This window comes from Lissotriton vulgaris, chromosome 8, assembly GCF_964263255.1.
Source record: "Lissotriton vulgaris chromosome 8, aLisVul1.2, whole genome shotgun sequence".
NCBI classification, from domain to species: Eukaryota; Metazoa; Chordata; class Amphibia; order Caudata; family Salamandridae; genus Lissotriton; species Lissotriton vulgaris.
Window position 1 is genome coordinate 35429381 of NC_141696.1, and position 288358 is coordinate 35717738.

Sequence of the window (288358 nt, forward strand, 5' to 3'; positions counted from 1 at the left end):
TTCTGCCTTTTCCACCCCCGATGGCCATTACCATTTCAAGGTCATGCCCTTCGGCATGAAGAATGCTCCCGCAACATTTCAGCGGCTCGTCAATCAGGTCCTGGCGGGGCTCGAAGGGTTCAGCGCCGCCTACCTAGACGACATCGCTGTATACAGCCACCATTGGCCCGAGCACCTCCACCACCTCCAAGCAGTGCTACAAGCCCTTCAGCGAGCTGGCCTCACGATCAAGGCCAGCAAATGTCAAATTGGTCAAGGGTCTGTAACCTACCTCGGACACCAGGTGGGAAGCGGCCTGGTGGCCCCTCTGCAGCTCAAAATTGCCGCCATCCAGTCCTGGCAGCCCCCCATCACCCAGACCGAGGTACGAGCCTTCCTGGGCCTCACGGGCTATTACCGAAGGTCTCCCCGCCTTCAGCTGGGGGGGACGCATGTTGGACAGGCCACATGAAGGGCCGCTCTCCCCCGGCCCGACCAGGCCCGAGCCCGGTCACGCAAGTACCACACACCACCATTGCACATCCTCCGTCCCCTCAGGGACCCCTGCCTTCGAACATATCGACCTCGTGGGCCCGATCCACTGCTGGCCCACGCGCCCATCCGGGACGCCATCTTGGACACTCCACCACGAGGCCGCCTGGCCCCCGATCGACCTCAACCCTGGGCCTAGCCAGGCCTCAGACATCCCGGCACCACCATCCACCCAGGAGGTGAGCGGGCTACTTGGCAAGTCAATGGGAGAAAGAGGTGTCGATGGCTCTCCCCCGCCAAGTGCCGCCCGGCCATTGCCTCCCCGGGCGCTGGCTCCACCCCCCTGCTGGGTGTCGGGACACCCTCATCCCGGACCTCCCGACCTCCAGGTGCGAGGGTCCGGACATCAAAGAACATCAGCCCTATAACTGGGGCAGCTCCAGAGCAGGAGGGCAGTTGTATCTTGGAGTCGAGAGACGCAAAGAAGAACTCATCCTTGACGGACTACCGGCGCTGCCGTAGCTCTGCCTTGTGCACCTTTGTCTTGCCTGCTGGCGCTGCCGCAACCTTCGTAACCTTCCGATCCTTCATCGTCGTCGGGACCTGCTGGCGTGGCCGCGGACCGTTTGCAACCATCATCTCATCGGGACCTGCTGGCTCCGCCGCGGACCGTCGTTTCCTTCGTCCATCTCGGGACCTGCTGGCTCCGCCGCGGCCCGATCATCTAGAACGCCGAGCTCGAGGATTGAGAGCTATTTCCACCTTTTTGGTAACAAGACTGTCCCGCTACCCTTTTTCCCAAACCAGAGACCAGAATCGAGGGGACCCCTGAGTCCAGACCTCCTTGTACCATTCCATCGTACTTAGAGAATTGCCTATAAAGTCTCGTTGAACTTTACCCTTGTGTGGTGTCCGTCTGTGGGGGGGAAGTTACTTGTCTGTACGATCGCTGGAGACGGCTCTCCCCGGAGACCTCTCCCCTTATCCTCGGCCGACCCTCCCGGTCCGTCTAACACTACTCACTACTCACTACTCACTACTCTGCACTCACTACTCTGCACTCACTACTCTGCACACTCTCTCTGCACTCACTACTCACTACTCTGCACTCACTACTCACTACTCTGCACTCACTACTCACTACTCTGCACTCACTACTCTGCACACTCTCTCTGCACTCACTACTCTGCACACTCACTACTCACTACTCATTACTCTGCACTCACTTCTCACTACTCTGCACTCACTACTCACTACTCTGCACTCACTACTCACTACTCACTACTCACTACTCTGCACTCACTACTCTGCACTCACTACTCTGCACACTCTCTCTGCACTCACTACTCTGCACACTCACTACTCTGCACACTCACTCTGCACTCACTACTCTGCACACTCTCTCTGCACTCACTACTCTGCACACTCTCTCTGCACTCTCTACTCTGCACACTCACTACTCACTACTCTGCACTCACTACTCTGCATTACCACTCTGCACTCACTACTCACTACTCTGCATTACCACTCTGCACTCACTATGCACTCACTACTCTGCACTCACTACTCTGCACTCACTACTCTGCACTCAGCACTCACTACTCTGCATTACTACTCTGCACTCACTACTCTGCACTCACTACTCTGCACTCACTACTCTGCACTCACTACTCAGCACTCACTACTCTGCAATCACTACTCTGCACTCACTACTCTGCACTCACTACTCTGCATTACCACTCTGCACTCACTACTCACTACTCTGCATTACCACTCTGCACTCACTCTGCACTCACTACTCTGCACTCACTACTCTGCACTCACTACTCTGCACTCACTACTCTGCACTCAGCACTCACTACTCAGCACTCACTACTCAGCACTCACTACTCAGCACTCACTACTCTGCAATCACTACTCTGCACTCACTACTCTGCACTCACTACTCTGCATTACCACTCTGCACTCACTACTCACTACTCTGCATTACCACTCTGCACTCACTACTCTGCACTCACTACTCTGCACTCACTACTCTGCACTCACTACTCTGCACTCTGCACTCTGCACTCAGCACTCTGCACTCACTACTCTGCACTCACTACTCTGCACTCACTACTCTGCACTCAGCACTCTGCACTCTGCACTCACTACTCTGCACTCACTACTCTGCACTCACTACTCTGCACTCACTACTCTGCACTCACTACTCTGCACTCAGCACTCACTACTCTGCATTACTACTCTGCACTCACTACTCTGCACTCACTACTCTGCACTCACTTCTCACTACTCTGCACTCACTACTCACTACTCTGCACTCACTACTCACTACTCACTACTCACTACTCTGCACTCACTACTCTGCACTCACTACTCTGCACACTCTCTCTGCACTCACTACTCTGCACACTCACTACTCTGCACACTCACTCTGCACTCACTACTCTGCACACTCTCTCTGCACTCACTACTCTGCACACTCTCTCTGCACTCTCTACTCTGCACACTCACTACTCACTACTCTGCACTCACTACTCACTACTCTGCATTACCACTCTGCACTCACTACTCACTACTCTGCATTACCACTCTGCACTCACTATGCACTCACTACTCTGCACTCACTACTCTGCACACTCTCTCTGCACTCACTACTCTGCACACTCACAACTCACTACTCTGCACTCACTACTCTGCACTCACTACTCACTACTCTGCACTCACTACTCACTACTCTGCACTCACTACTCACCACTCTGCACTCACTACTCACTACTCACTACTCTGCACTCACTACTCTGCACTCACTACTCACTACTCTGCACTCAGCACTCACTACTCACTACTCTGCACTCAGCACTCACTACTCACTACTCACTACTCTGCACTCAGCACTCACTACTCACTACTCTGCACTCAGCACTCACTACTCACTACTCTGCACTCAGCACTCTGCACTCTGCACTCTGCACTCACTACTCTGCACTCAGCACTCTACTCTGCACTCACTCACTACTCTGCACTCACTACTCTGCACTCACTACTCTGCACTCACTACTCTGCACTCACTACTCTGCACTCAGCACTTACTACTCTGCACTCACTACTCTGCACTCTGCACTCACTATTCTGCACTCACTACTCTGCACTCACTACTCTGCACTCACTACTCTGCACTCACTACTCTGCACTCAGCACTTACTATTCTGCACTCACTACTCTGCACTCAGCACTTACTACTCTGCACTCACCACTCTGCACTCAGCACTTACTACTCTGCACTCACTACTCACTACTCTGCACTCAATACTCTGCACTCACTACTCTGCACTCACTACTCTGCACTCACTACTCTGCACTCACTACTCTGCACTCAGCACTTACTACTCTGCACTCACTACTCTGCACTCTGCACTCACTACTCTGCACTCACTACTCTGCACTCACTACTCTGCACTCACTACTCTGCACTCAGCACTCTGCACTCAGCACTCTGCACTCACTACTCTGCACTCACTACTCTGCACTCACTACTCTGCACTCACTACTCTGCACTCACTACTCTGCACTCACTACTCTGCACTCAGCACTCTGCACTCACTACTCTGCACTCACTACTCTGCACTCACTACTCTGCACTCAGCACTCACTACTCAGCACTCACTACTCACTACTCACTACTCTGCACTCAGCACTCACTACTCACTACTCTGCACTCAGCACTCACTACTCACTACTCTGCACTCAGCACTCTGCACTCTGCACTCTGCACTCACTACTCTGCACTCAGCACTCTACTCTGCACTCACTCACTACTCTGCACTCACTACTCTGCACTCACTACTCTGCACTCACTACTCTGCACTCACTACTCTGCACTCAGCACTTACTACTCTGCACTCACTACTCTGCACTCTGCACTCACTATTCTGCACTCACTACTCTGCACTCACTACTCTGCACTCACTACTCTGCACTCACTACTCTGCACTCAGCACTTACTATTCTGCACTCACTACTCTGCACTCAGCACTTACTACTCTGCACTCACCACTCTGCACTCAGCACTTACTACTCCGCACTCACTACTCACTACTCTGCACTCACTACTCTGCACTCACTACTCTGCACTCACTACTCTGCACTCAGCACTTACTACTCTGCACTCACTACTCTGCACTCTGCACTCACTACTCTGCACTCACTACTCTGCACTCACTACTCTGCACTCACTACTCTGCACTCAGCACTCTGCACTCAGCACTCTGCACTCACTACTCTGCACTCACTACTCTGCACTCACTACTCTGCACTCACTACTCTGCACTCAGCACTCACTACTCTGCATTACTACTCTGCACTCACTACTCTGCACTCACTACTCTGCACTCACTACTCTGCACTCACTACTCTGCACTCAGCACTCTGCACTCACTACTCTGCACTCACTACTCTGCACTCACTACTCTGCACTCAGCACTCACTACTCAGCACTCACTACTCACTACTCACTACTCTGCACTCAGCACTCACTACTCACTACTCTGCACTCAGCACTCACTACTCACTACTCTGCACTCAGCACTCTGCACTCTGCACTCTGCACTCACTACTCTGCACTCAGCACTCTACTCTGCACTCACTCACTACTCTGCACTCACTACTCTGCACTCACTACTCTGCACTCACTACTCTGCACTCACTACTCTGCACTCAGCACTTACTACTCTGCACTCACTACTCTGCACTCTGCACTCACTATTCTGCACTCACTACTCTGCACTCACTACTCTGCACTCACTACTCTGCACTCACTACTCTGCACTCAGCACTTACTATTCTGCACTCACTACTCTGCACTCAGCACTTACTACTCTGCACTCACCACTCTGCACTCAGCACTTACTACTCCGCACTCACTACTCACTACTCTGCACTCACTACTCTGCACTCACTACTCTGCACTCACTACTCTGCACTCAGCACTTACTACTCTGCACTCACTACTCTGCACTCTGCACTCACTACTCTGCACTCACTACTCTGCACTCACTACTCTGCACTCACTACTCTGCACTCAGCACTCTGCACTCAGCACTCTGCACTCACTACTCTGCACTCACTACTCTGCACTCACTACTCTGCACTCACTACTCTGCACTCAGCACTCACTACTCTGCATTACTACTCTGCACTCACTACTCTGCACTCACTACTCTGCACTCACTACTCTGCACTCACTACTCTGCACTCAGCACTCTGCACTCACTACTCTGCACTCACTACTCTGCACTCACTACTCTGCACTCAGCACTCACTACTCAGCACTCACTACTCAGCACTCACTACTCAGCACTCACTACTCTGCACTCACTACTCTGCACTCACTACTCTGCACTCACTACTCTGCATTACCACTCTGCACTCACTACTCACTACTCTGCATTACCACTCTGCACTCACTCTGCACTCACTACTCTGCACTCACTACTCTGCACTCACTACTCTGCACTCACTACTCTGCACTCTGCACTCTGCACTCAGCACTCTGCACTCACTACTCTGCACTCACTACTCTGCACTCACTACTCTGCACTCAGCACTCTGCACTCTGCACTCACTACTCTGCACTCACTACTCTGCACTCACTACTCTGCACTCACTACTCTGCACTCACTACTCTGCACTCAGCACTCACTACTCTGCATTACTACTCTGCACTCACTACTCTGCACTCACTACTCTGCACTCACTACTCTGCACTCACTACTCTGCACTCAGCACTCTGCACTCAGCATTCTGCACTCAGCACTCTGCACTCACTACTCTGCACTCACTACTCTGCACTCACTACTCTGCACTCACTACTCTGCACTCAGCACTCACTACTCTGCATTACTACTCTGCACTCACTACTCTGCACTCACTACTCTGCACTCACTACTCTGCACTCACTACTCTGCACTCACTACTCTGCACTCACTACTCTGCACTCAGCACTCACTACTCTGCATTACTACTCTGCACTCACTACTCAGCACTCACTACTCAGCACTCACTACTCAGCACTCACTACTCTGCACTCACTACTCTGCACTCACTACTCTGCATTACCACTCTGCACTCACTACTCACTACTCTGCATTACCACTCTGCACTCACTCTGCACTCACTACTCTGCACTCACTACTCTGCACTCACTACTCTGCACTCACTACTCTGCACTCACTACTCTGCACTCTGCACTCTGCACTCTGCACTCAGCACTCTGCACTCACTACTCTGCACTCACTACTCTGCACTCACTACTCTGCACTCAGCACTCTGCACTCTGCACTCACTACTCTGCACTCACTACTCTGCACTCACTACTCTGCACTCACTACTCTGCACTCACTACTCTGCACTCAGCACTCACTACTCTGCATTACTACTCTGCACTCACTACTCTGCACTCACTACTCTGCACTCACTTCTCACTACTCTGCACTCACTACTCACTACTCTGCACTCACTACTCACTACTCACTACTCACTACTCTGCACTCACTACTCTGCACTCACTACTCTGCACACTCTCTCTGCACTCACTACTCTGCACACTCACTACTCTGCACACTCACTCTGCACTCACTACTCTGCACACTCTCTCTGCACTCACTACTCTGCACACTCTCTCTGCACTCTCTACTCTGCACACTCACTACTCACTACTCTGCACTCACTACTCACTACTCTGCATTACCACTCTGCACTCACTACTCACTACTCTGCATTACCACTCTGCACTCACTATGCACTCACTACTCTGCACTCACTACTCTGCACACTCTCTCTGCACTCACTACTCTGCACACTCACAACTCACTACTCTGCACTCACTACTCTGCACTCACTACTCTGCACACTCACTACTCTGCACACTCACTCTGCACTCACTACTCTGCACACTCTCTCTGCACTCACTACTCTGCACACTCTCTCTGCACTCTCTACTCTGCACACTCACTACTCACTACTCTGCACTCACTACTCACTACTCTGCATTACCACTCTGCACTCACTACTCACTACTCTGCATTACCACTCTGCACTCACTATGCACTCACTACTCTGCACTCACTACTCTGCACACTCTCTCTGCACTCACTACTCTGCACACTCACAACTCACTACTCTGCACTCACTACTCTGCACTCACTACTCACTACTCTGCACTCACTACTCACTACTCTGCACTCACTACTCACCACTCTGCACTCACTACTCACTACTCACTACTCTGCACTCACTACTCTGCACTCACTACTCACTACTCTGCACTCAGCACTCACTACTCACTACTCTGCACTCAGCACTCACTACTCACTACTCACTACTCTGCACTCAGCACTCACTACTCACTACTCTGCACTCAGCACTCACTACTCACTACTCTGCACTCAGCACTCTGCACTCTGCACTCTGCACTCACTACTCTGCACTCAGCACTCTACTCTGCACTCACTCACTACTCTGCACTCACTACTCTGCACTCACTACTCTGCACTCACTACTCTGCACTCACTACTCTGCACTCAGCACTTACTACTCTGCACTCACTACTCTGCACTCTGCACTCACTATTCTGCACTCACTACTCTGCACTCACTACTCTGCACTCACTACTCTGCACTCACTACTCTGCACTCAGCACTTAGTATTCTGCACTCACTACTCTGCACTCAGCACTTACTACTCTGCACTCACCACTCTGCACTCAGCACTTACTACTCTGCACTCACTACTCACTACTCTGCACTCAATACTCTGCACTCACTACTCTGCACTCACTACTCTGCACTCACTACTCTGCACTCACTACTCTGCACTCAGCACTTACTACTCTGCACTCACTACTCTGCACTCTGCACTCACTACTCTGCACTCACTACTCTGCACTCACTACTCTGCACTCACTACTCTGCACTCAGCACTCTGCACTCAGCACTCTGCACTCACTACTCTGCACTCACTACTCTGCACTCACTACTCTGCACTCACTACTCTGCACTCACTACTCTGCACTCACTACTCTGCACTCAGCACTCTGCACTCACTACTCTGCACTCACTACTCTGCACTCACTACTCTGCACTCAGCACTCACTACTCAGCACTCACTACTCACTACTCACTACTCTGCACTCAGCACTCACTACTCACTACTCTGCATTCAGCACTCACTACTCACTACTCTGCACTCAGCACTCTGCACTCTGCACTCTGCACTCACTACTCTGCACTCAGCACTCTACTCTGCACTCACTCACTACTCTGCACTCACTACTCTGCACTCACTACTCTGCACTCACTACTCTGCACTCACTACTCTGCACTCAGCACTTACTACTCTGCACTCACTACTCTGCACTCTGCACTCACTATTCTGCACTCACTACTCTGCACTCACTACTCTGCACTCACTACTCTGCACTCACTACTCTGCACTCAGCACTTACTATTCTGCACTCACTACTCTGCACTCAGCACTTACTACTCTGCACTCACCACTCTGCACTCAGCACTTACTACTCCGCACTCACTACTCACTACTCTGCACTCACTACTCTGCACTCACTACTCTGCACTCACTACTCTGCACTCAGCACTTACTACTCTGCACTCACTACTCTGCACTCTGCACTCACTACTCTGCACTCACTACTCTGCACTCACTACTCTGCACTCACTACTCTGCACTCAGCACTCTGCACTCAGCACTCTGCACTCACTACTCTGCACTCACTACTCTGCACTCACTACTCTGCACTCACTACTCTGCACTCAGCACTCACTACTCTGCATTACTACTCTGCACTCACTACTCTGCACTCACTACTCTGCACTCACTACTCTGCACTCAGCACTCTGCACTCACTACTCTGCACTCACTACTCTGCACTCACTACTCTGCACTCAGCACTCACTACTCAGCACTCACTACTCAGCACTCACTACTCAGCACTCACTACTCTGCACTCACTACTCTGCACTCACTACTCTGCACTCACTACTCTGCATTACCACTCTGCACTCACTACTCACTACTCTGCATTACCACTCTGCACTCACTCTGCACTCACTACTCTGCACTCACTACTCTGCACTCACTACTCTGCACTCACTACTCTGCACTCTGCACTCTGCACTCAGCACTCTGCACTCACTACTCTGCACTCACTACTCTGCACTCACTACTCTGCACTCAGCACTCTGCACTCTGCACTCACTACTCTGCACTCACTACTCTGCACTCACTACTCTGCACTCACTACTCTGCACTCACTACTCTGCACTCAGCACTCACTACTCTGCATTACTACTCTGCACTCACTACTCTGCACTCACTACTCTGCACTCACTACTCTGCACTCACTACTCTGCACTCAGCACTCTGCACTCAGCATTCTGCACTCAGCACTCTGCACTCACTACTCTGCACTCACTACTCTGCACTCACTACTCTGCACTCACTACTCTGCACTCAGCACTCACTACTCTGCATTACTACTCTGCACTCACTACTCTGCACTCACTACTCTGCACTCACTACTCTGCACTCACTACTCTGCACTCAGCACTCACTACTCTGCATTACTACTCTGCACTCACTACTCAGCACTCACTACTCAGCACTCACTACTCAGCACTCACTACTCTGCACTCACTACTCTGCACTCACTACTCTGCATTACCACTCTGCACTCACTACTCACTACTCTGCATTACCACTCTGCACTCACTCTGCACTCACTACTCTGCACTCACTACTCTGCACTCACTACTCTGCACTCACTACTCTGCACTCACTACTCTGCACTCTGCACTCTGCACTCAGCACTCTGCACTCACTACTCTGCACTCACTACTCTGCACTCACTACTCTGCACTCAGCACTCTGCACTCTGCACTCACTACTCTGCACTCACTACTCTGCACTCACTACTCTGCACTCACTACTCTGCACTCACTACTCTGCACTCAGCACTCACTACTCTGCATTACTACTCTGCACTCACTACTCTGCACTCACTACTCTGCACTCACTTCTCACTACTCTGCACTCACTACTCACTACTCTGCACTCACTACTCACTACTCACTACTCACTACTCTGCACTCACTACTCTGCACTCACTACTCTGCACACTCTCTCTGCACTCACTACTCTGCACACTCACTACTCTGCACACTCACTCTGCACTCACTACTCTGCACACTCTCTCTGCACTCACTACTCTGCACACTCTCTCTGCACTCTCTACTCTGCACACTCACTACTCACTACTCTGCACTCACTACTCACTACTCTGCATTACCACTCTGCACTCACTACTCACTACTCTGCATTACCACTCTGCACTCACTATGCACTCACTACTCTGCACTCACTACTCTGCACACTCTCTCTGCACTCACTACTCTGCACACTCACAACTCACTACTCTGCACTCACTACTCTGCACTCACTACTCACTACTCTGCACTCACTACTCACTACTCTGCACTCACTACTCACCACTCTGCACTCACTACTCACTACTCACTACTCTGCACTCACTACTCTGCACTCACTACTCACTACTCTGCACTCAGCACTCACTACTCACTACTCTGCACTCAGCACTCACTACTCACTACTCACTACTCACTACTCTGCACTCAGCACTCACTACTCACTACTCTGCACTCAGCACTCACTACTCACTACTCTGCACTCAGCACTCCGCACTCTGCACTCTGCACTCTCTACTCTGCACTCAGCACTCTGCACTCACTACTCTGCACTCACTACTCTGCACTCACTACTCTGCACTCACTACTCTGCACTCAGCACTTACTACTCTGCACTCACTACTCTGCACTCAGCACTTACTACTCTGCACTCACTACTCACTACTCTGCACTCACTCACTACTCTGCACTCACTACTCTGCACTCACTACTCTGCACTCACTACTCTGCACTCACTACTCTGCACTCAGCACTTACTACTCTGCACTCACTACTCTGCACTCTGCACTCACTACTCTGCACTCACTACTCTGCACTCACTACTCTGCACTCACTACTCTGCACTCAGCACTTACTATTCTGCACTCACTACTCTGCACTCAGCACTTACTACTCTGCACTCACCACTCTGCACTCAGCACTTACTACTCTGCACTCACTACTCACTACTCTGCACTCACTACTCTGCACTCACTACTCTGCACTCACTACTCTGCACTCACTACTCTGCACTCACTACTCTGCACTCAGCACTTACTACTCTGCACTCACTACTCTGCACTCTGCACTCACTACTCTGCACTCACTACTCTGCACTCACTACTCTGCACTCACTACTCTGCACTCAGCACTCTGCACTCAGCACTCTGCACTCACTACTCTGCACTCACTACTCTGCACTCACTACTCTGCACTCACTACTCTGCACTCAGCACTCACTACTCTGCATTACTACTCTGCACTCACTACTCTGCACTCACTACTCTGCACTCACTACTCTGCACTCACTACTCTGCACTCAGCACTCTGCACTCACTACTCTGCACTCACTACTCTGCACTCACTACTCTGCACTCAGCACTCACTACTCAGCACTCACTACTCAGCACTCACTACTCAGCACTCACTACTCTGCACTCACTACTCTGCACTCACTACTCTGCACTCACTACTCTGCATTACCACTCTGCACTCACTACTCACTACTCTGCATTACCACTCTGCACTCACTCTGCACTCACTACTCTGCACTCACTACTCTGCACTCACTACTCTGCACTCACTACTCTGCACTCTGCACTCTGCACTCAGCACTCTGCACTCACTACTCTGCACTCACTACTCTGCACTCACTACTCTGCACTCAGCACTCTGCACTCTGCACTCACTACTCTGCACTCACTACTCTGCACTCACTACTCTGCACTCAGCACTCACTACTCTGCATTACTTCTCTGCACTCACTACTCTGCACTCACTACTCTGCACTCACTACTCTGCACTCACTACTCTGCACTCAGCACTCTGCACTCAGCATTCTGCACTCAGCACTCTGCACTCACTACTCTGCATTACTACTCTGCACTCACTACTCTGCACTCACTACTCTGCACTCACTACTCTGCACTCAGCACTCACTACTCTGCATTACTACTCTGCACTCACTACTCAGCACTCACTACTCAGCACTCACTACTCAGCACTCACTACTCTGCACTCACTACTCTGCACTCACTACTCTGCATTACCACTCTGCACTCACTACTCACTACTCTGCATTACCACTCTGCACTCACTCTGCACTCACTACTCTGCACTCACTACTCTGCACTCACTACTCTGCACTCTGTACTCTGAACTCTGCACTCTGCACTCAGCACTCTGCACTCACTACTCTGCACTCACTACTCTGCACTCACTACTCTGCACTCAGCACTCTGCACTCTGCACTCACTACTCTGCACTCACTACTCTGCACTCAATACTCTGCACTCAGCACTCACTACTCTGCATTACTACTCTGCACTCACTACTCTGCACTCACTACTCTGCACTCACTACTCTGCACTCACTACTCTGCATTACTACTCTGCACTCACTACTCTGCACTCACTACTCTGCACTCACTACTCTGCACTCACTACTCTGCACTGAGCACTCTGCACTCAGCACTCTGCACTCACTACTCTGCACTCACTACTCTGCACTCACTACTCTGCACTCACTACTCTGCATTACTACTCTGCACTCACTACTCTGCACTCACTACTCTGCACTCACTACTCTGCACTCACTACTCTGCACTCAGCACTCTGCACTCACTACCCTGCACTCACTACTCTGCACTCACTACTCTGCACTCACTACTCTGCACTCACTACTCTGCACTCAGCACTCACTACTCAGCACTCACTACTCAGCACTCACTACTCTGCACTCACTACTCTGCATTACCACTCTGCACTCACTACTCACTACTCTGCATTACCACTCTGCACTCACTACTCTGCACTCACTACTCTGCACTCTGCACTCTGCACTCTGCACTCTGCACTCAGCACTCTGCACTCAGCACTCTGCACTCACTACTCTGCACTGACTACTCTGCATTACTACTCTGCACTCACTTTACAATGATTCTTTAGTATCGCGCCTTCCGCCATATTTTATGGTTATTACTAAGTATGATTCATGCTGCTATGCTCATTCACAAGTTGCAAATACGTTCCTGCAACTGATTACTACTGCAGTGAGCCTGAGAGCTACATTTAATAGGTCTCACCGTTTTCTGCATACTTTTGTGAGAGACTGTTCTATTTCCTTGTCACTATTTCGTTCCATGCTTCGTCTTTTGTTTGTAAATTTCTGGTACATTTCCTGTTTGTCTCCAATGCCGTCGTTTTGTTTAGTCTGCAAATTCTTCTTTCAAAGAGATCTTTTAAAAGTTTACATCATAAAAACGTCTCGCAAAACATAATTTCAGGCCGCCTGTCACATTACACAGTAGGAGGCACTTTAAATATAGAATTGAGTATGCCCCCGGAAAGTCAGGCACGGTCGCCTGTGACGGGGGCGGGGCCACGTCCAGACCGGAAGAGGAGGCAGGCGGAGTGAAATGCGTCTCGCGCCCGGGGCTCCTGTGAGCGGTGTGGAGCCCCGGGGCCACGCCAGCAGGAGGTTGGGCGCCGCGTGCTGAGCAGAGTCCCCGACATTGGCCAGGTAAGTTCCAAAAGGCTGGGGGGGCTTGGTGCACTTGTGTGTGTGTGTGCGTGTATGCTCGTGTGTGTATGTATGTGTGCGACGGTGACGGCGGGGGAGGGAGGGAGGGAGGGGGGCCTCGGTGCACTTGTGTGTGTGTGCGCGCGTGTGTGTATGTGTCAGGGGGGGTGTCTCTGTATGTATGTATGTGCGTGCGTGGGCGCTTGTGTGTGTGTATGCGCGTGGCCGACACTGTCTCCTGGGAGGCATAGTCGCTGACAAAAGATCTCGGCGGAGACGCGCTTCCGCGCGTTGACGCCGAGACCTAAAAAGCTGTGTCATATTATCTGACATGATTACCTTCACCCACTCTCAATACAAATCTAAGTGATTATAGGTTATAGATCACTGGACTCAGTGGTGGACCCCATACCTCAGCATACAGACGAATATGTGATGTAACAGCGCAATCAAAATGATCGCAGTATGTTACATCACAGTTTTTACGTCGCAAGTCCTTACAACGACTTCCGCTGGAGGGCGCTGGACTTAGGAATAGTAAGAATTACTATTCCAACACCAGTCTACCTACAGTAGGGAAGGTGTTGGAAAAGTAAATCTTACTATTCCTTAGGTTATAGCACCATCCAGCGCAAGTCGATGTAACGACTTGCGTTGTAACGGCTGCGTTGGAACTGCATCGCAGTGTACTCACCGCGATGTAAAGGATGTTTACCAAACAGACGGTTGTTCTAAAACCCAGGTGGTGCAGTCTCTCATCTCAGGACCTTTGCTGTTTTTTTTGGTGTTTTTTAACTCTGCTTTCTGACTTATATAACATAACATGTGTGTTTGAGAAACAACAGCTGATTCCTCTATGATGTTTATGTGCTATTTTCTGGTCACATCGAACAAGGGAGCACTGTTGCTTGACCCTGCCTATGCTGTTCTGACTAAATCCCAGGAAAAGAACATAATACAAAAAAAACATAATACAAAAACATATTCAAAACCATGAAGTTGCTGAAAAACAAAAATGATACTTGGTAACGTGTGCAAAGCAAAAGTGGCCTACAACATTTGTCAATGCACCAAATTCATGGCCTTCAGAAAAAAACTAAAAACCTCACTGTTCTGAGCCGGTGTACAGACAAAATATCGACTCCAAAATATCGACTGGACATAATATCGAGTTTTAAATATAGACTGGACAAAATATCGACTGGACATAATATCGACTACAAAAATATCGTTTTTCAGGTAAGTGAAGTAATATCGACTGTATAAAATATAGATAGCAAAAATATCGAATTTTTAATAATATATAATATTTTATAGTGTATTTTTATGTAATAATATGTGTGAATAGTGTGTATTAATGTTATAAAATATTTTATTAAATGAATTTTGTTTTTATAATAATTGCGTAATGTAATTCTGTAGCGGGTTGTGGGTTTATAGGGGAATAGGGTGGGAAGTAATTTAATAATAATTAATTAATTAATATATGTTTGTTAATATTTTTAATTAATAATTAATTGATAATTAATTAATATTAATTAGTTAATTAATTAATATAATTTTGAACATATTTTGTATTAGTAATTAATTGTTAATTAATTAATTGTAATTAGTTAATTACATTAATTAGAGTAAGTTTTTAATATATATAATTTTGTGTTATTTTTAGGTAATTAATTTGGAAAAAATAATATTAATTATTAAAATAATTACAGCTAATGTTCTAATATATTTACTTTATTGTTATTGTTAATTAATAATTAATTGGTAATTAAATAATATTGATAAATTATTGGGTAAAGGAGCATTTTTAGGGTTCAGGGTCAGTTTTCAGTTTTAGGGTAAAGGGGTATTTTTGGGGTTCAGGGTCAGTTTTCAGTTTTTGGGTAAAGGGGTATTTTTAGGGTTCAGGGTCAGTTTTCAGTTTTTGGGTAAAGGGGCATTTTTAGGGTTCAGGGTCAGTTTTCAGTTTTTGGGTAAAGGGGTATTTTTAGGGTTCAGGGTCAGTTTTGGGTTTTTGGGTAAAGGGGTTCAGGGTCAACAAATAAGATTGTAAAAAATTATTTTTTATTATTTTCATTTATTATTTAATTATTATAATTTATTTTAAGTAGTTTTAAGTATATTTTAGTAATTAAAATTTAATATTAATTTAATTTAACACTGTTTTTAATAAAGTCGATATTTTTTACATCTATATTATTGTTAACGATATTTTGTACTCGATATTTTTGTACTTACCTGTTTGTAGATACAAACTCGATATTTTGACTGTCGATATTTTGTCCACAATATTTTGGCAAGTCGATATTTTGTCCCTCGATATTATTTCAGTGATCCTTCTGAGCCATCTCTTTCACTGTCTCGATTGTGGCCTTAGCGCAGAGATACCCCAACCGGGGTTATTCAAGCGCTCTACAAATGATATCAATAAATAAATAAATACAACATGCAAAACTAGGCTAACAAAGGGAAAATAACAATGGGCTACCTAGGAAACATACATCGAAAGCTCCCATGGTCTAAAGGCAGGTTACAAGGTAGAGTTGAGGCTATTTGAGGCAATTGACACTGCGAAACTGAAGGCACTGTGCTTAATCTTAGAAGTTAATACTTGCTGTAAAGCACTCATGTCATACTAGACGTTTTACAGCTGACTATTCTGGAAGTTCTGAGTTACCCAGTTCTCTACCCCAATGCTGTATATTTTGTATGTCCCTTGAAATGAGTCATGTGGGAATCATCCAAACACTGAGATAGCTCTCCCAGACCAATATGCAAGTTCCTCTCATATCAGCAGATTAAACAGCCCTTCAGAGGTTGAGCTTTTGCTCCCTCTCACACACCAACTGACACCTTCACAAATCACATCCATAGATGTTCCTCAACTCCCATTTGGCACTGTCTCAGAATATTTGCAGAACTGAGCTGTGGTCAGTCCAAAGCATTTAATCAAAGCATCCTTCATGTATTCTGCATTCATCACAAACACCCTCATTACTTAATGGTGGTAATCAGTTTAATAGAGATGCCATCTTCTCAACATAACTAAGACTATTAATGGGAGGAGTCTATTCAAAGCCTGTTATCCAAGCAATTACATCCTCTCTTCAGGTTCGATTAGACAACAAACCCATAGGGATATTTGGGAATTGAAAGCACTACTCTGCAAAGTCATCCTCGCCACTGGTCCTGGGTTACTTTCACTGTCTCTTATCATAACCTATTCAGTCATCAGTATTGGCCTGCTTTTTGTCCTCCTTTAACTCCTGCTCACTAACTTGCCTTTCTACTTCAAGTTGTTCTCCTCTGGCCAGAATTCCTCCCTTGAATCTCTGTATCCAAACTTTTTGCAGCTCCATCTCCAGATACAATTTTCCTAGTGCTAAAGCAGTATTATCTGAGCCCACAGGGAATCTTCAGGGCTACAATGAGCAGTGGGAACACACTTAAGGAAATCTATTCTAATGGAACTTCACTTACATACAACTCAGCAGCAGTCCCAATGTGCGGATCTTGTGATCTCATTGGATCAGCCAGTAAAGCTGTCTTATGTAATACACTCACTCTCCAGACTGGTCTCAACGTATCCTTAGCAAAGCTATATCCCCCGCCGCCGCTTTATTATTGTAAACAATCATTCGCCACCCTCATTACTGAAGACATAATGGTAGCTCGCTAGAACTCTACTTATTCTTATAATACCTGGGTCTAGGATCTAGATTCTCCATCATCTCCGTTAAGAGTGCGGTAAGTTTTCCAGGGTGCATAAGTAAGTGATAGCCAATCCCTATAGACTCTTGCTCCTTTTCCTTGACTTTCAGGTGGTAGCAAAGTCAAACTACCAAGACGTACTCTTGAAAGGTCGTGTGGAGAAGGCTATTTTATTCAAGCATCGTGGACAGAACTCCAACAATATGATCAGATACCCCAAGAAGTGAAGACTGATGAAAAATCATAAGTATACAAAAAGTTGTTTACATGCAACTACAATACTCCACCTTCAGCATTCTTCACAGACTTGACTGATTCCCTTTGGAGAAGATTCAAGTTAGTTTATGTTAACCCGTTTACCGCTGCCGCGATTTTGCGGCAGTGCAGCACTTCCGCAAAACGGGCAGGGCCGCGTCGGCCATTGGCCGACGGCAGCACTGGGGAGGTAGTGCTGCTAATGGCCGACGTACCTAGATTTTATTAGAATCCCTAGAGATAGGACACTTTACAAGCAGTTCCGATTTGGGTCCTTAAATCTAAATTCCACGCTTGCTCAACGGCAACCAACAAAATATACCTCAACCCCCTGCCTGTGCTGTGGCTTTTGTAGTTCGGACTGGACTGTTCCCACGGGGCACAGGGTCAGAGCTGATTTGCATATCGCCATTGTCTAACCCAGGGTGGTGTGGAGTGCAAAATAACGATGGATTTGGGCCCAGATCTTTGGACTGGGTTGAGTGTGTGACATTGATCCACATTCGGTCCATCACCTGTTGTGTTTGCATATTCCGCCCTAAGTGCGCTGGGGATGCCCAGACGTGGGTCCCAGGCACTCCACCCCACTGGAGTCAAGCTAGCCGGGCGGATGAGAGGTGTTACCTCGAAACCAGTCCGGTCCTCGGATGCTTGATTCCGTTCTGGGAAGGACATGGCTTTTGTAGTTCGGACTGGACTGTTCCCATGGGGCACAGGGTCAGAGCAGATTTGCATATTGCCATTGTCTAACCCAGGCTGGTGTGGAGTGCAAAATAACGATGGATTTGGGCCCAGATCTTTGGACTGGGTTGAGTGTGTGACATTGATCCACATTCGGTCCATCACCTGTTGTGTTTGCATATTCCGCCCTAAGTACGCTGGGGATGCCCAGACGTGGGTCCCAGGCGCTCCACACCACTGGAGTCAAGCTAGCCGGGCTGATGAGAGGTGTTACCTTGAAACCGGTCCGGTCCTCGGATGCTTTATTCCGTTCTGGGAAGGACATGGCTTTTGTAGTTCAGACTGGACTGTTCCCATGGGGCACAGGGTCAGAGCTGATTTGCATATTGCCATTGTCTAACCCAGGGTGGTGTGGAGTGCAAAATAACGATGATTTGGGCCCAGATCTTTGGACTGGGTTGAGTGTGTGACATTGATCCACATTCGGTCCATCACCTGTTGTGTTTGCATATTCCACCCTAAGTGCGCTGGGGATGCCCAGACGTGGGTCCCAGGCACTCCACACCACTGGAGTCAAGCTAGCCGGGCTGATGAGAGGTGTTACCTCGAAACCGGTCCGGTCCTCGGATGCTTGATTCCGTTCCGGGAAGGACATGGCTTTTGTAGTTCGGACTGGACTGTTCCCATGGGGCACAGGGTCAGAGCTGATTTGCATATCACCATTGTCTAACCCAGGGTGGTGTGGAGTGCAAAATAACGATGAATTTGGGCCCAGATCTTTGGACTGGGTTGAGTGTGTGACATTGATCCACATTCGGTCCATCACCTGTTGTGTTTGCATATTCCGCCCTAAGTGCGCAGGGGATGCCCAGACGTGGGTCCCAGGCACTCCACACCACTGGAGTCAAGCTAGCCGGGCTGATGAGAGGTGTTACCTCGAAACCGGTCCGGTCCTCGGATGCTTGATTCCGTTCTGGGAAGGACATGGCTTTTGTAGTTCGGACTGGACTGTTCCCATGGGGCACAGGGTCAGAGCTGATTTGCATATCGCCATTGTCTAACCCAGGGTGGTGTGGAGTGCAAAATAACGATGGATTTGGGCCCAGATCTTTGGACTGGGTTGAGTGTGTGACTTTGATCCACATTCGGTCCATCACCTGTTGTGTTTGCATATTCCGCCCTAAGTGCGCTGGGGATGCCCAGACGTGGGTCCCAGGCACTCCACACCACTGGAGTCAAGCTAGACGGGCTGATGAGAGGTGTTACCTCGAAACCGGTCCGGTCCTCGGATGCTTGATTCCGTTCTGGGAAGGACATGGCTTTTGTAGTTCGGACTGGACTGTTCCCATGGGGCACAGGGTCAGAGCTGATTTGCATATCGCCATTGTCTAACCCAGGGTGGTGTGGAGTGCAAAATAACGATGAATTTGGGCCCTGATCTTTGGACTGGGTTGAGTGTGTGACATTGATCCACATTCGGTCCATCACCTGTTGTGTTTGCATATTCCGCCCTAAGTGCGCTGGGGATGCCCAGACGTGGGTCCCAGGCACTCCACACCACTGGAGTCAAGCTAGCCGGGCTGATAAGAGGTGTTACCTCGAAACCGGTCCGGTCCTCGGATGCTTGATTCCGTTCTGGGAAGGACATGGCTTTTGTAGTTCGGACTGGACTGTTCCCATGGGGCACAGGGTCAGAGCTGATTTGCATATCGCCATTGTCTAACCCAGGATGGTGTGGAGTGCAAAATAACGATGGATTTGGGCCCAGATCTTTGGACTGGGTTGAGTGTGTGACATTGATCCACATTCGGTCCATCACCTGTTGTGTTTGCATATTCCGCCCTAAGTGCGCTGGGGATGCCCAGACGTGGGTCCCAGGCACTCCACACCACTGGCGTCAAGCTAGCCGGGCTGATGAGAGGTGTTACCTCGAAACCGGTCCGGTCCTCGGATGCTTGATTCCGTTCTGGGAAGGACATGGCTTTTGTAGTTCGGACTGGACTGTTCCCATGGGGCACAGGGTCAGAGCTGATTTGCATATCGCCATTGTCTAACCCAGGGTGGTGTGGAGTGCAAAATAACGATGGATTTGGGCCCAGATCTTTGGACTGGGTTGAGTGTGTGACATTGATCCACATTCGGTCCATCACCTGTTGTGTTTGCATATTCCGCCCTAAGTGCGCTGGGGATGCCCAGACGTGGGTCCCAGGCACTCCACACCACTGGAGTCAAGCTAGCCGGGCTGATGAGAGGTGTTATCTCGAAACCGGTCCGGTCCTCGGATGCTTGATTCCGTTCTAGGAAGGACATGGCTTTTGTAGTTCGGACTGGACTGTTCCCATGGGGCACAGGGTCAGAGCTGATTTGCATATCGCCATTGTCTAACCCAGAGTGGTGTGGAGTGCAAAATAACGATGGATTTGGGCCCAGATCTTTGGACTGGGTTGAGTGTGTGACATTGATCCACATTCGGTCCATCACCTGTTGTGTGTGCTGTGAAGCCCAGCAAGAATCAGTAGCCCATCTACTATTCGCATGCCCTGCCTATAAACAGGCTAGGACAAAATGGCTTAAGTCAATTTGTTCCCAACTGGGAACAAAAAATCATCTAGTGGCACTTCGCATTTTGCGAACTGATGTCTCAAGGTCTCTGTTTGTTTGTGGAGTTGCCAAGTATTTGGGCTGTGCATGGATTATCCGTTCAAAAGTAATTAACAAGGTAGTAGGTCCAAAGATGTAGCCAAACAACGACTGTTTGAATGGACCGATTTCCATGACTCTTTGTCTTGTTCACCATTGATGCTTAGCGACATGCCAGAGATATTTGAAATAGAAAATGTGTATTCTACTTTGTAATGGCAATATACTATTCTGGAAAAGTATGTTTTAAATATCTGCTTTTAATCTGTTAATACTTTCATGTATTTTCAAATTTTATACTCCTTTTATGATTCTGTAATGCTTTTATGATACTTCCTATCGAATAAAGCTTATTGATGATGATGATGATGAATCTATGAAAAATACCAACACTGGAGAATTTTAGTTACACATCAGCAACTTTCACATCTTCTCTAGTGTTAACTTTGCTTGCATTTTCCTAATACAAACAATTGAATTGTACCTAACAATGCAATTGTGGGCCTCATACTTGATTTTGAGGTTTGCTGTATCTGTGAGGTCTGTATCACATGAACAAATTTGCATGTTCATGTCTGAGTAAAGGTATGCTTGAATGTCTTTTCGCAGGCAAGACAAAGACTTCACAACAATATTAAAATGTTATTTCAACGAAAATGTACATGCTCAATATCTCACCTAGTTGTCTTAGCAGATTCTAAGAATTTGGAATATCCTTCCAACGGAGATCAGAGCCAACCCCTCGACTGCTTCATAAAAAAAAACAGGTCAAATGGCTACTGTTGAAAAACTTCATCAGCAATAGCCTCTTTGTTAGCTGATAGACACTTACCTTTCATGCTTGACAATCATTTTTAAATTATGGGTTGAAAAAGGTATACTGGACAAGTATTTTCACTTTGTGTTTGAAATATGTGCTGGACAATCATTTTTACTTGGGGTTTAAACTGTATTTTTGTTGCTAATTGGAAGTGATTTGATGCTGAAACTGCTCTGCCCCATCTAGTTGGGTTTTTCCTGTTGTTCACTTGCTACCTCTTCTTCCCCTAGCACCCTCATTCACTTGATGCCTCAGGTTCCTCTCTTTATTGTATTGTACTTATACCGTTTCTGCACGTCAATGTCAGTTTTCCTCTTTGTACAGCGCTCTGATAACCATCTGGGTCTTGTTCGCGCTTTAAAAAACTTTTCAAATAACTAAATAAATAAATTCACACAAAATGAAGCAATATTTGTTCTAGTGCAGGTGGCGCTCGTGGGAAGCTCCATGTTGTGACTTATAAAACATACTTTCTTGCAACTATCTCAGTCTACTTAATTCTGATTGGTTTATTCTATGGCAACCAGCCTTATATAATGAATGAAATCATTGGTCAGAACCCTATAAATATATGCTCTTTTTGGATGTGGGACGGAGCCCTTTCTTATTGAGCTGAGAGGAGAATCCATGCCAGAATGATCTGCCAATTTACATTTTGTATTGTGATGTCCTGAAGTGTACTGAGTTCTTTGATTGACTCTGTGTTTCAGCTGAGCTTTGCCCTCTGATTAATTTATTTTAATTGACTTTGGCTGTAAACTACATTTTTTAGGTATAAACCTTCCCTGACTGGGATTCTTGTGGGGCCAATTTGGGTTCAACGTGTCTAAATTAAAATTGTCATTTATAAGGGTTTCAGAGAGCACCAACATCAATAAGGGAAGAACACCGCTCTCGGTGCATCAGTTGTGCATGAGAAAGAAAATGAGCGAGACGTCATTAGCATTGGATGTTTTATAGATTCACATGCTTGAATTCTGACTAGAAAGTAGTGACAATATAGTGGAAGGTGGGGAAGAACCTCATTTAAAAGTTCCCCATCACCATTGGTCCCTCTGCTACCTGTGACTTTGCCTTTGCATCCAGGTAAAAGAGATCTCAGAACATCTGTGTTAATTGCCCCATCATGGGATAACAGTAAAGAGAGCTGCCGTAACAGCCATGCATCTGGATGAATGGTCCCCACTGTTTTCTAATGAACCATTCCAGCACTAGTGTGGTATACTACAATATAAACTGGGACAAGGCGGCCTGGACCCTGCTCTGGTAAACGCAGGGCCTTCGCTGAATGTTCTAAAGTAACAAAGATCCAACTTCCAATAAACATTTTGTGACCCCTTGCGGTACCAGGTGTGGAATCATTTTCCTCCGTCCTCCGTTTGCAAGATGAGGTGATGCAATGGCTGACTCTTAGTGCCTGTGCCTCACACATCCGTCCTCTGCATGCAAGATGAGGTGATGCAATGGCTGACTCTCATAGCCTGTGCCTCACACCTCACTCCTCCACCTGCAAGATGAGTTGAGGCAATGGCTAACTCTTAGAGCCTGTGCCTCACACCTCCTTCCACTACATGCAAGATGAGGGGATGCAATGACTAACTCTTAGAGCCAGTGCCTCACACTTCTGTCCTCCGCATGCAAGATGAGGTGATGCAATGACTAACTCTTAGAGCCTGTGCCTCACACCTCCTTCTTCCGCATGCAAGATGAGATGAGGCAATGGCTGACTCTCATAGCCTGTGCCTCACACCTCACTCCTCCACCTGCAAGATGAGTTGAGTCAATGGCTGACTCTCATAGCCTGTGCCTCACACCTCCTTCCTCCGCAATCAAGATGAGATGAGGCAATGGCTGACTCTCATAGCCTGTGCCTCACACCTCACTCCTCCACCTGCAAGATGAGTTGAGGCAATGGCTGACTCTCATAGCCTGTGCCTCACACCTCCTTCCTCTGCAATCAAGATGAGATGAGGCAATGTCTGACTCTCATATCCTGTGCCTCACACCTCAGTCCTCCACCTGCAAGATGAGTTGAGGCAATGGATGACTCTTAGAGCCTGTGCCTAACACCTCCTTCCACCACATGCAAGATGAGGTGATGCAATGGCTGACTCCTACAGCCTGTGCCTAACACCTCTTTCTTCCGCATGCAAGATGAGGTGACACAATGGCTGACTCTTCAGCCTGTGCCTCACACATCTGTCCTCTGCAAATAAAGATGAGGTGACGCATTGTTTGACTCCTAGTGCCTGTGCCTCACACCTCCATCGTCCACATGCAAAATGAGGTGATGCAATGTTTGACTCCTACAGCCTGTGCCTCACACATCTGTCCTCTGCATGCAAGATGAGGTGACGCAGCGGCTAACTCCTAGAGCCTGTGCCTCACTCCTTCATCCTCGCGATACAAAAGGGGATGATGGACGGAGCGTTTGAGCAAATCAAACACTCAACCCCAGTCAACTGATCTGGGTTTAATCCATCACCATTCTTTAGCTCACTCTGCCACCCCAGTTCAGAGATGGCCATATGCAAATCAGTCTGACCCTGTGCCTCATGGGAACAGTCCAGCCCGAACTGCCAAGCCATATCTTCCCTGGACCGGAAACAAGCATCCTGGGACCGGTTTCGGATTCATAATCCTCATCAACCAGGCTATCTTGAATCCAGTGGCAAAGTGAGCAAGGGACTCAAGTCTGAGCATACCCTGCCAACTTAGGACAAAAAAAGTGACACAAAAGGGGATGATGGACGGAGCGTTTGAGCAAATCAAACAGTCACCCCGAGTCAACTGATCTGGGTTTAATCCATCACCATTCTTTAGCTCACTCTGCCACCCCAGTTCAGACATGGCCATATGCAAATCATTCTGACCCTGTGCCTCATGGGAACAGTCCAGCCCGAACTGCCAAGCCATGTCTTCCCTGGACCGGAAACAAGCATCCTGGGACCGGTTTCGGATTCATAATCCTCATCAGCCAGGCTATCTTGAATCCAGTGGCCAAGTGAGCAAGGGAATCACGTCTGAGCATACCCTGACAACTTAGGGCGAACAAAGCGATACAAAAGGGGATGATGGACGGAGCGTTTGAGCAAATCAAACACTCACCCCCAGTCAACTGATCTGGGCTTAATCCATCACCATTCTGTAGCTCACTCCGCCACCCCAGTTCAGACATAGCCATATGCAAATCAACCTGACCCTGTGCCTCATGGGAACAGTCCAGCATGAACTGCCAAGCCATGTCTTCCCTGGACCGGAAACAAGCATCCTGGGACCAGTTTAGGATTCATAATCCTCGTCAGCCAGGATTTCTTGAATCCAGTGGCAAAGTGAGCAAGGAACTCACGTCTGAGTATTCCCTGCCAACTTAGGGCGAACAAAGCGATACAAAACGGGATGATGGCAGGAGCGTTGGAGCAAATCAAACACTCACCCCCAGTCAACTGATCTGGGGTTAATCCATCACCATTCTTTAGCTCACTCTGCCACCCCAGTTCAGACATGGCCATATGCAAATCAGACTGACCCTGTGCCTCATGGGAACAGTCCAGCCCGAACTGCCAAGCCATGTCTTCCCTGGACCGGAAACAAGCATCCTGGGACCGGTTTCGGATTCATAATCCTCATCAGCCAGGTTATCTTGAATCCAGTGGCAAAGTGAGCAAGGGACTCACGTCTGAGCATACCCTGCCAACTTAGGACAAACAAAGCGATACAAAAGAGGATGATGGACGGAGCGTTTAAGCAAATCAAACACTCACCCCCAGTCAACTGATCTGGGTTTAATCCATCACCATTCTTTAGCTCACTCTGCCACCCCAGTTCAGACATGGCCATATGCAAATCAGTCTGACCCTGTGCCTCATGCGAACAGTCCGGCCCGAACTGCCAAGCCATATCTTCCCTGGTCCAGAAACAAGCATCCTGGGACCGGTTTCGGATTTATAATCCTCATCAGCCAGGCTATCTTGAATCCAGTGGCAAAGTGAGCAAGGGACTCAAGTCTGAGCTACCCTGCCAATTCAGGGCGAACAAAGCGATACAAAAGGGGATGACGGACAGAGCATTTAAGCAAATCAAACACTCACCCCAAGTCAACTGATCTGGGTTGAATCCATCACCATTCTTTAGCTCACTCCGCCACCCCAGTTCAGACATGGCCATATGCAAATCAGTCTGACCCTGTGCCTCATGGGAACAGTCTAGCCCGAACTGCCAAGCCATGTCTTCCCTGGACCGGAAACAAGCATCCTGGGACCGGTTTTGGATTCATAATCCTCATCAGCCAGGCTATCTTGAATCCATAGCAAAGTGAGAAAGGGACTCACGTCTGAGCATACCCTGCCAACTTAGGGCGAACAAAGCGATACAAAAGGGGATGATGGATGGAGCGTTTGAGCAAATCAAACACTCACCCCCAGTCAACTGATCTGGGTTTAATCCATCACCATTCTTTAGCTCACTCGCCACCCCAGTTCAAACATGGCCATATGCAAATCAGTCTGACCCTGTGCATCATGGGAACAGTCCAGCCCGAACTACCAAGCCATGTCTTCCCTGGACCGGAAACAGGCATCCTGGGACCGGTTTCGGATTCATAATCCTCATCAGCCAGGCTATCTTGAATCCAGTGGCAAAGTGAGCAAGGGACTCACGTCTGAGCATACCCTGCCAACTTAGGGCGAACAAAGCGATACAAAAGGGGATGCCGGACGGAGCGTTTGAGCAAATAAAACACTCACCCCGAGTCAACTGATCTGGGTTGAATCCATCACCATTGTTTAGCTCACTCCGCCACCCCAGTTCAGACTTGGCCATATGCAAATCAGTCTGACCCTGTGCCTCATGGGAACAGTCCAGCCCGAACTGCAAAGTCATGTCTTCCCTGGTCCGGAAATAAGCATCCTGGGACCGGTTTCGGATTCATAATCCTCATCAGCCCGGCTATCTTGAATCCAGTGGCAAAGTGAGCAAGGGACTCAAGTCTGAGCATACCCTGTCAACTTAGGACAAACAAAGCGATACAAAAGGGGATAATGGATGGAGCGTTTAAGCAAATCAAACACTCACCCCCAGTCAACTGATCTGGGTTTAATCCATCACCATTCTTTAGCTCACTCTGCCACCCCAAATCAGACTTGACCATATGCAAATCAGTCTGACCCTGTGCCTCATGGGAACAGTCCAGCCCGAACTGCCAAGCCATGTCTTCCCTGGTCGGGAAACAAGCATCCTGGGACCGGTTTCGGATTTATAATCCTCATCAGCCAGGCTATCTTGAATCCAGTGGCAAAGTGAGCAAGGGACTCAAGTCTGAGCATACCCTGCCAACTTAGGGCGAACAAAGCGATACAAAAGGGGATGATGGACGGAGCGTTTGAGCAAATCAAACACTCACCCGAGTCAACTGATCTGGGTTTAATCTATCACCATTCTTTAGCTCACTCTGCCACCCCAGTTCAGACATGGCCATATGCAAATCAGTCTGACCCCGTGCCTCATGGGAACAGTCCAGCCCAAACAGCCAAGCCATGTCTTCCCTGGACCGGAAACAAGCATCCTGGGACCGGTTTCAAATTCATATTTTTCATCAGCCAGGCAATCTTGAATCCAGTGGCAAGCTGAGCAAGGGACTCAAGTCTGAGCATACTATGCCAACTTAGGGCGAACAAAGCGATACAAAAGGGGATGATGGACGGAGCGTTTGAGCAAATCAAACACTCACCCCCAGTCAACTAATCTGGGTTTAATCCATCACCATTCTTTAGCTCACTCCGCCACCCCAGTTCAGACATGGCCATATGCAAATCAGACTGATCCTGTGCCTCATGGGAACAGTCCAGCGCGAACTGCCAAGCCATGTCTTCCCTGGACCGAAAACAAGCATCCTGGGACCAGTTTCGGATTCATAATCCTCATCAGCCAGGATTTCTTAAATCCAGTGGCAAAGTGAGCAAGGAACTCACGTCTGAGCATACCCTGCCAACTTAGGGCGAACAAAGCGATACAAAAGGGGATGATGGCAGGAGCGTTTGAGCAAATCAAACACTCACCCACAGTCAACTGATCTGGGTTTAATGCATCACCATTCTTTAGCTCACTCTGCCAGCCCAGTTCAGACATGGCCATATGCAAATCAGACTCACCCTGTGCCTCATGGGAACAGTCCAGCACGAACTGCCAAGCCATGTCTTCCCTGGACCGGAAACAAGCATATTGGGACCGGTTTCGGATTCATAATCCTCATCAGCCAGGCTATCTTGAATCCAGTGGCAAAGTGAGCAAGGGACTCACGTCTGAGCATACCCTGCCATCTTAGGGCGAACAAAGTGATACAAAAAGGGATGATGGACGGAGCGTTTGAGCAAATCAAACACTCACACCCAGTCAACTGATCTGGGTTTAGTCCATCACCATTCTTTAGCTCACTCTGCCACCCCAGTTCAGACATGGCCATATGCAAATCAGACTCACCCTGTGCCTCATGGGAACAGTCCAGCCCGAACTGCCAAGCCATGTCTTCCCTGGACCGGAAACAAGCATCCTGGGACCGGTTTCGGATTCATAATCCTCATCAGCCAGGCTATCTTGAATCCAGTAGCAAAGTGAGCAAGGGACTCAAGTCTGAGCATACCCTGCCAACTTAGGACAAACAAAGCGATACAAAAGGGGATGATGTACGGAGCGTTTAAGCAAATCAAACACTCACCCCAAGTCAACTGATCAGGGTTGAATCCATCACCATTCTTTAGCTCACTCCGCCACCCCAGTTCAGACATGGCCATATGCAAATCAGTCTGACCCAGTGCCTCATGGGAACAGTCCAGCCCGAACTGCCAAGCCATGTCTTCCCTGGACCGGAAACAAGCATCCTGGGACCGGTTTCGGATTCATAATCCTCATCAGCCAGGCTATCTTGAATCCAGTGGCCAAGTGAGCAAGGGACTCACGTCTGAGCATACCCTGACAACTTAGGGCGAACAAAGCGATACAAAAGGGGATGATGGACGGAGCGTTTGAGCAAATCAAACACTCACCCCCAGTCAACTGATCTGGGCTTAATCCATCACCATTCTGTAGCTCACTCCGCCACCCCAGTTCAGACATAGCCATATGCAAATCAACCTGACCCTGTGCCTCATGGGAACAGTCCAGCACGAACTGCCAAGCCATGTCTTACCTGGACCGGAAACAAGCATCCTGGGACCGGTTTAGGATTCATAATCCTCGTCAGCCAGGATTTCTTGAATCCAGTGGCAAAGTGAGCAAGGAACTCACGTCTGAGTATTCCCTGCCAACTTAGGGCGAACAAAGCGATACAAAACGGGATGATGGCAGGAGCGTTGGAGCAAATCAAACACTCACCCCCAGTCAACTGATCTGGGTTTAATCCATCACCATTCTTTAGCTCACTCTGCCACCCCAGTTCAGACATGGCCATATGCAAATCAGACTGACCCTGTGCCTCATGGGAACAGTCCAGCCCGAACTGCCAAGCCATGTCTTCCCTGGACCGGAAACAAGCATCCTGGGACCGGTTTCGGATTCATAATCCTCATCAGCCCGGTTATCTTGAATCCAGTGGCAAAGTGAGCAAGGGACTCATGTCTGAGCATACCCTGCCAACTTAGGACAAACAAAGCGATACAAAAGAGGATGATGGACGGACCGTTTAAGCAAATCAAACACTCACCCCCAGTCAACTGATCTGGGTTTAATCCATCACCATTCTTTAGCTCACTCTGCCACCCCAGTTCAGACATGGCCATATGCAAATCAGTCTGACCCTGTGCCTCATGCGAACAGTCCGGCCCGAACTGCCAAGCCATATCTTCCCTGGTCCGGAAACAAGCATCCTGGGACCGGTTTCGGATTTATAATTCTCATCAGCCAGGCTATCTTGAATCCAGTGGCAAAGTGAGCAAGGGACTCAAGTCTGAGCTACCCTGCCAACTTAGGGCGAACAAAGCGATAAAAAAGGGGATGACGGACAGAGCGTTTAAGCAAATCAAACACTCACCCCAAGTCAACTGATCTGGGTTGAATCCATCAACATTCTTTAGCTCACTCCGCCACCCCAGTTCAGACATGGCCATATGCAAATCAGCCTGACCCTGTGCCTCATGGGAACAGTCCAGCACGAACTGCCAAGCCATGTCTTCCCTGGACCAGAAACAAGCATCCTGGGACGGGTTTCGGATTCATAATCCTCATCAGCCAGGCTTTCTTGAATCCAGTGGCAAAGTGAGCAAGGGACTCACGTCTGAGCATACCCTGCCAACTTAGGGCGAACAAAGCGATACAAAAGGGGATGATGGCAGGATCGTTTGAGCAAATCAAACACTCACCCCCAGTCAACTGATCTGGGTTTAATCCATCACCATTCTTTAGCTCACTCCGCCACCCCAGTTCAAACATGGCCATATGCAAATCAGTCTGACCCTGTGCATCATGGGAACAGTCCAGCCCGAACTACCAAGCCATGTCTTCCCTGGACCGGAAACAAGCATCCTGGGACCGGTTTCGCATTCATAATCCTCATCAGCCGGGCTATCTTGAATCCAGTGGCAAAGTGAGCAAGGGACTCACGTCTGAGCATACCCTGCCAACTTAGGGCGAACAAAGCGATACAAAAGGGGATGACGGACGGAGCGTTTGAGCAAATAAAACACTCACCCCGAGTCAACTGATCTGGGTTGAATCCATCACCATTGTTTAGCTCACTCCGCCACCCCAGTTCAGACTTGGCCATATGCAAATCAGTCTGACCCTGTGCCTCATAGGAACAGTCCAGCCCGAACTGCAAAGTCATGTCTTCCCTGGTCCGGAAATAAGCATCCTGGGACCGGTTTCGGATTCATAATCCTCATCAGCCAGGCTATCTTGAATCCAGTGGCAAAGTGAGCAAGGGACTCAAGTCTGAGCATACCCTGTCAACTTAGGACAAACAAAGCGATACAAAAGGGGGTAATGGACAGAGCGTTTAAGCAAATCAAACACTCACCCCCAGTCAACTGATCTGGGTTTAATCCATCACCATTCTTTAGCTCACTCTGCCACCCCAGTTCAGACTTGACCATATGCAAATCAGTCTGACCCTGTGCCTCATGGGAACAGTCCAGCCCGAACTGCCAAGCCATGTCTTCCCTGGTCCGGAAACAAGCATCCTGGGACCGGTTTCGGATTTATAATCCTCATCAGCCAGGCTATCTTGAATCCAGTGGCAAAGTGAGCAAGGGACTCAAGTCTGAGCATACCCTGCCAACTTAGGGCGAACAAAGCGATACAAAAGGGGATGATGGACGGAGCGTTTGAGCAAATCAAACACTCACCCGAGTCAACTGATCTGGGTTTAATCTATCACCATTCTTTAGCTCACTCTGCCACCCCAGTTCAAACATGGCCATATGCAAATCAGTCTGACCCCGTACCTCATGGGAACAGTCCAGCCCAAACTGCCAAGCCATGTCTTCCCTGGACCGGAAACAAGCATCCTGGGACCGGTTTCAAATTCATATTTTTCATCAGCCAGGCAATCTTGAATCCAGTGGCAAGCTGAGCAAGGGACTCACGTCTGAGCATACTATGCCAACTTAGGGCGAACAAAGCGATACAAAAGGGGATGATGGACGGAGCGTTTGAGCAAATCAAACACTCACCCGAGTCAACTGATCTGGGTTTAATCTATCACCATTCTTTAGCTCACTCTGCCACCCCAGTTCAAACATGGCCATATGCAAATCAGTCTGACCCCGTACCTCATGGGAACAGTCCAGCCCAAACTGCCAAGCCATGTCTTCCCTGGACCGGAAACAAGCATCCTGGGACCGGTTTCAAATTCATATTTTTCATCAGCCAGGCAATCTTGAATCCAGTGGCAAGCTGAGCAAGGGACTCACGTCTGAGCATACTATGCCAACTTAGGGCGAACAAAGCGATACAAAAGGGGATGATGGACGGAGCGTTTGAGCAAATCAAACACTCACCCCCAGTCAACTGATCTGGGTTTAATCTATCACCATTCTTTAGCTCACTCCGCCACCCCAGTTCAGACATGGCCATATGCAAATCAGCCTGACCCTGTGCCTCATGGGAACAGTCCAGCACGAACTGCCAAGCCATGTCTTCCCTGGACCAGAAACAAGCATCCTGGGACGGGTTACGGATTCATAATCCTCATCAGCCAGGCTTTCTTGAATCCAGTGGCAAAGTGAGCAAGGGACTCACGTCTGAGCATACCCTGCCAACTTAGGGCGAACAAAGCGATACAAAAGGGGATGATGGTCAGAGCGTTTGAGCAAATCAAACACTCACCCCCAGTCAACTGATCTGGGTTTAATCCATCACCATTCTTTAGCTCACTCAGCCAACCCAGTTCAGACATGGCAATATGCAAATCAGTCAGACCCTGTGCCTCATGGGAGCAGTCCAGCACGAACTGACGAGCCATGTCTTCCCTGGACCGGAAACAAGCATCCTAGGACCAGTTTAGGATTCATAATCCTCATCAGCCAGGATTTCTTAAATCCAGTGACAAAGTGAGCAAGGAACTCACGTCTGAGCATACCCTGCCAACTTAAGGCGAACAAAGCGATACAAAAGGGGATGATGGCAGGATCGTTTGAGCAAATCAAACACTCACCCCCAGTCAACTGATCTGGGTTTAATCCATCACCATTCTTTAGCTCACTCTGCCACCTCAGTTCAGACATGGCCATATGCAAATCAGACTCACCCTGTGACTCATGGGAACAGTCCAGCCCGAACTGCCAAGCCATGTCTTCCGTGGACCAGAAACAATCATCCTGGGACCGGTTTCGGATTCATAATCCTCATCAGCCAGGCTATCTTGAATCCAGTGGCAAAGTGAGCAAGGGACTCACGTCTGAGCATACCCTGCCAACTTAGGGCGAACAAAGTGATACAAAAAGGGATGATGGACGGAGCGTTTGAGCAAATCAAACACTCACCCCCAGTCAACTGATCTGGGTTTAATCCATCACCATTCTTTAGCTCACTCTGCCACCCCAGTTCAGACATGGCCATATGCAAATCAGACTCACCCTGTGCCTCATGGGAACAGTCCAGCCCGAACTGCCAAGCCATGTCTTCCCTGGACCGGAAACAAGCATCCTGGGACCGGTTTCGGATTCATAATCCTCATCAGCCAGGCTATCTTGAATCCAGTGGCAAAGTGAGCAAGGGACTCACGTCTGAGCATACCCTGCCAACTTAGGGCGAACAAAGTGATACAAAAAGGGATGATGGACGGAGCGTTTGAGCAAATCAAACACTCACCCCCAGTCAACTGATCTGGGTTTAGTCCATCACCATTCTTTAGCTCACTCCGCCACCCCAGTTCAGACATGGCCATATGCAAATCAGTCTGACCCTGTGCCTCATGGGAACAGTCCAGCCCGAACTGCAAAGGCATGTCTTCCCTGGTCCGGAAATAAGCATCCTGGGACCGGTTTCGGATTCATAATCCTCATCAGCCAGGCTATCTTGAATCCAGTAGCAAAGTGAGCAAGGGACTCAAGTCTGAGCATACCCTGCCAACTTAGGACAAACAAAGCGATACAAAAGGGGATGATGGACGGAGCGTTTAAGCAAATCAAACACTCACCCCCAGTCAACTGATCTGGGTTTAGTCCATCACCATTCTTTAGCTCACTCCGCCACCCCAGTTCAGACATGGCCATATGCAAATCAGTCTGACCCTGTGCCTCATGGGAACAGTCTAGCCTGAACTGCCAAGCCATGTCTTCCCTGGACCGGAAACAAGCATCCTGGGACCGGTTTTGGATTCATAATCCTCATCAGCCAGGCTATCTTGAATCCAGTGGCAAAGTGAGAAAGGGACTCACGTCTGAGCATACCCTGCCAACTTAGGGCGAACAAAGCGATATAAAAGGGGATGATGGACGGAGCGTTTGAGCAAATCAAACACTCACCCCGAGTCAACTGATCTGGGTTTAATCCATCACCATTCTTTAGCTCACTCGGCCACACCGGTTCTAACATGGCCATATGCAAATCAGTCTGACCCTGTGCCTCATGGGAACAGTCCAGCCCGAACTGCCAATCCATGTCTTCCCTGGACCGGAAACAAGCATCCTGGGACCGGTTTTGGATTCATAATCTTCATCAGCCAGGCTATTTTGAATCCAGTGGCAAAGTGAGCAAGGGACTCACGTCTGAGCATACCCAACCAACTTACGGTGAACAAAGCGATACAAAAGGGGATGATGCATGCAAGATGAGATGACGCAAAGGCAACACTTTGGCAATTGACTTTCTATCTACAATATCTTCATGGGACAAAATGAAATACAACGGCTCTTGAGAGGCTATCTGTGGTCAGAATTGTTTAAACTTTCTATCTTAATGGATTTATCCTGGTAAGGTTTCTTTGGTGTGGTGATTCGGTCAACCAACCAAGAGTGCTGGATTTAGGAAGTGAGATAATCCAATTGGAAGTCTGGCTTTCGTGGGCATCCTTTTTCAGGTCTCGCCTAAGCTGCGCGCATGCACTGCATAGGAAAAAGACCTCTTGTAATCAATTCCGTTTTGCAGTCAAAAACGTGCACTTGTTGCATTGCTTTGAATGGCAACGCCTGCACGTTTGGCGATTCCCTTGCAGGAGCGAGCTTACAGATGAGTCCTGCGTGCTCCCGCAAGGGAAACAGGCACAGGCCCCCTCCTCTCTTCCCTCCCCCTGCTGCCTCCTCCTCTCCTCGTCAGCGCGAGGCGCACGCTTGTTATCAACTTGCCTATGTAAACAAATATTGTGAAGATCCACTCGGTTTTTCTTCTTATTGCCGGTGCATTTTTTCAGGTTGAATCAATTGGCCCATTGGTCGATTTTGTTGTTTGTATTATTAGCTTTTTTGGTTTGTTTCAGTATCTTGAAAAAAAAGTTTAAACACAGGTCTCACCCGCTAGCCGTAATCTGTCAATGGGGCGAGATTCGCACAGGACATGAGTCAACCCAGCAAACGGGCGGGCTCAGTGGGGAGAGAGGCGCTCAGCCGAGAACAGTGTTCACATTTAGTGTGCATTTATTTTATTTATTTTGAAAGTTTTATAGAGCGCGAACAAGATCGTTACGGATATCAGAGCGCTTTACAGAGAGAGTGTGACTAAACATGCAGATGACTAAAGATTAAGCAAAAAACGGAAACGATTGAATGGTTACAATAAAAGTAAAAACAATGTAGGGAGGATGAAGATGCAGGAGGCCAATAGACATACAAAATACAATCTAAAATAGTCTCATGAAGGAAGTATTGAGTTACCAGATTACAAGCACAAATACAATCAAAATAGTCTGAGGGGGGGAAGTATTGAGTTGCCAGATTACAATAGTCAGAGTTCATGTAAATTTGGTTAGGAGGAGAGCTTTTACTTCTTTTTTGAAGGATGCTGTAGATGAGATAAGTCTGATTTCTGGAGGGAGGGCATTCCATATCCTGGCTGCCATTCCAGAAAAGGAGCGTTTGTAGTTTTTTTTATTGTGGAATCTCTTAGGTTTTAAGAGAAGATTGTCTGCGCTTCTTGTCGCTCTTGATCCACCAAATATTGTGAATTTCTGTGCGAGATAACTGGGGGAATTGTGGTGTAAAGCTTTGTGTGTCATACAGGCGATTTTCAGATGTATTCTGGCTTCGTTAGGAAGCCAGTTTAGAGCTTTTAGATCAGGAGTGATGTGTGATCTTTTTTTTGATCCTGTGATAAGTCTGGCTGCAGCATTAATAGAGGCTTTTAATGGTGCTATAGATGATAGAGGGAGACCACGGAGTGCAACACTGCCATATTCCACTCTTGGGATGACCAAGGCTTGGACTGCAGTTTTGAAATCCTTGGGAGGAAGGAAAGGCTTCAATTTGCGCAATGTGTTGATGTGGCAATTAGCTCCCTTCATTGCATTGCTGATGTAACGTTGCATGTTGAGATTGCAGTCGAGGGTTATGCCTAAAGATTTCGCGGAGTCCACAATAGTAGGTTGAACGTTGAGAGCAGTGAGGTGATTGAGCCAGGGCTGAACGATGTGGACTTTGGAGGGAGGTGCTATTAGGAGGAATTCAGTTTTTGATGCGTTGAGTTTGAGGTGGTTCTCTGCTAGCCAGGTCTGTGTGTTCCTAAGCGTTGTGTTGAGTAATTTGATGTCGTCGACGTTGTTTATTTTGAGGTAGAGTTGGGTATCATCAGCGTACATGCTTGGAGTAGTGCGGTAAATGGTTCCATGATAAGATTAAACAATGTAGGGGAGAGGGAGGAACCTTGAGGGACACCCAGAGTAACAGGAACTGGAGAGGACATAGTGTTATTGATTTTGAATGTTTGGGTCCTATTGTGCAGAAAGGAGGTGAACCAATTGAGAACTGTAACTGAGATACCCATTCTGAGATTCAACAGATCAATTAGATTCTCATGTTTGACCGTATCGAAAGCTGAGGAGAGATCGAGTAGTATGAGCAGGCAGGAGCCATTCGGATCCAGTACTTGAAGTGCATCATCCATAATGTGGGTCATGGCAGATTCAGTACTGTGGCCTGCTCGGAAGCCTGATTGGTATGGGTTGAGGAGGTGAAAGTGCTCGATGTGTTTAGTCAATTGAAGGTGCATGCATTTTTCTAGTAGTTTGGCTAGGGTAGGGATATTGGTGATAGGGCGATAGTTGTTAAGCTTAATTTTTTCAGTAATGAAGAAAGTGATAATGAAGTGGTCAGACCAGTAACAGGGTTGGATTGACTCGAGTTGGATAGAGTCAGCTTTGGAGATGATAAGATCCAGGATAGAGCCTTTGTCGTGTGTGGGGCTGTTGCACATTTGTGTGAGGTCTAGGTCAATGAGGAAGTTTTTGAGACAATTGACTAAAGAGTTGTTGTGGTCGTTCCAATGATTGTTGAAATACCCAGGATAATCTGTGTATGTTGAAGTCCAGTGTTCGTTGTGATCAGATCCATGAGGTGCTCAGAAAAGGTGAGGTTGTCTCCTGGAGGATGGTAGAGAATATGTAGGGAGCAGACAGGGTTAGTTTCGCTGATGATATCAAGACAAAGATACTCACAGGAGGCGAATAGAGGTGAACTGACTCTATTGACTGCAAGATTGCTCCGTTGAATACATGCAAGCCCACCCCCTGTTTTGCCAGACCTGTCTAGCCTAATGATATGGTAGTTAGGGGGAAATAAAATGTCAATGAGAGGTGAGGAGGAGTCAGATAACCAGGTTTCGGTGAGTATGATCAAATCTAGGTCATGTGCGATGATGAGGTCTGCAATGTCTGAGGCATGTCTGGGGGCCGATCTGCAGTTCAGAAGAGTGCATTTTAGCCAAGGAGTGAAGAGGGAGGAAGAGGGGTCGGGGTGAGTGAGACTTTTTTTAGATTATCAGGAACCATACCTCTATCGTTCTGTTTGGAGGACCTGTGGGGATTGAGCGGAATAGTAGGGATTGGAAGATATGTAGGGGCTGCGTGGGTCAGGGGTGCGATATCATATGATTGTAGTAGAGAGCGTATGTCGTACGACGAGAGAGTGTTAACGCTGCGATGAGGACGGGTGATAGAGTTACGTGAGGGGATAGATGTCCAGTAAGGAAAGTTCAGTTTGCAAGGAGGAGCGGGATGGGTGAGGGGTTTGTAGGGTGACAAAGTTTTAGGGGGTAAAGGGATCCTGAGTTGTTTAAAGAATAACTCTTTGAAGGATTGGAGATCATCTTTGATTCGAAGAAGAGTAGTCATAATCTTATCCAAGGTGAAGATTGGAGCAGAAGGGGTGTTGGTGTTGGAGTGACAAGAGGGTTGGGATTGGGGCTGTGTGAAACGGTTAGGAGTGAGATCAGATGAGGGAAAAGGTGGGGAAGGGGGGTGAAGAGTGGAGGGTAGTGCAAATTGAAGGAAAAGGTGTAAGGGAGCTGGAAATGCTTAATGAAGGAAGGAAAGGTATGGTGGTTGGAGTATTATTGGGAAGAGAGAGGTCACACATTGGAGTCAGAGGTGGAACGCCTACTGTGCAGGGTGCATGAAGGGATTCAGTGGGAGGAGAATGGTTTCTGTTTGGAGCAAGAAAGGGATTGACGCCTGTGCAGGGTACTTGAGGGGAATCAATGAGAGGGGAATTGTCTCTATTAGAGCCAGAGGGGGAACGACTACTATGCAAGGTTCTTGGGGGGTTTCAATAGGAGGGGGATGGTCAATGTTAGGAGCCAGGGAGGGGACGACTACTGTATAGGGAGCGTGTACAGAAGTAATACAGGGTAGAGGGAGGACTACGGTATTGTTATGAGATAGGGGGAGGGATGGTTGGGGAGGAGGGACAAGAAGTGAAAGGGGCTGTGGGCATAGTGGAATGCCTGAGAGATTGTGCAAGAGGTGAATTAGAAGATGAGGTAGGGTAGGTTGGACGCGTGAGAGGGTAAGGGGAGGAGAGTGGAGGGGTGCTGGAAGGTGCGAAAGAGAGGTTGAGGGGGGAGTGAGGAGCAGCGCTCAAGGATGGCAGGGGGGTAGGGGATGGGAGGGTGGCGAGGAAGGTAGGGGAGGTGGTGGTGTGGAATTTTAGTTTGCGATCTAAACATCATCTGCGCCAGCTTGTCACCCACGTACGACGTGCACAACAGCCATTTTAGGTATCATGGTCTCCCTGTCCGCGATCAATCGCCAGCGCGCCCCTCTGACCCAGCAAGCATCCCCCGCGCACCCTGGCTCCCCCTCCCTCCCCCCTCATGAGCATAACCCTTCTGTATGACCCTGTCCTTGGGAGTCACGCTCGCGCCTGACCAGCATCTCCTCTCCTCCCATGAATGCCCCTCTGTTGATAAACCTTCCCTCCGTGCTCGATTGTCCACGCGGCATGAATACCACTCCTTTTATGACCCCTTCCCCCGTGTCCAGCTGTCCACACAAGTCCGAGGCTATCGCCTAAGCCAGGAGACATCATTTACTGCCCCTTATTGTATGAAGTCGCTCTTCTTCAAAGGACCCTCTATTGATCAAGGCCTCCCCACCCCCTGGGATATGATCAGGCGCACACATCCTAAGACTCGGCAGAATACTCAGCTGCGTGATGACCCCCTCCTCTTATCAGCAGGTTGAGGACCTCTATTGTGGAAGTATATGGGGGTGGGATTGACACGAGGATTACGGGGATGTCTTTTTCCTTACTTCACAATGTTCTGATTGTAATAAAGAAAGGTCACATGCCATAAACCAGTGTATAAGAGGCCAGGCCTCCGAGAGGCTGTTAGACCTTGTTGTCCGATCTGATGTGTTCTGCTCCGTCGGAATAAAAAACTTCTGTTTCCTGCCTTCTGGTCTCCGGCGCCTGCCTCATTGCTTGGTAATTTGAATGGTACAAAGGCGGTTAGCGCCGGGCAAATCTTGAGAAAGGTCATAGCCCTACCTTTTTCTACAATTGGCGTCCCAAAGCGTGGGGCCCATCAGCGACACGTGGATCCAGTGGGAGAGGTCCCGACGACAGAGTGAACGACTGCAACGATCGGGAAGAGCTCGTGTCCGATAGACCCTCGTCTGACAGCCGATCATCCGACCTTCACTAGTTCCGAACAGACCTCTCTCGAGTGATCTACGGTCCTGACTTGGAACCATCAGGAGTGCCACGAACATCACGAAGAAGAGAGGACGATCGGGCGCTGGATCCAGAAGACAGGAAACCGTCCATGCGGTCCGGGTAAGGTCGTGTAGACACGACGAACTGAGAAATGATTGTTTTGTTTGAATAATACTAGTATTACGCTTTGTTGAAACCTCTGGAGATTCACCGTCTGCAAACGGAGAAAACAACAGGCTCTCTCTTTGCAAGCAGTGAAGGATAGGTAACGCAGACTTTTGTCCCCATTGTAATCCGTCGTGCCTATCTTCCTCCCCCACTGTTTTCCCGAACTGTCGTTCATGGATTATTGTCTGGAGATTCTTTGTCTGCAAACAGGGAAGAACAAGGTCTCTCTTTGCAGGTAGAGAAAGAGTGGGTAACGCAAACTTTTCGTACCCACTTATTCTCCCCACTGATTGTTTGATTGACCGAACATTGATTGTTCGGTATTGGTTCTTTTGAGGTATTCACCGCCGGCAAACAACGGAGAATAGAAATATTCTGTCTAGTCTTTGCCCGCTGTGATAAGATAGGTAGTGCAGACCTTTGTCCCCGTTGTAACCCGTCATGCCTATCTTCTCCCCACTGATTGGTAGCCTGTACAGCCCGGACCGCTTATTAGAGATGAACCATCCAGCTCCACTGGAGGGCACCCCTAATAAGGACATGTTCACTAAGCATGGACTAGTCGCTATAGCTTATACTAAACTATGGCATAAATATACAAAGAAGAACCCTGAAAGTCAGTGGCCACTGATAGGTTCCTTTAATGAAAATAAAATAAAAACATTGGAAATAGCGCTCCAGAAAAATAAAACCACGCCCACTATGCTCAATAGTATCGGCATGTGGCGCAAAGAAACGGAACATCGAAAGAAAAGGGAAGAAGCAAAAATAGGGAAAGAATTACGAAAGGCAGCCCACCTAGCCGCTAAGCAACTAGAAGAAGAAATAACAGAAAGAAAAGAAGCTGCACAAAACCAAGAATCAGGGTCGACAGGTCAATGTCCTGTGAGGACCCCCTCTGCACTCTACCCTGAATTGCCCTCCAAACAACGGGCGAGCGATGAGTTACTGCTAGGTCCCCCAATCATCTACATGCCCCCTCCATATGCCCCCTGCCAACCAAGCTTGCAAGCCCCGAGTACGAGCGAAAGTGACCTTAATGCTAGTGCACCAGCCCTCACGGCCTCTGCACCAGCCACATTAACAACATCGTCAGACGACCCCGAGGCTAGCAAACAACCACCAGCCAGACCAAATAGGTTGAGCAAAGATGAGCGGGATGGGATCGTCAAAATAGCAAAGACATTAGTAGAACGAAGGGAGGGCGAGGATTACACAATGAGCGTATATAACTCACATGCCGACAGCCACAGGCGGCATTTCGTTTTGCGATTCAGCTACCACACCCTGAACGCATATGAAGATAGGTATCAAAGTAAGGGCCCCGCTAAACTAACAACGCTGTATAGGAAGATTGATGTTGGAGATGGGACTGAATGTGAGGCGACGGAGCTCTTCATGCAGATGCTTGGGGTCCTCCGCCACCTCACGGAACAAAAACCAGAAGCCAAGGTTACAGTCCCTGAAACGACCTCAATAGAAGTAGCCAATACTATGATGCCCATCAGAGAGGCGGCCCCTTACTGGATCCCGCCACGTGGCCTGGGAACAAGCAACGATATTAATCACGCAGATGCAAAAGGGAGAGTTGTGTATAATTGGGTTTACCAACCATGGGACCGACAAGATATCCTAACCTTTAAACAAACTCTGCCCGATTTAAGAAAGAACCCAACAGCGTTCTATACCGAATTAGGCACAGCCTTGGGTTCGACGATAATGACTTTAGCGGACATTGACTTGTTCTTCGGGTTATGCCTGCCAGCTGACGTGTGGAAGCAAATCCGGAAGGCTGACCACACGGATCTGTTTGGACATACCTGGGACCAACTCGGTAAACTAGATAGACAGCGAGAGCCGGGAAGGAAACCAGTAAAGGACATACTGAAACTCCCAGACAAACTAGTTCAGAAGTTAAAGACACTGATCCCAGAAAGAAAGGTAGACTGGTCGATAGTCACGGCCTGTCGACAGAAACCCCAGGAAGATGTGTCAGAATACTTCTCCCGATTCGAGACAGTGTTCTCCGACTACAGTGGCCAAGACATGACCACCGCAACCGGACAGCACCTGTTTGTACAAAATTATGTACAGGGCCTAACACAAGAGGTCTCCCAAAAACTGCAGACGAGTGAGAGTAGTTGGGGGGCCTCCAAACCCGCAGCTATCCTTCAGATGGCTCAGTATTACGAGCACCAAAAGAATGAGAATGATAGGGCGTCCGAGAAAAAGAAGAAAGATTTAAAGGAAAGGGTAATGATAGCCCAGATACAAGGTATAGCGGTGGGACGGGAACACCAAAGGGGGAACTACCAATCGACCACCCCCAGAAATCTACCTCCTAAAGATCACTCCCCAACACCACACACTGGACGTAGAGACATTAGCAATGACCAATGCGCCTTCTGCAAAGGATTCGGCCACTGGAAATCCGAGTGTCCGGTTCTGCTAGAGATGAATAGAAATAGGGACCCCAGGGATGTGGCAGGTGGTCAGAGAAACAGAGGACAAGGACGAGGGCACACAAACGACACCAACAATGACAGATCAGGGAGATTGAACACATTTGACCGCCCCCGACAGAACCAATATCAACTGTCCGATGGTGAGAATGCCCCTGATTTTGCATAGGACTGCCAGGGGCAAGGGAGGGATCCAGTCGAGCTGTGTTGACCAGCAAGGTCCTTATGTCACCGCTAAGGTCCTGGGTACAGAGTCTCCATTTTTGGTAGACACTGGGGCGACACGTAGTGTGTTATCAAAACAACTGATTCCAAGGGCACCCTTGTCTGGCTCACACATTACATCGATAGGTTTCGATGGGACGCCCTCCACTAACCCCCTGTCCGTACCTATCACCTTTGACCTAGAAAGCAACATCACTGACACAACATTTCTGCTCTCCTCCAACTCCCCTGACGCCATCATGGGCATCGACTTACTGAAACATTTTCGAGCGACCATTAGGTGTTCCCCAGATGGAATCCGAGTCATCCTGTACGACAACCCAGATATACCCAAATCTTGCCCGACACGACACATGTGCTCCATAACTGATGCTGACCTGTCCTTGCTTGATACTCTGCCTCCGTACCTATGGGCCAAAAATGACTCTGATGTGGGACGAATGATGATTGACCCCATTCATATAACTGTAAGACAGGACACTATGCTCCCGAAACTCCCACAATATCGGATATCTCCCGAAGGCGAGAAAGCACTGGTAGCGATCATTCAATCTCTGGTGGATGCAGGAGTGGTTGAAGAGGTGGTTAGCAACGTCTGTAACAGCCCAATCCTACCCATTGTTAAGAAACAAGGTGAAGGAGATGAGAAAGCGTACCGCTTCATCATCGACCTGCGAGAGATTAACAAAGTGGTTGTACCCCAATACCCCGTGGTCTCAGACATCACCACCATTCTGACCCTCATCCCATCCACTGCCACCACCTTCACTGTTATCGACCTCAAGAATGCGTTTTTCTCTATCCCCATCCACCCCGACAGCCGTTATCTCTTCGGCTTCACCCTAAAATCCCGCTCGTACCGATTTTGTAGAGCTCCCCAGGGGTACACTGAAAGCCCGAGCATTTACAGCCAGGCCCTCAAAAGACAGCTGGATGCCTTCCAGCTACCAGATGGAGTGGTGTTGATCCAATATGTCGATGATATCCTTTTGGCAGCCGACACCACCCCACTGGCAATCACAGCCACTGTCCAACCCCTACACTTTCTTGCAGACAATGGCCACAAAGTTTCCAAAAAGAAATTACAGTTCTGCCAGCCACAAGTGACATACCTAGGCCATCTCCTGTCCAAAGAAGGGAGGAAACTCACACCGACCGAATCCAAACCATTCTAGACACCCCTGTCCCAAAAACGCAAAAGCAAGTCCGCTCATTGATTGGCCTAACTTCTTTCTGCAGACAGTGGTTGCCTAATTACAGCCTCATTGTGAAACCATTACTTGCCCTGTTGACCAAAGATGTCCCCTCCCCGCTTCCTTGGACCACTGAGTGTCAAGCCTCCTTTAAGGAATTACGGGATGCACTCTGCTCAGCACCCGTCCTCGGAACGCCGGATTACTCCAAACCCTTCTCCCTCTTCACCCACGAAAGGGGGGGATGCGCATTGTCTGTCCTAACTCAATCGATTGGTCCTAAGCAGCGCCCTTGTGCCTACTTCTCCGCCACTCTTGATCCTGTAGCTAGAGCTTTGCCTGCCTGCCTTCGAGCAGTAGCTGCCGCTGCTGTCTCTATCCGTCAGAGCGAAGGAATCGTACTTTCAAACCCTCTCACTGTGTTAGTACCCCATGCAGTCGACACCCTTTTGAACTAGACAAAGACCCAACACCTGACTAGCGCACGACTGACAGGGTACAAACTGACGCTACTTGCACCCCACATCACACTAAAGAGATGCACGACTTTGAATCCTGCCACATTGTTGCCCCTGCCTGAAAATGACCCCGACGTCCCTCCCATACACGACTGTGTGACCCTCACGGACGAACAAACTAGGAGTAGAGTTGACCTCCGAGACACTGCTTTCACTGACCCCGATGGAGAGCTATGGGTAGACGGCTCATGCATCAAACTCCCAGATGGCACCACTTCAGCTGCCTATGCAGTAACGACAGCCCGAACAGTAGTTGAAACAGCCTGCATCACACAACGATCTGCCCAGGCAGCAGAGCTGATAGCCCTCACCCGAGCATGCATCATAGCCACAGGGACCACCGCGAACGTATATACAGACAGCCAGTACGCCTACCGGGGTGGTCCACCATTTTGGGCTCCTGTGGAGGGAGAGGGGATTCCTGACGTCCCACGGCACCCCTATCCTCCACGGAGATCTAGTCTCTGCCCTGATTGAAGCAGTTCTCCTCCCCAAACGATTAGCGGTGATCAAATGTCAGGCACACAAAAGGGTGACAGACTTAGTTGGACAAGGGAATGCACTGGCCGACATCACTGCACGAACCACAGCTGAGAATAGGACGGTAACACGCATGTATGTGACCAGGTCACAAGCAGAGAGATGGACTGACGCAAGGGAAATGATCAGAGACATCCAGTCGGCCAGCACCCCTCACGAACTGACTGAATGGGCAAGGGTGGGTTTGAAGGATGATGAGGGCTGCTGGCGAACAAAAGATGCAAACAGATGGTTGCTGCCTGACTCATACCTGATCCCCATACTGACTATGGCGCATTCCCCCGCACACATAGGATATGCACCCATGATTGAACTCATTTCCAAAGTCTGGCACAACGACAAAATCCCCGACTCAGCCAGACGTCTAGTCCAACAGTGCCTTATCTGTTTGCAACACAACCCCGGGAAAGGAACTGTGGTACCCCTGGGAGGGTTTGGGACCCCCAATCACCCCTTTGAGGTCCTTCAGATGGACTACATCCAACTAGAGAGATGCCAAAGCTTGAAGTATGTACTAGTCATCGTATGTGCCTTCAGCAAATGGGTAGAAGCCTATCCAACCCGTGACAACACTGCCATGACAACTGCCAAAGTACTACTGAAAGAATTCTTCCCTCGCTATGGCCTTTGTCGAATTTTGTGGAGCGACAATGGCCCCCACTTCATAGCTGAGGTTATCCAACTAATCCTAAAAGGATTGGGGGTGAGACAGAGATTTCACGCAGTCTTCCACCCCCAATCCGCCGGCCTGGAGGAACGCCATAATGCCACACTGAAGTTGAAATTGTCAAAAATAGTGGCAACCACCGGACTTAAATGGCCAGACGCTCTCCCTTTGGCCCTGCTATCAATGTGCTCCACTCCCACTAAACACCATTTGACCCCCTACGAGGTCGTATTCGGGCGACCGATGAACCTCTGGACCGCTCCCAAGCCGACCTCCATTCATGACGTCCCGGACGTCCTACTGTCTGATTATTTGTGCAAATTAACTAAGACGTTGTCTGTCATTCATCAACAGGTGCAGCAGGCCATCCCCGATGCTTCCAGGGGCCCCGGCCACGACATCCAACCGGGAGATTTCGTTCTAATACGAAATTTCCAGCGGACCAAGAATCTGGAACCCCGGTGGACGGGCCCCTGGCAAGTGCTGATTACCACACGGACGGCGCTTCGAGTGGAGGGGAAGAGGCACTGGCTGCACGCACATCACTGCTGAAAGGTCTCTGCGAACCTGGCCACGACTGAAAACGTCAACACCCAAGAAGAGCTCCTGAACAAAGACCGACCAACATTGAACTGTTATCCCGATACTGAGGCACTTGAACTTGCAAAATTCTCTGATCCCACTGTGCCCTCCAGAGAAGGGTATTTCCTGCGTCGAAAGGAGGGAGCTTCGGCTAAGTAGGCCACGGACTAAGTTGAATCTCAGAACGGTGACCTAAGCACAACCAAGGGTTGCTGGGAGAGAAGCTAAACGGAGTCTGTGGTTCTGCCCGCTACCGAGCCCCTTGAAGGTGATGGAAGCGCCAGATAAGAAGATGATGGAAGCGCCAGGTGAGAAAATGATGGAAGAAACAGGAAATACCCGCTACAGAAACCCAAAGACTGACAATTTGCACAAATCAAAGACAATCGCCCTCTTTATTGTCTTCCTCTTCTGCCTCCTCCTCATGACCTCCTTCTGGATTCTGGAGGAAAGCACACCGGCTCATGAGGCATTGCTACCTACTGCACAGCCAACACCCCTGAAAGAGCATCACCTAATCTCTCTGTCGCCTCAGCTCCGAGAGAGGCGCAGGGAATTCTGGAACAATTCCTTCGTGCAACTGTTGCACCAACACAACCTTGCTGCAAATGCTACGAACTGCTGGATCTGCGGGTTGCTCCCGCATGCCACTGGACACTCCATCCCCTTCATCCCTTCTCCTTTCTCAGTTCACGGCTCCTGCCTCGCCTGGTTGATCCTCATGCAAGAGAGCCACAAGGACAACGCCACTTCCAGCCAGACAGTGTCGCACTTCTACTCTGGGTTCTGGCTGAACAAAACCGGAAAGACCTCTGCTGCCCTGTGTCCCGCGCTCACAGGCGCCACCTTCCTTAAAGACATCCCAGCCAAAGAACGTGTTGAAGTACAGGTACTCCACAATCCAGCCAGAACCACCTTCTCTCATCTGCAAAAACAAACTACCGCCACTCTGACTGTGGCTCTGTCTGTTGTCAATGTCACAGGTCTTGTGTGTCTCGAAGGCCATGGAACACAGCTGGTGGGTCACAGTGCCTGCGAATCACCAGAACATTGTACTCAGTTGACCCCCCTTCCTTTGTTGCTTCTCCAAATATGTACTTTGTGTGTGGCACCAAAGCTTACACCTGGCTCCCGAAAGGTTGGAAGGGCACCTGTTACATTGCCTTCGTTCTTCCACCCACGTATGTAGCCCCTGCCAACCATCACCGGCAGAGGCGTGCAGATGACGTTGGACAAGCCGACTCCACTGGAGCACAGTTCCTAGATGCAGCAAAGGGACTTGTTCCTCTGTGGGGCCCAATGGCAAACAGCCGCGCTATCCGACACCTGACCCAGGCAGTAGAAACAACGATCAACATCACGGCTGGCATCCTCGCTAACAACACGGCGGAGCTTCAGGCGGTCCGTCTTGTGACCCTTCAAAACCGTCTTGTCCTAGACGTGGTCCTAGCCGACCGAGGAGGAGCCTGCCGCATCATCGGATCCAGCTGCTGCACCTACGTGCCAGACAACTCGCCTTCAGTCTACAAAGCCATTGAACACCTCCACAGACTTTCCTCGGAGGTTCACCAAGAACAAGAAGGATGGTCGCTCGGGAGCTGGTTTTGGGACACTTTGAAGAACTGGGGTTGGAGGTTGTTTTCCTTCGTGCTGATACCTGTTGTGATATTATGTGGGTGTTGCTTAGGTATCCAATGTCTGCCATCTTTGTGCGGCCTTGTTTCTAACTGTATGTGCCCAAAGACTTTGGACTTCCGAAATGAGCACATGAGTCCCCTCTATGAAGTAGAAATACGTGGCCTTATGGGGATAAATCCAAACTGACAAGTTGGCGAGACATGTTAAAAGGGAGGACTGTGGAATTTTAGTTTGCGATCTAAACATCATCTGCGCCAGCTTGTCACCCACGTACGACGTGCACGACAGCCATTTTAGGTATCATGGTCTCCCTGTCCGCGATCAATCGCCAGCGCGCCCCTCTGACCCAGCAAGCATCCCCCGCGCACCCTGGCTCCCCCTCCCTCCCCCCTCATGAGCATAACCCTTCTGCATGACCCTGTCCTTGGGAGTCACGCTCGCGCCTGACCAGCATCTCCTCTCCTCCCATGAATGCCCCTCTGTTGATAAACCTTCCCTCCGTGCTCGATTGTCCACGCGGCATGAATACCACTCCTTTTATGACCCCTTCCCCCGTGTCCAGCTGTCCACACAAGTCCGAGGCTATCGCCTAAGCCAGGAGACATCATTTACTGCCCCTTATTGTATGAAGTCGCTCTTCTTCAAAGGACCCTCTATTGATCAAGGCCTCCCCACCCCCTGGGATATGATCAGGCGCACACATCCTAAGACTCGGCAGAATACTCAGCTGCGTGATGACCCCCTCCTCTTATCAGCAGGTTGAGGACCTCTATTGTGGAAGTATATGGGGGTGGGATTGACACGAGGATTACGGGGATGTCTTTTTCCTTACTTCACAATGTTCTGATTGTAATAAAGAAAGGTCACATGCCATAAACCAGTGTATAAGAGGCCAGGCCTCCGAGAGGCTGTTAGAGCACCTCGAGACGATACCTTGTTGTCCGATCTGATGTGTTCTGCTCCGTCGGAATAAAAAACTTCTGTTTCCTGCCTTCTGGTCTCCGGCGCCTGCCTCATTGCTTGGTAATTTGAATGGTACAAAGGCGGTTAGCGCCGGGCAAATCTTGAGAAAGGTCATAGCCCTACCTTTTTCTACAGTGGCCGGACTGTTGGGAGATTGGGTCAGTTGGGTAAGTTGGGGGGAGGTAGGAGGATTAGACACGTAATCTTTTAAAGTGGAGAAGATGTTATCAAATAGATTTAGACTGCGGTCTGTGGATTGAATGAGAATAATTCAGTTGTTGTAGATTGTTAAGGTGGCTGTGGCGTGGAAGAACTGTGATGGAGCAGTGTAGATCATGAGACCGTGTGCTGATTTCTTCGTCGAGGAGATTGAGAATAAGGCTAGGAAAGCTTTCCTCCATTTGGCTCTACACCTAGTGAAGAAAATGATATCAGTGGTCATAATTCCATTATGTGGTGTGAAGTAAGGGTCAGCAAAGGGCGTTTCTTGGTGAGATTTAAGAAAGTTGTGTTTGAAGCGTTTGGCAGATTTTTTGGTGAGTTCGGGAGGATAGATGATGAGATTGAAGGGTAACAGATAGGAGGGTGGGGGTAGGGCGACTGGGTGCTTTCAGTTTCATATTTTTGGGTACCTCCACTCTTTGCTACCAGAACGCGAGACAGGATTGAACACTGGCGTGTGGCAACGACCCCCACGCAAACCTCTCCCCCACTGACAGAAGGCCTACTTGAAAATGACATTACAGGGCTAATTAATAGTCAAACTTCTAGAATGTTCTTGGCACAGACTAAAATGTACCAGTTCTTTTTGTACAGTAACTTCCTCCGTGTTTTTTCAGCTCTAACCCCACGTGGGCCCAGATGTGAGGCTTCTGTCGAGCTAGTTCAGGAAATGTGTGGGGGTGGGGAGAGTGTGCCATTGTGCTACTATCCAAGGCGGCAGAAGCGTCATGACCAGTGCAAAGAAGCAGTCCCTTCACCCCAACAGTAAATACCACCAGAAACTTAGAACCGAGTTCAGTGTAGTGAGGGGAGTTGAGGGTCAGCCGCAAAAGACAGCAGGACGAGGAAGCAAGTATCAGAGCAGCAAATTCAATCGATGAAAGAGGGGCAGGTTTTTTTGGACAAAAGAACATTTGTTATAGATGTGGTTAGTAGAAACATATACTCTGCAGACGGCCTTGTCTAGCTAAAAATGTTACGTGTATGATCTGCAACAAAGTGGGTCATTATGCTAAATGTGTCAGTTGTCAAGAAGTAAAGATAAAGTCAATTCTGTCCAGTAGAGGGAGCCTAGTGAAGAGTTTAGAGATTACCAAAACCCCTATGGTGATCTAATTTTAGTTGTACTTGGTGCCAGAATGACTATGATTATTGAGGAACTGTTTCATAGTACATTGGGGGAGAGAAAATTACTGCCTCCTGATAGAAATCCTGTGTCTTATGATGGGTGAAAGATTGATCTTACAGGATTTTTTTAATGCAACAGGCAATTCAAGGACAATATTATAAATGGGAAGGTCTATGTGGCTAAGAAATGACATACTTGGATGGTATCACCAAGGTCTATTTGGTATGACTTTAAGACCTGGGAGGAGAGTAGAGGTTTCATTAGCAACTGATGGTGAGTGTAATAGTCAAGAATGTAACAGTCAACTCTAAGAAAAGGTTTGATTAAATGCGTATGAAGATGTATTCTGTAACAAGCTTGGGAATATTACTGGGTTCAAACACAAGATTAAAGTCTGAATTAGTGATGTGCCTGTAAAGCGCAAGTTAAGAAATGTACCATTTAGTGTTCATGAGGAGTTAGCAGATATTCAGCAGAAAATGTGTGAAAATGGTGTCATTGAACCTATAGAATCTTCATTATGGATTTCTCCATTGGTATAGCGAGGAAAGGAATGTGTAATTGAGAGTTTGTATTGATATGCGTAGCCTAAACACAGTAATCTGCGGGAGCTAAGGAAAATTGATTTAGCATCCGCCTATCATCAGGTGGAATTAGATGAATCTTCAAGACACGTTACAGCTTTTGTTTCACTGATCAGCACTTTTGAGTTCAAGAGGATGCCTTTTAGACTGGCATCAGCTACATCGGTGTTTCAAAGGGTGCTAGAAAATATTCTCCAGGGTATTAGTGGAGTTGTGACATTTCAGGACGACATACTAGTAGCAGGAAACGACTCAGACAATCATGACAAACTGATGTATAATTGTGTTAAATAGGTTGCAAAAACATGGTATTGTAGCCAACATAAAGAAATGTGAATTTGCTAAACAAAGTATTGGAACATGTTATTTCAGAAAAAGGAGTCGAAGCAAGACCTGGTTTGGTTGATGCAATGATGTTGGCACCTGAACCCAGTTCCAAGGAACAAGTAGCATAATTTCCTGGACTTTATGAGTTTCATGCAAAATGTATAAGATATTTTTTTCCGATAAAACAGTCACTATGAGAAATCTGCTCCAAAAGAAGGTGTTTGTTTTGTGTGACTCGTGCCAGGAATAGTTTGATTCACCCAAAAGAGACATTGGTTCTGCAGGTGTTTCAGCTCATTTTGATCAATCTAAAGAATGTGTCATTATGGTTGATGCATGTAATGAGGGTATTGGTGCAACATTGTACCAATTCAATAGTAGTGGTAGCAAAGTGACAATTGTTTTTGCATCAAGGTCCTTAAAGGATAATGAAAAGGTTTTCTTAGTTATAAAGAAAGAGCTGCTAGGTTGTTTTGGGGCAGGTGAATGTTTTAAATGTTTAATCTGGGGTAGAAAATGTACTCTTAAAATATACCACAAGATTTTAGTGAACATTTTCAGTGGAACAGCTATTGGGGATCACACTTCTCATTTGGCCCGTCGCAGTTCAAAGTTGTTGCAGTATCATTTTAACATCCAGTACATACCCAGGGGGGAAAATGTTAGGGCAGAATATTTATTTTGCAATCCTATAATTGCAAAGAACGAGTCTGTGAATTGGGAGGATTATGGATGTTTCATTGCCACGGTAGATGTGTGATGGTAATCCTTTAAATGAAGATGAATGGTGTGCCAGAATGTCGGTAGACGAGGACTTGGTTCAAGTTAGGAAATATGTTGTGGAAGGGTGGCCTGGAGAGAAGGTGTTACCTACTGATTTACAAATTTATGTGCAAATTGCAGATGAGCTTTAAGTTGAAAAGAATCACATGTTAATAAGACAAGGCAAATTTATACCACTTTATGGGTTGAGAAATAAGATAATTTCTTTTGGTCATGAAGGTCATCTTGGGCAAACTATAATAAAAGAAAGATCAGAGAGAATTATTGGTGGCCTGCAATAGATATTGAGATTGTGTCGAACATGAGAGCATTTGTTATATGCTACCAACCACAAGTAAGAGCGGAGCGTGCTCCACCGACACCGAGGGGTAAGAGATGTATTTTAAGGAAGTCGATACACCCTCCCAATTCAACTATAACAACCGTAAGGCATCCAGAACACTCAAGCTCAAAGTAAATCATACGTGGCGTACTTAAGTGGATGTGGAAAAGGAGGGAACTCCTTTTTGTTAATTAACCCTCACACCCCCTATTGGTGTCATGCTTCATCATTGGGTTCACCCTGGCTCCTAGAGACCAGGGTGGGCTCGGCCGTATTTCAGGGAGCGCCTAGGAGATGTAGGTCAGGGGGTCTAAAGATAAAAATCCTACTGTGTTCCCAGGTATCCCCTTATTCCTTGGGATGTAGTCGATATTAAAATAATTATAAAACAAGGGTCTTTTTGGAGGTAATGGTCCTATGACCCTAAAGACGTGCCAACATGTTTGAGCCCTTGTAAACGGCCTGTGGGCCCTGGGCTTTTTTCAGGGCAAAACAAGTTTCCCTCCCTGGTGTTGGTTAAGGAATTTTCCTATATATTTGTTTGTGACGGAACAGAAAGCTGTTCCCTCTGGAGCATTATATGGAGGGAATACTTATCTCTCCATTTGGAATAAATGCAAACATTCTGCCTGTAAGAAAGAATGGAAACAAAAAATAAACAGTTTTTGCAATTCATTATATCACATATTTCAAAATCTGTACTCCCAATGTTTTCGGTGTGCTTTTATTCCCATCACTCTGTGATCTGTGACCATGAAAACAATAGAGGCAACAGCATAAAAACTAACATTTTACCAGTTCAACCTAGTACACTCCCTAGTGTAGCGTGGTCAAAATTGGCAATTGATTTTATAGATCTGTTTAGCACTTTGCTGCATAGGTCTATATTTGCCCTTGTTGTTTATTACTGTAAGTGGTGGGAGGTGTTGTTTATGGAAGAACCCACCACTGCTGTGGTGGTAAGATGTTTAAGAAAACTGGTTGCTAGAGAAGGTTGTCCGATGGAGATTATTCTGTAAACAGTGTCCAGTTTGTTTCAAAGGAAACGAGGGGGCTTTTGTAAAACACTCTAATCAGGACAAAAGAGTAGTATCGTACCATCCTCAGGCCAATGGTCTTATAGAACACATTGACTGCACTCTGATGCAAAAAATGAAAGAGAAGTATGATGTCAAGCACAAGGTAAAAGAAATGAGATGTGAGGTCAATGTAGGTGAATGGGAATGTGTTAAGGATCCTACCCATGTTGGTAAAGGATTGTATAAATTCAGATCTCCAGAGAGGGTTGATGAAGTATCTAAAAATGCTATATGCATAAAAGGCCAGGAGTGGCGGAACAGAGTGAAGATTGTCAAGGTTGAATCCAATAAGGAAAATGTGGACAGTAATTCCTCTGATCCGAGTGGTTTTTCCGTGTTCAAAAAGATTTTAAAAAGGCTACAAGGGTGAGGAAGAGTGTGCAACCAAAAACATATTTCCTGTTCACCGCAAAAGCAAACCTGTGGTGGGTAAACCAGACAGATATTGTGGTATATAATTCCTGTAGAGTTTATGAAACAAATGGTTAATACTTGTAGTGTTTTATGAAATTTCAATGTCAAACTTCGATTGTTTTTGTATTATTGTTTTTTTTGTTATTTCTTGCTTATTTGTAAAGGGGAAGATGGTGTGGTGATGCGCTGTGGTCTCCTGCTTTCCATGTTCCATGTTCTATGGAGCATGGAGTGCAGGTTGAGGTAATTCTTTCGAGCAGTTGGCTGGAGTCGGACATGATGTGTTGTGTCCAAGACACTTATTCTACACCTCGTGTGGCGTGCTTACCTCCGTCACCACATAGTGCTTCATCATTCTAACCGGTGAGTGATGACATGCTATTGATAAATAAAAGGTTACCCAAAAGGCTATGGATTTTGGTTAGCCCTTCCATCACTCTTTAAATGTTATAATGGTTCAACTCATCCAGCCCCAGCATTGTTACCCCACATATCCACTCCTGAATAAGCAGAAGTTCAAAGATTTTTCCGGTTACTCTCCTAAATTGGAAAGAGAGTTATTTTGCCACCGTTGGTTGCCAGATACCAGTCCACCCTTAGCCAGCTCTTCAGGAAGCCATGGGATGAGAGGCGCCTCAAATAGGCAAGTGAGGGATCAGCATACATGGAGACTACTTGTGGTGTCCCCCCAGTTCATATTGCCCACTTTTCCAAGTTCCTTCTGGATGTGCCCAGCAGTAGCTGTGCGGAAGCAGCAAATAAGGAATTCGGAATGAAAGCAACACTGGCACTTGCCTCTTCCCGGCGCTCATTATCCAGCTATTACGTCACTCATACCTCTGGCACACTGACTGAGTATATTACTATTGTACACACCATAAAGTTAAGTACAAAACATGGTGTTGCAGCAACTGGCGCATAAAGGTCGGAATAATTGCATAGAATGGGTTTTCCATAACTAGGGATACTAGAAGACATTTCTCCCCATCATTGTGCGCTTGGTTCAGAACATGCTAGAACCACATGCGCTTCATGATTTGACTCCATCCTGGGATGTGTCCATTTTAATTTGATTATAACAAGGGTTATATTTTATTACATGTAATTTTTAAGGACAAAATCACCAAACTGATTTCTTAGTGCTAAGATGAAGGACTTAGAAGACTGTAGCTGAGCCAAGTTTTCAGAGCCTTATAGGATGAAGAATGTTAACCTCTTCGCTGCTGATGACGAGCTCAGCTTGTCATCAGCCACGGTGGTCGTGTGCGGATGACGAGCTGAGCTCGCCATGTAACGCGGCTTTTTCAAATTTGCCGCACACAGCGGGAAAAGCCGCAGCGATGCGGTTAAGGAATAGAGCAGCAGCACACTGCGCTGGTAAAGTCGTCCAAATACAAAGGCTGTTATTGAGAAACTGTGCCTACCCAGGTATGTGGAATAGAAGCATGGCTTGGAGGAGAGTGGAAGGCAATCTAACACCTCTACTGTAGGGTGTGTTCACAAACTGCATTTTGTAGTATACCTTCTAGGATTACAATATTACTACAAAATGCTGTGGGTGTAAATCACCACCTTCATTATCTTTCTTCAATGAAATCCTCATACTTGTAAGTTTACTACTTAGTAGCAAATGAAGGAGGGACTAGGGCAGAGGTCTTCAAACTTTCTGATGCCAAGACCCCTGTCAAACTATTTAAGGCACAATGACTACCTCCTGGCAAAAAAGGTCTAGATCCTGGTAGCCCTCATCATCAACAAATATTGACAACCATAAATGCTCCCAATTCCCACATCAAATCATTTTTTCGGTGGGTAAATAATATCTAACAGTATTTAGCACACTAAAGGTCAGTGAGCGTATTCAAAGGTGTGGCTAAAAACAAAGGGCCTCATTTATGAGTAATTGTCGTAGGGAAGCGCCACAAGTCTTCTTGCTGCCCGGCCCACGCCAATGTGAAAGGTCAGGAATAAACCAGATATTTGAAATACGGTGCATTCCTGTACTTTCCCCCTGCATTAGCACACAATTTGCTGACTTGAGATAAAAGTAGGCAGGATTGTTTTTGTGCAGGAAGGGACAACTACCTGCACAAAAGCAATTCAGAGAGGTGTTTTCCTCTTTCTATGTGAGCTACAGAATGCAGCACACATGGAAAGAGGAAAACGTCTGCTGTGTGAAGGCGTAATGTTTTGGTACTGCGCCACATGATTTTTCAAATCTGGAGCAGTGTCAAAATCCATGGGTATTGCGTGGGAACAACCACTGCAATGCCCATGGAATGCTCCTGTGATGCAGATTAAGGCTACACAGCGACTTGTGCTGCTTTGTCTTACTCCATATCTATGAGGCCTTGCAAAGCTTCTCAGGGTGACTTGGCATCACCACATAGATGTGATTGAGACACTTGTGCTGCCAGAGCTTCAAAAAAAGTAACACTGGGACAGCGCAAGCCTCTCATAAATAGGCCCCAAAAATGTCTTTCATTGTTTCGGTCTTTCACCCTCAGGTAGCTACATATCAAAAATGAATTTTAAAAAGGTGTTACTCAGTGGGTAATGCACTCTAGTACATTATGAAACCTCTAATAGTTCATTCACTGCAGAGCATTTTGCCACCAGACATTTGGTCACGAAGCTCTAAGGTGGCTTGCCATATGCTTTTAATGTACAGATGGGAGTATTTTATTCCATATAGTAGGTGTTTTCAAACTTTCACAGAGGGCTTTTGTGGTCTTTTGTTAGGCGTCAGTAGGTCACCCAGTTCTGAATTTCTTCTTTTTTGCATGCTTGAACTTTTTATTGTTATTCATATATCTTGACCTGGGTACACCACAAATGTCTGTCCTGGCAGGCATGAGCAGTGTGGAACCCGAGAGCCACAGAATTAAATTTGAATGGTGCAGTGGAGAATAGTGACTTGTGCATTTTTAGTGCTACGAGGTCACAGACTGTGACCTAAAGCACTATGAGTGTGTAAGTCATTATGTTATACTTGTATTCACACAGTATAAGATACTTTGCTAAAAAATGTGCAAATAGTTTTACAATAAAATGGTCCTTCTAAAATGTAGATTTTGGTAATACAAGACTGCAAGTAATGCAATTTGATTTACATAACTGCCCATTAAAAACCGGTTCAGGGGTACTAAGTGCTGTGTAAGTACAATTACGATTAAAAACACTCACCCACAGCACAGTTGTTAACTGTTTGCACTACCACTGAATAAAACAAATATTTTCCATCACAATGCTTGGAGTGATTTGAGCAATTAAAACCAGAAGGGGCCCCCAATCATCCTTTACTTGTGCAGATTAACTCATATAACAGAATTTGCATAGAAGGAATGTTCAGCTGTCTGCCCCGCTTCTTCCTTTCACAGCACACGAGACGCAATTAATTAAACTTCAGCTGAAGCATTTTAAGGAATGGACTTCAACGTCCCGTCACGGGACGGTTGTCAGTTGTCTTTTTCCAAAACCAAACGTTTTGGATTCCAGACAAAAGTGTGGCCTGGGGATGCACCCCCACTTCTCAGGACACCACTGCCCCCCTGGGCGTCGTGCCCTACAGATTGAAGACCTCTGGACTAAGGTGAGTGGCTGGATAAGGAAGCATGCTTACTACTAAATAGGAGTGGTTTGGGGAGGAGTAAGGAAGGGTTTCAGCAGAAAGGGAGAGGTTTAGGGAGGAACACGTGCCTACCAACAAGCAAAACAGACCACTGCTATTCACAAGCTGCACTTTTAAAGTTACTACAGCCACAAAGGAACCCGAAACAGTACTACATTAATCCTGCTCAGAGCTAAAGTAAGTCGGTACCACACATGGCCAACAACTGGTACTGCAACACACCCCCAAAGAAAATAATAGGGGTGGGGACTTAAAATTAGACTCCATAGGAAATAATGTTAAATTACACTTTTTTTTTAAATAGTTAACATTTTAACTTAATATAATGTATTGTTAAAAATATTTACAATAAAATCTATTTCATGATAAAATATTGGAACAGTCATTTTTGCAATTTATATTACTTTATTGAAATATAACTAGAATATTTGTAGTTAATTCCATACATCATTTACTAATTATTAATACATTCTAACAATTGTTTCTTTTACTTTCATAGCGAATTTATTTTTTGATTTACACTTCCGAAAAATTATTTATACCTAATTTAATATATTTAAATGATTTACAGATCTGAGTCACAATTAAGTTAGTGGCTCTATAGCATTATTCATGTTCAGCATTTAAAATAAATATATAAAATAATTTACATTATTATTTAACATAAAAATATTTTTACTAATGTTTTTTTAGATACATACACCTTTTTTTTATTTTTCCCTATATTTCACCATAGGTAGGCTTGATAGTTATCTCTTTAGCATTAAAATATATATATATAGTTTAGATAATTTAACTTAACATTATTTCTTATGGGGTCTTATTTAAGTCCCTGTCTCCATTATTGTATTTGGCAGAGTGCTACAGTATGAGTGTCTGGCCAGGTGTGGTGCTGGATATACTGTTGTTGCTTTATGGCAGTAGTAACTTACCCTAAGAAAGTCATTTTTTCACAGGCCTCTCACAGATCCATTCAAACACTGATTCACCCACTTAAATGCCAACACAGGTACTTACACATGCACTCACAGACCCATTCAGTCACTCAGAGACCCACACAGCCACTCACACACCCATTCGCAGACCCATACATCCACGTCTACACCCACTCATCAAACTATACATGCACTCACACACCCCTTCTCAAGGTTTACAGGTTAAAGTTAGGAAATCAGTTTAAAAAAATGTAGAAATTCACAGAAAAACCAAAGGTTACAGGGACGTTATAGTTAGGCTCAGATTTCACTCGTACATTACCAAAGAAATTCAGCAGTTATAGTAAACTGAGCAAACTATAATGTATGTTCCACAATACGCTATTTATGACCTCACATATCACAGTTTGCAAAATCTGGGACTTGCATCTCTGGTGGGACCTCTCTCTTTAATAATATGTGTGCATTGTAGGGTATGGAGATGGAGTGGCCGATCCTTTCAGACCTCTCTCTCGTATGACAGGTGTTCATAGTACAGTATGGGGAAGAATTACCCTTTCCTTTTACATCTCTTTCTCACATGACAAATGTGTGTTGTGGTGTGTCTGGATTGACTGGACTCTCTGCTGAGACCTCTCTCTATAATAATAGGTGTGTGTAGCAGGGTGTGGGGGAGACGGGGCAGACCTTTCAGTCCACTATCATAGATGACTGATATGTGAAGTACGGTTTGTGGATGGACTGGACTCTCCTTTTAGGTCTCTATCTCAGATGATGGGTTTTCATAGTAGGGATTTTGGATGAGCCTTAACTCACAACTCATCTCAAACTAGTGAGCATAATAGTACAGTCTGATAAACACCACCTATGGTAAGACTCATTTATACAGTTACAAATGTGCATAGTGTTATATTAGACTCCAGCAACTCATCTGAAGTCCAGGAATGTTTGCAGGGGTGATGGTAGCTCCCCAGTCCTCCTGGAACAACTCTCAGCGCCACTGAATGAGAACAGAAGCCCTGGCAGAAGTTCCAAAAGGGAAGGGGAATTTGGAAGAGAGAGAGAAGACAAGAGACAGCAACCTTCTGGACCTGCCAGGTTCTGAATCCCCACTGGGATGTGCTGCACCTTATTGTCAACCATATATATATATATAGATATAATCTCCAAGGGTTAACAAACACTCAAGCTAAAGTCCTGACTTGAATAAATAGAAGCTCAATATTCCAATAAAGCTAATCTTTACTTAGCTCATTATTGTTGCAGAGTCTTCAGAAGACTCACACGAGTGCTGGAATCCCTGAAGATGTTCTACACATGCTGAAAGCAGTCACCAGAAGGATTGCTGGAACAGAATGCTTGATTTCTTGATGACAGGAACAAAAAGCCAAGCGCTCGAGCTGTGTTGGGTGGGTCTATTTATACTCAACAGCTGGGCTTTAGCTGTTACGTTAGGTACGCATTTCATTAGTGCTTTACTGGAAGTTTCCCCTGGTATTCAACAAGTGTTGTTTAAACGCTTAAACAAGCATTGGCAAAACTCAAGAAAACAAAGAGCACACTTAGTCCTGATTATATAAGAAAGAACTACACATCAACTAGCAAGACATGACCTCAAGGCACAGAACTGGTCATAGAATCACAAGTAGTCAGGAACAGAGACATGATTCATAAACACACCAAAAGGATGGCGACAAATGATACACGCTTGATGCTTTTGTGAGTTTCGCGAGTTCCTAACACATAGCCGAGTGTATTCAAACATGACCTACTCCTTCCCGCTTTTCCTCATCCCGCAAGAGACTCACGATATCATAGGAGTTTTTAAAAAAAGGATTTCACCTTCTAATCATCACAGTACTTATGTCACACACTTCCTCTCAAAATCATGGACCACAATATGCATTCCTACTAAAAGAGTGATTTGAGAACTCTTCTACTTCTGTTTACTGTTCGTGATCCCATGAGTAGCAAAAGAAGGTAACCTTGAGAGCTGAAAGATGGATGCCGATCACCCACTGTAGTTGAGTTGCGAGTAGGACCATTTTGCTGTTCTGTGGTTGATGTAATGAGCTAACCGTGATCTATGAGATGAAAAAGTATTTGCTTTTATCCTTTATGTTTATCACCTATGACATGAAGATTAGCATCCCTCACACATTAAGAACAACAGAACATTAAAAAAGTAGTTCTCATTCATTGATTTTATTACTAGAATACTTTTTTCCAATGATATGTTGTCGGTTGTTCCTGACAGGTTTAATCACAATGATGTAACACTTTGGAAAGAACATACACCCCAACAGCCCAGCGCTGGAGCACAAAATGGCAAACACCTCCACAGCAACAGTGTATTTCCCCCCTGTGCTCAGATACGCTGGGATGAAGGAGATCCACACACTGACAAACACCAGCATACTGAAGGTGATCAGCTTGGCCTCATTGAATCTTCCCGGCAGATTCCTTGAGAGAAAGGCCACTACTAAGCTGACTGTGGCCAGGAGGCCCATGTATCCCAGCATGCAGTAGAAGAAGATGGTGTCTCCCTCATTACACTCAATGATTATCTTCTCATTATAAGACTTCAAGTTCCATTCTGGAAATGGAGGAGAGTGCAGTAACCAGAAAACACAGAGAAGAACTTGTACAAGAGAGCAGAAGAAAGCAATGCAAGTTGGTGTTTTGGACCCCAACCACTGCCTTGCAAGGCTATTAGGATTTGCTGCCTTGAAGGCAGTAACAACAATGACAGTTTTAGCCAGAACTAAAGAGACACTGATTGAAAAAATGATCCCAAAGACAGTCTGCCGAAGCATGCAGGAGAGCTTTTCAGGGTGACCAATGAATATTAGGGAGCAGAGGAAGCAGAGTGTCAGGCTGAAGAGTAGACAGTAACTCAGCCCACGGTTGCTGGCTTTGACAATAGGAGTTTCTCTGTACTTGACGAACAGGTACAAAATGCAGGCAGCCAGCAGGGCCACTACACTGGCAGAGATGGCAAGAGTAATTCCAAGAGGCTCTTCATAAGACAGGAACTCAATCATTTTCTTTATACATTGATCATGTCTGTCATTGGACCATTGGACTGCTGGGCATTTTATGCATTTGAGTACATCTGGAAAAAACAGATCCATAAATTACTTATTGTCATCAGAAAATGTTGCTTCCATTGTTCTCCACAAACACTACCATACAATATTCACCTGTTGTACATACTGATTTGGGGCACATATGTATACTACAGACTTGTTTTGCTTTATATGTCTACTCTGCAGATACTAAATCAATAATGCTTGTTCCTAATGGCATTATCATGAGATTCTTGCCTGACACTCAAGATATATTACATTTGAGTGTAGCATTTGACAATGTATCCCACTCACTTTTAAGAGACGGACTGGAGGCAATAGGAGTCACTGGAAGGTCACTAAAATGGTTGACTGGCTTTTCATCTGATAGAAGCTTTCAGATCATTGAAGTGTGACTGCGGGGTGCTACAGGGATCTTTGCTGAGCCCTACGCTGTTTAGCAGTTGTGTTAAACAACTTGCAGATATCATCGGTGCCTGTGGTTTTACCATGGTAGCTTATGTTGACGGCACTCAAATTGCACAATATATACAGTGGGTATTGGTGGTAAAGACAGTCGCACATCAATCCTTTGTGGTCAGCTTCGTCAGTTAATACCAAAAAAATAGTTTTCGTCTTGGTGCCTCTCAAGGTAACAATAAAACCCCACTACCTTGGATGTCACTGCACGAGAGTTCAGCCGGAACCCCATGCCAAACTTAATAGAAAGACTGTACCTCGGCACTCCCAATATTCATATCTCTATTCATACGCAATATGCAGATCAAATAATAACATATATTTGATGTAGCATCTCACAGAAATCCCCAGTGTAGAAAGTTGTTCTGAAATTCTCATTCGATTTAATAACTTGTAGCAATGTTTCCCTCTGTACATTGTATTTACACAATGAAGGTCCATTTCTTGCAACATCATTGGTGACAAAAGATGATGGCAGCCGACATGTGTTTCATTACAACTGTAACTTCTTCAAGGCTTAAATCTGTAAAGATGTAGATTCTCCAGAATGGAGTTGTCCACCTGAGACCCACAAATATAAAGTGTTCTCAAAGATATTCGAAAGACCCTTATGGACTGTAATAACAGCACCATAAAGATTATTTGAGGACTGACTCCAGAAGGGCCGGATCCTGGAAAAGGCATCTCCAGCCTCAGATTGTTTGCAAAGGTTCTATGTATAAAGTCTGTGCTGGAGTACCGTCTTAATTCCAATCAGGTAGTGTAGTGCTCTAATAAAGAAAGGGGGGGCATGGCCAAGATGGCACTGGGGCAAGTCGAGCCTTAACGACTCTCCTGCCTGCCGCTGCCCAAACAGCGATTACTGGGCCCGACCGGGGGTCCATCCCGCAGTGGAGGGGCCGCTCTCCTCTCCAGAGCAGGCTGGGCATTCAGAAACTCCACGCGACCTCTCTAGGAGCAGTTAGCCAGGTTGCCTTTCAAAGACGCAAGACGTGTGCTGCGGCGGCCACTGCGTGCATGCCCTAGGCTGCAATAGAGCAAGCACAGTGACTTCCACTCCTGGACTGTGAGGGGTGTGCCACGGGTGCCTGCCGTGCTGTGCACCCCCCCTCGTTCTTACGATCCTCGTGGCATACTTTGTCATCGGTCCGGGAGAGCGACTACACAGTCCGCGAGCAGCAGGGGCTGCTGGCCTGGAGCCCCAGGATGGGTGGATGAGGCGCGGCTGTGCCAGAGAGATGATTGCTGAGTGCAACCTGCCTGCTGTACAGCCAGCTCGGTGGGGGATCTGGCCAGTGCCAGGCGACCCCTCTTGGTGGTGGACAAGAGGTTATGTGGAGACCCCCAGGCATCTCAGAGGAGGAGGCCAGCTTAGGCCCCGGTGATCTGGCAGCAGGCGCTGCAATCTCTGCCTTGAGGTGCGGCAGAAGGTAGGCTGTGACCTGAGTCCTCCCACATCGCAAGGCCCTGGGGGGGCCTCAGCCTGGGTCCAGCCACGAACCCACCCACGGCCCAGCAGAGTAGTGGAGTGCCTGATTCAGCTATCTTGGCTGTGAGACACGTGGGTATGGAGGCATTGGACCACACCGTAGCAGTGGGATGGCTTGTTGAGGTTCACGACCACTGTGCGCGCCTCTCTTCTGCTTCTCTGAGGGCAGTTTGGGCCGCGGTGCTCAGGAGCCGGTGAGGGCTGCAAGAAGTGTACTTAGCATCTAGTGGGGAGCACACCGCATAACCCGACGACTGTCACAGTATCTACGTGCCTGAGCAGTGAGTCGAGGCCTGAGGAGAGGACAAGTAGGCCCTCCCGCACAAAATTGCCTGTTCCGGGGTGTTGCAGAGGAGGTGGAAATACAGAGCAAGCAGACCCCCAGCCTGTGTGCGGTCTTCTGGGTGTAGCCTGGTCAGCGGGGCAAGTCCAGGGCAGATAGTCAGTTAGCAAATGGAGAGGAAGACCCATCATTCCAGGGGACTGCAGACATCAGTCAAAGCTGTTTCCTTCGCAACGGCGGCGGGGCATCCCAAGAAGGACCGCTCGATCAAACACCTCCTCTCCCGGACTGGGGGATTCACATTGGATGACACAACCGCACTGTTGGGGTCCCAACCAGATTATGCCGCTGAAAAACCAGGGATACGTTTGTTTATGAAGGCTCTGTTCACCTCCCTTCGAGATGAACTCCACTCCCTAAAAAGGGAATTTTCCCAGGAGCTCAAGGAGACCCGTCAGGATGTGGATGCGCTGGGAGAGCGAGTGACTGATTTGGAGGAAAAGGAGGCAGGGCTGCGAGGAGGAGGCAGAGTCCCTTCAACAGGAGGTCATCCAACTCCGGGAGCTGCATATCGACATGCAGTCCCACCTGGAAGACCTGGAAAATCACTCCAGGAGGAACAACTTGTGCATCTGGGGGGTGGCATCCAGGGGGGAGAGAAATTACATTTTCGGCTTTCTCTGCAAAGTCTTTCACCATATCTTGCTCCCCCCCACACAGACCCTGATTCAACTAGACAGAGCACATTGGGTGGGTCTCCCCAGACAGAACATCTCTAACCCCCGGACTAACTAGTCTGCGAGCAAGCCTTCAAGTCAAAGACGAGATTCTGAAGAAGGCACGTAGCTCACATCCAATTGTTTTTCAGGGCCATTCCCCCACTCTGCTTCAAGACCTTACAAGTGGCGTACAAAAAGAGGTTACATAAAGGTTGGAGTTCCAAAGAAATATACTGGGACTACGACACACAAAACAATGTGTCCTCCATAAATTGCGGCCACAGTTGCGTCAACTACGTTGCGTTAAGTTCGCAGGAAGAAGAGCAAGCACAGTGCTACTTAGTGCTTGTAAAGGAGATTTATGTTTGTGTAAGGTAAAAGAATAAATTGGGCGCACTATGCAGCTCGACTTCTGTCACTTCTCAACCTCAGCAACTATTGGGAGTTAATCAGTTGTAACCAGTCCTGGGTGAAGCATGTCCTTTAGGTTAAACTTCCACAAAGTGCCCGAGCGGCAGTTGAATTATCGCATCTCCATTGCTCGGGAATAGAGATGCAATAATTCGACTGCCGCTCAGTCTGGTGAGACGCTCAGTTATTTATTTGTCCTGAAGATGACGTGTACTTATGACAAAGGTCGAAACGTCGTTGACGCAACTGTGGCCGGAATTTATGGAGGACACATTGTTTTGTGTGTCGTAGTCCCAGTATATTCCTTTGGAATTCCAACTTTTATGTAACCTCTTTTTGTACGCCACTTGTCTGGTTCTGAATGTCTATTAATTGTTATATATACCAGCTTATCTGTCTGAGCCTCACTATACTACTTTTGTATTACATAATAAACCGTTTATATGTTTTTCTTAAGAATTTCGCTTTTTGTGGGTTGTGCTTTCTATTATCTTTTTTCTTTTCACTATTAGGTGTGTAGGGTTGTTTAGCTCAAGTATTTGTGATTTAAATATGTTTGTTATATGATAATTCTGTGTACCTTTGTTTGGAGAAAATACTCCTTGTTTCTAGACCCATCTTTTGCACAATTCATAGATAAGGGTGGGGTGGCGGGCAGGATAAGTCGAGCCACTGGCCACATTGTTTCACCTTGTTGGACCTACCATGTTGTTTTGCTTTTCCACAGGACTACTTTTTCTTATTATTGTTATTAGTTAATGTGAACGGGGAATTTGTTGGGATCTTCACTCTCCCACACTTGGTAGCGCTACCATCACACACTGTACTATTTCCGAGCTTGATATTGGGCTGGAGTCCCGGGGGGACATGGAGGGGTGAGGGAAATGGGACAGGCACTAGGTCATTGCCCTCATGACAGGACACACTCTTAGCATACTGACACTCAATGTGCGTGAGCTTAACAACCCGATCAAAAGGCGGGCGATACATAATTATCTGGAGGCCACCGGAGCCGATATTTGCCTACTGCAGGAAACCCACCTCTTACAAGGGGATTGTCACAGACTGAAATCAAGGGCCTTTCCACAGCAATTTTTCTCATCTGGTCCCTCCAAGTTGGTGGGAGTGCCAATTCTAGTTGCCAGGTCCTTCCGTTGGGTGATAGAGCAGAAAATAAAGGAAATCAGGGGGTGACTACTGATCTATACGTTTTCCCTTGCAGGTAGGGCCTTCGCGATAGGCACCATCTATTCTCCCAATAAGAGACAAGAGGGTTTCCTGCACTGGGCGCTGGAGAGGGCACTGGGTTCGGGAGACTGCTTTGTACTACTGGGAGGGGATCTTAATCTGGTACTCGATTATGCTATGGACAGGTCAGCACAGAGGTATGACCAATCTGGGGCGTTGTCTGCGGAGAGCCTGACGTGAATGGGGCGGATGGGGGTGGTGGACCTATGGAGGTCTACGCACCCAATGTCTAGAGAATACTCGTACTACTCTAATGCCCACAAATCGTGTGCCAGGCTGGACTACTTTTTGGACACAAAAGAAATTCTCCCACTCACGCAGGAAGTTGAAATACACACTTCAGTGCCTTCCAGCCATGGAGAAGTTACGCTTGCACTTTCCCTTCCCCCGATTGCTCTTCCCCCAGATCCTGGCAGTTTCATGATTCAATGCTACTCCATAAGGCGGTTAGGACTCAAATACAGCGCACTCTCGTAGACTATCTCGCACACAAGGACACCCCCGACACTTCACCTGTGATAGTATGGGGAGCCCTTAAGGCGGTCACTAGAGGGGAATTCATTGCCATTTCCTCAGCAGATAATAAGATATGCCAGTAAAAAAGGGAGGCACTCACCGGCCAAATTAAAGAACTTGAACGCACACATAGGCGCACTGGAGCCCCACGGGTCTGGCACCAGCTGTCCAACTTGCATGCACAATTAGCAGCCCTAGACAAGGATAGGGCAGAATACTCAGCCCCCATCTTGCAACACTCATATTATATTGGGGCAGATAAGTGCCGCCAACGCCATGCTAATATCCTCCGGGCTAAACAACAAGAACAGGGCATCACTGAGATATATTCGTCCGCGGGGGACCTGGTCACTGACAGCCCAGACATTGGGAAAGCATTCAAGGACTTTTATGAGCAGCTATACGATTCCCAATGCCTAGACAGTTAAGCCTGATCCCAATACCTGCAGGAGGCTAAGACCTCAACTCTCACCCCAGACCAGGCGGAATCCCTCAACGAGTATATCCACATTGAGGAGGTCATTTCGGTGATAGTGCGCCTCAAACCTGTAAAGTCACCAGGTCTGGATAGGCTCTCAGCAGCTTTCTAATAAGCCTTTTGTTCCACTCTGGCCCCCATTCTAACAGAACTCTTCAACTCCTTTTCCGAACCTAGGGTGATTCCTCTTGACATGCTCCAGGCCTCTATAATAGTCCTCCCTAAGCCTGGCAAGGACATACTACACTGCAGCTCCTATCGGCCGATCTCCCTTTTAAATATTGATTTCAAACTCTACACGAGAATCATAGCACTTAGACTCAATGATTGTCTCCCCTACCTGGTGGACCCGGACCAAGCAGGTTTCATTCCACACTGACAGGTCAGCGACAAAACAAAGAGAGCCCTGCATATTATTGATAAAGCGAATAGGTTCAAGGGGGAATATATGCTCTTAGCTGTTGATGCAGAGAAGGCATTTGACCGAGTCCACTGGCCGTACCTCGAACAAGTACTGACACACTTCGGGTTCTGTAGAACTCGCATCCTAAATTGCTATCTAGCCCCCTCTGCGACAGCTCAGATTAATGGTTTCACCTCCTCCCGCTTCGCCAGTCACAGGGGCACCCGCCAGGGCTACCCGCTTTGGACCCTATTATTCGCTTTGTATATGTGCCCATGGCCCAGGGGATCCAAGGCCATCTGGACATTGTCAGTATCCCATTCGGTGGAGACAGGCATTCCAACAGTCTCTATGCTGACAATATCCTGGCATCCTTGGCGAACCCGACCACTTCCTTGCCGGCCTTTATGGGTGAGCTAAAAGGTCTTCGGGGCAATCTCTGGGTTTCAAATCAATATTAGTAAATCTCAAGCACTCAACCTCTAGATGCCTCAGGGCATAGTGGACCTCCTTGAGGCTCAGTTCCCTTGCAGTGGACCCAGAGAATATTCTGTACCTGGGGTTCATCTAGCCAGCACAATCCAAACGATGATAGAGAGTAGGTATGTATTTGTGTATATGCACTTGCTGCTGGCAATTACAGGGTGCTTCTCCAGCAAATATGAAACGACTTGGGGAGTTGTAAACACCTCCAAATCTCTTGGCTGGGACGGATTGCAGCCTGCAAGATGATGGTCCTCCCCAAGATACTGTATCTTTTTCAGACCATACCCATCTATTCCCCACAGGGTAGGATTGCCAAACTCCAATCAGAACTTATACAGTTCATTTGGCAGGGACGAAAGCCACTTATGAAGCGCTCCTTGAGATATCTCCCCCCTGGGGCCAGAGGACTGGGAATTCCAGACCTGCAACTCTACTTTAGGGTGGCAGGACTAGGCTACCTGGTGGAATGGAGCCACCCGAGTCGGAGAAGTACTGGGTCTTCCAAGACAGGGCAGTGGTAGGTACGGCTCTCTGGAAGATCCCATTTCTCCCCAAAACACACAGGCCACGGAGTAAGTACGTGTCTTCAATAACCCATACAAAGGTGGCAGTCTGGGACAGTGTTAGCACCAGAATGGGTCTGACCATGATCCCGTCCCCTTTGACCCCCCGGTTTGAGAATCCAGACTTCACTCCGGGTCTTACAGCGGCAGATTTCACAACATGGAGGACATGGGAATGCCGCTCCATGGGCCACTTCTTTGACTTTGAGGGCCCTCTCTCTTTCCCCCAGCTGCGCAAGGTCTTTGGTCTTCCTGAAAATGAACAATTTCATTATCTTCAACAGGTGGTATTGGATAATGCATCCTTCCAACCATGCCAAAGCACAATTACATTTGACCCAGTAGGAGAGATGGCTCTTGGCCAAATTGTCTGATAAAGACATGCTATTGGAGTTATACTTGCTCTTTGCTTCAAATACAGACTCACACTTTCCACGCTGGGAGGGCACATTAGGAGGTGGAACTTGGGGGATCCCTGAGCGGAAAGTTTTAAAATCAAAATTCTTGAAATTATTTTAACAAATCTTCAGTTCTCACAACATATAAAGTCAAATGTGTATATTTGGTATTATGCCCATGAAAAGAAGAGCAAAGGTAGCTGACTGCTACCTAAAATAATTGGGGGGATTTGTATGTTAAAGGATTTGCACTGCCTCACTTCTGTGTGTAGAGCTGATAAAGTTGAGACATTGTGGAGACTGTGATATAGTCACTGCCCCTCTTGGGGCTGATTCTCATAGAGATGCAGGGGTGTCCTGTTAGCTGTTAAAACTTTGTTGCCTTGGGGGACCACCTTCCTCCAGGTCATGACCAAGATTGTTTCCAGTCCTTGACTTTAGTGTGATCGCCTAATGCATCCTGGGGGTTGCAATACTGTTTAGCTTCCAAGATACTAATATTATACCTAAATGCAGGGTGGAGTTATCAAATATATTGATCCTCACCTACAGTCCAATAATTGTCACAATTCCTGACATATGTCAACTACACCGACCTTAGCTTCAGGTCTCTTGCAGAAGGAAGGTGGGTTCTGCCACTCCACCGCTGTGATACTGTCTGCATGTAAAAGGGAACTGAAATGGTGAGGTCGGGAGGGGTGGTCAGTGGTCCACTTCAACATCTGGTTGGTTTCTTGAAGGCCATGACTTTCCTATCTGTGATTAGCTAAAGGGACCATACAAGAGCTGTGAAACACATGCTGAGGGACCAGTAGGGTTAATTGCTGTATAGTGCCACACTATATGCTCCTACAGTACACACTAACTTGACTTTCTGTATTTTTCATCTTTGTTTTTATTTATTTACAACTTTATATAACACAGCAGATTCAAGAGGTAACAGACTTGTATCAAAAGAAATTCTAATACAAAAAACGTGAAGCTAAAAAATAATGTAATCTTACACTGGTTGGGCAAAGAACAATAAATACACTTCGAAAATGTCAATATTAAGGGATGAACATTCTTTGTACAATCATGGATCGGAGATAAGGATCACAAGAAGTGCATGTTGAATGCTAGTGTAAAGTAAGCATGCAAGGAGGAAGAGCATGGGAGGAATGGTCCATAGGACTGTAGGAACAGAAGTACCGGAAAGAGTAAACATTTTAGGAGAGATTCAGAGGTAGAAAATCAGATTAGATTTTTCACTCTTGTTGAGCACTGGTTTACTTTAGATACAGTCAACACAAGTAAGTCTTGAGGTTCTTGAGTGTGCTGCTAGAATGATCCAGAGGGTAGGTGCCCCACAGTGAAGGACTTATTGGCGGCCCAGTAATGTTGGCCTTATTATAATTTCATCGGAAGGTGTCTTTACTCCTCAAATTTTTCTAACCCCAAAATATTTTTGGCACTTTCGGCAGGCATTGAAGTTGGTTTCATGCAGAGGTTGGTAGACAATACCTGTTGCTTTAAATTGTATTGTTGCTTCTGATGGGAGCCTGTGTAGGTGCTTTAAAAATGGTGTGATGTGCTCTTATTTGTTATTTGTGCTGGTTACTAGCCTTGCTTCTGAGTAATAGATTGATTTTAATGGCTCAAGATTTGTTTTGGCAACTCCCATTAATGGGGAGTTTCCATAATCAATGTGTCTATAACAGTCTGACGTCTTTGGGTTGCAGGGCAGCTTATATTTTTTTTAAGAATATGCTTGATGGAGGAGCCTAGCAGGCATTCGAAATGGCCGCATAGTCGCTCGGCTCCGCGAGCCCTTTCGCCCCACACGTATATCCTGGCGTTTATCCTGAGCCACGAAGGCGTACTTTAATGGGAGAAGGAGAACGAGCACATACCGTCTGCTCCCGAAGCTCCTGCATGCGGCAGACCCTGAGAACTGTCCCCGACTGCTCCGCGGCCCACGCGGTGATGAGACCGGGGCGTTGACTGGACGTGCATCCGGCCGCGACTGCAGCAGCAACGGCCGTTGATGGCGGTGAGGGGCCTGCCGGTGGGTGCCGTTGACATGAAGGGCCGCTGATGACGGTGAAGGCCCGGTCCACTTGGCGGTGACCCTTGAGGGGCAGTGTGGCGACACAGGATCGTAGGGGGCGCATGACTCCTGCCCACTCCCCAAACTTTTTGCCCAGGCGTAACCAAGGATAGCCCCCGATATAGGCGGGCTACTCCCGGGGGTCGGCAGGGATTTTAGCCTTTTGGTGACTCTCCTTCGGGGAGCCAGCCTCACAGTTTTGAGCCCCGGGGGTGCTTCCCGTGGCGCCCCGCATTGGGGCCTGGTCCCTGAATGAGGTGAAGAGGGACGGGGCCAACTTGACTAAGATGGCGGCTGGTGTCCTCCTCTACGGTCCACGTCCATGTCGGACGGCTGTCGCACGGATGGGGCCGGGATGCTTGCAACATACGCAGGAGCTCACATCCAAGGACATGTTGGCTGCCCTAACAGTCTTGCACGAGACCCTGATTTGTCATGCCTGGAACCTGGGTAGAAGAATGGACGCCATTGCTGTCTCACCGTCTCTAGTGGCCACGGCCCGATTCTAAGGGACTGCCGATGAACTTGCAGCTGTGTCCATGGAGGAAGTCCCAGCTCCGCCTAGGCACCAGGAGCCGCTGAAAGACCAGGCTCCCGTGACTGCACGGGCCGACATGGTTGCTCGAATGGATGTCTCTTTGGGACACATGTTCAACTGGCGGCTGGGGATAAAACGCTATTTTCCTTCTTGGACTGTCCTAGCTATGTCGTGGCGCTTGCCGGATTGTGTGACTCTCCTCTCCTGGATGGTGCTACTGTGTGTGAGCTCTGGGAAGCTCCCGGGGTCAACGTCGATATTTGCCAGATCTCCGCTGTCGATATTTGGATGGATTTGGATTGTTGTACTTTCCTATGGCTGCGCTCCGACCGGACCCGCCCATATTGTTTGGACCCTCAGGACTGTTCTTTAAATCGATTGACGAGTGGACTTCTGGCGGTACCACTATCAGACAGGGCCAGGGATGATGGGGTTCACAGTCTATTGGCTTTATTGTTGACAGACGGTGCAGTGGGTATGTTTGACCGGGATTTCATCGTTGTTGTGACCGGGACTAGTTGTTCTTCATTACTGTACTACTTCATTTCTGGGATTTTCCGAGGTGTAGGGGTGAAGGGCGAGGCCGGTTGACAAGACTGAGGGCCCTCCTCCGATTATCTTCTTTTTCTCTTTCCTCTCTCTTTCTATATTTCGGGTCTCTATTAGGGCGACAGGCACGCTGCTGGGGGGGTAGGCCATGGCCTTCTGCGGGTTTGCAGTGTGGGGGGTTGAGGGATGGGTGTTTGATCGGTATTTGTTTCTATGGCCCTTTAGTCTTTCTTCTCTTTTTAGTGTCGTCGTCGTTCCTGCTCTCTGCAATATGTTTGGTTTTGAGGGGCGGGGGTTCAACTCACTACACGCTGGGGTTGTGCCTGCATTTCTCCTGATTTGTGCATCTTACCCCCGATATTTCCTTCATATCTGTATTGTTTGTAGATATCCTGATTCGCGCGTAGTATTGTAGGACTGTGTACGACTGTGCGACACCCCTTCTTTAGTTCCTTATTTGAAAATGAACCTCTCCAATCCTGATTTCAAGTTGGTGCATCTGATTACAAGATATGTTCTTGTATTTTATGACCCTGGATTTCGAACTGCTATAACTTTTCATATTGCTTGCTGTACTCTTGCTCTGTTTAGCGGCCGGCCGGGATGGTTGTAGGCCCATACATGTAACTGCTTGTACTACAAATAAAGGTTAAAAAAAAAAAGAATATGCTTGATGCAGTGCATGTGAAGTGGGAAGTTCTTGAAACATAATAAACTAGGCATATCCTAAGAGGCAGTTTTCTCTTTCGATGGGAAGCAGCTGATGCACTCGATTTGAGTTCAGATAGTGACTCTATTTCAGTTTGAGAATCATTACATTTATTTAATAATATAAGTTTTGCTTTTTTAGAGTTTAATTTTAGGACATTCAGCCTTGCAGTTTAACTAGGTAGGATTTTATCAACCCCCATCTCCTGAACTGGTGATATGTATAGGTCTCACAGGCACACCTACAGGGCCAGTCAACCCTTGATGGAGGTGCCCAACCATGGGGCAAGGTTAAGCAGTATATTGTCTGACATACATTTCATATTATAAATATCACTTACAAAAATATCACTCCATTGGAGAAATTCTATACCCAATTTTATGTATTTATATATATTATAGAGCGCATGAACCACCCCAACCAGGGTATCTCCCCGCTGTAACAGCCCTAGACAACCAAAACGGGAAAGATCAGAAAAGTGAGGTTTTTAACAGTTTTCTGAAGGATAGGTAGGTGGTGCAGAGACGTAGGTGGATGGGCAGTTTGTTCCAAAATAATGGAGCCAAATAGGAGAAGGATTTCCCCCCTAACCCAGCCTGTTTAATGCAAGGAATGAGAAGGAGATCTTTGGACCTTGAACAAATGGTCCTGGAGGGAGTGTATCTGACCAGCGTGTCCGTCATACACCTTGGCCCCAAATTTTTTAGGGCTTTTTAGACCATACAGCAAATCCTGAATTTAATCATTTTACGAATGGGTAGCAAGTGCAGTTTACGGAGTAGGGGAAGTGAAGCTGTTCTGGGAGGGGCGTTAGTCACTAATCGGGCTGCTGTGTTCTGGACAACTTGCAGTCTGTTTAAGGAAGATTCCTTGGCTGGGATCAACAGAGCATTGCAATAGTCCAGACGGCTTAAGACCAATGCTTGTATAAGGGTGTTTCATGTGAATAATGCGAGTAGTGGGAAGCTCTGCGAAGAAGGCTTAATATATGGAAGCAGGCCCTGGTGATTGAGGTATCATGCTCCTCCAAGCTTAACTTCCGGTCAATTTAGACCCAAGGGTACTTTACCACTTGTTTTGGGGAAGAAGATGGGCCCAGTTCTCCTGGCCACCAGTTGGGTTCCCACCTTTTTACTGCTTCTTTGAATAACATAATTTCTGTTTTCTCAGCATTCATCTGAAGGAAGTTGTTACTCATCTAATCAGTGATGGTTTTCGTGCCCTCCGAGAAGGTAGTCTGAATGCTTGTGTTATTCTTGTCGAAAGAGAGAAGCAGTTTTGTGTCATTGGCATATGAAATTGGTATCAACCCTAACTTTCTCAGTAAGTTCGCAAGTGGTGTAACATAAATGTTAAATAAGGCAGGGCTCAAACATGAGCCTTGGGGTACACCCTTAGAAACATTGGTGGTCTGTGATCTGAAAGGGCCGAGGTTGATGGTTTCAGTTCTCTCAGCCAGACAGTTAGTCAACCAATTTAGTGTGTTCCCCTGGATGCCTTTGTCTCTGAGTCTCCCTAGAAGGATCTGGTGGGAGATGGTATCAAATGCTGCAGACAGGTCAAGCAGTATAAGAAGCATTGCCTGACCATTGTCTGCTAGCATTCGGATGTTGTCTGTGACTGTCACAATGCCTATTCCGTACTGTGTCTAGGTCGGAATCCTGCTAATGAGGGGTTGAGGCACTTGGAGCATTCTAGGAATCCGGACAGGTGTTTGTTAATGTGTTCTCTAGTAGTTTGCTTGGGGGAAGTTTTGCATTTTTCCTGATGGGCAAAATCTTGGCTGCTCCCATACCTTCGGGAGCCTGCCTTCATTTAAGGAGCTACTTAAGATGGAACAGATGGGGCAGCAACCTGATTGGCGAGCAAGCCGGTGATCCTGGCTGGGATCAAGTCTAAAGGGGAACCAGATTTAGTCCCACAGAATGATATTTTTGTAGAAGGTATTTAGTATAAAAGTTTCCCCTGTTCAGAATAGTTGCCACTGGGGAAGAATGGCTTGTACACTCCGAGGAATGGCAGCAAGTTAGCAGAGCTCTGAGCAGAGATGGAGGCCCCGACAATGGACGTTCTTTTCTTGGCATTTCCCTCCTGTAGAAAACAAGGGAAATGCATTGGAAACGTTGTAGCTTATAATTGGCTCATTATCAGTGGCCTTGGCGCCAACTTGTTTTTTATTGCTGTGTCTCTCCCTCACAGATATGGAGGCTATTTTCTACAAATGAAACTCCTCACCAACACATCCCAGATGCCCAAGTACTAATTATGAGCCCCTCCTCATTATAATGACTGGAAAATAATGAAATCATTTTCGCGTCTGCCCTGTATACATTAAGGCTCACAAGGATTTTTTTTCTCTCAACCCTCCTGCTATATTTTGCTTAGATTATATTATAGCTTGCTTGTTACTGACTAAATAGTCCTGTGTTTTCTAACACAGCTTTGGATTTGCCTTAATGTGTAACTCCTATTATTCAAAGGTGCACAGGCTGTGTCATAAAACTCCTTCATTCACTCCCTCACTTAGACCTAGATGCATTATTATCTTATTCCTGAAGAATACAGATCTACTCAAGGTGATGCAAGCAGCAAAAGCGTGGTTCCAAGCTCTTCTTCAGGCAGGATGTAGCTAAACCCATGGCAGATAGATTAAAGGATTTGTTTTCTCTGTTCCCTAGCAGTCTGAGCATTAGAAGTTGGGTTTGGCCTGTTCCATCCTTGCACCTTTAAAAATCACCTACAAGGGCAGACATACACTTTTGACAATCCCCAAGATTTGAGGGGGTTTCTTTGGGTGAACTCTACCTCCTCTATGGAGATTGCTAGCTCTAGTGCTTGATAGTTTATAATGTTGTTTCTCTCCATTTGCCTTCTCCTTTTGTCTATCAAATAACATGTATTTTACATTTTTTCTTGTTTTAGGTATGCTTCATCTTGTCTAGTCGTATGTCTACACTTTACCATACTATTTTGGTCCAGTGTGCTGCATGGTGCCTTGACCCTATCATCCTCAGGTTGGGCTGCACCCACCCTCACCCTCAGCCTGATATTCTAATCCTCACAGGTATGATATGTAAAGGTTTGTAATGTATTTTCTTTTTGTATTCAGTTTTCCCTATGTTCCCTTTCCTTTTATTCCTCTACCTTACCTCTCTTTCTCCCTTTCTTTTTCCCTTCTTTCGAGATACCTTTAAGCCTTCCTTTCCATTATTATTCATAGTTTTTACTTTTATATTGTTGGACAGTTGATGGCTTATATTAGCAGATTGTTTTACATTCAGAGTTACAACGCAGAATGTTAAAGGTTAAAATCATAATTTTAAGAGACAGAGTTCTTTCTCATTTGGCAAAATTTAAAACAGATTTAGTTCTCCTCCAAGAAACTCATTTTACAGACTGAGATGCACAGAAATATCAGCGATCTTCAGTTGATAAGATTCTATTTTTCCCCACGTAAAAAAAGAAAAATGGCATTATTATCCTCTTTAACAATTATCTTGATATTGATATCCTTTCACAGAACATGGACGTATGTGGGAGATGGATTATTACTGAACTATCTGTTAACAAAATGGCTAATACTGTTTTTAATGTGTATGCACAGACCAAAGCTGATTTTTTTATTTTGGTTTGATCTTGAAAAACATGTCTTCTGTTCAATGATAGCCATACATGATAATGGGGTTGCCCTTGAGGTCGAACCGGACCTGGGCGTTATACAGGAATGAAAACAATGGTCTGTGACCAGACTGAGACTAAAGTCGCTATTTGTCCTGCAAAATAATTTCTGCAGATAAGGTAATGAATACTCTTACAAAGATACTGATGCTCATAGATTCAATTTCTCTTCGCATCAATTCAATACACCACACATATGAACCTATATAATAAATTCTAAGTCATTTATTATAAAACAATTCAATTGTTCATACAGTGGTCTAGGGTTGCATTCAAGAGGATAGATAAAAAAGGGTAAAGTTGTGTTGTGGGAAAATAAGAAGGTGAATCAAGAATTAAGGAAGAGCAATACAATATTTCAATTACTGATAATGAATATCAGTGTACATAGGACCTGTCCATAAACAATTTACATGTCAATCTGTAAATTTAGTCTGTCTTCAATACATTTTGTTGGTATGGTAAGGTGAGTAGTAGGTACAGGTTTTTGATCAAGGTTGGGGGTGTCGACGTTTAGACTCGACTATGCAATGTGGAAATTTAACCCTTTGCCGCGAGTCTTCATCAGGACAGTAAGTGTGCAACCTATACCTGTGGCCAAGACTGGCTGCACAGGTAATCCATTGGATCTGACTGGAGGCCCAAGGTCGCCTCAAAGCGGTTAATCCGGTCTGTTCAGTACATCACCCGAGATGGCGAAACATCAATTAACAATGTTAAAATGGTGCCCCGTCTCTTTGTAAGCGGCATCCGCAAAGTGAACAGCAGCTCTCATCCGCCTCCTGGGTTAAATTTCCACTTTGCAAGCAAGTCAATGCCATCTCGTCCTCCTGCTTCAACACCCTGTGCATGCTCCGAAAAATCTTCAGGTGGATCCCCACCGAAACCAGAAGACCGTCACGCAGGCCCTTGTCACCAGCCGACTGGACTAAGGAAACGCCCTATACGCAGGAACCACCGCCAAACTTCAAAATCGACTACAACGCATACAAAACGCCTTCGCACGACTCATCCTTGACATCCCTCACCACAGCCACATATCCGCCCACCTGAGAAACCTGCACTGGTTCCCCATCAACAAGAGGATCACGTTCAGGCTCCTCACCTACGCACACAAAGCAGTCCACGACATAGGCCCTGAATACCTCAACAACGCCTCTGGTTCTACATTCCCACCCGCCAACTCCACTCCACCAGCGGCAAGACCTGGCTCTAGAACATTAGCAGCACCCCCTCCTTCAGCACCTTGAGACGCTCATGGGTGAGTAGCACGCTCTATAAATGCTTTGATTGATTGATTGAAGGCTTCAGTACTGGTCAAGAGTAAATTTTCACAATTCGTTTCTCTTCATAGAGGTGTACAACAGGATTGCCCCCCATCTTCCTTAATGTTCATTCTTGCACTGAAACCATTTCTTACTAAAATCAAACTACATTCTTCAATGTCTGGCTTTTACTTTGGTACACTCCATCTAAAAACTACGGCGTAGGCTGATGACATCATTCTATTTATTTCTTAACCTAAAACCTCACTGCTTGCCCAATCTCAAGATATATTTGCTTCCTCCCAAGTCTCGGGTTACAAAATGAACTTTGATAAGACTGAAATCCTTCATTTAAATACATTCTGTAACAAGCACTCATTCCCCATCTCTTTTGCTTTGATGGCACTCTGAATACATTTGACTAGAACGCTGTTGAATCTTTTAACTTTGCCATTTCCCTGAGGAAAATATAAACCAGTGAGTAAATGTTTGATACCCATCTTTGTCAAAAAATCTTGCATGATTTGTGTAGTAAACTGAACCCCATTATCTGAAAGTAATTCCTTAGTTGTGCCCTCTCTGCTGAATACATCTTGAAGAAATAGAATGACAGATTTGGTATTAGGCTCGGAAACACTTCTGACCTCCACCCACCTGGATAATTGATCAATACGAACTATGAAACACTTCATACAATTGGGTAGTACATGAAATGGTCCAAGAAAATCTACTGTGACCTTTTGCTATACTCTGTTGGGAGAAATTGAAAGTTTGGGAGATGGAGAATTTGTAACTAAATGTTTGTCACTGTATAAACATTGTGTACAATTATTAACAAGTGCTTCCACATCTCGATCTACAGATGGCCACCAAAAATCATTACGTATTCTGCGCTTGGTGGCAGTCATAACCAAATCACCTGAAATAATTTATTTGCAACTTTACAAAATGGTTGCAACTCAGGTTCAATAGATCTATCCTTAGGCCAACCTTTCACCACAAACTCCATAACTTGTTTAAGAAGTAAATCACTTTCTAATGCTTTAAACCGCTCTACCACTTCAGGGCGAATTACGGTGTCATCAATGCTAGTAATGATATATTCTTCAATGTCTTCTTCTGATTCATTAGACTTATCCTCATGAACAGGATGTCTGGACAAGAAGTCAGCTTTGATATTCTTTCTTCCAGCTATGTATTATACAGTAAAATTGAATTCTAAAAGTTTGGTGGATAACCTAGCTAACCTAGCTGTTGCTTTTTTGATTTTGTTGCCAGAGAGAATATCAACTAATGGCTTGTGATCCTAAATACTCAATCTCATTTACTGAAAAGATGCATTTGTCTTCTCTGACTGTAACATGATTATCTTGTAATCAGGTAAGTACATTTTCAAGTACGACATTGTGTTCTTCTTTTGAAATAGTGTGCATCAAGATATCATCTTGAAATACAACTACGTTAGAAATATCCTTAAATATATTGCTCATAACTTTCTGAAAAACAGACGCAACTGACGCCAAACCAAATGGCATCCGGTGGAACTCGAATGTACCATCAGGTGTAACGAAATCTGTGAAATGCCTTGAAGACTCGACTAAGTATGGGCGGAAAATCTGTTACGCTTGCGGATTTTGCGGATTTTCGGTAAATTCGCAATCCGCGAGATTCGCGAATTTCCCGCAAAATCCGCAAATCAGCGAGCAGCGGATTTTATGGCTTGCTCGCACTGTTCGCGTGAGTTCGCGGCTTCCCAGTTCAACTTCGCGCCCCGCGAATAGGCGCTAAATTGCAGAAATACGATCTTAGCAAAACTGAAACTACTTACCAGGTTCAAAAGTTCAAGCTCATCATTAGTAGCCATTTCCTGTAGTGCTTCCTGAGGGGCCCCTCCAGAGTTCAGTTGCCTACTTGCAACTATTATGTGACCCTGCTCTGACCCTCAGAATAGTTACACATATGCCACAAAGGTCCTGAATTACAGCTAAGGGAGACAAGCAGGAGCCAGGCTAGAAGTTCAAATCCAGTGACACATTAATCAGCCCCTAATTCATTATTGTCAGTTGGGGCAGGGCAGGTGTTGTAACTAATTTTGCAACAATGAAAGCACTTAGCAAGTGCAAAAGATCACTAATCAGGAAGCACTAAGGAAGCAGGTGCCAGCTAAAAAAATATTCTGTGACACATTAATCAGCCCCAAATTAATTCAGGTCACTTGAGGCAGGGAAGGTTTGCTTTGCTTTGCCACAATAATGTACACTGGACAACCAGAGGGTGCTGTGATAAAACAGAGGGTGGCATGGGTGGGCCAGAGGGTGGCATGAGTAGTCAGAGAGTGGCAGTGGTGACAGAGGGTGGCAGTGATGAAGAAGAGTGTCCCAAACAGGCTGGACACGTAGAAACAACAAGTTCGCAAAACTTGCGACCCGACAGGTAAGTTCGCATTTGCGACATTGTACAAAACCCTTGTGAACTGGCAGAAACCCGCGCGAACACAAAAAAAAAATCCGCAAATTCGCGAGAATTCGCGGATTTTGCGGATTGCGAGTTCGCAAATCCGCGAAATTTGCGAACGCGAGATTCGCAAAATTCGCCCATGCTTAGACTCGACCATTTCCACCTGATGGTACGCAGCTCGTAAATCCTGTTTAGAAAACCATTTGGATTGGCCAACTGCAGTGATAAGATCCTCAATGCGAGGTAATGGAAAATGTTCCAGCCAAATTGCGTTGTTGGTGGAGCGCAAGTCAATGCATAAGCGTAGTTCGCCATTTTTCTTTCTGACAAAAACGACTGGAGAAAGCCACAGTGTAGCATCTTCTTTCTCTATAATACCATCTTTCTGCATGTTATTTAACATTTCTAACACTGTGAGGTACATTGCATAGCCTACGTTTGACTGGCTGCACGCCTTCTTTAATCTTAAGTGTGGCAAAAATCAAACTGATTTTGTCAAAAAATAAATTTTTAAATTTCTCTTTCCAGGATGTGTGGTCAGATACTGAATTAGTACGGGAAACAGGATGTTTGTGACCAGGTTTGATGATCATCCCAAATTCTGCTTGATGCCACCAACCCTGTACATTAATGCCTTTGTATGCCACATACATTTTACCATGAATGGTCTTAGTTTCAAAAGTGATATCACCACAAGAATACCCGGCTAAATCAATTCTGCTGCCTTCAAATGCTGTAGTGACAACATCAGGAGGCAATATTACCTTATGTGCCCAGCTTTGTTTATACTTGTCAATAGAAATGATAGTGATTCTTGCTCCAGAATCTATAGGTAGAGGAATGTTGACATTATCAATAAAGATCTGAACCAAGGGATCTGAAATTGTATTATCAGAATGTACATCATTATGTCAATACAATCCACAGCTAACATTACTTCTTCAAGTTTGTTTTCATCAGTATCAACATCAGAGTCTTGCACGAGTCTAACAGGGTGACGGTTGCCTCCTTTACAAACATTGCCAAAGTGACCCATTTTTTTGCATTTCCAACACTCTTGTGCTGCAGCTGGAGAGTTTTTAAAATCTGATACGTGAGAATTGGAACCACATTTAAAGCATTGTATTTTCCCACGACCAAATGTACCTTTGAAACTTCTGAAATTGGGAAGGGGACCTCTGGTTATGTTTTCAACATTATCATTAGGATGTGGAGGCTTTATTGATACACCACTGAGAATGGTAGAAGGTGGAGGTTGAATTTGCTAAATTTTGGAATCACTTTCAGAGGTTTCAATGCTTTTTGCTATATCAATAGCCTCATCTAATGAGGGATTCTTACAAGATAAAGTCTTTGTTGAATTTTCTTCGAATAACATCTAGAAACTAACTGATCTCGAATTAATTGTGTAGTGAAATGATCAAAATCACAATAGCTAGCCAAAACCTTTAGTGCTGTATTGTAAGTATCAATAGATTCATTAGGACTTTGGATGCCAGTAAAGAATTTGTGACGATGAACCACTAAATTAACTTTTCCCTCAAAGTAATTAGATAATTTTTTAACTACAAGTTGAAATTCATCAAGATCACCTAAATCTTGTTCTAAATATACAGGTAAGTGGTCAAAAACATGTTGCCCTTCTACGCCTAAATAATAATATAACAGACTACGTTTTCTTGGTTGTTTGAACTTTAGACCATCGATAGCACCAAGATATGCTTCAAAAGGTCTGAACCAAAGACGACATTTCAATGCTGGTTCTCCAAGATCCTGTAGAAACAATGCAGGAGGGGTAAAAGATTGCATGATGTGAACAAGAACTTTTCAATGTAGAATGGAAAACGCAACAGCAATATGGTTAACGAAATAAAGCCCCAGTGCCTAAAAAGAAAATATTAATTAGAAGTAAACAGTAAAAATAAACATTAATGCAGAAAAAGAAGTAGTGTGTTGACCAATGTAATAGAAATAAGAGAAAAAAAAGTAATGTAGCATCAACACATCAAAAAGAAGAAAAATACCATGAAGAACCAGCAGGTGGCACTGTGACCAGATGACATGGGGTTTCAGCTGGGAATTGGGGTTACAACTCCCTCAGGGCAGCCCACAGGCAATAATATGTAAAGGTCAGGAACGGGGTCTGTGCTGTTTCTGCAGCACATCATTTCTAAGTATGGGCGAAATTCGCAGTCCGCAAAATCTGTGAATTCGTGCGAATTTGCAGATTTTTTTATTTTTGCATGTTCGCGTGGCGCTTTGCGTGTTCGCGGGGCGCTTTACGTGTTTGCTTTTTTTTTCAGCGCAGCGACCGCGATACGTGATTGCGGGCCCTCATGACGTAGTCGTGTTCTCAAACTCTCGCAGTGCAAGATGGCGGGCCGCTATGACATACTCGCGGTCGAAAAGTCTTGTGCGATCATGCAGCCAAATCCAAAATGGCGCAGCGTACGCAAACCGGGAGGAAAAACAACTCGGCAAACTCAGAATCACGGTAAGTCAACGCCGCACGAGCGAGATTGTAGTTTTGAAGTGCGACCAAGCAAAAAAATCTGCCAGCTTGCGAATTGCAAATTTTTTGACAATTTTGCGCAAATCGCTGACTGCGAAATTTCAGAAAAAATTCGCAAATTGCGCGAGTGGAAGGAATTTTCAGCCCATACTTAATCATTTCCAGTAAAGTAGACGTAGACAATGAGTCTTCAATCTTTGAGTTGGTTTATTGTAGTAAACAGGAAACATGAGCATACAAGTATCGAGGGCTCAAGGTGATAGCTCCCACTGCCTGTGAAGCAATTCCAGCTCCTGGCCCAAACATTCTAAACAACTAATGCATGGAATACATTGACATGTACAAAGTGACATTCCAACACATTTATATAAATGAAGTGCACTGAGAAATGATGCACAGACACCACAAGGAATCTCCATTGAAGTGAAGGAGTCACTTACCTGCATTCACAGGCACCTCAACACTGCTGAACGGTCTGCTGATCCCGAGCTCCTGCGGACTCTGAAGGGTTCAACAACACAGGTTTTGGTTTTCTACGTTCCTCAAGGTCTGAGATGTCCTCTCACCGAGTTTGAGGGCAGAATCCTTTGTGGGGGCTGCATTACCCGAACCCCTGTGCACCACATATTTTTTCAAGTACAAATGCATGTTGACACCTTTGTGGCCAGTACATTGGGCTCCAAGTAGCCCCAACCTCTGGCAACTTCTTTCATCCAGAACTTCAGCCAGACCACCTTGTGGGCACCGTGGCTTGCTTCTTTGATGAGCTGCTCGAGGTCCTCTGGCCTGTGGGTCCATTTGAGGGTTTGGGCTTCCCTACTTGCTTGGGGCCCGCCTTGACACCCCTGTGAGTGGTGAGTCTCCTGGACCTTGCTGATCCCAACTTTGCACCTTCTTGACCTCCTGAATTGGTTGCCTTTGCCAAAGCTTGTTGGCGCTCCTGCCAGACACCAATCCCTCAGAACTCGATGGGACAGCTCGTATTTGGGTCCTGGTCATCCTCAGCATTGCTTGGTCCTCGCAGCTGCAGAGTCAAGGTCACAGTCATATCTCCTGAATCACTCAACATCAGAGGGTATTCGTCTTCCAGGGCTCCTGTTATTCCCAGAGTGACATAGATTATTTCCCCTCTGCTTTCAGATACTCCTCTTCAAGAATCCTCATTTGGATTCCCACAAACACTTTCTCCTCTTCCAGCGGCGGCACTTTCCTCAAGGCCTCTATTGGGTTCGACAGCGGTTTCCAACACCACTTCATCCCTTTGCACCCGGCGCCCCTGCAGTAGGTAAAGTGGTACTAGGGTATCCACGTTTGGGGTGGCTCTCCAACCTTCAAACTCCCCAGGGGATTGTTTGGGGTCCGTTGGGAAGGGTCCCTAATCTTTAAATATCCAACTACGACGTGCACATACATGTTGTGGGTCCCCAGTGATTCTAAGTCCTCTCGACATCGTCCTGATTCGAGTCGTGGTTCTTATACCACTTTCCTAATATATGGCTTGTTCCCACCCTGGGGTTCACTGTGTATAACGTGTTTTTTACTGCATTTCTAACTGAAGTATTGTGTGCATTGTGTTTATTTCCATGTTGGAGATACTTGAACATTCTATAGAGTAATACATAATAAATATATGTTTTTATAAACACTTGGTGTGGTTCTTTTTCACTTAATCTATACTATAAGATTGCATTCTGGTAAAACAAAAAGCATTTCACTCCTTCTGAACAAAGCCTAAAGGCTGCTCCCCACAGCTACCACTTAGAGAGCTTTCTAAGATTGTCTAAAACCTCTTAAATCACCATAAGGGTTGTCTGTACTGGTGCAAGGTGTCCACTTACATAAGTGCACATCATAAACCAGGACAGCCTCTCACACAATGGAAATAGCACAAACGTCACGCAGGGACATTCAGGAGCAGTTGCATTAATTTTCTGGTTTGTGAACAGGCATATTTTTGCTCGGCACAGTTTGAGCGTTGTTCACAGCACATACATAATTGTTCCATAATTTAGATGAAACCTATTTGCCCAGCTCCCGGTCCGAGTGCACCAGCTGGTTAGTATTACTCAATCTTAGTGATGTCTGGAGGGCCAGGGGATTCCTGCTTACGTCAGCAGACCTGTACCCTCCAATGTCATCATTCTAGGGTCTCATTTCACACAGTGCAGTGCAGCAAGTCACCTTAAATGCGGATTCCTATCCTTTCCCTTGCCCTGGGTCTCTTTTGCCAACCAAGCACCAATGCAGGCACTCTTGTGCCATGGTGTAAGGGTGCCTGTGTTGCATGCAGGATTGTTTTTAAGCTGGAAGGGACATCTTCCTGCACAAAACCAATAATGGGAGTAGTAATCTTCTTTCTATGTGTGCAGTGGATGCAGCACACATAGAAAGAGGATGAAACAAGGAGAAATAGAGATATTTCTCTGTCTTACGCCTCCCCTGGGATTGTGTAAGTTGTTGGGGCAACCCTAGGTTTACAAGTCCTTGTAAATCTGGGGATGCATCAAAATCCATGGGAGTTGGCTGGGATCACCCATCCACCCAATTACGCCTACCCAGGGAAGAGTAACGCAATGCAGACTTTTGCGCTGCGTTGTGTTATTCCAGATCTTTGAAGCCACAAATCCAACTTAGAGGTTTGTGTCATGCATGTACCATGAATTGTGGTGCAAACTTGATGCAAGTCACTCATAAATGAGGGCCCATATCTGCCTTTCCCTGTAGGGTATTATAAAGGGGGGGTAGAACCCAAGCAGTCACGGGGACCTGGGCGTCAAGTAGTAAATGTATAGAAGGGTCCCCGTGGAAGGGAAAATATTTCTGCACAAACAATAAAAAAAATGTTAACAAGAACTAAGATGGTACTCAAAGGACAGGATTGTTGTCATTTATTCAACAACAACAGGTTTAACAATTTACAGCAATATTTGTAATCATTTATAGATGAAAACGAGAAATCGAAAGTTCAAAAGGGCCCCAAGGGGGAAAAAAGGGGGGGAGGAAGGATGTGCTCAAAGGTTGTGTAAAGGGTTAAAGATAATACACAGATTTACACATACTGTACATATACACAATCAACAAGGAATTGCAAATTATTCCAAAAAACCAAAACGGCCTACATCAATTAAGGCAAAATTCAACAAAAAGGTGGGGCATTCCACGGTCACGTGTACAAATCAATCGAGTACTGGAAATGTGCCGGATGTCCCAAGATAATGAGGTGTCGACGTTTCGACCCCTATGTCTAGGATCAATTTATTCCTTTGCCGGGGTCTTCATCAGGACCGTAGTAGAAGGGAAGGGACGAGGAGGGGCCGTCCTATCTGAAAAATGGAAACCCGTATCAGGGAATGGAGTATCAATTAATAAAACCTAAACAGTCATTAATACTGTGCACCAGGGAGGTGGCATTGATTAAAAACGAAATGAAAGCCATGGAGTCCGGGTCAGGAGACCTCTAGACAAAGGAACCAGAAGCTGAATATGCGATTAATCCATAAACACGCTTAAGAAATTAATTATTCCAATACATCAGGGACACATTAGCCAGGACATAGAGGTGTCCGCTCAAAATGGGGAACCAATTCGCAGTACTTTTAGTGATACATGCTTTGGGTGGCATGTGGGCGTGTAAACAAAAGAGCCCTGAATACATATTATACTTTAAGGGCACGGTAGTTAATTAAAAGAGAGCTGTGAGCAATTACCTGTGGTAGAATAAGACACACTCTTTGAAAATTCAAATGTGTGGGCTGCCTGTTTTAGAAAATTATGCTGCTGGGCACGTCTTAAATGAAGCGTCTAAATAAAACACGAGGTTTGCATCAGTCAAAGTAACCACAAGGGCAATTATTTGATAAGGCCAGTTCAAAAAGTGGGAAAGGGTTACCTCAGTATATTAAGCTGCAACGTTGCAAGGAGGCTTAGGCGCTGTCTTATAGTCAATAAACTGTAAATGCAAAATATACAAGATTTTAAAATTTGCAGCAATTTTGATGTAACCGCAACGCGGTGGTCTGCTAAGCAGACTCCACAGTCTCGTGTGTCCATACCTTCAACAAGTCCGTACAGTGCCTAGCGGACTGGGGAGCATGACGATGTTTTAGGCAAGATGCCGATCGGCTCCGTTTGGTCGTGAAGGGAAACCTGAAATAATTATGGGCGCTCGTAAGTCACACGGAGTTAAGGCTATAGACAGCCAAGAGAAGCGGGACCGAAGGGTTCTCCACTTACTTTCAACGCAGACCGCGAGGCAGCAGAGCGTCTTGCTGCAATCCTATCACCGAATATTGTCCACCGCTAAGTGAAGCAGGCATGCTTCTCGCGTTGGAACACAAAAACTCCGCCGACCACTACGCGGAGTTAGGGGGCGGGGCTTGCGGTGTGACGTCGGTTGGGAGAGTAATAGAGAAAAGACTCGGGTGTAGTGGAGGACAGCCCTTTTGAAAAAATGTAACCTATTGTAGCTCTTAACTTTAATTAGAGAATTATTTAAGGAATTCACAGACAGTATATTTGCATCCAGCCCATATAGGCAAGTATAATGAATTTCACAGTTAGAGTGAACTCGCGCACAGCCCATGCAAGGGAGTGAAGGCGAGTGGGGAGTAAATAAAGAATTAATTAAAGAAACAATTCAGAAACCGTACACTTGCATCCAGCCCAATAGGGCGAGTGAATTGAAATTACACAGTTAGAATAGACTCAAACACAGCCCTAGTAAGGGAGTGAAGGCGAATACTCACCAAGGTCATTCTATTTAAAAGATTTCAACATAAGAGTTATTGAGGAGAAATGAGATCACATTATACAAGCACTGCATATTAACATTTGATATGCTGTCTACCCTTTTTGATGAATACTCGTGCACCTGTCTCACAGGATGGTGTAGACGAGTCACATGCATATATCAAATTGATTGAAATGAATTTGGGCATATTATACCGACACTGCATGTTTACCTTTGATACGCTATCTACGCTTTTTGGAAAATACTCGTGCACCTGTCTCGCAGGATAGTGTAGACGAGTTACATGCGTATATCAAATAGTTAAAACGAATACGGATCACCCATAGGGTATCAGGAAAGTATCAGTGTGGGTTATATATGGCAATGAGTGAATTATTCATCTCAGGGCGGCTAGCTGTGCAAAGCTGCCGTCCTGTTCATTTAGGCCATTTTTAATTGAGTCCAGGAGAGACATCCATTTGCATTCTCGTACATTTAGTACCTCAGCTAGGTTACCGCCTCGTCTCCCTAGGGAAACTTTCTCGATTATAAGCCACCGCAAATCTTTCACGGTATGTCCAGCGGTCTGCCAATGGTCTACCAGGGGGGCACCTGGGACCTTGCAACGTAATCTACTGCAATGTGCAGAGATCCGAGATTTGATTTTCTGCTGAGTTTGCCCCACATATACTTTACTACATGGGCACGTTATTATGTAAATCACACCATCGGTGTTACAATTAGTGTGATGTTTTAGTTTAAAAGTCTGTTGTCCATGGGTGAAGGTCTTGGTCTGAATTGTTGTTTCGCAGGCAATGCAGGTCCCGCATCTAAAGTGACCTATCACAGGTGGTAAGTTCCATAGGCTTGTGAGTGTTGGAGGGCTCTCCGGTTCCAGGTATGAGTGAACCACTATATCTCGAATGTTTCTAGATCTCTTAAAGGAGTGGAGAGGAAGCTGCGGTTGGTCAATTTCCTGAGCTATTAATGGCCAATTTTTGTTGATCACTTTTTTGACATCATTACTCCTTGTGGTATAGGTGGTGACGCAGATCATCCTATTCGTCTCAGGATCAATGCGACTCTCAGGATTCAGCAAATTCTCCCTCGGGTTATACCAGGCCCGTTTTCTCGCGCGTCTCACCATGCGTGTTGGATACCCCTGCGACACAAGGCGATCCCTGAGGATCTCTGATTCCTTGAGGTAGTCAGTACGAGAGGAGCAGTTTCTTCTAATTCTCAGGAATTGTCCTACCGGAAGGTTGTCTCTGAGGCCTCTAGGGTGGTGGCTACCATATTGTAATAGGGAATTTCTTTCAGTCGGTTTCCTGTACAGGGTTGTGAGAAGCTGTCCATTTGCCACATAGATGGAGATGTCAAGGAAAGGTATTGATTTATTGCTCGATTCAAGAGTGAACTGGATATTGGTGTTCCGTTGATTCAACCAAATATGGTACTCATTCAATTGCTCGCTGTTTCCTTGCCATATGCACAAAACATCATCGATGTATCTGACCCAAAGGGTCAGCATGGATGAAAAGGGATTGTTCAATGAGAAAACGTGTTCTTGCTCAAAGTGATCCATATAGATTATAGCCAAGTTGGGAGCAAATGTAGCGCCCATGGCTACGCCCTTGGATTGCACATAAAATTTCTCTTGAAAAATGAAGAAGTTTTTCTTCATGGCTATATTAAGTAGGTCGATGATGAATTCCGTGGGAACCTGGAAGGGAGCCGGTCTGTGGTGTAATGCAACCTCCATTATGTCTAGAGCCTCTTGTTGAGGGATGCTGGTGTAAAGTGATATAATATCACATGTGACCAACAACATAGTGTTAGGATCGGAAGGTCTCTCATCAATTAGTTGGATGACTTGGGTTGTGTCACGTAAGTAAGTTCTTGTTTTTAAGGCAAGCGGCTTTAGAAAGAAGTCTATGTATTTACATAGCGGCTCTAGTATAGAGCCGCAACCGGATACTATTGGTCGCCCAGGGGGGAGGTCAAGGTTTTTGTGAACCTTGGGCAAGGTATAAATGGTTGCCAGTCTCGGGGATTGCTGATTCAAGAATTTGAACTCTTGGTCACTTAAGAAACCAGATTCCAAACCTTTTTGTGTGATGGAAAGGATCATATTGGCTATCTCCTTTGATGGGTCATTCGGTATCTCTTGGTAGCTGACTCCGTCGTGTAGTTGTCTAAGTATTTCCTCTTTATACTTGGACAAATCCTGGACAACAATTGCCCCGCCTTGGGACATCCGGCACATTTCCAGTACTCGATTGATTTGTACACGTGACCGTGGAATGCCCCACCTTTTTGTTGAATTTTGCCTTAATTGATGTAGGCCGTTTTGGTTTTTTGGAATAATTTGCAATTCCTTGTTGATTGTGTATATGTACAGTATGTGTAAATCTGTGTATTATCTTTAACCCTTTACACAACCTTTGAGCACATCCTTCCTCCCCCCTTTTTTCCCCCTTGGGGCCCTTTTGAACTTTCGATTTCTCGTTTTCATCTATAAATGATTACAAATATTGCTGTAAATTGTTAAACCTGTTGTTGTTGAATAAATGACAACAATCCTGTCCTTTGAGTACCATCTTAGTTCTTGTTAAAAAAAAATTTATTGTTTGTGCAGAAATATTTTCCCTTCCACGGGGACCCTTCTATACATTTACTACTTGACGCCCAGGTCCCCGTGACTGCTTGGGTTCTACCCCCCCTTTATAATGTCTTCTGAGCAGGTACTTACCTGCGAGGTTTACGTAGATTAAGTCTATTTTGCCATGGCGGATCCCGAGATCCTATCCTACACAGAGGCATACATTAGCCAACTTACCAAAGACCTATCCACCACTTTTTTATCCACCACTGCACCCGTCATTGATGTCACTCTGAACGATAAAATATCTCGTCTAGAGAGATTAGAGAAGAAACTTATACGTACAAGATTACATGGACACCTGTTCACTAAGTATTTGCAGGAGAACATTATACCAGTAGGGTTGCAAATTAAGATCGAACCCGCAATCTTCATAGACGTCCCTAAATTTAAAGAAGGGTTTAGTTACGTGGCCAACAACTGCTCCCGGCACTGGATGGTGCTGGGAGTAGAGACAGCTGCTGAACAAGTGGTGTCACTCAGCAAAGAAATAGCGGATTTAAAAGCTGAGATACTTGGAGATAGTACACTGACCAAAAGCAAGGAAGCCTTGGAGAATCTAGAAGTATCCATCAAGGAATTTGACATAACCGCCCAGACCAAAAAATTGGAGAAATTGGCAAGAGATCTGAGAACCTTTGACAAGAAATCTGTGTATCCATATCTGCAGCCAGATTATTATAAGCAGGACACACAAGGTCGCTTCTCCAATCGAGGTCGTGGGGGTTTCAGAGGAAGACGGAACTTCTCCACCTTTTCGGATTCTTCCTACAGCTCCGGCAGTGACAGTGAGGCCGGACCCAGCACCTCTTACAACTACCCATCCGGAGATTCCAATTACCAACAATACCCCCCTCATTTTCAACCTCATTTTTTAGAACAGGGCCGGGGACAATGGCGTCCACCCCGAGGGAGAGGTACCAATTGGAACCGGGGCCAAGGGAGAGGCCAGCAACAGAACCAAGGTTGGGACGGCAACAGAGGCAAATCACCGAAACAGGTGACATTTCGGGCGGAGCCACACGGCGAGATCTCGACCCGGAGGAACACATATCGGTGGTGATGGCAACAGCTACAAATACCCGTCCGGTATCCCTCATCAGGGATAACCCTGTGATTAACATCTCATCTTATCAACTTAAAGAGGATGAGGTCAAGGTACTAAGCAAAGGGCTCTCTTATGTGCCCACAGCCACGGCCAACAAATTCCAACTGAAGATTGAACTTTGTAGATTCTTTAGGAAGATTCGCCTACGGTATTTCTTTCGGAATCAAACTACCAGACGGCAAGGATCAATCACTGGCCTAAGGGAGCCATCTACATTCTTTCCACCCACCTATGCCATGAGCCCGAGAATACTCGCATTTGAGGACATAGTCACGCAAGCAGCTGAACAGACATTAAACACCAAAAAGTTTGTTAGATTCAATCTCAGCCAAAAGGAGAAACAAGCGCTCACGGACTTGTCCTCCAACAAACAAGTCATCATCAAACCCGCCGACAGAGGCGGGGCAATTGTTGTCCAGGATTTGTCCAAGTATAAAGAGGAAATACTTAGACAACTACACGACGGAGTCAGCTACCAAGAGATACCGAATGACCCATCAAAGGAGATAGCCAATATGATCCTTTCCATCACACAAAAAGGTTTGGAATCTGGTTTCTTAAGTGACCAAGAGTTCAAATTCTTGAATCAGCAATCCCCGAGACTGGCAACCATTTATACCTTGCCCAAGGTTCACAAAAACCTTGACCTCCCCCCTGGGCGACCAATAGTATCCGGTTGCGGCTCTATACTAGAGCCGCTATGTAAATACATAGACTTCTTTCTAAAGCCGCTTGCCTTAAAAACAAGAACTTACTTACGTGACACAACCCAAGTCATCCAACTAATTGATGAGAGACCTTCCGATCCTAACACTATGTTGTTGGTCACATGTGATATTATATCACTTTACACCAGCATCCCTCAACAAGAGGCTCTAGACATAATGGAGGTTGCATTACACCACAGACCGGCTCCCTTCCAGGTTCCCACGGAATTCATCATCGACCTACTTAATATAGCCATGAAGAAAAACTTCTTCATTTTTCAAGAGAAATTTTATGTGCAATCCAAGGGCGTAGCCATGGGCGCTACATTTGCTCCCAACTTGGCTATAATCTATATGGATCACTTTGAGCAAGAACACGTTTTCTCATTGAACAATCCCTTTTCATCCATGCTGACCCTTTGGGTCAGATACATCGATGATGTTTTGTGCATATGGCAAGGAAACAGCGAGCAATTGAATGAGTACCATATTTGGTTGAATCAACGGAACACCAATATCCAGTTCACTCTTGAATCGAGCAATAAATCAATACCTTTCCTTGACATCTCCATCTATGTGGCAAATGGACAGCTTCTCACAACCCTGTACAGGAAACCGACTGAAAGAAATTCCCTATTACAATATGGTAGCCACCACCCTAGAGGCCTCAGAGACAACCTTCCGGTAGGACAATTCCTGAGAATTACAAGAAACTGCTCCTCTCGTACTGACTACCTCAAGGAATCAGAGATCCTCAGGGATCGCCTTGTGTCGCGGGGGTATCCAACACGCATGGTGAGACGCGCGAGAAAACGGGCCTGGTATAACCCGAGGGAGAATTTGCTGAATCCTGAGAGTCGCATAGATCCTGGGACGAATAGGATGATCTGCGTCACCACCTATACCACAAGGAGTAATGATGTCAAAAAAGTGATCAACAAAAATTGGCCATTAATAGCTCAGGAAATTGACCAACCGCAGCTTCCTCTCCACTCCTTTAAGAGATCTAGAAACATTCGAGATATAGTGGTTCACTCATACCTGGAACCGGAGAGCCCTCCAACACTCACAAGCCTATGGAACTTACCACCTGTGATAGGTCACTTTAGATGCGGGACCTGCATTGCCTGCGAAACAACAATTCAGACCAAGACCTTCACCCATGGACAACAGACTTTTAAACTAAAACATCACACTAATTGTAACACCGATGGTGTGATTTACATAATAACGTGCCCATGTAGTAAAGTATATGTGGGGCAAACTCAGCAGAAAATCAAATCTCGGATCTCTGCACATTGCAGTAGATTACGTTGCAAGGTCCCAGGTGCCCCCCTGGTAGACCATTGGCAGACCGCTGGACATACCGTGAAAGATTTGCGGTGGCTTATAATCGAGAAAGTTTCCCTAGGGAGACGAGGCGGTAACCTAGCTGAGGTACTAAATGTACGAGAATGCAAATGGATTTCTCTCCTGGACTCAATTAAAAATGGCCTAAATGAACAGGACGGCAGCTTTGCACAGCTAGCCGCCCTGAGATGAATAATTCACTCATTGCCATATATAACCCACACTGATACTTTCCTGATACCCTATGGGTGATCCGTATTCGTTTTAACTATTTGATATACGCATGTAACTCGTCTACACTATCCTGCGAGACAGGTGCACGAGTATTTTCCAAAAAGCGTAGATAGCGTATCAAAGGTAAACATGCAGTGTCGGTATAATATGCCCAAATTCATTTCAATCAATTTGATATATGCATGTGACTCGTCTACACCATCCTGTGAGACAGGTGCACGAGTATTCATCAAAAAGGGTAGACAGCATATCAAATGTTAATATGCAGTGCTTGTATAATGTGATCTCATTTCTCCTCAATAACTCTTATGTTGAAATCTTTTAAATAGAATGACCTTGGTGAGTATTCGCCTTCACTCCCTTACTAGGGCTGTGTTTGAGTCTATTCTAACTGTGTAATTTCAATTCACTCGCCCTATTGGGCTGGATGCAAGTGTACGGTTTCTGAATTGTTTCTTTAATTAATTCTTTATTTACTCCCCACTCGCCTTCACTCCCTTGCATGGGCTGTGCGCGAGTTCACTCTAACTGTGAAATTCATTTTACTTGCCTATATGGGCTGGATGCAAATATACTGTCTGTGAATTCCTTAAATAATTCTCTAATTAAAGTTAAGAGCTACAATAGGTTACATTTTTGCAAAAGGGCTGTCCTCCACTACACCCGAGTCTTTTCTCTATTACTCTCCCAACCGACGTCACACCGCAAGCCCCGCCCCCTAACTCCGCGTAGTGGTCGGCGGAGTTTTTGTGTTCCAACGCGAGAAGCATGCCTGCTTCACTTAGCGGTGGACAATATTCGGTGATAGGATTGCAGCAAGACGCTCTGCTGCCTCGCGGTCTGCGTTGAAAGTAAGTGGAGAACCCTTCGGTCCCGCTTCTCTTGGCTGTCTATAGCCTTAACTCCGTGTGACTTACGAGCGCCCATAATTATTTCAGGTTTCCCTTCACGACCAAACGGAGCCGATCGGCATCTTGCCTAAAACATCGTCATGCTCCCCAGTCCGCTAGGCACTGTACGGACTTGTTGAAGGTATGGACACACGAGACTGTGGAGTCTGCTTAGCAGACCACCGCGTTGCGGTTACATCAAAATTGCTGCAAATTTTAAAATCTTGTATATTTTGCATTTACAGTTTATTGACTATAAGACAGCGCCTAAGCCTCCTTGCAACGTTGCAGCTTAATATACTGAGGTAACCCTTTCCCACTTTTTGAACTGGCCTTATCAAATAATTGCCCTTGTGGTTACTTTGACTGATGCAAACCTCGTGTTTTATTTAGACGCTTCATTTAAGACGTGCCCAGCAGCATAATTTTCTAAAACAGGCAGCCCACACATTTGAATTTTCAAAGAGTGTGTCTTATTCTACCACAGGTAATTGCTCACAGCTCTCTTTTAATTAACTACCGTGCCCTTAAAGTATAATATGTATTCAGGGCTCTTTTGTTTACACGCCCACATGCCACCCAAAGCATGTATCACTAAAAGTACTGCGAATTGGTTCCCCATTTTGAGCGGACACCTCTATGTCCTGGCTAATGTGTCCCTGATGTATTGGAATAATTAATTTCTTAAGCGTGTTTATGGATTAATCGCATATTCAGCTTCTGGTTCCTTTGTCTAGAGGTCTCCTGACCCGGACTCCATGGCTTTCATTTCGTTTTTAATCAATGCCACCTCCCTGGTGCACAGTATTAATGACTGTTTAGGTTTTATTAATTGATACTCCATTCCCTGATACGGGTTTCCATTTTTCAGATAGGACGGCCCCTCCTCGTCCCTTCCCTTCTACTACGGTCCTGATGAAGACCCCGGCAAAGGAATAAATTGATCCTAGACATAGGGGTCGAAACGTCGACACCTCATTATCTTGGGACATCCGGCACATTTCCAGTACTCGATTGATTTGTACACGTGACCGTGGAATGCCCCACCTTTTTGTTGAATTTTGCCTTAATTGATGTAGGCCGTTTTGGTTTTTTGGAATAATTTGCAATTCCTTGTTGATTGTGTATATGTACAGTATGTGTAAATCTGTGTATTATCTTTAACCCTTTACACAACCTTTGAGCACATCCTTCCTCCCCCCCTTTTTTCCCCCTTGGGGCCCTTTTGAACTTTCGATTTCTCGTTTTCATCTATAAATGATTACAAATATTGCTGTAAATTGTTAAACCTGTTGTTGTTGAATAAATGACAACAATCCTGTCCTTTGAGTACCATCTTAGTTCTTGTTAAAAAAATTTTTATTGTTTGTGCAGAAATATTTTCCCTTCCACGGGGACCCTTCTATACATTTACTACTTGACGCCCAGGTCCCCGTGACTGCTTGGGTTCTACCCCCCCTTTATAATGTCTTCTGAGCAGGTACTTACCTGCGAGGTTTACGTAGATTAAGTCTATTTTGCCATGGCGGATCCCGAGATCCTATCCTACACAGAGGCATACATTAGCCAACTTACCAAAGACCTATCCACCACTTTTTTATCCACCACTGCACCCGTCATTGATGTCACTCTGAACGATAAAATATCTCGTCTAGAGAGATTAGAGAAGAAACTTATACGTACAAGATTACATGGACACCTGTTCACTAAGTATTTGCAGGAGAACATTATACCAGTAGGGTTGCAAATTAAGATCGAACCCGCAATCTTCATAGACGTCCCTAAATTTAAAGAAGGGTTTAGTTACGTGGCCAACAACTGCTCCCGGCACTGGATGGTGCTGGGAGTAGAGACAGCTGCTGAACAAGTGGTGTCACTCAGCAAAGAAATAGCGGATTTAAAAGCTGAGATACTTGGAGATAGTACACTGACCAAAAGCAAGGAAGCCTTGGAGAATCTAGAAGTATCCATCAAGGAATTTGACATAACCGCCCAGACCAAAAAATTGGAGAAATTGGCAAGAGATCTGAGAACCTTTGACAAGAAATCTGTGTATCCATATCTGCAGCCAGATTATTATAAGCAGGACACACAAGGTCGCTTCTCCAATCGAGGTTGTGGGGGTTTCAGAGGAAGACGGAACTTCTCCACCTTTTCGGATTCTTCCTACAGCTCCGGCAGTGACAGTGAGGCCGGACCCAGCACCTCTTACAACTACCCATCCGGAGATTCCAATTACCAACAATACCCCCTCATTTTCAACCTCATTTTTTAGAACAGGGCCGGGGACAATGGCGTCCACCCCGAGGGAGAGGTACCAATTGGAACCGGGGCCAAGGGAGAGGCCAGCAACAGAACCAAGGTTGGGACGGCAACAGAGGCAAATCACCGAAACAGGTGACATTTCGGGCGGAGCCACACGGCGAGATCTCGACCCGGAGGAACACATATCGGTGGTGATGGCAACAGCTACAAATACCCGTCCGGTATCCCTCATCAGGGATAACCCTGTGATTAACATCTCATCTTATCAACTTAAAGAGGATGAGGTCAAGGTACTAAGCAAAGGGCTCTCTTATGTGCCCACAGCCACGGCCAACAAATTCCAACTGAAGATTGAACTTTGTAGATTCTTTAGGAAGATTCGCCTACGGTATTTCTTTCGGAATCAAACTACCAGACGGCAAGGATCAATCACTGGCCTAAGGGAGCCATCTACATTCTTTCCACCCACCTATGCCATGAGCCCGAGAATACTCGCATTTGAGGACATAGTCACGCAAGCAGCTGAACAGACATTAAACACCAAAAAGTTTGTTAGATTCAATCTCAGCCAAAAGGAGAAACAAGCGCTCACGGACTTGTCCTCCAACAAACAAGTCATCATCAAACCCGCCGACAAAGGCGGGGCAATTGTTGTCCAGGATTTGTCCAAGTATAAAGAGGAAATACTTAGACAACTACACGACGGAGTCAGCTACCAAGAGATACCGAATGACCCATCAAAGGAGATAGCCAATATGATCCTTTCCATCACACAAAAAGGTTTGGAATCTGGTTTCTTAAGTGACCAAGAGTTCAAATTCTTGAATCAGCAATCCCCGAGACTGGCAACCATTTATACCTTGCCCAAGGTTCACAAAAACCTTGACCTCCCCCCTGGGCGACCAATAGTATCCGGTTGCGGCTCTATACTAGAGCCGCTATGTAAATACATAGACTTCTTTCTAAAGCCGCTTGCCTTAAAAACAAGAACTTACTTACGTGACACAACCCAAGTCATCCAACTAATTGATGAGAGACCTTTCGATCCTAACACTATGTTGTTGGTCACATGTGATATTATATCACTTTACACCAGCATCCCTCAACAAGAGGCTCTAGACATAATGGAGGTTGCATTACACCACAGACCGGCTCCCTTCCAGGTTCCCACGGAATTCATCATCGACCTACTTAATATAGCCATGAAGAAAAACTTCTTCATTTTTCAAGAGAAATTTTATGTGCAATCCAAGGGCGTAGCCATGGGCGCTACATTTGCTCCCAACTTGGCTATAATCTATATGGATCACTTTGAGCAAGAACACGTTTTCTCATTGAACAATCCCTTTTCATCCATGCTGACCCTTTGGGTCAGATACATCGATGATGTTTTGTGCATATGGCAAGGAAACAGCGAGCAATTGAATGAGTACCATATTTGGTTGAATCAACGGAACACCAATATCCAGTTCACTCTTGAATCGAGCAATAAATCAATACCTTTCCTTGACATCTCCATCTATGTGGCAAATGGACAGCTTCTCACAACCCTGTACAGGAAACCGACTGAAAGAAATTCCCTATTACAATATGGTAGCCACCACCCTAGAGGCCTCAGAGACAACCTTCCGGTAGGACAATTCCTGAGAATTAGAAGAAACTGCTCCTCTCGTACTGACTACCTCAAGGAATCAGAGATCCTCAGGGATCGCCTTGTGTCGCGGGGGTATCCAGCACGCATGGTGAGACGCGCGAGAAAACGGGCCTGGTATAACCCGAGGGAGAATTTGCTGAATCCTGAGAGTCGCATAGATCCTGAGACGAATAGGATGATCTGCGTCACCACCTATACCACAAGGAGTAATGATGTCAAAAAAGTGATCAACAAAAATTGGCCATTAATAGCTCAGGAAATTGACCAACCGCAGCTTCCTCTCCACTCCTTTAAGAGATCTAGAAACATTCGAGATATAGTGGTTCACTCATACCTGGAACCGGAGAGCCCTCCAACACTCACAAGCCTATGGAACTTACCACCTGTGATAGGTCACTTTAGATGCGGGACCTGCATTGCCTGCGAAACAACAATTCAGACCAAGACCTTCACCCATGGACAACAGACTTTTAAACTAAAACATCACACTAATTGTAACACCGATGGTGTGATTTACATAATAACGTGCCCATGTAGTAAAGTATATGTGGGGCAAACTCAGCAGAAAATCAAATCTCGGATCTCTGCACATTGCAGTAGATTACGTTGCAAGGTCCCAGGTGCCCCCCTGGTAGACCATTGGCAGACCGCTGGACATACCGTGAAAGATTTGCGGTGGCTTATAATCGAGAAAGTTTCCCTAGGGAGACGAGGCGGTAACCTAGCTGAGGTACTAAATGTACGAGAATGCAAATGGATGTCTCTCCTGGACTCAATTAAAAATGGCCTAAATGAACAGGACGGCAGCTTTGCACAGCTAGCCGCCCTGAGATGAATAATTCACTCATTGCCATATATAACCCACACTGATACTTTCCTGATACCCTATGGGTGATCCGTATTCGTTTTAACTATTTGATATACGCATGTAACTCGTCTACACTATCCTGCGAGACAGGTGCACGAGTATTTTCCAAAAAGCGTAGATAGCGTATCAAAGGTAAACATGCAGTGTCGGTATAATATGCCCAAATTCATTTCAATCAATTTGATATATGCATGTGACTCGTCTACACCATCCTGTGAGACAGGTGCACGAGTATTCATCAAAAAGGGTAGACAGCATATCAAATGTTAATATGCAGTGCTTGTATAATGTGATCTCATTTCTCCTCAATAACTCTTATGTTGAAATCTTTTAAATAGAATGACCTTGGTGAGTATTCGCCTTCACTCCCTTACTAGGGCTGTGTTTGAGTCTATTCTAACTGTGTAATTTCAATTCACTCGCCCTATTGGGCTGGATGCAAGTGTACGGTTTCTGAATTGTTTCTTTAATTAATTCTTTATTTACTCCCCACTCGCCTTCACTCCCTTGCATGGGCTGTGCGCGAGTTCACTCTAACTGTGAAATTCATTTTACTTGCCTATATGGGCTGGATGCAAATATACTGTCTGTGAATTCCTTAAATAATTCTCTAATTAAAGTTAAGAGCTACAATAGGTTACATTTTTGCAAAAGGGCTGTCCTCCACTACACCCGAGTCTTTTCTCTATTACTCTCCCAACCGACGTCACACCGCAAGCCCCGCCCCCTAACTCCGCGTAGTGGTCGGCGGAGTTTTTGTGTTCCAACGCGAGAAGCATGCCTGCTTCACTTAGCGGTGGACAATATTCGGTGATAGGATTGCAGCAAGACGCTCTGCTGCCTCGCGGTCTGCGTTGAAAGTAAGTGGAGAACCCTTCGGTCCCGCTTCTCTTGGCTGTCTATAGCCTTAACTCCGTGTGACTTACGAGCGCCCATAATTATTTCAGGTTTCCCTTCACGACCAAACGGAGCCGATCGGCATCTTGCCTAAAACATCGTCATGCTCCCCAGTCCGCTAGGCACTGTACGGACTTGTTGAAGGTATGGACACACGAGACTGTGGAGTCTGCTTAGCAGACCACCGCGTTGCGGTTACATCAAAATTGCTGCAAATTTTAAAATCTTGTATATTTTGCATTTACAGTTTATTGACTATAAGACAGCGCCTAAGCCTCCTTGCAACGTTGCAGCTTAATATACTGAGGTAACCCTTTCCCACTTTTTGAACTGGCCTTATCAAATAATTGCCCTTGTGGTTACTTTGACTGATGCAAACCTCGTGTTTTATTTAGACGCTTCATTTAAGACGTGCCCAGCAGCATAATTTTCTAAAACAGGCAGCCCACACATTTGAATTTTCAAAGAGTGTGTCTTATTCTACCACAGGTAATTGCTCACAGCTCTCTTTTAATTAACTACCGTGCCCTTAAAGTATAATATGTATTCAGGGCTCTTTTGTTTACACGCCCACATGCCACCCAAAGCATGTATCACTAAAAGTACTGCGAATTGGTTCCCCATTTTGAGCGGACACCTCTATGTCCTGGCTAATGTGTCCCTGATGTATTGGAATAATTAATTTCTTAAGCGTGTTTATGGATTAATCGCATATTCAGCTTCTGGTTCCTTTGTCTAGAGGTCTCCTGACCCGGACTCCATGGCTTTCATTTCGTTTTTAATCAATGCCACCTCCCTGGTGCACAGTATTAATGACTGTTTAGGTTTTATTAATTGATACTCCATTCCCTGATACGGGTTTCCATTTTTCAGATAGGACGGCCCCTCCTCGTCCCTTCCCTTCTACTACGGTCCTGATGAAGACCCCGGCAAAGGAATAAATTGATCCTAGACACAGGGGTCGAAACGTCGACACCTCATTATCTTGGGACATCCGGCACATTTCCAGTACTCGATTGATTTGTACACGTGACCGTGGAATGCCCCACCTTTTTGTTGAATTTTGCCTTAATTGATGTAGGCCGTTTTGGTTTTTTGGAATAATTTGCAATTCCTTGTTGATTGTGTATATGTACAGTATGTGTAAATCTGTGTATTATCTTTAACCCTTTACACAACCTTTGAGCACATCCTTCCTCCCCCCCTTTTTTCCCCCTTGGGGCCCTTTTGAACTTTCGATTTCTCGTTTTCATCTATAAATGATTACAAATATTGCTGTAAATTGTTAAACCTGTTGTTGTTGAATAAATGACAACAATCCTGTCCTTTGAGTACCATCTTAGTTCTTGTTAAAAAATTTTTTATTGTTTGTGCAGAAATATTTTCCCTTCCACGGGGACCCTTCTATACATTTACTACTTTCCCTGTAGGGTGTCGTTGGTCCCTGAAAGTAAAAGGAATAGGACTGCATTTGTAATTCTGATTTAAGTGTATGAGTGAACCTCAGAATACCAGTGCTTATGTCTAGGATAGGTTTTGCGGCACAGAGACTTGCGATGAGCTCAGTGGATTCATGTGCTCTATGCTGGCACAATGTCTTCCTCTGCTTGGTAGTACCTCGAACAGTACCTTCAGGTGGGTGCAGATAATGGCCCATTATTATTATTATTATTATTATTATTATTATTATTATTATTATTATTATTATTATTATTATTATTATTATTATTATTATTACCAGACATTTATAAAGTGCAAGCGGTCCCCAAGCAGGTATCATGGTGCTATCATATAGCCTGAAAACGCAACCAACCTACCTAATATTACAACAGATAACCTAATATTCAGTACCCCACTCTCTAATTTGAGAAAATACATTACTTACTCTCCATCTAAATCCGTACAGGTTTCCATTGGCGCTCAGATTTGCTCTCAGGGAGGATGGAAGTTTATGCCACAGCCGAGCTGCCATAGTCTGAAAGGCTCTCCTGCCCAGTCTCAATTTCTAGAACTTTGGCACACATACCAAGATCGCTTATGTGGAATGTAGATGCCTCTGAGGCCTGCAGTAACCAACTTCTTTTGTAATAACACATTTACCACTTTATGGACAATACACAGGGCATTAAAACAATTCCCTCCCTGATTGGAAGCCTGTGGAGCTCTTTCAAGGTGCCTGAGGCTGAGTCATACCTTGACCTCAAGAGAAACGGTAACTGTTAGGATTAGAGCGCACAGCAGGTAAAGGATTATCACAACTTAATTGTCTAAAGTGGTGCTCAAAAATGAAATGCAAGTCGGTTACCACGACATAAAATGTGCTATGAATAGCTCAGACAAATTAAATATATTCCATCGAGCACTCAAAAAAGTCCAATAGAAATCTTTTTCAAGTTATGCAGTGGTTATTTAATCTTGGAAGTTTTCAATTCTTTTCTTCATTGAAATACAATCTTCAACATTGTCTCCAAACTGTGCAGCCAACACGTGTTTCGTCTAGTCTGATTCGACTAATGACTTCCTCAGGGCTGCAACCCAAAACAAAGTATATTCGCTATTATAACACTATATCATATTTCGATATAACACACTAGTCACTAAAACCATAGTCAATAGGGAAACATCCCAAAGCCAACCTGGTGTTTGAAAGAGGTATATAATGTAGTAAGGTTCTCACCACCAAGTGTAAGCTAGAATCCCCACAGTGGTCATAGATTACCTAGATGTAAAGCAATTTTAAAGTTGTTATTTATTAGGTGTTACCTCTCTTTATTTTATTTCATTAAAGAGAGCGTGCAGTATAACAGAGAGTGAGTGTCAAAAAAACACGGAGAATGACCATGTTAGAGGGCGTCATACCTATATGCCTCCTCGCTGAGCCAGCCGTATCCAATGCCTTCCTTATGCCACTGTATTTCAATCTATAAAGCATTATAGTATTCAAAAGTCAATATGTATATGTTTCACTTATTTAACATACGAGCGTTTTAATTCAAGGGCACAGTCTGCTGTCTTACCTTGATATCGTCAGTATTTTCTTATAAAGGGTTTTGTTTTATTTTTCGGGTGATCGTATCCGTCACCTGAAATAATATTAGGATCTGGTGTAAGGTTAATAAATAAATGATATAATGGGTTGCCTTTCCTAAATATCTATCTATATTAAACTAAACGTCCGTTCTCACCTCGTAACGGTAGATCCTCGCTTCGGATCGCGTCTCGTCGTGTCGGCGTCCTAGTATGGCCTTGACCTATTAATGGCCAGTTTGGCTACTAAGACTTGTATCCTACATAGTCTCTTAATCAGGTAGTCAGGTGCTCCTTGTAGAAGTGCATTGCAGTAGTCAATGCTGCTGTACCACTAGTTTTCTAGCTGGCTATGGTTGTAAAGCAACACTTTTCTTGAGGTTCTCAGCAGTTCAAAATATGTGGTGGTCATCCTATTAATATGAGTTTCCATGGACAGTTTCTTGACTACAAATATCACACAATTCCATTGTGCCTGAGTCGTCCCAGGATTCTCCACGCAATCCAGCTCCTAGTGTGGATGGGCCTTTAGATGGGGCACAGCACATGGATTTTGTTTCAGTACCATTAAACTTCAATGAGTTGCTCCTGAATCAGCTAGCCATCTCTTTTAGGTAAATATGTAATCCCTCTAACTGACTCTGGCTTTTGATGTCTGGAGACAGGATTAAGGGGGCATCGTCAGCATAGTTTAGGAACAAAGGGGCATATTATCAAGGGGGTTTATCTCCGCTTTCTTGGCTTTAAAAGCCAAGAAAGCGGAGATAACATTATCTCCCTATTACCTGTTAGCGACAGCTAGTAGGAGATAGCGACCATCTTGGGCCCCACTTTGCATCTCAGTGATATTTATCACTAATGAGATGCAAAGTGGGCGTGCCAAGATGTTAGTGACTGAAAACAGTCGCTAACATCGCTATCTCCTACTACCAACTTTTGGAGATATTCGCGCTAAGCGTGAATATCTCCAAAAGCTAACACCTGCCCTGAGCAGTTCTTAGCCATGTTATCCAATGGGAGGTGGATAACATGGCTAAGAGCATTAGCTCGGTAATGCATGAATATCGCTGACTTTTCAGCGATATTCATGCTTTGCGGCGATTTTTATCGCATTTGCGATAAACCTTGGTAATACCAAGGTTTATTTGCGGTAAAAATCGCTGCAGCTCAGCGGTAAATTTTTGTCTCTAACCAAGCAATAGCGATAATTATCGCTATTACTTGGTAATATGCCCCAAAATCCCATGTGATCTAATCAGTGCCAGTTGAATTAGTTCTGCCTGTGAATGTGGTATATAGAAATATCAATGCATGCAAAAAAAAGTTTGGTCCTGGCCAAGGTCTAAATTCCTTCCTTGGGCTTCATGATTGCCCTCTGTTCAGTTTGGGAATATACTGCTCACCCGATTATGGAAATGTATTTATTATGTGTAGGCATGGGAGCATGTGCAGTGAAAGAAATGCTTATGTAACATAGCAGAACATCATGCTATTAAAATCTATGTCACTTTTAAAATGACTTTGAAGGTCCCTCGCCTGCTGACGTTTGTTGCTGTGAGGGGGAAGATGAGACTTCAGCCCCCAGCTTGCCCTGTCAAGCGATTACATAATTCAAGGCGCTGCAGCACCATCAATCTACCAGAGGTGTCCCAAAGTATGGGACACACACCTGTTGTCCCGTGTTGCTGTGGGGAAAGAGAGGAGACTTCAGCCCTAGCTTGCCCTTTCCGGCAGGCGGTGACTTAATTCAGGGCGCCAGAGTGCCATAAATTTACCGGGCCACGCACGGGTAATGCCCTGGCCAAAAGTGGGCCCATCTGTGCCTGTCCGTTGCCAAAAAGAGGCTAGGCTGGGCCATCACTTTTGGCTTCACTACTTAGCATATTAACATGAAGGTACTGCTAAATGCTATCCTGCTTGCTTCCGTTTTTTAGTCCACTGGAGCCAACAAGTGGTTTGTTGCCATTTGACTGAGCGATCATGCCTTGGCCAACACAGAGCAATAGACGCTAGGTGGGGCTATCTAGCTGTTATTGTGCTCTACGGGGCAATGCCAGGTGCACCCACTAGTATCCATATTGCAAATATGTGTGACTATGGGAAAAAAGGAAGATGAATGCAGGTATATGTGGGGGAGACACTGTGACTACTTTAGGCTCTGTTTTGGTCAGGGCAGCAAGTGTTATCTCCAAGGAAATAGCCCTGACTGAAAGGAGACTTTCTCAGGAATAACTTCCCCCTGCAGAACCTGAGGGAGCAGCTGCTACCCTGCTAACAGACATGCCACTACCTGCAGCTACGCATGCTGGGGCCATGGTGACTTTATCAGATGATCACATCACACCAGTTAAACCAACATTTAAAAAGAAGACGGCTGGGCGGAAGAGAGCATCCCAGTCACACAAGAGGGTGGTCTCCCCAATTATGTGTTCCAATTTTGGCCTCAATCAAGTAATGGACGAGTTGCTTCCTAGGTTTGAAGCATTGCTTGAAACCTTGCTGTCCCTCATTTTGTTGAAGGGATAGAGGCTAAGCTCAGTTTGTCCACCCATTCTGACTCCAATAGAATGCAATGACAGCGGCTGTGGGGTCCAGTTGTCTGGCTGGGCCCTCATCTAAGGACTGTGCTAGTTTGGGCGGCCTCAAGTGATCATAGTCGCACAATTCCTGGGGCTCAGAGTGTTCTGTCAATCACTCAAGGGAGTGTTGGCAGGACTGGGTCTAACTGTGTTACCCAGGCTGTAGGTGCCCCTAGCCAAGTAGACCTCTCGGAGGTGCATATCAGCCCAGTGTGAGGAGAGTTGATACACCCACCTTGAGTAGGCCTCTCATGGCACAAGTGGGTGATATCATCTCTCTACACTTGCCCCCAGAGTCATATCCCTTGGTTGCTATTTTGACAGGAGTTCCGCCTATCAAGCATGGTATGAGAGAGTTCACAGTAGTTCTTATGCATAAGGTCAAGCACAGGTATGATGGTACCATAGTGAAAAGGTATTTCCTTCCCGACACGTTATAATGGCAGGAAGAGTGGGTTGGGTGGGCTCCAAGATGAAGAAAAACACTGAGGGGGATTGTGTCGTTGTTAATTTAAGGCATTCTAGATATACAAAAGCTGTGGTCCAGAGAAATTTCTCCCAGGATGTGCCATTTTGGGTGCCACTTGGGTGCGCGAGGTAGAGAAGAGCCAGGGGTGCGGCTGCCACCGCCGAGTTGCTGCAGAGCCTCACTCCACCTCACTTCGCGCCACTGCACCAGGAGGTGGGGGGTGGCAGGGTGCTCAGCCAGGTTGGCCAGTTGGGGTCAACTGGAGGAGGCCTAGTCCGCAGCTGCAAGTAGCAGGGTCTGCCAGCTGACATCTGCTCCCTGCCTCCTGCAACCAGCCAAGCTTCTCTGGCATTTCATGCACTACTGACCTCTTCAGCCCTCTAGCTCCAGCACCATTCCAGCACCATTCCAGCACTACCCTTGCAGTCCTTTTGCGCAGGGTTGGCAATGGGGCACGAACACTTGACTGAACAATAAAAAGGCAAACAGACCCCTCGATGTAGGTCCTTCACAATCTCAGTCATCAGCCTAACAACTCCCAAAACCGGAGCTCAAGTCCAGGGGCCTCCTACCACCCTTTCCCTACTGTCCTGCCCAGCCAGCAGTCCGCCAGCAGGCACATATGAGTTCGGGGAAAGTTAGAGTGGCTACTTCCCCGAGCCTGGGGGCACAGAAAGGGAAGAAACAGAAATCATGCCCCACTGCTCGAGCCAGGAAAACAAAGTACAGGAGTAAATCTGTTATCCCCAGGTTAGACCGGGTGGAGTATATAACAAAGCAACAGTGTCTCAACTGGAAATCATTAAGGAGGACAATTATAGAGATAGTATACGGCGCAGTGACAAAGGGGTGAGAAAACAGTGTGAGCGGCCAAAAAATAATGAAAGCAAGTAATTATGAAGGGAAACATGCAGAATGCCACTCACTCCACTCTCTTCTACCCAATGTTCATATCTAAAGGATACCAGGATACCCTGAACAGGGGTGACATCCTAAGGCTTTTGCAAGCAATTCAAACTCTTAATGATCTGAGCTCAACTGGCATTCTCTCCATAAAATTAATTCAGCCCGCAGTCCCTACAATGCCAGAGGCCACTAAAGCCACGTGGAAATCTGCAACAACCACTTGGAGGGTCCTAGCCGAACAGAGCACCTTCAAAGCCTGGGGGATATATATCATCTCATATCTAACTCCAGCGTATCCAAAGCCTTTCCTGACTTCTATTTTGATGTCAACATCTACAAAAACCCAGGGGGGCCCAAAGTCAGTGCTCAAAGGGGCGCTAGGCCAATTAGCTCTGTGGGGGGCCACTTCACAGATGGACAGTCAAAACAGCTTTTGGGCAGCACCAGCCACGGGGAGTAGATTGCCTGCCTTCAGACCAATCACTCAGGCAATAACCATCTACGCAGGAAGGCAATGATGATCAACACAAAATGGCCTTAGGGATAGAGCGGATTACAACCCTCTCCGCTTGTGGAATATAAATGGCTTGTTGACAAAAATCACAGATCAAAACTTCTTACACTATTTCCAATCGTTTGACATAATTATGCTTCGGGAAACATGGCTCACACTACCGCATTAGATCCAAGGTTACATGTGTTTTTCCTTTCCGGCCACAATGAGCAACAAATTTGGACACCACTCGGGAGGGCTGGCAACCTATATCTCCACAATAAGAGTCTCCTTAGCTGCCCTGGTCGGCTCCCCCATATCGCCCACCTTCGCAGTGAACATTGCCCTCTCTTTGTACAGAGGGCATGATGAGGTGGTCCTAGTCAACACTTATGTCAACCCGAAACGGAAAGACAAAGAATCAGAGAACTTAACCGACAAAATACTTAGCCTTATAACGGAAATAGAATCCCAACATTTCATTGTAACTGGGGATTTAAATCAACATCTTTTTGGCACATCAGGGGGCAAAGCGATCTCCTTTCTCACTTCACTCTGTAACATCCCACCACAGATCACTTTATTAATTGCAAGCAAGACCCGCAAGAAAAAAACGCCTCTTGGAAGACCTTGAACATCTAAACCTCAGGGCCCTCAACGGTAGATTCCCCGGGGAATCTCCCCCATTTATTCACACTACATCAACTCATCATGTTCACTTTTGGATTACACGTTTGCAACCCTCTCATTGTTCCCCTACATTCAAGGGTTCTGAATGGTGTACAAGTGGGATAGTGACCAACGGCCACAGGAAATCCTACTGTCAGCCACCTCAACCTTCCCCATTCAACAAGAAGAAGTATTGGTGCCTACCTATACTTCAAATTTAAGGAGGATCGAATGTGTATCAAGAACAATGAAGTCTCTTTCAAAAATAGCAATCCAGCTCTTTCAATCAACAGAAACAGGCACAATTGACCGAATAACACACTGGGAATATTTTATCGCAACATTCTTAAGCCTCTGGGGCAAAACTTCTCCGAAGGCAGACTCTTACCAGATAACCGGCCTGAGAAAGAGGATCCCTAAAGCTCAGAGGGGCCATTTAAAAATGCTTAAAAAATCAATAAACTTCACTGTAAGATGCCTGAGAAGACACCCAGGGGACTTAAGTGCCCACAAACTCTTGCAAGATTGACAGAAGCTTCTGAAGAAACTGAACTCGGAAGTCAAGAAAGAGCAAGAATACGAAATCTGGGTAAAGCTGCTCCATGATGTTAACCACAACAACAGTGCTCGTTTTTGGAAAAAGGTAAATGCTATAATCCGCCCACAACTAAAAGGAATCTCGTCTCACATCTCAGAGGAAATTTAGCATAAATTCCTATTCTGACATTTTAACATCGACACCGGGGACACCTGTCAAATGCACCCAAATGGATGGCTGCAATGTGATCACCCAGGAGCAGGCCAATAGGCGCTACTGGGGTTCAATATGCCAAATTCAATAAAATCATCAGGGCATGAGCCAGGCCATCCACCCCCATCAGCAATTAAGAAGCAAGTTGCAAAAGGAAGAGGAGAGGGTGCTCTGGGCACAAATGGAATCTGGCCTGACTTCTTGCAACCCCTATTTTTGGATATCTGGTCACAAGGCAGAAACCTCAAATCATGGAAAGGCTCAACGATCGTGCCAATCTATCAGAGCGGCGACAAGGCCCAGCCTAGCAACAACCGCCTAGTGGCCTTGATCGATAACGACACAAAGTACTTTGCGGGCAGCATCTTGGAGGATCTCACAGCTTGGGCAGACGCCAACAAATTCATCCCGGGAAATCAGAGTGGCTTCTGCAAAATGATTGGTCCAACCACAAATATTCTGGCACCCTCTCTTCTTATGGATTAAACAAAAACAGCTAACCTGCAACTACACCTATGCTTCATTGACTTTTGTGCGGCATTCGATAAGGTTGAGAGGGGGAAGCTTTGGGGGGAGTTGGAACGCTGAGGAATTCCTCCAGTCATCCTAGACATGCTGCTACTTCTACACACTGATCCTTGGGTCCAGGTGAAACTGGGTGAGGGAACGCACCTTTCTAGAAAAGTCCCTACAACCAAAGGCTCGAAGCAAGGTTGCGTGTCGGCACCTACTCTGTTTGATCTCTCCATGGCTGATCTCCCTCAAGCTCTCAACATCAGCAACGCACACGCACCCAGGCTCGGCGGTAAACCACTGACAAACCTTATGTATACTGACGACGTGGGGCTGCTTAGCCACACACTTGTTGGTCTTCAACATCTGCTTGATGAAATGTAGGCATATGCTGCAGAGAATAGTCTAAAAATGTATTTAAGGAAAACTCGGACTATGACGATAAACAGTAAAAGAAGGTGGAAGAAGAGGTGGCACCTGAGAGGTGTTCTCATTGAACCCACCACTGACTACAAATATCTAGGAGTCATCATCGATAATGAAGGGTCCTTTACGCACCAGAAAGAAGACATTCAAAGGAGAGTCCTGGTTGTGGCTATAACTTTGAAAAACCTGTCCACAAAACTGATAGGGCCCTCATTATGCCCCCTCCTGAAAGTTGCACCGGCCAAACTACTCCCCACGCAAACTCATGACAGCAAAGCAATGCGGGGGAAAGATGCTAAGCAATTGGACAGCTCCCTGATAATGGCATATAGAACCATGTTCAGCCTCCCAAAATACACTTCACCAGCTCAAATAAGGCTGGAGTTCGGCTTGGTGAAACAGTCGTTGGCCAGGCATGGCACCTATATCATCTGCTGAAATAAGATAAGGCTCTCTGCCCCAAATACTCTAAATCAGCTGTTATGGCGAGAACTCCAGCATAGGGACACTTCTCCGGGCAGACACTACCTACAAGAATCTCTGGAAACCACAAGATTCACTAAACTTGTGAACACCCAGCTACAACACATATTCTTTAAAATATTGGTCTAGAAGTCAGTAAAACAACTCTCACTGCTGGAAGACAAGGCCCTGTTCTCAGCCAGATCTCATGCCTGGATGACCCTGAACTCTTATAAAACATATGCTCCCCAAAAATACTTCAATTAGGGTTCATCTAAAGCCATCAAAATAAGGTTTTTAAAGCACTGCCCGGACATTTTGCCATGCGTGGAACCCCTTCCACCGTGTCAGAGGGCAAGCTCACCAAGTACTTGCAGTCTGTGTGATACAGACTCTGGAGACATCCTGCACCTAATATGTACATGCATGGCGCTGGAGTTAGAAGGGTTACATCTGCTTAAAATCCCGCTGAAAAAGTTAGGGATCCGCACCATGCGGCAAGTGGTGTTGGCATGTTTTGACTCAGGGGCCGCACCATTGAACTGCTGAATGGTCAAATTTCTCACAATGGCAGAACAAAAATCTTTTTTTAAACCAAAACAAGGAAAATTGACTTAACATCACAGGAGCAGATACATCATCCCAACATTAAGCAGACAATGGAGAGACCGAGATGGCAGTCAGAAGCTGCCATTAAGAGTCAATGATAACAACTTAAAAAACAGCTGCCAAGATTGTAGGAGAGTAGGGTCTGCTTCCTATGGTCACCCCCACTTTTTGCTGTGAGTTTCTGGTTTTTCGACTTTAGTGTGGCTGTGGGCCTGCTAATCAGACCCACAGCTGTTCTCTCTCTAAATTTATACCATGTACTTTAGGTACATACCTAATTGGGGATTGGGTCACCTTTGTGAGCCCCTGTATAGTGTACCCAAGCTCTACCAGGAGCTGTAGAATGTATTATGCCACCCCTGGCTGGCCATCCAAACTCACATCACAGGCTGATCACTCAGCTTGGGTAAGGTGGTGTAAATGCCCCTTACTTAGATATAGTATACCTATATCTACCCTTATATATAGACACATATATACCTATAAGTCACTCCTATGACAGGCCTTAACAATCCTGGAGGTAGAGTGCTTGATTTTATGTGAGAGGGTGCCCTAGCATGAGCTGAGCCCCTCTGCAGCTTTCGGAACCATCTCCTTATAGCTGTTCAATGATATAGCCATACCATATACTCTTAAGTGCATTATAATCCTCGCGGTTAATGCTAATTTTGGTTTGGCTTTATCGAAACATGTCATGTAAAGTGTCAAACACTTTGGAATACTACCCCCCCCCCACCACCAATTCTGGTGGTGGGGGTAGCATTCCACCCTTCTGGAGGGAGAAGACATGTATGTACTGCTTTACCCGGTTAAAGTTAAACAGAGCCTCAGCATCACAAAATGGATGCTGCTTCCACAGACACAAGTCTGACCTCCTGCTGCTGGACGAAACTCCGGCAGGAGAGGCCTGGACAATAGGTTTCCTGTACAGGGAGGTGACAGAACCTCCCCAGACAGGGTTTTGTGTATTGGGGCAGGGAGGGCTGCAGCAACAGATGCTGTTTGAGACACTGCCTGGGGCACACAGGGTGCTCCTTCCATAGCCCGGTTCAAACCAGTTGCTGGGGCACTCCAGACCCACTATGTCGTGAAACTGGACAAAGGGAAAGGGGTGTAACCACCCCCTTCCCAGGTCTCACCCGTAGGAGGGACCTAGCAGGTAATCCAGTCCCTTAGTTTAGTATAAAGATAGGAGCTGTGTCTAGAGACTTTAGATTATCCCGGACTGAAAGTCTGAAATGGAACTCTTGGACCTTCGACGTTCTATATCACCTAGAAGACTGAAGACATCTCCCTTGTGGTCAAGGACTGGCCACCCTGTGCAAACAGGCACCACCAGTAACTTGCCAGTTTTCTTTGTTGATGCTCCTCTCGGAACCCGAGACTCAACTGCTCAGGAACTGGACTGCCAGACTTTTCTGACTCTGATCCACATCCACAGCAAAGCTGAGACCCGCGGCGGACTTGAGAGACGTGGGACCGGACACCCTGGACATCCTGCATTTTGCCAACAGTGCAACGACCGAGGCATCCTTGAAGTAGTGCATTGGGGTTTGAGAAGCCCTAGACCCGAGCACCATTTGCACCGAAGCTCAGCCCTCCCCACTCCACGAGTGCCGCGTGGGGCCTGCTCTTGTATTTCAGCTTGACGTGTCTTCCCAGCTACTAGTCCATTGACTAGTAAGCCTCCTGAATCTGCACTTCTGGCTTGGTTGCTTCAGGATTGCTACTGCTTCCCTGCAAAGGAGAAGCACCCCAGACCTTCCTGGTCTGAACAGAAGCCCATCTTTGTTTCCTGCGTGGGTTGCAGTTGCCAAGGCTTGTTGGGTCCAACCGGGATACCGACACAGCAGTCACCAAGATCTTTTGTGGGACAGCTTAAATCCAGCTTCTGGTTGTCGTTGAAGCCTCCTGGTCCTTGTGGCTGAAGAGAAAAGCTTTACCTTATTTACCTGATTCGACGCGACATCGCCTGGTTCCTTCCTGGTTCCTTCCTGGTTACTGGCTAGTGACTCAGACTCTGTCCCTTCTGCTTTCAGGTTCTTCAGATCTTCGATCCACCCGTGGGCCTCTTACTTCCAATCCATTGGTTGTCCAGTGTAGCCCCAGAGATTCTCTAGGCCCTAGGCCTATTCACTATTTCTGAAGTGGTTCTTATACCACTTACTTAGTATATGGTTCGTGAGGCTCCTAGGGCAGAATTGTATTTGTGCAACTTATAGTATGCTAAATGAGTAACTTGTTACGTATCTCGAACTCTGATCTCATAAAGGGATCAGAGAGGACCTTTCTCATGCTACTCCTGCAAATTCATCGGTACCGTCACCAACTCCGCTACGACCACACCTCAGATTCCCGACACCAACCACCTACAGTGCATCCTTCTCAACACCCGATCGGTCCACAGGCACGCCATTGACCTATGGAATCTACTAGACACCATCTCTCCAGACGTCGCCTTCCTAACAGAAACATGGATGAACGCTTCCTCCGCCCCAGACATCACCATTGCCATCCCTGAAAAATATAAGATCACACGCAAGGACCGTACCGGCCACACAGGAGGAGGAATCGCTATCGTCCATAAAAAATCAATCCACATCTCAACCAGCTCTGACGTCAATCTCGCCAACTCTGAACACCTTCACTTCCAGATCCACATCGACCCCAAGACCACCCTTAGAGGCACCCTCCTCTACAGACCACCAGGACCCCGCGCAAAATTCAGTGAAGACATCACGGACTTCATCACTCCACACGCGCTCCCCTCCAAAGATTACATCCTTCTGGGAGACCTCAACTTTCACCTTGAAAAGAACAACGACCGCAACACCACCACCCTCTTGGACAACCTCGCCAACCTCGGACTTAAACAACTGGTCACTTCCCCCACCAACATCGCAGGTCACACACTCGACCCTATCTTCACCTCCAGCAATCACGTCTCCTTCAGCCACACTACGGATCTCCTCTGGACTGACCACAGCTGCGTTCACTTCACCTACAACAAGCCGAAACCCATCAACCACCCCAAACCAACTCTGCAAAGAAACTGGAACAAAATCACCATCGACCAGATCTCCTCATCGCTCCTTCTAAATACCCCAGCCCACTCTTCTAACCCAGACCAAGCCGCCACCAACTTCACCCTATGGTTATCCAACACCGCCGACATCCTAGCACCGCTGAAAAAACGTCAACGCAAACCTGGCAACAAGAAGGCCTCATGGTTCAACGATGATCTTAAGAAGTCCAAGAAACTCTGCCGCTCCCTTGAAAAGGCCTGGAAAAAAGACCCAACCACTAGCACAAAGGACGCCTTCAAAAATGCCACCCGCACACACCACCAACTAATCCGAAAGGCCAAGAAAACAGCATTCAAGGATCGACTAGACAACAACGCCCACAACAGCAAGGAACTTTTCAACATCGTCAAGGAATTTACCAATCCCTCGGCCAACTCCAATGACATCACCCCCTCTCAAGCCCTCTGCGACTCCCTGGCTTTATTCTTCCACAACAAAATCGCAGACATCCACAACAGCTTCGACAACCAACCCGGAGACCAACCCACCCAACCATATGCTGAACATTCTCCCCCCTTGAACACCCTTAACGACTGGAACCCAATCTCCACTGAGGACACCATCCGCCTGATGAACTCCATCCAATCAGGATCCCCCACAGACCCATGTCCTCACCACATCTTCAACAAAGCAGACTCCGCCATAGCACCGCACCTCCGAGACGTCATCAACTGCTCCTTCAACTCCGCCACCTTCCCGGAAAGCTGGAAACACGCTGAACTCACGCCCTTCTGAAAAAACCCACAGCGGACCCCACCGAACTCAAAAATTACCGCCCCATCTCGCTCCTTCCTTTCCCGGCCAAAGTCATCGAGAAAGCCGTCAACAACCAGCTCGCCGCCTTCCTCGAAGCCAACAAATCCCTCGACCCCTCACAGTCCGGCTTCCAAGCAAAACACAGCACTGAGACCGCCCTCATCGCAGCAACAGACGACATTCGAACTCTACTGGACAATGGAGACACAGTCGCCCTCATCCTCCTCGACCTCTCTGCAGCCTTCGACACAGTCTGCCACAGCACCCTTTTACAATGCCTCAGAAACATCGGAATACAAGGAAAAGCACTTGAATGGATCACCTCGTTCCTCACCGGAAGAACCCAGAGAGTCCGCCTTCCACCATTCAAGTCCGAGGCCACTGAAGTCATCTGTGGCGTTCCACAAGGATCCTCACTCAGTCCCACCCTCTTCAACGTATACATGAGCCCCCTTGCGGCCATCGCCCGCCAACACAACCTCAACATCATCTCCTACGCGGATGACACTCAACTGATCCTATCACTCACCAATGACCCTAGCACCGCCAAAACTAATCTACACGAAGGAATGAAAGAAGTAGCCGAATGGATGAAACACAGCCGTCTGAAACTAAACTCAGATAAAACAGAAGTCCTCATCTTAGGTACCTCCCCCTCCGCATGGGACGACTCCTGGTGGCCAGAAGCCCTTGGAAAAGCACCCATCCCGACAGACCATGCACGGAACCTGGGCGTCATCCTCGATTCCTCACTTTCAATGAACAGACAAGTCAACGCCGTCTCCTCATCCTGCTTCAACATTCTTCGCATGCTCAAAAAAACATTTCGCTGGATCCCCACCGAAACCAGAAAAACAGTCACCCATGCTCTGGTCACGAGCCGACTGGACTACGGAAACACCCTCTACGCAGGTACTACCGCTAAACTCCAGAAGAAACTCCAAGAATCCAAAACGCCTCAGCCAGGATCATATTAGACATCCCGCGTAACGAACACATCTCTGGTCACCTCAAAGACCTCCACTGGCTACCCGTCAATAAGAGGATCACTTTCCGACTGCTAACCCACGCACACAAATCACTCTACGACATCGGACCAGAATGCCTCAACTCACGACTGTCCTTCTACACCCCGTCCCGCCAACTACGTTCTTCCAGCCAAGCCCTCGCCACTGTACCTCGCATCAACAAGACCACCATGGGAGGCAGATCCTTCTCATACCTGGCAGCTAAAACATGGAACTCACTCCCCACTTACCTTCGCCTTACCCAGAACCACCTAGCATTCAGAAAGCAACTTAAAACGTGGATATTTGACAAGTAATCCTCCTCCCCTCCCTAAGCGCCTTGAGACCCTCTGGGTATGTAGTGCGCTATATAAATTCTTTGACTTGACTTAGTAATAAATACATATATATTTGATATATACCTTGTGTGGTGTTCTTTCATTTGGTATTCAAGGGATTATCAGTGGTAAAAGAACTGGCTTTACATGCTCTCTGAGGTTTTAGCCTAAGATTGCTGGTCCATGCTACCACTAGGATAGCTGATCTATAAGGTTGACTTTACAACCACCATCATAAGGGTCGTTTAGACTGGTGCAAGGTGCCCACTAGAATAGTGGACAACATATACCAGGCTTACTTCTCACAAAGATTGAAAACCCTGCTGTGCAGCTTAGCCATCAGGGCTCTCCTCCTGATATTGTCTGCACTTTTCGTAATCCTCGCTGAGGCTGAATGGCACTATTGCCTTATACAATAGCTGCACACCACTGGCCACATCAATTTATTATCACAAGAGCCACGAAGCAGTGCAGTGTACACTTTTAAGAGTACTTGTTTTTATTGTAACATTTTAATGGCATCCATCGAATGGTCTTATCAGCTTTTTTGTATATTTGTGTGTAAGCACTGCATGCCACTTTTATCATGTTTATTAATGCTTTTACGACAGTACCATAATGATTTTAACTTGTTGGCATACAACTGTGCAATGGTTTTTAGTAACTGTCTATAATAAAATAAACTAAAACCATGCACCACCAGCATGGTGGATAGTGATTTACCCAATATGCTGGTAGTAGAGTTGGCGTCCCAAAATAATCCCCCTATGGTTGGTAGTGAATTTTTATAATTCCTTTTGTAGAAGTTGAGATAATGAACACATTTTCACACAGGATTTTTTTTGTATCATTATGGGGAGACGAGGGCCTCATATTGTCAGGTTATGATCTTGGGAGATTATAATATACATCTATGTCAGCTAGACTGCACCCTTGTGAATGGCCCTTTGGATGCAAATTCCTCTGGCACCCATTTTGAGCATCCTGAAAAGGTCTTCAATTAGAGGACCTCCTTGCGGCTAATACCCTGCATTGCCTGGAACAGTCAGGTGGGTGATATTGTTCCTTTTTTATCCGGTAGGGGTTGTTCATCTACTATTAATTTTATTATGTTATCTGATGACTTGGTTCCTGCAGTTAATGCTCTGATAGCTTTTGGAACAACTTTAGCTATCATAACCCCATAACACTGGAACTGGCCTGGAAACTAGATATAAATGGGAAGGAGGGTAAGAATGTTCCCAACAGTGTTCTTAATGCAAGGGATCAAGCCCGTAAGATGAAGTGAGACAAGATAATCCTGGAGGCTTTTTTAGATAAATTGTATGTGGTAAGTGCGGGTGATATTACATTATGTCTTGATAGTAGAACACAGATTATGCTAATATAGGAAGCTTTTAATAAAGTAAGCAAGCAGGTTCCTGATTATTTGGCCTCCTGTGGCAAGATTAATGGAAACAAAGAAGAAAGTTGGTTTGATGGTAATTGTTTTAGGACCCATAGGTATTTAATGCATGCACTTAAGCAGCAACCTAGGGAAGAGAACAAGGCATGTATGAAAACTGAACAATATATGACCAAGCATAGGAAAAAAAAGATTATTTAGGGGGCAGGAGGAGGAGAATCCTTGCCAGACCAGCGTGTTAGCCAACAGCTCTAAAGTTTGGGAAATTGTAAACAGTCCTTTCTTTTCAGGTCCAGTAAATTCTAGAGTGGACTGTATTATTGCCTTTGAGAGGGGTCCAACATTTTCAAGGGATTTTTAGTGGAGAGGACATTGGTGAGCCTGACACCCTGTGGGAACAAGGGATTGAAACCTCACCTTTGATTTTCAACGTTGAAGAGGTGCATAAAGTCATCTTGACCACAGCTGAGGGGAAAACGCTCGGCCCGGATGGGGTTCCCCCCAGATCTTTATGAAGCTGACCTCTCAAAGGTTGTCCTGGAGCCCTAAACGTCCAGGTTTGATAATTTTAATTGTATTTTTTGGAGCTTCAGTATGGATTAAGGCAGGGACATTGGATCAGTATGTCAACCTACATATGATTGTGGGAGAATATACTATAGCCAAGAGGGGTTGCCTGCTCATGGCTTTTATGGATTTAACCATGGCGTTGGACCCTGTTAACAGATCTAAGCTTTGGCCCATCCTCTTGGACCTGGGTATGGATGCAGATTTGAAGACTTTAGTACAAACCTCCCATTGGAATCTTACAGCCTCCTTGAGGTGTAATGAAAATGGTAGTTTGCCTGCTTCCTGGGAGTCAAGAAAGGGGTAAGGCAGAGTTGTATTTTGGCTCCCCCGTTGTGTACCCTTTATATTAATGAGCTATTGGATGTATTGACAGCAGCTTGAAGAGATATCCCCAGGGTGGGCACTAAATCAATCCCAGTGTTGTTATATGCAGATGATACAGTGCTGCTCGCACAGACTGCTGTGGGTCCTCAATACCTTCTAAATGCTTTCATTGATTTTATGGATTATCTAGACCTATCTACCAATTTTACTAAATCTCACACCATGACAATTGGTAGTCGGAAGGATGCTGGGAGGAAGTTTTTCTGTAGGAGGGCAGAACTTACTAAAGTTTCAGCTTTCCCCTATTTGCTGGTGTTTGACGATAAAGTATCATGGACTGCTCAAAGAGTCCTTCAAAAGAATATCTTGCAGGGGCTGTAGGAGCTACCATGGATTTTGCAAAGAGAGTAGGGGGCAAACCAATAATTGCTCTACTAAAGGTTTTGAAAGGAAAATGTATTCCTATGAAAAGCTATGGGTGCATCATGTGGGAGTATAAAGATGTTAGAGAACTGCAGGTGGTTGAGAATAAATGTCTGCGTAGACTTCTCGTTGTTCCCACTAGCACCCCCTCTTCTACGATTCATGAAGAGCTTAGAGTGGGTTACATATCTGAAGTTATTGCAGTGGCACCCTTATTGCGCTGGTTGAGAACTTGGTCAAGCCCTATTCCCATCCTGAGTCAATACATACTAAAGGATTGTACCGCTCTTGAGGGGACATTGTGTAACCTGTGGGTAAGATATGACAAGGAGAAGCTGAGGATATTAGGTTGTTCGGATCTGTTTATTAACCCAAGACTATTATGCCCCGTGACCTGCAGGTCACCAAAAACATGTAGTTGGCCAGGCAGCTTGGTGAAAGGTAAGACAGGAAACTTGTTAAACCTACTGTGCGACAATATACAGTGTTGAAAACAAGTCTACGGATGGAACCCTACCTCTAATCTGTTAACAACACCCATCATCGTGTCTTAGGTGACATGCATGTTTTATCTAAATGTGCTTTTATGGTTTATATTGGTCAAATAAAGAACTATTGACTATTTGCCTTTGGGTAGGTGGTAACTCACGAAGGGGCTGATCTGACCAGTGCATGTCAGAACATGCCCAGACTTTAACATCAGTTTTTTGTTTTGCATGTATGCACAGATGTTCCATCAAGAAGCTGTTCAGGCTCAGATTAGATGGCCCATCACTGGAAGAGGTCACACACTCAGTGCATGTCTGAATATGTTAAACCTGGGTATCAATGCTTACTTTTATATGAAAGGAGGACGGACTGGCATACCTAAAGTACAGCCCACCTAACTGTCCTCTGACACTGACTTCAGCTAGGCTGCATAACCAAACTTGTCTAGTCCAGAGGCCAGTGCCATCAGAGCCCTCTGTTGTTGCCTGTTGGGCGACCTTGAAAATCTGTCTTTTCAAGGACACTTATCCCTCACATGGACAATATTTTGGAGCAGGCCCCCAAGAAATAAGGTACCAATGCACCCCATGCACCATAAACAGACTTTATGAAGATCTGTTGCATAAAACATCATATGTGCTTGAGCTCCTGAACCCCGAGAGTGCCATACTCAAACATTTTTATGGATATAAGTCATACTCCGTATATCTGTTCAGATACATGATGTGTAGAGGTTGAAAGCGCAAAGGCAAAGCAAGAAGCCATCAGACACTAGATACTTTTTCTATGGAATACAGATATTCAGCAGGCAGCAAAAACTACACTTTGTCATCAGGCCCACCTGTGCCACTGCTGATCTCTCCCTGGGAGCAGGGGACACAGTCGAAGCAGCACAGCGGCTCCCCCTCGCGCAACGCCTTTCTGTACCCGGGAGAGCAACTCTCACTGCAGACAGAGCGGGGCACCTGCGAGGGAGCAACAATGGAAATAAAATTAAAGAGAGTGCAGACAAGGAGTAAACTGAGCAATAATGCATTGTGAAGCGGTTTCACATATGGGTATAAGGCAGGACCAATCTATCAAATAAGAGATATTGGGCCAGATGTAGGTAAATAACATTTACCGATTCTAAAATACCGAATTTTACCGATTCTGTATTTTAGAGTGGGTAAATAGTATCTAGGTATTCAATCTGTAATTTTGACCGAATCTGTAAGATTCGGTAAATACCGATTTCGGTATTTACCGAATCGGTATTCCCCATTCAAGGCCCATAGGAATGAATGGGGAATACCGATTCGGTAAATACCGAATCGGTGAGGGGGGAAGACCTACAAGGGTGGCAGGGTGTCACATTGACACCTTGTTGCACCCCTGAATAGTGCATGGGTACACATGTGGCACACATACGTGCCCTAAGGGCATGTATGTCTGCCACATGGCACTATTAAAAAAGCACAAAGTTGCTTTTTTAATGGTTTTCGTTATTTATCACCAACTTGTAGTTGGTGGTAAATAACAAATCCTTACAGGTGAAAAGCACTCACTTGAGTGCTTCCTACATTTCAGATTCGGTAATTTACCGAATCAGTATTTAAGAATTCGGTAAGTTACCGATTCCTTAAATTACCGATTCGGTAAATTACCGAATCTGAAATGTAGCCACCTACATGTGGCCCATTGTTTGTTTGCTTAACACTGCCATTTACACATTTAAAATGCAGGCCTACCATAGTGTGAAACAATAAATAAAGAAGGAAACTTTACACCATAGTATAGAATGAAGACCACTCAGTGCCTGATGTACATTTGGGTGGTAATGTAAAATCCTCTCTTTTCCAGAGGGAGTGCACATTCTGGAGTAATGTATACTTGCAGTGTTTTCTCCAATGAGGATGAAGGAAGTTCAGCAGATGGATTCTGCTTTGTGGGTTCACTGCCCTTCCTCCCCTATTAAGTAGAGCCTCCGCTCCTTAATAAAAATACAGAAGCACAACCTTTGTACCCTTTCATGGTCAACGCGGATATCTTTTTTATCCATAAAGTAAATTCACAAGGAAACATTATTTCTTATTTACAAGCAACGACAAGTTGAATGGAAGCAGGGTCTATCTACCCAGCTCATGCTACTTTACAACAGGTGTGATACTTCTTCGAATGCGGCATGTTGTAACAGGTCATTACATCCACACTGTTTCATCTCTTTATTCACTAAGGCTTTCTGTTAAATCATTTGTTATGGTTTAACAATGATGGGCAAGGCTTGCTATGCCATGAGAGGGCCAGTGTCCCACTCTGAGATGGTCAATCACCAGTTTCCAAGTGGTCTCAGATTTACTTCTCGCATTCTGAAAATCATGTAATAGCATTTCCATGGCCACAAAAGACCTCAGGAGTCTTGATCAATTAGACAATATTGGTGTGATGAGCTATTACCAATCAACTGGTATTGACTACTTGGCTATGAGTAGCATATGTGAAAGGAGCACTCGAGTAGTTTTTTAAAACTTCCACCATGTTCATGGGTCTCAGTCCTAGGATGGTAGTGTCTATGTGGCAAGGCATCAGGTAGCGCAGTGTCTTTTTCTCACAATTAGTTCCCAGCATATTTTTATCCCCAGACTCAACCATCAAATATGAAGTTCAGTCCCTTCTGCATCACAGAAGTGCCAGTGCTTACCATCCTGGTCAGGAGATATTTTAACCCAGATTTCTTATTGCTTCTCTGTTAAGTTTGGTTTATCTGCTCACTCCCAGTTGTAATCTACTTAAATGAAAATATTTTCTGCGCAAATGTTAAGAATGTGTAGGTATGCATGAGAAGGGAATCCCCACCTTTTTTAATTTGCACCAGCACTCTTTTAAATAGGACCTGAGGAAAGCCAGATTAACCCTAAGGCACTGGCTGAAACATGTTGACCGATAATGGATGTAGGAGGTCGTAACTCACCACCAAACATCCTCTTGCCTTATTTTTAACCGCTGACAGCAGCCCAGTTACTAAAGTTTAATTTACTCGGGTACTGGGACCTCTGCCAAGCCGTTTTAATTGTCACTTCACCAAAACCCCAACACTGCACTCTCAGTAATATACCAGCTCTGCTGTAATCAGGCGTTGTAGCACACCTGGGACACATTAGGGGGTCGATTCCGATCCGGTAAAAAGCGCCTCGGATTTCCGTCCGAAGCTGGGGGCTCGGCTGGCGGCCCTGCGGCGGCTGGGGCGTGGGATCGGCTTCAGGCGTCAGGCAACAGGCAGCAGGTATGGAGGAGCAGGCAGGGGGCGTGGGGGCGACCAGGCCGTGGTGGGCGCAGTGGTCGCTCCTGGTCTGAGGTGTGGGTCTCCTTAAGAAGGGAGCCGGGAGGGAGGGTCCGCTGGGAGGCGGGGAGCGCGGGGACCAATCGGCAGGCGGGGGGGCGGGGGACAGTGTAACAGTCAGACGTGCCGCACCAACATCATTGATCTCGGGGTACAGTAAGCTACCATATTCCACCAGTGTAATAGTCAGACATGTGGGACATAAGTCTGCAGTCTCAGTGCAAGTGTAAGTGATGTGTAGAAAACATACCCAGCAGTGTCCAGCATCAGAGTGTATGTGTGGCTAAGAACCCCACCAGTGCCCAGCAGTGCCCAGCATAACAGTGTGTGTGTGGCTAAGACCCCACCAGTGCCCAGCATAGCAGTGTGTGTGTGGCTAAGACCCCCAGCAGTGCCAAGCAGTGCTCAGCATAACAGTGTGTGTGTGGCTAAGACCCCCAGCAGAGCCCAGCAGTGCCCAGCATCAGAGTGTGTGTGTGGATAAGACCCCCACAAGTGCCCAGCAGTACCCAGCATAACAGTGTGTGTGTGGCTAAGACCCCCACCAGTGCCCAGCAGTGCCCAGCATAACAGTGTGTGTGTGGCTAAGGCCCCCACCAGTGCCCAGCAGTGCCCAGCATAACAAGCCTTATGTGGCTAAGACCCCCACCAGTGCCCAGCAGTGCCCAGCAGTGCCCAGCATAACAGTGTGTGTGTCCCAGACCCCCACCAGTGCCCAGCATAACAGTGTGTGTGTGTGTGTGTGTGGCTAAGACCCCCAGCAGTAAAAGCCGGAACATACCATTGGTAACCTCATTACCATCAGGAAATAGACACATGTTACTATACCCAAAATCACACCAGCTCCCAGGCACACAGCAGTCAAAGACATTATCAGACAAACTAAAGTACAGAAACAAAAATAAATAGCTTTATTCAGCTGGATCCAAAATTAAAATGCAAATAAGAGTCCTTGCTCAAAGAAGGCCAATTGCCAGTCCAAACAAGTGATAAAAACATATTGGGCCACAATAGATGTTGACACACCCAAACTTGCCTGCACATGGAGTTTAATCCGCAGTGGTAACAGTGGGGGCATCATCTGTGGAATCCCCCAGCACCACAGGGACAGGAGAGGGAAGGACAGGTGTAGTGGGTGCAGGTGGTGTGGATTCATCCACACTGGCCGGTGCATTGCAGAAAGTAGCAATATAAACTTGGCTGCACACTTCAGCCAGTTCTGTAAAACTAGCACCTGAACCCGGGGACACATTGGGGTGGAGGTAGAGGGTTGTGAGTCTGTGGTCGCGGGTCTGTGGATGCATGTGTGATGTCTGTACCCTCTCTCTGTGGGTGTGCCTACATCCCCTTGAGATTGGGTGCGTGGTGATTTGTGTTTTTTCTGACGTGTGGGTGTGCTGGGTGTGTCTGTTGTTGTGTCTGACCTGTGGGGTCTGGGTGTACTTTTGGACAGTATCAGAGTGGCTGAGGTGGATGGGTCAGAAGGATGGGGGGGCAGATGCTGCTGGGTGGACAGAGCTGCCGTTGGTGTTGACTCTATGGCAGCCACACTCCGACGTAGATCAGACATGCCAGATGACATGCCATCCATGAACGACACCAATTGTGTAATGAGTTGTGCATGTCCATGGAGGACAGTCAACATGGATGTCTGACCTTCTACAATCTGCCGGAGTAGGTCCACAGACTCAACACTGAGGGCAGCAGGGGACACAGGGGCAGGTGCTGCTGTGCCGGGACAAAAGGAGACACGGGGGCTAGCACGGACCCTAGGGACCCGAACAAGTGGGAGGGCGGAGATGGTAATGGAGGAGGAGAGGCCAGCCAAAGATGAAGAAGAGGCCATTTCTGCATATTCCCCCTCCTCCTGAGAATCTGATGCTGAGCCGTCCGCATTGTAGGAGGTGTCGGTCACATGGGGTCTGGCCCGCAGACTCTCCTCACCCTCCGTGCCATTGGCTCCCTCCGACTCCTCAAAGCAGGTGGTACTTTCGCTGGGTCCCTCTGTGTGGTCCGTGTCTGTGTCTCCTCCAGATTGTGGTGATGATGCTGTTGGCAAGGAGAATAAGAAAAACATATCAGTCACCTGTACACATCTGACAAATCAGCTAGTAAAAAATTGCCAACATTTCTAACCATGGCATGCATCATGAGTCCCAATCCACTGAACTATGCACAATGCTAAGCCTAGTCTTGGGCAATCTGAAGAGAAACTACGTTCAATGTATAGTAGGGTAGAAGTAACAGGCAAGGGAACAACTTGTATGAGAGAGACACATTGATGACCGACTGCCTGACAACCGGATAGCTGATGATCATTCACTGTTCATTTTCCCACCCTGACACACAAAACCAGACCTGGTCATGGTCGAATAGCTGTGACCCTGTGCCACATGCTAAAAGTCCTTCATGAACTGCTATATGATGCCATCCTGGGACCTGGAGCCAAGTGTACCTTCACCTCACACTGGCATTACAGATGTCTACACCCAAAGTCACATTGTCTGGTTGACCATCTATAAGATTTCCTAACAACATGCAACATATTTTAAGTATATGCACACACACACTGCACAGTGTGAGTATGCACAAGCCAAAATTATTATACATGTACAGTGTGCTCCTGTAGCTAACACATGACAATTACAAAGTACACCATGGACAAAAGCCCCTGAGGCTGACTCGTGCAGAAAATACATGTTGAGACTCCAGATCAGTGCAAAAATATGTAGAAGGGCAGACCCAGTGCACATGTGGTGCTACATGTAAGGTAACAACAGGTATCACAGACCTCCCTCCAACATGATGATGTGCTAAGGAATATGCATACTAACACATAGCACCTTAGGAGTACCTGTGAAAGAAAAAGTGTTGGCACAGAGCTGTGCAAATGTTGAGTAGGGCAAGGCATGTAAACAAGCATCTGCTGAAACTTGGCCATTCTCATGACAATGCATGGAGTGGCTGTCTGACAACACCACTCCAACTGTGGGAGTGTTAGCATGCCTGGGAGCACCTCAGGTAGCATGTGACACACATGACAACAGACATGTACCTACCCCCTTCTTGCTGCTGTCTCCCCTGCAACTGCCTATGGAGGTCTGGGAACACCACTTCCAGGACCCGGAGCATGTGGGGGTGAGGTGGCGGGTGCCGCCATGCTGGCGTGGAGCTTCCAGCTTCAGCTGTACTCTGGCGATGCAGCGGGTCCAGCACCGGATGTCCTGCCACCTCTTCTTGATGTTTCTGAGCCTCCTGCGAGGCCCCCCTCTCTCCTGACAGCCCTGGCGATGTCCAGCCAGATGTCACCCTTCTCATAGGCAGACACCTGTCATGAATGTAAAGATAAAGAACATCAGTACACCTGGTACATGTCCCAAAGACACACATATGCACAAAGAACTTGAGGACAACAGGGCATAGGATGATGAACACACTTGCATCATTGTCCAGGACTATGCGGCCTGTGAGCAAACAGAAATGCACTACATGCCATTGAAAGGCTACAGATGACATAAGGGGTGTAAACCACTCATTCAGCATGGCACTCACTGAGCAATATCTGCCACATCAGGGTGCACTGCAGCACGTGACATGCAGTCACACACCCCACTACAGCAAATAACCCTCTTCAGGCAATACTGTGCACACCGGCACTCACTCCAAACAACATTGCATCTCTGAAATATACATACACAATGGCTGTAGTGTCACACACACAACAGGTGCACACTCCAAGGTAATGCACACATCATTCACCTGATCCTCTGGTCTCCCATACAGCTTGCTGTAGTTAGGCAGGAGGGCATCCAGCAGGGCCTTGTTCTCACCATCACTGAATGCAGGTGCCCTCTCCAAGCTCAGCTAATCAGGGTCCAGAGGATACAGACACAGCAGCTGTGTTTACCACTCTAATTTTGTGCAGGCAAGTGCCCTCCCTCAGCCACATGCTGCCTTATATCTGTGCTGCTGAGGGTCTGTGAGTGCAAGGAGTAGTGTGTGAAAGGCCACAATAGTTTGCATCCTATGTTCCATCCAATCCGATGACACATAAGGCCATGACACACATACGCATGGTTTGAAAAGTGAGCCAGAGCTGCACAACTTTTGCAACATTGTATACTTTAGCCCAACTGAATTTTCCAGATCACCTGTAGGACTCTCTCAAATCTCTGTAACCATGACAACCTGGCTGCATTCTAATCCTACCACTGTTCCTCTAGATGTCCTGTATGTATTTTTTTTTAATGAACACACAAGTATGGTGCGATTGCCATCGCAAATGCAACTCATTCAATGGTGAAACGAGGCGTACACACGCACGTACGATTGGGGTACGCTCTGCTCGCGTATGGCTACAATGCATGGGGGAAAGGAGGCGTACACATGCACGTACTATTGGGGTACGCTCTGCTCACGTATGTCTACAATGCATTGGGGAAACGAGCCGTACACACGCACGTACCATTGGGGTACGCTCTGCTCGCGTATGTCTACAAAGCATTGGGAAAACGAGGTGTACACACGCACGTACCATTGGGGTACGCTCTGCTTGCGTATGTCTACAATGCATTGGGGAAACGAGGCCTACACACGCACGTACCATTGGGGTACGCTCTGCTCGCGTATGTCTACAATGCATTGGAGAAACGAGGCGTACACACGCGCGTACCATCGGGATAAGCTCTGTTCGCGTATGTCTACATTGCATTGGGGAAACGAGGCATACACACGAACCTACCATTGGGGTACGCTCTGCTCGCGTATGTCTACAATGCATTGGGGAAACGAGGCCTACACACGCATGTACCATTGGGGTACGCTCTGCTCGCATATGGCTACAATGCATTGGGGAAACGAGGCCTACACACGCACGTACCATTGGGGTACGCTCTGCTCGCGTATGTCAACAATGCATTGGGGAAACGAGGAAGAGGCCTTCACACGCACGTACCATTGGGGTACAGTGCATCAGACATGCTCAAGTGAATAGTTGTGTAGGCTGCGTCCATGACCTCATATATGTCAACATTGGGAGAGTGAACCTAGTAAATCACATGGCAGGGATGTAGTATACGCTCATGTTGACCATGTGGATGTATACATCAGCATGGCATCCTTCCATCAGCAGACCCTAGGTGTGGCAGACAGTGATGGAGCACAGGAAATGTCATCTTGTGGCTCACTTGATGTGTGAAGAGCTGTTGAGACATGTCAATGATCATGGTGCACATGTGTTTCAAATACATACAACACTTATCACCTGAGTAACATCTGCAACATATTGTGATGCACATCAACACTGGAAGGGCACACCATTCAGTACATGGAACTGTCACATCATGACATTGACATGCCCACTGTCACAGATGTGAAATTGACGCACAGCATGACCCTGTGTGACAACCTCATGTGTGTGCCATGTGCGACATTGTGCATGCTGATAGGATATGAAATGAACAGGTCAGTATTATATTCCTCCCCTTATAATATCCACAAGCGTCAGACTGGATCTGCAAATTTCAGCAATACCCTTGTGCGTCGGTAGGTGACGTCTGTGGCTCAGCGTGTGTCGTCGGCGTCGTGTGCGCCGTTATGACATTGTCTGAGTGCTCAGACGCCGCCTACGTGTGCTGACGTCAGGTCTGATTTTTTCACACCAGCAGCACAGTTCTGGTATAAGTGTCACCTTAGTTATTTAAATTCAAAACTTTGTACAATCACTTTTGCTGATTTTACTTGAATTTTGGACGGTGCCAATAGGGATGTAGGTGTCAAGCCTGTGAGGATTGTGACCGACTGATGTCGGTGACTGACCCTCACCGTCGGTGTCTCCACTGTCTCCACGTCAACCACGACAACAAGAGCTGCTCCGACTGCCGTGCCCTGACTTTGGAAGCTAGGCGGTAGTGGTCCCGCAAGCGCCTCCGACTCCAGCAGTTGGCCTGCACTGCAAGAGGTCATGGTCTGGACGGAGGTCGAGTGACCGGGCGTGGGGTTTGAGCCATCAGATTTCCGGGAATCAACATCACTCCTCTGTGGCAAAGTCGTCAGCAAAACACAAGAAGTAGCCTGCCCCACAACCTCCGGTCCCTGGGCAGCATGCAACGCAGGATGAGTTTGAGCGCTTCCTCATGGCCATGATGTCCCTCACTCCTCCGATGGGCAATGCAGCAGCTTTAGGACCAGCGGACACGTCTGGCGTCCCTAGTGGGTCTGGTGCTTCTGGCCCGACGCTGACTGGTGCTTTGGCTCAGACGGTGCAGGTGCATTCGGCCCTGCGCTGCTGGGCCACACTGGATCCAAAACCTGATTCTGGTCCTCGCTGGTTGACCTCACGCACTCACCGTCTACAGTCCCACAGGTTTCACCATCGGCGCCGTCCTCGTTTGGTGCCGTCCCCGATACCACACTCTAAACGGCTCTGGCGTGGGAACGGCGCAGCCAAACGCCGCTTTTGATGCCGCATGGGGAGTATAAATTAGACGAGCCAGCCACATCTGTTGACAACCCTGATAATCATAGAATGGGTGATAAGGAGTATTGGGATTGGTCTGAAGACCCACTGACACGTGAGTGTCAGTCCCAAGACGAATGGACAGGTGGACTGGGGGATGCGAGGGGTCTGCACACCTCTTCAGACACTGGTTTTGTCACAAATCCAACCGTGGCTTCGGAGGAGGGGCCAACCTACAGTGTGGTGTTGACATGGGCAGCCAAAGCCTTGACCCTTCGTCTCCCTGTCACCGCCGTGAGGACCAACCTCCTCACTGAGGTCCTTAAAGTGCTGTCACGCTCGGCTGAGCCTCTGCAGCCGTGTCATGAGGCATTGACTGACGCTATTTTGGGCACTAGGTCCAGGCCCGATGCAGGTTTTGCTGTAGATAGGCACGTGGGCAGATGCCAACACCCGCCACCGGACGACCCATGTGTCCTGTCCTCCCACCCCACCCCAGAGAGCCTGGGCATCCAGGCCTCCAATTCACAGACCGCATTCCTATCTGCTCCGCCGGACAGGGTATCCAAGAGGTATGATCAGTACGACAAGATGGTATCATCCTCCCTGAGTCTGGAATTGCGGTATTCCAACATCACATGCCTCTTTGTCCGATACACCCACTCTTTGCGGGACACGGTTGCGGAACTGCTGCCCGTTGTCGGTACGGACGAAACTTGCCCAAGCCCTTGTGGAAGGCCAAGCTGCGGCATGGCATTTGATCCGGTGTGGGCTGGATCGCATCAACTCACTGGGCAGGGTGATGGCAACCACGAAGGCAATTTGTAGCAAAGCCTGGTTGAAGTCCAATCAATTTGTACCCAATGTCCAGAGTACACTCATGGACATGCAGTTTGATGCTAGTTGCCTTTTTGGCAACAAGGCAGACCATGTGCTGGAGCACATTAAGGAATCCATGGCTACGGGCAGGTCCATGGGCCTGTTGCCCCTGGTACCTTTTGCTCTTTTTATGGCCAAGGAAGTGGCACACACACATGTGCTGGCAGCCACGCAACGCTGACTAACATCCAACGCGGCGGTTGCAGAGGTAACCACTGTGGAGGCAGTCGGGGACAATCGGGAGGTCAGTCCACACCTCCCCTGCAACATCTGCCTACACACCCCCCTACTCTGTACTTTCAGGGCCATGTGACACCAGTGGGGGGCATGGTTCGCCAACACTTCCACCACTGGCGCACTGTCACATTTGACAGGTGGGTACAGAAAATCATCCCAAGCAGCTATTCCCTCACCCTTGATGCAACCACTGAAGCCATGCCACCGCAATACAAAAGCGTATCTGGAGATCATTGGCAACTGCAGCATGCAGGAGTTACAGCCCTCTTGGCCAAGGGGGCCATAATGCCCGTTCCTGGGCCCAAAATAGGGTGTGTTTGCTACTCCGACTACTTACTGCTACACAAGAATGCCAATGGGGGCCTACCCACTAACTTGGACACATGGAACGTCAATGGCTTCCTCCGGAAGGAGACGCTCAAAATGCTGACAGTGGCTCAGGTCCTACCTGCCCTGGACCAAGGAGACTGGATGGTAGCGGTGGACTTGCAGGAAGTTTATTTCTGCATCCCCATCCTGCCGGCCCACCGGCCCTACCTGCGGTTCACGTTAGGCCAAAAGCACTTACAGTTTCCCAGCTCCACTTTGGCCTTAGCAATGCACCACGGATGTACATGTAGATACTGGTATCCCGATTTCTCAGTATGTCAGTTGACCAGCCGGTTCACCTGCCTCTTCTGGAGGACCTTATGTTGCAGCAGCAGAGGACGGTCCGCCACCCGTACCTGTACAGTCTCTACCTTCATGCTTGGAGATTGAGCGGCGACAGTAGAGGCCATTTGACTTTCATCCTCAAGTCTGTAATATCATCCATGCTGCCAGGCGTCCCTCTACAAAGTTGGTATACGCCTGCAGGTGGACCAGATTTGTGGCATGGTGCACACCAAAGGCTGTGGACCCTCTTTCTGCACCTCTTCATGAATGTCATCTCTTCCTTCTTCCTCATGCCCAGCAGGGCTCTGCTCTGGGCACTATCAAGGGCTACGTTTCTGCCCTTTCACCCATACTAAGGCTGACTGATCAACCTTCGTTGTACTAGTCCCCTATTGTGACTTGTTTTCTGTAAGGCGTCAGACACACGTTACATCATGTTCCGTATGTGATGACTCAGTGGGACTTCAACCTGGTTCTTACATTTCTGATGTGTGCTCCCTTTGAGCAACTTCACAATTTTCTTCTCCACCTTCTTAAGCAGAAGACTGCTTTTCTCTTTGCCATCACCTCTGCCAGGAGAGTGAGTGAGCTCCAGGCTCTTTCTCCATAACCTACTAACCTTTCAGTCCATCCGGACAAGTTTGCGTTTCAGAAAACACACTATTCCCAGCACTAGTTTGACACGGACTTCCACATCGGCACTCTTTCACCTTGTCCACCTTATTTCCGCCTACGCATCCCCCAAAGGAGATGGAGCAGCTACACCGCCTGGACCCAAAATGTGTGCTCTCATACTATCTGGATCGCACACAACAGTTCCTGGTGGATGAAAAACTTTTATTATGTCACGTGTTTGCTGAAAAGTGAAGGCTGGTACACGAGCAGACCATCTCTCTGTGTGTTGTCTGGTGTATGAAGGCTTGGTACCCCTTCCCAAATACGTAGACTCCTGTTGGGCTGAGGGCCCATTCCACTCGGGCCACGGTGGCTACTACTGCCCTGGGTCAGGGAGTCCCCTTGCAGAACATTTGTCAGGCAGCTACGTGTGCCTCGATGCACAAATTTGGAAAACACTACTGCCTGGACAGCCAAGTCCGGAGGGATGTCATATTTGGCCGTTCCGTCCTCCTGGATTTTTTTGTGTGATTATTGGTTTCGAGACCCACCACAGGCATTGGTCTTACTGGGGTATGTATTCCAAGGTAGGAATCTGATATAGACTACTGTTTCTTACAGATTTTTCGTTACAAAAGGTAAGTAACTTGTTCATACTGTTACGTATATCTGCTATAGGAACATAGATGATGTGTCCTTGCTGTGATGCGAGGGTTTCCCATGTACGCACACCATGCCACTTGTGCTAATGATCCACCCATATGTGTGATGGCATCATACACAAATTCTCTAGTTACATCCCATGGTTGGCACTCATCAATGTTTATCATTCCCTATTGAAAGGAAACGACTTTCATACATCGTTATGAAGTTAGTTTCTTTATTTTGTAGTTTAGGTTCAAAGTTCATAAATGTCGAAATTAAATTCAATACATCATCTTGGATTTCATTTGCAAATCATAGCATGCTTTTTATCATTCAGGCACTGTCTTTTTATAGGTCCAATGCATTTCGGGCATTTGCTTATATGCCCTTCGTCAGGGAATTGACACTAGAAAATGATAATAATGACATAAATTAATCTAGGATCAAAAAATGTGCATATGTTTTCAAACATTAAAAGAATTCACAACATATCAACAGAGTTGTTAATTAACCTAGGTGGTTCGTGGTGGGTAACCATTGTGAAATGGGTTGTGGGTTGTGCTCCGTAAAGTATTAAATAAAACTATTGTGAGTGTCACGGTGCTTCGATTTTTTAGAGTAACTGGGCTCAAGTGATCTCATTATTTATCCGGTTTGTAGACGGTGGTTCTAAAGTAACACGTTAGATAGTAAAATACGGGGATAAAGTCGAGTGTCACTTACATGCCTGTTCGTGCTGGTAATCGTATAATCTGTAAGAAAGGTAAACAAAGAGCCGTCAGCGCCTCTGGGCGTGCGGTGCTCTGCGATGTTCGCGTGTTTAAAATGTGGGATTACCGCCACTAACCTGAAACAGAATGAAGTTGTGCTCAATTTGGCCGGTCGGTCGTCTGTTGCAAAACGCCGGTGAAGGCGAAAGGCTTCCCGCGTTAGTTAAGTTTGAAGATCGGTTGGCACGTGATCAGTCACGTGTCATGGATAGGGAGAGCAGACTCGGTTAGCACCGTTATGTGATGAAGGTAGATAAGAAAAGCCTTTGGTGCATATGAGGATACACTGGGTTAATAGAAAGGCAAATGAAGTTAAAAAAGTTAAAAAAGGTCTATGTGCCAGTGTGAAAAATCAATAAAGAAAATAAGAAATAAATAAAAGTTCACTGTGCGTTGATAGTTGAGTGTCCTGTCGTTTGTGGGGCAACGGTGGGTAATTGCACAGAACATGATTACACCGAACAAATTAGGGTCTAAAAGAAAATGGGGTACTAGATGGTGATGTGTCAATGATATGTGGGAACATGCACAATAAACATCAATGCGACATCAAGGGCAAAATATTTTACAGGTAACATGCAAATTCAATTCTTTCGTTGAGTCCTGTGGGGGTCTGGGTTGATAGTTTTTGGATCCAGTAGTTCTCCCTACGTAGGAGAAATTTGTTATTGTCTCTGCCTTCTTGTTTCATTATGGTCTCAAGGACGATGAACTTTATTTGAGTCACGTTATGAGATTGTTCAACAAAATGGGCTGATAGTGCTGACTTTGTATTTCTCAGTCGGATGTTAGACTTATGTTCCGTGAGACGGACTTTGATGCGTCGTTCGGTTTTCCCAATGTACATTTTGCCACAAGGGCATTTGATTCCATAGATAAGATTAGAAGTATCACAAGTTGCGTTCACTTTGAGTTTAATGGCGTGACCTTTACTGGGGTGGTTGATGGTGTTCCCTTTGATTATGTTATTGCAATTGCCGCAATTTAAACAAGGTTTCGTTCCAGTGAAGGTGATGTTGTCTTTGGATTTCCTCTGCAAGATTTCTCCCAAGTTGTTGGCCCTGGTATAAGCAAATATAGGTGGTTGAGTGAAAGAGTTCCTGAAGTCAGGTTCCAAATTAAGTATGGCCCAATGTCTCATGATGCTCTGTTTATATTTTCTACTGCTCGTAGAATATCTTGAAACCACTACTGTGCGAGTTTGTTCAGTTTTTAAAGTTGGTGTTAGTAGTTTGGATCGGTCCTGTTTCTCAATTCTAGATGTAGTTTCTTCAATTAAGGTTTTGGGGTAACCTCTGTTTGAGAATTTTAATGACATCTCTGTGAGTCTTTGTTTGGAAGTTGTTGCATCAGATGTGATCCTTTTGACTCTCGCCATTTGAGAATATGGTAAGTTGCGTATTAAGTTGGGTTCATGAAAGCTAGAGTGTAGTAATAGGTTGTTTCTGTCGGTGGGTTTTACATGGAGATCTGTAATGAATCCGTGAGGGGTTACTGCAACCTTCACGTCTAGAAAGTTTACCGACGTTTCTGAAATGTCCCAAGTTAATTGAATCCTCTGATCCATGGAATTGAATTTGGTAAGTTCCGTTCTCAGTGACTCTTCTGTGTCTGACCATATAATGAAGTAATCGTCAATGTAACGTATTATCATTTTGAGGTGGTTGGTCCAATTTGTATTATTGAAGATATGTAGTCTTTCGTACCAATGCATGAACAAATTCGCATATACGGGTGCGGCCGAATTGCCCATGGCCATCCCGGTGAGTTGTTGGTACCACTGGTCCTGCGTTTTGAAATAGCTGTGGTATAAGGTAAAGTGCATGAGTTCCATTAGGAATAGTTGAAAGTCCTGGTCTAAGTCAGTGTTTAGCAAGGCTGATTCCAAAGCTTCTATCACCATATTATGGGGTATGCTAGTATATAGGCTGCACACATCCGCTGTGCATAAGATCACCTTCTCAGTGGGGTTTAGTTTGATTTGTTGCAGTTTGAGCAAAAATTGTGTTGTATCTTTAATGAATGTATCCATAGCTTGGACAGAAGGTTGTAGGTATCTGTCTATTAGTTGACCGATCGGTTGATGTAAACTGCCACGGGTAGAGACTATAGGTCTCATTGGAGGGTTTGTGAGGTTTTTATGAATCTTGGGTACCATCTTGAGTGTGGGACTCCTCGGGTTGGTGGTGATGAGAAAATTCTTAGTTCTGTCCGTGATGATTCCTTGGTGGTATGCCTGATCAATGATGTTTTTCAAGGTGTTAGAATATTCTGTGGTAGGGTTGCCGTCCAATTTTTTGTAGGTTGTGATGTCCCTCACGTGTTCAGTGATTTTAGCCTCGTACATTGTTGTGTTCATAATAACAATGGCTCCTCCTTTGTCGGCTTTAGTGAAGGTGACTCTGTTGTTCATAGCCATTCTGTTCAAGGTGTCCCAATCCTTTTGAGTGATGTTTTTATTCTTAGGTTTGGTATGTTTGATTTTCGTGATGTCTTGTTTGACAAGATTTTCAAAAAGGTCAAGGGTTTTATGGCTAGTCGGAGCCTGGAATGAACTCTGTGGACGTAGTCCTAATAGTTGGTCTTTTTCTGACTGTGGACGTTCTGGTACAACATTATCGAAGAAATGTCGTAGTTTGAGTTTTCGCATGAATTTGAAAAAACTCACTTCTAATTCAAGTTGGTCAGTGACGGTAGTTGGTACAAATGAAGTTCCTTTCTCTAGTAACTTCATTTCATGAGTATTGAATTTTTGATCGCTGATATTAATTACTAGGTGTTCTGGGGTTGATTTTTCTTTGATCTCTTCTCCTTCTCTTTGGTTGTGGTTGTCGTACTCCTGGTATTCGGAGGGTCCCGTTCTTTCTCTTTTTCTTTTTCTCTGCCCTCTCCTGGGTCTCCTTTTTGGGCTTGGCCCTGATCTAAAAAAGGACTGCTATCATGTGTTTGACTGGTGGTTGGTTCCTCTGTGGTTGTGAGGTCTAGTTGGGTACGCGTAGTTTGTGGTTTGCGTGGTCTTTGGCTTGCTTCACTGTCAGTGGATGATGTGTCCGTGTTGGAGTTGTAAGGGCGATTTCGTCTTTTTTGGGCGTAAACGTCGGCCCAAGTATAGACCTCTCCTAGTCTGTAGTCCAAGGTGTCCCGCTTAAATTTTCTAATTTTGCGTTCGTTAATTTCTCTGGAGTGACGATCAATTTGGTTTTTGATGTCTTCTAGGGTAGTTTTGAGTTCTTCTTCAGACATCATTTTTGATAATTCGGTAGATGTTTCTTCTATTTCTTTAGACAGTTCTTCCAAGATGGATGAAAGTTCTTGAATGATCAGAAGGATGAGGTCCAATGAACATTTATTAAGTATCTCATACCACCGTTCCTGGAATTGTTTGGAATGTTTGCATAAGGATGGCTTAAGTGCAATTCTTAACCCCCGGGGTATGCGTTGGTTTCTGTGGTATTTTATAAGAGTAGATGCATGTAGTTGTTGGTTTGTTTTCCTTTTTGATAGGTAGAGTAATTGTTTTATGTTTTGCTCCTTGGATCGACATGATGATTCTTGTGTTAGTTCCTCCCTGATGAGAGAGTATATTTTATCGACATCTTTTGTTTCGAAAGCGAAGGTGGAGGCTCTGGCCTCGGTGCTTTTTGAGATATCCTCGTAGTTACTCATGATGTTGTTTGTTCACAATTCGTTTGAAAGGCGTGCAATCAATTCCGGTGGACGCTGTAGGGGTAATTGTATTTTATTATGGAAGATGCACAGCTTGATTTAATGATAGGGTAATCTTGAGTTTGAAAGTTATTGATATTTAGTGGTGCTCAGCCTGGTGACGTCGAGGGTCCAACGACGCCAGAGAAATGATACAAAACCGTGTGGCTAGAGGATCTCTAGTTACATCCCATGGTTGGCACTCATCAATGTTTATCATTCCCTATTGAAAGGAAACGACTTTCATACATCGTTATGAAGTTAGTTTCTTTATTTTGTAGTTTAGGTTCAAAGTTCATAAATGTCGAAATTAAATTCAATACATCATCTTGGATTTCATTTGCAAATCATAGCATGCTTTTTATCATTCAGGCACTGTCTTTTTATAGGTCCAATGCATTTCGGGCATTTGCTTATATGCCCTTCGTCAGGGAATTGACACTAGAAAATGATAATAATGACATAAATTAATCTAGGATCAAAAAATGTGCATATGTTTTCAAACATTAAAAGAATTCACAACATATCAACAGAGTTGTTAATTAACCTAGGTGGTTCGTGGTGGGTAACCATTGTGAAATGGGTTGTGGGTTGTGCTCCGTAAAGTATTAAATAAAACTATTGTGAGTGTCACGGTGCTTCGATTTTTTAGAGTAACTGGGCTCAAGTGATCTCATTATTTATCCGGTTTGTAGACGGTGGTTCTAAAGTAACACGTTAGATAGTAAAATACGGGGATAAAGTCGAGTGTCACTTACATGCCTGTTCGTGCTGGTAATCGTATAATCTGTAAGAAAGGTAAACAAAGAGCCGTCAGCGCCTCTGGGCGTGCGGTGCTCTGCGATGTTCGCGTGTTTAAAATGTGGGATTACCGCCACTAACCTGAAACAGAATGAAGTTGTGCTCAATTTGGCCGGTCGGTCGTCTGTTGCAAAACGCCGGTGAAGGCGAAAGGCTTCCCGCGTTAGTTAAGTTTGAAGATCGGTTGGCACGTGATCAGTCACGTGTCATGGATAGGGAGAGCAGACTCGGTTAGCACCGTTATGTGATGAAGGTAGATAAGAAAAGCCTTCGGTGCATATGAGGATACACTGGGTTAATAGAAAGGCAAATGAAGTTAAAAAAGTTAAAAAAGGTCTATGTGCCAGTGTGAAAAATCAATAAAGAAAATAAGAAATAAATAAAAGTTCACTGTGCGTTGATAGTTGAGTGTCCTGTCGTTTGTGGGGCAACGGTGGGTAATTGCACAGAACATGATTACACCGAACAAATTAGGGTCTAAAAGAAAATGGGGTACTAGATGGTGATGTGTCAATGATATGTGGGAACATGCACAATAAACATCAATGCGACATCAAGGGCAAAATATTTTACAGGTAACATGCAAATTCAATTCTTTCGTTGAGTCCTGTGGGGGTCTGGGTTGATAGTTTTTGGATCCAGTAGTTCTCCCTACGTAGGAGAAATTTGTTATTGTCTCTGCCTTCTTGTTTCATTATGGTCTCAAGGACGATGAACTTTATTTGAGTCACGTTATGAGATTGTTCAACAAAATGGGCTGATAGTGCTGACTTTGTATTTCTCAGTCGGATGTTAGACTTATGTTCCGTGAGACGGACTTTGATGCGTCGTTCGGTTTTCCCAATGTACATTTTGCCACAAGGGCATTTGATTCCATAGATAAGATTAGAAGTATCACAAGTTGCGTTCACTTTGAGTTTAATGGCGTGACCTTTACTGGGGTGGTTGATGGTGTTCCCTTTGATTATGTTATTGCAATTGCCGCAATTTAAACAAGGTTTCGTTCCAGTGAAGGTGATGTTGTCTTTGGATTTCCTCTGCAAGATTTCTCCCAAGTTGTTGGCCCTGGTATAAGCAAATATAGGTGGTTGAGTGAAAGAGTTCCTGAAGTCAGGTTCCAAATTAAGTATGGCCCAATGTCTCATGATGCTCTGTTTATATTTTCTACTGCTCGTAGAATATCTTGAAACCACTACTGTGCGAGTTTGTTCAGTTTTTAAAGTTGGTGTTAGTAGTTTGGATCGGTCCTGTTTCTCAATTCTAGATGTAGTTTCTTCAATTAAGGTTTTGGGGTAACCTCTGTTTGAGAATTTTAATGACATCTCTGTGAGTCTTTGTTTGGAAGTTGTTGCATCAGATGTGATCCTTTTGACTCTCGCCATTTGAGAATATGGTAAGTTGCGTATTAAGTTGGGTTCATGAAAGCTAGAGTGTAGTAATAGGTTGTTTCTGTCGGTGGGTTTTACATGGAGATCTGTAATGAATCCGTGAGGGGTTACTGCAACCTTCACGTCTAGAAAGTTTACCGACGTTTCTGAAATGTCCCAAGTTAATTGAATCCTCTGATCCATGGAATTGAATTTGGTAAGTTCCGTTCTCAGTGACTCTTCTGTGTCTGACCATATAATGAAGTAATCGTCAATGTAACGTATTATCATTTTGAGGTGGTTGGTCCAATTTGTATTATTGAAGATATGTAGTCTTTCGTACCAATGCATGAACAAATTCGCATATACGGGTGCGGCCGAATTGCCCATGGCCATCCCGGTGAGTTGTTGGTACCACTGGTCCTGCGTTTTGAAATAGCTGTGGTATAAGGTAAAGTGCATGAGTTCCATTAGGAATAGTTGAAAGTCCTGGTCTAAGTCAGTGTTTAGCAAGGCTGATTCCAAAGCTTCTATCCCCATATTATGGGGTATGCTAGTATATAGGCTGCACACATCCGCTGTGCATAAGATCACCTTCTCAGTGGGGTTTAGTTTGATTTGTTGCAGTTTGAGCAAAAATTGTGTTGTATCTTTAATGAATGTATCCATAGCTTGGACAGAAGGTTGTAGGTATCTGTCTATTAGTTGACCGATCGGTTGATGTAAACTGCCACGGGTAGAGACTATAGGTCTCATTGGAGGGTTTGTGAGGTTTTTATGAATCTTGGGTACCATCTTGAGTGTGGGACTCCTCGGGTTGGTGGTGATGAGAAAATTCTTAGTTCTGTCCGTGATGATTCCTTGGTGGTATGCCTGATCAATGATGTTTTTCAAGGTGTTAGAATATTCTGTGGTAGGGTTGCCGTCCAATTTTTTGTAGGTTGTGATGTCCCTCACGTGTTCAGTGATTTTAGCCTCGTACATTGTTGTGTTCATAATAACAATGGCTCCTCCTTTGTCGGCTTTAGTGAAGGTGACTCTGTTGTTCATAGCCATTCTGTTCAAGGTGTCCCAATCCTTTTGAGTGATGTTTTTATTCTTAGGTTTGGTATGTTTGATTTTCGTGATGTCTTGTTTGACAAGATTTTCAAAAAGGTCAAGGGTTTTATGGCTAGTCGGAGCCTGGAATGAACTCTGTGGACGTAGTCCTAATAGTTGGTCTTTTTCTGACTGTGGACGTTCTGGTACAACATTATCGAAGAAATGTCGTAGTTTGAGTTTTCGCATGAATTTGAAAAAACTCACTTCTAATTCAAGTTGGTCAGTGACGGTAGTTGGTACAAATGAAGTTCCTTTCTCTAGTAACTTCATTTCATGAGTATTGAATTTTTGATCGCTGATATTAATTACTAGGTGTTCTGGGGTTGATTTTTCTTTGATCTCTTCTCCTTCTCTTTGGTTGTGGTTGTCGTACTCCTGGTATTCGGAGGGTCCCGTTCTTTCTCTTTTTCTTTTTCTCTGCCCAAACAAAGACTCACAGAGATGTCATTAAAATTCTCAAACAGAGGTTACCCCAAAACCTTAATTGAAGAAACTACATCTAGAATTGAGAAACAGGACCGATCCAAACTACTAACACCAACTTTAAAAACTGAACAAACTCGCACAGTAGTGGTTTCAAGATATTCTACGAGCAGTAGAAAATATAAACAGAGCATCATGAGACATTGGGCCGTACTTAATTTGGAACCTGACTTCAGGAACTCTTTCACTCAACCACCTATATTTGCTTATACCAGGGCCAACAACTTGGGAGAAATCTTGCAGAGGAAATCCAAAGACAACATCACCTTCACTGGAACGAAACCTTGTTTAAATTGCGGCAATTGCAATAACATAATCAAAGGGAACACCATCAACCACCCCAGTAAAGGTCACGCCATTAAACTCAAAGTGAACGCAACTTGTGATACTTCTAATCTTATCTATGGAATCAAATGCCCTTGTGGCAAAATGTACATTGGGAAAACCGAACGACGCATCAAAGTCCGTCTCACGGAACATAAGTCTAACATCCGACTGAGAAATACAAAGTCAGCACTATCAGCCCATTTTGTTGAACAATCTCATAACGTGACTCAAATAAAGTTCATCGTCCTTGAGACCATAATGAAACAAGAAGGCAGAGACAATAACAAATTTCTCCTACGTAGGGAGAACTACTGGATCCAAAAACTATCAACCCAGACCCCCACAGGACTCAACGAAAGAATTGAATTTGCATGTTACCTGTAAAATATTTTGCCCTTGATGTCGCATTGATGTTTATTGTGCATGTTCCCACATATCATTGACACATCACCATCTAGTACCCCATTTTCTTTTAGACCCTAATTTGTTCGGTGTAATCATGTTCTGTGCAATTACCCACCGTTGCCCCACAAACGACAGGACACTCAACTATCAACGCACAGTGAACTTTTATTTATTTCTTATTTTCTTTATTGATTTTTCACACTGGCACATAGACCTTTTTTAACTTTTTTAACTTCATTTGCCTTTCTATTAACCCAGTGTATCCTCATATGCACCGAAGGCTTTTCTTATCTACCTTCATCACATAACGGTGCTAACCGAGTCTGCTCTCCCTATCCATGACACGTGACTGATCACGTGCCAACCGATCTTCAAACTTAACTAACGCGGGAAGCCTTTCGCCTTCACCGGCGTTTTGCAACAGACGACCGACCGGCCAAATTGAGCACAACTTCATTCTGTTTCAGGTTAGTGGCGGTAATCCCACATTTTAAACACGCGAACATCGCAGAGCACCGCACGCCCAGAGGCGCTGACGGCTCTTTGTTTACCTTTCTTACAGATTATACGATTACCAGCACGAACAGGCATGTAAGTGACACTCGACTTTATCCCCGTATTTTACTATCTAACGTGTTACTTTAGAACCACCGTCTACAAACCGGATAAATAATGAGATCACTTGAGCCCAGTTACTCTAAAAAATCGAAGCACCGTGACACTCACAATAGTTTTATTTAATACTTTACGGAGCACAACCCACAACCCATTTCACAATGGTTACCCACCACGAACCACCTAGGTTAATTAACAACTCTGTTGATATGTTGTGAATTCTTTTAATGTTTGAAAACATATGCACATTTTTTGATCCTAGATTAATTTATGTCATTATTATCATTTTCTAGTGTCAATTCCCTGACGAAGGGCATATAAGCAAATGCCCGAAATGCATTGGACCTATAAAAAGACAGTACCTGAATGATAAAAAGCATGCTATGATTTGCAAATGAAATCCAAGATGATGTATTGAATTTAATTTCGACATTTATGAACTTTGAACCTAAACTACAAAATAAAGAAACTAACTTCATAACGATGTATGAAAGTCGTTTCCTTTCAATAGGGAATGATAAACATTGATGAGTGCCAACCATGGGATGTAACTAGAGATCCTCTAGCCACACGGTTTTGTATCATTTCTCTGGCGTCGTTGGACCCTCGACGTCACCAGGCTGAGCACCACTAAATATCAATAACTTTCAAACTCAAGATTACCCTATCATTAAATCAAGCTGTGCATCTTCCATAATAAAATACAATTACCCCTACAGCGTCCACCGGAATTGATTGCACGCCTTTCAAACGAATTGTGAACAAACAACATCATGAGTAACTACGAGGATATCTCAAAAAGCACCGAGGCCAGAGCCTCCACCTTCGCTTTCGAAACAAAAGATGTCGATAAAATATACTCTCTCATCAGGGAGGAACTAACACAAGAATCATCATGTCGATCCAAGGAGCAAAACATAAAACAATTACTCTACCTATCAAAAAGGAAAACAAACCAACAACTACATGCATCTACTCTTATAAAATACCACAGAAACCAACGCATACCCCGGGGGTTAAGAATTGCACTTAAGCCATCCTTATGCAAACATTCCAAACAATTCCAGGAACGGTGGTATGAGATACTTAATAAATGTTCATTGGACCTCATCCTTCTGATCATTCAAGAACTTTCATCCATCTTGGAAGAACTGTCTAAAGAAATAGAAGAAACATCTACCGAATTATCAAAAATGATGTCTGAAGAAGAACTCAAAACTACCCTAGAAGACATCAAAAACCAAATTGATCGTCACTCCAGAGAAATTAACGAACGCAAAATTAGAAAATTTAAGCGGGACACCTTGGACTACAGACTAGGAGAGGTCTATACTTGGGCCGACGTTTACGCCCAAAAAAGACGAAATCGCCCTTACAACTCCAACACGGACACATCATCCACTGACAGTGAAGCAAGCCAAAGACCACGCAAACCACAAACTACGCGTACCCAACTAGACCTCACAACCACAGAGGAACCAACCACCAGTCAAACACATGATAGCAGTCCTTTTTTAGATCAGGGCCAAGCCCAAAAAGGAGACCCAGGAGAGGGCAGAGAAAAAGAAAAAGAGAAAGAACGGGACCCTCCGAATACCAGGAGTACGACAACCACAACCAAAGAGAAGGAGAAGAGATCAAAGAAAAATCAACCCCAGAACACCTAGTAATTAATATCAGCGATCAAAAATTCAATACTCATGAAATGAAGTTACTAGAGAAAGGAACTTCATTTGTACCAACTACCGTCACTGACCAACTTGAATTAGAAGTGAGTTTTTTCAAATTCATGCGAAAACTCAAACTACGACATTTCTTCGATAATGTTGTACCAGAACGTCCACAGTCAGAAAAAGACCAACTATTAGGACTACGTCCACAGAGTTCATTCCAGGCTCCGACTAGCCATAAAACCCTTGACCTTTTTGAAAATCTTGTCAAACAAGACATCACGAAAATCAAACATACCAAACCTAAGAATAAAAACATCACTCAAAAGGATTGGGACACCTTGAACAGAATGGCTATGAACAACAGAGTCACCTTCACTAAAGCCGACAAAGGAGGAGCCATTGTTATTATGAACACAACAATGTACGAGGCTAAAATCACTGAACACGTGAGGGACATCACAACCTACAAAAAATTGGACGGCAACCCTACCACAGAATATTCTAACACCTTGAAAAACATCATTGATCAGGCATACCACCAAGGAATCATCACGGACAGAACTAAGAATTTTCTCATCACCACCAACCCGAGGAGTCCCACACTCAAGATGGTACCCAAGATTCATAAAAACCTCACAAACCCTCCAATGAGACCTATAGTCTCTACCCGTGGCAGTTTACATCAACCGATCGGTCAACTAATAGACAGATACCTACAACCTTCTGTCCAAGCTATGGATACATTCATTAAAGATACAACACAATTTTTGCTCAAACTGCAACAAATCAAACTAAACCCCACTGAGAAGGTGATCTTATGCACAGCGGATGTGTGCAGCCTATATACTAGCATACCCCATAATATGGGGATAGAAGCTTTGGAATCAGCCTTGCTAAACACTGACTTAGACCAGGACTTTCAACTATTCCTAATGGAACTCATGCACTTTACCTTATACCACAGCTATTTCAAAACGCAGGACCAGTGGTACCAACAACTCACCGGGATGGCCATGGGCAATTCGGCCGCACCCGTATATGCGAATTTGTTCATGCATTGGTACGAAAGACTACATATCTTCAATAATACAAATTGGACCAACCACCTCAAAATGATAATACGTTACATTGACGATTACTTCATTATATGGTCAGACACAGAAGAGTCACTGAGAACGGAACTTACCAAATTCAATTCCATGGATCAGAGGATTCAATTAACTTGGGACATTTCAGAAACGTCGGTAAACTTTCTAGACGTGAAGGTTGCAGTAACCCCTCACGGATTCATTACAGATCTCCATGTAAAACCCACCGACAGAAACAACCTATTACTACACTCTAGCTTTCATGAACCCAACTTAATACGCAACTTACCATATTCTCAAATGGCGAGAGTCAAAAGGATCACATCTGATGCAACAACTTCCAAACAAAGACTCACAGAGATGTCATTAAAATTCTCAAACAGAGGTTACCCCAAAACCTTAATTGAAGAAACTACATCTAGAATTGAGAAACAGGACCGATCCAAACTACTAACACCAACTTTAAAAACTGAACAAACTCGCACAGTAGTGGTTTCAAGATATTCTACGAGCAGTAGAAAATATAAACAGAGCATCATGAGACATTGGGCCATACTTAATTTGGAACCTGACTTCAGGAACTCTTTCACTCAACCACCTATATTTGCTTATACCAGGGCCAACAACTTGGGAGAAATCTTGCAGAGGAAATCCAAAGACAACATCACCTTCACTGGAACGAAACCTTGTTTAAATTGCGGCAATTGCAATAACATAATCAAAGGGAACACCATCAACCACCCCAGTAAAGGTCACGCCATTAAACTCAAAGTGAACGCAACTTGTGATACTTCTAATCTTATCTATGGAATCAAATGCCCTTGTGGCAAAATGTACATTGGGAAAACCGAACGACGCATCAAAGTCCGTCTCACGGAACATAAGTCTAACATCCGACTGAGAAATACAAAGTCAGCACTATCAGCCCATTTTGTTGAACAATCTCATAACGTGACTCAAATAAAGTTCATCGTCCTTGAGACCATAATGAAACAAGAAGGCAGAGACAATAACAAATTTCTCCTACGTAGGGAGAACTACTGGATCCAAAAACTATCAACCCAGACCCCCACAGGACTCAACGAAAGAATTGAATTTGCATGTTACCTGTAAAATATTTTGCCCTTGATGTCGCATTGATGTTTATTGTGCATGTTCCCACATATCATTGACACATCACCATCTAGTACCCCATTTTCTTTTAGACCCTAATTTGTTCGGTGTAATCATGTTCTGTGCAATTACCCACCGTTGCCCCACAAACGACAGGACACTCAACTATCAACGCACAGTGAACTTTTATTTATTTCTTATTTTCTTTATTGATTTTTCACACTGGCACATAGACCTTTTTTAACTTTTTTAACTTCATTTGCCTTTCTATTAACCCAGTGTATCCTCATATGCACCGAAGGCTTTTCTTATCTACCTTCATCACATAACGGTGCTAACCGAGTCTGCTCTCCCTATCCATGACACGTGACTGATCACGTGCCAACCGATCTTCAAACTTAACTAACGCGGGAAGCCTTTCGCCTTCACCGGCGTTTTGCAACAGACGACCGACCGGCCAAATTGAGCACAACTTCATTCTGTTTCAGGTTAGTGGCGGTAATCCCACATTTTAAACACGCGAACATCGCAGAGCACCGCACGCCCAGAGGCGCTGACGGCTCTTTGTTTACCTTTCTTACAGATTATACGATTACCAGCACGAACAGGCATGTAAGTGACACTCGACTTTATCCCCGTATTTTACTATCTAACGTGTTACTTTAGAACCACCGTCTACAAACCGGATAAATAATGAGATCACTTGAGCCCAGTTACTCTAAAAAATCGAAGCACCGTGACACTCACAATAGTTTTATTTAATACTTTACGGAGCACAACCCACAACCCATTTCACAATGGTTACCCACCACGAACCACCTAGGTTAATTAACAACTCTGTTGATATGTTGTGAATTCTTTTAATGTTTGAAAACATATGCACATTTTTTGATCCTAGATTAATTTATGTCATTATTATCATTTTCTAGTGTCAATTCCCTGACGAAGGGCATATAAGCAAATGCCCGAAATGCATTGGACCTATAAAAAGACAGTGCCTGAATGATAAAAAGCATGCTATGATTTGCAAATGAAATCCAAGATGATGTATTGAATTTAATTTCGACATTTATGAACTTTGAACCTAAACTACAAAATAAAGAAACTAACTTCATAACGATGTATGAAAGTCGTTTCCTTTCAATAGGGAATGATAAACATTGATGAGTGCCAACCATGGGATGTAACTAGAGATCCTCTAGCCACACGGTTTTGTATCATTTCTCTGGCGTCGTTGGACCCTCGACGTCACCAGGCTGAGCACCACTAAATATCAATAACTTTCAAACTCAAGATTACCCTATCATTAAATCAAGCTGTGCATCTTCCATAATAAAATACAATCATACACAAATTGTCACTAAGATAAATTTATGCTGTCTGATGATGTCCATGTTTGACTATTGGAAATGTCACACCGCAAAGAGAATATGTCTGATCAATGCAAATGATGGCACATGTGATGTGGGTGTGTGCAATGCTGTCAGCTGTCTGGAGGTACAGACAACCTCCTAATGCAAATCACGTGACGTGTGTGACTGACGTGATACATTGTCCTGCTCACTCAGACCTTCCCATCAGATCATTTGTATGCATGTCATATCCATTCCACAAACCACAGGTCTTGTACTTTTCATGGAGGAGGGGCCACGCCACACTCACAATTGTATTGATGTGTTGAGCAGTGTTGCTTGTGCCATTTACATTGTAATTTTCTTTGTCTGACAGTTGTACACAATTTTTCTCCTAAATATGTTGTGCACGGCACCCCCTCTTGAAAGGCCGTTGCCAGACTTGGATGCCATGAGGGAACATGATTGCATACGGCGTTATCGCTTCCCAGGACAGTTGATTCAGGACCTGACGGACAGACTGGAAGCACACCTGCAACCACGACACATGTTTCCAACTGCGCTGACACCCAAGGTAAAGGTGATGGCGGCACTACATTTCTTTTCCACCGGTACGTTCCAATTTACCATAGCTGATTTGGGAGGGATGTCACAGACAATGTTCAGCCGGGTATTAAGTAGGGGTGGGCGGCCAGCTACGCTCCGTGCACGGAGTGTGCGTAGTGCCGCCTACTCCGCATTTTGTGGAGCGGGCGTAGCCAGGCGGCACTACGCAAGCTCCGCAGACGGAGCGTAGCTGGCCGCCACCCGCCTCCCTCCCGCCCTCCCTAAATACTTTAAATAAAAGAATGAAATAATTTAAAATGCACTTACCTTGCCCGCCGCTGCCCGCCGCGTCCCCGGGGCTCGCTATCTTCCGTCTCTTTACTAATGCGCATGCGCGGCCACCCGCGCATGCGCATTAGTAAAGAAGACGGAAGACGGAAGATAGCGAGCCCCGGGGACGCGGCGGGCAGCGGCGGGCAAGGTAAGTGCATTTTAAATTATTTGACTCCTTTAATTTAAAGTATTTAGGGAGGGCGGGAGGGAGGTGGGTGGCGGGGCTGGCGGCCAGTGGTGTTTGCGGAGTGGGGCTATGCGGAGTGCGGAGGTGGGCGTAGTTTCTCGCCCACTTCGCGTAGCTCCGCGAAGCCCCACTCCGCCAACTCCGCCCAGGGTTAGTATTAAGTGATGTATTGGATGCAATGTTGCTGCACATTGATGAATTCATCACAATCCCTACTCCTGAACAGTTGACAGACGTCAAGGGGGAATTCTATGCCCTGGGATACATGCCACATGTAATTGGTGCAATTGATGGTACATATGTTACTCTGGTGCCACCAGAGACTCAGGAGCAAGCGTACCGCAACAGGAAACACTACCACTCGATAAATGCCCTGGTGGTGTGTCTTGCCAACATGCTTATCTCACATGTTTGTGCTCGTTTTCCAGGATCGTGCCACAATGCATTCATCATGAGGCGTAGCAGGCTACCACAGATGATGCTGCAGCTGCACAACCATCGGGCATGTCTAGTTGGTGGGTATACTCTGTTAGCCATGTATGTCAGTATGTCATTACTTCATGAACTGTGGAACAGTGAAGGTTTTGGATCCTACATCTGCCCAGCCCGGATCTCAACAACAGGGAAAACAGAACAGGTTGGCTGGACAGGAAAATTAACAAGAAAATTCTACAGTCACGCAGTCAATATGTACCACGTGACCACTGGATTTGTATTCCAAACAAATTTATTTTCTTTTTAACTTGGATCCCCAAAGTTTCAAAAACACAGGCACAAACAAAAAATCGTCAGAAAAGTAGGTTCATGTGTACAGTATCTACAAATATACAAATTTACAAATGTACAGCACTTACAACAACGAATCAAACGAAGCAAATGATAACACACCAAAAAACAGTAAAACATACAGTGATCCAATTGAATTGCAATTATATACAGTGCATGATTAGAACATGAAACAGAAAATAAAACCAGTCCTTAGAACTAAAAAACCAGGGGACAGGCCGGATTGAGATGGAAAGGAATGCCTGCCTGTCTACCAAAACCTGTGGTCAAGTATTTATATGGGGTTGCACTGCTAGGGTCCAAGGTAGTGAAGTGATTTACATCCTAGCTGCACCCTTTGAAATTGCCACAGGGTGGGAGTGTCGACGCGTTTCGAACCTAGATGTTATAGGTTCTCTTCAGGACAGGGACTGGGGACGGTAAATCTGCAAAGAAATACGGAATTGGTGTCAGAAATTGTACATCATAGTACTGCTAGGGTCTACTCTGACTCCGAAAGAAAGGAAAATGATTACCTGCACAGGGGCACAAAGGTTGACGTAGTGTGGGTAAATCTCAGTAAGCAGTCAAATCTGAAAGAACATACAAAAATTACTCAGCACGATCACAAACCGTGGTGTCTGAGATATTAGAGTGAAGATAGACTGGCGCAAGGCCTTTGTGAATGTGAATCATACCTGTAATTCACGCAGTGAAGGACTGAAGACGTGATGCCCGCCGCGCGGTGCACACTCGAGGTGGTAAACAACTCACATTTTGCAGCGCAGGTGTTGTTGGCTGAGTGAGTAACGACAAAAGAAGGATTCCCAAGGTCAGCATGAGTGCAGAGTGTTAAGACCCAGTTTAAACATCCAACTAGCCACAGGCATGAAACAAAGGAGAGAGTTCCTACCTGAGTTCAAAATAACGGTAATGGGGGCGCCTGGTCACTGAACCAAATTCAAGCCGGCAAGCGGTGTCGATTTCACCAAGGCCCGCTACAAAAAAAGTGGAAACGATTAGGTATTAATTTCGTGGTCTGATAGCAGGTTAAGTGCTAACAGCACAGCAGATCGCAAGCAGATTGCACGAGACACTTACTCGTGTAGAAGGAATCAATCAGTTGTTCCAAGAGAAGTTCAGTCTGTGGATAAGGCGCGACGCCTTCTAGGAGTATTTAAAACAACCGGGTCAAAAGGCTGGTAGGTGTGGCAAGTAAGAACTACTATGGAATGCTGGTAGATGTAGTTTAGATATACCACGTTCGCATTGAAAAAGGAAACACATATGTCACAGTCTGAGAACATCTAGCATATTTCAATTGGGTCAAAATTCATCGTGATCAGCACAACAATCCACAAGTAAGAAAATACGGTTTCATTGTACAGTCTGACAATCCCAGAAGTTATATTGCGGCACACATAGCTGATTCATCACAAAAGCACATCGTAAGCGTATTTACAACACAAGTCTGTTATAGTCATTAGCATAGAAATGGAATATGTTCACAAGCTGTAGACACAACTCTATAATCTCATGACCAATTTGATAATCGTGTAGGAGACTGACTGTGAGAAACCAAACACAAGTTTGGAATTAGTGAAAAGAGACGAAACAAAGGAAAGGTGCAGCACAGGCAAGCTCAACAACATAGATCGGAAGAAGTTCATAAACTGGCAGTTTCGGACATTTCATTCAGACCAGAATTGGATGTGTCGAATTTCAGTATGAGGTACGCCTCTTTTTGGGAAAGGCGAAGATCAGGGTCTCCACTGCCACCCCTGATAACAGCTAGAACAGTCCATCTTATGTCATGACAGGAGTGTTTTTGTTGCAGGAAATGAGAGACCAGGGGTGCAGTCAAATTTTTGTTATTAATTCTTGAGCGATGTTGGATAATTCTTTGGCGGACCTCCTGCGTGGTTTTGCCGATATACAGCTTCTTCACGGGCATTGTATGGCATACACAGTATACTTGGTCTTACAGTTCGTGTGTTCATTGTGACGCCAAAACTTATTACCATCCGTAAATAGTGAGCCTTCTATTGTGAGGTCGCAGACGGAACATGTCCCGCATTTGCGGTGCCTTTGACTGGATTGGCTCCAAAAATCGTACTTTGTGAGTCCCTTTTTGGAGGTGGTCGGGTAGATGTGATCATTTGACCAATACTCCTGTTCTTTTTGAGAGCAAAGAGAGGAACACCTATGTCTGGAAGGATTTCCTGGACCAAATGCCAACTTCTTTTGATGATTTTTTGGAGTTGGTTGGTGTGGGGGCCAAAGGTGGATACACATACCATCCTCTCAGTCGCTGGTCTGGGTCTCTTCTCAAGAAGATGTTCCCTGGGTATCCATCTCGCTCTCTTCATAGAGTGCTTCAAAGGTTTGTGAGGGTATCCTCTTTCTTGTAGCTTAGAGGTCAGTCCTTGTCCGTGCAACTCAAACTGCTGGATAGTGGAACAATTCCGTCTCACCCGGAGGTATTGTCCATAAGGGAGATTATCCCTTAAACTCCGCGGGTGGTAGCTCTTATAATGAAGTGCATTATCCTTATCCGTTTTTTTCTGGTATAGTGAACATGACAGCACATCGTCTCTGACTGATATTTCGACATCCAAGAATGGTAAAGATCTTTCATGATAGCTCAAGCTGAATTTTATGTCCGGGCTCCTATCGTTCAACCACACATGGAATTCTTCAAGTTGTGTCGACGTTCCGTTCCACACACACCACACGTCATCTATATATCGGAGCCATTGTCTAATATAGCCTCTGTAGGGGTTGTTGTTCAGAACATATTTCTCCTCAAATTGGCCCATATACAAGATGGCCATTTCGGGGGCAAATGGACAGCCCATTGCGGAACCTTTGATTTGTAAGAACATCTCGTCCTCAAAGGTGAAAAAGTTCTTCTTTAGAGCCAAGGTTGCAAAGGAAATTATAAGTTCAGTGGGAACCCTGTGTGGACGTGGTCGACTGTCCAAGTATAGTTTCATGACGTCCAGGCCATCTTGCTGGGGAATCTGTGTATATAAAGATGACACATCCATAGTGGCTAGCAATTGACAAGAAGGATCAAACGACAAGCCTTCGACCTTGTTTATAAAATCCATGGTATCCCTCAGGTAGGATGGCACCTGAACCACAAGGGGTTTCAAAAATATGTCCACGAATTTAGAAATGGGTTCAAAAACAGAGTCGCAACCAGACACCATTGGACGTCCTGGAGGTATTTTGGGGTCTTTATGTACTTTAGGGAGAAAGTGCAGATGCGGGGTCCGTGGGTTTTGCTTGACTAGATATTCCGATTCTTTTGGTCCAGGTATCCCTGCTTCCTTGGCAGCGTTGACAAGTCTTCTGACTTCATCTTGGATCTGGGCAGTTGGATCATGGGTGATCCGCCGGTACCACTCCTGATTGTACACGTGATTCCGCCCCTCAGTACGATATAAGTCTTTGGACCAAAGTACCACCGCACCCCCTTTGTCAGCTTGCCTGATGACAGCTTCTTGTTGAGTCGTAAGTTCTTGAATAGCTTCTTTGTGTTTTTTGTGATGTTTCTAGGAACAAAGGGACGTTTCTTCTCCAACATATTCAAAGATGACATTACTGAGCGTTCAAAGGCTAAGATATTTTTGGAGACATTGTGGTTGGGGGGACAGAAGGAGGATTTATTCCTCAAGCCTGAGGCTTCGGTAGAGACTTGATCGGTCGCGTCCTTAAAAAACCATCTCAAACTGACTTTTCGGAAGAATTCCATGACCTCCAATTTGATTTTAGTGATATCCATGGCAACCCCAGGTACAAAAGAAAGGCCCATTTCCAGAACTTCTTGCTCAGCTCTTGACAAGATCTTTCCAGAGATGTTAATAATGGCAGATGGTTTCACGAGTTGTAATGTTTCTTGCGTGTGGTCATCTCCCATTGGGGTTTGAATCTCATCCGCTTCTGCTGTTGGCCCTGGCCTAAAAAAGGCCTCTTGGGAGTGTTTCTGTTCTGTTGGTTCCTATTCGAGGTGCCTTCTCCTGCATCGGAGTCCTCCATTGATTCAGAAGAGGATGTCTCGGAGAATGTGGTGAATCTTCTCTTGGATCTCCCCTGATTGGTATTCAGATACCTAATGGAATCAGATCTACTGTAAAATTCATTTTTCAAGTAGGGATACACGGTCTCGATGTTAAAGTTTTTCTGATCTTTCTCAAACTTTGAGGTCTTGAAATTGATGGTATTATCTCTGAATGTGACCAGTTCCTTTTCGATCTTTTCTAAAAGAGCTTTTGCCTCAGTTTCAGTGTGGTTATCTCTGATGGCTTGGAGTGAAATCGACACCGCTTGCCAGCTTGAATTTGGTTCAGTGGCCAGGCGGCCCCATTACCGTTATTTTGAACTCAGGTAGGAACTCTCTCCTTTGTTTCATGCCTGTGGCTAGTTGGTTGTTTAAACTGGGTCTTAACACTCTGCACTCATGCTGACCTTGGGAATCCTTCTCTTGTCGTTACTCACTCAGCCAACAACACCTGCGCTGCAAAATGTGAGTTGTTTACCACCTCGAGTGTGCACCGCGCGGCGGGCATCACGTCTTCAGTCCTTCACTGCGTGAATTACAGGTATGATTCACATTCATAAAGGCCTTGCGCCAGTCTATCTTCACTCTAATATCTCAGACACCACGGTTTGTGATCGTGCTGAGTACTTTTTTGTATGTTCTTTCAGATTTGACTGCTTACTGAGATTTACCCACACTACGGCAACCTTTGTGCCCCTGTGCAGGTAATCATTTTCCTTTCTTTCGGAGTCAGAGTAGACCCTAGCAGTACTATGATATACAATTTCTGACACCAATTCCGTCTTTCTTTGCAGTTTTACCGTCCCCAGTCCCTGTCCTGAAGAGAACCTATAACATCTAGGTTCGAAACGCGTCGACACTCCCACCCTGTGGCAATTTCAAAGGGTGCCGCTAGGATGTAAATCACTTCACTACCTTGGACCCTAGCAGTGCAACCCCATATAAATACTTGACCACAGGTTTTGGTAGACAGACAGGCATTCCTTTCCATCTCAATCCCGCCTGTCCCCTGGTTTTTTAGTTCTAAGGACTGGTTTTCTTTTCTGTTTCATGTACTAATCATGCACTGTATATAATTGCAATTCAATTGTATCACTGTATGTTTTACTTTTTTTTGGTGTGTTATCATTTGCTTCATTTGATTCGTTGTTGTAGGTGCTGTACATTTGTAAATTTGTATATTTGTAGATACTGTACACATGAACCTACTGTTCTGACGATTTTTTGTTTGTGCCTGTGTTTTTGAAACTTTGGGGATACAAGTTAAAAAGAAAATAAATTTGTTTGGAATACAAATCCAGTGGTCACGTGGTACATATTGACTGCGTGACTGTAGAATTTTCTTGTTAATTTTCCTGTCCAGCCAACCTGTTCTCTTTTCCCTGTTGTTGAGATCCTGGCTGGGCAGATGTAGGATCCAAAACCTTCACTGTTCCACATTTTGGTAGAGCGGGCTCTCGCTCGCAAGGTTCCTTTTTTGGTTTCGACATAAAACTTTGTGGTCGTTTCTGCACATTAATTGATTACAGGAGGGTTCGCCTTCCGGTAAATTCAACATGGCCGAACAGGATACTCTGTCGTTCAGTGAGGATCACATTAAAAAACTCCTCTCTGACTCTACTCTTTTTTCTTCTGTTAAACTCAGCAGCACAGCCAAACAGCTCAACTATGCAGAAAAACTGACCAGACTTCGGAAAAAACATGTCCGAACGGAGCTCCATGGCCATTTCTTACTTGCTAACCTTAGAGCCGGAACTATTCCTTGGGGCCTCCAGATCAAGAATGTCCCTGTCATCTTCACTGACGACCCAGTCTACCGTAAAGGGTTTAGCTTCATCAGTACCAAAATTCAGTAGGGATTTGATGGTACACACAGTGGAAACTGCCCAGCGAATCCTTAAAAAAGAGGAGGAGGAAATTGAAGAACAACTCCAAGCCATCAGAGATAACCACACTGAAACTGAGGCAAAAGCTCTTTTAGAAAAGATCGAAAAGGAACTGGTTACATTCAGAGATAATACCATCAATTTCAAGACCTCAAAGTTTGAGAAAGATCAGAAAAACTTTAACATCGAGACCGTGTATCCCTACTTGAAAGATGAATTTTACAGTAGATCTGATTCCATTAGGTATCTGAATACCAATCAGGGGAGATCCAAGAGAAGATTCACCACATTCTCCGAGACATCCTCTTCTGAATCAATGGAGGACTCCGATGCAGGAGAAGGCACCTCGAATAGGAACCAACAGAACAGAAACACTCCCAAGAGGCCTTTTTTAGGCCAGGGCCAACAGCAGAAGCGGACGAGATTCAAACCCCAATGGGAGATGACCACACGCAAGAAACATTACAACTCGCGAAACCATCTGCCATTATTAACATCTCTGGAAAGATCTTGTCAAGAGCTGAGCAAGAAGTTCTGGAAATGGGCCTTTCTTTTGTACCTGGGGTTGCCATGGATTTCACTAAAATCAAATTGGAGGTCATGGAATTCTTCCGAAAAGTCCGTTTGAGATGGTTTTTTAAGGACGCGACCGATAAAGTCTCTACCGAAGCCTCAGGCTTGAGGAATAATTCCTCCTTCTGTCTCCCCAACCACAATGTCTCCAAAAATATCTTAGCCTTTGAACGCTCAGTAATGTCATCTTTGAATATGTTGGAGAGAAACAACCCTTTGTTCCTAGAAACATCACGAAAAAACACAGAGAAGCTATTCAAGAACTTAAGACTCAACAGGAAGCTGTCATCAGGCAAGCTGACAAAGGGGGTGCGGTGGTCCTTTGGTCCAAAGACTTATATCGTACTGAGGGGCGGAATCAAGTGTACAATCAGGAGTGTTACCGGCGGATCACCCATGATCCAACTACCCAGATCCAAGATGAAGTCAGAAGACTTGTCAACGCTGCCAAGGAAGCAGGGATACTTGGACCAAAAGAATCGGAATATCTCGTCAAGCAACACCCACGGACCCTGCATCTGTACTTTCTCCCTAAAGTACATAAAGACCCCAAAATACCTCCAGGACGTCCAATCGTGTCTGGTTGCGACTCTGTTTTTGAACCCATTTCTAAATTCGTGGACATATTTTTGAAACCCCTTGTGGTTCAGGTGCCATCCTACCTGAGGGATACCATGGATTTTATAAACAAGGTCGAAGGCTTGTCGTTTGATCCTTCTTGTCAATTGCTAGCCACTATGGATGTGTCATCTTTATATACACAGATTCCCCAGCAAGATGGCCTGGACGTCATGGAACTATACTTGGACAGTCGACCACGTCCACACAGGGTTCCCACTGAACTTATAATCTCCTTTGCAACCTTGGCTCTAAAGAAGAACTTTTTCACCTTTGAGGACGAGATGTTCTTACAAATCAAAGGTTCCGCAATGGGCTGTCCATTTGCCCCCGAAATGGCCATCTTGTATATGGGCCAATTTGAGGAGAAATATGTTCTGAACAACAACCCCTACAGAGGCTATATTAGACAATGGCTCCGATATATAGATGACGTGTGGTGTGTGTGGAACGGAACGTCGACACAACTTGAAGAATTCCATGTGTGGTTGAACGATAGGACCCCGGACATAAAATTCAGCTTGAGCTATCATGAAAGATCTTTACCATTCTTGGATGTCGAAATATCAGTCAGAGACGATGTGCTGTCATGTTTACTATACCAGAAAAAAACGGATAAGAATAATGCACTTCATTACAAGAGCTACCACCCGCGGAGTTTAAGGGATAATCTCCCTTATGGACAATACCTCCGGGTGAGACGGAATTGTTCCACTATCCAGCAGTTTGAGTTGCACGGACAAGGACTGACCTCTAAACTACAAGAAAGAGGATACCCTCACAAACTTTTGAAGCACTCTATGAAGAGAGCGAGATGGACACCCAGGGAACATCTTCTTGAGAAGAGACCCAGACCAGCGACTGAGAGGATGGTATGTGTATCCACCTTTGGCCCCCACACCAACCAACTCCAAAAAATCATCAAAAGAAGTTGGCATTTGGTCCAGGAAATCCTTCCAGACATAGGTGTTCCTCTCTTTGCTCTCAAAAAGAACAGGAGTATTGGTCAAATGTTCACATCTACCCGACCACCTCCAAAAAGGGACTCACAAAGTATGATTTTTGGAGCCAATCCAGTCAAAGGGCACCGCAAATGCGGGACATGTTCCGTCTGCGACCTCACAATAGAAGGCTCACTATTTACGGATGGTAATAAGTTTTGGCGTCACAATGAACACACGAACGGTAAGACCAAGTATACTGTGTATGCCATACAATGCCCGTGCAAGAAGCTGTATATCGGCAAAACCACGCAGGCGGTCCGCCAAAGAATTATCCAACATTGCTCGAGAATTAATAACAAAAATTTGACAGCACCCCTGGTCTCTCATTTCCTGCAACAAAAACACTCCTGTCATGACATAAGATGGACTGTTCTAGCTGTTATCAGGGGTGGCAGTGGTACCCTGCTCTTCGCCTTTCCCAAAAAGAGGCGTACCTCATACTGAAATTCGACACATCCAATTCTGGTCTGAATGAAATGTCCGAAACTGCCAGTTTATGAACTTCTTCCGATCTATGTTGTTGAGCTTGCCTGTGCTGCACCTTTCCTTTGTTTCGTCTTTTTTCACTAATTCCAAACTTGTGTTTGGTTTCTCACAGTCAGTCTCCTACACGATTATCAAATTGGTCATGAGATTATAGAGTTGTGTCTACAGCTTGAGAACATGTGCCATTTCTATGCTAATGACTATAACAGACTTGTGTTGTAAATACGCTTACGATGTGCTTTTGTGATGAATCAGCTATACGTGCCGCAATATAACTTCTGGGATTGTCAGACTGTACAATGAAACCGTATTTTCTTACTTGTGGATTGTTGTGCTGATCACGATGAATTTTGACCCAATTGAAATATGCTAGATGTTCTCAGACTGTGACATATGTGTTTCCTTTTTCGATGCGAACGTGGTATATCTAAACTACATCTACCAGCATTCCATAGTAGTTCTTACTGGCCACACCTACCAGCTTTTTGACCCGGTTGTTTTAAATACTCCTAGAAGGCATTGCGCCTTATCCACAGACTGAACTTCTCTTGGAGCGACTGATTGATTCCTTCTACACGAGTAAGTGTCTCGTGCAATCTGCTTGCGATCTGCTGTGCTGTTAGCACTTAACCTGCTACCAGACCACGAAATTAATACCTAATCGTTTTTTGTAGCGGGCCTCGGTGAAATCGACACCGCTTGCCGGCTTGAATTTGGTTCAGTGACCAGGCGCCCCCATTACCGTTATTTTGAACTCAGGTAGGAACTCTCTCCTTTGTTTCATGCCTGTGGCTAGTTGGTTGTTTAAACTGGGTCTTAACACTCTGCACTCATGCTGACCTTGGGAATCCTTCTCTTTTCGTTACTCACTCAGCCAACAACACCTGCGCTGCAAAATGTGAGTTGTATACCACCTCGAGTGTGCACCGTGCGGCGGGCATCACGTCTTCAGTCCTTCACTGCGTGAATTACAGGCATGATTCACATTCACAAAGGCCTTGCGCCAGTCTATCTTCACTCTAATATCTCAGACACCACGGTTTGTGATCGTGCTGAGTACTTTTTTGTATGTTCTTTCAGATATGACTGCTTACTGAGATTTACCCACACTACGTCAACCTTAGTGCCCCTGTGCATGTAATCATTTTCCTTTCTTTCGGAGTCAGAGTAGACCCTAGCAGTACTATGATGTACAATTTCTGACACCAATTCCGTATTTCTTTGCAGATTTACCGTCCCCAGTCCCTGTCCTGAAGAGAACCTATAACATCTAGGTTCGAAACGCGTCGACACTCCCACCCTGTGGCAATTTCAAAGGGTGCCGCTAGGATGTAAATCACTTCACTACCTTGGACCCTAGCAGTGCAACCCCATATAAATACTTGACCACAGGTTTTGGTAGACAGGCAGGCATTCCTTTCCATCTCAATCCCGCCTGTCCCCTGGTTTTTTAGTTCTAAGGACTGGTTTTCTTTTCTGTTTCATGTACTAATCATGCACTGTATATAATTGCACTTCAATTGGATCACTGCCTGTTTTACTGTTTTTTGGTGTGTTATCATTTGCTTCGTTTGATTCGTTGTTGTAAGTGCTGTACATTTGTAAATTTTTATATTTGTAGATACTGTACACATGAACCTACTGTTCTGACGATTTTTTGTTTGTGCCTGTGTTTTTGAAACTTTGGGGATCCAAGTTAAAAAGAAAATGAGAAGAGAATGACTGTAGAATTTTCTTGTTAATTTTCCTGTCCAGCCAACCATTACTTCATGAACGGCATCCTTCGACACCGCCACCTTCCCTGAGAGCTGGAAGCACGCCAAACTCAGCGCTCTACTAAAGAAACCAACAGCGGACCCCACCGAACTCAAGAATTACCGCCCCATCTCGCTCCTCCCGTTTCCAGCCAAAGTCATCGAGAAGACCGTCAACAAGCAGCTGGCCGCCTTCCTCGAGACGAATGGATCCCTCGACCCCTCACAGTCTGGATTCCGAGCCAACCACAGCACCGAGACCGCCCTCATCGCTGCCACCGATGACAAACGAGCCCTGCTTGACAACGGTGAAACAGCGGCCCTCATCCTCCTAGACCTCTCCGCAGCGTTCGACACTGTTTGCCACCGCACCCTAGTGCAGCGCCTCAGCAACATCGGAATCCAGGAAAAGGCCCTGGAGTGGATCATCTCCTTCCTCGCTGGAAGGACACAGAGAGTACGCCTACCACCGTTCAGATCTGCAGCCACGGAAGTCATCTGCGGCGTTCCTCAGGGCTCCTCACTCAGCCCCACCCTCTTCAACGTCTACATGAGCCCCCTTGCGGCCATCGCACGCCAACACAACCTCAACATCATCTCCTACGCCGACGACACCCAGCTGATCCTCTCCCTGACCAACGACCCCGCCGTCGCCAGAACCAACCTCCACGAAGGGATGAAAGACGTAGCCGAGTGGATGACGACCAGCCGCCTGAAGCTGAACTCAGACAAGACGGAAGTCCTCATCCTGGGCTCCTCGCCCTCCGCCTGGGACGACTCATGGTGGCCCCCCGCCCTGGGCACCGCACCCAAACCGACAGACCACGCACGCAAACTGGGCTTCATCCTGGACTCCTCCCTCTCCATGACCAGACAAGTCAACGCCGTCTCCGCGTCCTGTTTCAACATCCTGCGCATGCTACGCAAGATCTTCCGGTGGATCCCCACCGAGACCAGGAAGACGGTCACCCAGGCCCTCGTCACCATCCGACTGGACTACGGCAACGCCCTCTACGCCGGAACCACCACCAAGCTCCAGAAGAGACTCCAGCAGATCCAGAACGCCTCAGCCAGACTCATCCTCGACATCCCCCGACGCAGCCACATCTCCGGACATCTGAGAGACCTGCACTGGCTCCCCGTTAACAAGAGAATCACCTTCCGTCTCCTCACCCACGCACACAAATCCCTACACGGCCAAGGCCGGAGCTACCTCAACAACCGCCTCAACTTCTACGCTCCTAAACGCCACCTCCGATCGACCAACCACGCCCTCGCCGCCGTCCCCCGCATCCGAAGAGCGACAACAGGAGGAAGGTCCTTCTCCTACCTGGCAGGCAAGACCTGGAACACCCTCCCGACCGACCTTCGCCTGACCCAAGACCACCTCTCCTTCAGGAAGAAGCTCAAGACCTGGCTGTTCGAGCAGTAGCGGCACCCCACCCCCCCCCCCCAAGCGCCATGAGACCCTCCGGGTGAGTAGGGCGCTCTATAAATGCCTTGATTGATTGATTGATTGATATTACACACTCATTTCCATGCTGTCAATTTGCAGGAGACGCAGGATATCCAAACATGCTGTGGCTAATGACTCCCCTACGCAATCCCAGGACAGCTGCAGACCAGTGGTACAACAATGCTCATGGGAAGACCAGGTGGGTGATCGAGCGTACATTTGGACTCCTGAAGAATTGGTTCAGGTGGCTGGACAAGACAGGCGGAGCACTCCAATACACCCCACTCAAGTTGTGTAACATCTTCATTGTGTGCTGCATGCTACACAACATGGCAGTGGAGAAGGCTGTGCCACTCATCCTAGATCCTGATGAGCTGGAACATCTGCCCGTTGAGGATGAAGGCCTTGCCCAGGATGCAAGTGACGAGGAGGTTGAAGATGATATCCGGAGTCACCTCATCCGCAACTTATTTTCATGATGGTGAGTCATAGGAGAATTGTGTCCAAACCGCAACTATAGAGTTTCATGGGTAGCTTGCTGTGTATGCAGCTGACTGTATGCAATGTCACTCTGATGTTTTATGTGCAGTGTCACACAGGTGCAGATGTAATGCAACACACATACGTGCTATGTGTGTACTTGGAATGTACAAGTGTACTACAACATCAGGCTACTTAACATGACTATGTCAGAATGACATTCAACAGGACTTGACCCCTTGTGTGCCTCTCATCCCCAGCTCGTCCTGCCTGTTGTCTGCTGGTGCCATCTTGGTCAGCCTGCTATTGTCCATTATGATTGCAATGTCAGCCGAATCAACGGAGCATGCATGGACATGTGGAAAAGTCTATTTGGGTAAGGACTCATATGAGGCTGTTTAGCGTTGGTATGTTTTCAATAGTGTGGTACATGTTCTTGCGCATGTTGTTTGACCATGCATACATGTAACAACATCATGGGTCCTATTACATGTAGGCCCACTCCCATGACAGGATAGTCACCCCACCTGACAGTCATCTGTAGTTGTTTTAGACTCTGATGGAAGCATCAATGTGGGTTGACATTGACACTGAGACATTGCATATACCATGGTTTGACATTGTGTGGGAGGTCACAACCACAGACTCTGTGGGGGATTGCAGCCTCACTGTGTGCATTACAATGTATCTAGATCATCACCTCTACCTTGTGGACCAGTCCAGTTTGGTTCATAGCAACCATGTTGTGTAGGTGTGGCCCAGTGTATGTTCCACATGTTAAGACAACTGTCCTGTGATTCTGTTTGCATGGATGCATTATCCCTTGTTGCAGTATGTCATGTAGCTGTTGTGTCGTTACCTCAGTGCTGGTTGTGAATACCGCTACACCAGCCTTCACAGCGAGTATAAGTTCTGTTTACATTGACCTGATGCCATATATGTTGGGTTGTGGTATGCTGATGCACATGTTAAATATTCTGTGGAACGAGTGGGGTGCGTTCATTCACATGATTCTCTTGTCCCGTGCAGCATTTCTGTGCTTTTTTACATTATTTTAACTATGTTTTATTTAATTGTGTTATTATTTAATTGCTTTTTTATTAGTTTTATTATATTTAAAAAAATCGATATTTTAGTTACCTATATTGTTAATAAAGATATGTTGTACTCAATATTTTGGTACTTACCTGTTTGTAGATGGGTATTCAATATTATGTCTCTCAATATTTTTGCTTCAATATTCTGGACACTCGATATTGTGTCCCTCAATATTTAGTCACTGATCCTTGCAATCCAGCATCAGCATGAGGAAGCCTTTACCAATACTCGTTGTACTAACATTTACTATCAGCTTGTAAAAGTATCTCACAAATTACTCCGTACTAATTTCTGTTCCTGTTTTGAATGTTTATCACCGAGCCTGTGTATCCACATTGTTTGATGTATTTGTATATTGCTATATTGAATTTTAATTGTTTTTTTTTCTTTACAGTGGATCAAGGGCTGAAGCTGTGTCACAAAAATATTGTTTCTGTGAAAGGTAATGCACAAAACATCCCCAAAAATGTTCAACTTTTTGTCCCTTGTTATTTAATGTCTTTTGCACACCTGGGCGTATTTCACAGAGTTTTACTATTCGAAACTCCGCGAAGTGACTTAAAACCTCATGGACTGGAGGCCTTCTCCAGAGCATGCAGTCCCTTGTAGCCTTCCTCTGCATGTGGTGCATGTGGTGCTCAGGGACTGGAGGCCTTCTCCAGAACCTACAGTCACTTGCAGCCCTTCTTCTGCATGCGGTGCTCATGAACTAGAGGCCTTCTCCAGAGCCTGCAGTCCATTGCAGCCTTCCTCTGCATGCGGTGCTCATGGACTGGAGGCCTTCTCCAGAGCCTGCAGTCCCTTGCAGCCTTCCTCTGCCTTTGGTAATCATGGACTGGAGGCCTTTATTTTATGTTTTTTTATATAGCACTAGAATCGACACCCGAAGGAGTATCTATGCGCTTCGGACGGGCATCATAAATATATGCCAGTGCAGCTGGAATAAGAAACAGAAGAGGGTGGTCTTAAGCAGCTTTCTTAAGCGAAGATGATTAAAACATTGTCCCAGATGTAGAGGAAGCTCATTCCAATACCGTGGGCCAAGGCAGGATAGGGCTTTTCCCTTCTTCTAGTCTCTTACAGCCTTCCTCTGCATGTGGTGTTCGGGGACTGGAGGCCTTCTCCAGAGCCTTCCTACTACAACGGAATCACTAATTAAGGGGTTTCTTGGTCCTGAAAGTGTGGTGGGAGTGATATACCTTGATACCTCTAAATTCTGTGGCCCCCAGCCAAGGTACATTTTTTTCTTGTATACAATTTTCAATGAAATATTGTTTGTATGTCTTCAAGTATAACATATTAGCTACAAAAACTCCATTTACATGTTTGCTGTCATTTGTCAATGCATTTTGGGATTTGTAATACAACCAAGTAATAAGGTGTAGTGTGTGTTGATGTATAAAATACATATAGCAATATGTAATCTTCATGTCAAAAACACATAAATCACATTGCAGACTATATTACACATACTTAGGAACCCTTTATTTACAATAACTATATACATACATTTCCACAGATCACACCCAGGAAGTCTCTGAAAACATTGAGCCAGATGAAGCAATGGACACACAAGTGGAAATTGATGACAGCACAATTGCCATTCCTACTAGGAAAGCAAACAAGGCACAACTACCAGACTTTTTAAAAAAAATTATAAATATTTGTATTAGAACAGGAAAAATTGGTAAAGTAAATAGTTTATTTGTTAGTTTACATATCAAATAGAAAGACCAATAAGTTAATCAAGCATAGTCAACAGCTATAAAAAACATTCCATATTGCAATTTCCAATGGCAACCTACAAGGAATCAGACTCCCACCGCCTCTAACTAGAATATCCTAACTATTTTTTTTTAAATTAATAAGTTACATTAAATAGGATTAATGAATAAAGTGCAAAGTGGCAAGTGCAAGTTATTTTGTTTTGTGTCTGACAAATATAAGAATACGTTAACTTCTACAACGTGCTGCGTGCATATATACCTTATTTTTAACTAGTTCATGATCCTCCGTTTTCATCTATGAACCCAAAAGGAAAAAAAAGGTCGCCAAATACCCCTAAATCTTATCACAGCTCCTATACGTTTGGCATAGGCCTCTTCAAGTCTACAAGTCCCAGTCATTTTATTAAACCAATGTTCAATGCAGTCCAGTCCAGCTTTGCAGAACATGTGATCTGGCAACTGCAATAGCAATTAAAATAAAATATTGCTGATTTTTTGTAAAGCATTTCACTTCTCCTGAAGAACCAAATAGCACCAGCATGGCTGACGGACTAATTTGCATGGATAGAATCAAAGACATTTCCGCAAAAACCCTCTTCCAGAAATATTTTAAATCATTGTCTTTGAAAAATATATGTACCCAGCACCCTTCACCCTCTCTGTTACAGCGAAAGCATTTATTTGGGCAGGTTAGAAACATTTTAGACAATTTCAGGGGTGTAAAATATAGTAGCAATCCGGATAAAAAATTCATTCTTTTAAAATTGGCGCCTCTGAGAGTTTTATTCACTAGATCACTAAGCTGATTCCACTCTCTGGTATTGAACTTGCATCCAGTCTCTGAAATACTTTTTTGGAGCTCTTTTGACAGGATCTCTTCCAAATTGGCTTTTTGATGAAGTAGCTGATACTAACAGCCAACCCCTACCATTTTATGTACTATCTGCTTGACAATTGTCTCATCTAGCCTTGCATAGTTATTTTTAAGGAAGTTGGATATTTGTACAAAGCTCAGGGCCAGCACAGTATTCGGTGTAGTGGCCTGGAGACAAACCGTTTCTCAGTGTCAGAGCAACCACGCACTCTCTTACCTTGTCTTCTTCTGTATCCGTGTGGTTGTGGTTTCGCAGAGACGCAAGGGACCAACTTCCCCATTATCAATACAATAACCTGTGATATGTTTGTTACTTAACAAGCTATATGATAGACATGGGGAGGAGGGCCAGCTACTGGACGTTTGCTGAATTCTTGCTGTCGACCTGCGAGGCAACAAGGAACACCTAATTATCCTATCTTTAATTTTGTTCTTTCTTACTTTCGAAATAAACTATCTAGAAGGGACTGTATTGTAATTAAAGAACCAAGCCTACTTGCGAGCAGTAGTGGTACTGTCCCAACGTCTCAGTACGTCTTGATATGGAGGGGTGTAGAGATGCGTAGACTCAGAGAGCAAGTGCTTGTTTGTTGTTCGGTTGTCTTTGCGCAATTTCACACCTTTATGCGAAAATCACCTTTAATTAGAAAAGAGACAGTTCTATTAATTACCTTTACTTAATGTTCAGACAACAGCTTTTTCTCTTTACCAACTCTAACACTTACAGTTTGAACACTTGGAGGCTGATTATGATGGAGGATTTTCCTCATCCTCTAGGGCCAGCGGATTCCACCTCTGTGGACCCACCAAAGACCCACTGCCACATTAGGATGGCTGGTGGGTCCTGCTTTCAGTCCGCTGCTTTTCTGCCACGGTTGACTTACAACCGCGATGGAAAAGCTGTAACATGGCTGGCGGTGTCTATCAGACACCGCCAGCCATATTAGGATAGTGTAAAAGAGATGCTTTTCCACGGCGGCTTTTCCGCCGTGAAAAGCATACGGACTTTGACTTCGAGGGCCCGTTGTGGGCCCCCTGGGTGAAGGGGGGTAGGGGGTGCACATGGGGGGTACCCATGGTATCCCCTGCATTTGTATGCAGAAATCGGCAGGCACCGCGGGGTGCCTGCCGCTTTCTGCATACAAATGCAATGTATGTATTTTTAACATTGCGGCGGGTGCAGCTTGAAGCTGCACCTGCCGCAATGTTAAAGATAGAGGATGTGACCAACTCGCTGGCGGTCACATCCTAATCTGCACGGAGGGAACGCCGCTGCCCATGCGGACGTTCCCTACTCAAATCCATCCGCTATCCTAATGAGCCCCATAATCTTTAGTTGCCTGTGCTTGCTTCCTAGTTTAATGAAAGAAAACAGAAATACACCCCCAATACTCTTTTTGTATTCAACAAACTGTAGTACGCTTTTGCACACATAAAATATACCTCAAAAATCTTGAGCTCAATGTCTAAAGGTTATTTTTCAAAATTGTATGTCCGATCATAGCACACTTGAGCATATATACAATGTTTAAAAGAATCCTTAAGCACAATGGTCCACGTGCATCAAAGTCCGTTTTTGCGATTCCTTATTTGTGATTTTTAAGGAATCGCAAATAAGGAATCGCAAAACGGGATGCATGATTGAAATAGCATAAAATTTGCGATTCGGTTAAAATTGCAATTTTTACCGAATCGCAAATATTATGCAAATTCCAATTTGCGATTTTGCAATTCCCATTGATTCCTATGGGCCAAAAGGCCCATAGGAATCAATGGGAATTGCGAATTCGCAAATTAGAATTCGCAAAATGTTAATGCATCCCATGGGTGCAGGGGGGGGGTCCAAAGGAACCCCCCCTGAAATGTATTTGGAAGTGCATGTTGCACACACACATGTCCTAAGGACATGTGTGTCTGTAACATGACAGTGTTTTAAAATGCATCTTTGGGCATTTTGACAAATTTTCGCAAATTACCACGAGGTTCAACCTCGTGGTAATTTGCACCCCCTAATTGCGAATTTGCAATTTTAAAAGTAATCATGCATTGCTTTTAAGGAATCGCAAATTTGCGATTCCTTAAAAGCAATCGCATTTTTGGAATTCGCTAAAAATAGCGATTTTACCAAAAATGCTTGATGCATCCCAGAAACCTATTTAGGAATCGCAAACGGCCGAATTTTGCGATTCGCACCGTTTGCACTTCCTAAATAGGTTGATGCATGTGGCTCTAAGTTCAGAAAATGCTGTACTTCAGTTTTCTTCACTGTGAAAGCTTTCAAGGTTTGCTTTTAGCATAAGTACTTTCTTGCGGTGGCGCCAGTAAAACTAAAACTAACTGTGTCATTTATCTTCTGTTTTCTTTTGCAGGTCCAGCCATGTTGAAGCAAGAAGATGTCCTTGCAATCGTCTGGATCGCCGTTTGGAATTCAGGTAAGTTCAAAAGGTCCTAGCAGCTTCTTTCTTCGACGATGTTTAGAAGGTAAAGCGCCTTCTAGAAGACGGGTGTGGCTTTTATAGCCAGGCCACACCCGAAACAGCTGCCATGCACGTTCACGTCCCTGTAGTGAAAATGCGTGCAGTCCTCAGTGCCAGCCAGCTGTCTTCTATGCTGCAGCGCGCACTGAAATGCGTGTAAGCTTTTCTAAAAATGAAAAAACATGTGTGACCCAAAAGGAGAAAACATTGGGGCATATTACCAAGCAATAGCGATAATTATCGCTATTGCTTGGTTAGAGACAAAAATTTACCGCTGAGCTGCGGCGATTTTTTCCGCAAATAAACCTTGGCATTACCAAGGTTTATCGCAAATGCGATAAAAATCGCCGCAATGCATGAATATCGCTGAAAAGTCCGCAATATTCATGCATTACCGAGCTAATGCTCTTAGCCATGTTATCCACCTTCCATTGGATAACATGGCTAAGAACTGCTCAGGGCAGGTGTTAGCTTTTGGAGATATTCGCGCTTAGCGCGAATATCTCCAAAAGTTGGTAATAGGAGATAGCGATGTTAGCGACTGTTTTCAGTCACTAACATCTTGGCACGCCCACTTTGCATGTCATTAGTGATAAATATCACTGACATGCAAAGTGGGCCCCCAGATGGTCGCTATCTCCTACTAGCTGTCGCTAACTGGTGTTAGCAACAGCTAGGTAATTGGGAGATAATTTTATCTCCGCTTTCTTGGCTTTTAAAGCCAAAAAAGCGGAGATAAACCCCCTTGATAATATGCCCCCTTATTCCCTACGACAACGAGCATTAATTTACTAAATAAAAATGAGTGTCCATTGAAATCATAACACAAAGAAAACACAGGCTAAACTAATAACACTTACAGCACGTTCTGATGTGACATTCACGGCAGTGCTGGAGCACGGGATAGGGGTGAGTTTTTTCATTTTAAACTACCTAGAAGTGCAATTATGAAATGCGTGTTTTTGCTCATAGACACCTCTGCAGTGACATAAATTGTCTATTCATGACACCCAGTTAATTTTAGGAATCAAGGTTATAGAAATCCCCGAGCTGAAGATAACCCAGTTCTTGCCAGTCCTGATAAAGCCCTCTGGAGAGTTTAAGACCTCCTACTGCCCCATCCTGCATAGGGGTGTAAGCGTGAAATAAAGGGACATCTCGTGATTTAAAAAATAACTGCATTCTATCAGCCAGTGTCAAGAAGATAACGTTATATGGTGTTTTTTTTAATGTTTCGCCAAACGTAGGAACACAGGGAGTCGAATGGTGCTTTCATTCAACATACGCATCCATTTTTTTAAATCAAAAACAGTATTCTCCTTAACCAATTGGGAAAACAGGTTAAGTAAAGAAACCTGATAATATGTTAAAAAATGTGGGAGTGCCAGTCCTCCTGAAATTACATCAAGTTGTAATATAGAGAACTTAACCCTCGGTTGTTTATTATTCCAAAGGCACTTCCTTATTAATCGATCCAACTCCTTAAAATATTAATTCGGGATTTTCAAAGGCAGATTAATAAATAAAAACAAAAACAGTGGAAGGACCGTCATTTTAACCATTGAGACCCTCCCAACTAAGGACAGTTGAAGTAGAAACCAGTTATCGAATAACTTTTTGACATTCGTGAGCAATCTAGTATAATTCAAAGAAAATAATTGCCCAGAATCATTAGTGACATGTATCCCCAGATATCTAATTGGGTGCGGAGGTTTTAGATGGATGGCAGGTGGGAGATCCAAAGGAGTCGTATTAAACGCTAAAATTTCGGTTTTAGCATGGTTAACTTTGTATCCTTTGATTTGCTTAAAGTTTTGAATTTCATCCAACACATTCTTCAAGTTATATTCCCCTGCCCTCGGATATAAAATGATTGTCTGCATAAAGCTTAATTTTTACCATACCATCAACGGGAGGGACGATACTTATGCTCTTCCGGATCTTCTCAGCTAGGGGTTCGATAAACAATGAAAATAGAAGAGGATTTATCAAATTGCCATCTAGGTCTATTTTTCAAGCTCTTTTTTAATAATAGTGTAAAAGAAACTAGCGAGTGGTCTGAAAACGCGTTGGCGACAATTTCTGCCGGACCCCTAGCAACTAATTTATCCACAAAAAAATAATCCAAACGTGAGGCTGATCTAAATCTACCAGAGTAGCAGGTATATTGGGAGAGAGTAGGATAAGCTAATCTCCAGGGATATGCTACTGAGAAATTTTTTGTTAGGCTATTAATTAATTTTGCGGTTTTAGGTTTTAGCTGACGCTTCATTTTATTTGATGAATCCAGGGCTAGTTTCTGAATAAAATTAAAATCACCCCCCAGAACTAAAACACCTTCCATACTTATTACTAATTGGAAAATTTGGCCAAGTGCTGTGGTATTGTCCTCAATAGGGCATAACAATTTACCAAATTCAGCATTGTTTCCTGCAGCTTGACTTTAACCCACAACCATCTGCCTTTCCCATCTCGCTAGACATCCTTAACAACATGGATGCTGCACATAATTCTCTGCTTTGCTGGACAGCAATAAAAATGGGTGTGGTCATGAGGAGCTCAGCTCGTCATGAGCACACAAGAGGTGTACCTCACCTTTTGCTCGTCATGAGCATCGAAGGGGTGAACCTGCCAGTCAAGTGTGTTTGTAAGTAGAATCCCTACCCCTCGAATGGCTACATTGGCAGATGAAAAAAATGCCTGAGAATACCTTTTGGGAAGTACTATCTTAGGGTTATCAGATCTAAAATGAGTTTCCTGTAAGATCACAATCTCGATGGAAAGAGAAGTAACCCAATTTAAAAAAGCAACACTTTTCCACGGGTTAAGTAATCCATTAACATTACAGGAAACAATTTTCACATTCTGCATTTAAACATATTTATCTGTAAATCTGAATATTCCAAAGTAACATGGCCTACACTGAGTAAAAGTAAATCTGTAAAATCGTTTACATTTTTCCTGTTAATTTTTCACTGCAACTATGCACCCCCCACTAAAAAAGAAAAAACCCAACAACCCTGAACCAACCCTCATCCCCCAGAAATGTGGTCAACCCTTCCGGTCCCGCATCCCACATCTCTCCCTCCCTTAGCCAATGAGGTGCCCTGTAACTGCACCGAGGTGATCCCCCCACCCATGCAACAAAGGAGACCTAAATAACATGGTGGACGAGAATCAAAACGTAAAGCAAACTGACAAAGTTAAACACAACCAACACAAATTCATCTTGCCGTAGTAATCTCACTCAGAAGCTCCTGAGCTTCTTCTACCTGTGAAAGCATATGGATCTTTCCCTTAGCCAGCACCCTTAGTTTAGATTGTTGTGCAATGGATGCCTGTACTCCTTGGGCCTCAAATAAATTCAAAAGGGTAACGAATTCTTTATGTTTACCTGCTGCTCCTGCAAACATGTCTGGAAAAATTCTACAAGTAATACCCTCGCTGTCTCTGCTGAATAGCTTTAGTCAGGACGTTCCCTTTAATTCTATAGTCAGCAAAGTTAATTAGGATTGTGCTGGGATATTTAGAGCCAGGGATGGGGTAGGCTGGGACCCGATGAGCCCTGGTTAATGTCAGATCCCCAGTAAAACCAGGTAGCACTTTTTGTTTAAGGAGGGCTTGAACCCAGAGGAGGGTATTGATCCCCTCGCTCCCCTCCGACACTCCCATGCTTCTAAGGTTAGAACGGCGTGAGTGATTTTCCAAGTCTTCCAGCTTATTCTCCAGAGCAGTCTTCTCCGCCATCACAGTATTTATTTTCTGAATTGTAGTGCTCATCTGATCTTCTAAATGAGCTATCCTCATTTCTGCCTCATCAAGTCTGATGGTGATGCCAGAGATCGTTTCTTTGATTTTTTTCCGCTTGAGATGAAATGCGGCAGTCTCCAGTGCCTGGGAATTTTTCATATCTCTGATCTCCTCCAAAATTAGATTAAGCAAAGTCTTAATTTCCACATGTTGTGTGTTACCCCCGGTGGACAAAAGTTGCAATTCTTCTTGTGGATTTTGAATCCCTGCATTAACAGCTTGACCCAACGATTCTGGGCCCCTCTCCATTATTGCACAAGGAATTTACGGTATGTGCTGCAGACTCTCTCAAAGCTGCTCTGAGATGGTATCTCTGATGGAGACCTGCTGGGGGGGTGAATGCTGAACAAATGAGGTTGATGGACTTGCCTGGAGGGTCAGCAATGTTTCCCCCTCAGGATAGGAGGATATTAAAGGTATGGGAGACATTAATGGGACGTGGGAAGTTTGAAAAATATTTAACCTCTCAGAAGGAGTTCCTGCTGACTCTTCCCCTGAGGTTACTGACAAGGCTGTACTTAGATGTGCCAAGTCTTGGGTGGCTAACGACTGGGTGCTCTTCTTAGCAAATAAGGGAAAATCTTTGGAGATTTTTAATTGTGCCTTAATGGTTCCACGCGTGGTCTCACTCAGCTTGCTGGACTGGGCTTTTTCCCCTTCGTTAGGACCATCTCCCCTTCCCCCTTGCTGTGACTGTGGCTCATGAGGTGGCTCAAACAAATCTTCTGTAGAGCTCTCAGAGCTTGAATTCAGTCCTGAGCAATTAATCAGACCTGCCTCTTTGGTCAAAGTCTGTGCACCTTTTGCTTGTACCATTCGTTTTTTGGCTTTCAACACAGTCGCCCCATCCACTTTTGCAACGGCATTGGCTTGTTTCAGATGTCTGCCCATCTTATATATTTGTAATTTATTTTTTCCTTCTCAGCAGCCTCAAGCCATCAAGTACTGATGTCAGGGCTAAACAAAAGCCACTCTCTCGCCTCTCTGGGGGCTCACCAGCAGACCTAATAAGCTTAACTCGCAGTAGTTTAAATGTAAAAAAAAAAACCCAGCCACACTGCGGAACCTTTTGTGCCCAAAGTACCTCAATCAGGAATATAAATTGGGCTGTGGACATTTTTTTTAATGCTCTCACCGAGCACGGACACAGCTCCTACCAGCGCCACCAGCCTCCAGCCTCCAGCACTTTAGCAGCTCACATACCTCCTTAACTGTCTAGGATTCAGTCTCTGTGTCCTCTGGCTGCCCTTTCATCAGAGTTATGAGATCAAATTAGGCTTTGTTTTGGCTCCAGGGCTTCTGACACAAATGCTTGGTTCACATTAGCTTATTTCTGCCGCTCTGGGACCGAGAAAAAGTCCTGCCAGCGTCTCGACGTTCTCCGTGCCTCTGAGCAATCCACCATTACAGCCTTCACTGCTGTCTCCTCTACAGTGGGCGGGGCAAGAATCACCTGATCCACAGAGCAGCTAGAGTCTCCATAGCATCTGCTTAATGTGCACAACTACCAGACTTTGAGGAAGATGATGAAGAGCAAACGCAAGGCAAGAACACAACTTCACCTGTGCGCAGAACACCAAGATAATTTAGAGTCCTACAATGTTCAATTCACAATGATGATATCTCTGATGACATGTCAGACAGGATACAATTGCTTGGTGGGCTTGAGAAATCAATCATCATAGTACAGCACCTGCAAGCCAAACAGATAAGAGTGAATAGGCATCTGCAAAGCATGTCATGTCCAATACTGAAATTGTAGAAACATCAAGAGCTTTGGATAGCTGCCATGGGTAAAGAGCACTGTATGCAAAGCCTCAGGCACAAGCAGCACATGGCACGCTATGACGAACTTAAAAAATCAATTAACCGATTGGCAGTAGCCACCACCACTGTTGCCAGAGAACTGTGAACATCCAAAATGACATGGAGTACTGCTGCCAAGACATAGAACACGGCCTGGTCCAAGTGACCACAGTTCTGGAGTAAATTTATACACACAAGCTGTCAGTTCCAAACACAGTACCATAACCTGAAAGCAAAGACAGCTCTAGCCTCAGTTGCATACCTGTCCCAAATGGATGCTGTACGAGGCAAACACGCAAACACACATCTGGCACAGATATATCTCCACCTCCACAGCCAAGTCCTTGTGCTAAGGCTCCCAACACCAGAGGTCATAAAAAGTAAGTTTTGCATGCACTCACATCATGTTGCATGATTGTTCTGTTTGTGTTCTCAAACTTTGTTGCTTTATTTAAACAATAACATCCTTTAAGGATACAGTTAATGATACACAATTGCAAAACATAATTACACCCTTAATAAAAGGTTATCTCTCAGTATTGGAACAACATTACTATCATGTTTGTTGGCTATTTTTTAGGTGTGCTCACCATTCTTACCTTAAAAACAGTTGTCTGTGATCTCTGTGCATGGCACTCGACCATCTGCTGCATGTGTCCCCATCCTGCTGAATCTGTAGTGGTGGTAGTTCATCATCTGAGTTTGATTCTGGCTCTCTGTTGATATTGTCAATACATTCCTCTTGGCTCTGTTGTGATGGACAGCCATAGTGCTCTACCAGACTTATGTAAGCATCTAAAATGTGTTTTCAGTATTCCAAATGTCCATTCAATTATTGATCGTGTTGTTTTATGTGCCCTACTTACTGCCTTTCAAATAATGTTCTTGGATTCAAATATGGAGTCAGTATCCAAGAGCGCAAGGCATATGCACTGTCTCCATAAATAGTATGAGAAGCAGAAACATATAGAATATTTTATAAACATGAGGTTAAACACTGTATGAATTGCGTGTGTAATCCTCTTACCAAGTAAAAAAACATCTCCAAATTCACCCTGAGACAGACGATTATTCATTCCAATGTGGCGGAACACAAAGGAGTAATGTGTGGTGCCTGGGAATCTGGTTACAAGGTCAGTAATGATGCATGAGGCGTAACACACTCCCTGAACATTGAGTGAATGGGTGCTTTTCCTGTTTATATAAAATAATTCATTTTCAGGAGGGGGACATTTGGCAATATGTGTAGCATCAACACAACCAATAATATTTGGAAACTGTGCTACCCTATAAAACATCATTTTGGTGTAATGTTTATCTTGGTGAGAAAACAAATTGGTACAATTTGCCAAACATGATGTCCAAACAACAATAAAACAAGCATTTACAATGCAATGGTTTTGCCTTTGACAAAGTTAGAGCTATTGGCATTGTAAATGTCAAAATTTTCACCTATGTTTTTTTTTGTAAAACAGATAAAGAAATGGCTTTGTCGTTTACTAGTAAATAGCTTTATGGTTACGAAATGTGAGACCTATTGCATTTGCACTTATACACACATATAGGTATATGTACACAGAGCTATACACACACACACACACAGAGCTCCTCCTCTACACACATTGACAGGCTTTGTATACACAGCTACATACACACACAGCTACAGACATGCACAGTTATACAGACAGACACAGTTCCACACACACACAGTATTATACATACATAGCATCACACACACATAGCATTACACACAGACAGCATCACTCAGCTCCTGGGCACATATCTGCACACATACACAGCTACAGACACACACAGCCACACATTGCTACACACATACACATAGCATAATACACACATAGCATCACACACACAGCATCACTTAGTTCTTGTACACAAAAACCATGTGCCCATCTGAGGGCCATTGTTTGTACTAACACTGCCCTTTTGTTTGGCATGGACCTTGCTTCCGACAATTTTTTTTTATTACACGGGACTATTCACATTGCTTGCCTGATCCACCTTGTAATTAAATGTCTATGGTAGAAAGCAAGTACAAGGGGGAATTCTGCGGCAATAGCTCTGTCTGCCTAAGCTATGGATATTACACAAAAAAGTCCATTGCTACCTAATTGCAAGTATGTATTTACAGTGACATTACTTCCCGGTGAACAGTACACCTATAAGAGCATAACAAAATGATTTCGTTTTGCCATTCGCTCACTTCCCTTTAGTGAATCGAGCACTTGCTTTCACGAAGAGTATGTCATTTGCCGATCCTGGGCCAAATCAGCCTTTCATCCTTCCAAGTTTCAAAGATGGCAAAGGAGTTGTGAAAGAGTACAGTACCGTGGGAGCAAGTGCTATATAAAACAAGCATTTACAATGCAACGGAGGGGGGGCGGAAAGGCACGGAGAGCGGGAGAGCGGGAGGGGGGCGGGAACGGCCACACACTGACAGGGGGGGGGGCGGTAACAGACACACGAGGCAGCGGTAGGGGGGCGGGAACTGGGTCCGGAGACACGGAGAGGGGGTGGGAACGGGCAAAGAGCGGGAGAGGGGGTGGGAACGGGCAAACAATTTTTTTTTATTACACTGGACTATTCACATTGCTTGCCTGATCCACCTTGTAATTAAATGTCTATGGTAGAAAGCAAGTACAAGGGGGAATTCTGCGGCGATAGCTCTGTCTGCCTAAGCTATGGATATTACACAAAAAGTCCATTGCTACCTAATTGCAAGTATGTATTTACAGTGACATTACTTCCCGGTGAACAGTACACCTATAAGAGCATAACAAAATGATTTCGTTTTGCCATTCGCTCACTTCCCTTTAGTGAATCGAGCACTTGCTTTCACGAAGAGTATGTCATTTGCCGATCCTGGGCCAAATCAGCCTTTCATCCTTCCAAGTTTCAAAGATGGCAAAGGAGTTGTGAAAGAGTACACTACCGTGGGAGCAAGTGCTATATAAAACAAGCATTTACAATGCAACCGGAGGGGGGGCAGAAAGGCGCGGGAGAGCGGGAGGGGGCGGGAACGGCCACACACTGACAGGGGGGGGCGGGAACAGACACACGAGGCAGCGGTAGGGGGGCGGGAATGGGGTCCGGAGACACGGAGAGGGGGTGGGAACGGGCAAAGAGCGGGAGAGGGGGTGGGAACGGGCAAACAATTTTTTTTTATTACACGGGACTATTCACATTGCTTGCCTGATCCACCTTGTAATTAAATGTCTATGGTAGAAAGCAAGTACAAGGGGGAATTCTGCGGCGATAGCTCTGTCTGCCTAAGCTATGGATATTACACAAAAAAGTCCATTGCTACCTAATTGCAAGTATGTATTTACAGTGACATTACTTCCCGGTGAACAGTACACCTATAAGAGCATAACAAAATGACTTCGTTTTGCCATTCGCTCACTTCCCTTTAGTGAATCGAGCACTTGCTTTCACGAAGAGTATGTCATTTGCCGATCCTGGGCCAAATCAGCCTTTCATCCTTCCAAGTTTCAAAGATGGCAAAGGAGTTGTGAAAGAGTACAGTACCGTGGGAGCAAGTGCTATATAAAACAAGCATTTACAATGCAACGGAGGGGGGGCAGAAAGGCGCGGGAGAGCGGGAGGGGGGCGGGAACGGCCACACACTGACAGGGGGGGGCGGGAACAGACACACGAGGCAGCGGTAGGGGGGCGGGAACGGGGTCCGGAGACACGGAGAGGGGGTGGGAACGGGCAAAGAGCGGGAGAGGGGGTGGGAACGGGCAAACAATTTTTTTTTATTACACTGGACTATTCACATTGCTTGCCTGATCCACCTTGTAATTAAATGTCTATGGTAGAAAGCAAGTACAAGGGGGAATTCTGCGGCGATAGCTCTGTCTGCCTAAGCTATGGATATTACACAAAAAAGTCCATTGCTACCTAATTGCAAGTATGTATTTACAGTGACATTACTTCCCGGTGAACAGTACACCTATAAGAGCATAACAAAATGATTTCGTTTTGCCATTCGCTCACTTCCCTTTAGTGAATCGAGCACTTGCTTTCACGAAGAGTATGTCATTTGCCGATCCTGGGCCAAATCAGCCTTTCATCCTTCCAAGTTTCAAAGATGGCAAAGGAGTTGTGAAAGAGTACAGTACCGTGGGAGCAAGTGCTATATAAAACAAGCATTTACAATGCAACGGAGGGGGCCGGAAAGGCACGGAGAGCGGGAGGGGGAGGGGGGGGCGGGAACAGACACACACGGACAAAGCAAAATCACCGGCAGCCAATCACAGCGCGGCCCGGGAAATGACGTCACGGAGGTGTCCTGGGCCGGCAGCCAATCACAGCGCGGCCCCGGACACGCGGCAACAAGGGGCGGGGCTTAAAAAAGCCAGAGAAACGTCCCCGAATCGCGTTTTCCCCGAGAAAGCGTGATTGACAGCCTCTGTCTCCCAATGGCTAGCCTCCATTTATGGAGCTAGCCAATGAGAGACAGAGGCGGGTCCTCAAGCCGACATTGAACTCAAGAGGTTTTTTAGCGCATGCGCACTACGTGCGCACTTGCAGGCAAAACCTAAAAAATTGAAAATGCACTTTGTGGCACTCTCCCTGCCACTGCTATAACTCCCTGTTAACTGCCAGAAGTTAAAAAGTATAGAAAACACAATACCTGCACAAATGGTGGGATTGCATTGCTTCAGAATGTTGGGGTTTGTGGCTGAGGATGTAATTCGGCAATTAAATCCAAAATGACCTCACTACTTAGTCTATACTTCTCATAAATCTCCTCCTTAGTCTCTTCAAACAGGATGACCCTCACCCTAAATATCCTCTCCTGTCTCCTGTCTCCTTCTCCTTCTCTGCCTCCCAGTGAAAATCCTCATCCTCCTCACCAAGACAGAGAGAGCCGCGCTTCTAACAGATCCAGATGCATTTTAGAAGACTTCTTATAGTTTTCACCTGATTACCACCATTTCCTAAATGGCCATTTTGCAACTAATCACAATTATAAAATCCTTTCTACATAGTCTTAGCTAATCGCTATTTTGTAAAACCAGTTTCCAGTTTCCAATTTCGAAATGCAAAAAATATGATTCCTACATGATCGAAATCACAAATTGGACAATCAAAAATGTATTTTGTATGCACAAACACACCATTTCGCATTTCCAAACGGCAGTAGTAGTGATTCACACTGTTAGGAAATGCCACATGGCTTAGTATATATGGCCCTTAGTGCTCTGCTTGTTCAGCAAAATACCTAAAATGATGCAATTTTGCGTAATTACACATCATTCATTGTAAAAATGTACAACAAACACATGGGAACAACAGAACACAACAGCTGTTGTTTGTGGTGCTTTTGTTTTTTTTTAACAAAAAAAAAGCCTCACGTCACAAAGGCGTATTCCATTCTAAAATATAGCACTAAAGGGTAGATGCATCATTGTTTCCATTTGCGATTTCTAAATTGCGAAAATTAAGGAATCGCAATTTATTGTCACTAAAACTGAGTGACAATATCCTCAGTTTTAGACACTCCCTGAAAACCTGGCTCTTCTCTCAGGCGCACTGCTGAGCTGCTTCATTTCTCCTTTGACCGTCGCGCTGCGTTCCTTCCTACAGCGCCATGAAGCCCCCGGGCGTACGAGCGCTTAACAAATCCATATTAACATTAACATTAACAAATGGCAATGCATGAAAATTTCGCAATTTTTTTTGCGATTCTGTATTTTTCCTTAATTGCGATTCACAATTTGCGAATCGCAATTAAGGAAACCCTTCCCATTGATTCCTATGGGCCAAAAGGCCCATAGGAATGAATGGGAAGGCAATCACATTTTGCGAATTCCATTTTGCGAATCGCAAAATGTGAATGCAATTTCAAGGGTGCAGGGGGGTGTCCAAAGAACCCCTCCCTGCACCCCTGAAACTTAACTTTAAGATCCATTTACACACACACATGCCCTTGGGGCATGTGTGTGTGTAAATTTAAACTTTCAAAAATGCAATTTGTGCATATTTGGAAGTTTTCAGTAATTTAGCATGAAGTTCAACTTCATGCTATTTTACCCATTCCAAACTGCGAATTCGCAATTTTAAAATAATCATGCATAGCATTTAAGAAATCTCAAATTGCGATTTCTTAAATGCAATCGCAATTTTAGAAATCGCAACATGGTTGCGATTCCTAAAATTGCGAAATGCATGATGCATTCCAAATTGGTGAATTGCATTCGCAAACGGCCGAAAAAAATGTGATTCGCACCGTTTGCGAATGCAATTCAGTTTGATGCATCTAGGCATAAATGACAGATTTACATTTTGTGTATTTTACTTAATTTTTCCACAATTTGGCGGAATTACTCAAAGGCAAATGGCAAAGATTTCACACACCCATACTGGAAAGGAGGGGTTTTTCTCAACACAAGCACACATATCTAACTGAAACACATTTCAACTCCATCAATGTGCAAGCTGTCTACAATGCCATAGGCTGATTCACTGATGTGTACACATATAGCAGCAGTCATGTCTTGCGTGTCAAATGGTTGTTGGGGATTTCAATGAGATCTGGCTCATTGGTAAGTAATAACACTTCACACAAACCTACATGGCATCTCAAACATAAGCATAAGCAACACTAAAACACAATGCACACACATCACCCTCAAATTGTTTTGAATTTTAATAGGCATGATGACATTTAGATTAGATGTCTCTTTGTAAACATTCAATTTGTCTTTGTTGTAGGAGATGCTGGATATGCTCTCTCCTGATCTGATCCAACCACACTCCCGAACAGAGGTACATTACGGCAGACATACGTACACAAGCTATCATTGACACACTTTTAGGATTATCAAGTCGTGATTCAAGTGTCTTGGCACTATGGGGCGGATGCTGATGTACTCCCCAAATGTTGGATGCAACATTGTTGTTTCCTGTTGCGTGTTGCACAACACCAGCATGTGACAGGGCTTATATATAAAATAGGACACTGACCTACACCGATATTAAGGGACTCGTAGTTAGGTACATAAAACCGTTTATTTTAGTTTTATCACACAATTTATCAATACAATAAGCTCCAATCTCAACAATGTCTCCTTTGTTAAATGCCTCATTCAAAAAATATTTCAGCAGATCACATTTTTAACTATGTGGATGGGCAGAAATATTAGTAACAACACTTAGGATGACAGGTTTGTTAAAGACTCCACAATGTCAGGTTGTGTATTTTGATTTAAATTATGCCTTTTATGTTATGTTGATATGCATTATTGAACATTAGAATTCAAACATCTCTTTTTTCTAGCAATTCTTTTTAGCAGACTGGGCTGGTGAAGGTTCATCCCAGCAGGACATGGGACATGAAAGAAGATTCTCTACTTAGGCATGAGGAGTTTCCACCATGAGTGAGGAGAAGGATGCCACCACTAGCAGGGGTATTGCACCCACCTGGAGACTGACAAGATCTCTCACAAAAAGACGATTGGTAGAAGTTGAAGAGTCAACTGGGGATGCAGAGGATGTGTATACCACAGCCGTGAGGATTCAGATTTGGCCTTGAAAAACAGCAACCTGTGGGGTGCAGAAGGACCGGCCCCAGCACCATCTGAGTCTCCACCCAACCCCTACTTAGTTCCAGAGGCCAAGGGCTGCAGTTGTACCACCTGCACAGGCATCATCTCCTTTTCCCAGTGCCCACCCAGAAGAACACCAAGGGGCTTATTTATGATCCCCTTGCGACACATTTGCGCCACCATTACGCCACTTTTTTGTGACACAGCAGCGGTGTAAACAATGTGCCAAGTTAGGCCATATTTACAAAGTGTACAAGAGGGCAGCAGGATGCGGGGCTGGAGTGTCCTTACTCCTTAGAATGTTGTGGTCTCATTTTCAGTGCACCCTCCTTGCAGGGATGCAACACTTTTCATAAATGAGGCCCCAATATTCTAAGGACTAAGGATACTCCAGTGCCCGACACCCTGCTGTCCTCTTGTGCAGCCCATTCCCTTTCCCAATAAAATGTGTCCTTGACTGCCCTGAAGGAGGCCTTGAGGCCATATAGTGAGTTTCTGAGAGTAATGCCTCTGGAGAGTGAGGGTTTAGTTGGAGAGGTCCAGCTATTCTGAGAGATGATCACTGAACAGTTCTGAACTGTATGTGGCTTTATGCCATTCTTGATAGCAAGTCTTACATCTCATATGCCTCCCAAACCTCCACAACACCTATTGTCCTGTCTTCTATTTTGTCTGTTATTTATTTATTATTTTATTTACATGTACAGATGTGTGTCAATGCAAGATTCAGAGGGACCTCATCTTCAGTCAGGCAGGTGCAGGGAAATGCAGAGTGCAGGTACACGAGCCTCAACGATTATCAGCGCTGCACATCTCAGGTCCTATGCACTGGCAGCAATAGAGCCAAGCTGACTTCAATGTGCCCTTCATGAGTGGTTGCTCTTTGAACCTGCAACTGTTTCATGCTCCACCATCTTGCCAGGTCTTCTCATGGCCAGTTTATGAATGCTGGATATAGTCTCTGGATGAATAAGGCATATTCCCCCCTGACTGGACAGTCCACTTCTGGGTCCTTCCTCAGTCATGGGATTTAATTCCTAAACCTAAAAGGGAGGCAGCCAAGATTGCTGTCTTTAGCTCCCTACACAGTATGCAGAGCTCCAAGAGTAAAGGGTGAACTCTTCAGGGGCCAGTTGATATCAGTCCTGGAATTACAACTTAGACAGTTACTTACAGAAGCACAAAGCTCAACTTTCAGTGGCAGGGCAGGCAGCACCTCTTTACTGCAAGAGGTGGTATGCTTAGCCTTGCCATTGAGTCAGTTACACAAGCCAGGCCACAGCCTGACCTTCTGGAACATCTTTAGCCAGGGTCAGTGAATAAAAAAGCTTTCACCTCCTTCTTAAGAAATATATATTCAAACCAGGGACATGCATTTGTGTTTATGAAAATATTGTAGAGGTACCGGGGAACTAATAAAAGTACCTCAGTTGGGATTCAGGCAGAGACAGGAGACTGTTACAGCCTTTTATGACTAACCTAATGGAGTACTCGGTGGACCTCCGAGTTGAATAAATACTGATGGTTCTTTAACATGGTTGCTGCACCCCATATGTTCTCAAGAACTCTCATGAATGTTACACATGCCTTTATGGGTGAAAGAGGATACCTTTAATGAAATATTGCACACATGTAACAAAGAAAGCAAGTATATAGTCTCCCCACTGGGCTTCATGTAAAAGAGTCTGAACCCATGTCTTTAGCCAGCTGCCAGCAAACACTTGAATGCTCATAGCCTGGTCATTAGGGAGGCATTCACCCACATCAAAAAGACTGACACTTTGGGTGGACTTCAATCTTCTTAACCATCTTTTGTCCAGCAACATACCACAATCTTTTGAAGCATTTGGCTGAAGACTTGTGATGTGTTCTCCTGCACAAGAAAACTAACCAGGGAAGTGGTCTTTTCCCATTGACCACATCAGTAGACCAGCTCAAGAAGATGAACTCTAGATGCATCCAGAGCTTAGGGCTGTCTGGGCAGAATATACATCCTTAGTGAGAATTATGGAATGATGGTCATCATCTTAAGATCTGGGAAACTGTGCATGTTGTGGCATTCCACATCACTAGCAGAACAAAGTGTGCAGCATGTAAGGTGGACTAGAATTGGATTTTATCCCTCCAAAGTTTGAAATGAGTCACAAAAGTGGCTGGCGGACCGGGTCCGCCTACCACTAACTTTGTACCTAAGTGTAGTAGGAGATCATCTTCCAACTTCAGAGGAGCTCTGCCCTCCAGGACAGAGGAAATGACGGATAAGGAGCTGGGCTCAGTTGCTTCATTTCTTTACTTGTAGGTGTTAAAGTGTAGGACTAAGAATGGAATGCTGCTGGTAACTGGACCTGAGGACAAGATGCTAGACTACCCTGCAAACTGATGACATGTCCTAACATATCCCTAGGATTGTGATGGCTTGGCTGCCTTGAGCCCTGCCATGAAGCCCCCTGCATGAAAGAGAGGAGGCTGCTGGTGATCAAAGTGATGTAGCCAACCCCAATACTGGCCCTGCACAAAATGAGTGAGACTGATCCTTCCTACCTTCCTAGAGGTCTCCTCTGGAGAGACGTCAGTGCTCCCAATGCTGCTGCCACAAGGGACGTTGGGACGAGACTCCAGAGCAAATTTGTGGTGGATGCCTGAGGTGTGCTCCCTCCCCAAGCAGGCTACTGTCTATGGACATGACAATGTCTGTAGCCTTGCTGTTCACCTGGCACTGTCTCAAGCTTGACCACAAAGGTGTAATCTCCCCTTATTGTGCTTATGAAGATTACACCCCCACCCCTAGCGACACACCAGTTGCCACCAGTCCACCAAGCTGCAGCAATTGTCTGAGTATAGCGCTGTGGATGTGAGCAGTTAGATAGGTGACTTGGTGCACCAGAGCCACCAGGAATTCAGCAACACACACTGACCCACACAGGGAAGACTAAACCGATAGAATTTACTACCTGAGTGGCTTCATAAATCTGGAGTAACGCAACGCATCGTAAATCACTGCATTGCGTTACTCTGCCCTGAGAAAAAGTGTTCCAAGGATATTGCGTGGGTGTTCCCACACATCTCCTATTTTATTTTGCATTCACAGATTTACCAGAACTGGTAGACCTGAGAATGTGTCAATGTCAAAAAGGTATGCCTTTTCAGGCGAGGCGTAACAAGGAGAAATATCTTTATTACTTCTCGTTACTTCCTCTTTTTATGTGTGATGCATTATATGTCTCTCAGGATTGTTTTTGTGTAGTAAGGTGTCCCTTCCTACACAAAAAAATTCTGCATGCAAATCCGGCAATCTTGCATGATGGTGCAAGGGTGCCTGCATTAGCGCAGTACAGTTCATTGTGTACCAGCACACGTGTGAGGACACAAATGCTCCATGTTCTGTTAAGTGTGGTGCATTCCTTCCCTTTTCAAGTTTGCAAATTGACTTGCTGTGCTGCGTTGAGTTGCAATCCCATTAATATGGCCCAAAGTGCACAAGCCACATTTGGTAAGTTAAAGACGCCAGCAGTGAAAAGGTCATATTACAGCACCAGGACAGATTTGCATGTATTTGATCCTTGTCTCTAAGTAAATCTCAAGAACCAATGGACCAGAAATGGGCTGTTGTGAAGTCCAGTGTCTAAGAATGGTTTGAGCATTTTGACTCTATTGCACTATTCGTAAAACCTAAACCTGCAGTGAACAAAGAGTTTTTCATTTTTAAAAACAGCACCATCTGTGCATGTATTAATTCTGTAGTGTAGCATATTTTGCCTATAGCAGGATATGTTTATAAAATTGCCACTTCTAAATAAGGATTTCTACATTCATGTGATTTAAATCTTTTCTGAATGACACACGCCATGGAGTAAATATGATCTAGGACATGTGCTTGTTTATGTCTTAGTATACATTGATTATACTTCAGTGAGACTGAGAAACAGTTATTTTCTAATACTGTACTATTTAAGTGCATCAGAATGAAAATGGTATTTCAATTTCTGCAGGCAGAGCTGTGCCTCCCAGAGCCGAGAATGTCCTACAAAGAAAGAGAGCAGGAGAGTTAAGACAGAATAAGTCATTGTTCTGACAGCTGCCTCCCACACAGAGAATGTCCTACAAAGAGAGACAGAGTAGGAGAGGTCAGACTGAAGAGGTTACCAGTCCTGGCAGCTTTCTCCCCCACCCAAGAAGGTAATAAAAAGAGAGAGCTGAAGAGCATAGACAGAAGAGCTCACCAGTCCCAGCAGCTACCTGAGAAAGTCCTACAAAGAGAGAGCAGGAAAGGTCAGACAGAAGGGGTCACCAGTCCTGGAAGATGCCTACCACACCCAAGAATGTCCAACAAAATGAGAGAAGAGGAGTGGTCAGACTGAAGAGGTTGCCAGTCCTGGCACTGTCTCCAACACCCAAGAAGGTCACAGAGAGAGAGAGAGAGAGAGAGAGAGAGAGAGCAGCAGAGGTCAGAGAGAAGAGGTCATCAGTCCTGGCATCTGCCTCCCACATTGGAGAAGGTCCTACAAAGAAAGAGAGCAGGAGAGGTCATATAGAAGAAGTCACCAGTCCTGGGAGCTGCCTCTAACTCCCGAGAATGGCTTACAAAGTGAGAGTGCAGAAGAGGTCGGACAAAAGATTGTACTAGTCCAGGCAGCTGCCTCCCTCACCTGAGAATGTCCTACAAAGAGATAGATAGTGGGTAATGTCAGACAGAAGAAGTCACCAGGCCTGACAGCTGCCTCTCACACCAGAGAATGTCCTACAAAGAAAGAGAGAGTAGGGGAGGTCAGACAGAAGAGGTTACCAGTCCGGCAGCTGTCTTCTACACCCAAGAATGTCCTACAAAGGGAAAAAGCTGGAGATGTCAGACAGAAGGTGTTACAAGTCCTGTCAGCCTTCTCCCACACCAGGGAACCAGTCCTGGCACCTGCCTACCTGTGAGGATCCGCCGCTCCACACAATCATGCTCATGTTCAGGGTGATTTTCTTGCCTTCTAGGGCGTTGGGGTCTATCGTCCCCACCTTTATCATTCGGAATTCCCGATCTGGTGTGATCTGAAGATTGAGGATATTGAAGGAGGCTGGGGCGTCTCCATGCTCATCAAAGAATATGTCATGCCCACTGTGGCTCTTGAATTTCAGATTCTTCAGATAACGGTGAATCTACAACAAACAACAAAACATAATTAATACAAGAAAGATGTTCTTCTCCTCTACACTTCTCTCTTCTGCTCACTCCTCCCAGGTCTGATCCACCTCCTCATCTTACACTTGATATTCCATCACCTCCAGTGAGTCTACTTTCCGAATCATCCAATATTGGTCTTATCCTGTCAGGAGTCACGATGTACTACAATAGATTCCCCAAGAGCCCTATTATCCATGAGCTCTTTCAGCATGGTGGGTTTTCTGCTTGCTCCAGGCCAGGGCATTCTCATACAATAGAAGATTTTGCATCTCCCTCTGTGTGCCTTGGGGAGCAGTACACATGATGCCAGAGGCCTTTTGAGAACCCTGGGATGATGGCCCCTAACCTGCCTCCAAGTACAGGTCAAGGGTGCACCAGAAGCCCCCTAGAGAGTGTCCCTGTTGAGGTACCATTTATTTGGACTCTAGCATTGAAGGCCTGCCCTAGGGAGGGTAAAGTCTGTGTATCTGCCCTCCCTCATGGGAGGCTTTAAGCAGATGGTTTAGAAGAAAGCGGTAGTCCGCAGAGGAACACAGCTTCAAAAGTGTAATCACTGTTTCATGTTTCAGTGCTCTGCGCAGCACATACATTACATCAAAAAGTTACTGCATGCAATGAAGACACCATAGTTTTAATGTCCACCTAACACACTGAATGCAGCTGTACGCTGGTATAAAATATGTACTTGATTTGCAAACCAACCCAGATATTGTATTGATTTGCCAATCATAATGGGTCTTATGTGTTGTTAGATATATTGTACACAGCTTTAGGAGTGATACGAGGCGACTTCTCCTCAATTTGACCTGTCCATTCAAGCTGTGCCAAAAGAGCACTAAAGTTGTCCTTAGGTGGAGGCTAGTTGGACAGAAAACACAAACATGAATAAATAAATACATAAATGTTGAAGACTCTTAAATGCCCCACCGGGCCAAACACTCATCATCATTTTTAACCTGCCTGATCACGATTGGAAGACTTTTGCCACTGTCCATGGCTTGTCCCTTTCTTTGTTTCTGTCAACTTACTTGTGGAAGGACCCCACTGCAAGTTGCATGAGAAGTGCATATAGCTCAGCAACTGTCCTAACCAGCTCAGCAGTATCAACTGGCCCTGAAAGCTCTGCCCTGGTTCCCAAGCCAAATCAAAGTTTACTTTAAAATCAACCATAGGACCTGATTAAGCAAGATTACGTATATATGACGACTTGCTTGATCAAGCCTCTCAGAATAATTACTTAAAAAATTAATAAACATGTTTTGTGTATTAAAATCTTGCATATCATTACACTATAGTTATCCAAAGGATGCTTGTCTATGTGCTTTACAAATATCAACACGCTTTCACCTAAAATGGCTGCTGCCATGTGGGGAATCTTCTACGCATGCGTCTGTCATACTCATGTGACTTCACTAACCCTTCTGGGGGAAAGTCTTTTTCACGCTTGCGCACTCTTGCCTTTACCTCGTAACTTTAGGAAGCTTGCATAGCTGCCTGTGCTAATATTGTCTGTCTTGCTTAACAAATTATTGCTAAAGGATTTAAATGGGATTAGAATAGTGATAAGTGGTATACAGTGCATACATTCATTCTTTGTCTAAAACTGTTCTTTTCTATTCTTACATGTAGCCAAATTCATGTTGGCATGCCGAGCTGACAAACTCAATCAATGGAGACACTGCAGCTGCAACCCTTGGACGTTTTCCAAAGGACAATGTGATAGAAGATGCTCGTGGGAATTACACCTTGACCCACAATGAATGAACTAGAACAATTGCAAAAGATACTTTTCTGAGCATGCTCAGATGACCAGAACGACGTAATGCGAACTCTGAGAAATGGGTGTCAACCAATATTCAATATTAATGTGGATATGTTTCAAACTTTTATGATACATTGACCTCTCCACTCCCCATGTCCAATCAAATTTGGGGATACTGTCATTTGCAACAATAGGGGGTGGTACATTGCCCCAAAAACAGTATAACTAGGGTGGGCTTAGTTAGTTAGTTGTCCGAATGGCTGACCTGTCACTGACCCAACGCACTCAATAGGTACCGAGAGCAGAGGTGCTGGCGGAGCACTCTGTCAGAAGATTCAAAACCTAGATTGGGATTTGGAGAACCTAAGTGCTGGCGAAGCACTTTAACAGTGGACTTAGAAATTTCCCTGGGAAGTTGGCTATTAGCTGCAGAGAGAAGTAAAGCTGGTGTTCCAACTTTAACTGTGGATGCTGGTCCTAGTCCTTGGTGGTCCCGTCCTGGTCCAATTTGGCTGTATCCTGTCCTGTTTCCTTTGGTCTGCACCTGCTCGCCTTGCTGGCATCTTTCTTGGGGTCCTGTCCTCATTCCTCCCCACGTTCGGGGTTGAATTTCCTTGCACTTCCTAGGTAATTATAAATAGGGCTTATTCACTGGACTCTTAATGATTTTCTATGCCTAATGACTTTTCCTTCCGTTTAACGGCAATTCTCATTCTAATTTGCATCTTCTTAATTGAATATGAATTAATAAAAGTGTTGTGGTTTCATTTATTCAAAAATGTACCTAGATAAAGGTTTTCAAAACTTTCCGAGTCTGTGATTACTATATGAGTGCAAATGTTATTTTCCTATCTATCTTAAAACAAATACTCTGATCCGTAGGACTTTAGGTACCGGTGACAAGGATTGGTAAATTACGGTATAGGTCCTAATGGTAAACTATTAACTGATGCTGGTTTTTGTAGCACAGGTTACTTGGTTAGACTCACAAGGGCCCAGGTGAGTATGTCAGGTGACCGGTGCACTCTATCAGACCAATTGGAACCAAATCTGCAAGGGGATTAAAAATTAAATTCAAGCTCTGCAGACCAACCAGACAACAATAACTAGTTCAATAGTTGGACCAGCCATGTTCAAACCACCCAAAAACCTTTATAACTCTGTGATTCCAAGTTCCAAGAGCATTCAAAATAGCATCAGGCTTCACAGACCAACGAGGCAACATCCACCGGTCTAGGGGTAGGACCAGCTATGATCAAACCACTCAACAACATTTACAGGTCCATGGTTCCAAGCTTCAGGAACATTCAAAATAAGCTTAGGCTCTGCAGACCAACCAGGTAGCAAACACTATTGGTCCAAAAGTGGGACTAGCCATGCCCAAATCCCTGAGACAATACAAAAATGGAGTGGCAATGTTCCACAATTAATACATAGAGCACAACATTAAAGCTTGATAATTTATAAGTTTAATTGTTTATCAGTCAAAACGTTTCTATTGGCACAACCTTCATTAGTGCAGCACAAATCCCAGTACAATGTCCTTATTATATGAAAAATTATGTTGTGTTCAGTGTGTATGTTTCAAATCCCAATTCTATCAGTCAAACACAGTTATCAACACAAAATAATTTTGTACAGAATTGATGGACACTATTCCTTCTGTCTAATCTAATTTTATTTTAACGTTTTATCTGTTTTATTTTAGAGGTCCTTAATATAAATTGCTACAAAGATTGGTTGCATGTCATATAATTCAACTCCCTACATAAATGGTGGTCTAATTTATCATGAGAGCTCATCATATTTTTCTCTTTATTATATTGAGTTGCATTTCTATGGAATACTATTGTAGAAGCTACTGATTATAGTCAGTACTCAAAGATTCGTATAATTGCCTTATCTGTGGCTTGCCCAATCACTTCATGGAGTGATCATTTTGCATATTCTTTATTAACTGGTCTTCAGATAAGAGATTAAACAGTGCATGAATGCACACCATGTTAATCTGGGACCATGTCTTCTTCAAAACATCCATTTACGATTATGCATCATAATTCTCATAATTTAGAAAGAAAAAGAATGCCTCTTTTGTCTGCTTTACTATGTAAGAAAGGAAATTGTTGGAATTCTTCAAATACCTTATCTCTAAAGACTTCCCCATAGAAATTTAAACTTTTGCATTACAATCAGCCTACAGTAGTAACCAATCATGAGGATTCCAAAGTACAAAAGATGATACATAATCAAGGTAGTGGCCTAATAATATATCATTATTGCTGCAAAGACAGTGACATTGACAAGCCAAATGACACTGTTTTCTGCAGCAGGGCAGTAAAAAGGTTAATTTCAAACCCTGAATATTTATATCTGGAAAGACTTTTTGATAATTCCAGGAGTGCTTTGTTGATAAACAAATTGAAAGCCCTCCACTTGCATTGCCCATAGTATTAGAAATCACAACGTTATTAATCACATTGAAGTTCTCCACAGTTAAATTAGTCAATGGTTTCCTGAACACCGATTATATCTACATTTGAGCCCCATAACAGGAGAAGTTTTTCGAGATTTGAAAATTAACCTGCCACATTCGAGGACAAGATTGCTAAGTTTAGGCTTGAATTGTGAATTACCATGAATGGAAGTGGAATGGATCACCCACATATTTATTGGAGATGAAGGGGAAAAACTTTACCCACAAGTAAAATGTTATCTCCATGAGAAAAAAAGGAAATTACATTGTGAATTTGCTCAGCTGACTTAATTTCTCTTGTCTGATACTCTGCGCTGCATTTAACTCCACACAGAGGGGCAAGGAGCCCATGAGAAGTGCCACATGACATTCCCAGTAGCACCCCTGAACATGTGTCTGGCACAGCTTTCCAAGCATTCTACTGGGAAGCTTATGAAATGTACGAAACTTAAAAGCATGTTCAGACGGAGATGCAAATCTCCTCTTATGTCACACGCAATTCTTTTGTGGACGGAGCCTACAGTAATCCATCCATCCATCCATTGTTGTAGATTTGATTACAATCCTGTATTAAAACAATGTGAAACATTATTTTTCTCTGACCTGCCATGGTTGGATGTCACTGATGTTGACACATGCCCCATTGGTGAAGGGACCCTCCCCTGGTTTGCAGGACACCAGGACATTCAATGCATGAGCAAAAGCATGGACTGCAAGATAACTGTGGTAAGTGTAGCTCAGATCATTGAGTTCAAACAAAGATATAGCTGCCTCGTTCATGGTCTCATTCCCTGAGCAATACTCCAATTGTGGCCCGACTGTTCCTACAGTTTTCTCCTTGTTTTCTTCTGGCCACTGACAGTGGAAGGCCTTTCCAAAGAAGTCTTTAAGAAAGATGTCATCAGGAAATTTGTCAGGATGAAGCTGGAGGAGAAAGTCTTTAAAACCTGACATAGTGTTTGTGTATGGTTTGAGACCCAATGTGTCATTCAGTATTCTCCATGCCTCCCCTGCGAAGAATCCTGGAGATATTCCAAAGTATGCAGAGAAAATCCAGGTCTTTCCTGTGATATTCTGATCATAAATTGTTTCCAATAACAACTTCACTTGTGCTTCTGCACTGTGAATAATAACCGCCTTCACTGTGTGTCTTCGTATGACTTCAAAAACCCGCCAGACTTTCTCCTTGGGGTACCGCAAGTGGATTTTCTCCATAAAAGCCACACAGCCACCATTTTCTTCGATCAACATCTTCACCTGCTGGCCTCCCTGTATGCCCACTTCATCATCGGAAATTATCATTCCCACATATGTCCAACCAAAGTGCCCCACTAACTGTGCCAGGGCGATATTCTGAAATGAATTGCCAGGAACAGTGCGAAGGAAGGACGGAAACTGGAGTTTGTCACTTAGGGTGGAGATTGCAGCTGAATGGCTGATCTGTCAGAAAATAGAAACAACATGAGGCATTCATTTCAATAACTCTGAATCTCAAATTATGTTTACCTCATGTAAGCATAAGTTATTTGGTGTAGCTTTGTTTGGCATCTGCAATTGGAGAAGAGCAATTTAGACTCCATTCTTTACACATCATCATTCAGCTATTTGCAATAATATTTTGACATTATATTTATTATTATCATTATTAACCATTTATAGAGCACAGCTATCACTCAGCGGGCAAAATGAAGCTAGTAACTTATCTGTATAGAAGAGGTTCTGTGAGTAGCTTATAGAGGAATAATCATTATAATGTCATTACTGGGTAAAAAGTCAGGTTTTAAGGTTTCTCCTGAAACTCAGCAGATTAGAATCAGTTCTCAGAGAGAGAGGTAGAGTATACCACAGTTGAGTTGCTTTGACTTGGAAAACCCTACCTCCATGTTGTATCTTTTGAAAGCGAGTACACAGACGAGGCGAGCAGAGGATGATCTCAAAGTTTTTATGGGTTCATAGTAGGCAACTTTCTATTTTAGAGACTTTGGTTCCATGCCATTCAGCGCTCTGTGCATTATGCACAGGGCCTTAAAATACACCTTTCCTTCACTGGAAGCCAATGAAGTTCCTTCAACATGCCAGTTTCTATGTCAAATCTCGATTTGTTTGGCGCTAACTCAGTAGCCATTACCTGAATCCTTTGAAGCGATCTGATTAGATAGTCTTGACTTCCTGTACGCAATGAGTTAGAGTAGTCAAATCTGCTTGGTACAGTAGACGGTACTACTAACTTCCCAGAAGGCTGTGGAAGCAGAGGGACACTTTTCTTCAGATTTCTATAAAGTCCAAGGCAGACAGCTCCAGTTTTATTGATGTGAGCCTCCATTGAGTGTCTTTCATAAATTTGGACCCCACGATTCCACACAGAATGTGCTATTTCCACATCTGTATCAATGGTCCATGACCAAAAGTTCCCTGGGAGCTGATGTTGTAAATTCCCTGGCAAGCAGCACAGAAATTCAGTTTATCTCGGTTGAATTTTAAAGTGTTCTCATTGACCCATTTGGCCATCTCTTTCAGACAAACTTGAACATTATTTAGATGACTTGGGTCTGATGTTTTCAGTGATATTGTTAATTGAGTATCATCTGCATAATTTTCAAATTATATCCCAGTTAAAGTCAGCAATGGCCTTAAATAAACATTGAACAAGATGGGGCTTAGGCGCGAACCTTGAGGCACCCCATGCCAGATGTCTTTGTATTCAGATACAAAAGGGGGAGAGTTATTGCTTGTGATCTTCCGGATTGGTAAGATTCAGACTGTTTAAGAAGTATACCTCCTATCCCCATCTCTTTTAAGTGGGTGAGCATATTTTGTTGGCTGATGGTGTCGAAGGCGGCAGACAGGTCCAACAGGATTAGTACCTCCATTCGACCATAGTCAACCGGCATCCTCAGTTCTTCAGTAGCTAAGACTTATGCCGTTTCTGTACCGTGGACTGGCCTCAAGCCCTTCTGTTCCGGTACCATCAGGTTATTCTGTTTGAGAAAGCCCACCAAGATCTTACCTAGATACTTTTCTGGTATCTTGATCTAAAAAGGAATTTTCGAAATAGGACAATAATTACTGGGCTTATGAATGTTGGCCAAAGGCTTGTTTTAACAGTGGGGTTACAAATGCCTTCTTCCAGGCTATTGGTACTGTATCACTGTCAAGGCATTGGATGCAAATCATTCATAGAGTTGGGAGGAGTACATCTGATTTATCTTTACAAATCCCAATAAGATTGGGATCTAGTGGAGAACCTGATGAAATGTACGATGTGCCTTAATAATATGATCGTGTGTGAACATTTAGACACATGAATGAAATGTATTTACTGTAGAAACTAGAGTTTTATAAATGTGTGCACTCATTTTTACTCATTTTCTGTATTAACGTTTGCATTTATAATTGAAGTCACATTTGCACATTTTCTGAAAGTCATATTTGAAAGTGTAATCATGTATACTTTTACTCATGTTTGCGTTTGTTCTTGAGTTAAATGTACACAAGTATAACCATGTATTTGAAATGCACATAAAATGTTTAGTTGAATTTAGCCTGATTAAAGTCCTTGTGATTTTGAAATATACTTTGCTTGGTTTGCATGTTCTTTCTTTTATATGTGCATTCTCAAGGTTTCATTAGCTAGAGAAAGGAGTATTGTCTGAGACAAGAAATCTTGGCAAGAAGTATGAAGATCTTATGAGCAGATGAAGCCTCCCATTCATCGCGTATGAGGAATGAGGAATGCGGAATGCTCAAGGTTGCAGAAACTGTTCACGTTCTGTGTGATGGGAATGTTTAGTAATGTTGTAAATGCAGAACACAAGAAAATAAACAACTGGTTCCTGGTGGTGTCGATAGAGATACAACTGTTGCTGAAGTTTCAGTTTGATTTAATTAGTGTACACACTGTTAGAGGTTAGAGTAGATTCCCTTAGACTTGGATGGGTACAGGCCTCTCTGCTTCCTTTCATTCTTGTAAGTGTGAAGCTTCAGGCTAAACATTTATTCCAATTTCGGAAGACATTGACTAGAGTCTTCACTATGCTGATGCCTTCTCACACTTTCAATTTACTTTGAGACCATTTTCTATGACCTATCCTTATTCTAACCTTTTAAAGAACACCTGTTTCTGATTTTCAGTTTCTATATTGCTATGGCTGTGAGTAATATGTATATTATGCGATTGAGACTGAACCAATAGCAATAATTTTGAGTTTGCCATCTGTAATCTTATACCTTTTTAATATTCTCCTGACATTTACTGGAAATAAACTTCTTTAGCTTCAATTTCTGAGTACTTTATGTGGAGCCAAATGGGTTTCACAAGGAGTGAATTGTTTTATGACTGCTAACTCCCTTGATGTATCAGTCAACTTAAAAAGATCCATCATGAGGTAATATAAATTTTATGATCGATTGTGTCCCCTATCTTAGACCCCACCGACTCCATGTACTAGTTTGAAGTGCATGTAACTTCCCTCCTGTGCTAGCTATGAAGACGCAAATACATTTGCGTCCAACGTTAACATGTTCTCTTTCAGATCCGCCATGAACGGATTGAATATTCAGTTTCTAAATATGCTATGCCAACGTCTTTTTGTGGTATACCTTACACGTTTTTCAGCTCTGGCGAAGTAGGCCTGAATTCTGCCACCGAGCCTCTTTTTACTGCCTTCTGACTCTGAAGGCCTTAGCCCAGGCTACCTCTGTGCCAGTGACCCCTGCCTTACTTCTGGCGCGGCTAACGGTGCTCGGCTCATCCCGTTGCCTGCCAAGACTGTATTCAACCTTCGAATTATCTGCTCCACTCCTCGAAAATACATTCCTGTCTGGTAGATTCACGTCAACATCCTTCCAGCTGCAGAGCAAAGGGTTAGGCCTCACTGTCTCTATGCAAGTAATTCATGGCCCTGTTTCCATGGTAGGCCCATGCCCTCCCCTCGCACCCCTCGCGTCTCATGCAGACACGTAGACGCTCATACACGCACTCATAGCCAGTATAGAATAGCCTCTTGTCCGAGAGACCTTTTCCCTCCAGATAATACAGTTCCTTAAACATGAGATATTAGATACGATTTGGGATTAGGTTGATCTGACATCCAGACATCCGTCTACACTTGTAGGGCTAAATGTCAAGTCCCCCTTCACCCCTCAGGTTACACGTACATTACACGTCATACTGCTGCGCGCGCATCTCTGCCATGTATTTTTGCTGACACTGCCGGATTCACTCACGGATCCGCCTACTTGTGACATCATGTTCAATGACGTTCTTGTTCACGCCTTCATGCACGCCTATTGTAACGCCTTTTGTATTACGTACACGCATTCTTATCTCTCTTCTCAGCTGTTACGCCTCCTGCATATGCCTTTACTGTAATGCATTGACTATATATATGGATGTCTGTTAATAACGAATTGTCGCATACTTGTCGCATACTTGTCGCATACTTGCATATTCGCATATTACCATTGACTCTGTCAGTCTGTCCCTTCCCGAACCTATGTGGTGACGGAATGGTATGCCACCTTGGCTCGAGCCAATATGCTAATCACCCAATTCCTTTTATAGGAAAAAAACCCTTTTGAGAAACCTCAAATATCACGGATTTTGCCTCTTATTTATTATGAGTTATTCTTATTGATTTTATCGCATAGAAATTAAGCACCGGTAATTAGAATTTACCACAATCAGATGAGAAATTGTAGATCACACACCTGCACGTCTTTCACAATGTTCGTCTAAAGCCACGTCAAGGTAAACACGAGAATCTGCTAGCTGTTTGGGTAAGATTTGGGCTGCTTCAGGCAGGTTTGATATTGGAGTAGTGTACTCCATGTATTAATCGCTCCTATTACTATGTGCATTTTACTAAATTTAACAAGATTCCATTGAAATACATAAACAAATGATGCATGGTGTAGCATTCTCATTCATATGTAGTTAGTTTGTAAATTGAAATGTATTTTGGGTGTGAGTCCAGAATATCCAGGAAGTCATATCATGATACCCTAATATCATACCCAAAATATTGAGAACAAAAATATTAACAGGTAAAGTATGCATTGATTTCTTATACCTAACTCCACAACTGCCTACCTTAATGATATCTATATTTTTAAGGTACATAGATGTGGAGTTGAGAAAAGAAGGATTTACTACTGTATATGCACTTACCCAATATTTCTGGCTAGGATATTGAGGTATAACGATATCTCCCACTCGAGTATTCCTGTCTACATCCATTATTTTGGCCACTATTCTGTTCCAAATCCACGTTAGGAAACCTCTGCTTGGTCCGGCCATTAAGGGCCAGATTGTTCATCAGTAATTTGCAATACTCACATGCCTACCTTTCCTTATCATAGTGTTCCTGGATAGGAACCAGTGATTGTGTCTTTGAATAAGTTCCTCGTGTTGTTGTTCCATTCCCTTCCTTAATGTTGGCATGTGTTGTTTCCTTCACAAGCCTAAGGCTACAGAAGCAAACTTTACCCAGGATGGACAGAGGGTGCTTCAGAACTTTGAGAAGAAATCAAACCTGGAGGTGCCTCTTCCATGTCGCATCCTTATCTTTGGGTAATACTAGAGCACCATCGCCTCTCCCCAATCAGACATTTATGTTGAGACACTCATTAATTTATTGCATGGAAATGAACGTACACTGCATCTCTGTCCAAAGACCTCCACTCCGATTTTATTTGAAGCTGCTTCTTTCAATCACAACTAATATTTACAGATTTTCAAGAAATAAACAAAGGTGTAGCATTGATGTTCGATGAAATACAAAACCACATCTCAGTAGAGTACAGTGGGTTTTCAGAGGCTTTAGAAATGGTCGCATGTAGTTGTGGATCTAATCAAGAAAGAGGTGTTCATATAAACTAATGCTGCTCACATCATTGATAGGTAAATGTTCCTCCCCCGCTGAGTAACATAATGAATAGGTAGATGTTCCTCCTCCACTGAGTATGGAAAATAAATTAGACAAAACTCTTTCACCTTAAGCTGGAAGAACAAAATTACTTTATGCTTACAGGAACAATCAAAAAGTAACAGCAGAGCATATGGATGAAAATGTAACTCCCTTAATCGACGAGCAGATGTGACAGCAGCTAGAAAGTATTTTCAAAGTGAAAAATTTCACAGTCAGTGGAACTAAGAGGTTTAAATGGATGCCTCCTGTCATACATCTTATTATCATATTTACTGCATAAATGACTACAATATCCTTAATCCTTTCGCTGCAAAGCCTTTTCCTCCCTATGCTAAGCCTTCTTTTGGCTATTTGGCGTAGTTCACGCTTAGGCCCCAGTAACTTTTTGACCATATACGGTATCTACGCCGAATTTGGGTCCTTTTCTTCCAACCTCATGGGAAATGTAAAGGTACCCAGGGTTTGCTGATTTCCCTGGATGGAACCCAGAAATTAGCCACAATACAGCTACATTTTGTTTTTTTTTCGGAAAAATGGGAAAAAGTGCTGCAGAAGGAAGCGTCTGGTTTCTTCCCTGCAAATGGTATGAACAAAGTGTTTGTGGTGCTGAAATCACCATCTTCGCAGCTTTCGGGAACGGACAGACCTTTGTCAGAAAACACATTTTTTATACACAGTTTTGGCATTTTACTAGACATTGCCTATTTCTGCTATCCTTTCAACCTCCTTTCAGTTAGTGGTAGAAAAGGGTTTGAAAGCAATAATGAATCCTAGAATGCTATACATTTCAGAAAAGTAGACAACATTTAGAATTTATCAAGGGGTCACTTGTGTGGATCCGTCAATGTTCTCTTTATAGAAACTCACAGTTGAAAATAAGACAAATTGAAAATAAGTTGAAAAAGACAGACATTTGTGCCAAAGTTTTCACCTATAACTTCTTCTAAGTATGACAGATTTTTGAAAGCAATATACTGGTACATCCACTGGACTTTTTGATTGTGGGGATATATAGGACTTGAAGTTTCACCAAGAACCCAAGGGACCCAGAGCCAATAACTGAGCTGTGTCTTGCAATAGTTTTCATTGTGTATATATCAATTCATTTGGTAAAATATAAAGAGTGAAACATAGGTATCAAAGTGTATTTATGAAATGGGAACAGAATATAGAGTTTAGAAACTGTAGCTAGTCGCACATCTCCGAAATTGTGGGTACCCATACTAGCATGTGAATTATAGGACATTTTTCAAATTGACCTCTTTTTTACACATTGTCTTTCATTTGTAAGGCAGAAATGCATCAAAAGTTAAAAGTAAATAACAGTTGCTCTACAAAAGTGTGTTTTTATAAGGCTCCCAATAAAAATGGTACCTCGCTTGTGTGGGTAGACCTACTGCCAGCGACAGGAATTGGCCCAAAACGCAACATGGACACTCCACATTTTTACAGTGAAAACAGACCCATTTTTTGCAAAGTGCCTAGCTGTGGATTTTTAACCCTTGCTCAGCCGGCACATATGGAAACCTAGCCAACCTATACATTTTTAAAAACTAGACACCCAGAAGAATCCAGGATGGCGTGACTTCAGTGGGTCTCACCAGGTTCTATTACCCAAAATCAATTGCAAACCTCAAATTTTGTAAAAGAAAACACATTTTCCTTACATTTTTGTGAAGGAAAGTTCTGGAATCTGTGGGGATCCACAAATTTTCCCCCACCCCACAATCCCCAAAGTCTTCCAATATAAATGATACCTCAGTTGTGTGGGTAGGCCTAATGCTCGTGACAGGAAGCAACCCAAAACGCAACATGGACACACCAAATTTTTACAGTGAAAAGTCACACTTTTTTTTAAAAGTGCGTAGCTGTAGATTTTGAGCCCTAGCTCTGCCGGCACCTAGGGAAACATAGCAAACCTATAATGGTACCACACTTGTGTGGGTAGGCCGAGTGCCTGTGAGAGGAAATGGCCCAAAACGCAATGTGGACACACCACATTTCTGCAGTGAAAACTATCCCATTTTTTGCAAAGTGCCTAGATGTAGTTTTTAAACTCTAGCTCTGCCAGCACCTAGGGAAACCTAGCAAACCTATACATTTTTGAAAACTAGACACCTAGGGAAGTCCAGGAGGGGGTGGCTTGTATGGCTCTAACCAGGTTCTCTTACCCAGAATCCCTTGCAAACCTCAAACTTTGTTAAAAAAAAGAAAATTCCTCGCATTGCTCTGAAGGAAAGTTATGGATCCACAAAATTCCACCCACCCTGTATTTCCCAAAGTCTTCTGAAAAAATGGTACCTCACTTGTATGGGTAGGCCTAGTGCCCATGAGAAAAAATGGCCAAAAACACAACAGGGACATACCACATTTTTACAGTGAAAACTGACCCTTTTTTTCAAAGTGCCTAGCTGTGGATTATGAACCCTAATTCTGCCAGCACCTAGGGAAACCAAACAAACCTATACATTTTTTAAAACTAGACAGGTGGTGTAATCCAGAAGGGGGTGACTTGTTTGACTCTCACTAGGTTCTATTACCCGGGATCCCATTGCAAACCACAAACTTTGTCAAAAAAACAAATTTTCTCCACATTTCTGTGATGGAATGTTTTGTAATCTGCGTTGGTCCATAATTTCCACCCACCCTACATTTTCCAAAGTCTCCTAATAAAAATGGTACCTCACTTGTGTTGGTGTGTCACAAACCCATGACAAGCAAGGGCCTAAAATGTATTGTGGAAACATCAAAATTACCTATCACAAAACTACTTGGTTTTGCAAGAGGGTGGCACCTGATTTTTCCCCACATTTCTGTGATGGAATGTTCTGTAATCTGTGTTGGTCCGTAATTTCCACCCACCCTGCATTTTCCAAAGTCTCCTGATAAAAATGGTACCTCACTTGTGTTGGTGGGTCACTAACCCATGACAAGCAAGGGCCTAAAATGTATTGTGGAAACATCAAAATTACCTATCACAAAACAACTTGGGTTTGCAAGGGGGGAACCTGTTTTTTTTGCCCCGGGCTCTGCGGGCATCTAGGGAAACCAAACCCACACCATGGGAGTCCAGGGAGTTATGGCTTGTGTCCATCCCCCAAAGTTTCCCTACCCAGAATCCCCTGCAAACCTCAAATGTAGCAGAAAAAAATCACTTTTTCTACACATTTTTGTGTGGGATCACTGTGCCGACACAAATGTCCTACCACCCAGCGTTCCCACTTGTTCTCCCAAGTAAAATGATACCTCACTTGTGTGGGTGGGCCTATGGCCTGTGACTGGGAAGGGCGAAAAACATAGGGAAAAACATAGGGATCAAGTGTATAGTACAGCAAATTCTAAGTGCAACATTTAAAAAAATGTTTTTAGCCGATTCTGCATTGGACACAATAAATATAAATACTTTTATATGTGGATGACATATTTCTCATACTTACGGATCTACCTACTTCACTCCTGACATTCATGTCTACCATTTCTTGCTTCCCAACCATTTCTAACTACAAAGTCAATTGGAATAAGAGTGAAGCTCTCCTATTGTCCAGGGCTTCAACAAACGCTAGGTTTTCATTTTCAATGGAAACTGGATCACCTGAGGTATGTAGGTATTTATATTAACACAGATTTAGACCATATGATTGAAGGTAACTTAGATTAGCGTATGCCCAAAACAAAGCCAGAGTATGAAAAATTGTCCCATTTTAACCTGTCCTTTTGAGGTAGAGTACAGGCAATGAAAATTAATATTTTACTTATGCTTTTAGGAATGTTGCCTTTGACAGTTAAAATATCAATACTGAGAGATATGGACAAAGGTACCTAGACTTAGAATCTCCAAATTAATCGGGGTCCTTATTTTACTGTGCATTGACCACTACTATACAGCCCTCCATTTGCCTCAATTGGTTTCTCTTTGCCCAAATAGGATGATTCCCCAATACGGGTTCATATTGAAAGACAATGTGTATAGGCAAATTCAGGTTTACAAATGTTTTATACTCATAAATTGCCTACTTTTCAAAGTTCCAATCCTATTATTCAATCTATGCTTAAGATTTGGATACGTGCCCACAAATGACTTAAGAGTAACCCAAGACTACATAAAAAGGCTTCCATATGGCTTAACACTGATATTAGAACAGGGAAACAGACTACCTCCTGGGATATATGGAGGAGAGCAGGTATTCTAATGCTGGATCACTTCCGAAGGTGAGCTGAAAACCTTTGAAATGCTTCAGACAGAATTTCAATTGGCTACCTCCCAAGAGGGGAAATACTTACAACTATTACAAGCTCTATTACATGGACTAAGACCCTATCTGTGGATACTTGAGGATTCCCCAGTGTTCACATACTTACAAGTTTTGGGGGAATTCAAAGGATCTGTCTCTGGATTTTATCATTTCATAGTGCATAATCTACAGTCATGGCCATTACTAGCATAACTTTGCGTCAAATGGCAAGAGTTACATATTGCAGGTTATTCCCAGATGTCCTGCCCCTCCCCTTGTTGCCTTGTTCCGGAGATGCTGTGCATGTGTTCGCCCACATGCCCTCACTTCAAACGCTGAGATGGATGCCGCGATCATCCGATCCCTTGCTGAGAGTTAAGTTGTTTCTTAGCTGGCTATTCTTGGCTGAGAGAATTGAAAATAATTCAAGGTGATTAAGGTGACAACAGGGGCTTACAAGGCTATACAAGGCCTGTTGCTATGTTTTGAGGGGTTATCTGCCACAACTGCTGAGGTAACAGCTGTTGAAGGGGAATTTTGGCTACTATGCCTCAACCACATTGGCACGTTCGTCAGCTTCAAGACGATTCCCAGCTCAGACTGAGACTCAGATTCTCTCTTTCCTCATTCGCTGAACAGACCGCTAGCTCTTCACCACCACTGCGCTCAACTCTCACAGTTACTTAGGTAAGTCTGTGTGTGCGGCAGGGCGTTAGGACGGTTGCAGCTCCTGCTCCAGGTGGTCGACTGGGATTGAGATACCCATAGAGATCAGAGCTGCCTGCAGGGTTACCTGCATGGGGCTGGTTCTGGGCTTCCCTGGTTTGTCCTCTAAGAGCTATTCTGTAGATGAGCCAGGGGAGGTTTGTGATCCTCCTCCTTGCACATTGGCCGGAAACTGTGTTGCCTAGAACTTTTCTCAACTTAGCCAGCCTTTTAAGTCCATTTAGTCCAGAGGGTAGGCCAGGAAGGACCACGAATTCAGGTGTCGGAACTGGTACTGCACCAGGACACACTCCTGGTCAATCCTATCAACAAAACATAACTCCCCACCAGCTACTTTGTCAGCCATGACTGTCACTTTATTGATGCACATCGCCTACAATTTTAATACTACACTCCACAAGACTTTGTTCCTGCTTGGGTCGCTGTGGGTGGAGGCCGCTGCCATCTCCAAGTGTGATAAATCCTGAGAGAGGAGGTAAGTGGCTATTATTAATGCAGTCGACCTTTGCTGGCTCTTACCCTGGGGATTGTAGCAGACCCTTGTTGACAGCTGTAGTCGTTGTGCCTGCCTGCCTGCCCTGACCACTTTGTACAGCTGGCACTTTGGCTTTGGGTTGGGGATTTCCTACCTCAGTTCCCTCCAATCGTCCTGCAGTTCCCCGGTCTGGCCGTCTTATGGCCGCTATACGGTCCATTGCGGTCAACAACGGAGAGCACATTGACGGATAATCATGGGAAAATGTAAATATACGGGTAATGTTGCTTGCCCCTCTGATTCGATCAATAGCATGCTGGAACAGCTTGTCAGGATCATAAGCAATGAGATTGAATTGACTGAATGTAGACTTTTCACTTGATTGCGGAACACTGATAGGTTCGTGTCCCGACTCTGAAACTGTAAGCGCCAGTAATTCATCTGAAGTGAGGGCCTCTTCCTTGCCAGTCCACGCTGGTCAAGATACTACTCCTGAAACAGTAGTTCCTCCACGGTCCCCACTGGGTAGTCCCACATTAGTTACAATGAAGTTTATTATGTTTGATTAATAAAAACTCTGCATCCAAGTATCGTTTTACAAAATAATTTACACAACACAAAGCAAAGGGCACACACCGGTTCTACCTTGACTGTGGCGGCCGGCTTGGTGTCCATGTGCGCTGCCCTGGCTTTAGACAATTCCTTGGAGCTGCCATGAGTCAGGATGTCCCTCATTGACATGTTGTGTTCTTGCAGGATCTGTTCGCGCAGTTTGGACAAGGCGCAGCCCTGTATGATCTGGGCCAGGATTTCTTCGTCCTCGTCTGGGAGGGTACAGGTGCTCGCCAGTTCTTTTAGCCTTGCAGAGAAGACATCCATCGACTCTTCAGGTAGTTGGCGAGCTTGACGGAGCAAGAACCGTTCGTAGTCGGTGTTGGTAAATGGCTTGAAATAGGCTGTGATGGCGTTTGCCATCTTGGCGGAGTTCCTTGGGGGCCCTGCCTCCTGTACAGTCTTAGAAATGTTATGGATGTCTGCCCCTCCAAGGTGAATGAGCATGGGCCTCCTCCGTGGAGCTAGGATGTCTGCGGCGTCAAAATAGGTCTCAAGGCACTCAATTCATGCCTTCCACCATGCAACCAGGGAGGGTGGGGGCCAGTGATGGTGAATGGTTCTAAAGGAGGCACTGTCCCCATGTGGGTGTGGCATTGGGCGTGACTGGGGTGGCAGATTCCTTGATTTGAGGTACCCACGGGCAGAGCACGTGGTCCAGTGCGGCGTTCAGCGGGGCATCAAGCTGCGATGCAGGCGGCGACACTCTGAAGGCGGCTGTGTGGTTTGCAGGGGGTGCGAGGTTTAACCAGTGGGCGCACACAGCCACAGGAGCGCTGTGGAGGGGGCTCAGGTAAGTATGGCCAACACTGTGCGCCTGTGCCTGGTTGTAGAGCACGGTTTTGGGGCACCACATGGTGCCAGGCAAAGGCCGTCAGTCGGGCTCCCGGTGCGAGGAAATATAGACAGGGCCTGGCGAGCGTTGCAGCATAAAGCACGTGGTCTGGGAAATGCTGGGAGGATGCAGGCTGGGAGCGGGTTTCAAGCTCTTACCAGGGCCTGAGGACCACAGTATGTCCGTGGTGCAGAGGACCAGATGCCGGCGGGCACTGAGGAAGGCCGCACGCGTTTGTGCATGTGAGCGTGCGCGGACGGAGGAGCTGCCGTACTCGGGACTGAGGATGTTGGCTGCGGGTGGCACCGGAAAGCCGGCGCAGGGTCTTTGCAGAGGAGGCCGCAGGTGCGCGACAGGGTGCTCGGTGAGTCTGGCAGGATGAGCGGGAGGCGCGGCAGGAGCGTTCTTGCGTCAAAGGTGCTTGCGGCTGGCGCAGCAGGCGAGGTGAGGTTCGGCGGGGTGGGGAGACAACCTCATCGCCAGTGTTGTGTTTCTGTTACGGGTCTAGCTTGTGGAACATAAGTAGCCATGCAACACACTTCAGATAGTGGCCAGCAACCAACTAACCACACCAGGAACCCTGGGCTATTTATTCTCACACACACATGCTGGCCGAGCGTACGCTGGGCCACCCACTGTTGTTACGTAGCGGGATCTGAGTGGTCGACACCCCTCATATTTGGGGCAACGTGGACCAATCCACTGGGGACAACCTTACACATGTTACGTAAAGTGACAGCGTTCTCTGGGATTTCAAAATAGTTGTAGCAGCCTGTCTTGAGTCAGGGTAGGAGAGTGTGCAAGTTGGTGTTAAAGTATACGTAGCCAATTTGTTGTTTTACTTGCCAGCTGTTTCGTTGCAAGTTGGCAGTTGGGCGAGCCTCTTTTCCGCTACGTTAAGAAATCTTGTGAAGTGCCAATTTAGTTGAGTGGCGGTTGGGTCAAAGTAGGACTTTACTGGCTGCTGACAAGACCGAATACCTTTTTGATTAAAGATGGGCTGCAGCATTGAGGGTCCAAAGTCCAGAAGGCTTGTGAGGATGCAGATTAGGAGCAAAACATCTTCAATTCTGTTGATGCAAAGGCAGCAAGTGTTGGCTCCATGTTTCCTCTTCCAGGGAGAATCGGAACAATGCCCAGGCGATGTCTTAAAAACGTCTCCTTTACTGTTATATTGAATCCTGCACTCAGGTGTGGTTGTGGTTTGACAACTGTGTAATTGCTGATAACAAACCAACCGTGGGCTCCTTCTGCCAGAGTTGCTTTGTCTTCAATTAAGGATATTATTGTTGTGATTTTTGTTACCGTTTTTTTGAAGCTCAAGTGGGTTGCAGGATTCTCCCTTAGTTTAGTCAGGCCTAGCTTCAGTATGGAGCCTTGAAGGTACTCTCTAGCTGGTGAGTTTTCCCAGGATGACAGTTCAGCCGAGAGACGTGAATTCAGTGTACCTTGCTTTGCTCCCCTGATCTTGTGCCAGCTTTTAATGTATGCCCCCCTTCTTGCCATGGTCTGTTTCTCTAGGCTGAATTCTAGCCGTATTTATGCTGGGGAAGTGTAGTTAGGGAGGTAGAAGATCGTTCTGTAGGCACTGATGATGATTTTATCCATAACGATTGCATCCCCCCTCACACTGGCTCACTTCCATAGATTAACATCAAAAGCAGTTTTGGCTGGAGGACCTGGACTTGATGATCTAGGCACAAGTTCTGATAATGCTGTTCTTAGGGGCTTCATGGCTAGTGTTGTAAGGGGGGCGTGGCTTGCGCGCCGGACGGAGAAGACGCTCTTCCCGTGAGCTCCGTGACGGACTTTCTTCAATGATGCCGTGAGAGCGTTATATCCTGCTCTTTTGCCATCGGAAGCGGCTCCGTTGACAGCGGAAGGCAACGCGACCCAGATGCAGCCGTCGGAGGTGGTTTTCGTGCAAGGAGGACTTTGAATGCACAGCGGTAATCTTTCCTTCAGACGCGACGCGGGCGGCTGCCATTTTGTGCGCTGCGCCCGTGTTGCCGTTTTTTGATATCTGCTGCATCTCCCTTCCTTCTACTGGGCATTATTCTTCAACTTTGCCCATATTCTGCACTACCATGACGTCTTTTTTACTGTCCCTGGCCTTTTTGGTTGCCTCCTAATTATGCTCTTGCATAACTCTGTGCTCTCTGTCAGGAAAAGGTGCCGCCATTTTTCTCATGCCGTATTTGACGTGCTATGTATGTTTTGATCGCACACTTGACTTTTACCTCAGCGTTACTACACGCTTCTTGTTCCTTTGTTCTCCAATGACCATCGGTATGTTTCCACTGCCTCAATGCGTTGTTCGTGCTGCCTGGTGAATGGCTTGGCGCTACATTTCTTTGATTCTACACTCCATAACGCCATGAAGGTTTGCCATAATGTCAACTATTTAAATCAGTGAATGCCTATTGTTTGTCCTCGTGTGGCCGTTTTTTCAACTGCGCACTGATTAACAGTGCCTTTCAGTGCCCTCTTTTTTCTGCCACAAGGTGTGCACCTATTACATTTGGGCGTCCACATTATATTTTATTGTCGACAGCAGCATTGGTCACAGCTTTCTTCCATCAGCCTGCATTATGGCGAATCTCTCTACTTCGCCGAAAATGTCGCAAACAGGAACAAAACCTAAAAGGCAAAAGAATGATCCTCCCTCCCCCATTAACACTTCGAACAATCCTGTTCTTGACTCAATCCTTGAGGAGGTGCGAGGTCTTCAACCTTTTATGTCTGCTACCAACGCTAAGCTTCAACAAATCGAGGAACGATGGGTCGTCATGGAAAATAAGGTTTTGAACTTAGAGCAACGTGTCAGCGATGTCCAAGACCTCTCAACCAAGATTCCACTTTTGGAACAAGAAATCCACAAACTCAAATTGCACACTGAGGATTTGGAAAATAGAAATAGACGCAACAACCTACGCGTTTATGGTGTTCCGGAAAATTTGGAGGGGTCCGACATGGTCTCTTTTATTCGAAAACTTCTTCAGGAACTTTTGGAACTCTCCCCATCGACTCATCCTCTCAACATCCAGAGAGCACATCGTCTTGGCCGTATCAACTCCAACGCAACCAAACCACGTGGAATCATCATGCTATTCTTGGAGTTCACCGAACTCATGAATGTTCTAAAAGCTGCCAGGGCCAAACGTCGCCTTCAGTGGTCTGGTCACAACATCTTCATTTCTCAAGACCTCTCTTCTGCTACCAACGCTCGTCGTAAGGAATTCCTGAACCTTCGTCCCACGATGCGCCAACTCAATATTCAATATGGAATTCTTCATCCCTGTTTCTGCAAGATCACACACAATGGGCGTACCAAGTCGTATGATGATCCTCAGAAACTTCGAGACTATTTGATGAGTATCACTCCTTCTACCATGGAAACTGCCAGCTAATGCCTTTTCGTTTTTCAATGTTTCTCCTTTTCTAAAATCACTCCTCCAAGTCATATATCCACTCTTAACGTGTATCCCCTTCCTACCTTGCTAGTAACCTCTCTCTCACATCCTTGTATATATCCTTTCTCATATGTCCGTATCTGGTTTGCTCGTGGGTCATGTCCTCTCTCTGGTGTACCCGCGTCTCGCATGTTTTGGTTACTGTTTTCTTCTCAGATCAAGCCTGTGTGCCTTGGTCTGTTTCTTCATTATCTTTCCATCTTTCTGTCTCTTTCCTCTTTTTTTCTCTTCTCTCTCTCTTCTTGCTTCCTTCTTCTCAAGCTACCTCTGCTGTTTTCTTTTCGTCTGTATATCTTTTTCCCATGCTACTTGACTTTTCTTTCCCCTCTTGAAATGAGCGTTACCCTACCCCGAAGTTTAACCGTTATTTTTTGTCTTCTTCTATGTAGTGATCTCCTTGCTGTGTGTTGCATCCACTCTTCGCCCATTCCTCCCTTCATCCGACATGTGTAATTTTGTCTCTTGGAATGTTCGTGGTCTTGGTCATCCTGTCAAGCGTCAGAAGGTATTGTCTCACTTAACCAAATTTCATTCACAGGTTGCCTTTCTTCAAGAAACTCATTGCTCAGACATTGATTCCCTTAAATTGAAAAGACAATGGGTGGGTCAAGTTGTATTTTCTCCTGCGGTTCACAAAAAAGGGGGGGTTGCTATATTATTTCATAAGTCTTTGAATGCTCAAATTATCTCCTCTCAAAATGATGATGAAGGTCGTTGGGCAATGGCAAAGGTTGTTATTCAGAACAAGACGATGGTCTTATTAAATATTTATGGCCCTGTTCGTCCAGATCCCAAATTTTGGAAAGACATTAAATTGCTTATTTCATCCATTGACTGCCCTAATTTCATCGTTGCTGGTGACTTTAACCAATGGCTAGATCCTTTTTCAGACCGATTGTCTTCAAGTAAATTTCAACCTGATAAAACCCATAAGGCCTTTCAATCTGCCATTGCCTCTCGACCTTTGCATGACTCTTGGAAAGTGTGTAATCCTGATTTACTTGAATATACTTTTTTTTCTAATGTTCACCACACACGCTCAAGGATTGATTATATTATGATTAGTAAGTCTCTCCTTCCCTCCCTTCAAAAATCTGTTATTGGCTCTATCTTTATTTCTGACCATGCACCGGTCTACACTACCCTGGATTTATCCATTACTCCCTCCACTTTTAGTCGATGGAAATTTAACTCTTTTCTTTTATCAGATGCCACTTTCATGAAAAAATGTACTGAGTTTTTTAATGAATATTTTTCCCTTAATAACCCCGTTGACACTTCCATTCCTAACACTTGGGATGCTTTTAAGGCTTCTTTTCGTGCTTTTACGATTTCCTATGTTTCTGCCAAAAAGAAGCTTAACAAACAAAAGTATGAAGACCAACTTAAACATATTAAAACCCTTGAACATACATATTTCTCCTCCAAATCCCCATCTGCCCTTCAGGACCTGATTCAGGCCAAAACTGAACTAAATAAAATTATAACTAATGAAGCTTGTCATACACTTCTTAAAATAAAATCTAAATACCATGGGGGTCAGAACAAGGCAGGTAAAATGTTGGCCAACTACTTGAAAATCAAATCGGAACGTAAAGCTATTGGCCCAATTTTTAATGACTCACTCAATAAGCTGGTCACCTCTGATGAAGATATTGCTGAAGTTTTCCACAACTACTACCAAGCCTTATATACAGATGATACTCATCCTACAGATGCCAACCTAACAACTTTTTTTGACGGTCTTCCCTCTCCCCCAGCCCTTCCTGATGAATTTTCGCACCTAGAACGTGAAATTACCCTCCAAGAGATTACCTCAGCCATTCATTCCCTTAAAAAATCAAAAGCCCCTGGTCCTGATGGCCTACCGATTGAATTTTATTCCGCCTTTCATTCTTTTTTTGCTCCCAAGCTCCTTCAATTATTTAACTCCTTTATCTCTGAAACTAAGGCCTCTGGATCCTTTTTAGAAGCCCTCATTGTCATCATCCCGAAACCTGATAAGGATCATACCCAATGTAAAAATTTCCGCCCCATTTCCTTAATTAATTATGATTGTAAAATTTTTGCTAAAATTCTTTCCTCTCGCCTTGATTCTGTTATACCTCGCTTAATCAACACAGATCAGGTGGGGTTTGTTAAGGGCAGACTTGCTGCTGATAACGCACGTCTTTTTTCCAATGTCCTCTCTTATAGTAAAAATGTCAAAATCCCATTGGCGGCCCTATCCCTAGATGCTGAAAAAGCTTTTGATCGTATTAATTGGCAATACATGTTTCAAACCCTTACTTGGTTTGGTTTCGGTCCAAAGTTTATAGCACTGGTCAAACTCCTTTACTCTTCCCCTCGTGCCAGTATTTTTGTTAATAATCAATTTTCCAGATTTTTCTCTTTAACAAGAGGCACAAGACAAGGATGTCCCCTTTCCCCTTTATTATTTATCCTTTGCCTTGAACCCTTTTTGCAACGTATTCGTTCCAACCCTCATATAACTGGTTTAAAATTCTCTTCTATTGAAGCTAAACTCTCAGCGTATGCTGATGATGTCCTCATATACATGTCTAACCCTGAATCTTCCCTTCCGCCCTTTTTAGATGAAGTCCAGTTATATTCCTCTATATCGGGATATAAGCTCAACCTCTCCAAAACTGAAGTGCTTCCCCTTAATTCTTTGTGTTTTCAATATATGTTCAGTAACACTGATTTTGCATGGTGCCCATCTAAAATCAAATACCTCGGTATATGGTTCTCTTCCTCTCTAAAAGATACCCTTAAACTTACATTTGATTCGTTACTTAACAAAATTCAATCACTTCTACAGATTTGGTCTCCCTTATTTCTTTCTTGGTGGGGCAGATTGGACACCATCAAAATGATGATTACCCCTCATGTTTTATATACAGTATCTATGCTTCCTTTCAAAATTCCTAAATCCTATATTTCCCGTATCAATTCATTGTGTACAAAATTTTTGTGGAACAATAAACATCCCCGCATAGGATTACATAAGTTAGTGCGTCCTAAAAATGAGGGTGGTGTTCGTTTCCCTGATTTTTGCTCTTACCACTCTGCCTTCCTTATCAAACAATCCTTCTCCTTGGCTTATGATTTCCTTGATACCCCTGTTCCTAAATGGGTGCTCTTGGAACGCTCCTTTCTGAAGGATTTCTCATTTCAACATGTTCCTTTCATGACAAATTGTACCTTTATATCCAAATATCCTATTTTGAAATATTGCCAATCTACATTGCAAAATGTTTTTTCCTCCTCCCTTTCCCCTCTTCAATGTTTTTTATCATCTGTAGTTTGGTACAACAAATTTCTCAGATATAAAGGTAAATCATTCTATTTTAAACACTGGAAAGAAAAGGATATAATGTTTGTACATCAATTTTTTCTTGATTCTAATCTCCTCTCGTTTGTAGATCTACAAATTAAGTTTAACTTACCTTCTTCTTTTCTTGCTGAATACTCTATTATAAACTCTGCTATTCAGTCTCATCTATCCTCATTATCCTCTTCTTCCGATTCTTTTTCTTCTTTCACTCCTCTCACTCCACTTTACCCTCTCTTCTCTTCCCAACAACCCAAAGCTGCTCTTGTATATTCGCTCTTATTATCTAATTGCTCTGTCCGAACTAAGTCTACAGTGGAGACTGCTTGGGAAAATGATTTGGATGTCTCCTTTGACACTGCGCTATGGGATCGTTTATGGTCTCGACTCTTCAAAGTTTCTGTTGCTGCACGCATTACCCAATCCTTACTTTTTATTTATCACAGAGTTGTTATTACCCCGGTTACTATTCATAAATTTTCTCCAACATCTTCTCCTTTGTGTTGGTCCTGTTCCACAGTTCCTGGTACTCTACAACACCAACTTTACTATTGTTCCCCAGTTTTGTCTTTCTGGACTAATGTTTGGAATATATGCATGAAAATGTTATCTTTTTCTTCACAATTGTCCTTTATACACATATTTTTAGGTTCCTTAGCTGATGATATTGATATTATTACACCTTCTTCTGCTAAACTGTTAGATCTTTTTATTGCTCTTGCATTTAAAGTTGTTTTATCGTGTTGGAAAGATAATTCGAAACTCTCGGTTCACACTTGGTGGAATTATATTTGTGACGAACATAGAATTTCTATTGCCTCTTCTACCTCTGTTCCTTTGAAAATTAAATCTGACTTATTATGGCTTCCCTTTACTTCATACCTCTCTTCCAATCCTCCCCCCTTACTGCGTGCTTCTCTTCCCTCATGATCCCTCCATTTCTCTTCCTTTTTCTTCTTTCATCTTTCTCCTCTCTCCTCTTTTTCTGTCTTCTGCTTTCTCCCTTTACCTCTCTCCTTTCTGATCCTTTCCTCTCTCCTTTCTATCTGTCCATACCTTTTTCTTTTTTCTTCCTCTCTATATAAATTACTGTAGATTGATGTCTTTCATTATTATTACACTCATATGTACTTTTTCCTAATTTTTCATGACATATTTCTTGTATCACTCTTTACTGCCTAATAAAAATTTCTTAAACAAAATGGCTAGTGTTGTAATACCTTTCCTCCGCAGGGCCTCCATCTGTAGCTTGTAGTAGCCTTTACTGTCTAGTAAGACTCCAAGATATTTGTACACATTTGACTTAAGTTAATTTGTAGAGCATTCTCATGTGAGAACTATTCAGCAGTGTCCATTAGGCGTTCAGCTTATTAAGACAAGGTCATCCGCGTATAGGAGGTTGGAAAGATCACGTTCCAAGTTTCGGATCATGCAATATACTTTTGTTCAATATCGCAGGAAGGTCTGCCATAAAGAGATTAAACAGGGATCGAGTTAGGACACACCCTTGTTTTAGCCCTTTGGTGGTATTATTGTGCCTGGAAAGGTGTGACCCAGGTTGATTAGGACCCAGGTGTCCATGTATACTGAGATCAGCTGGTTTAAAAGGACTGGAGGGATGCCCCAGCTTTTTAGCTTCTGCAATAGCCTTGCACGGTTGACGTGATTAAAAGCTGAGCTGTAGTCAATGAAGCATATGAATACCGGTTGCTTTGCTTCCTTAACTGCAGCAATCAGTAGTGATAAGGCCATGATGATGGTAGTTGTTCCCATGCGTTTGCAGAAGCCAGTCTGGTTTATTTGTATAATATTTTGGTTAAAGGCCAGGACGTAAATTCCTCCAGGATTACTCCTGCTTAATATGTAATCCTCCATTAGAGCAACAGGCTCCTTTTGTACAGGTCAAGAGGAAAAGGCAACTGGGAAGGAATGAGGGCACCAAATGAAAACAACCCTCATTAATAAAGGCCCTAAGAACCAAATGCTCTCATGGATTCAACCAATGGCCATATCTAAGTTATCAGTCTGGCAAAATGCCAGACTGATAACTTAGAGTTCCTGGATTCCATGACTCTTGCTGTATTGTGCGATAAACATGGGTAAATACTGAAAGACAAACTGAAACCAGTGATGGACTGCCTTGATAATGTTTTGCTTCTTGTCTTTAGCAAATCCATTCAAGAACATCTAAAGTTCACAAGGGTTTGCTCCATTCCATGTGATCAGCCAACCCTGGTGAGCATACCCCCTACTGACCATCAAACTGGTACTAGCATCCCTACCCAGTTATCTTACAATACCCCTGGACCACCCGTAGATGTTGTGTAACAGGGCAGTGGAATAACTCAACCTGGTGTTCCTCCGCAGATTAACAAAACACCCACTGGACCGCTCACCACAGTGCCATCCTTTACTGGCCCCTTGTAGTTGTTCACACACCCCAGCCCTGATAATCAGAGCCTTTCCCCGATGTCTTAATTATTGTTGGGGTTCCCCAGTTGAAGGTTGGGCAGCAAGAGTCTTGGGACGAATTACGTAATAAGTCTGCTGATTGGTTTTTGAAGCACAAGCATTTTAAATAAATAAATGTATTTATTTATTTAACCCTGTGTCAACAAAGGTGGTTGCTCTCCCTCTTGATTTTTTATGGGCTATCTGTCCTTCTTCCAGTTTAATGACAGTGTCCTATGAATGCACCTTGTCATGTGGCTTGTTCCAATAAGCTCTCTGTATTGAGTGATTTAGAGGCTGTGGAATGACTTGTGGCCAAACAGGTGTTTTCCCCCATAGTTCCAATTAGATTGCTCCCTACCCCCAACAGTTTTGAAGGGCACTTAGAGAATCCTCCAGTGCATTTAACCCATGATGCTTTAGGTGTTCATGGAGCTTGAGAGCTAAACTAGTATGCCAGGACTGGTGTGAATTTACTGAACAATTTGATTTGTGCCTCTTCCAAGAGACATGGTCCCTTCAACCCCAGTTTCATGTTGCACCTCTGCAACTCCCTAGCCACCTTCTTTGACCTCAAGAATGCAGACATCCACAACAGCTTCAACGCCCAGACCCCCCTCAGACTCACCGCCCCCCAGCCACACCACCACCTGCTCTCCTGGAACCACATCAATGACAACGAAACCATCAAAACCATGAAGATCATCCACTCCGGCTCACCATCCGACCCCTGCCCTCACCACGTCTTCAACAAAGCAAGCCCCATCATCGCACCCCAACTCGGGAAGATCATCAACATCTCCTTTGACACCACCACCTTCCAGGAGAGCTGGAAACACACCAAGATCAACACTCTACTCAAGAAACCCAAGGCGGACGCAAAGGACCTCAAGAAATTCCAGTCCTTCTCCCTGCTCGCGTTCCCAGCAAAAGTCATCGAGAAGATTGTCAACAGGCAACTGACCCATTTCCTTGAGGAGAATAACACCCTGGACCCGCGCCAATCCGGATTCTACAGCAACCACAGCCCTGAAACAGCTCTAATCGCTGCCACCGGTGACATCAGGACCCTGCTGGACGACGGCGAAACCGCAACCTTCATTCTCCCGGACCTCTCGACCGCCCTTGACACCGTCTGCCACCACACCCTATGCACACACCTCCATGACTCAGGGATCCGCAACAAAGCCCTGGATTGGACCGCCTCCTTCCTCACCGGCAGAACCGAGAGAGCCCACCTCTCTACATTCCGTTCTGAAGCCACCAAGATCGCTTGCGGCGTTCCCCAAGGATCATCCCTCAGTCCGATCGCATGACCTCAACATCATCTCAAATGCCAATGAAACCCAGCTGACCCTCTCCCTCACCAAGGACCCTTCCACCACCAAAACCAACCTCCACGAAGGAATGAAGTCCGTTGCCGAATGGATGAAGAACAGTCGCCTGAAACTGAACTCTGACAAGAAGGAGGTCCTCATCCTTGGCTCCACTCCCTCCACCTGGGACGAAACCTGGTGGCCAGCTACACTGGAAGCTTCCCCGACCCCCACCGACCACGCACGCAACCTGGGGTTCAACCTGGACTCATCACTTTCAATGACCCAGCAAGTCAACACCGTCTTCTCCACCTGCTTCAACACCCTCTGCATGCTTCGCAAGATCTACAGATGGATCCCCACCAGAAATAGAAGGACAGTCAACAAGGCCCTCGTCAGCAGCAGACTGGACTATGGCAATGCCCTCTATGCAGAAACTGCGGTCAAACTACAGAAAAGACTTCAAAGAACACAGAACACCTCTGCATTCCTCATCCTCGACATCCCCCGCCACAGCCACATCACTGCCCACCTGTGAGACCTGCACTGGCTGCCCATCAACAAAAGGATCATCTTCAAGCTCCTCACCCATGCTCAGAAAGCACTCCACAACGCCGGACCAACATACCTTAACAAATGTCTCACCTTCTACACCCCGAACCGCCAGCTTTGCTCTGCTGACCTCACCCTCACCGCCGTTCCACACATCCACCGAATGAACTCTGCGGGCAGATTGTTCTCCCATCTCACCGCCAAGACACGGAACACCCTCCCCATCCACCTACAACAGACCCAGGACCTGCTGACCTTCATGAGACTTCTCAAGACCTGGCTGTTTGATCAGTAGCAGCACCTCTCCACTCCCCTCAATGCCTTAAGACCCTCACGGGTGAGTTGTGCACTCCATAAATGTTTTGATTGATTGATTGATTGATTGATTGGTTATGTCAAGTATACCAAGGTTGCCACTACAGTAGGCAAGGGTAGGTCCTTACGATTAGGGCAAAGACTACAGAGAGGGGTACAGTAAAATAAATCATGGTAGACTTCCCTGATTTCATGTGTTAACGACTTAGGGCCTCATCAACTGAAATCTACCTCATATTTAATGTGTACTGTAGACTGGCTGGGAGAAATAGGGAACCAATAGTTCTTTATCAACTAAATACACATATATCCCTCCAGTCAGCTGATGCAAGGATAATTGCCAGGCATGACCTTAACTGTCAGCTCAAGCTTCTGTGTATCAATATCTTGTCCCTGTCAGCCAAAGAAGATAATTTATGGTCAATTACAGCCCTTAAAATTCCTCCTCTGGAAAAATGGTCTCTGACTGTAATAAAGATCAATGCCCTTACTTTAATCCTATGCATACGCCAGACACACGGGAGCCGCCTGACGCTACAGTACTCATGTGCATGGGACAGCTCCCGCCGGGAGGTCAGAAAGCAAACTAGGCACCAGGGATTTAATTATTTTATGCATATAGGGGTAGGAGTCGCCCAAAATGGGCATGCCAATGCCTTCAACCCCCCTTAAAAAGCCACAGTCTTTCTGCCACCCCCAGGAGTCAGATGGGTGGAAGTGTCCCTCTGGTAGGAAAGCTGTGCTGTGTGTTAATCTGACATAAAAATGTGAGAATTTGAGGCGTGCAGGAGATTCTGGGTTGGAAAATGTTAGGAGATCCATACAAGCTACATCTCCCCTGGTCTCCCCTAGGTGTCTAGTTTTTAGAAATGTCTGAATGTGGTTGGTCTCCCTAGATGGTTGCCGAACCAGGACCAAAAAAGCAGGTGACACCCTCACAAAACCAGATTGTTTTGCAATTGATCATTTTTAAGTCTCCAAAGTATGTTTTGGGCCATTTCCTGCCGTGGGCACTATGCCTACCCACACAAGTGAGGTACCATTTTTATCGGGAGACCAGCGGAAATACTGGGTGGTAGGAAATTAGTGGCGGCCAGTGATCTCTCAACAACTTTCCCACACAAAAAATTGAGGAAAACTTGATTTTTTTTAGCTAAATTTGCAGTTTGTAGGGGATTCTTGGTAGGAAAATTATGGAAGATCAATGCAAGTCACAACTCCATAGACTCCCTTGGTTTTCTAGTTGTCAAAAATATCTGGGTTTGGTACATTTCTCTAGATGCTCGCAAATCCTGGGACCAAAAACGCAGGTGTCTCCTTCGCAAAACTAAGTCTTTTGTGATCGATAATTTTGAAGACTCCACAGTACATTTTGGGGCAATTCCTGTCGTGGGCACTAGGCCTACCCACACAAGTGAAGCACTATTTTTATCAGGAGACTTGCGGTAATGCTGGGTGGGTGGATTAAGCATGAGCGAATTTTGCGGATTTGCGGATTCGCAATCCGCAAAATCCCCGAATTCCCGCGAATTTGCGGATTTTTTTTTTTTTTGTGTTCGCCCGTGTTTCTGCCAGTTCGCGAGGGTTTTGTACACTTTCGCAAATTGCGAACTTACCTGTCGGGTCGCAAGTTTCACGAACTTGTTGTTTCTACGTGTCCAGCCTGTTTGGGACACTCTTCTTCATCACTGCCACTCTCTGTCACCACTGCCACTCTCTGACTACTCATGCCACCCTCTGGCCCACCCATGCCACCCTCTGTTTCATCACCACACCCTCTGGTTCTCCAGTGTACATTATTTTCGGCAAAGCAAAGCACACCTTCCCTGCCTCAAGTGACCTGAATTAATTTGGGGCTGATTAATGTGTCACAGAATATTTTTTTAGCTGGCACCTGCTTCCTTAGTGCGCCCTGATTAGTGATCTTTTGCACTTGCTAAGTGCTTTCATTGTTGCAAAATTAGTTACAACACCTGCCCTGCCCCAACTGACAATAATGAATTAGGGGCTGATTAATGGATTTTAACTTCCAGCCTGGCTCCTGCTTGTCTCCCTTAGCTGTAATTCAGGACCTTTGTGGCATATGTGTAACTATTCTGAGGTTCAGAGCAGGGTCACATAATAGTTTCAACTGGCAACTGAACTCTGGAGGGGCCCCTCAGGAAGCACTACAGGAAATGGCTACTAATGATGAGCCTGAACTTTTGAACCTGGTAAGTAGTTACTTTCAGTTTTGCTAAAATCGTATTTCTGCAATTTTGCACTTATTCGCGGGGCGCGAACTCACGCGAACTCACGCGAACAGTGCGAGCAGTGCGAGCAAAATCCGCTGCTCGCGGATTTGCGGATTTTGCGGGAGATTCGCGAATCTCGCGGATTGCGGATTTCCCGAAAATCCGCAAAATCCGCGAGCGGAACGGATTTTCCGCCCATGCCTAGGGTGGATGTTGGTGGCTCCCCACAGATTTCAGAACTTTCTATCACAGAAGTGAGGAAAATGTGTTATTTTTTTACAATGAAGGTTTACAAGGGATTCTTGGTAACAGAACCTAGTGAGAGCCGCACAAACCACCCTATCCTGAATGTCCCTTGGTGTCTAGTTTTCAAAAATGTAGAGGTTTGCTAGGGTTGCTTAGGTGCTGGCTGAGCTAAGTTCCTAAATCCGCAGCTAGGCATATTGTGAAAAAAGGGTCAGTTTTTACTTGATGTGCCAATGTTGCGTTTAGGGCCATTTCCTATTGGGGGCACTAGGCCTACCCACACAAGTGTGGTACCATTATAATCATGAGACTTGGTGGAATGATGGGTAGGTGGAAGTCTGTTGCTCCCTGCAGATTCCAGAACTGCCCATCACAGAAAATTGAGGAAAATTTGTTGTTTTTTTTTACAAAGTTTGAGGTTTACAAGTGATTCTGGGGAACAGAACCTGGTGAGAGCCACACAAGTCACCACATCCTGGATTGAACTAAGTGTCTAGTTTTCAAAAATGTACATGTTTGCTAGGGTTCCGTAGTAAAGTAGTAGAATGTTGAACAGAATAATTCTGTACAGTTTGTGTGCACAGTAGTTAACAATCATGTGCCTTCTCTAAAGAATTATCAGAACTTGAAGACTGATAGAGGGTGAAGGATGTATGACGTTACAACGCATGCCTTTACAACGCATAGTGCTTTGGGGCTCTAGATAGTGAATAGTTTAATTTAATATTCCAACTCCAGTCCCCGTGGATAGTAGGTGTTGCATAGTAAATTAAACCAATTCCCTATCCTAGAGCGCTCCCCAGCGCAATGCGTTGTAATGGTTTGCGTTGTAAAAGTTGCGTCGTAAAGGCACTGCGTGGTAAAAGTTGCGTTGTAAAGGTTGTTTACCGAGGGTGACATCAGCACTGTTGGTGATTGGTTATGCATATCCACATATGCATGAGTGGAAAGAAATTGATTGGCCACTATAGGAACTTTCATTACCAGAGCAACATTATTGGTCTTGGAGTTTGCTGGTCGCAGTAATTGGCTGTACTGTTATGAGTCTTTGTGCACATATATTGCGACACATTGTCTCCTACTAGAAGTGGGTGGAGAAGCCAATGAGGGAAGTCTTTGTGACACACACAAGGATTTGCATGTCTCTGTGATGCACACAGAATTAGTAGTGTTACAGCTGCTGGAAGTGAGCAAATCAAAAGAAGTTGTGGTGTCGCACACAAAAGGATCGGCAAGTTTCTGTGATGTGCACTCAATTAGCAATTCTAAGCAAACACTTCGAGAAAAAGTTTTTGTGACGTGCATAATGTGTTATTCATTGATGCGCACACTTTTAAAACAGTGCGTTTTATTTAACGTTAATGGTGCCTGACTCATGTTGTTTCATGATTTTACAAATAGTATTGTCAGAGTTGTAGGAAAATGTAAGTAGGGTTTTTGCTTATTTTTGGTAGTGTGAATATATTTTAGGAGTTCTTACCATGGCTACAGTCTGTGGATATCCGCCACCACCATTTTGCGAAGGTCCGAGTCAGCCTAGCATGAAATGGGAAAAATTGTTATGTTATTTTAAGAATTATTTATTGGCTATTACCAGTAAAACGTTTAGTTTTAAAAAGAAGCGATATTATTGAATTTAATGGCCATGGAAGCAGAAGATCTTTTTGAACACCTCGCTCCTTTACCAACTCCAATAGGTATGGAAGGAGGAGATTACGATTTTTTACCGAAGCTTTAGGCAAAAAGGTTTGTTGAACAACCACATATTGTTTTGGAATGGTTACATTTTTATACGCATCATCAGTTGATTGATGAATCAGTGAATCCTTATGTTTCTACTTTAAGAACACCAACTGCTGACTGTAAATTTGAAGTACACGAAGATACTTACATAAGGGACCAGTTAATAATACGTTCTTCCAATAAGAACATTCAGGAACCGCTCTTGCTGCATCGTAATCCAACACTACAGGACGTAATAGAGATAGCAAAGAGTGTTGAAAAATCTATTCTCTTTCAAAACTATTAATGTGTGAAAGTGTGTCTGTCTGAAGGAGTAGCTGTACTTGAGGTGAAGAAATACAATTTGCAAAAGAGTAACCCAGTTAGGTCAAATGTGTCTAATGTAATGACAAAACCTAATTTGAATATGTATAGATCTTTGTGTACTCATTGTGGGTCTAAATCGCATTCATATTAATTTAAGAATTGTCCGGCTAAAGGGAAAGAATGTTTCAAATGTAGAACATTTTTATATTTTGGTAATGTATGTCAAAGTGGGAGTAAAAGAGTCTGCCATTCTTGAGGAAAGTATTGAAACTGTAGTGGATGATGGGAATGAATTTGAAAATACGCTGTTGTGTATTAGAGAGTAGGATAAAATTCAGGAAGGAGATGGATGACATCAAGTAATGAACGTATAGTGGAAAATGCCATAACAGTTTATGAAGTGGACAATGAATCATAATTACCTCCTTTATGTACTATTGTTATTTATGGAAGGTGTTTAGACATGACATCGGATTCTAGATCCCCAAAAACCATAATTTCAGACTCCTTTTTCAACAAGAATTGGGAGAATAGAATATTGCAACTGAATGATGTAAGGATATTTGGTTTTGGAGAAAAATAAATTAACATGCTAGGATATTTTATTTCAGATATTAATTCAAACACAAACATATCCTTGGCAAAGTATATGTTGCCGTTGATGGGCTACAAGTATTGGGATTGAAACATCAAGGACGATTTAATATTATGTTGAATCCAAATGCTAAAGTACAAGTTTGTATGTCAGAAGAGATGTTATCCGTGCAAGATGGCAAAGAAGTAGATAAACATTTGGAAGGGAAGTAGATAAACATTTGGAAGGATTCCTTCATAAATATAAGGATTTATTTAAGGAACTTTCGAAAATGAAGGGTTTTTCTCACAAAATCCAATGCAATAAGAATGCAGTGCCTACTAAACACACATTGAGACATGTTCCACTATCTGTGAGATGAGAATTGTTAGATATGATTAAGAAGTTATGTGAAGAGGGTGTGATAGAACCGGTGGATAATTCTGAATGGGTTTTTCCTACTGTTTTGGTTAAAAAGAAAAATGGGGAAATCAGAATATATGTGGACCTTAGATCGGTCAACAAACAAATTGTTGTAGAATATCATCCTTTATCTAAGGTTCAAGAATTGCTGGCAAAAATGGATGGTGCTAAATAGTTCACTAAGATAGTTTTGAAAGCAGTGCTCCATCAGATTGAATTAACAGAGGAGTCACAGCACATCACCACATTTATAACTCCAGAAGGTGCATTTAGGTATGTCAGGTTGCCATTTGGATTGTCATCCACCACATTGGTGTTACGGATATACTGATGGGGTGGTGGCATTCCAAGATGACATCTTGGTATAATCTGAATCCGCTAACAAACATTATACATATCTGTCTTCCTGTTTGATCCCTTATAATAACTTCAGGACCCTACGTTCCTCGTCAAAAAACTTCCTGTCGGTTCCTAGATTTAGGAAATCCCGCTCAGGTGGGAAAACTTTCCCAGTGTTGACATCGGCCCTCTGGAATAAACTTCCTATTGCCATCCGGCTGATCAAAGATGAACAACCTTTCCGGCGAGCACTCAAAACTCACCTGTTCTGCTGAGTTACTTCTGCCTCATTTTACCATCAAAGGTCTGCATGTAGTTATACAGGAGCGCCGGGACACCCCGTTGGGGTAGCTGTGCGCGATACCAAAACACACTAAATAAATAACTAAATAAATTATGAAACAATGGGTAAAGTTTTTCCTATGTTGATGACAATTAGATTGGATAAGTGTAAATTCTTTTCTACAGAGGTGGAATATATAGAACATCAAATTAGTGGGTCAGGCATTCCTCCCAAAAAGATGTGTTTGATTCTATTAGAAATATGGCAGAACCTCAAACTAAATATCAACTTGAATAATTTTTGAGGTTTTGTGAATATTATTCAAGGTCTGTGAGTAACTTTGCAGATCTTGTACTTCCTTTGAGATTGTTATTTAAAAAGGAGTTAAGTTTCACTAGACCAATGTACATACTGTGGCAGTTAAAGAAGCCATTATAGGATGCAAAACATTAACTGCATTCTCAAAAACTGCAGCTAAAATTGTTTAGAGTAGATGCTGGTGCTATAGGAAGAGGAGATGTGCTGAATCAGTTGAGAAGAGGCTTTGACAATTCAATTGCCCTGGCATCAAGACCACTTACCTTCAATGAAACAAAATATTCCACTATAGAGAGAGAAGCTCTGTGATGTGCATGGGCAGTTGTGCATTTTAAGAGATATTTGTGGGGTAAACCTTTTAAACTTAAAATGGATCATAAACCTTTAATATTATTATTGTCTAAGAATGGAGCAGGAAAAGCATCATCAGGGTTGATAAGGTTGCTAGCGAAGTTGTATGAATATATTTTCACTGTATTGTATATTTCTGGTTTAAAGAATGTTTGTGCAGACTGTTTGTCCAGACTGACTGGTAATGTTGTACCTGTTGATGAATTGGTTGCAAAAGATAAGTGTATTGTAGCTTCTGTGAAAGGTGTTGTACTTTCCATGGGACAGGTAATAGCCAAAGAAGAGCGGAGGAAAGCTTCCTTGGATGATGAGACTATGACATTATTGGAGGATTATATTGTTAAAAAGCGGCCATTTGAGAAACATTTACCTAAAGAATTGTGTGTTTATTTGAAAGTCAGACATGATCTTACTCTTGCAAATTACGTTGTGTTAAAGGGTGTAGTATTTGTTCCTCCAATTAGTATTAGAAATACATTGATGTCTATTACTCATTTGGAACATCTAGGGCAAAACAATACTGTCAAAAAAGTAAGGGATCAATTTTGGGGATTTTGGATAGTGATAATAATAGTTTTGTGAAGGATTGTTCATTGTGTGCAGATTCAAACAAAGTACTTAAGGTACAACAAATCCCCCATATACATCCTTACATTCCAGAGAAGCCATGGAAAAAGTTGGCTATTGCCATTTTAAGTACTTCTGAAGGAATTTTGAATGGCAAAGCTTTCATTGTAGTTGGGATTGATTTATTTCAAAATGGGTGAATGTGGCCTGCCAGTGTTGTTGTAAGCAGATGATGTGGTCCTTATTTCGAGGACCGCTAGCGCGCTACAAATTCTACTTGATGTTTTCTCCACTTTTATGTCGGATCAGGATTTATCTCTAAATGACTCCAAATCTTATGTCATGCAGGTTGGTCTTCGTACAAAAAAAAGATTTTCAATTTCTCATATTTGTGGGTCTTCATGGACAAGCAGATTAAATGGGGCCCTCTAAAGCAGAGAAAGAAGGGAGACTTGGTGCGGGTGAATGCGGCCATTTTTAACTTTGCGTCGAAATTAGGTAAGAGACCAATCTTTTAAAGATTTATCGGGACAAGGGCATCACAGCGGTCTCTTACAGTTGCGAACTATGGGGGCATGTGTCTACAGCTGACCTACAAGTAGTAGAGAATACATTCTTGAAGCGCTTATTGGGTGTTCCTCGTGGTATATCCAATATAGTGGTGCATGACGAACTGGGGGTGCCTTACTTAAGTGACATATTGGCCCTCCGCCCCTTCATTTTCTGGATGAAGATTTGGTTAATTGAAGGATTTCTGCTGAATCAACTGATAATAAAAGAATGTATGACCCTTGACCATGCCCTTTATATACCTGGCTCAGATATATTAAGAGCATCTTTGTAAGCTTAAGAAGAGTTGAACAATCTCGAATCGGCAACTAAAAAGGATGTGGGGTTGATACGAGAGTCTTTTAGCAGTTTAAGGAAACTAGAGAGGGCAGATCTGGAATGAAGAAACATAGTGCCCGTAAATTTTAAATGTTGAAAACAACACCATCATCCGAGCCATATCTTTTGTGGCTTTTAAAAATGTATGAATGTTTTTAATTGACCAGGTTTCGCCTGGATCTTTTTCATTTTCTGTTGGCCATGCCAAAGTGGAGTACACGAGAACTGTTGTTAGCACCCTGTGGCTGCGATGATGAATCTCCACAGGATTTGCAACACTATTTTGTAAATTTTATGAGGTCGCCCATAAAAATGTTATTACCTCCATTTTAAAAAACCATGAATTTTAAGCAGGCTCGCCCAGCTCTTATCTATTTACAACTGCGCATGAAGAATGTACTCCTTTTTTTAAGCGTTCTGAAATCTGCAGTGAAGGCCAGGGTCTGCCTTGATTAACTGTTAGTATTGGTCATTGTTCATTTTTATGTGATGTCATATATATATTAGTTAAGGCATTGGAGGCCTTCCCTTACCAAAAACTTTTATTTGGGATTCAGAAAATATGAATTAAACTTTGTATCTTAATCTGGATCATTTTAGACTCTTGTGGAATCCAGTCTAATTCGTGATGGATTGTTTATTTTTTATGATTTGTCTTATGCACCAATAACTTTCATGGGTTTATATGTTGAAACCAAATAAGGTTTATTTGATTGATTGATTGATTGATTGATTGGGTGAATGTGAAATAGGTCTTGCATATTGATTCCGATGCCATCATTGAATTTTTACAGGAGTTGTTCTGGAGGGAAGGTTTACCTGAGTGTATAGTTTCAGAAAATGGCACACAGTTTACTTTTAGTATGATCACATCATTTCTTTAAAAGGCTAACATTAAACATGTGAAGACAGCATTATATTCATCAAATATGAATGGTTTCATTGAAAGATTCAATAAAACTTTGGCTGGAGGTATTCAATTAGCTCTTAAAGCTTGCATTGATGTAAAAAAATATAGTGTATCTTATTTGGTCATATCATTGCACACCATATTGTGTAACCACATTTTTACAGTTTATCTGCCTGAAGGTAAAGAAACCAAGATAAGTGTTGAATCCCTGTTGGCTAAAGCCCAAAGAGAGCATGGTTGATCTTAAAAAGATGTATAAGGAGGTGAATGAAAATGTAAAAAAAGAAATGAAAAGAATTTGATGAATGTGAGAGTCTGCAAACAAAAGCTTTTAAGTGTATGTTATAAAGTAACAATTAAACTACTGATGTATGTGAAGAAATGATATTGCAAGTTTTCTGGGGTATTTGCATTAATGAAGTTGAGAAAAACATCTTCCTGTTTAAGTAATGGTTCTTAGTGGAGTTTATCCATGTTGGCTAAAGTCAATGTCACTACAGACAAAGAGTATAGTGATTACAGTGGACCTGATTTTGCCAGTGATAATGTGGTACTTAAAAATACTGAACCACCAGGACATACTTTAGATAAGTTATCACATGGCACTAGATTGCAAATGAAAAAGAGGACTTTTTCCTAAAATATTTGAAAATGTTGTATTGTATCAACTATGTAAGTTTATTTTCACCTAGTTTTAAGTTGAATGTATAGTATTTATTCATATGTGCATGCTTTTAGTAGTTATTTTTTTATTAGTTTGTTTTTTGTTTAAAAGGAAGGAAGGTATGTAGTAATGTAGTAGAATGTTGAATGGAAGAATTCTGTACAGTATGTGTGCACAGTGCTTTACAGTCTAGCTCCACAGCTAGCTTTGCTTATATCATCGTATTTAGCTTCAAGCCATGTTCCAAGTTGTAATGGAGGGAGTTGACAGTTGCTATGTGGAGTTGAAGATGTGCGGATGCTCCGTTAAACCTTCTTCAGCAATTCTACTTGAGGATCATTTTCACAACTACAGTTCCCTAGGTGCCTGCTGAGCTAGGGTCCAAAATCCACAGTTAGGCACATTGCGAAAAAAGGGATGTGCTCATGTTGTGTTTTGGGCCACTTCTTGTCATTGGCACTGGGCCTACCCACACAAGTGAGGTACCATTCTAAGCGGGAGACTTAGGAAAATACTGGATGGGTGGAAATTTGTGGCTCATGGAAGATTCCAGAACTTTCCAATACAGAAAAAGTAGGTGAATGTGATCTTTTCTTACAAAGTGTGAGGTTCGCAAGGGATTCTGGGTAGCAATACGTAGTGCGAGCCACACAACTCACCCCATACAGGATTCCCCTGGGTGTCTAGTTTTAAAAAATGTACAGGTTTGCTAGGTTTCCATAGGTGTCAGCTGAGCTAGGGTCCACAATCCACAGCTAGGATTATTGTGAAAAAAGGATCAGTTTTAATTGGAAAAATGTAATGTGCCAAGTTGCGATTTGGGCTGTTTCCTGCCACGGGCACTAGGCCTACCCACACAAGTGAGGAACAATTTTTATCAGCAGACTTGGGGGAATGCTGGGTGCATGGAAGTTTGTGGATTCCTACAGATTCCCGAACTTTCCATCACAGAAATGTGAGGTAAATGAGTTTTTTTATACAACGTTTGAGGTTTGCAAGGGATTCTGAGTAACAGCACCTGGTGAGAACCACACAAGTCACCCCATTCGGGATTCCACTGGGTGTCTAGTTTAAAACAATGTACAGGTTTGCCAGGTTCACCTAGGTGCCAGCTGAGCTGGGGTCCACAATCCACAGCTAGGCTCATTGCGAGAAAAATGTCTGTTTTCACAGGAAAAATGTGATCTTCCCATGTTGCGATTTGGGCCATTTCCTTTATGTGGGCACTAAGCCTACCCACACAATTGAGGAACCACTTTTATCTGGAGACTTGGTGGAGTGCTGCGTGCATGGAAGATTGTGGCTCCACACAGATTCCAGAACTTTCCATCACTGAAAATTGAGGTAAATGTGTTTTTTTAAATACAATGTGATAAGAGCCAAACAGGTCACCCCATCCTGGATTCCCTTGGCTATCTACTTTAAAAAATGTACAGGTTTACTAGGTTTCCCTTGGTGCCAGCTGAGCGAGGGTCCTAAATCCACAGCTAGTCACTGTAAAAATATGATGGGTCCACATTGCTTTTTGAGTGTTTCCTGTTGCTGGCACTAGGCCTACCCACACAATTAAGGTACCATTTTCATCAGGAGACATAGGGGAAGATAGAACAGTAGAACATGTGTTATTACCAATTGACTTTCTTTGCATTTCTGCCTTCCAAATGTAAGCCAATGTGTAAAAAAGAAGTAATTTAGAAAAATGTCCTCTAACTCACATGCTTGTACAGGTAACCACAATTTAGCAGATGTCCAAATAACCACTGCCTCTTAACTCAATATTTTGTTCCCATTTAGGAAATGCATAGGTTTATTTGATACCTATTTTTCACTATATATATTTTACCAAATTAATTGGTAATACCCAGTACACAATGAAAAAACCATTGCAAGATTCAGCTATGGTATTCGCTCAGGGTAACTCGGGTTACTGATTTTGAATGGACATATAATTTCTGTGTGCGGATTTTCTAATTTTCTTGTTGGCTAAGTAGCGATCCTTAGCCTTTCAGGCTCTAGTAAAATTCTTTGAGTTAGGTATGTGAAATCCCTCCTGAGAGAACTGTGGAGTTCTCCAAATGAGTCAGCAGGATCTCCAAGAACATCCTTAAAAAAGCTTAATGGCAGCACATAGACCTTGCAGTGAATTCTCATGGAAGTACAGGTTCTCTGAACGATGCATTTCTTGCATCCAAGGATGTTTATAGCCGAGAACATTTTATGGATGAGATTGAACTTCCTTTGGCCAGGTCCTTGTATTTGCAGTTACGCTATGGGACCCTTCCTTCTTTGGCATATACATCCTGATGTGCTAAAGTACCCAGTCCTGATGAGAGGCGGTACCCAGCTTGTGGTGATCCCAAGGAGACGTTAGATCATGTTTTGCTTTCTGGTCAGCATTTGTGAGCAGCAGGCTACGCTGGATATTACTGCTGTGCCTTGCTCTAGGCACTAGAGAATATAAAGTTGCCCTAAGGATGCTTAGCACTGAGTTTAGTAAGCCATTCATTTTTGCACTAACTCATTATTTATTGACTTTGTGGAAAGTTAGGGCAAAGCTCTGCGTATTAGCTGGGAATCTACCCATGGTAGACGTAGTGATGTAATATGCTATATTTCCTACATTCAGTCCTGGATTTTAATGCTTGATGCTCCTGCTTTTCTATTTAGAACTCTTACGACTATTGTCAGAACTGTAATTAACTGTATTTCAATTATATGTATGCTTTTAATTATTCATGTTTTATATTGCACAATGTGTTTTATGTGCATTTGATGGCCTCTGAGCCAAAATGAAGCTGAATTGAATGAATTGGAATGGGCAGATGTTATTCTGAACTTTGGGTAAAGTAATCATAGAGGCCAGAATGAAATGTACTCTCTTCACAAGTCTTCATGACTGGCACTGGTCAACACAAGTACTCAAGGCAGCAGGTATACTACACCATTCAACCAGTTGCAGGTACTCACATGAGGACTACGATATACTACACATTTTATTCTGAATTCCTATTTTGAAGTATTATTCCATAACTGCCTCTCTACACAGAGCAATATATGTGTTCATTCCTTTAATGGAAAAATGAGTTATATTACATGATGTTACTGATCTCCCAAAACTAACAAACAATACTAGACGATTGACACCTATTTCCACTCTCTGTAGCAAATATTTGTATATGATACCGTTGGAGAACACTACAATGCCCTTCAAATTATGTTTGGCTTATTGAAATGTATGAAATGGCATCATATAAAAACTCATTTACAGATCGCAGGACAATGATGGAAATTTTAGCAAAATTTGGAAACCCTTTCCAAGTAATACATATTCTCTGGTAAGGTTTAGGATTGTTCCTGCTAATTAGGACATACAATAATGGGGTCTCTTTCTTTTTCATCTCCTTATTAATTCATTTTCATCTTTACTTATATTGAGGCTGTTGCTCTTATCCTTAGGACTGATGATGCTTTAGCCATTAACACTGTTATTTTAATTAGGACCTACTGCTCTGGTTTCTGCTGGTGGGAGAATGTGCGCCTTTAAAAAGCAAAACATTTTTTTGCACTTTTTAACAATGTCAGTTTTTAGGTCTCGTATAGGGCAGTACATGCTCTGCCTCTACGAGGCATCAAATAATCAGTATATTGGGTGAAACTCCACCTATTGACGGGTCATTTCTGTTGCTGCTTGCCATTTGTTTAAGGTTGGTAGAGTTCCTATTAGCTTGGTTTTCACTGGCTGTTGATGGCATACTGACTTCTGTGTAGTCCGGAAGCAGCGGCGCCTAACTACTGTCTTTGTCCGCAACACCGCACTACTCCTTTAACAATACAAAATGCTTATTTTGTAAGTTGTGCAACCCGGAACGCGCTCATGTGCAACTTTATTATTGTTATTCCGAACCACGCATTCAAACGGAACAGTTAAGCACTTTATTCAGACCCTTTCTGACTTATGGGCTCCATGTTTTCCTTGCTCTCCATCGGAGCAGGCAGGCATTCTGTCTGCAAAGCACATGAGCATGCAGCCGCTAGGCATCAACGCAGAAGATGGACGCCCGTCATGGCCCCGGTGTCCCTGGTGCAGGCACACTCTTAACATGGCTGCTGTTTGTGCATCTGATGTGCATGTTACAATGCTTATTGTGACCACCATGTAACCTGCTATAGCTGACCCCTTTGCTACTCTAATGAGGTTCTGCCTCTAACATTTGTATACCACCTTTTTTGGTCTGTGCCTTAAACCGGACTGCGTGCCGTATTTTCTTTAATCCCACTGCCTGTATTTCCCTACACCTCCTAAGAGGCTGCGGGGGAGAAATACCGTATAACATGCCGGCCGCATCAGCGGGCTCGTGACGTATTTTCTTTAATCAACACGGTGCCCACTTATCTGCTGGGTGCTACCATGGAGCCTGCCGGGTCCATAACTAAACTCCAACTAACACTTCAGTGGCATGCTTTATGCTCTGTTTGTGTTTTTTAGCTTGACGCCCATCTCTGTCATGACTCCCCCCGCCACCACCAACCCCTTCCTCAGCAGAGTATCTGTAAGCCTTCTTTTAAAAAGCAATTTTATGTTTTTATTTTACAGTTATGGAGTGTGTGTGTGTTTACAGGGCATGCCGCTGAAAGGGCAGAGTGGCTGGCTCCCGACACAGTCCATGCTGAGGGTCCCACTTCTCCAGTGGTAGGACAGCATTGGTAGCTCAGGAGACTCACCCTGGCAGGCTCCATAAGTGCTCCAGCGGCTGCGCAGACACAGGCTCCTTCCTTGCTACCTGCTGGGTTGGGGCTTCGCTCTCCCCCACTGTAGCTACCATGGAGCCTCCCCCGCCCATTACTCAGCTCTAAGTAACACTTCAGCTAGGTGCCAATTGTTTGTCGCTATTGCCTCCTCTCGCATTCTCCATGTTATGTTATGTTATGTAAAGAAATTTATAGAGCGCGCTTACACCCAGCGGTTTCTTGGCGCTAGTCGGCATAGAAGGAACAGGAAGGATAAATGCATAAATGGGCAGCGGGGAAAAGAAAGGAAAGCCAAAAGGAAACCTAATGGTGAGCCTTGCGAAACAAGTGAGTTTTCAGGAGAGACCTGAACTGAGTGTAGGAAGAAGTAAGCCTAAACTCTAACGGGAGCACGTTCCAAAAAGAAGGAGCAAGGAATGAAAATTGAAGCCCACCATGCTTCTTGCGTTTGAAGGTGGAAGTTTTAAGCAATGCGAGATGGGAGGATCGAAGGTTACGGGAAGGGACGTAGTGACAGAGGGAGGAAGAAATGAAAGCAGGGCCAAGGCCAGCCAGGGCCTTAAAGATAATACAGCCCAGTTTAAAACTACAGCGCTCAGCCACGGGGAGCAAATGTAGGGACTTTAGCAAAGGACGAACATGTTGATGCCTGGGCTGGTGAAAGATCAATCGTGCGGCCTGGTTCTGAACCAGCTGCCGTCAAATCAGCTGGTAGGCAAGGATACCCACATACAATCAGTTGGCATAGTCGACTCTAGACATAACCAAGGCCAAAAGAGCCAGGGTGAGGGCCTCCGTGGTGAGAAAACAAGAGATCTTCCGAATTTTTCGCAGATGGAAAAAGCTAGAAGACACCACGGTGGTAATCTGGGGCTTCATCGACAGGCCTTTAGATATGATCACTCCAAGGCCTTTGAAGGAGTCGGCAAGGCAAGGGGGGGAGCCCAAGTCAGAGGGACAAAAATTGGAGTTCCACGGACTGGAGGGGCCCCCGATAAGCACCAGCTCGGTTTTATCGGGGTCAAGTTTTAGGTGATTAGCCCCCATCCAGTCACTAATGTGACGCAGAGTGGACTGAAAATTACCAATTGATTGGTCCGAGAAGTCGATGTTGAAGATCAGTTAAATGTCATCTGTGTAATTAAAGGCAGTGACATTGCTTCCTCGTAAGGACCGAATCAGGGGGGTGAGATAAAGATTAAAAAGGAGAGGGGAGAGGGAAGAGCCCCGCGGGACGCCACATGTCAGCCTGACCTTATCAGCGGTGTACTGAGAGAGGCGGACAGCCTGGTCACGGTTACTCAAGAATCAGTGGACCCAATTAAGGGCCGCTCCCTGGATGCCGGCCTCCTCGACACGGTCGACCAGAATATCATGGTCGACCGTGTCGAAGGCCGCCGATCAATCCAGGAGTACCATGGCCTGGCCGATGTTAAGGTCCGCGCCTCTCCGCAGCTCTTCCATCACCAAGAGAATGACCGACTCGGTGGAATTGGCGGGTCTGAAACCCGCCTGTTGGGGATCAAGGAACTGCATATACTCGATAAAGGAACTCAAGGCAGAGGTGACATGGGCCTCGAGAACCTTACTGAGGTAGGGAAGCAAAGAAATAGGGCGAAGGATCAGCATTGGGCTTCTTGAGAATGGGCACCACTTTGGCAGTTTTAAAAGAGCTGGGGACCAGGCCCTCTTTAAGTGAGTTGTTGAGGAGCAACATGGGGGGGATGGGGCAGGCAATGAAAGCCTCGCGCAAAACGTGAGGGGGACAGAAATCAGTAGGGGAGCCAGAGGCCACCTTGTTTAACAATGCTAAAAACTCCACCTCTGAGATATGAGGTATCTGAGTGATTCACTGGGAATTTGGATTAGCAGGAATGGCTACAAGGGTGGGAGAGGCAGGGGAAAAGATACAAGTGATGCTCTTTTTGATTTGAGCAATTTTATTGATAAAGAACAAGTTCAGGGTGTCACAGAGTGCCTGGGAAGGGGGGGGGGGTTTAGGGTAATCCTGTCTGGGTGAGAGAGCTCATTTACAATGGAAAAAATGTCTTTTGCCTAAGAGGCAGAGTCCAATTTTTTTTGTGAAAAGTAAGAAGTTTTGGCTTGCAAGATGGCTAGCTTATATTCCTTGAGCAATTTGCCCTTCTCCCTCAGCCTAATCCTGTCCAGCCCCCCCCTTTTGTCCAGCAGCTGCTTGGTTATTCAGTTCACACGTCTACAGTCCCCTCCAGTTCCTCCAGGCAGCAAAGGTCTGTTCCTTAAAGCCTCAGTGAATGGTGTAAACAGGGCATTTGGGTATTTAGGTGACTTGATTAATCAATGATGGACTTTGATGCTGCACGTGACGTTGCAGTCCTGATGGGCTAATAGTGCACATCTGACACTTGTAATTGTTCTGGGATTAGGTGTATTTATTGTTCTAAGGAGGGCATATTTCTTAGTTGCTGTGGGTTTTTTTGGCGCACTGAACAGTTAGTTAACCCAATAGCCAAAGCCCTCACATATTAAAAAACGTGATCTATTGAGTTTGCCAATGCTTGTTGAAAGGTTTCCTGGCACAGAGGAGCATAAACGGTGAGAGCGTGACTGTAGTCATTGGTGGTTTGCTGATTGACAAGGCCTGCTACTATAATGCCTACTTTAGGAATACCCTTTCCTTGTAATAATAACTAGTTTCATACAGGCATAGCCACCATGGGGATTTGCTCTTTTATAGTTCTGGAAATACCAGTTGTGCTGTTATCTACCAATCCTGAACTTGCTGCCATCAGAAGGATGAAATAATTAACCAACCTTCCAGGAAACACACTGGGGACCAGTGGATGCACATGTAAGTAGCAAGGGAGCAGCAATAAAGATAGAACACCCCCTGTTGAACCAAATCTAAATGGAACTCAGTGAGTGAGTAAGTGAGTGAGTGAGTAAGTCGCCCAGCACTTGTTTGGAGTCTTGGGGCCCGATGTATCGACATTGAATTTTGGAAGTCAAAAACAACAAATTTTACTGATTCGCTATTATGAAATCGCAAAATGCAATGTATGTAGGTTTTGCACAAAATATTGTGATTCCTACATATACCTTAATAGCGAATTGCAAATTGTAATTCGCTATTAAGGAATGCCTTTCTATTCATTCCTATGGGCCTGGAGGCCCATAGGAATGAATGGGAAGACATTCACAATTTGTGATTACCAAATTGGTAATTGCAAATTGCGAATGCAATTACAAAGGTGCTAGGGGGCCAAAGGGCCATCCTGATGAACTCCCCAAAAAATGGTAAGTGTGCACATGTGGTCCACATACATGCCCTAAGGGCATGTGTGAACACAAGGAGATGATGGACGGAGCGCTGAAACTTTTCAGTTACTCACCCCCAGTCACAGATCTGGGTTGAATCCATCATCGCTCTTTAGCTCACTTTGCCACTCCAGTTCAGACATAGCCATGTGGAAATCAGTCTTGACCCTGTGCCTCATGGGAACAGTCCAGCCCGAACTGCCAAGCCATGTCCGGAAACAAGCAACCTGGGACCGGTTTCTAGCTAACAGCCATCACCAGCCAGGCTAGCTGGAATGGTGACGGCTGATTAGCCAGAAACGGGTCCCATGATGCTTGTTTCTGGTCCAGGGAAGACATAGCTTAGCAGTTCAGGCTGGACTGTTCCCATGAGGCACTGGGTCAGACTGATTTGCATATGACCATGTCTGAACTGGGGTGGGCAGATGAGCTAAAGAATGATGATGGATTAAACCCAGATCAGTTGACTGGGGGTGAGTGTTTGATTTGCTCAAGCGCTCCACCCATCATACCCCATTTGGTATCGCTTTGTTCGCCCTAAGTTGGCAGGGCATGCCCAGACCTGGGTCCCTCGCTCACTTTGCCACTGGATTCAAGCTAGCCTGGCTGTTGAGAGCTGATTCGCCAGAAACCGGTCCCAGGATGCTTGTTTCCGGTCCAGGGAAGAACTGGGGGCGGAGTGAGCTAAAGAAGGATGATGGATTAAACCCAGATCAGTTGACTGAGGGAGAGTGTTTGATTTGCTCAAGCGCTCTGTCCATCATCCCCCCTTTGGTATTGCTCTGTTTGCCCTAAGTTGGCAGGGTATGCCCAGATGTGGGTCCCTTGCTCACTTTGCCACTGGATTCAAGCTAGCCTGGCTGTTGACGGCTGATTAGCCAGAAACCGGTCCCAGGATGCTTGTTTCCGGTTCAGGGAAGACATGGCTTGGCAGTTTCGGGCTGGACTGTTCCCATGAGGCACAGGGTCAGACTGATTTGCATATGGCCATGTCTGAACTGGGGTAGTGGAGTGAGCTAGAGAATGATGATGGATTAAACCCAGATCAGTTGACTAGGGTTGAGTCTTTGATTTGCTTAAGCGCTCCGTCCATCATCCCCCCCTTTGGTATCGCTAAGGGCAGGCGTGTGCACCACAAGGCACTTAGAAAAATGCAAAATTGTTCATTTTTCTAGGAATTTGCAAATTGCCACCAACTTGAAGTTGGTGGTAATATGCGATTCCTTAAAGCAGGGTTGCAATTTTTACCTGCTTCCTGCATTGCATTTAGTGATTTGCAAATTGCGATTCCCTAAATGCATTCACAAAATAGGTGAAATTAAATCCCCTATATCGCGAATGCCTTTTGGAATGATACATCCCAAAAGGCTTTTTACCATTTGCAAACAGGCCGATTAATCAGCCCATTGCGACCGGTAAAAGGCTTGATACATCTGGCCCTAGGTCCTCTGGAAGAATAAGTTAAAAATAGAGGCTTTCCAGGAATTTCTGAATTTGTACTCATACATTAATCAAACTCATTGAGGGCTATCTACAGAGGATGTTGAAGAAGTCACTGATTCTAAAGCAAATTTTTAAAAACCCTATAGCTTTTGAAACCAATACTGAAGAACGCTGATGATACTGGGATTCATTTATAGTGCACAGAAAAAGACTTCCCACCTTCTTTCTTTTCTCAGTCCTTCTCCCTGCCCTTTTCTATCTTCCCTTCCGATTTTTGTTATGCCTTCTTTTATCCTTCTTTCCTTCTCTCTATCCTCTCTTTTTAAAACTTTCTTTTATTTCTTACATCCTTTCTTCCCCATTCTTCTTTCTGGTGGTTTTCATCCATCCATCTATCTATATGTCCACCCATTCATCAATCCATCCTTCTTTTCTTCTCCCATCTTTTTTAACATATCCACCTGTTCATCTTTGTCTTTTTTCATCCTCTTAACCTTCCTTCTTTCTTTCTGTATTCCTCTTTTAATTCTCTTCATCCTTTCCTCCACCACTCCGTTCTTTTAATCACTCTTCACTCAATCCTTCTTTCCCTCCATGAAAGCATATCTCCATCTTACTTCTAACCATCCACCATCATTTCTATCCACCCCTCTAGCAATTCATTTTTTTATCTAGCCATCCTTCTCACTGTCCCTCTATCTATTCCTTATACCTTCCTCTATGTTTCCAATCATTCCCCTGACCCACTGCACCATCACTTCATTCTCCTATAGTTTCTATGACCTTTGCTTTGGAGACCTGGGTCTCCAAATGAAATTCAAAGCAGTCACAAACAACAATATAAAGGATCTGTGTTACACACAACTGCCCAATGGCATCTTACTAAACTATTGGAGTATTAAAGGTTGACATTTTGACAGGTTCTGATTTACGGTTGTGTCTCTTGGGCCCAGAATTACTACAATTCTGAGTTGGGGTTGAGTTATATTTTGACACAACCTGATTGTTAGACCTGTTAACCTTATTTTGCTCTTCCCACAAACTGTTTTGCCAGCTGACTTCCTCTTTTTGCTGATTCTTTTTGTTAGCCTTAGGACTCTGAAACTTTACCACTGCTGACCAGTGCTAAAGTGCATGTGCTTCTCCCCTAAACATGGTAGCACTGGTGTGTACACAATTGGCAAATTGAATTTACTAGTAAACCCCTTTTAGTGTTGTATACCACATACCCAGGGCCTTGAAATTAAATTGCAACTAGTGGGACTGCAGCACTTGTGCCACTCTCACAAGTAGCCTTTCAAACGTGTCTCAGGCCTGCCACTGCAAAGCCTGTGTGTGCAGTTTTACTGCCTCCTTGACCTTGCATTTAAAACCTTAAGCTAAGCCTTAAACTCCCCTTTTATTACACAAAGGTCACCTCTAACTTAGGCCTAGCTAGACCATATGGCAGAATGCTGTGTAAGTAAAAGGTAGGACATCACTTTTTGGTTTTGCATGTCTTGGTACTGAATAAACTCTTACATTCATGTTTCACTACTGTGGGACCTATTCCACTCATTTGTTAACATTGGACATTTCTTAATACAATTAAAGCTGTTATTCCTGATTAGAAAGAAATAGTGGTGTCATGTTTCATATCTTTACTGGTAAAGGTGAATTTAACATTACTATTTCAGAAATTCCACTTTTAGAAAGTGGACATTTCTCTGCTCTTATAGCTCTCTGTGCCTACAATACATGTCTGGGGAGCTAGACTTTGTGCATTCCCTCTAAACAGCCACAAACACAGGAAGGGTAGGTGTAACTGAGTACTCATCTGCATTCTGATTGCTATCCTGGGCAGGAAAGGAAGGAAGGGTAGACAATTACACCTGAATAGGCAGTTCCCTGTCCTCACACAAAGGGTTGATTGATTTCCCCCTACTGACAATCTGGAACCAGGGCAGAGAAGAAAGGACCTTTGTGTACTTTAAAGTCCCTTGTTTGAATGCACCCCCACTTCAAAGGCACACTGTATATAAGTACTGGGTCTCTGACCCCACTATATCAGACACTGGAATACTCTGCCAGGAAGGCCTGATGTGCTGCTGAATGACTGCTACTCTGCAGGACAGCTGTTCTGGAAGAACTGCTTTTCTGCTGTGCTGAGCCTACCCACTGCCCTCTTTGTCTGGGTGAGAAGGACTAGACCTACACCACTTGAACCCAGAGTGACTCCACAGGCTTGCCTTTCTGCCTCCTATTCTGCATTCTCAGGGACATCAAACACTTCCTGCCACTCTCCAACCAGCACCTGGACTCTGCCATCTGTGAGTTCTACCCTGCCAAGTGGTGCCAAGTGGTGCCAATCCAGTTTTGGGGCCTTGGAAGTAGATTGTTCTATGCTGCATCACCAAAATCCATGCATTGTCGACTTTGCACCAGTTGATACTAATGCTCCACCTTCGAAGCTGGCACATCAAGGACACCCCCCACCCCACTGATAGCTTGGCTCGGCAATGATGCATTGCCTTTATCGGCAGGTGTTCGATGATGACGCATCTCTCAACTACGCAAATTGGAACCGATGCATTGCATGCAGTCCTAATGATCAATGCTGACATATCACCTTCTACTGCACCTCCCATCTTGCCCCTTGCTGTAGACACTTTGTCTGTGAAGGTACTGTTAGCAGCGGGCCCAATTTGGCTCCTATATCCAACCTTCAGTCCATTGCAGTTGGCCTGACTATTCAGATTTGACCCAGTCCAGCGTGACCTGATTGCCCTGATTGGTGCTTTATGCTTTTAAGCACTATAATTTCAAGAGATTCTTTAAAACTTTATAAATCCGTTCTATCTGTTTTACTCATGAAATTATTGTCTATTTTTCTAACCTGGTGCAGAGTCTTTTTGTGATGTTTTACTTGTGTTACTGTGAGAGTGTGTGTGTGTTGCACAAATACTTTACACATTATCTCTGTAGATAAGCCTGGACTGCCCTGGGCCAAGCTTCCAGTGGGTGAGCACAGGTTATCTTTTAGTGTGCATATAGCTGCTTTACTAGGATTGTGGTTCCTTCTTGGACATGATGCATACCTCTCTGCCAACCACAAATTCAATTTCTAACACCAAACCAAAATGCATTTTGGGATTTACAAAGCTATGCAAAGTCTGATATGTATCCTGAATTTAGTGACACCGAACAGTGTGTTGAGGACTCGTGTTCTCCTGAGAGGGCTAAAGAGGTGGAAATACCTGTACCAAAAGGTTCTGTGGAAGTTGATTTGACCGGAAAGGAGACTGTTCAACAAATTTTGCTGGGATTGCTTGGAGACTTTCACCCATGCCTGCATTACTAGTTCTGTTGGAACAACCTACTGTTTTTGTTTGCAACCCTGGGTTGTCTCCTGTGAATGAGGTACAGATGTTCAAGCCTTCTGAGAGGCTTTAGCATATTCCTTTTTGAAGAGAATTAACAAAGGAAGCAATAAGGAGTTATATGGAAAGGTCCAGAACCATGTGGTTAGCTGGGAGTTATAGTTTGCTGTGTCTGTGCTGATGCAAGCCGAGGGAAATAAATACTGGCATTCTGAAGTCTTTTGTTGTCTATAGGAACAGAGGTCTAACAGGACTGCAGATATTTTAAGTCACTAGAGTGAGTGAAGTAACTAAAGTGAGGCCAGGGGACTCCTTTTCTATTTTACTGAATAGACATGACATATTTACAAGGTAATTTATGAGATTACCTCAGAATGATCTTTGATTATGAAGTTAATCCTGAAATAAAACATTATCCAATAGCAGGGGGGCTGCTACTATCTGCTGGTAGCCTTGTGTTGAAGTCTCATGTTTCATGACTCCCAAATGCCTTACAGCCCCGAAGATACAGTGCAGGTCAGAGCTGAACTGAAGCATTATCTGTTAAATGAAGTGGAGACTTCTTAAACATGGCACTTATGAGAAGACCTATCCTCTATTTTAGCTGAGTCCAGTTATGTTTCCCCTAAAGAGACCGAATGTTTGGTTCATTTTACTACACCTCTGGGTTATAAACTTTGAATGTTGCTGGAAGGTGGAAAAATGAACAAGTCCTGCTGATGTCTTGCAGGATCAAATCCTCTGAAGTGCCTTGGTAATCCTTGCCCTCATAGCCATACAACACATGAGGGGAGAGAAGTTCATTTTACTTATGTGCTAAGTATTGGATCCTTAATCTCAACTTTGTGGTTTACAGATACTACAATAACAGACTGTATTTCCAACATCTTTTCTCTTACCTGGGGGTAGTGAAGCACCCCCATGACCCTGGCCATGGGGATGGTTAAGGATGACAATGTTTCCCCAATTATTCCTGCCACTAGGGGGCGTGTTGAGCAGCTGTATCCAGGAACTGGCTCCTTCTTCCCAGTCAGTATCTCCAGGGTCCCCTGGAGGGCCTGTTTCTCGGATATACAAGAATCAAAGATCTGGAAACCCAGGGTGATGTTCGGTAAAAAATATGGAATTTGGTTGATTTCTTCAATAGCAAAAACCATGGCCAGAATCACCCGGTAATATCGTATGTAAAACCTGCAACATATCAAGGATGATATACTTTCAATAGTTCATAAATTGGATATTATAGAACACAAATATTTTTGAGAAGATCATTATTAACAAGATTTTTCATAAACAAAAATAAATCAAACTGAGAGAAACTGGTCATCAACCAGTTTTGCTTGGACATGTTTAATCCAAATAACCTGTTCTAGCATGAGCCTTTCTTTTAAAAATATGATCTTTTTTGTCTTAAAATGAAGTCTAGAAACACAGAGGTCTCCATGAATTCTAAACAGACCTGAAAATAGCCAACAATGGCGTCCAAAATGGACTATGCCTGCATTCCCGTATGCTAAAAAAGCTTCAAATCGTGAAAAATGGCTTATTGTCATTGAGGATTATCATATGTTTCAACACTGTCCTGCCATACAAATAACTGGAAATGGACACATAATTATATGGGAAATGTAATAGTGTTATCTTGGTGTGGTATGAAAAACAACTAAATTTGACCTACTGGAGCATTCTAGTAGTAGTAACGAGTGAGGGCCATATGGATCAAGCCTTTTGCGAATCGCAGAGGCCGAAATTCGCAGAATTTTGGCCTTTGCGAATGGCAAAAGGCCTTTTTGCATGTTTTGGTATGTATGAAATATTCGCAAAATAAGGAATAGCAAAGATTTGTGATTCCTTATTTTGCCATAGCATTTAAGGAATCGCAATTTTGCGATTCCTTAAATGCTATGTATGTAGCGTTTTTGGGCTGCGAATTATGGTTAAGAATTCGCAAATTACCACCAACTTGTAGTTGATGGTAACTTGCGAATTCTTCAAAAAATGCACAATTTGGCATTTTTGAAGGTGGCATGTGATGCACACACATGCCCATAGGGCATGTATGTGCGCCATATGCACACACATGTACATTTCAGGGGTGCAGCAGGGTGTCTTTGAGACACCCCTGCACCCTTGAAATAATTCTCAAATTGCGATTAGCAAATTGCGAATTCGCAATTTGAGAATTATTTCGCAATCATTCCTATGGGCCTCCTGGCCCATAGGAATGCATTGGAAATTATTCCTTCATTGCGAATTCGCAAAATGCGAATTCGCAAATAAGGAAGATTAAGGAATCGCTAAAAAAAAGCGAATTTCTTCATACATACCATTTTGCGAATCCTAAATAGCGACTCCTTAAAAATCGCTATTTAGGAATCGCAAAAGGGTTTGTTGATACATATGGCCCTAAGAGATTTGGGAAATACCCACCATTGAATGAGAGTATCCATATGTAAGGCAGAATTTCAGGCCAAGTTTCTAAACAGAAAGTGGTTCTTTTGTGAATTAATCAGGAAAAGCACACATTTTGATGAACAAAGACAACCCCACTAAACTCTATTAGCAGCCCTTTAGAACATAATGTATGGTTTAATAATAGACAGCCTGTGAATATGAGACGGGTAGTTCAACATGTCTGTTCAGACACTTCTGATGGAAATATCTTCCTGCATATTGCTTACCTCATGAATATCCTTCAGGCACGAGACTGGATTCTCGCAGGCCCCATGCACTGAGGCACTCATTGATGAGCTGTGCACTCTAGGAGAGTGATTGATTGATTGAGTGATGCAGATCCCATAAAGCTCAAAGACATCCTGTGGCATCTGCAACAGGAATTAAACCCTGAAATACTAAAAGGAGACATATATATTCTAATAGAAATCTGAGGAATTGTATCAGTAAAGTACCAAGAGAGCTGCAGCTCCACGTCAATGAGGTGCAGGAAAACAGTGCCTTATTTGCCCTGAACTATCCTGATTGCAACACATCCTAGAATAATATTGCTGGAGAAAGATCCAGGTTCTGTTTATAAGATGAGGAATCAGCAGGAAGTGTATGAATCCACCAGAAATATTTTTATCAAAAGTAACTTTATTTTTCTTCAGCATAAATAAGATTTTGTCAGCTTGAATGGATGAGAAGAATAACACTGAAACAGTTAGGTCTACTGGGGCAGCACCAATGTGGATAATAGAGTTATACATGTTTCTAAATAGATAATATTGCCTGACTATCGAATAAAATCTTCTTGATAACACTGTGCAAAGTAGAGTACTGCCATGGGTTCGTGAGTTCCTGTTTGCCAACAGGTTCTTGTAGCTTACAAGCTCAACAGCCTTGCTGGCCTCTCTGTGGGGTGGGAGAAGAGAATCTGCTCCACACATATACTAGGTCCTAAATGGACCCTGAGTGCATGAAAGATGATCACGATGATCTGGGATAGGACACGTAACCGCGGCACCTCCAAGAAGGCATGGTAAGGGAGCAGCAGCACATGAGAAAAGCAGTCATCACAGGGCCTCATGGATTTATCTCCAGTAGGTCTAGTTTAATGGAGCTCAGTCTGAGACTACAGTATTTGCCCATGACTAGCTTTCTAGGTTAGCTGTCTGGATTCATTGTTTGTGGTAGTTGAGGGTTTTGGATAGGCGTTATGGGTTTTGGTTCCCAGAGCAGTTGTTGAGTGAATCCTGAGTCTGATTTGAAGCTTTCTTTGCTTTTTGTTTTACGTTTCAGGCTGTAATAATATCACCCAATACATGTATGAGCTTATTTGCAAGCCTAGGTTGTCACCAGAATGTTACTGTTAATGACGTTCCGGCGACGCACTGAGCTTACCCATATCTCCAAGGCCATGTAAAGGCACCTTGTGTGGCTTTTCTTGGCCTCATAGATATGGTGTGAGGCAAATGAGTGCAAATTGCTGCGTTGCCTCACACTGCAATGGAGAAGTGTGCCATGAATGTTACGGTGGGTGCTCCCATGTAACACCAAAGCCATTTGACACATTCCCAGATTTACAACAATGTAAACCTGGGAATGTGTCAAAAGCCTATGTCTCCGTAGGGATGGCATGAGGGTTGTTTTTTGTGAGGGAAGGTGTCCCTTCCATATGAAAACAACTTGATTTCAACATAGAAATCCTTGAACCATGATGCAAGGGTGCCTGTGTTGGCGTTAAGGGTGGTGTTTGCAAAGTTTTCTGACTCCGTGCTCCATGGAGTTCAGGTAAAAACCTCCAAACTCGCCCACTAAGCAGAGTTTGCCACCCACCAAGGCACCAACCAATCCAATTAAACTGGGCTCCTGCTGCCCTCCATCTGTGTGCCTCATCAGGACTAAATTCCAAATGCCGCCCCCCTCTTGAGATCAGGGCTCGGCAGCCTCAATATTACCACATGGGTCTATTTGCCCATAAATGTTATAATCAGTCATGGTGCAAGATGGGGAGAGCAGTGTGCTTGCAGCGGTCGCCCATGAGAGGCTGCATGTATGGTGCATGCGCCTCGGCATCCATGCGAGCGGGGAGTCTGGGATGCCCAGGGTGCAGATGGAGGTGACCGGGGCTAGCCGGGAGATCAGAGGATCACAGGAGGGGGAAAGGAGCAGCTGACAGGACTGAATGGACTGATACCTGGCTTACCAGAAGAAAGTTACCAAGTATAGTTCCTGTCTCTTAGCTGTGGCCAAACAGGTGAAAAGAAAAACTTTATTCTAATATGTTTGCGAAAGTATAAGTAGGTTGATGCATGAACCAACTTGGGTCTTCTTAACAGAAGCATGAGAGCACCACCAGCTGGCATGGTTGCGAACATTGCCATCTAGTGGCCAAAGGCACCATAGCAAACATTGAATTTTGTCCCGGTATAAAAACTATGGGGCAGATTTACAAGCCCCTTGCGCCTCTTTTACGCCACTGTTGCATCACTTTTGTGACGCAGCAGCGGCGCAAAACCAGCGCCATGCTGCGGGGTATTTACAACATGACGCATCTGAGGGATGAATCACGTTGTAATCCCTGCACCAGAAGTAGGCGTTCCTGCGCGGGGTGGGGGCGTTTCGGCGCAGGAACGCCTCCTAAAAGTGGCTGAGTGAAATCTACAAGATTTCCCTCTGTCACTTTTGAGCCCCTGCTGCGTCAATACCCTGCGCCTGCTTGAAGCAGGCGTAAGGATTGACGTAGCATTGTTAAGATAGGGCACCCCAGAGCCTTGCTGGAGCTGTGTCGCGCTTGTGACACAACTCCAGCAATGCACCACCTTTATGGCACAAATGCATCACGCATCTGTCCGCTTTTGCCCCATGGTGTGCCGCATTGTAAATGCGGCACATCCATGGTGGCAGAGCCGTGACGCACAATAACTAGCGCATCCCTGCTAATATGCAAGGATGCCCCAGTTATTGTAAATCTGCCCCTATGTGCTGGAATACGATGGCAGACAGACTTTAGTTGTTTCCTATTCGGAACCGCCCGCCTACAAGGTGGCAGTCCCACAATAGGAATTAAGATGCGACCGCCACTGAGGCAGTCACATTGCCTATTTTTTGTATTGCGGTCTGTGCCACTGGCTGCAGCACATGCTGCAAGACAAAAAGGGGTCACCACACATATCCCTGCGGTGCCTGCCACATGGTGCAGGGACATATAGGGGGCACCATATGTGCCTCCCAGTACCCACAGCCTAGGGCCAGGGGGGAACGAGGGCCCACTGCGGGCCCCCAATGGCCCTTTCCACAAGCATTTCCATGGCAGGTGAACCTCCAAGGAAAGGCTGGCACAGAGGGACAATGTAAACCCTATGGCGGTGCCTGGTAGGCACCACCATCAATGTAGGGATTGTGAGGCTCTCCGCCACACCAAGGAGCCCATCAGATGTGAGGCGGTCGGTGTTTCTAACCCCCATCACAAAGCCCGCCATGCTAATATGGAGGGTGGGGAAGGTGCTCCTGATGGCTGTCATACCACCGTCATAATGACCCCCAATATATTTAATTACACTCAGCAGGAACACAGAACTCCACAGAATCTCGCTGAGTTTTCCGGTAACTCTGCGGAATTTTGCAGAGTCAAATCCACAAGCTCCGCCTACCCCTAGTTGGCGCATGGCAGACCTTTGTGAGCCAACTCTGTGGAAGCGGATAGGAGTGCACCATATCTCATAGATACAGCACATTCCTGCTTTTTTCTTCAATGTAGGGCAGCGCAGCAGGAAGGCTCGCAGCACTGCCCTATGTAAATGTGGCTCGTAGAGAATGGATCATTGTAAGCATTAGTAAGATGCTGCATTAGCTCTAAAGTGTATGTATGAGTATGATTACACAGTTTTTTGGCAGCACATAGAAGTGCAAAATCACTCTTGGTGCAACTTTGGCAAAATAGTGGAGAACTTGAATGAGCAAAAATGACATTTATATAGAAACACACTAATTGTTACTGCACAGGAGGAGAAATTGTGGAGACACTTTAGAGGAACGCTAATCCTATTTTGGTGGGAAATACATGTGGGTGTAAAATTACTTTTAAGTGCAGTATCACCCATAGAACAAGATCACAGCGGTGGGGAAACATCTGTAGGGGAATAAATCACACATAAGAGCAAAACACATTTAGTTTCAAAATCATATTTAGATGTAAAATCATATTTAGGTACTAATCTACATAGACTTGCAAAATACACATTGTTGCAACATCAGCAGCTGTGTCATAATAGGAGTATTCAGACATTTTTGGATGCTGATACAGGATCAAAACTCACATTAAGGTGAACTTACATATTTGTCCTTGCTGCTGTTAGTGCTGGCATAGTTGTGATCTGCAAGAGCTGCATACTGGGTGTTCTGTAGATGCTGGTGGTAGAGTATTAGGGCTAATTTGGGAATGTCTTTATTTGTGGTGTCTTGAATTGTCATCCATTTGCGCTCCAGTTGCCTGCAGGGCCATTTTCTCATCCCTAGTTCATCTCTGTAGCAGTTGGCCTGTGGTTGGGCTCTTGCCATAGGTTTGCACTTGTATGGAGCATGGGTGTAAGTGCATTATATGACCCAACTGTTGCGGTTCCTGATGACTTTTGGGAGGTTGTTGGTGTGGTCTGGATAGTGCTTGCACAGGGTGAAATCCCACTCCTCTTCTGAGATGCTTTCCCAGCTGTGGTAGATAGGTGGTGATAGGTCAGTGATGGTACAAGATAGGCATGCTGAATTGATGAGGGCATGGTCAGTGTAGGTCATAGTTGCTGGCTTGTTACCTGTGATTTTGCTGATTGAGGAGAAAATTGAGTCTGAAAGGTGTTTAGCTGTGTGGGTTGTTTGGTAACCTGCTGTATAAGTCTAAAGTTACTGAGGTTTTGTGAAAGGGCCATTGAGCTTAGATAGATGCAGTCTTCTAGGTGAAAGTTACCGTCTCAGAGTAGGATGAAGGTCCTGATGTTGATGATGATGGGTATGACAAAGTCCAAGATTTCATCGTCAAAATTGGTGCTGGGTCCTGGTGGCCTGTATTTGAGAGTTACTCTCAGGGAGAAGCTGGTTGTGATGCGTATCTTGAATGTGAGGTTTTCCATGTAGCTGTTTGGTGTGTCCATGTAGGTAGTGCAGCTAATGTTATCTTTGAATTTTGTCTTTTTTACATAAACCTTCTAAAAGAAAAGATCTGCACCTTGAAAACTGATAAACTACGAAAGAATATCAACTATCACAAACCAGCAAAAAGAAATAAGAAAGCAAGCATTCATAAATAAATAACGCTTGTAGTCCCATGCCGAGTACAGCAGCTTACAAATGTCGACGGTGGGTACACTTCATTTGGAAGCCGTCTATAAAGTAAGTGACTCAAAAATTTGAATTCCCCCTGCGATGGCGGTAGTTTTTTTACGTTTTTCCTGTATATAAAGAAACCTTGGCATTTTTCTTTTTCCATGTGTGCTGCACAAGGCAGCACACATGGAAAAAGCAAAAATAAGGAGAAATGAAGTATTTCTCCTCGTTTCGCCACCTTATGAACAGGTCTTGCCTGTTCTTAAATCCGGCGCTGCCACCTATTATCACCAAGCTTGATAATAGGTGGCCACGTCAAAGTGAATGGGTGTTGCGGTGGAACGCCCACTGCAACACCCACTGCATTCCCCCTTTCACGATGAGTTTATCGTGAAAGGGGCCCTATAACCAAGGCAGCGATAAGTCAATTAACGTGGCTTTAAACCACGTTGATTGACTTAATGCTGCCTTGATAATAGGGCGATGCAAATATCGCTGCGTTATCGGCAGAAAAGTGCCGATAACGCAGCGATAAGGGTTTGATAATATGCCCATTAATACCTCAAAAATGACAAATGCTGAATGACGAGGAAACTCTGCTGCATCAAACCATTAGAGAAGAAAAATGTACTTTTGAACAACTACATAACCAAGTATATTGTACTTATATTTAACCCCTTCGGCGCTGATGACAGCCCCCGGCTGTCATGAGTTACGGTGGGCGTGTGCTGATTACGGCCAGGAGCTGTCATGACCATCCCGCGATCGGAATGTGCCGCACAGGCGCAGAATTCCGGCCGCTGCCAGGGGGTTAAACTAAAACTTGACTGTTAGGAAAATTAAAAATATAAAATAACAAATAAATATTAACACATTTTCTAACTTTTGTTTTTTTTACATAGACCTTCTAAAAGAAAATATCTACACCTTGAACACTGATAAACTACGAGAAAAAATCAACTATCACAAACCAGCAAAAAGAAATAAGAAAGCATGCATACATACATAAATAACGCTTGTAGTCCTGTGCCGAATACCGCAAATGTCGATTTGGAACCGTCTATAAAGTAAGCGTCTCTTAAATGTGGATTAAATAACTGTACTCACAATCCCAGTGCACAAGATCGGTTAAAATATGCTTGCAAAAGCTGATGAACTAATACAATGGTTTCCTTGCTTTGCTTTTCGAATCCAAAAATTCCAAAAATATGCACAAAGAGAACATTCCCAGCGGTGGGTGCCAAAACCAAGCAAACTTCAAAATCCCATCCTGTCACCAAAATGATGTAGTGGTCCAACACACCAGGAAGTAGTAGAATAATCCCCAGTACAGACACAGATGTTCACAGCTGCTGGTGAATCTCCACATGGGCGCGATATTCCATGACAAAGCGTAAATACACATTCTAATGCTGCATCATATAGTTCTACACTCTATGTTCTCTGACCTTATTATACAAATAATCACACTACTATAGGGTTCCTGCAGCCAAACCAAGTGTTATATGTGTAGAGATGGGGAAGCAACAGGTGAGTAGATCCTCAGAGGTGAACTCAAGAGTAAAGTGTTCCAGGGTCATGCACAGTCATAAGAATTTTTGGACACAAGTACAGATTCACCAGACTTTCCCATAAGGCCGCTTTTTTGTATAATGGCATCTGAGGAGGCAAGAAGGAATGTGTGTGGAAAGGTGATGCCATTTGAGCTGAGGGTGTCACTGATATCTGCTTCATGTTGGGCTGCTGAGGGAGTCCTGATTTGAATGTGTTTCATTGTTTTCACTTGTGGTGAGTTGACTGTGGTGAAGAGATGGCTGTGGATTATATGGGAAGTTTGGGTGCCTTGTGGGTCTGAGACGTGTTTGACTTGGAGTGAGTCAAGAATCATAGTGATGACCTTCTAGTTCCAAGAGGACCAAACAAGATTCCCTTTGTATGATGCTAGATGGCGAAACACATGTGATGATGCAGGAAGAAAAAGAAGGGCAAGACCCCAGGGGATGTGGCAGAAAACTCACTGTTGCTTCTGGTTGGTTTACAGGAGGTAGGTGGTGGGTCACCTGTGCTGACTCTACTCTGCAGCTTGTACTAGACTTTCACTTGGTCTTCTGTGAGCAGGTTACACATAACACCTGGGAAGGAAACGTGTTGCTGAATGCTGGTTGGTGGATGGGAGGCAGGGTCAGTGGGTCAGGAAAGATGATTTGACTTACAGGCAGCAGATCTGGGGAGGAATACTGCACTGGTGTGGTGTCATTAGCTAGGAGAATTAGCGCCTATAGAGTTTGCATAAGTGTAAAATAATGTTTCATATCCACGGTGCTAAAGGTGAGGGAATACACCCTAGACACTCTAATAATTCGACCCTTAGGCAGATGTTGAGATAATTCTTATCCTATGCACATGATCTAATTACAAGAGAATGTGCACAAGTCAACGTATACAAATACCCAGTGTGGTTCAGTTGGTAATTCTTTCTTTCTTTACTCCAAAGACGCCGAGCCAACACATGTTTTGTCGATAGGGGAAGACCCCATGACGTCTTCGGGCTAGAAATAATGTGACAATGGTTGTATCAACACATGTACACATGTATATTAGGGTGAACACATTTCACCATTTCGTGGAAACCCCAAATGTAAAGTGAAGATCAACTGATGTTAAAGTCCAGTATATCTTAAAGAAAACAAACAACATTACCCATGCAGCAATAAACATTATTGCCACCGGGTGTCAACAAATTGTGCGGAACACATTCTGCAGTGCAAACAATGTGGTGTACTAAGATGTGGTATCTGAGAATTAAATCCTGTGGGCCTGGTGCCTAATGTATACTAACTAAAATGTTCATGTATTTGTGGAAAGGTTCCTACATCGTGAGGGACAGTCTGATCCACACATCTAAACTCCTATTCACCACCATCATTTTTAGAGAAAATGGTGAAACACATATTATATCACGGTTACTCATGCTGGTACACATAATACCATGTGTGGCTCTTTAGTTCCTCAACTCTATATCCTACACATGGGATTAAGATTACCCAGGGTTAATGATGGAATGATATAAATAATGTACATTCAATTTCAATATTAAAATTTTTAATAAAGTGGCGGCCCTCACCTCTCCACCGGTTCTAATCCGACCCAGCTGGTCATTATATATAAAATAAACTGTGTCCTGAGATTCAGCAAATGCTATTTTGCGGCAACCATTTAAGGATAAATGACTATAATTAATCCAAGGGTTGTTCTCCACTAACTTAATAACAGACATATTCCCATATCCAGGGCACGAGTTGAGGGTACACGCGGGTGGACAGCGTCCACCCACTTATTTTACAGGGGGCGGGAACCCTAAACACACAAGGGCTGTCATCTTTAAACAGCATTTCTCTGCCATAGAGTTCTTTGCACTCCAGTGCACGGCAATTTGGAGTTTACTTTATTCCTCTTCCAGTCCACTTCTTCCATGCCACAGGCTCTGCCCTTAATTATCTACCTAATTGTTCCCATCCGGTTCTTGTGAACAAAGGCCATTGGGGAGCTTGCCAGTAGCTCAAGGGTCCTGACTGTCCCGTTTGTGGTTCTGTTTCCGTTTCGCAACCTGTCGACAATCTTGATGCCAAAGGACCTACTACAAGTCAGCTATGCCTCCACAACAAATATTCCCCGTTGTCCCCCCCCTTCTACTTCCTGTTCCTAAGCTTTGGGGGGTGGGTCTGCTCTTGTAGAAATTCCCAGGAGAAAGACAGCCCTGTGCCAGGTGCATGCGATTAAATACCCCCAACATCCCTGCAGAATCCCCGAGCTTACATTTATGACTGAGCTGAACCAGTGCTGTTATCTGCTGGTCCAGCTCCTTCCCTTGCCTCCAGTCTCTTTTTTCTACCCTCTCGTGTTCTGGTTCTTCTCCTTGGGGGTGGCCTCCACTAAGGCCCTTGGTCCAGCCACTCTCCCCCTCCCCTTGGGGAGTGAGGGGCCAAACCAATGGGCATAGCAGAGGCACCCCCAGCTAGTTGCCCCAGCTAGCTTGCCCGGAGTGAAAGTTAAGGGTGTGTCCCGAGGTGATAGGTCTCCCGGCAAATGGACCGGCACTGAATGCAGTGCTTAATTAGAGCCGGGGCTTTCCGGTACTAAGCACCGGCACTTAATTGCTTTCCAGTGCTAAGCACCAGCACCTAATTGTCAACAACATACTTAGAACAGTCTACCACATGGTGGCGCTGCTCATCAAATTTAGAGTTGAGCAGAACAGGTGGTTGTTTAGGAATACAATATGCATTAAAATTGCAAATATCTGCCTCCCCAGCCATTCCTTTAGCTTTGGGGACCTGGAATAATCTGAACTGCAAGAGAGATGATTAGTAGTTGTTTTGGCAGCAATGACAATGGCAATGGGAGGTGCAAACTGCAGTGGCCTCCCGGTCAGAGCCCTGGCACTTAATATTTTACAAATTAAGCACTAACTGAATGTTAGGCACAGTGCTGAGCTTATGGGTCAGGGCACAGGCTTGCTTAATAAGTAAATGGTGTATAAAGGATTGCTTGTAAGTTGCAAAAATGCCCAATAAACTGTGGCCTCAATTCTTCCATAAAACGTGATTTTGGTGTGATCTGAATTTATTGGGATCCAGGTGCGGCGGGTAGGTGGGGTGCCTCTGCTTAGGTATGTACAGTGAGCGGGTTAAGAACTATGGGGTGAGGGGATACTAACATTTCCTTGGACCTCAAATTGATTTCACGTTCTACCTTGCCCCTACAAGGATTGGTTACATGACATTTTCATCCTTCCTACCTCCTCACTTGGGGTAGACACCGGTCCTCAATTTAAGGTAAATTGAAGGGGCTCACGGCAGTATATCTCTGATATGGGAATATGTCTGGTATTAAGTTAGTGGAGTAAAACACTTGGATTGAAGCAGAACAGCACATCATTTGTCAGCTGTAATGAAAGAAAAAAGGGAATTGGTTTAGGTTAGGTGGAATTACCAGTTCTCCCTTTGTCCTAAAATGTAGTTAATCCTTGGGCATCACAGCTTTCTATAAGTGTAAAAGCAGTGGGTGAGGAGGATGAACACTGCTGCTTGGCATCTCTTACACTATATTGATAAGCCTCCATCATGCCTATGACTTTGCAAACTTCCCTACAAGTGGTGGCCTAGCCGGGATAAAGCTGAATCCACTTTTGCAGAGTATATCTCTCATTAAAAGGGTTTTTCTTGTTATTAGTTCAGAAGGTGCAGTTGCAAAGAGGTCCAGGCATAAGAGGCAGCCACTACTCCCCAAATACCAGGCCTTTACTACCCAATAATGGGGTACAGCTACTTTTAGGTCTCACCTATAGACCAGTTTTAGCTGTCTTTTTGGTACGACTTCTTGTCGACCGTACCAAACACTTATAGTGGGCATATTGACTGCCTAATTTAACTCATTAGATTTATTGTCACTCTCATTTGCTTAATTCTTATTTGATAGCTTTCCTTCATCTATCTATCCCTCTCCTAGATCATAGCCTTTTTATTATCCTTATGTTTGAATGCTCACATGTATGGAGCTACTACTTGATTGTATTAAATACTCCTATTAAAGTGCATGTGTTTATACAGTCTCTTGTGTTCTTCTTGACTCTCCCTCAAATACTCATCTTCATTTCCTCCCCTTCTTCCTCCCCATTTGCTCCTGGACAGCTCCCCTATTCCTTTCAATCCTTGAAATACATTTTAAAATTATACCTTTTTGGGGATCCAGGCAGCTACTTTTTACAACACTATAGGATAAAATGCAGAAAAGATCCTATTCCCAAATTCAGCCTCTAGGTCATATAGGTTGATAAATAGTACATTGTGGATACACCTGCATATTAAGTAATATCGGTAATGCTGATTCAAGGTTTACTGGTAAAGGCAGACACTCATCTTCGCTGCCACTCTCCATCAAGCCTTGAACCGTTGAATCTCAGAACTGGCTCAACCCATCTCGGTAAATAGATGTAATAAGGATACACAAGTCGCATTTACTCACCAGAGCCTAAAACTCTTGCCAATGCATTATTTCGTAATGTTCAATTTTTATCAACAAAAATTAACAATCATAATTTCTTCAGAAGATCGCAGTGCATCCAGTATCGGAGGACGCGGAATTAGAGAAGGATTCCGAGCACCTAAAACACTTTGAATTTATGAAAAACGAGGCCAGCGAAAAGACACATTATAGATGACAACATCTCTCCAGTCATCATGCTGGCAGGCGGCACGAGAAATAACAGCAAGGAAGATCAGATTGCCTGGCCATACATAACAATTGATTCCCACGGTGCCCAAGAGATTCACAACTAGACCCACAAGCCTTCTCCTTTGCCACAAGAGCTTGACACTTAGAATAAAAGCCCTGATGAGAGTCCAGGGACGCTATTCCTGGATTCGAAACGGGTCGGCACAGTTGGTGGAATAGAGTGTCATTTATAAGGAAGACTAGGACTAGTCAGTCCAGATATTACTGATTTTGAGCCATTTATTTGACTATATTCCCCAGCTATTTGATTTTTCTCATTTATTAATTCTACATGGATTTGATAGTTTTTTGTTTATTTGTTATGTAACCACTTTCTTTGTAACATGTCAGATGTTGGTATATTAATTTGACATTTTTTGTTTCTATGTGTGTGAAAATTATGTACAGCAGTGTAAATATTTGAATGTACAGTATGTCTCCTTTCTGCTATTTGTTGTGTAACAAAACTTTAAAAAGTACAAAAATAACTGGCATTGAATAAAGTTGCCGGGTTAGAATATAATAAATATTTTTCTATCCCAGAAAGAGATTTTTCTTGTTTAAGTAAGTATGGTTTTGGCAATTGTGTGTTGCATATTTGAAAAAGGGTCTAGCCTCAACCACTATTTTCATAGACCTATCTCCTTAGGGTTTCAATCAGGATATACAGGGCACACCTCAGTTCTCTTTGTGTCTAGAATAAATGCACAAACTGGACAACTGTCAACCAAACCACGGAATGGATTCCACAGACAGACCAAGGCACAGAATGGCAAAGCAAGAAAATTCCTTCTTTCAGAAAGTGTCATTTTGAAACATGCAATTTAAAAACCAACTTCGCTAACGGATGTATTTTTTAATTGTGAGTTCAGAGACCCCAAAATCCAAATCTCTGTCTGTTCCCAGTTAAAAATTACACTTGCCGGATGTTACAAGGCTGCTTCAATGATAACTTATGGAAGAGATAGTTTGTGCAGGAGTAAAAAATGACATTAGAAGGATGTCACTATCAGGACATGTAAAACACATCAGTACATGTCCTACCTTTCACATACACTGCACCCTGCCCATGGAGATACCTTGGGCCTACCAAAGGGGTGGCTTAAATGTAGTAAAAGGGAAGGTTGCACTTGCCAAGTCAACATGGCAGTTTACAATGCCCACACAGACAATGCAGTGGCAGGTCCGAGGTATGTTTGTAGGGCTACTCATGTGGGTGGTACAACCAGTTCTGCAGGGCCACTAGTAGCATTTGATTTACAGGTCATGGATGTACCTGGTGCACTTAACTAGGAACCAGGATCTGTCAATGGGTATGTGAGTGGTTGTGTCGGTATGCCAGAGGGTATTTGAGAGGTTTTATAGGTGTGTGAGTGAGTGTGTGAGCAGCTCAGTGTACAATGTTTTCAGTGATGTCATTTGAGATGTCATTAGTGATGTAATAAGTGGTGCCACTGAGTGATGTAATATGTGAGGTCATAAGCAGTGCATTGTGGGGGCAAAAGTTATAGTTAGCTCGGAGTACTATAACTGCTGAATTTCTATGGTTTTGTACAAGTCAAATATGAGCCTAACTATAACAGTCCTGCAACCTTTGTTTTTTTAAGTAAATTTCTATGATGTTTTCAATTTAATTTCCTAACAATAAAGTCCCTGTAACCTTTGGTTCTTTCAGTGAATTTCTAATGTTTTTTTAAATCTATTTACTTAATGTAATGTCCCTGTAACCTTTGGATTTGTTAGTGAATTAATATTAATTGTATTTCCTAACTGTAAACCGTAAACTTTGGGAGTGGGTGTATGAGTGGCTGTGTAGGTTAGTAAGTGAGTGTATGAGTGGCTGTATGGGTCAGTGAGTGGGTGTGTGAGTGGTTGAATAGATCTGTGAGTGGATGCATGAGTATCTGTGTGGGTCTGCGAGTGGGTATATATGTCTGAACGGTTCTGTGAGTGGGTGCAGGAGTGTCTGAAAGGGTATGTGAATGGCTGTGAGTATCTAAGTGGTTCTGTAAGTGGGTGCATGAGTGTCGAGGGGATCTGTGAGTAGGTGCATGAGAAAAGTAGTGGGTCTGTAAGTGGGTGCATGGGTGTCTGATGGGATCTGTGAGTAGGTGTGTAAGTGTTTGTGTGAGTCCACAAGTGAGTGCATGAGCCTCTGACTGGGTAGGTGAGTGGTTGTGTGACTGAGTGGGTCTGTGAGGGGTACATGAGTCTATGAGTAGGTCTGTGAGTGGGTGCATGAGTGTCTAGAGGGTCTGTTAGTGGGTGCATGAATCTCTAAGCGGGTCTATGTGTGGGTGTGTAAGTCTGTGACTGAGTCTGTGAGTGGGTGCATGAGTGTCTAAGTGGGTCTGCAAATGAGTGCAAGAGTGTTTTAGTGGGTATGTGAGTGGGGTCTGTGAGTGGGTGTGTGAGTCTCTGAGTAGGTCTATGAGTAGTTATAAGAGTGTCTGAGTGGGGCTGCAAATGGGTGCTTGTCTGTCTTAGTAGGTCTGTGAGTTGGTGCATGACTCTCTGAGTGGGTACATGAGTGTCTGAGTGAATCTGTGAGTGGCTGCAAGAGCCACTCAGTGGGTGAGTGAGCGGGTGCATGAATGTCTGACTGGGTCTCTTCATCACTGCATACCTCTCTGAGTTGATTTGTGAGTGGGTGCATGCATATCTCAGTATGTCTGAGTAGTTGTGTAAACCTCTGAGTATGTAAGTGAGAGGATTTATGAGGGTTTGAGCAGTCCTCTGAATGGGTGCCTTAGTCTCTGAGTAGGTCTGTGAGTTGGTGTGGGAGAGTATGTGTGGGTTCATGAGCCTGTGAGTAGGTGAGTTAATGGTTGAGTGTTTGAGTGGGTCTGTGAATAAGTGCATGGCTCCCTGAGCGGGTCTATGAGTGGGTGCATGAGTGCCTGAGTGGGTCTGTGAATGGGTGCATGAGTCTCTGAGCAGGTCTAAGAGTGGGTGTGTGAGTCTATGAGTGGGTCTGTGAGGGTACATGAGTGTCTGAGTGGGTCTGCAAATGGGTGCATGGGTGACTTAGTGGGTCTGTGAGTGAGTGTGTTAGTCTCTGAATGGGTCTGTCAGTGGGTGTGTGAGTGGCTTAGTGGGTCTATGAGTGGGTACATGAGTGCCTGAGTGAGTCTGTGAGTCGCTGCTTGAGCTTCTCAGTGGGTGAGTGAGCGGGTGCATGAAAGTCTGTCTGGGAGTCTAAATCGCTGCATTGCTCTCTGATTAGGTCTATGATTGGGTGCAAATGTGTCTCAGTGAGTCTGTGATTGGTTGCATGAGCCTCTGAGTATGTAAGTGAGTGGATGAGTGGGTCTCTGAGTGAGTGTGTAAGCCTCTGAGTGGGTCTGTGAGTGGGTGCTGGAGTCTGAATGGGTTCTTGAGCCTCTGAATAGGTGTGTGAATGGGTGAATGAGTGTCTGAGTGGGTCTGTGAACGAGTGCATGACTCTCTGAGTGAGTCTATGAGTGGGTGCATGAGTCTATGAGTGGGTCTGTGAGTGGGTACATGAGTATCTGAGTGGGTCTGCAAATGGTTGCATGAGTGACTTAGTGGGTCTGTGAGTGGGTGTGTGAATCTCTAAGTGGGTCTGTGAATGGGCACAAAGTATCTGAGTGGGTCTGTAAATAGGTAAATGAGTGTCTTAGTGGGTGAGTGAGTGGGTTCATGAGTCTCTGAGTGGGTGTGTGAGTGGGTCTATGAGGGGGTACATGAGTGTCTGAGTGAGTCTGTGAGTGGCTGCTTGAGCCTCTCAGTGGGTGACTGACCAGGTAATTGAGCATCTGTCTGGGTCTCTACTTCACTGCATAGTTCTCTGAGTAGGTATGTGAATGGATGCATATATGTCTCAGTGAGTCTGTGATTGGTTGTGTGAGCCTCTGTGTATATAAGTGAGTGGATGTATGAGTGTTTGAGTGGGTCTCTGATGGCTGTGTAAGTTTCTCAGTGTGTGTGGGAGTGTCTGAGTGGGTTCATTAGCCTCTGAGTGGGTGAGTGAATGGGTGTGTGAGTGTCTGAGTAGGTCTGTGAGTAAGTACATGACTCTCTGAGTGGGTCTGTGAGTAGTTGCATGAGTGTCTGAGTGTGTCTGTGAGTGGGTACATGACTGTCTGAGTGGGTCTTCAAATGGGTGCATGAGTGTCTTAGTGGGTCTGTGAGTGTGTGCATGAGTCTCCGAGTGGGTCTGTGAGATGGTGTGTGAGTGGATGATTGGGTCTATGAATGGGTACATGAGTGTCTGAGTGAGTCTGAGAGTGGCTGCAGGAGCCTCTCAGAGGGTGAATGAGCAGGAACATGAGTGTCTGACTAGGTCTCTACATCAGTGTATAGATCACTGAGTGGGTCTGTGAGTGGGTGATTGTGTGCTTCAGTGTGTCTGTGAGTGGTTGCATGAGCCTCTGAGTACATAAGTGAGTAGATGTATGATTGTTTGAGTGGGCCTCTGAGTTGGTGCATAAGTCTCTGAGTAGGTCTGTGAGTGAATACGGGAGAATCTGAGTGGGTTCATGAGCCTCTGAGTGGGTCTGCAAGAAGGTGCATGAGAATATGAGTGGGTCTGTAAGTGGGTGTGTAAAGAGTGCATGAGTGTCTGAGGGGATCTGTGAGTAGGTACGTGAGTATTTGAGTTGGTCTGTGAGTGGGTGCATGAGCCTCTGAGTGAGTCTATGAGTGACTGTGTGAGTCTATGAGTGGGTCTGTGAGTGGGTGCATGAGTGTCTGAGTGGTTCTGCAAATAGGGGCATGAGTGTCTTAGTGGGTCTGTGAGTGGCTGTGTTCCCCTTGAGGGGGTCTGTAGTGGGTGCATGGGTGTCAGAATAGGTCTGTGAGTGGGTACATGAGTCTGTGAATGGATGCAGGAGTGGTTGAGTAGGTCTATAAGTGGGTACTTGAGCGTCTTAGTGGGTCTGTGAGTGGTTGCATGAGCCTCTCAGTGGCTGAGTGACTGGGGCATGAATGTCTGACTGGGCATCTATATTGCTGCATAACTCTCTGAGTAGGTCTGTGAGTGGGTATATGGGTGTCTCAGTGTGTCTGTAATGTGCTTGCATGAGCCTCTTAGTATGTAAGTGAGTGGATGTATGAATGTTTGCATTAGCCTCTGAGTATGTGCGTGAGTCTCTGAGTGGGTCTATGAGTGCGTGCATGAGAGTCTGAGTGGGTCTGTGAGTGCATGAATTAGTGTGTGAACTTATATTATTTAAACAAAGTTCAGCAAGGTTCATGACGCAGCTGCATCGCTTCACGGGGGTTCATGTTAGCATCATGATGGTCCGCCAATCCAACCACTTGGAAAAAAATCTTGTTTGGGTCATTTTCATAGCCCTCTACAATGCATTCATGGGGTCAGGGCACCCCTACTCGCTTCTACAGTTTCCAATCGTTATTTTCATCCCTCAGTACAAGGTCCAGTTTAAAAAATGGTGGCCACAACTTTCTCCACAGGTTGCTGCCAGCCAATCCCAGTGCAACGGTCCACAAAGCTCTGCATAGGTGTTGCGAAGGATCTGCGGCCAAGATACAAAAATTTTGATTTCTTTTAATATCTCAAGAACTACTGAAAAGATTTACACCAGTTCAGAAAAAGGTCACTTTCTGGATCAACAGCTAACGTTCTTCCAAATTTGGTGTAATTCCATTCAGTTGTTCGGGCTGTAGTTGTGTCTAAAATTCCTATTGGAATTAACATGGGAAACACACATTTAGTGACCCACTCCTTTTTTTCAGCCCACTTGCCAATCGCACCAACATTTCCCATGCATACATAAAATCACCAGTGCACTTTTGGGGGAAAATTTTGTGAAGATTCGACAAAGACATAGTCAAGTCAGAAAACACTTTTCCTACGGAAAGTAGGTCCTTACTATAATTTCCTGCTGGCTACTGCCTGTAGGTAATAAAACTGATGTATATTTAAAAAAATTCAATTTAATACATAAACAAATATTTTCTTTTAAAAAGATAAATTGCATTTTAATTACTTAAATGCACAATGTTTTACCTTGTTCACTAAAATTAAAACAAAAATTTAAATAGTAGTGAGTTTTTTAAATTATTGTAAAAAAAATGATATTCATATGTTTTTTTTATTATATCTATTTAATATGTATTTAAACTGAGGAGTTATTAATTGTACTATTTTATTTTCTTAGGGCCAGGTTAATAATACCTTTTTGAAATTATTGTATTGGTCTATTATACATTAAAATATGTTTACATACTTTTGTTACAATAATAAAGTTAATTAAATTTAATCTTACTCTTTAACAGGGAGATCACCAATTCTGGTTCAGAGATCGCCATCAACAGGGAAAAGTTAGTAATTTCACTCTGGCAAATTCTCTTGTAGGAGTCTCCCTCCCTTTCTTAAAGAGATGGAGGCAAGAACTTTACACCTGGAAGTAAATCTCTGCTCAGAAATGGTGAATAGCTAGAAAGAGGAGAATTTAACAAAGGTGAAACGTTAGATCTACATGTAAGTAGATATAAATGTGCATATTTACATTTGTGAATCTGGCCCTACATCTTTAGGCGTGTAAGTTCATTTGAATATATGTGCAGCATAGTTCTGAACACAAGTAAGTCTTCAAGTATGGAGATAACAGACCAGGTATAAAAGAATAAAAGAGGTAAATAATAAAGGCAGCATTTAGTCAAATGGGTTTCCAACCCTGACAAATAAGGAGGGGTTGGTCAATATCAAAAGTTATAAATAAAGCTTTCTACCTTTTCCAGATCAGTTGTGTTCCTAATAGAGATTTTGGGAATATCTTGAATATCCACCTGCCCTAAAACACCTGTAACTCACAAAATCTTGGAGCCACCCTATAAGATATTGGGCTACTGGTTGAGGAGGGCACTCTACTCAAGTAGGAATCAAAATCCATTGTCATTGTTAAGTCACAACCAAACCCCAAATTATCCTGTGCTCAAACCTCTGGTAACTTGGCACAGTGCAGACAGGCTTCACTTAAAAACAATGGGGCAGATTTATGATAACTGGCGCATCCCCAGGGATGCGCCAGTTATTTTGCGCCGCTGCTCCGCCACCCATGGTGCGCTGCATTTACAATGCGGCGCACCATGGGGCAAAAACGGCACAGATGCGTGACGCATCTGTCCCGTAAAGGTGGCGCATTGCTGGAGTTGCGTCGCGCGACGCAACTCCAGCAAGTCTCGGGGGTGCCCCATCTATACAATGCTGCGTCAAGACCTACGCTTGATTCAAGCAGGGGCAGAGTTTTGACGCAGCATGGGCCTGAAAGTGACTGAGTGAAATCCTATAGATTTCACTCAGCCACTTTTGCGAGGCGCACCTGCCCCAGAACGCCCACCCTGCGCCGGAACGCCCACAAGTGGCGCAGGGCTTTACAACGTGACGCATCTGCCTAGATGCGTCACGTTGTAAATAGGTCATAGGGATGCGCCACGTTTACGCCGCAGTTGCGTGATGCAAACGTGGCGCATTCCCAACATAAATCTGCCCCATGTGTAAAGTATTTGTGCAACACTTCAAACACCTCCACAGTGAAAAGACACCACAAAAGGATCCCACATTTCATGCGAAAATAGAGTTATATTTTATAAATATAACAGGAACAAAGCAACAAAAATCCAATATAGAACCAGAGATATAAAGGTTTAAAAGTTGCAATTAAAATAGCACCAAAAAGCACAAAGAGACAAATGTGGAGATCTGGTTGCACCAGACCAGGACAAAGTCACAAGTTCAGCGCATCCACAGTGGAGCATGCGCTGGCAATAGGAACACACTTAGGCCTGCTGAACAAAGTACCGTAAATCATGGTTTGTTGTGAATTTTGAGTGTTTGGTGGGCTTCAACGTTTTTTCATGCATTGGGGTGATGCATCGATTATGAGGAGCTGCAAGGTTCCAATGCAGAGTCTGTCATCAAGGCTGCCATCCACGAGGGATGCGAGCGCCTGCACCAAGGAAGCCTTGAGCAACAGCTGTTCTAATGAGGGAACAGGCTGAAATGCGATGCAGGTCTTTGCAACTGAACCGATCCATGCAGCAGCAGCGATGTGTCGGTTCTGCTCACTGTAAAGTTGCTGGGCTCAAGGTTATTGGAGCCTTCTCTCCCAGAGACTGTAGTCAGGAGTCCAGCCAACTAGCCCCTGGAGTCGCATTGGGTTCCTGGGTTATACATATGGTGGTCCAGTCCTTCTCACCCTGGCAGGAGGGCAGGAGGCAGCAGGTCAGAACAGCAGGGCCATAGTCCTTCAGAGATGCAGTCCAGCAGAGTGGCAGTCCTTCAAGCAGCACAGCAGTCCTTCTTCCTGGTGGATTATCTACAGGCCCAGATGTGTACTGACGAGTTTGTGTCTGAGTTCCAGTATTTAGATACCCAGTAGTGCTTTTGAAGTGGGGAGAAGCTTCTGGAGGTCTCCCTTTGTAGTCCCCAGGGATATTGCCTTCCCTGTCCTTGCTCCAGAATGACTACAGGGTGTACGCAGCCCAGTGTGTGGAGGCAGGATTTTTAAAATTGCAAACACAGACTGCAATGCCAGACCTGAGGCATGTTTAAAGTGCTACTTTAGTGGGTGCATAATGAGTGCTGCAGGCCCACTAGAAGCATTACATTTTCAAGCCCTGGGTATATTTAGTACCACTTTACAAGTGACCTATAAGTAAATTAAATATGCCAGTTGGGTGTAAGCCAATTCTACCATGGTTAGAGGAAAGAGCACAAGCACTTTATCAGCAGGGGTAAAGTGGGCAGTGTCCTAAGGCCAATATGAAGGGATCAGCAAAAATGGAGGAGGAAGGCAGAAGGTTTGGGTGGAGACCACCCTAAGGCTGACAGGTCTAACACTCCTCCGCCCCACCTTGTCCAACCACCTGTCTCTCACCAGACTGCCTGGTCACAGTGAATCAGAGAACTTAGTCATACCATGACACTCTCTTTGCACTCTGTGTGTGTATCAACCACACACCTTATAGCTCAATGTATACATCTCTTCAAGACTACCATTTTGATGTATGCACCATAACAGAAGAAAACACAACAAACTGACTGAGTTCATGAAATAAAAACATGTTGCACATGAAGGAGAAATGGGAGAGAAAAAAGGGCAAATTTCTTGAAAACATAATGAGAGCGTGTTCATTTCGATAAAACAGAATCTGAACTTGAGGAATTGGACCGATCTCATGATACGAATTTGGGAAATATGGGCATTCCAGCTTTAAAAATGTATATCAAAATGCTTTAAAAGTGTGCATACGATTTCACATAGAACTGTCTCATTCCACAGAAAATATGTCTATTGTCTCCTGATCAGCGGCGAACTGCAGCAACAGTTCAAAAAGTCAAATGTGCTATAAATGGAAGGAAGAGAAATTAACAAACACACACACACACACAGGTTGGAAGCAGGACGTATACACAGATACAGAATGAAGGTTAGAACTGGGACATACACATACATAAACAAACACACACAACTTATGTAAACAGGACATGGACACACATACACACATGAAGGTTAAAAACGAGACACGTCAGAAACAGGAAATATACACGTAGAATGATTGATAAAGGACATACATCAAACACACACACAAAAAGGTCAGAAACGGCATACACACACATACTGGCACATAGGATAGAAACGGAACATATGTATGTGCGGTCACATACATTTCCCGCATACATACACAAAGGTCGGAAACAGGATATACATCACACAGAAACAGAGTTGGGAAACAGGACATACACACACAAAGGATCGACACTGGACATACTTCACACACACAATCACAACAAAGGTCTGAAACAGGACATATGCACACATACACAGATAAAAGATGGAAACGTAATGTCAATCACGAAAACAAACACACAAAGGTAGGAAACAAGACACACACACTTGCACACCCGAAGGTTAGAAAAAAGACAAACACACAAATACCATACACACACAAATGGGACCAGGGCACACACGTGCACATCCAAAGGTTAGAAACACCACACACAGACACAAAGGTCAGGAACAGGACATGCACACATCTGCACACGCAAAGGTAGGAAACAAGACATAGACAGACTTGCACATCCGAAGGTTAGAAACAGGACACACACACAAATACCGTACAGACACAAATGCTGGGAACAGGGCACACATACACATGTACATACAGAGATTAGAAACACCACACACACACAAAGGTCAGAAATAGGACGTGCACACATCGGCACACCCAAAGTTTAGAAACTGGGCACACGTAGATCAAATGATAGAAACGGGACATACATCACACACACAGTGAGGTTGGAATCAGGGATTGAGCTGTGTGGTAGTGTATGAAAGGACATAAAGAGGACCAGTACGGAAGCACGCATGATGTTAATAACATCTGTGACGGGGATTGCAAATGAGGTAATAGGGGTGTCCAATGTAAATCAAGGAGGGCTGTAAATATGCCCCATTTTCAGGATAAACATTGATAATGTAAGTGAGGTCCTTTTTAATTGATGAAATGCAGATGTATCTTAAGTCAATATCCTGAACATCTGGCATGATTCTGGCAGCCTGGACCTATGATAGAACTCCAGTAAAGGAGCACATTTTTAAATCTAACAAGGGTTCAGCGTGACCTTCTAGTGTTTGTGGCCACAGTGCATGCACCTCTGTGTCTGCTGTTGAGAGAAGTGTCATTGCGGATAAGCTTCAGTGTTTGCGCGCCCATCCATGGGATTAGAATCTTCTCACTCCGCCCTCCTCTCTACACAGCCAGAAGCACACAGCATCCCAGAAGCCCCTGGCCAATCACAGAGCTGCCTTAGTAGCGTTGTGATTGGCCTGAGCGCCGTGGTTCCACACTCGGACAGGGGTGTCAGACTGTGCATTTTCTCCACCAAGGCTGTACTGCACCCTGGGTGCAGAACATTGACAGTGCAGGCCCGAGGCCGCCGGCCAAAATGTCATGCACACTTTAGGTGCTAACGCACACGGAGCCCAACAACACCCGCTTGACTTCAGCTGCAAGCTGACTGCAAAAAACAAAATAATGATAACGAACTTTATTATCATTTAATTTTTTCTGACCAGCTTGCAGCTGAGGCAGTGGGGTGACGTTCCTGCACCTTAGCGGAGGAGCCGCCAGTGTGAAGCAGAAGAAAGGATGCAAACAGTACTGAAGAGATAATACAAATACATTCCTGAATCATCTATGAACACAGGAAGTACTCCCACAGGTGTACTGTTTATATTCATGCCCTGCCCGCAGCGGCAATCGGAGGGCGGTGAAATGAGCCCCTAAGATACTGAGGGCCATATTATCAAGAAAGGGCGATACATTATCTTCGCTTTTATCGGCAGCAAACTGCAGCTAAAGCCGTGATAATGGGCTTGATAACACGCCCTTGTGAATTCCCATAGCAGCCCAGGTTAACACCAGAACCTGGGTTTCTATGGGAATTCACAAGGGCATATTATCAAACCCATTGTCACCGCTTTAGCAGCAGTTTCCTGCCGATAAAAGCAGCGATAATACATCGCCCTTTCTTGATAATATGGTCCTGAGTGTTTGAGGAAAAAGCACGGTTCTTTACACCGCAGTTTCTCCGCACCTTTACCTCTTACTGCCTATTATGGAAGCTGAAATGTCTTCCACACATGGCCAAAACCAAATTTACAGTCCGCCTGCTTTAAGTTTTTTTTAAAGTTGGTGACTTATTGAGGAAAAATTGGCTTTATTATAAATTGACAGACTGAGAATCAAGCCCTCGGCAGGCGAGGCTTCTTTTCATTTCAGCCACTCAAGTATTAACATCTTAATACTGTTGTGATTGCACCATGGTTTCACCAGTGAAATAAAAGTGTGAAAAAAACAATCCATTTAAAAAAAGTGAGGTGACTATAAATTCGTAAGAAGCTTCCTGTGTTGTTTAAAAAAAGGCGCATCTACAGAAAACAAGCGCTCTTAGACAATTAAACACAAATATTATTCTGGACTGTAATTGCAGGTATTGACTGAGCTATTCCTGTAATTGGAAAGTGAGCTAAAAAAATAGTAAATATTTTAGAAAGAATAAGCTAATTATCAGAAATGGCAAGCTTTAAATCAAGTTCTTCACTACTAAATCCAACGCTGCAGCTTCTGCTGCACACCGTCTGATCACCTGCCTCCCCCTACAGAAAACTGCACCTTTAGAAAAAGATGCAAGTTTCTATAAATACAGCATACAGACATTGTCTGCTCTTGTGCTAAAGCAAAAACCTTGTGAGTGCATAATATGCCAAGAAGAAACAGAACAGCAGGTCCAGTGGAAATGAAGGCAATGGGTTTACCTCTCACAAGGTGTCCCTTTTGACTCTCACAAACAAAGCCTAATCCTTACAGGATACAAGCTTTCAATCCAATATAGGATATTTATCTTTCAGAAAGGATCATTCTGGAATTTCACAAGTACTTCTTTACAGAATGCTTCAGCTTTAAATCCCATACACTACATTTATATTTCGCAATGGATCATTTTTGCTTCTCACAAGCACATCTTAATCCTTACAGAATAACATTTTTAATCCCACTTACCACATTTATCTTTCTCAATGAGTCCTTTTTACTCTCACAAGCACATCACAACAATGGGTCACTTTTGACTCTAACAAGTACACCTTAAACCTTACAGGAAACAAGGTTTGAATTCCTTATACCACATTTATCTGTCCCAATGGATTTTTTTTACTCTCAAAACTACATCCTAATCCTTACAAGATACAAGCGTTGAGTCCCATATAGCACATTTATCTTTCAGAAAGGATCATTTTTGACTCTCACAAGCACATCTGAATCCTTACAGGATATCAGCCTTGAATTCCAGTACACTTAATCTTTCACAATGGATCTTTCTTATGTCCTTCTTTACAGGATGTACCAGCTTTGAATCTCATGTACCGCACTTATCTTTCTCAATCGGGTCTATTTTGACTCTCACAAGCACATCTTAAGCCTTACAGGATATCAGTTTTGAATCCCATATACTGCATTTGTATTTCACAACAGTACATTCTTGACCTTTCACATGTACTTCTAGACAGGGCATACCAGCTTTGAATCCCATATACTGCATTTAACTTTCTCAATGTGTCCTTTTTGACTCTGATAAGCACATCTTAATCCTTACAGGCTTTACTTGACTTAGTGGGTCTGTGAGTGGGTGTGTGAATCTCTAAGTGGGTCTGTGAATGGGCACAAAGTATCTGAGTGGGTCTGTAAATAGGTAAATGAGTGTCTTAGTGGGTGAGTGAGTGGGTTCATGAGTCTCTGAGTGGGTGTGTGAGTGGGTCTATGAGGGGGTACATGAGTGTCTGAGTGAGTCTGTGAGTGGCTGCTTGAGCCTCTCAGTGGGTGACTGACCAGGTAATTGAGCATCGCGGATAAGCTTCAGTGTTTGCGCGCCCGTCCATGGGATTAGAATCTTCTCACTCCGCCCTCCTCTCTACACAGCCAGAAGCACACAGCATCCCAGAAGCCCCTGGCCAATCACAGAGCTGCCTTAGTAGCATTGTGATTGGCCTGAGCGCCGTGGTTCCACACTCGGACAGGGGTGTCAGACTGTGCATTTTCTCCACCAAGGCTGTACTGCACCCTGGGTGCAGAACATTGACAGTGCAGGCCCGAGGCCGCCGGCCAAAATGTCATGCACACTTTAGGTGCTAACGCACACGGAGCCCAACAACACCCGCTTGACTTCAGCTGCAAGCTGACTGCAAAAAACAAAATAATGATAACGAACTTTATTATCATTTAATTTTTTCTGACCAGCTTGCAGCTGAGGCAGTGGGGTGACGTTCCTGCACCTTAGCGGAGGAGCCGCCAGTGTGAAGCAGAAGAAAGGATGCAAACAGTACTGAAGAGATAATACAAATACATTCCTGAATCATCTATGAACACAGGAAGTACTCCCACAGGTGTACTGTTTATATTCATGCCCTGCCCGCAGCGGCAATCGGAGGGCGGTGAAATGAGCCCCTAAGATACTGAGGGCCATATTATCAAGAAAGGGCGATACATTATCTTCGCTTTTATCGGCAGCAAACTGCAGCTAAAGCCGTGATAATGGGCTTGATAACACGCCCTTGTGAATTCCCATAGCAGCCCAGGTTAACACCAGAACCTGGGTTTCTATGGGAATTCACAAGGGCATATTATCAAACCCATTGTCACCGCTTTAGCAGCAGTTTCCTGCCGATAAAAGCAGCGATAATACATCGCCCTTTCTTGATAATATGGTCCTGAGTGTTTGAGGAAAAAGCACGGTTCTTTACACCGCAGTTTCTCCGCACCTTTACCTCTTACTGCCTATTATGGAAGCTGAAATGTCTTCCACACATGGCCAAAACCAAATTTACAGTCCGCCTGCTTTAAGTTTTTTTTAAAGTTGGTGACTTATTGAGGAAAAATTGGCTTTATTATAAATTGACAGACTGAGAATCAAGCCCTCGGCAGGCGAGGCTTCTTTTCATTTCAGCCACTCAAGTATTAACATCTTAATACTGTTGTGATTGCACCATGGTTTCACCAGTGAAATAAAAGTGTGAAAAAAACAATCCATTTAAAAAAAGTGAGGTGACTATAAATTCGTAAGAAGCTTCCTGTGTTGTTTAAAAAAAGGCGCATCTACAGAAAACAAGCGCTCTTAGACAATTAAACACAAATATTATTCTGGACTGTAATTGCAGGTATTGACTGAGCTATTCCTGTAATTGGAAAGTGAGCTAAAAAAATAGTAAATATTTTAGAAAGAATAAGCTAATTATCAGAAATGGCAAGCTTTAAATCAAGTTCTTCACTACTAAATCCAACGCTGCAGCTTCTGCTGCACACCGTCTGATCACCTGCCTCCCCCTACAGAAAACTGCACCTTTAGAAAAAGATGCAAGTTTCTATAAATACAGCATACAGACATTGTCTGCTCTTGTGCTAAAGCAAAAACCTTGTGAGTGCATAATATGCCAAGAAGAAACAGAACAGCAGGTCCAGTGGAAATGAAGGCAATGGGTTTACCTCTCACAAGGTGTCCCTTTTGACTCTCACAAACAAAGCCTAATCCTTACAGGATACAAGCTTTCAATCCAATATAGGATATTTATCTTTCAGAAAGGATCATTCTGGAATTTCACAAGTACTTCTTTACAGAATGCTTCAGCTTTAAATCCCATACACTACATTTATATTTCGCAATGGATCATTTTTGCTTCTCACAAGCACATCTTAATCCTTACAGAATAACATTTTTAATCCCACTTACCACATTTATCTTTCTCAATGAGTCCTTTTTACTCTCACAAGCACATCACAACAATGGGTCACTTTTGACTCTAACAAGTACACCTTAAACCTTACAGGAAACAAGGTTTGAATTCCTTATACCACATTTATCTGTCCCAATGGATTTTTTTTACTCTCAAAACTACATCCTAATCCTTACAAGATACAAGCGTTGAGTCCCATATAGCACATTTATCTTTCAGAAAGGATCATTTTTGACTCTCACAAGCACATCTGAATCCTTACAGGATATCAGCCTTGAATTCCAGTACACTTAATCTTTCACAATGGATCTTTCTTATGTCCTTCTTTACAGGATGTACCAGCTTTGAATCTCATGTACCGCACTTATCTTTCTCAATCGGGTCTATTTTGACTCTCACAAGCACATCTTAAGCCTTACAGGATATCAGTTTTGAATCCCATATACTGCATTTGTATTTCACAACAGTACATTCTTGACCTTTCACATGTACTTCTAGACAGGGCATACCAGCTTTGAATCCCATATACTGCATTTAACTTTCTCAATGTGTCCTTTTTGACTCTGATAAGCACATCTTAATCCTTACAGGCTATCAGCTTTAAATCCCATATAATGCATTTATTTTTCATAGTTGGTCATTTTTGACTCTCACAAACACATTTTAAACCTTACAGGATACAAGCTTTGAATCCTAAATAACACATCTATCTGTCAGAATGGATCATTTTTGACTCTCAGAAATACTTCCTTACAGGATGTACCAGCTTTAAATCCTAAACACTGTGTTTACCTCTGACAAAGGCTCAAGCAGCTCTTACCCCTCACAAGATATTGGCTGAGGGTCTTCCTTGAAAGTTGGTTCATAGGCCGTGAAAGAGGTGTGAACGGCAAAGGATCCCCCGATAATGATATCTCCATCCCTGGAGTACGACTCTTGCTTCCAAGCTTGAAGTTTGCATGAAGGATGTCGGCTGCTTTGACACACAACGCAGAGAATAAACAGCACCAAGAAGACACCAAGACCCATTTAGGCGCTCACAACTTTCTGACACCTTAGTTGGTGGAAGAAGCGCCTTACATCAGTAGTAAAGGTCTTCTTGAACTTGATATTTGGATAATAACCTATATCTAACGTTGCTTATCTAAGCCCAACAGTGAGAACTAGAAAAACACTGAAGTTACACAAACAATAATGTAAACATGGCACATTGCATTGAGCATGTAAGCCTCCTGCTTAGAAACAGGAGCGTCTAACTTTGTAAAGGACATATCAGTGGAGTTTTATAGGATTTCCAAGAATCCAACGTGCCCAAAATGTGAGAGAATCATGTTATCTTACAGAAAGAATACCTCTCCTAGGAGCTACATAATTATTACCTATGTGAAGCATAATTTCAGTGTTTGCACAGATAGACAGGTGTCTAATTATATGTGGGATAATGATGTATATCCTTATGATTTATTTCAATGTTCTGAATGTATATATTCTCTGGTGACTTCTGTACAGCATACCAGATGGGGCCCCCATGGGACAAGATAGAGCTACAGTGCTCAGCTGTGCTCTGGGTACCCCTACTAACAAATATTAATAATATTGAGCTGTAGAAAATACAACAACATACTTACTACTGTTTTACATTAAACTGTGGAAAATATCACAACATACTTACAACTGTTTTACATTAAACTGTTGAAAATATCACAACATACTTACAACTGTTTTACATTAAACTGTTGAAAATATCACAACATACTTACTACTGTTTTACATTAAACTGTGGAAAATATCACAACACACTTACTACTGTTTTACATTAAACTGTGGAAAATATCACAACATACTTACTACTGTTTTACATTAAACTGTGGAAAATATCACAACATACTTACTACTGTTTTACATTAAACTGTTGAAAATATCACAACATACTTACAACTGTTTTACATTAACCCGTAGAAAATATCACAACATACTTACTACTGTTTTACATTAAACTGTGGAAAATATCACAACACACTTACTACTGTTTTACATTAAACTGTGGAAAATATCACAACACACTTACTACTGTTTTACATTAAACTGTGGAAAAAATCACAACATACTTACTACTGTTTTACATTAAACTGTGGAAAATATCACAACATACTTACTACTGTTTTACATTAAACCGTAGAAAACATCACAACATACTTACTACTGTTTTACATTAAACCGTAGAAAATATCACAACATACTTACTACTGTTTTACATTAAACTGTGGAAAATATCACAACATACTTACTACTGTTTTACATTAAACTGTGGCAAATACCAGAACACACTTACTTCTGTTTTACATTAAACTGTGGAAACTATCACAACATACTTACTACTGTTTTACATTAAATTGTGGAAAATACCACAACATACGTATTACTGTATTACATTAAACTGTTAAAAATACCAAAACATACTCATTACTGTTTTATAATACACTGTAGAAAATACCATACATATGTACTACAGTCTTACATTAAACTGATCAAAATGCAACCACATACTGGCAAAAGTACTAGATTAAATGATGCAAATTACAACACACTAATTAGTAGCATATTAAACTGTAGAAAATCTAACAATAGACTACATTACTACACTGAACTATAGAATATGCAACATATTTACAACAGGCCTAAGATAAACTGTAGAAAATACAACAACACACTTACTACAGTAGTAAATAAAAATTCTGAAAATATAACAATGCACTTAGGGGCTTATTTAACCCCTTGCATGCTCATGACGAGCTGAGCTCGTCATGAGCCACGGCGCTCCAGTGCTCATGACGAGCTTAGCTCGTCATGAGCCGTGGAACGCTCGCATGCGGGGATAATTCCCCTGCTGTACTGAGCGTTCCACAGGAACGGGTGTGGCCGTGACGAGCTGAGCTCATCATGAGCACAGGAGCGCCGTGCCTCATGACGAGCTCAGCTCGTCATGAGCATGTGAGTGCTGTGCGCGCCCCCCTCCCCCCAGCACAGCAGGGGAATATCCCCCGCAGCGAAGGGGTTAATAGAGGCCTTGGCTGCCGGAGTGTCACGTTTGTTGATGCTCTGGTAGAGTAGGCCTTTCAGTCGTATCTATGAGGTGACTCAAAGCATCCTGCCTGGCTGTGCATGGCCTCATAGATACAGAGTAAGTAAAGTGCTGCGTTACCTTACTCGATTTAGAAAAGGGGGGTGGTGATGAACAGAGTGTCTGAGTTAAACAGACCACTCTTACCCAGTCCAAAGATCAGGGCTTGATCCATCACCGTTATTTCTCTCACTGCCCCATCCCAGCTCAGAACCTGGCTATATGCAAATCAGTCTGTCCCTGGCCCAGTGCATCATGGGAACAGGGCAGACTAAACTACCAAGCCAATTCTTCACCAGAAAGGAGACAAGCTACCGGGGACCGGTTTCTGGCATTTCAGCCTTCTTCGGCCCGGCTTGCTTGAATCCTGATGGAGCAGTGAGAAAGGGACTCATGTCTGAGTATACCCTGCCACACCTATAGTGGCCAAAAACGATTTAGAAAAGGGGGGTGGTGATGAACAGAGTGTCTGAGTTAAACAGACCACTCTTACCCAGTCCAAAGATCAGGGCTTGATCCATCACCGTTATTTATCTCACTGCCCCATCCCAGCTCAGAACCTGGCTATATGCAAATCAGTCTGTCCCTGGCCCAGTGCATCATGGGAACAGGGCAGACTAAACTACCAAGCCAATTCTTCACCAGAAAGGAGACAAGCTACCGGGGACCGGTTTCTGGCATTTCAGCCTTCTTCGGCACGGCTTGCTTGAATCCTGATGGAGCAGTGAGAAAGGGACTCATGTCTGAGTATACCCTGCCACACCTATAGTGGCCAAAAACGATTTAGAAAAGGGGGGTGGTGATGAACAGAGTGTCTGAGTTAAACAGACCACTCTTACCCAGTCCAAAGATCAGGGCTTGATCCATCACCGTTATTTATCTCACTGCCCCATCCCAGCTCAGAACCTGGCTATATGCAAATCAGTCTGTCCCTGGCCCAGTGCATCATGGGAACAGGGCAGACTAAACTACCAAGCCAATTCTTCACCAGAAAGGAGACAAGCTACCGGGGACCGGTTTCTGGCATTTCAGCCTTCTTCGGCCCGGCTTGCTTGAATCCTGATGGAGCAGTGAGAAAGGGACTCATGTCTGAGTATACCCTGCCACACCTATAGTGGCCAAAAACGATTTAGAAAAGGGGGGTGGTGATGAACAGAGTGTCTGAGTTAAACAGACCACTCTTACCCAGTCCAAAGATCAGGGCTTGATCCATCACCGTTATTTATCGCACTGCCCCATCCCAGCTCAGAACCTGGCTATATGCAAATCAGTCTGTCCCTGGCCCAGTGCATCATGGGAACAGGGCAGACTAAACTACCAAGCCAATTCTTCACCAGAAAGGAGACAAGCTACCGGGGACCGGTTTCTGGCATTTCAGCCTTCTTCGGCCCGGCTTGCTTGAATCCTGATGGAGCAGTGAGAAAGGGACTCATGTCTGAGTATACCCTGCCACACCTATAGTGGCCAAAAACGATTTAGAAAAGGGGGTGGTGATGAACAGAGTGTCTGAGTTAAACAGACCACTCTTACCCAGTCCAAAGATCAGGGCTTGATCCATCACCGTTATTTATCTCACTGCCCCATCCCAGCTCAGAACCTGGCTATATGCAAATCAGTGTGTCCCTGGCCCAGTGTATCATGGGAACAGGGCAGACTAAACTACCAAGCCAATTCTTCACCAGAAAGGAGACAAGCTACCGGGGACCGGTTTCTGGCATTTCAGCCTTCTTCGGCCCGGCTTGCTTGAATCCTGATGGAGCAGTGAGAAAGGGACTCATGTCTGAGTATACCATGCCACACCTATAGTGGCCAAAAACGATTTAGAAAAGGGGGGTGGTGATGAACAGAGTGTCTGAGTTAAACAGACCACTCTTACCCAGTCCAAAGATCAGGGCTTGATCCATCACCGTTATTTATCTCACTGCCCCATCCCAGCTCAGAACCTGGCTATATGCAAATCAGTCTGTCCCTGGCCCAGTGCATCATGGGAACAGGGCAGACTAAACTACCAAGCGTTACCTTACTCTGCGTCAAGGAGGCATTCCGTGGTCATCGCAGTGGGTGCTCCTACGCAACACCCATGCATTTTGATGCTGCTCCAGATTTACAAAATCACATAAACCTGGGACAGTACCAAAACAGTATGCCTCCAAAGAGCAGACGTAATGAGGAGAAATGTTTTCCTAATTTTTTCCTCTTTCCATGTGTGCTGCATTCTGCAGCAAACTAAGGGGAATATTTACAAGCCCATTGGGCCACTGGTATGTAACTTTTTTTAATGCGCCTGTGAAGACCCATATCTACAAGGACACACAGCCATTTTCCATGGCTTTTCATGGCCTGGTAGATATGGCGTAAGGCAAAGCAGAGCAAACCACTGTGTTGCCTTACTCTGCATCAAAGAGGAATTCCATGGGTGTTGCAGTGGATGTTCCCACACAACACCAACGGATTTTGATGCATTCCCAGATTTAAAAGGACCTGTAAACCAGGGAATGGGTCAAAAGCCTGCGCTTACCCAGGAGAGGTGAATCGAGGAGAAATAACTGTATTTCTTCTCATTTTTTCCTCTTTCCATGTGTGCTGTATTCTGCAGCACACATAGAAGGAGGAACACTCCGTCTGCACGAAAACATTCATTCCTACACTGCAGACACCCTTGCACCATGCTGCAGGGATGCCTGCTTTGGCTCAAGGCAGCCAATTGTGCACCGGTGCAGTGGAAGAGGACAGGAATGTGCTGTATCTCATAGATGTAGTGCATTCCTGCCCTTTTCTTTTGACACAGGGCAGCGCAGCAAAGTGACTTGCTGCGCTGCCCTGTGACAAAAGCTAGTAAACGTGGCCCATAGAACGAGCCTCCATGGATTGTTGGTGTGCAGGAAGGTGTCCCTTCATGGCCAACACCCATTGCCTTTTGACGCTGCCCTAGATTTACAAGTTCTGTAAATCTAGGCCAGTGCCAACAACTAACCCCACAGAAAAACAGGCATTAGATTGGCGCAACAAGGAGAAATAAATTTGTTTCCCAGATTTGTTGCTTTTTCTATGCTTGCTGCATTCTGCAGCATACACAGAAGGAGCAAATCACCTTTAATGATTGTTTATGTGCAGGAAGTTGTCTCTCCGGCAACAACATATTCATCCCTGCAACTCAGACACCCTTGCATAATGGCGCATGGGTGTCTGTGTTTGCGCTAGGAAGCTTTTTTTGGCACCAGCGCTAGGGAAACATAGGGGTGCATCGTATTATGGTGAATAAGGTGCTTCCCTGCATTTTTTAAATGACACAGCGCTACAAAAATTGCTTGCAGCGCTGTGGTGCGCAAATTCTTTGTGGATATGCCCCTCTGTTTAATGCACAAAATATATTTGAAAAATCCCTTCCGGTCACTCTGATGCAAATGTATAAGCCTGTGAGGAGTCTTCCTTCTGGAGAGGCCAGGCTCTTTTCTGTACCAAGACACTAAGGGCCCGATTCCGATGCGGTTAGGAATGGCTCTGACCCTCGGTTGGAGCCATCCTAACCGCATAGGTCTTGCCCATTCAGATTCCTTTCTGACAGAGCCATTTTGATGGGCTCAATTGGAAAGGAATCTGACTCAGTTTTCCGGATGGCTTCCGACGGGCTCGGAAAGCCTGTCTGCCACCCGGAAACCCTTCAATACTCCCCCGTCTGGCTCTTTCTGGCAGAGGGAGTACGATGGCAGTTTCCCACTGCCTTTCTATACCAGTCTTTCTGACACAGAAAGGCATTGGGAAACTATCTTTGGGGGCCCCCAGCAGGGCTCCCATGGGTGCAAGGCCACTGAATGCTGGCCTAGGGGGCACCAATTGTGCCCCTCCATTGATCTCTGCACCCGATGGCAGGCACCATGGAGTGCCTTCCACGGGGGGCAGGGATGAACTGCCTCTCTACACTTAATGATGAGAGCATGCATTCCGTTCCGAATGCATGCTCCCATTGTTAAGTATAGGATTGCGACCAAACATGGTTCTGAACCGACGACAAGAGGTAATTTGTTTCCAGTTCCTGATTGATGTCGGATGGACTCAGGTCCGTCCGATATCGGAATCGGCCCCTATGAGGGAATGCGAAGCATTTTATGTCAGTCTCCTACTGTAATTTTCCCGTTCAAACTGTAAAATACTATATGGACTATGGGACACTCACATATCAAAAGACCCTATTTGTGCATCGAATGCCCAAGTGTTCATGAGATCTTCTATTAAATAATTGAGCAACTGATTCAATGAATGAAGGTATGTTGCATGATTGTATCATTTCTAAAAAAAAGGTGTAACCCCCTCACTAACTCAAGAAGGCATGTTTCATCATCAGGGTTGCACTTTTTCAAGCATCATTACTTTTAGTCTTTTAGTGTGTCTAGAATTATGGTGGAGATGAACTGGGGGCCTGATTCACAAAGATTGGTCTTCTATGTGCAGAGACTCCAGACTCGTACAGATACTACCCTTTGTAAATAGCAAACAATTGTAAACTTACACAAAGTGTAAATTTGCCTTTATGAATTAAGCCCTCAATCTCAGTCTGTTAAAATTGTATTTGGGGTATCATACTCATTTTATATATTATAATATTGAACATTACCCAGGGTGTGGCCTGCAGCTGATGGAGACGGATATTCTCTGACTGAGCTCCCGTCCAACTCCTACACAAGACACATGTGTCTGGCATCTACAGTGCAACCTCTCTCCAGTCTACACTCTCCAGTGCTGCCAGCAGTGGAGGAGCAGTGCCCACGGCAGCGCTATGTAAAATCAGCCTCGGAGAGATCTTGGGCCTTATTTACAAGCCCCTTGTGCTGCCTGTGCATCACTTTTTACATGGGGAAAAGTGAAGTACTGGTGGCACAAGGGGCTTATGAATATGCCCCCTTTATCTACGGGGTGGCGGAAATGTGGCTTGTGAGCCAAGATGGCTGCCACCGCTCGTGTTGCCTCGGCCATGTGGTGATTGGACCTTGATGCCAAGTTCCAATCCACTGAGTCTGCTGTAGTGAAAGCTGACATAAGGACTGATGCATGCAGACCTGATTGGATCCAGTGAGAGGATGTAGGCTCAGACGCCCAGGTGATCTGCATCGCTCAAGCTGTAGAAGTGTTAAGATACCGACCAATGTGGAAAAAGTAACCCGATTGAAGGGTAACACAGGAGTGGGAGACCTGCACAACATTTGGCACATTAGGGCAACCTTTTACTTGCTCTACACACTTGCAAAGTAACTTTCCTTAAACCACGTGGGTTATGACTAATGGCACACAACTAATGTTGAGCTGGGAATACCGCAAAGTGGAAGCATGATGGTGTTCATTTATGCTCATTAACAGTGCAGGAAATGGTTTGCCGAAATGATAAGAGGGCTTTCTACAGACTTCTAGAGCTGCTGTTTACACTGAGGATGAACCATTCACAATCCTGTGAGTCAGTTTGTATGTACCTTAATTGGCTCTGGGCTGCTAATGGGCTTGAGTGGTCATCCTATATAACACACCACAGGCTGAGAGAGCATTGTATTGGGGGAGAGGTCTGATGTAGCGGCCAGAACGGCTGACTCCGGAGCACGAGGCTCACGGTTTGTTGGGCTCATGCTTTGGTCCCTTGACCCGGCGGCAGCTCAGCTCAAGCCTCTGGGCAATGGCTCACTTAATCTCCCTGATGGCCCCCAGCGCTTTGATACCCTTAGGGGTTATATGTTCGTGCTTTACAAAAATGAAATATTATTACTGTGGCAGCCATTTTAAAAGCTTTACTCACCCATGCTGACAAGCCAATGGATAGCTGTAGTGGGCAGGCTCAGACCACTGAGAACCGGGGGAACCTCTGCAGAAGGGAACTTGCCAACATTTGCACCTAAACTGGAGAACATGATGGAGCAGAAAAAGCGAGATCATATGTTAACTGCGATTAACGTGTCCCACAAGGTGCTGGAGAACAAAATTGATGCAGTTGTGGATCTTGGGCTCCGGAGGGCTGATCAACAGAAAACAGCAGAGAGGACCATTAACACCAAATGGGAGTGGGAGGTTTGCCAGTCTGAGGTCATGAACCTCAAACTCCAAATGTCAGAAGTGCAAAAGAAGTTGCAGGTGTTGGAGGCCAGAACTGAAAATGCTGAAGAAAGATAATGCTAACATAACATAAGATTCGTTGGTGTCCTAGTGGGGGTGTAGGGCAACAACATGACTCCGTTCCTGGAACTGTGGTTGTATGAGTCAGTGGTAACTAATGAATCATCACCACACTTTGTGCTCAATAACGCTCACAGAGGGCCTGTGATGCTACCTGCACCTGTAGCCCGCTAAGGCCAGTAGTGGCTAGCCACTTCAATTACAAGGACAGGGATACTATCTTGCAGATTACCAGGAAACTAGACAACTTATTAATTGACAACTACAAAGTTAATATTTTCCCTGCATATGCTTTTGCTGTGCAATCCCAACACCAATATTTTTTGGATGTAAAATGTTAATGTCAAGCACAATGTTGATCTTTCTTTGTACCCTGAAAATCATCCTGGCTGATGAGCCACAACTCTTCACCGAACCAAGTGTGGCATAGGACTTGTCCACAAAATGGGCTGTGATCACTGAATACCAGCTTGGGACTAGCCTATACAGAGACCTTGTAGAGCCAGGAACAGATAGAGAGTGAGACAGCTGAGATCTGCAAAACCTACCACACAGCAGATCATGGCTGCACAGCAGGATGTTCTCAGCTTTGTTAGTCAATGGGGTATGAGGGGATAGTCATTGGGTCAGAGGATACTGACTCGGTCTCTGAAACCATGAGATCAGAGGAGGAAGAGTGGATGCAGATAAGCTGATACTGCAACAGGTGACACCAATGACCACTGAAGATATTATAGGATGAGGGGGTACTCCCTCGACACATGACTTATATAATTCGATGACTGTAGTTCACAACTTTATACCCACCATCTGGTCAGGAGATGTGACATTTAGATGCCATCCCATTTCATGTTGAGGCTGCCAGGAATGGTCCATAATTCTGTAGTAATTGGCATGGTTGGCAGACTCTGTCCTCCCTCTTTGGTACCATTGTTGTGTTCTTTGCAGAAGCAGATATCTACTACATTGTTATGTTTTTTCTTTTCTGAGAAGGAGTATGTGTGCACTGCACCATGGGTGGAGACAAGTTGGGGACGTTAATGTTGGTTTTTACTGTTTGACCAGGCATGATGGTTCTTATTGGCATCTGCATTAAGTAGAAAAATTTCCTCCGGAAACAGGGCTTCTTGTGATAGAGTTCATGGGCGGGTTGGTGGTAACTTAAATACACTCGGACTAATTAAATGATACAGAGGATATACTCCTATCACAGACATACGGTGAGTGGATGGTGACACCACTACTACACAGGTCGATATCAAGGATGGAGTGTACTAGTATAATACTACATTATTTGAGCGCACTGGGACCCATGAGGTAGGATCGCAGAATAGGTATGTGGGAATGCTTGCTTGACCTATATGTCTCTGGATACAGCAAGCACTCTTGTCCTAATCCTTATCATTGAGTGAGTTAGAGTTGTCATCTGGAGATTAGTTATAGGAAAGACACCTGGAGGGGTCAAGTTTACCCAGGAATTCTATGCTCAGTATTTGGGTGAGCTTACCGCATGCCAGGCTCGGGATCTGGGGGTGCTCCCTCTTCCATGTGCAAAGTGATTATATTCAATTTGCTGAAGCCAGGTAGAGACTCTTAGGACCTTTAATCATATTGCCGTCTGACCATGGTAAATTTGGATCCTCGCAAAACTATTAGCAAAGAGGTTGTACCCATTTTTAACTGATTTGATTCATTATGATCAGTTAGGATTCATTCTGGGTAGGATCACCGCAGCCAATGTATGTAGACTTTTCCCTCTTGTGAGTAAACCCTTGGTGACATCACATGAAGCTGCAGTAGCAGTAATAGAATGGACAAGGTTTATGACACCTTGAACCTGGACTACCTCCAGCTGGTGATGGAGGAGATGGTTTTTGGCACACGATTGAAGGGATGAGTGTGTTTATTGTATATGAACCTCAATGCAGAATGTGAACAAGGACAATTGTATCATAGCAAGAACAGAGAGACATATGTCAAAGGTGTCCCTTGTCCCGCTGTTATTCACACTTGTGATGGAACCTATGGCAGGAACACTTAGGAAGCATGAATGTCACGTCAATGTGGGGATTATCCAGATACATGGACGACGTCCTGGTACACTTTCAAGATTCATTTGTTGATCTGCCGGTAATCCTGGATTGCTTGGGGGACTTTGGGTTCCAGTATGAATTTATGGCCAACAAGAGCATGGTCTGTGTATTCTCTCTTAGGGCCCAGTCTCAGGTCTGGTGTGTGAACCTATTCCAGCTATCAAAACCATGGAGGCCCAACTCTATATGTTACTTAGAGGTTCAAGTTTATCATACAGATAAGAACACAATAGGGGGAAGCCTGGAAAGGATAATCTGTCTACGAGCAAATCATTACTGTTCTCAAACCAATTGCCCTTAACTAAAGTGTGTAGTATTGCACTAAAATAATGTTGTTACCAAGTGTCCTCCAAGGCTTGACTAATGCGCTGGTGGCAATGTCCACATGTATCTATAAAGAACTGCACCGATTACTGTTAGACTTGATATGGGGGGGGCGTAGCTAAGGCGCCACCCAAGATGGCTCTCTAGGGAGATTCTCTGCCCCATCGGGACATATTTCAGTTCCTCTTCCAAGTTTTTCTCGCAGTACGGCGTCGGGAACTGCCCACATCATATTCCAGAATGTAAGCAGCCTCCGATGAGATGTCTCTCTGCATTTCAGCGCTTCGCGTTCAATGACATTCTAACGCCGCATTTCTCCCCTCATCGCGGCCACCATTTCACACCCACGCGCTTCAATTATCTGCATTCCAGCGCTGGCACGAAAATGTCATCCACACCCTGGATATTCTGCTAATGCCTGGATTAATTGCTGTTTTTCAGCCACTATTATATAACTAAGAAGGTAATCTTTTCATTGTTCTGCACCATACCCATCTCTTTCTACAAAGATATACCTGTTTCCTCAGCATGGCCACCATTCTGATGCAGTCTCTTCAGAATGTTGTGTTTGACTGACTCGTTGCTTATACTGGTATGTTGAAGGCTTGCTACTTATACTTCTGACCCCCTCACAATTCCTTGGACATTATATCTGTTGTTGTATGCTCATCTCCCCATTGTTGTGGCTCCTTCAACCATTTGTAATGCGACGCTTATTATATTTATCACTCACTTGTCCTATACTGGATATCTGCCAATGCTTGTGAGCGACCCATTTTTGCGCTGTCAACCTTCAGTATAATGGTCCATTGCTCACTCGATGAACTGAGGGAAGGTTAACTATATAAGGGTTTGCTGTATACTTACCTTTCCTTTATTGCGGATACTTTGATCATCTGCAACACTTAACTACATCTGTCATTTTCTGGCTTTCTATATTAGATACCCGTCACTGCTTGTGAGTAGATCATTTTTGCATGATCATCCTTCATCATAAAGATTCATTGCGTACCCTACAAACTGAAGGGAAATTAGAGGTTTATGGGAAAACTGCGTAAGCCAAAGTTCTTCTTTGTTCCTTCGAAGGGGGCTTCTGCGGCAACATCCTCATCCTTCTCAACATCAGGTTCATCTACCAACACAAGCCAAATGTCAGGAGTTGCCCCTAATCGCTCTCCCTCAACGCAGTCTGCTTCAAATAAATCCTGTCTACCTACTGTGACATCTAAACGCCTGAAACACGACCCTCCATCTCCGGACAAAACACCATATCCCATCTCCATGAAAATACTTTTAGAGTAGGCATGGATTGAAAATTCGTTCCGCTCGCGGAATTTGCAGATTTTCCGTGATCTCGCGAAATCGCGGTAAAATCCGCGAATCAGCGGGGACGAATTTTCAGCCAAGCACTTATAGGGTTACAGCAGCAGGTGCAAAAGTTGAAGCAAATTTTTTGTAACCTTTTGCAAAAGGGTTACAAAGAAATTAACTTCAACTTGGGCACCTGCTGCTGTAAGCCTGTAAGTGCTTCCTAGCGCCTCATTGCCTACTTGCAACTATTCTCGGACCCTGCTCTGACCCTTGAAGGAGGGTCAGAGAATAGTTACAAGTAGGCAATGAGGCGCCTGTCACAAAAATTAAACCTGAACAGGAAGCACTGACAGATATAAAAACAAGCATTTGCAATGCAATAGGTCTCGGATTAGGAAAGTTTGAGCTATTGATCTTGTAAATGACAATTTTTTTTATTTATGTGTTAGTTTTGAAAATAGCTAAATTAATGGCTTTGTCATTTACAATGCCAATAGTTTGTAATGCAACATGTTTTGTATTTACGTGACTTAGATGTATTGATATTACAAATTACATTGGCTTTTCATTTTTTAAAATAATTAATACTGAAATCAAAGTGATTTTAATTTATAATGGCAATAGCTTAAACTTTTGTAAATAACTTTTTTGAAGATTATGTTCAGTGTATTTTATTGTGACGAAAACTCAAGAACAGAAGTGAAACATTAACATCTTTTTGTGACATTTGTAATAAAGCTTGAAACATTAAGAGAACATATTTGAACCAGTTGTTGTTGAATGGTTGCGCAGATTGATGCTGGGGTGGCCCTGAGTGGTGCTGGGGTGGCGCTGAGTGGTGCTGTGGTGGTGCTGAGTGGTGCTGTGGTGATGCTGAGTGGTGCTGTGATGGTGCTGAGTGATACTGGGATGGTGCTGAGTGATGCTGGGGTTGTGCTGAGTTGTGCTGTGGTGTTGCTGAGTGATGCAGTGGTGGTGCTGAGTGGTGCTGTGGTGGATTTTGATTGGTGCTGTGGTGGATTCTGATTGGTGCTGTGGTGGTGCTGAGTGGTGCTGTGGTGGTGCTGAGTGATAATGTGGTGGCGCTGAGGGGTGCTGTGGTGGTGCTGAGTGGTGCTGTGGTGGTGTTGAGTGATGCTGTGGTGGTGCTGAGTGATGCTGTGGTGGTGCTGAGTGGTGCTGTGGTGGTGCTGAGTGATAATGTGGTGGTGCTGAGTGATAATGCGGTGGTACTGAGTGATGCCGGGGTAGCGCTGAGTGATGATGTGGTGATTTAGAGGGCAGAAAAGTACAAAAAGCAGTCTAACAAAGGGCAGAAGTGCAGAAAAACAAGGCAAAAACGAGTCTAACAGAGGGCAGAAGGGCACAAAAAAACAGTTTAACAGAGGACAGAAGGGCAGAAAACAAGGGAAAAACGAGTCTAACAGGGGACGGAAAGGCACAAAGAGTCTAACAGAGGGCAGAAGGGCACAAAAACGAGTCTAACAGAGGGCAGAAGGGCACAAAAACAAGGGAAAAACGAGTCTAACAGAGGGCAGAAGGGCAGAAAAACAAGGGGAAAACAAGTCTAACAGAGGGCAGAAGGGCACAAAAAACGAGTCTAACAGGGGGCAGAATGAATCCCGCCCTGCGTGTTTGTCCACGAAGATGCCACCTTTTTGCGCAATACCTCTACTCAACTGGAGTACTTTCTACTGTCTAATCAGTAAGTGCTCCCTCGTTGGCTAAATGTATAGGGGCAGATTTACAATAACTGGCGCATCCCCAGGGACGCCGCAGCTCCGCCACCCATGGTGTGCCGCATTTACAATGTGGCGCACCATGTGGCAAAAACAGCACAGATGCATCATGCATCTGTGCCGTAAAAGCAGTGCATTGCTGGAGCTGCGTCGCAAGCATGACGCAGCTCCAGCGATGCTCTGGGGGCCTTGTCTACCCAATGCTGCGTCAAGCCCTGCGCCTGCTTCAAGCAGGCGCAGGGTTTGGACGCAGAATTGGCCTGAAAGTGACTGAGTGAAATCACTCAGCCACTTTTAGGAGGCGTTCCTGCGCAGAAACGCCCTCCCCTGCGCCGGAACGCCTCCTGATGGCGCAGGGCATTACAACGTGACACATCTCTCAGATGCGTCACGTTGTTAATAGCCAGCACCATGGCGCATCTTTTGTGCTGCCGCTGCGTCACAAAAGTGACGCAACTGCCGCGCAAAAGAGGCGCAAGTGGCTTGTAAATCTGCCCCATAGTGCTTTTACTACACTGTAGCTGCGTAAAGGGCCAGAAGATGTGTCTCCAGTGACCATGTGTGCCTGTGCCTGTGTTACAGGCACACATGGTCACTGGAGACACAACTCCCAACGCATTTCCTCTTTGGAGAAATCGGTCCTCGCTCTTCAACAATATACTGAGGACTTAGAAAACTGGAACAGGAGGAATAACCTACCTATTTACGGATTACCGGAATCTCTGGAAGGTGATGATTCTGTGACTTTTTTACCTCCTTCCTTCTGAAACCTCTGGAGATGCCATCTACCACTTCTCTCAGTATCCCAAGAGCTCACAGACTGGGTCCTCGTTCATCTGCCTCAACTAAACCCAGAGGTGTCATCATTCTCTTCTTTTTTCAGTCCTTTCCGAAGCTAGATCTAAACATCAGGTTTCCTGGATGGGTCAGAGAGTGTTTCATTCTCCAGACGTTTCCAATGCTACTCCGTCTATAAGAAAAGAATTTCTGAGCCTTCATCCTCCCTTGAGAACTCTTGGTGCTAGATATGGTCTCTTTCATCCATGTATCTTCAAGGTCACTCTCCAAAACAAAACATGGTCTTTTCAAGACCCTGTAGAACTTATAAACTTAATTCATATTCAAACTAACTGTGGCATGGATACTTCCACGTCTCCTAATGGTTGACCCTTTTAACCTCCTTATTCCTTACAGGACTTATTTTGATTTGTTATATTGCACTTCTACCTGTTGATGAGCCTTGCACAGTTTTAGTATGGTTCTTTCCAATGTTTACTTCTTCTTTTTATGTCTGTTCTCCTTTGACATCTCAGATCCTCGAAACTTTTTGTTTCTTCAAATTGTTTGTTGGCCTGTTGTATACACCATCATGTATGTTCCCTATGTTAACCACCTCTCATGTTTATTCGTGTAGATTGGTTGGTGTATTTTCCTTCAACCCACATGATTTCCTCCCTACACCCTTCCGTCATTGTACTGTCCGAACTCCCAACTTTGGGAGGCTCATCGCCGTTGCCCCTTTGTCCACTTTTACGTCCCCCTCAGTTATGTTACTCTCAGTCATCCTTTTTGGATATGTACTGTCTTCTCTTGTACTTTATTTTTCTTCTCCTTCCCCTTTTTTCTTTTTCTTCCCCTCTTACTTATTGATCACACTTCCTCTCCCTTTTTCTCTCTTCTCATGTTTCTTTAACCCCTTTTATATGCTCCCTCTTTTTGACATTTTCTTATTCTTCCTTCACTTATTCGCTTAGTTTTTTTTTCTTCTGTACTATTGCATACTTGGTTTTGTATTAGTCTTTCCACTTTTTAATGTTTTTACATTCAGAGTTATTTCTTGGATTGAAAGGGTTTTATTAATCCCATTAAAAGACAGAGAATGAGGTAGTGTGGCTCACTGGTTAGAGGCGGCAGACCCGAGAGCAGAGGACGGCCCGGGACCAGGGTTCGATTCCCGGCGCGGCAGGTTTCTGGACCAGGGTCAGCGGACTCGATAATTCTCTCGCCTCGGTGCCCACTCTGTTCAGCGATCACACTCGGCAACTCTGGGCATTAGCTTGCCTCATCTTCACTAACGGCCCCACCAGACCGCCGGGGATGCCTGGTCTCACCCTGGAGATACCCATTAAGGGACCATCTCTCAGGGAAGCCAGGAAGGGTTTCGCAGCTGTCGAAGCGCCTTGGGACCCTCCGGGTAAGTAGTGCGCTATATAAATGCCTATACATTTACAGAATCCTTTCCCACCTAGCTTTGTATAATCCAGATATAGTTTTCTTGCAGGAAATCTATTTATCAGAAGATGAATCTCTTAAGTTAAAAAGAAGCTGGGTGGGGACAGTCTTATTTTCTCCGTCCACAATTAAAAAGAATGGCGTTGTCATCCTATGTCATAAAAAAATGGAAATGTGAAATTTTGTCACAAGAACATGACACGGATGGCAGATGGGTTTTAGCTAAGTTATTAATTAATTCTGTTCATTTAACGGTCTTCAGTGTTTATGGTCCTACACAGCCTGATAGTACTTTTTGACCTTTGATTACGCAAAAGTGTGTTCAATTCCGAGATGATTTCTACATTTTAGGTGTGATTGTAACCAAATTGTTGACCCGTTTCTTGACTGCAAGTCCACAGTCCGCTTTACTCCACATAAATTTCATGAACATTTTCTACATACCATCTCTCAGACACATCTCATTGACTCTCTCACCCTGATACTCTTAATTACTCTTTATTCTCTCCCCCTCATGCCTCCTTCTCTTGTCTAGACCATATCTTTCTCTCTCAAGCCTTGTGTCAAAATCTACTGTCTTCCTCTATTGAACCCATTGTTATTCCTGATCATGCCCCAATAGTTACAGACCTTGGCTTACTTTCTCCCCGACCAAATTCCTCTCGTTGGCACTTTAATACCTCCCTACTCAATGATCTTCGTTTTTCCTCCTCTTTCGATTGTTTTACTAAAGAATTTTTTGATCTTAATTCCAGCCCTGATCTTTCTCTTCATATCATATGGGATTCCTTCAAGGCTACGGCAAGAGGATTCATCATAGATTTTATCTCTAAAAAAAGAAACGTTTCCTTCAAAAACAGGAATCTACTTTAGCCCATTTCAAACACTTGGAACATGAATTCTATACTTCCTCAAAATCTTCTATTCCACCTGATTTGTTACGAGCTAAACTTGAATTCACCAAATCTTCCACAATGCATCATCAATGCTTCTCCTCAGTAGTGCTCGTAACTATGGTGGTTGTGATAAAGCAGGGAAACCTTTGGCAAATTACCTCAAATCCCGTAAAGAACGTACCCTTATTGATTCCATTTATTACTCTACTAATTCTCTGCTGTATAAAGATCACGAAATCCTTGACAAATTTAAACTGTTTTATCAGAACCTCTCTTCACCAGAATCTCCACCTACGCCCTCTCATCCAGACTTGTCTTGATAAACTTCCCAATCCCAATTCCTCTCCCTCACACCTCAATCTTCTTAATCTTGAATAGTATTTTTCAGTCAAAGAAGTTTCCTCTGCTTTAAGTACCCTCACTATAGGTAAAGCGCTTGGCCCACATGGCTTCGTAATTGAATTTTATTTACATTTTTCTGATATACTGCTCCCCAAACTCTTGTCACTATTTCATTCATTCTTTTCATCAGGAAAAACTGAGAACACCTTTCAGGAAGCTACTATTTGCCTCATCCCGAAAGAAGAAGGCCGCGATTCTCATTTTTCTAAAAACTACCGTCCTTTTTCCCTTGTCAATGTGGGCTATAAATTATTTGTTAAAACGCTTGCATTACTCTTAGATTCCCTCATGCCCCATCTTATTGGCAAAGAGCAGTGTGGTTTTGTTAAAGGCAGACTAACCTCTGACTATTCTCGTCTTTTTCTTAATGTTTTAAATAAATCTTCTTCTCTTTCCTCTTCTCTAGCCGCCATTTCAGTTGTTGCTGAAAAAGCCTTTGATATAGTTGATTGGTCTTTTTTGTTTGCATCGTTACACTGGCATGGTTTTGGTCCTAAATTCATTTTGTATAATTCCTTGCTCTATTCTGCCCCTAAAGCGTCGGTCCTAGTCAATGGTCGCACCTCCTCCTACTTTCCTCTTCGACGTGGTGTTTAACAGGTTTGTCCTCTATCCCCTCTTCTTTTTGTTCTGGCCCATGAACCCTTTTTGACTTCTATTCGTAATAATAAGTCAATTTCTGGTTTTTCTTACGGTGATCATCAGTTGAAACTATCTGCTTATGCAGACGATATTCTTTTATTTATCTCTTCCCTGGAAACTTCTTTTCCCCCTTTAATGTGATCTTTCATGTGTTCGGAGGTACACTACCTCCGAACACATGGAAGATTGCGTGGTTATTATGCCACTGCTTACAATGATAAGAATACACTGAATGAATACTTCAATGGAAATACTATTGAGAATTCCTTTCAATTGTGTGACTTGAGGATTACATACATTATTGATTTGAAGCCCTGAAGAAGTCGCCTAGTGAGACGAAACACGTTGGCTATATCTTTGATGGTTTTAACTTTGGAAGAAGTGTTTGTCTCATGAACAATAAAGAGAAAAATTCTTGGAACAAGAAAATACATTTTGGATTTCGTGCTACCTTATGTGCTTATTGTCAGTAGTTAAAAAACTTTGAATGCAATGCTGGAATGATATTTTTCTTATTGTTCTTAGAGTGCTGAAACCATCTTTTGTTGTTCTGATATCTGTAAGCTTTGTCTTACAATTATGGGGAGTGGAGGTGGAAGCGCTACCTGGATTTGGGCACCTACAAACTTAGTGACACTGTTCATTCGGCTGAGTGCGGGCTCTATTGGCCTCTGCCCTTTGTTCCTTTGCTTCTCGACATTACTTCCCAGCCTTGCAGCTTTACTGACACTGCTGGCCTCATCAGTCCCTCTCTGTGGAGGCTGTCCTTGCTTTAAGTAGGAGGCTATCCTTGCTGCTGCGGCGGGCGACCAGATAAGGTAATTGGGGCAATTCTGGGCTCTTGAGTCATGCTGGGCAGCTTCACATGTCCAACATTGATAGCCCGGTCGGGCGGCTGCATTGTGGGCTCCTTATGCTGCCGTTTGATACCACTCCACAGACGATGGGTTCCCACTGTTAGGGGATCCGTCGGTTCTTCCCGGAGAAAGACCTAAAAACATTGGTCCAATCGCTAGTTCTCTCGAGACTGGATTACTGCAATTCTCTTCTGATTGGCTTACCCAAATCTCACCTCCCCCCCCTCAAATCCGGCCTCCATTCAGCAGCACGCTTTATTTCAGGGTCCAAACGAAGTGACCGCATTACTCCTATCCTGTCTTCTCTTCGAGGGCTTCCCATCGAGGCACGATCTATCTAAAAAACTGGCTGCATCACCCATAAACCCTTGCACACTTCCTCCCCTTGTTACCTGGCGAACAAACTGAAATTGTCAGGAGGTTCGAGACCCTCTTGGAATGTGGAAAAGTTTCTGCTTGAGTCCTCCTTCTTCAAAAAGGAAAGATCGATGGCTCAATCGTTCTCATGTAATGCGGTGAAAATCTGGAACTGGCTTTTGCCATTGCTCCGTGCCACCACCTGCATCCAGATTTTCAAAGCTGTCCTCAAATTTCTTCTCTTCCAAAGACACTTTTCAGAACTAATACCCTCATTCTCATAACCCTCCAGTTCTTCATTGTAAATGTGTAATATCTTCTTGTTCATTCCCCACTCTTGATTGCTGTGTTTGATATTGAGTTACCGCCTATATGGTTTTACTCTACCTCTCCTGCAGCAGCGGGATGTAATGTCCCCCACAGCAGAAATAGCAATTGGCCACCGCCTCTTCTGAAACAGATCACTTTCAGTAACTAATGCCTCGCCCAGTAATACTCAATACATTGTAGGCAAGCTCCGCTTCAGCCAGTGCCCGAAGCCTGCTGAGAGTAGCGTTATCCTCACAGCACCATTCTAGCCTCTAGTTTTACAGTCAGCATAGCAGTGCTAGGGCTTGACAGCCAAGGCAGAACCTATGCCTTCGGTGTGTGACTTTGCATGTCACCACACTGAAATGTGTTAGTCTAACACCCAGTGCGTGGCACTTGGGCTGGACTGCCCAGTCACTTCTATCCTGGCCGGGTCATTGATTGGGGTGCGGGGAACCATCCACAGCAGCACTGCCACTTTAATGTCGCTCAGAGCTCTAACTCACTCAGTGCTTTCCCCTCCAGGGAATTAAGCAGCTGCTGATAGCCACGCTGCAATGCAGGAACATTGCTCCATGGGCATTAACCTAGCTTACTCCTACGCCGGCATGTTTCCATCATCGGTCGAACGTCAGCCTGCTCTATGGCCACCTCCTCAATCCTGCTGGACGCGCTGTGCTCCGTCCTGCTGATGGAAATGGGATGCCAACGGCTATGGGCAGAAAAACTCCAATTACCCCAGGGGTGTTAAATTCATACAGGAGGTAGCCACGAGCCATCCATTCTTCCCTCCCAGCTTTGTGCTGATACCTGTGGGGCTCA

At 44.6% G+C, this 288358-nt stretch overlaps 1 protein-coding gene across 1 annotated transcript; it reads right to left on the bottom strand.

Moving 5' to 3' along the window:
• Positions 1-60509: 60509 nt before the first annotated feature.
• Positions 60510-191152, bottom strand: LOC147693327 (extracellular calcium-sensing receptor-like). Its single transcript, XM_086935932.1, has 4 exons — positions 190454-191152; positions 185363-185590; positions 120164-120287; positions 60510-61432 (listed from the first exon to the last, which is right to left on the bottom strand). Exons 1-4 carry the CDS (start codon positions 191150-191152, stop codon positions 60510-60512), a joined length of 1974 nt encoding a protein of 657 aa, XP_086792058.1.
• Between the last annotated feature and the right edge of the window lie 97206 nt (positions 191153-288358).

What these genes read in the sequence shown, in the direction of transcription:
- LOC147693327 (XM_086935932.1), bottom strand. Translation starts at nt 191,152, where the DNA reads ATGATAATTTCCGATGATGAAGTGGGCATACAGGGAGGCCAGCAGGTG. An exon ending in GGAGCGGCGGATCCTCACAG is followed by an intron (nt 120,288 to 185,362) that starts GTAGGCAGGTGC and finishes GCTCCCTCGCAG; the next exon opens with GTGCCCCGCTCTGTCTGCAG. An exon ending in AGAGATCAGCAGTGGCACAG is followed by an intron (nt 61,433 to 120,163) that starts GTGGGCCTGATG and finishes TGTTTTTTCCAG; the next exon opens with ATGTACTCAAATGCATAAAA.